Source organism: Zosterops lateralis, assembly GCF_965231275.1.
Source record: "Zosterops lateralis genome assembly, chromosome: 30".
NCBI lineage: Eukaryota > Metazoa > Chordata > Aves > Passeriformes > Zosteropidae > Zosterops > Zosterops lateralis.
This window is the reverse complement of record NC_139790.1, coordinates 1,593,080-1,819,972: the sequence shown is the minus strand read 5'-3', so window position 1 is coordinate 1,819,972 and position 226,893 is coordinate 1,593,080. Positions and strand designations below refer to the sequence as shown.

At 55.6% G+C, this 226,893-nt stretch overlaps 15 protein-coding genes across 25 annotated transcripts in view; 5 read left to right on the top strand and 10 right to left on the bottom strand.

The window, feature by feature from the left end:
- Positions 1–14,060: 14,060 nt before the first annotated feature.
- EGR3 (early growth response 3) lies at positions 14,061–16,468 on the top strand (the record flags this gene model as incomplete). Its single annotated transcript, XM_083880380.1, has 2 exons — positions 14,061–14,302; positions 15,426–16,468. The coding sequence occupies exons 1-2, from the start codon at positions 14,149–14,151 to the stop codon at positions 16,466–16,468; spliced, it is 1,197 nt and encodes a 398-aa protein (XP_083736506.1). The 5' UTR covers positions 14,061–14,148.
- Positions 16,469–23,564: 7,096 nt separating this feature from the next.
- Positions 23,565–70,785, top strand: BIN3 (bridging integrator 3). Its single transcript, XM_083880561.1, has 9 exons — positions 23,565–23,622; positions 35,757–35,805; positions 42,780–42,820; positions 43,436–43,497; positions 47,142–47,278; positions 48,450–48,490; positions 59,857–59,998; positions 63,442–63,576; positions 69,738–70,785. The coding sequence occupies exons 1-9, from the start codon at positions 23,615–23,617 to the stop codon at positions 69,882–69,884; spliced, it is 762 nt and encodes a 253-aa protein (XP_083736687.1). The 5' UTR covers positions 23,565–23,614; the 3' UTR covers positions 69,885–70,785.
- A 2,678-nt stretch (positions 70,786–73,463) lies between these two features.
- On the bottom strand, positions 73,464–76,383 carry LOC310920435 (uncharacterized protein C8orf58 homolog; the record flags this gene model as incomplete). Its single annotated transcript, XM_083880403.1, has 5 exons — positions 76,374–76,383; positions 74,773–75,431; positions 74,607–74,694; positions 74,330–74,430; positions 73,464–73,547 (listed from the first exon to the last, which is right to left on the bottom strand). Exons 1-5 carry the CDS (start codon positions 76,378–76,380, stop codon positions 73,464–73,466), a joined length of 939 nt encoding a protein of 312 aa, XP_083736529.1. The 5' UTR covers positions 76,381–76,383.
- Positions 76,384–78,592: 2,209 nt separating this feature from the next.
- PDLIM2 (PDZ and LIM domain 2) lies at positions 78,593–84,995 on the bottom strand. Its single transcript, XM_083880333.1, has 9 exons — positions 84,777–84,995; positions 83,518–83,669; positions 83,162–83,231; positions 82,999–83,090; positions 82,861–82,906; positions 80,671–80,822; positions 80,244–80,389; positions 80,061–80,166; positions 78,593–78,891 (listed from the first exon to the last, which is right to left on the bottom strand). The coding sequence occupies exons 1-9, from the start codon at positions 84,873–84,875 to the stop codon at positions 78,696–78,698; spliced, it is 1,059 nt and encodes a 352-aa protein (XP_083736459.1). The 5' UTR covers positions 84,876–84,995; the 3' UTR covers positions 78,593–78,695.
- Positions 84,996–87,194: 2,199 nt separating this feature from the next.
- SORBS3 (sorbin and SH3 domain containing 3) lies at positions 87,195–94,803 on the bottom strand. Of its 4 annotated transcripts, none has more exons than XM_083880357.1 (19): positions 94,701–94,803; positions 94,524–94,620; positions 94,136–94,359; positions 93,995–94,058; positions 93,778–93,892; positions 93,308–93,392; positions 93,186–93,230; positions 92,994–93,080; positions 92,275–92,330; positions 90,832–90,938; positions 90,672–90,751; positions 89,917–89,963; positions 89,683–89,797; positions 89,469–89,594; positions 89,100–89,306; positions 88,665–89,057; positions 88,171–88,244; positions 87,971–88,077; positions 87,195–87,581 (listed from the first exon to the last, which is right to left on the bottom strand). In XM_083880357.1, exons 1-19 carry the CDS (start codon positions 94,794–94,796, stop codon positions 87,520–87,522), a joined length of 2,187 nt encoding a protein of 728 aa, XP_083736483.1. In that variant the 5' UTR covers positions 94,797–94,803; the 3' UTR covers positions 87,195–87,519. The 4 variants fall into 4 exon arrangements, with proteins under 4 accessions (XP_083736483.1, XP_083736484.1, XP_083736485.1 ...); XM_083880358.1 differs by having other exon boundaries at positions 88,665–88,889; XM_083880359.1 differs by having other exon boundaries at positions 88,665–88,868.
- An 8,852-nt stretch (positions 94,804–103,655) lies between these two features.
- PPP3CC (protein phosphatase 3 catalytic subunit gamma) lies at positions 103,656–139,837 on the bottom strand. Of its 3 annotated transcripts, none has more exons than XM_083880373.1 (14): positions 139,703–139,837; positions 124,136–124,333; positions 123,802–123,926; positions 117,310–117,421; positions 115,439–115,584; positions 114,595–114,734; positions 114,029–114,106; positions 113,740–113,834; positions 112,086–112,211; positions 111,080–111,157; positions 109,285–109,366; positions 108,192–108,289; positions 105,690–105,761; positions 103,656–104,209 (listed from the first exon to the last, which is right to left on the bottom strand). In XM_083880373.1, exons 1-14 carry the CDS (start codon positions 139,752–139,754, stop codon positions 104,019–104,021), a joined length of 1,593 nt encoding a protein of 530 aa, XP_083736499.1. In that variant the 5' UTR covers positions 139,755–139,837; the 3' UTR covers positions 103,656–104,018. The 3 variants fall into 3 exon arrangements, with proteins under 3 accessions (XP_083736499.1, XP_083736500.1, XP_083736501.1); XM_083880374.1 differs by having other exon boundaries at positions 105,732–105,761; positions 139,703–139,836; XM_083880375.1 differs by lacking the exon at positions 105,690–105,761 and having other exon boundaries at positions 139,703–139,836.
- Positions 139,838–141,586: 1,749 nt separating this feature from the next.
- Positions 141,587–154,241, bottom strand: SLC39A14 (solute carrier family 39 member 14). 2 transcript variants are annotated; one of them, XM_083880377.1, is made up of 10 exons: positions 154,225–154,241; positions 150,692–150,753; positions 150,230–150,499; positions 149,805–149,991; positions 149,082–149,251; positions 147,083–147,205; positions 146,661–146,846; positions 145,514–145,721; positions 144,497–144,681; positions 141,587–144,272 (listed from the first exon to the last, which is right to left on the bottom strand). In XM_083880377.1, the coding sequence occupies exons 3-10, from the start codon at positions 150,482–150,484 to the stop codon at positions 144,126–144,128; spliced, it is 1,461 nt and encodes a 486-aa protein (XP_083736503.1). In that variant the 5' UTR covers positions 150,485–150,499; positions 150,692–150,753; positions 154,225–154,241; the 3' UTR covers positions 141,587–144,125. The 2 variants fall into 2 exon arrangements, with proteins under 2 accessions (XP_083736503.1, XP_083736502.1); XM_083880376.1 differs by lacking the exon at positions 149,082–149,251 and adding an exon at positions 147,738–147,907.
- A 1,054-nt stretch (positions 154,242–155,295) lies between these two features.
- PIWIL2 (piwi like RNA-mediated gene silencing 2) lies at positions 155,296–166,262 on the bottom strand (the record flags this gene model as incomplete). The annotated part of the gene is made up of 21 exons (XM_083880402.1): positions 155,296–156,451; positions 157,740–157,847; positions 158,573–158,826; positions 160,088–160,193; positions 160,465–160,553; positions 161,047–161,166; positions 161,244–161,345; positions 161,719–161,907; positions 162,572–162,685; positions 162,766–162,906; positions 162,995–163,081; positions 163,183–163,267; positions 163,852–164,040; positions 164,142–164,255; positions 164,446–164,526; positions 164,625–164,746; positions 164,836–164,953; positions 165,167–165,277; positions 165,355–165,516; positions 165,855–165,966; positions 166,046–166,262. The coding sequence occupies 21 exons, from the start codon at positions 166,260–166,262 to the stop codon at positions 156,295–156,297; spliced, it is 2,778 nt and encodes a 925-aa protein (XP_083736528.1). The 3' UTR covers positions 155,296–156,294.
- A 685-nt stretch (positions 166,263–166,947) lies between these two features.
- On the bottom strand, positions 166,948–171,597 carry POLR3D (RNA polymerase III subunit D). 3 transcript variants are annotated; one of them, XM_083880572.1, is made up of 9 exons: positions 171,575–171,597; positions 170,276–170,441; positions 170,044–170,087; positions 169,458–169,603; positions 169,250–169,377; positions 168,539–168,710; positions 168,206–168,453; positions 167,590–167,742; positions 166,948–167,374 (listed from the first exon to the last, which is right to left on the bottom strand). In XM_083880572.1, exons 2-9 carry the CDS (start codon positions 170,438–170,440, stop codon positions 167,252–167,254), a joined length of 1,179 nt encoding a protein of 392 aa, XP_083736698.1. In that variant the 5' UTR covers position 170,441; positions 171,575–171,597; the 3' UTR covers positions 166,948–167,251. The 3 variants fall into 3 exon arrangements, with proteins under 3 accessions (XP_083736698.1, XP_083736697.1, XP_083736699.1); XM_083880571.1 differs by lacking the exon at positions 171,575–171,597 and having other exon boundaries at positions 170,276–170,532; XM_083880573.1 differs by lacking the exon at positions 171,575–171,597 and having other exon boundaries at positions 169,250–169,374; positions 170,276–170,532.
- Positions 171,598–172,262: 665 nt separating this feature from the next.
- On the top strand, positions 172,263–176,900 carry PHYHIP (phytanoyl-CoA 2-hydroxylase interacting protein). The gene is made up of 5 exons (XM_083880564.1): positions 172,263–172,645; positions 173,653–173,836; positions 174,583–174,757; positions 175,850–175,967; positions 176,079–176,900. The coding sequence occupies exons 2-5, from the start codon at positions 173,672–173,674 to the stop codon at positions 176,611–176,613; spliced, it is 993 nt and encodes a 330-aa protein (XP_083736690.1). The 5' UTR covers positions 172,263–172,645; positions 173,653–173,671; the 3' UTR covers positions 176,614–176,900.
- A 1,714-nt stretch (positions 176,901–178,614) lies between these two features.
- On the bottom strand, positions 178,615–209,565 carry BMP1 (bone morphogenetic protein 1). Of its 2 annotated transcripts, XM_083880560.1 has the most exons (20): positions 208,856–209,538; positions 198,075–198,188; positions 197,238–197,387; positions 196,220–196,337; positions 195,206–195,384; positions 194,526–194,631; positions 194,037–194,161; positions 189,921–190,036; positions 189,483–189,585; positions 188,119–188,235; positions 187,899–188,044; positions 186,977–187,172; positions 185,590–185,715; positions 185,324–185,484; positions 185,032–185,212; positions 181,832–181,957; positions 180,916–181,043; positions 180,295–180,508; positions 179,618–179,868; positions 178,615–179,143 (listed from the first exon to the last, which is right to left on the bottom strand). In XM_083880560.1, exons 1-20 carry the CDS (start codon positions 208,992–208,994, stop codon positions 179,009–179,011), a joined length of 2,931 nt encoding a protein of 976 aa, XP_083736686.1. In that variant the 5' UTR covers positions 208,995–209,538; the 3' UTR covers positions 178,615–179,008. The 2 variants fall into 2 exon arrangements, 1 of the variants encoding a protein (XP_083736686.1); XR_014591997.1 differs by lacking the exons at positions 178,615–179,143; positions 179,618–179,868; positions 180,295–180,508; positions 180,916–181,043 and adding an exon at positions 182,184–182,727 and having other exon boundaries at positions 181,846–181,957; positions 208,856–209,565.
- A 4,468-nt stretch (positions 209,566–214,033) lies between these two features.
- Positions 214,034–215,872, bottom strand: LOC310920534 (surfactant protein C-like). The gene is made up of 5 exons (XM_083880566.1): positions 215,800–215,872; positions 215,186–215,563; positions 214,769–214,879; positions 214,585–214,695; positions 214,034–214,498 (listed from the first exon to the last, which is right to left on the bottom strand). Exons 1-5 carry the CDS (start codon positions 215,836–215,838, stop codon positions 214,403–214,405), a joined length of 735 nt encoding a protein of 244 aa, XP_083736692.1. The 5' UTR covers positions 215,839–215,872; the 3' UTR covers positions 214,034–214,402.
- Positions 215,873–217,669: 1,797 nt separating this feature from the next.
- LOC310920535 (surfactant protein C-like) lies at positions 217,670–219,133 on the bottom strand. The gene is made up of 5 exons (XM_083880567.1): positions 218,844–219,133; positions 218,601–218,753; positions 218,374–218,514; positions 218,154–218,264; positions 217,670–217,961 (listed from the first exon to the last, which is right to left on the bottom strand). The coding sequence occupies exons 1-5, from the start codon at positions 218,886–218,888 to the stop codon at positions 217,860–217,862; spliced, it is 552 nt and encodes a 183-aa protein (XP_083736693.1). The 5' UTR covers positions 218,889–219,133; the 3' UTR covers positions 217,670–217,859.
- Positions 219,134–219,994: 861 nt separating this feature from the next.
- Positions 219,995–223,706, top strand: LGI3 (leucine rich repeat LGI family member 3; the record flags this gene model as incomplete). The annotated part of the gene is made up of 8 exons (XM_083880563.1): positions 219,995–220,263; positions 221,063–221,134; positions 221,519–221,590; positions 221,685–221,756; positions 221,846–221,917; positions 222,372–222,541; positions 222,621–222,785; positions 222,886–223,706. Exons 1-8 carry the CDS (start codon positions 220,043–220,045, stop codon positions 223,704–223,706), a joined length of 1,665 nt encoding a protein of 554 aa, XP_083736689.1. The 5' UTR covers positions 219,995–220,042.
- A 1,917-nt stretch (positions 223,707–225,623) lies between these two features.
- Positions 225,624–226,893, top strand: part of REEP4 (receptor accessory protein 4) — a gene marked incomplete at its 5' end in the record, with an annotated part of 3,959 nt that continues 2,689 nt past the window's right edge. Inside the window, 2 exons of one of the 2 annotated variants that reach the window (XM_083880459.1) lie at positions 225,624–225,760; positions 226,716–226,788. In XM_083880459.1, the coding sequence (XP_083736585.1) occupies positions 225,729–225,760; positions 226,716–226,788 (105 nt within the window). Of the gene's footprint in view, positions 225,761–226,596; positions 226,789–226,893 lie in introns of those variants that run through there. The other variant, XM_083880458.1, reaches the window with a different exon arrangement.

The following is a 226,893-nucleotide window of genomic DNA, read 5'->3' as shown; positions in this document are numbered from 1 at the left end:
AAATATGGATTTCAGTTCCTGGGGTGTTAAATGTGGGGTTCAGTCCTGCACTGGAGGGTTAAATGTAGATTTTAGTCCTGCACAGGGGTGTTACATGTGGATTTCAGTCCTCAGGGGTTAAATGTGGGTTTCAGTCCTGCACTGGGGGGTTAAACATGGATTTCAGTCCTGGGGTGTTAAATGTGGGTTTCAGTCCTGCACCGGGAGGTTTAATGTGGATCTCAGTCCTTGGGGGTTAAATGTGGGTTTCAGTCCTGCCTGGGGGGGTTAAATTTGGCCGGGACTTTCCCTTCAGGAAGTGGCTTTTTGTCTTGGAGGGGCTGAATCACAGCGGGGTCCTGTAGAGCTCTGTCCCCTCCAGGAGGGATTGGGGTATCCAGGAGCAGGATCCAGGCCTGCCCTGGGCACACAGCTCTGGGTGAAGCTGCAGGAGCCGGCGGAAAGGAAAGCAACAAAAAAAGGAAGCTGGGTAACACCACAACCCAGGGAAAAAAAAAAAAAATAAAAACAACACGAACCCCGCTGCCACTGGGGCTAAGATTAGCAGCAGAGGAAATGACACTGTGAGATGTCATGGAAGTCTGCTAAAGTTGGATTTCTCCTTCTCTTTTTCTATCCTTGCCCTCGGAGCAGGGTGTAATTGGCCCGGCAGGTCGGAGAGAGGCTCTGGTGTAAATGAGAGGTCACGGCTCCGCTGACATCCTGCAGCCAAAACTCCACCATCCTTCCCTCCCTGCCCTCAGCTCCTTGTGGCTGGCGTGGTTATTTTTGGTGGAGAAAAGGCAATCAGGATGTTTATCCTTCTAGGAAATTATCACTGTGGTTCCTGGGTTTAGCTGGGGGGGAGAGGAGTCGGGATGAGCCGGGATCGATGGGAGCTGAGCCCAGAGGGATCCATTGCCCGGTGTGACACCGGTGGGGTGGGGTGGGAATGGGAATGGGAATGGGAATGGAAATGGGATGGAGATTGGAAATGGGAATGGGATAAGATTGAGGATGGGAACAGGATGGAGAATGGAAATGGGATGGAAATTGGAAATGGGGATGGGGAATGGAAATGGGATGGAATGGAGAATGGAGAATGGGAATGGAAATGGAAATGGGATGGAGAATGGAGATGGGAATGGGAATGGGAATGGAGAATGGAAACGGGATGGAGAATGGAAATGGGATGGAGAGTGGAAATGGGGATGGGATGGAGAATGGGAATAGGAATGGGATGGAGAATGGAAATGGAAATGGAAATGGAGAATGGAAATGGGATGAGATGGGGAATGGAAATGGGATGGAGAGTGGAAATGGGATGGGATGGAGAATGGAAATGGAGAATGGAAATGGGATGAGATGGGGAATGGAAATGGGATGGAGATTGGAAATGGGGATGGGATGGAGAATGGAAATGGGAATAGGGACAGAGATGGAGAATGTGGATGAGGAGACAGATGGAGGAGGAGATGGAAATGGAGGTGGGGATGTGGATGGGACAGGTGGGAAATGGGATGGAGAGTGAAGAGGAAGATGGATAAAGAGAGGGGAGCGTAGATGAGAATGGAGATGAGGATGGAAATAGGACGGAGATGGAGATGGAGGTGGAAGTGGAGGTGGAGATGAAGATGGAGATGATGGAGATGGAGATGGAGATGATGGAGATGGAGATGGTGGAGGTGGATATGGAGATAAAATGGGATGGGGTGGGATAGGGACTGAGAATGGGGATGAGGATTGAGAATGAGGATTGAACAGGGATGAGGCCAGGGATGGAGAGTGGAAATGGGGATGAGATGGAGAATGAGAATGGGGATGAAGGTGGGGATGGAGATGGAGATGAGGACAGGGATGATCTAGATCAGGAACTGCCCAGCTGGCTGCAATATCCCTGTGCTGGGACAATCCCTGCCAGCACACAGCACCAAACACCCCTGGCCTTGTTTGGGCACTCGGGCCCTCTCAGGGCTGCAGAGTCATCAACCCCAGCCAGCCCTGCACCACAAACTCTCACTGGGATGCACGCGAGCCCTCCACGGAGTGGAAAATATTAATTGTTCCCTTCTGCTTCACTTTTCGATTATTTAGAAAGAGCAAAGGAAAAAACTCACAAGGAGGAAGCCGCGTCATGCTGGTCCCACCCCCCCTTTATCTCTCCTTCCATTCGCTCACCGTCGGGCGCGAGGGAGAAAAAGAGAAGCTGAGCCTCTCAGCTGCCTAAATGCAGAAAGTTTTGCTTCTAAATCAGTTTGTGATAGAGACACGTCACATCCCTGGGGAAGTGGCTTTTGAGCAGCCGCAACCCCAGTGCTGCAATGGAACAGCCCGACACCGAAATAGCTCCACACTCTGTTATTGTCACCCAGAGAAGGTTTTTTTTTTGGTTTTTTTTCACTGTCTACGGGTGTCATTTTTAGCCTTCGGAGGAAGTTTTATTTTGTATTTGTCACATCGATGTTCCACTGTCGTGGCTTTATGACTTTTTTATTTTTTTGTGTGTGTGTGTGAAGAGCTGGGAGAAAATAGAGTGGGGTGAGCTCAGGTGTGGGGCTGGTGGGGTGTGAGGTGGCACATCCCAGGAATTCCAGGATGGATTCACCAGCTCTGCAGAGCCCAGCTGTATTCCAAGACCAAAAATCCATGGAAAAACAGAGTCTCAGGGATTTTGGGGGGCTGTGAGCTGAGCTGAGCCCAGGCACGGCCGTGGGATGGACACATCTCCCCTTTTCTCTCCCAGGACGAGGCTCTGAGCTGGGTTTGAACAATTCCAGCCCTTTCCCAAAGCAATCCCACCCACTCCACGGGATGACTGAGGGAGAGGAGGACTCGGAGTTTCAAAATTAACAATGAGCTCGTGAAAAACCGAGCGCTCCCGGTGAGCAAACAGCAGCACCCAGCAGCACATGGGGGATGTTTCCTTCCCAAAACTGGGCTGGAGGCCAGGAGAAGCTCGTGCTAAACACGAGCCCTAAGCCAACAGGATAACAATTACCTGGTTTTAATAATCACTGAAATAATTAATGGGGGAAAGCCTCAGCCCCTGGCTCGAGGGGGGCAACCCTGGGTTTGATGCAGAGGGTTCACCCCAGGAAAATACAGATTTAAGGCTGGGGGGTATCAAGGAGCAGCTACTGGGGGACCCCAAAGCCTGGGTGACACCTGGGGATGCCACAGGGGACAACCCAGCCCTGCTGTGCCAGGCAGCAGCTCCCCCTCAGCCGGAGCCTTGCTCAAGAAGGGATTAGCAGGATCAGCTGATGATGATCTAAGCGCATAACTATATCAACCTGCAAATTAATTACTGATATCTCACACCTCGGAGCTCCTCTATCTGCACATCTCTGCACTCCCCAAGCGTTCCCTGAGCTGCAAAACCCCACCTCGGGAAATAGGTCAGGAGGGATAAATCCCCAAAAAAATCCCCACGTGTTGCTGGGGATGAACCAAGAGCTGCTCATTTTGGGATCCGACGTGGGAGAAATCCCCCGGCCAGCTGAGCATCAGCAGCCCCACGGGATGCTGAGACACCGGGTTCTCCACGTCAGCCTCGGGGTGGGCGAGCCTGGGATGATCCAGCCCCTCATCCTCGTGCTGGGGATCACACAGAGCCCCCACCAGGGGTTGGGGGGGGTCCCCTCGTGCCACAGGGATGGGGATGGAGGTGGGAACTGGTGCTCCAGGAGCTCCAGGAGCCAGGGCGGGCCCTGGGAGAGGCTGATGGGCCGTGGCAGGAATTTAGGGCTCCTGAAGTAATAGGGGAAGGCGAGGACAGGGATGTGTCCCCACCTCTGTGGCAGTGCCAGCGCTCAGAGGGGACCAGCAGGGAGCAAAGGGCATGCAGAGTGGTCCTACAGTGATTATTTCATTAATTAGCAATAATTAATTATTATTGGGCCTCCACAATGCTTTATAACATCAGAGGAGCTTTGTGGGGCTGTCTGAGGGCCCTACTTGACCTGGTTTGGTTTTGGGGTCCTGGACCCTCATCCTGTTCCCTGGGGCTGGGCCATCCAGCAGCATCCCGGGATGCAAATTCCAGCTGTTGCTGAGGGAAAGCAGCAGCTCAGCTCCTGAATTTAGGGCTCCTGAAGTAATAGGGAAGGCAAGAGGACAGGGATGTGTCCCCACCTCTGTGGCGGTGCCAGAGCTCAGAGGGGACCAGCAGGGAGCAAAGGATGTACAAGCTGATCCTGCAGTGATTATTTTGTTAATTAGAAATAATTCATAATTATTTGACCTCCAAAATGCGAAATGTCAGAGGAGCTTTGTGGGGCTGTCTGGGGGCTCTGCTTGAGCTGATTTGGTTTTGGGGTCCTGGACCCCCATCCTGTTCCCTGGGGCTGGGCCATCCAGCAGCATCCCGGGATGCAAATTCCAGCTGTTCCTGAGGGAAAGCAGCAGCTCATCTCCTGAATTTAGGGCTCCTGAAGTATTAGGGAAGGCGAGGACAGGGATGTGTCCCCACCTCTGCGGCAGTGCCAGAGCTCAGAGGGGACCAGCAGGGAGCAAAGGATGTACAGGCAGATCCTGCAGTGGGGATTTCATTCATTAGAGATAATTTATAATTATTATTATTATAAATTATTATAATATTTGGCCTCCAAAATGTTGTATAATGTCAGAGGAGCTTTGTGGGGCTGTTTGGGGGCCCAGGGCCCTGCTAGAGCTGGTTTTGTTTTAGGATTCTGGACCCTCATCCTGCTCATTGTGGCTGGACCATCCAGCAGCATCCTGGGATGCAAATTCCAGCTGTTCCTGAGGGAAAGCAGCAGCTCAGCTGTGCCCAGAGACGCTCCCAGGCATCCCGGGATGAGCATCCAAGGGATGCTCAGTGGGCAGAAACTCAGCCCAGGTTTTGTTTCCTCTTTCAGCTGCTCCCCGAGTCTGTCTGAGCCAGGTTTGGCCACAGCAGTGGGAAGCTCCCAGCCTCTCCCACTCCTCCAGGGAAAACCACCAGCACCTTCAGATGTGGTTTGCCCCAAAACGCTCTTTGACAGAACAAATATAAAAACAACAACAACAAAAAAATTTTGATATACGGTGGTCCCAACCCAGCAGCTTCTCCCCTGCCCAGGAGCAGGGCAGGGTAAACAGGCCTGTTTATTATCCCAGCTGGCTGCGGGATGAGGAGGATGCCTGCGGGGCTTTTTGCATCCCCAGGTGTGGTGGAAAAGAGCTGGGATGGCTCTGCCAGCCGCCCCTGCTGCTCCCCGGCCAGCACAGCCCAGCACAGCCCAGCACAGACCAACTCGCCCCGCAGCCCCAGCCCGGCCTGTCCTCACTTGTCGGCGGCTCTCGCTTCCCATTCCCGCAGCCCCGCGGGTCCTCAGCCAACCTCACATTTCCTCATTGCAAGGAAATGGCGAATTCTCCCCCCGGGCTGGTTTCAATGGCTCACGGATCCCTCTCGCCTTTGGCCTCTCCCCAGTTTCTCCTGTGCTGGTTGTGGCTCAGCCCTGGGGAGCAGAGCTTTTTTTCCCAGGCAGGGAACCTTTGGAATTCTCTGTCTGTGAGGGCATCCCACCCCTCACACCGTTCTGGGGTCACCCTTGGGTGCTCATACACCCTTTTTCCATTGGGTGTGGCGGGTTTTTGGAGGGTTCTGACATCCTCTTGCTCCTCTGTCAGGGAATCAATCACTCACATCTCCTCAGTGTCGTGTCACGGAACATCTCTGGGAGCTGCAATTCCAGCGTCCGGTTCCTCTTCTGTTTCTTGGTTTCGTGTCAAAAAACGGCCTTTGTGGTCCCTGTCTGCAAAACCCTGGTGGGGTCACTCCTGGGGGCACCACGCCAAGGTTTCTGCTGGTCCCATAAAATCATCTTTGGGTTTTGCTGCTCTGTGCCTGATCCCTGGCTGGAATCCCATCCTTCCCACCCTCGAGACCACTTTCACTCTGGGCTAATCAGCTGTTTCCTTATCTCCGGGTCACACCAAGCCAGCTGCCACTGCCATTGTTCCCCAGCTGGATAATGACAGGAAAGGCTTGGAAAACCAGGCCTGTGCTGGGCTGGGCTGACCCTGAGGCTCCCAGTTCCCCCAGAGCACTCAGCACCCTCTGGCTGGCACAGCCTGGGGTCACCCACCAACCCTGGGAGTTGTGGGGCTGGGGTCACCCACCAACCCTGGGAGTTGTGGGGTTGGGGTCACCCACCAACCCTGGGAGTTGTGGGGTTGGGGTCACCCACCAGCCCTTGGGACCAGCAGGATTTGTGGGGTTGGGGTCACCAGCCTTTGGGAGCAGCAGAAGTTGTGGGGTTTGGGTCACCCACCCCTGGGAGTAGTGGGAGTTGTGGGGTTGGGGTCTCCCATCAACCTCTGGGAGCAGCAGGAATTGTGGGTTTGGGATCACCCATTCCAAGGAGCAGTGGGAGTTGTGGGGTTGGGGTCACCTATCAAACCCTGGGAGCAGTGGGAATTTGTGGGGTTGGGATCACCAACCTGTGGGACCAGTGGGAGTTGTGGAGTTGGGATCACCAACCTGTGGGACCAGTGGGAGTTGTGGGATTGGAGCCACCAACCTCTGGGAGAAGTCAGAGTTATGGGGTTGGGGTAACCCAGCCCTGGGAGCAGCAGGAGTTTTAGGGTTGGAGTCATCAACGAACCCCTGGGAGCAGCGAGAATTTATAGGGTTGGGATCACCAACTTCTGGGAGAAGTGGGAGTTGTGGGATTGGAGTCACTCACCCACCTCTGAGAGCAAGGGAGTTGTGAGGTTGGGGTCATCCACCAACCCCTGGGAGCAGCAGGAATTTGTGGGGTTGGAGCCACCAACCCCTGGGAGCAGCAGGAATTTGTGGGTTTCGGGTCACCCATAAACCCCTGCAAGCAAGGGAGTTATGGGGTTGGGGTCACCCAGCCCTGGGAGCAGCAGGATTTATGGGATGCTCTCTGGGAAGAGCCTCCCCCCCAGCACCCCAAACACTCCTGCAGGTGCATCCCTGGCCTCCATCCACCTCCCAGGGCTGCTCCCTTCAGGAGCCAAGCCCGGCCACCCAGAACCCATTTCCCAGGATCACCAGGACTTGGAGCTCTGCTCCAAAGGGCTTCTTCCTCCCCATCCCAAACTTCCCACCTTGCCAGGGTGAGGCAGGGCTGATCCTGAGGGGGAAACTGAGGCAGGAAAGGGCTTCCCACAGCCACCCACAACCCTCCCATGGTTCCCCCCACCAGCCACTGTGGGGTTTGGCTTATGGGGATCCATTATTTGGGGTTTACTCAGGGAAAATTCTGTCTGTGGATCCCTTCCTCCTCTGCAGGAACCTCCTTTTCCAAGAGGGGTTTGCCCTATCTCCTTTTCCAAGGGGGTTTTGCCCAACCTCCTTTTCCAAGGGGGTTTTGCCCATTCTCCTTTTCCAAGAGGGGTTTGCCCAATCTCCTTTTCCAAGAGGGGTTTGCCCAATCTCCCTTTTCCATGAGGGAAATGCCCATCTCCTTCTCCGTGCATATTTCAGTGCGAGAGCGTTTCCAAATATTTCCGGAGGAGGAGGGTGTGGAGTTTTCACAGGCAAATCAGGGAAACCAAGGTGAGGCTGGAGATGCGTTTGGGGAGGACACACAGGCCGGGAGGGTGTTGGTTCAGGAGCAGAAAAGCTGCCCAGCAGTTTCTCCTGGCTGGAGTTTCCTCAGACAGAGTTTGGCCTGAAAATGAGGATTTCCCACGCTCGACAGCAACAAAAAAGTCTCTCCTCCCTCAGAAATTACGGATTATCCTGAATCCCATCCCAGGCAGCGCTGAGCATCTTTCACGCCAGGCCATGGGGATGCTCAGAGAACCCACTGCTGCTGCTACAGCCACATCTGGCCAGCTGTTGCTCCCCAACACCCCCTGAAGTGCCACATCAGCTCAAGCTCTCACCAACAAAACAAAACAAAACAAAACTCTCAGCCCTGAGCAAACCACGGAGGTTTGATCAGATCCCCCCGCGACGCCCACCCCGTGGTTTCGGTGCCTCTCGGGGTGTATTTTATTTTTAATTTTTTTTTTCTCTCTCTCCAAGCTGCTGGAGAAAAGTTTGTGTTTTGGACCATCCAATGCAGCCGCCCACACACACAGGGCCTGGCACAGCTGTCCCCGGGGGGCAGGAGGCCGGTGACCTTTCAGCTCCCCACCAGCCACACTCTGTTTACAACTCCGTGACCTTACCAGCCCCAGATCTGCATCTGCAGACAATCCGAGGCCTCGCAGAGGGAGAAAAAAAAAAAAAGGCTCCGTGTTTTCTGCCGTGCGCCTCGGGCTGAGCATCCTTTGTGATCTGGGATGAGGTGACAACGATGGTGATCATCGCCATCCTTACAGATGATCCCTTTCTCTCTCTCTTTCTCCGGGGAGTGAAAAGGCTGGAACACGGAGCCAGCACCGCCTGGAGCTTCCCAAAGCTCCCCAGATACAGGACAGGGAGGTGATGAGCAGCTGGTGGTGCCCCCCAGCCTTCAAGGCTCAGCTCAGCTCAACCCGAGTGATTTTTAGGGAAGGAGCAGCCCCATCATCCTCCCCACAAGGCTCATACTCCCCTCCCTGTAAGTACAATTAACCCGCCGTTAATTAAGTGAAAAACCCTGATGAGTTCCCCTTTTTTTTTTTTTTTTTTTTAATTTTTTTTCGAAGCCCGAGGATGCTCAGCACAGCCCGGGGAGCACCTGCAGAGCTCCTGGGAGATGAATCAGGGCCTGGGCGGTCACAAGACTGAGAGGAGAGGGGTGTCACCTGTCAGGTGACAGCACCCAAGGGTGACACGGTGCTGTCCCCATGGGAACCCAGTGGGGTTTTGGGGACGGGGTGTGGCTGCTCTCAGCCCCCAAGGGAGGGTCAGGGTGGGGGTATTGGGAGTTGGGGGGTCTCGGTTCTTTGTTGGGCACTCGGTGGGTGTCACAGTGAAGTGACAGGGTGGGACATGGATGAATAATGTCACCCAGTGCCACCCCCTGCCCTGGGCAGGGACAGCTCCCGCTGCTCCAGGGTGACCCAGCCTGGCCTTGGGCACTGCCAGGGGTCCAGGGGCAGCCACAGCAAATCTGGGAATTCCAGCCCAGCCCCTCTCCCAATATTCCTTCACAAAATCCCATCTAAACCTGCACGTGGAATCCTGGAATGGTTTGGGTTGGAGGGACCTCAAAGCCCCTCCAGTCCCACCGTGGGACTTTCCATGGATCAGGGGGATCCAGCCTGGCCTTGGGCACTGCCAGGGATCCAGGGGCAGCCACAGCAAATCTGGGAATTCCAGCCCAGCCAGGAATTCCTTCCCAATATCCCACCCAGCCCTGCCCTGTGGCAGTGGGAAGCCATTCCCTGTGTCCTGTCCCTCCATCCCTCATCCAAACCCCTCTCCAGCTCTCCTGGAGCCCCTTTAGAGGCTCTGAGCTCTCCCTGGAGTTTTCCCCTCTCCAGGTGAACATTCCCAGCTGTCCCAGCCCTGGAGCAGCTCCGTGACCTCCTCCAGCAGCTCCAGCAGCTCCACATCCCTCCTGTGCTCCCCAGGCCTGGGGCCAGCCCTGCAGGTGAGGCCTCACCTGAGCGGGGCAGATCCATGGAACACCCTGGGTCAGTTCGGAGCTCACACCAGGCAGGTGTGTGGGATGACGAAAAAAAAAAAAGAAAAAAAAAAAAAAAAAGCGAAACTTCTCAGCTACAAACTCCATCCAGCTTGAGCTGTAATTTAAAACCATCCAGAGCCATCCCAGGTGAGATTTTTCTCTATTTTCTCCCCCCTCCCGCTCCCGTTGGGTGCAGAACTCTGCTGGGGATGCTCCGGCCCATTAAACTGAGCTGTAACCGAGCCAGTCCATCCCCCATGCGGCCGTTTCCGTGCCAGCCTGACTCTGCCCGGGTTTATTTTGGCTGCGGGCCGTTCCCCATCAAACCGCTGTCAGCAGAGCCTGGGCCGTCCCGCTCTCACCCAGCCGGGTTTAGCGGCGGCTCCTCACGGCTCAGGAGCTTTAAACTCACCCTAAACCCCAGGAGAAGGATTTGGGGTGCACCCACAGCCCCAGGACACTGCTGTCGGGGTGTCACTGTCACCCTCAGGGGGGCAAAACTCCCACCTGGGTCAGTGTGAGCTGAGAGTGGGGATGAAGAGTTTTCCAATTTTCCTCCAGAGCAGGAATTCCCTACAGGAATAAAGCTGAGCAAACCCCTCTGTATAAGGAATTGAGTGTTGTTGTTGTTGTGCACAATTAAAGGTTGAAAAGGGGCAGTTTAAATTATTTTTTTTTTTAGGGGAAAGGGGCAGTTTAAATTATTTTTTTGGGGGGAGAAGGGACAGTTTAAATTATTTTTTTTGGGGGGGAGGGACAGTTTAAATTATTTTTGGGGGGGGGAAGGGGCAGTTTAATTTTTTTTTTTTTTTGGGGGGGAAGGGGCAGTTAAAATTATTTTTTGGAGGGGAAGGGACAGTTTAAATTCTTTTTTTTGAGGGGGGAAGGGGCAGTTTAAATTTTTTTTTTTGGAGGGAAGGGGCAGTTTAAATTATTTTTTGGGGGGGGAGGGACAGTTTAAATTATTTTTTTTGGGGGGGAAGGGGCAGTTTAAATTATTTTTTGGTGGGGGGGAAGGGGCAGTTTAAATTATTTTTTTTTGGGGGAAAGGGGCAGTTTAAAGTGTTTTTTTTTTGGGGGGGGGAGGAGCAGTTTAAAGTTTGGGGTTTTTTTGGAGGGGAGGAAGGGGCGGTTTAATTTTTTTTTTTTTTTTTTTTTGGGAGGAAGGAGCAGTTTAAATTATTTTTTTTGGGGGGAAGGGACAGTTTAAATTATTTTTTTTGGGGGGAAAGAGGCAGTTTAAATTATTTTTTTGGAGGGAAAGGTGTCCTTTCCCTGCCCTGCGGGGGCCCCGCAGCATCCCCATCCCTGCGGCCGCGCTCCCACCGTGGGAAAGCGGTGATGGAGAAGGATGGGAAGAGGGAAAACACACCGTGGGGGTGTCAGCGGGACCCCCCTCCTCACCCCCGCCGTGTTCCCCGCCTGAGCATCCCCCTCCTCTTTGGCAGCGCCGGGGGCGCCGGAACCGGCGGCCAAAGAAGGGAGCGGAGGCGGGGCCGGATCCTGGCCTTGTATGGCGCTTCCCCTCGGCCGCCCGCCCGCTGCCGCCCCGCTCTCTCTCTCTCTCTCTCCTCTCTCTCTCTCTCTTTTTCTCTCCCCCTTCTTTCCCCTCCCCGTTCTCCCCCCTCCTCCCCGCCGCCGCCGCGTTCCCCCCGGGCCGCGCCGGGCCACGGGCGGGGGATGCGGATTTTTGGGGGGTGTGGAGGGGGGGAAAGGTGGGGTGGGAGATGGAGAGAAGGGGGGCGAAATAAGGAGAGTGCCCTGGAAAGGGTGGGGGGGGATGAGGGGGAAAAGGAGAGGGGGGGTTGTGCAGGGTATGAGAAAGGTTGGGGGGTTCTGCAGAGGTTTTGGGGGTTCTACACGGGTTTGGGGGGTTCTGCAAAGGTTTTGGGGGGTTCTGCACAGGTTTTGGGGTTTTGCACAGGTTTGGGGGGTCCTGTGCAAAATGTGGGGGTTCTGCAAAAGATGGGGGGGTTCTGCATAGGATGGGGAGGTTCTGCACAGGTCTGGGGGTTCTGCACAGGTCTGGGGGTTCTGCACAGATTGGGGGGGTTCTGCACAGGTTTGGGGGGTTCTGTGCAAAATGTGGGGGTTCTGCAAAAGATGGGGGGGTTCTGCACAGGTCGGGGATTCTGCACAGGTTCTGGGGGTTCTGCACAGGGTAGGGGGGAGTCTTTTAATGAAAAAGGGGTTCATCGATGGAGGGGCAGCACTGCTGTGCTTGGGGTTGCAGTGAATGAGCGGCCCTGGAGTGCAGGGGGAGCCCTGAAAGTGAATTTGGGGGACCTTGAAATGAATGTGGGGGGCCCTGAAATGAATGGAGGGGGCCCTAAAGTGAATGTGGGGGGGGCTAAAGTGAATGTAGGGGCCTTGAAATGAATGTGGGGGGCCCTGAAATGAATGTGGGGGGCCCTAAAGTGAATATGAGGGAGCCCTGAAGTGAATATGGGGGATCCCTGAAGTGAATTTGGGGGGCCTTGAAATGAATGTGGGGGGACCTAAAGTGAATGTGGGGGGCCTGAAATGAATATGGGGGATCCCTGAAGTGAACAGTGACCCTGAAGTTGACAGAACACACCGGCCCCTCCTCCCCCAGCGGTCACAAACTCCCCAAATTTGGGCTCTCTGTCCCCCCCCCCCCACCCCCGGCAAGGCTCCCCCCGCCCCGCCCACCTCACCCCCCGCCCCGAGGGGCTCCCGGCACCGAGCAGAGCCGGTTCCCGGCCCCTCTGCAGCCCCCGGTGCGTGTCCGTGCCCCCCGTGCCCGCTCCCCTCCCGCAGCCCGGATTTCAGTCCCATGGCAGAGCCGGCCCTGCAGGAATTGGGTAAGTGGAGCTATTGCAACACAGCATTTTTCCATACATTTGCTATATAACTCGGAGGGTTTTAAAGATAGCATCAGTTGGCACACTTAGCACGAAACCACCTAATTACTGACGCCTTGGAAGTGCCAAACTTTTTAAAATCGGGGGGGGAAGGTGAGGTTAAAAAATCACAGGCGACCAACAAGTGTTACCTGTTTTTAAAGTATTCCAAGCGCTGTTGGCTCCATGGGAGTGGGGATGTGAGGAGGGGGCAGAGCTGTCCCCTCTCTGTGTCACCGCTGTCACCACGCACAGAGGGGCTGGAGGTTCCTGCAGCCCCCTCTCCTCACTCTGACCCTTTATTTCCCTTCAAATTCCACTGCCTGGCGCTGTGGCTTTCCCCGCACCGCTCCCATCCCGTTCCGGCGGGATGGGCTTTGAAAAAAAAAAAAAATAAAAAAAAAAATATATATATATATATATATATATATAAATCCTCCCGGTACGAGGCTGGCTGTGAGCAGCCCCGGGGGCGACCGCAGGGTCAGGCACGGCGGGGGAGGATTGTCCCCGCGCCCCCGCTGCTTTCCCGGGGGGAATAATCCGGGCTGGAGCCGCCACAGCTCTGCAGGGACACAGAGACCCCCGCGCCGGTGTCCGGTGCCCAATGCCCGGTGCAGGATGCCTGATGCACACCCGGTACTCGGTGACAAGCGCAGGATGCCCGGTGCCCCTTTTAGGATGCCTGGTGCCCTTTTAGGATGCTCAGTACCCTATTAGGATGCCCGGTACCCCTATTAGAATGCCCTATACCCCTTTTAGGTCCCCAGTACCCCTTTTAGGATGCCCAGTGCCCCTTTTAGGATGCCCGGTGCCCCTTTTAGGATGCCCTATACCCCTTTTAGGATGCCCTATACCCCTTTTAGGATGCCCGGTGCCCTTTTCCGGTGCAGAGTGCTCGGTACCCGCTGCTCGGTGCAGAAAACCCGTTACCCTTTATCCAGCTCGGGATGTCCGGTCCCGTTCCCATTGCCCGGTACCGGGTACCCCTTTCCCGGTCACCGATCCCCTTTACCCGGTGTCCGGTGCTCTATCCCCTTTTCCCGGTGCAGGATACCCCATTCCCGGTGCCCTCAGGCCGGTATCCGGTACCGAGCCCCCTCTCCCCGGTGCAGGACCCCCGGTTCCCCCTCTCCGGGCCGCCTGTCCCCGGTCCCCGCTCTGGCCGGCCCCGCTTCCTGCTCTCTCTCTCCGACGTTCCATTGTGCGGAGCTTCCATTGTGACGTCTCGGCCTCGGCTCGGCTTTGTCTGTCCATATATGGGCAGCTACGTCACGGAGCGCTCCCGCATAAAGGCCCCGCGGAGTCCCCGGCGGAGCAGTCGGGAGGAAGCGGCGAGAGGAGCGGGGCCGAGCGCGGGGGGAGCGGGGCCGGGAGCGGCGGCGGAGACAGAGACAGAGAGACAGAGAGAGAGAGAGAGAGAGGAGGGGTTAAATCCTCCCCCCCACCCCATCACCACCACCACCACCGCCCCCCCCCAGCTTCTCTACAACCACATCTGCCAGCCAGATCGCCCCCTCCCCCTCGAGGAAACACCACCAAGGGACCCACGGAGGACCGCGCCCCCCCCCCCGCGCCCCCTCCTCCGCGGCCACCCCCAGCCCCCCCCCCCACCCCACCACCCCCCACCTCCTCCTCCTCCTCCTCCGCCCCCGCCCCAACTTTTCTTCTTGCATGATTTCCCTGGCACGGATTTGCCACTCGGATGTTGTTTCCTCGGGAGCTGAGCTCGGAGCCACGTTGAACCAGCCTTTTCCTCCAGTGCTATGACAGGCAAACTACTGGAGAAGCTGCCGGGGACCATGAACACTTTGATGAACCAATTGCCTGACAATCTGTACCCAGAGGAGATCCCCAACTCTTTGAATATCTTCTCCAGCACCAGCGACTCGGTGGCTCACTACAACCAGATGGCTGCAGGTAACAGCGGCGAGAGGGGGGGGAGTGCGAGGAAAATGGGGAAAAGGCAAGAACGGGGAAAAGGAGAGGGGGGGGAAAAGCCGGTGGGGCTCGGAGGAGGATGCTGTGGGGAGGGTGACATGGAGCCTCGGAGGGAAGGGAAGAGCTGGGGCTGGGGAGAGCCCCCCCCCCGCCCCGCAGCCACCCACCCACCCACCCCTTTCCTTTCCTTTCCTTTCCTCGGCGATCGCTGCAGGGCTCCGCCGGGCGCTGCCGCCGCCGCAGGTACGGGCACGGCGGCCGGGGCTCCGTGCGTGTGTGTGTGTGTGTGTGGGGAGGAGAGGAAAAGCCGGAGGGCCCAGAGGCCGGGGGGGAAGGAAAGGCCGGGCAGCCCCCGAGTCGCGCAGGGAGCGGTGCGGAGGCGCCGCGGACGCGCGTGGCCGTGAGAGCCGCCCCCCCCTCCCCACACACACACACACACACACACACACAGAGCCCGCAGCCGCACCAGCCCGGCCTCCCCGGACCCGGCTCCGACTTTCCCCGAGCGCGGGGTTGGGGGGAGAACGGGGAGAGGGAGGATCTGGAGGGGGGCACAGGTGAGCCCGAGGGCGGCGGGGGCGGGCGCTCCCCGCGTGTTCCCGTTCCCACGCCGAGCCCCGCCAGGCTAAACCTCCCCCCGCTCCCCGCCCTCCCCGTTCCCCATCCCCGTGTTTCTCCCGGGAAGGCGGCGAGTTGGGAACGGCGTCGGCGGGCGCAGCCCCGGCTCCGCGGAGCGCCCGGCGCTGCCGGGGCTGCTGGACGGGGAGGAAGCCTTTACCTGTAGCCGCAGGTACCTCCTACCCCCGGCGGCGCGGCGGTGGGGTGTCCCCCCATCCCACCCACCACCCACCCACCCACCCCGGGGGCGGCCCCGCATCGTCGGGACCCCCGGAAAGGCAGCGCGGGGTGGAAGCAGCGAGGGGAAAGGGGGGGAGAGGGAGAACCGGTGCATCCCCCGGTGCATCCCCCGAGCATCCCCCGAGCATCCCCCGAGCATCCCCGGAGCATCCCCCGAGCATCCCCCGAGCATCCCCCGAGCATCCCCGGTGCTCCCCCCGGGCCCTCCCGGCTCACCCTGCCCCGCTTCTCTCGCACTTTGCAGATAATGTTATGGACATTGGCTTAGCGAACGAAAAGGCCGGTCAGGAATTGTCCTCCTACTCGGGCACTTTTCAACCCGCCCCGGGCAACAAGACCGTCACCTACCTGGGGAAATTCGCTTTCGACTCGCCCTCCAACTGGTGCCAGGACAACATCATCAGCCTGATGAGCGCCGGCATCCTGGGGGTGCCGCCGTCCTCGGGGGCGCTCACCAGCACGCAGAGCTCCGCGGGCAGCATGGGGCCGCCGCAGGGCGAGGTGGACCAGATGTACCCCGCGCTGCCGCCCTACTCCTCGTGCAGTGACCTCTACCCCGAGCCCGTCTCCTTCCACGACCCCCAGAGCAACCCCGGCCTCACTTACTCCCCCCAGGATTACCAGGCGGCCAAACCCGCCTTGGACAGCAACCTGTTCCCCATGATCCCAGACTATAACCTGTACCACCACCCCAACGACATGGGCACCATCACGGAGCACAAACCCTTCCAGAGCCTGGACCCCATCCGCGTCAACCCGCCCCCCATCACCCCGCTGGAGACCATCAAGGCCTTCAAGGACAAGCAGATCCACCCGGGTTTTGGGGGGTTGCCTCAACCTCCCCTCACTCTCAAACCCATCCGACCCCGCAAATATCCCAACCGGCCCAGCAAGACGCCTCTCCACGAGCGGCCCCACGCCTGCCCGGCCGAGGGCTGCGACCGTCGTTTCTCCCGTTCGGACGAGCTCACCCGCCACCTCCGCATCCACACGGGCCACAAGCCCTTCCAGTGCCGCATCTGCATGAGGAGCTTCAGCCGCAGCGACCACCTCACCACCCACATCCGCACCCACACCGGGGAAAAGCCTTTCGCCTGCGAGTTTTGCGGCCGTAAATTCGCCCGCTCCGACGAGCGCAAGCGGCACGCCAAGATCCACCTGAAGCAGAAGGAGAAGAAGGCCGAGAAGGGCTCGGGAGGGCAGCCCCCGGCCGCGCCCCCCAGCGCCGCCACCGCCACCAGCTCGCCCCCCGTGGCCCTGGCCCCCGCCGTCACTACGTGCGCTTGAGGGATGGCGGGGGGCGGCGCGGTGTCACCCCCTTCTTCTCCTCCTCCTCCTCCTCCCCTTGGCCTCGGCACCGCTCCTGGGGGGGATCCCCACGGTGTGCAGGATACCGGCCTTTGTGATGCCATGGGCCCGCTCTGCATCCCCCGGATTGATGGGGGCCCGCTCTGCATCCCCCGGATTGATGGGCCCGCTCTGCATCCCCCGGATTGATGATGGGCCCGCTCTGCCCCGTTACCCGGATTGATGGGGGGTCCGCCTGCCCCGTTACCCGGATTGATGGGGGGTCCGCCTGCCCCGTTACCCGGATTGATGGGGGGTCCGCCTGCCCCGTTACCCGGATTGATGGGGGGTCCGCCTGCCCCGTTACCCGGATTGATGGGGGTCCGCCTGCCCCGTTACCCGGATTGATGGGGGTCCGGCTGCCCCGTTACCCGGATTGATGGGGGTCCGCCTGCCCCGTTACCCGGATTGATGGGGGTCCGGCTGCCCCGTTACCCGGATTGATGGGGGTCCGCCTGCCCCGTTACCCGGATTGATGGGGGGTCCGCCTGCCCCGTTACCCGGATTGATGGGGGTCCGGCTGCCCCGCTCCCGGATCCTGCCCGCACTTGGCTCGACGGGACCCCGTGTAAACCCGGATTTGCCCGGACTGGCGCTGGGGTTTTGCCCGCCCCGCCTGGATCCCGGCTGCCTGTTCCCGCACCTTTCACATCCCGGCTGCTTCCAACCTGCACCGCCCGGGGCCGGGCCGCCCGCCCCGCCTGGATCCCGGCTGCCTCCTCCTCCTCGCAACTGGGGGATCCCGGCTGTCCGCACCGCCCGGGCCAGGGCTGGCTGTGCCCTCTTTGCCCGGCTCTCCCGGATCCCGGCTGTCCGCACCGCCCGGGCCAGGGCTGGCTGTGCCCTCCTTTGCCCGGCTCTCCCGGATCCCGGCTGTCCGCACCGCCCGGGCCAGGGCTGGCCGTGCTCTCCCTCCCTCCTGGCCCGGCTCTCCCGGCTCCCTGTTCCCGCACCTGGATTATTCTCACCGCCTGGATTGTCCCATCTCGGCTTTTCCCGCACCCCACCCGGCACCTCCCGGCTCCATCCCGGCCCGGCTCCGGGCTGCCCGAGCGGCGGATCCCGGGAATAATCCCGCCTGTCCTGGATCCCAAGGCTGGGTCTGACCCGCCCGCTTTGCCTGGGCTGGGTGGTCCAGGGTCGGGCCCCCCGCCCTGCCCCGGGGCTGGGAGCTCCAGGATCCGCGAGGGGATGGATGGATGGATGGATGGATGGATGGATGGATGGAGGGATGGATGGAGGGATGGATGGAGGGATGGATGGATGGATGGATGGACGGACGGACGGATGAATGCATGGATAGACAGACGGATGGATGGATGGATGGATGGATGGATGGATGGATGGATGGATGGATGGACGGACGGGTGGATGGACACACAGATGGATGGATGGATGAGGGATGGATGGAGGGATGGACGGACGGATGGAAGGAAGGATGGATGGATGGAGGGATGGACAGATGGATGGAAGGATGATCAGAAAGATGGACGGACGGACAGATGGATGGAGGGACGGATGGATGGAAGGAGCTGATCTGGCTCCTCTCCTCGCAGGGCCTGGAGCCCCTTTGCCCCTCCCAGCCCTGGCCCTGTGTCCCCCCTGTGTCCCCCCATGTCCCCCCGTGTCCCTCCCAGCCTCGGCCCTGTGTCCCTCCTGTGTCCCCCCATGTCCCCCCGTGTCCCCCCCAGCCCCGGCCCCGTGTCCCCCCCATGTCCCCCCGTGTCCCCCCGTGTCCCCCGTGTCCCCAAGCACCGGCTCCCCGTGTTGGAGGTAAGAGGGCTCAGCCCCCCAGGCCGGGGCGGGGGGCGGCTCCGCGGGTCCCCCCAAACTCCGGGGGGCGGCGGGGAGTGACGTCCCGGCAGCAGCTTTTGGGTTTGTTTTCTTTATTTTTTTTTTTTTCATTCTTTTATTATTTTTTTTCCTTTTTTATTTTTTTTTGTGTTTGTTTGTTTGTTTTCAGCAGAAGGGGAATTCTTTACAGAAATACAGGAAAAAAAAAAAAAAGAAAAAAAAGCACCCCCCGGTATTTTGCTGAATACTTTTTATAATGTGAGATATTTTTATTTTATTTTATTTGGTCACTTTAAAACAACCACCCTAACTATGGAGGAGAAAAAAAAAATCAATTAGTCCTCTATTTTATTATTATTTTTTTTTTTCTTTCTCCTTCTGGTATGTGCATGTCATTGCATGACTGCTCTGATTTTTTTCTTCTTTTGTTTTAATAAAACTGTGCTCAGACATTTAAGCTAAACTAAGCAAAAATAATAATGAGTTAAAAAGAAAAAAAAAGTCTTTGTTGCCAAAAGGTCGTGCTATCCAGGTTTGATGTCTGCATGTGAAAAAAAAAAACCACAAAAAAAAAAACACATTAAAAACATACAAAAAAAATAAAGAGAAGAGGAAGAATGCAGTCTAATTTATGTGAACTGAAAGGAACAAAAAAAAAAAAAAAAAAAAAAAAAAAAAAAAAAAAAAAAAAAGAAAAAAAAACCCAAACCACAATCAGGTTTAACCACACAAACCTAAGGGAATGATATTTTTTGAAAGACTTTTGTATAAAGTTGAGTACTTAGAGAAAAAAAAAAATCATACCAGATGTAATATATTTTGTGGATGTTTTTATTTCTTGGATTTATAGTACCTTATACTAAGGTTAAAAAAAAAAAATTATGCTTGATATTGTGAAAAGGTGATAATTTTCACACACATTTCATTTGCTCATTTGTCATGTTGTAATGCAAATATGATAGTTAATGCATACAGCATTTTTAAGGGAAAAAATCAGAAATATTGAACTGATGTATTGTTGTACCATTTGCACTGTGAGCAAATGCTAATGCAGTAAATATATTGTGTTTGCTGACAATCAAAATCTGTAGTAAATATCTTTATTTGCTTAAAAATGCTCTATATTGGTCTGGAAAGTAAAAACAAAAAAAATGGTTTTAATGTGTAAAAGGGGAGTGTAAAAAGGGCTGAAATGTGCAGGGAACTGGGTGCTGTGTCTCTTTACGGGCGACTTTAAAACCTGTCTGTACTTAATTTTATTAATTTTTTTTCCTCCTAAGTGCTGTATTTCCTTAAATATTATTTTTTGATACAATTTATTTATTTTTTTTTTTTAAATAACCCATTTTTTTTCCTTCAGTCCCCTTTTCCTTTTCCTTCAAGTTCTATCCACAGGAAGGCACAGCAAGACCCGGCTGGGTTGACCCCGAAGGCGACCGGCTCCGTCCTCTCATCTTTTCTTCCCCAGGATAAAAGGGGAACCCAACCAGGATTGGGGACACCCAACCAGGATTGGGGACACCCAATTTCTCCCCAAAAAAATTCCACCACGTCCTTGCTTTGCCCTTGACCTCCCATCCTGTTTTATTTCCCCCCTGCTCGTGTTGCCGCCGCCTTGACCCCGTCACCATTTTTTTACCGGCGGCTTCTGCCCGGGATAACTTGGGGCCACCAAAGAGGATTCGTGTCTCTTCAAGCCGGTAATTCCCCCGCGCCCTTCGCCCCGTCAAATCGCCCCGGGGGCAGCAGCGCCTGCAAGGGGGATTTATTTTTTTCATTTATTTATTTTTTTATTTTTTTTTTCTTCTTCTTCTTCGCCTGGATCGCTGGGGATAAAAATAACCCGCCGGGTTTTCAAGCGCTGGCGCTCGCACGGGCACGAGGAACGAGTGGGAAGAAGGAGTTTTGGAGGAGCTTTGGATGTTTGGAGCGGTGGCGTGTGGTGGTTGGATCCTTCCCCCCCAAAGGATGGGGGATATGGAGGATTGAGGTTCTCAGAGCTGGGATTGTGTTGGAGGATTCCCAGACAAAGAGTCTGGGGGTCTCTTGGTGTGTGCAGGTTCAGCTTTGCTGGGGTTACTGATTGAGAATCCCACAATTGTTCCTTTTTCCCAAGGCCTTGCTGGCAGTGCTGGTGGCTGGTGTTGATCTTTCCTGGTGTTTTCAGGGTTTGAAAGCGTTGGCAATGTTGTCAGATTTCCTGCATTTTGATTTGGATCTGGAGAAGCTGCTCTGGCCATTCCAGGAGGGTTTATTGAGCTCCCTGGCTTGGAAAGGTTTTTAATTTAGGGCAAATCAGGGTTTGGTGGTGACTCAGGGCACAGCTGGCCCAGCCAGGGATGGCATTTTGTGGTGTTGAGGAGTTGGATTTGGAGCCCACGGGCGCTGAGCCTGGTGGTCCCCGGTGTCTCAAGGTGGTTGAGTGTTTGGTGGCCAGGCCAGGCTGGATTTGGGACGAGCTGGGATTGTCCTCTGTGTGCTCTGGAGGTGCTGCAGCCACGAGGGGCCGCGGGAAGGTTTGGGAGCCATCAGTGTCCCCGTGTGTGGCTCAGGTGGGCAGGAACTGGAGCTGCCACACACAGGGAGAGCCACCACGGCCCCCAGCATCACCCAAGGGTGCTGTGGAGGTGCTGAAGGTGCCTGTCCCCACTGGTGGATCATGCTGGAAAACACTGGAAATCCCAGGAATGGGCACAGCAGAGGAGCTGCCCCAGCGAGGAGACACCCAAGGCTGCACCAACACTTTGGGCTGGTTCTGCAGGCAAGGAGGAGGAGAATGAGGAGGAAAGGAACCCACCAGGCCCTGGGGAGCTGCTCTACCAGCCAGGCCTGAGCATCCCACCGGGCAGGACCCCCCTGGCTTGGAGCAGGAAGGTGAGGAGCACCCTTGGGTGGCAGAGCGCAGGGAGTGCGTGCAGCACCTTGCACGAAAAAATGTTGGTTGCTACGGAAACACGGCACTTTCCAGGCCTGTTCTGGGCTATCTGTGTTCTGGGGAGGAGGGAAGGGCTTCCAGTCACGTACCAGCTCCACGGAACTCGCTGCCTTTCCCCTCCTCGACGGGAACACCAAGGTCCTGAGGAGGCCACCAAAACCTGGCTCCTCCCTGCTGAGGGTCTTCGGGGCTTTGCAGGATGTGGCTGGATCCAAGAGCTCTCCACGGGATGGGATTTGCTGCTCAGGAGGAGCTCCAGGAGCGGAGACCCCCGTCTCTGGGGTTGGGAGCGACCAGGACGCGCAGGCAGAAGTTTGCAGCTGGAGTACAGATGTTGTGGCGGGATCCTTTCTCTGTTCTTCTCACCTCTGGCTCAGCTTCTGCTCTTCTGATCATCCACGGAAGGCCTGGATGGTTCTGGATGGTCTGACCTTCATCTCCCACCCCGTGGGACCGTGTGGACCCATCCCCATCCCTGGATGAGCGTTCCGGAAGAAGGGACTGGACTCATCCTTTCAACACATCCCTGGGACAAGAGGACAAACAGCAGAACCTCCACAGAAGATGTTCCCTGTGTCCTGTGGCCACCAGGATAACAGATATAACAGATCCAGGCTCATGCCAGCTCTTGTCCCATCCCCTGTGGCCCGAGGTGACAGTGAGGGGCATCACAGCAGGGACAGGGTGAGGAGCAGCAGCCTGGCCCAGCTGGCAGCAAAACCAGGAAAATCCTTCTGGCTCAGCCTTCCTCTTCCTCCTCACCCTGGATGGGGATGTGGGGGACCCCCCTGGCTGCCTCCCCTCAGGGTGACACCCCAAAATCCATCTCTGTCCATCACAACTCCCCTCTTCACCCATCCCACCATAAAATGGGTCAACTGATGGGGGGGTCACCACCCTGTCTGTCCCCCCTCCCCGGATTTTCCCCCTCCTCCTGCTCCTTTTGGGCTAATCCCTGTCCTCACCGGTGTCGGTAACACCTTCCCAGTTTAGCATCATCCTCCCTTGGCTGTAATTAACGTGCTGTTTACCTCCACCTGTTAATTGATAAAGCCACCCCTGGCGCCCGGCCCAGGCCTCCGCCCCGTGTGCTGGCATGTGGCTGCTGTCACCAAGCCTGTCCCCACCCCCAGGATGTCACCCTGGGGATCATGACAGGGGGTCTAAAGGCACCCAAAATATCAGGGGGGGCTCTGTTGGATCTTGGGGTCGCGGATGGTGGTGGCCGATGGAGTTTTTGGTCACCAAAATGACTTTGCTGCCTGTCCCACCCCTGTTCAGCCTCCTCGAGGTGGATTTGGTTTTTTTTTTTTTTTCACAAAATTGGGTGTTCTGCTCTTCCAAAGGTGAGGCACATCCCTTGGATTTCCTCAACTGGGGCAGTCCTGCTCCTCCCCCTGCTCTCACCCACCCCAGGGTGTCCCTGGGCACCCCCTGCCCACGTCCATCCCGGGATGGTCCAGGGAATCCCTTCCCTGTGCCCTCGCCCACCCCAGGGAATAACCCTGGGCATTCCCTCTCCGTGCCCTGATCCAGCTCAGGATGCTCCAAGGCAATTCCTCCCCTTCTCCCATCCCAGGGATGATCCAGGCAATTCCGCCCCCTTGCCCACCCCAGGGATGCTCCTGGGCAGCCCCTCTGCTGTATCCTCGCCCACCTCAGGGATGATTCAGGCAATTCCTTCCCCTCTCCCACCCCAGGGATGATCCTGGGCATCCCCTGCCTGTGCCCCCCTGCCCACTCCAGGGTGTCCCTGGGCACTCCATGCTCCTGCCCTCACCCACTTTTGGGGTGTTCCTGGGCATCCCCTCCCCACGCCCTCACCCACCCTGGGGGTGACCCAGGAAATTCCTTCTCCTCGCCCACCCCAGGAATAATAATCCAGGCCATTCCTTCTCCTTGCCCACCAAAGGAATGATCCAGGCAATTTCTTCTCCTTGCCCACCCCAGGGATGACCCAGGCCATTCCTTCTCCTATGGATAATCCAGACCATTCCTTCTCCTCGCCCATCCTATGGATAACACAGGCAATTCCCTCTCCTCACCCACCCCATGGATGATCCAGGCAATTCCCCCTCCTCGCCCACCCCGGGGATGCTCCCCAGCTCCCAGCGGTTTAACTCCACCCCCTCCCGCCCCGTTTCCACCCTTTGCACCGAAATCGGGCGAATTTCAGGGTTTTCTCCCCGCGCGCCTTTGCCCGTGACGTCACGCTCCCCTGCCGTGTGACGTCACACCCCCCCGCGTGTCGTCACCGCGGCGCGCGGGCCCGGGAGGGGCGGGGTGAGCGCGGCCGGAAGGGGCGGGGCCAAAAGCGGCGGCACTTCCGGGAAGCGGCGCGGGGCGGAAGGGGGAACATGAGCTGGTGAGTGCGGGGGGACCCCGGGACAGGGACAGGCCGGGGGGGGAAAGGGAGAACCAGGAACGGGAACGGGACAGGCCGGGGGAACGGGAGATCCGGCACCGGGAATGGGACAGGCCGCGGGGAACGGGAAATCCGGCACCGGGAAAGGCCGAGGGGAAAGGGAGATCCGGCACCGGGACAGGGACTGGCCGAGGAGAACAGGATCACCGGGAACGGGAAAAGCCGGGGGGAAAGGGAGATCTGGCACCGGGAATGGGCCAGGCCGGGGGGAACGGGAGCACCGGCGCCGGGACAGGGACAGGCCGAGGAGAACAGGATCACCGGGAACGGGAAAAGCCGGGGGGAAAGGGAGATCTGGCACCGGGAATGGGCCAGGCCGGGGGGAACGAGAGCACCGGCACCGGGACAGGATGGAGGAACCGGACCAGCGGCACCGGGAGCAGAGGAAGGCGGAGGAACCCGCCCGGTCCCCGCTCCTCACCCTGGGCACTGCGCTTGAGGAGGAGCCGGGGATGGGCCCGGAGCGGCCCCGGTGCTGCCGGGGCTTGTCCCAGTGCAGGCCCCGGTAGGTTCACAGTGCTGGCCGGGCTTGTCCCAGTGCTGGCCTGGAGAGGGTCCCGGTGCTGGCCCCGGTAGCCTCAGGGCTGGGTCTGGAGCTGCCTGGAGCAGACCCTGGAGCTGGCAGGGCTTGTCCTGGTGGAGACCCTGGAGCTGATCCTGGTGCTGTCCCCAGTGCTGTCACAGTCCTGACCAGGCTTGTCCCATTCCTGGCCAGGTTCATCCCAGTCCTGGCCATGTCTTTCCCACTCCTGGCCATGTCTGTCCCATTCCTGGCCAGGTTTGTCCCATCCTGGCCAAGCTTGTCCCGCTCCTGGCCACGTTTGTCCCAGTCCTGGCCATGTTTGTCCCAGTCCTGGCCATGTTTGTCCCAGTCCTGGCCAGTTTTATCCCAGTCCTGCTCAGATTTGTCCCGGTCCTCGTCAGGTTTGTCCCATTCCTGGCCATGTTTGTCCCATTCCTGACCAGGCTTGTCCCACTCCTGACCAGGTGTGTCCCAGTGCTGGCCAGGTTTGTCCCATTCCTGGCCAGTTTTATCCTACCCCTGGCCAGTTTTATCCCACTCCTGGTCAGTTTTATCCCAGTCCTGGCCAGTTTTATCCCATTCCTGGTCAGGTTTGTCCCTGTAGTCCCCCACACACCCCTCACTCCCCTCACCTGTGCCCCCACAGCCCCCCCTGTCCCCTTCCCACCCTCCCTTCTCCCCCCTGTCCCTGCCCAGGTGCTGCTGCAGGTCCCCAAATGTCCCCCTTGGCTCTGAAGTGCTGCAAAACCACCTCCAACTCCACAAAAATCAAACTTTTCTCCTTTAAAAAAGAGGAAAGAATAATTCCCATGTGGAATTCTCACTTTGGACACACTTCTTCCTTTGGTGCTTATTTGAATTGTATCAGAAATCAATAATATTAGAAATTAATCTGGACTGTTGTGTGTGATTTCTCACTCTGGAGATGCAGGGCTCAGTTGTGAGAGGCAAAGGATGGGATGGATCAAGGGCTAAAAGGGCTTTTCCTTGCCTGGGAGGTTGAGTTCTGTGGTGACAATGGAAAATTTTTTGGGTTTGGGAGCTGTGGAAATCGTGGTTTGGAAATGTACTGCGAGAACTTAATGAGGGACACACAGGTACTGATTAAAATTGGCCATTTGGGCTAAAAATACACATTTATCCACTTTGGTTTTGCTTTACTCATCTCAGAACAGCAACAATTATGGACAGTGTTGGCTGACAAGGACTTGGAACCACTTTGTCACAGAGTCTGAGGGAATGGACTCTGGAAGGGAGGAGTCCTGGAGGAGCTGGATGTGAGGAATAAATAATCCCTTCATGTGCTGGATGTGGAATAATTTGGCTGCAAGGTGTCCACAGTTCCACTTCCCAGTGTCCATCCAGCCCTGGGGGGTGTCACTTGTCACCACAACACACGTGGCTTTCTCTGGGAGCCCTTTCTCTGGGGTGGCTTTTTCTAGGAGAGATTTTTCTGGGAGACCTTCCCTGGAAGCCCTTTCTTTGGGGTGGCTTTTTCTAGGAGAGATTTTTCTGGGAGACCTTTTTCTGGGGCAACTTTCTCTGGAAGCCGTTTTTTGGGAGCCCTTTCTCTAGGGTGGCTTTTTCTGGGAGATCTTCCTCTGGGAGCTCTTTCTCTGGGGTGACTTTCTCTAGGGTGGCTTTTTCTGCGGTGTTTTTTTCTGGGAGCCCTTTCTCTGTGAGACCTTCCTCTGGAAGTCCTTTCTCTGGGGTGGCTTTTTCTGAGAGACCTTTTCTGGGAGACCTTCTCTGGAAGCCCTTTCTCTGAGGTGGCTTTATCTGGAAGAGATTTTTCTGGGAGCCCCTTTTCTGGAAGAGATTTCTCTGGGAGACCTTCCTCTGGGCTGTTTTTTTCTGGGAGACCTTTTCTGGGAGACATTTCTCTGGGAGACATTTCTCTGGGGTGGCTTTTTCTGGGAGATCTTCCTCTGGGAGACATTTTTCTGGGGTGTTTTTTTTTGCTGTGAGCCCTTTTTCTGGGAGCTCTTTCTCTGGGGTGACTCTCTGGGAGCCCTTTCTCTGGGAGAGATTTTTCTGGGAGCCTTTTTCCTGGGAGACCTTTCTTTGTGAGCCCTTTTTCTGGGAGACATTTCTGGGGTGACTTTTTCTGGGAGCCCTTTCTCTGGGAGCCCTTTCTCTGGGGTGGCTTTTTCTGGGAGCCCTTTATCTGTGAGACCTTTCACTGGGAGCCCTTTCTCTGGGGTGACTCTCTGGGAGCCCTTTCTCTGGTATCTCGAGTGTTCTCTCCTCTTCCTGCCGAGGAATCCGATCTCATTGCCCGGCCAGCGGGGTGATCCAGGAACTCCAGGGAACTCTGAGTCTCCTCTTTCTTCTCCAACCCACGTCACCCTCCCTGACGCACGCGGGGCTCGGAGCCCGCGGGGTCCCAGCCACACAATCACCCTCAGTGCTGCCCTGGGCCCTGAGCCCTTCCCTCTGCTCCTTCCCAGAGCTGCCCACCCGGGATGAATTGGGGCCATTCACGGGGCTCAGGGGGTTCAGGGCCCGGCGTGACGTCCGTGGCAGCGCTGACACACGTCGGGGTCGTGTCCTGCTCTGAAATGTCACAGCCGGGCACGTCCGGCCCCGCTGGGCTGCTGCTGCTGGGACATCTCTGAGGAGCAGGAGGGCTTTGTGCAGCCCTGGCTGCTTTGGGGAGCTGTGACATCTCTTGGGAAGCTGTGACATCTCTGTGGGGCAGGAGAGTTTTGTCCAGCCCTGGCTGCTTTGGGAAACTATGACATGGCTCTGGAGCCAGGAGAGTTTTGTTCCAATCCTGCCTGGTCTGGGGAGCTGTGACATCTCTGAGGAGCAGGAGAGCTTTGTCCAGCCCTGGCTGCTTTGTGAGATCACTGTGCATGAGGGCTGGGAATGCTCCCAGGAGCACAGGGAATGCTCCCAGGGACACAGGGAATGGTCCCAGGAGCACAGGGAATGCTCCCAGGGGCACAGGGAATGCTCCAGGAACACAGGGAATGCTCCAGGAGCACAGGGAATGCTCCAGGAACACAGAGAAGTCTCCAGGAGCACAGGGAATTCTCCAGGAGCACAGGGAATGTTCCCAGGAGCACAGGGAATGTTCCCAGGAGCACAGGGAATTCTCCAGGAGCACAGGGAATGCTCCAGGAGCACAGGGAATGCTCAAGGAACACAGAGATCCATCCCAGGAACACAGGGAATGCTCCCAGGGACACAGGGAATGCTCCCAGGGACACAGGGAGTGGTCCCAGGAGCACAGGGAATGCTCCAGGAACACAGGGAATGTTCCCAGGAGCACAGGGAATGCTCCAGGAGCACAGGGAATGCTCCAGGAGCACAGGGAATGCTCCAGGAACACAGAGAAGTCTCCAGGAGCACAGGGAATGCTCCAGGAGCAGAGGGAATGTTCCCAGGAGCACAGGGAATTCTCCAGGAGCACAGGGAATTCTCCAGGAGCAGAGGGAATGTTCCCAGGAGCACAGGGAATTCTCCAGGAGCACAGGGAATGCTCCAGGAGCACAGGGAATGCTCCAGGAACACAGAGAAGTCTCCAGGAGCACAGGGAATGCTCAAGGAACACAGAGATCCATCCCAGGAACACAGGGAATGCCCCCAGGAATACAGGGAATGCTCCAGAAACACAGAGATCCCTCCCAAGAACACAAGGATGACCCTTGTACCAACACAGGAAAACTGTTCCAGAGGGCTCCTGCTGATGACAAAACCTGGTTTAAACCCCAAATTCCTGGTTCCTGCACCCAGACAATGAGGCAGCTCTGCCTTTCTAGGCTGAGCTTTATTTAGAGCCAGGAGTGGGCTCGTTTTGGGGCACAGCCTTGCATGGACAGCTGAGGTGTGTTCAGAATCTCAGTCGAGCTTCCTTTAGGCCTTGGATGGGGATCTCTTGGAGCATCCTCATCCTCCTCCTCCTCATGTGCAATCCAGTGATTCCCTTGGCCATCATTCCTAAAAATAAAGGGAGTGGAGTGCTGGATTTTACTGTCTCACCTCCCTCACTGCCCCGAGTGCCTCATTTTTGCCTTCATAAACTGTTTTTTTTAATGTTCCTGAAACCGCATCAAACCAAACCTGGTAACCAGATTCCCAAACATCCCCTGCATCTGTTTCCCACTCCCCTCCACCATCCTCCAGGTGAATTCCCACAAGGAAAAGGGGATTTTTCAGCAGCTTGCCAGCTCCATATCCAAGTGCTGCCTCAGCTGCAACCGCTGCAACAGCTGCTGTTTACAGGGAGGGGAAAATATGGGAAGCAAATGTTGGTGAGGAGTGTGAAACTCGTGCTCAGGGCAGGGCCGGGGGACCACGTTGCCTCTTGGCAGGGAGTTTCTGAGTGGACTCCATGGGAAGGCACAGTGGTTACTCAGTGTTTAACTCTGTCAGAGTGGTTGGGAGTGAATTCCTGGAATGTTGGAGGTGAGGAGGAGCTGCCTGTCTCTCCCAGAGGATGGGAGGGTGGGTGGGTTTGCACAGCCCCAGAGTGGGGTTGTTGGTTATTCCTGGTGTTTTCCATGTTATGGATTTGCACAGGTTGTTGGTTAGTCCCAGTGTTTTCTATTTTATGGATTGACACAGCCTCAGAGTGGGGTTGTTGGTTATTCCCTGTGTTTTCTGTTTTAAGGATTTGCACAGCCTCAGAGTGGGAGTCATTGGTTATTCCTTGTGTTTTCCATGTTATGGATTTGCACAGGTTGTTGGTTATTTCCTTCATTTTCTGTTATGGATTTGCAGAGGTTGTTGGTTATTCCTGGTGTTTTCCATGTCATGGATTTGCAGAGGTTGTTGGTTATTCCCACTGTTTTCTGTTCTAAGGATTTGCACAGCTTCAGAGTGAGGTCGTTGGTTATTCTTGGTGTTTTCCATTGTAGGGATTTGCAGAGGTCATTGGTTATTCCCAATGTTTTCTGTTTTAAGGGTTTGCACAGCCTCAGAGTGGGGTTGTTGGTTATTCCTGGTGTTTTCCGTGTTATGGATTTGCAGAGGTCGTTGGTTATTCCCAGTATTTTCTGTTTTATGGATTTGCACAGCCTCAGAGTTCGGTCATTGGTTATTCCCAGTATTTTCCACGTTATGGATTTGCACGGATTGTTGGTTATTCCCAGTATTTTCTGTTCCAAGGATTTGCACATCCTCAGAGTGAGGTCATTGGTTATTCCCAGTATTTTCCATGTTATGGATTTGCACAGGTTGTTGGTTGTTCCCACTATTTTCTATTCCAAGGATTTCCACATCCTCAGAGTGGGGTTATTGGTTATTCCCGGTTTTTTCCACGTTTTGGAGCCACGACCACATTGTCAGGTGCGATACAAACACATCCCCAGGCGCCGTTTTCTTCCCTCTGAACCAATATTTGACATTTTTTGGAGCCCGACGTGGCCAATGGCAACTCTCCCCCATCCCTGCAGGTTTCAGTGATACTGGGACCGGGAGATGAGCAGGGGATAAAATTAACTGGGATGAAGCAAGCGGATACCAGAGCAATGAGAGAGGCTCCCAAACACCTCCCTGTCACCTGGAGCACCCGTGCAAAGGTGCTTTGCACATCCCAAAGTTTTTATCGTGGCGAAACTGGAGCACCAACCCAGGGCATCTCCCAGGGTGGAGCAGCTGGGAAGAGCCACCTGCCACCGTCACAGGCCTCGGAGTGGTTATTCCTTAATTGTTCATTTTTCCACCTGTTTTGTCCAGGTAGTTCCAAACCCCAGCGCTCTGGGTTGATCCACAAACCGTGTTTCACAACCGTGCTTAAAAATGGATATTTTTGTAGCATAGTCAGGGCCTAAAACAGCCCTGCAAAATTCTGCTCGCCCACGCGCCTGGCGTGAGTAATTTTCTTTTGATGGGTGAGTAAAATATCATTATTTTTTTTTCTTTTTTTTTTTTTTCTTTTTTTTTTTTTTTTTTTTCCATGCTCCTCTTGGAATGGGTGGGAGAGAGGATTCTGACATTATTTTTGATTTGCTTAACACCGACACCACTCCTGGCTCCATGCAGGATGCAGAGGGACCCGTTCCCAGCATCTCATCCCTCCACTGCCAAACTTCAGGAAGGTGCCTCTTTTTCCCTTTTAGGCCTGACCTAAAATCCAGAAAATCGATGTTTACACCTTTTTTTTTTTCTCTTTTTTTACACCTCTCATTCCCTTCTTCCCCCGCTGCTGCTGCAGCAGCTCGCCCTGACATCCCTTGCGTGGCTTAAAAACCTCCCAAGTTTCCAGGGATGGGATTGAAATATCCGGGTGGGAGCTGCTCACCTGCAGCATTGGACACATTAATTCCCAAGGGAGGAATCCCATCCCTGCATCCCTCCCATCCCCACCCTGTGACCTCCCCTCTCATCCCCACGAGGAGAACACCCAAACTGGGATTTGGCGCAGAGTCTCCCTCGACAGAAGCTGTTTGTGATCTGTTGGAATAATTTTTTTTTTTTTTTGCCTTTTTTTAAATTTTTTTTTTTATTTTTTTTTTTTTTTTTTTTGCCTCGGCGCCGTGTTTGGAGCGGTTGCCATGAGTTCCTGGGAGGGGGGGAGAGGGGTGGGACGGTGCTGTGGTTTCCATGGACACGCCTGGAGCTCAGAGAGGAGGAATCCAGGAGATTTGTGCCTATAACCTGAGCCTGCCCTCCTGCCTGCCTCACCTGGGCACGGCTGGGATCCCCTCCCTCCTGCCCAGGGGATTTTACACTTTTTTTTTTAATGTTTTTTAAGGATGTCCAAGATTTTGCCGTGCAGTTTTTCCCTTTTCCTTGTGCAGGCTCAGGAGTGCTGCTCAGCAAAGGCCTCTCAGCTCGCTTTGAACTTCCTGCCTTTCCCCAATCATGGAAAAGTCCTTCCCTGACACCTCCATCCCACAGAGAAGCTTTACCCAAGCAGAGAGGGAGGAGAAACTCAACCAGAGTGGGGAAAGTGAAGCTTCACATCCTTCCTCGAGTGCTCCCAACCTTCCTGTTGGGATTTGAGCCCCACTTTGATCCCTGTGGGATCATTCTGATCCCACCATCCCCAAGCAGCTTTTCTGGATGCAGCCACACCTCGAGCTGAATCCATTCCCAACCCAGGAGCTTCCAAAAGTAAAAAAGCTCCCAGGGAAAGACCCAATTCCTGCGGTAACTTTTGGGATGATTTTTGTCAGCACAGGTGTAAAAGGGATGGATTTTTAGACTCCTCCATCATCCCACACGCCAAAATCTTTGGGAAAACCAGACTCGGAGGGTCGGGGGTCACCCTGGCAGCGCAGGAGGCTGGGTGTCATCCTCCTGCCTGCAGGCACAGAGAGGTTTCTTTCCGGTGAAGGAATTGAGATTTTTGGTGGAAATTCAAAGAGTGAGAAGCTCTGGCGGGGATCCAGGCTGTGCTGGCGCTTGGGGTTTCGATGAGAGAGAGAGAGAGAGAAGGGGGAAAAAAATATCCTTGAAACTTTCCACGGGAAGCGGGCACGTCCCACAAAACATGGATTTAGTTGGTGGTCTGGCAGTGGTACCAGTAAAAAACAACTTTGGCCACCAGTTTATACCAAAGTGGGACCTGCAAATGCCATTTGTGCTCACCTGGGACAGGAATATTGAATTCAGAGTCTCAGGGTCATTTTTCCCAAATTAATTAACATCCAAATTGCCCCAGTTTTTGCTGTCTCTGCTTGTCCATCTGTCTGTCCATCCTTCTCCCCTCCCTTCCCAATCCCTGCCTGGCAGCTCAGCCTCCCCAGGGGCAGCGTTTTATCAGCCGTGGGTGAAAATATTTGGTGTTTATCCCTTGCTTATCTGCCAAGGGTCTTCTGGGGCCTGATTAGGGGTGGCAAAGCTGGAATGAGCTGGGAAATAGGATCACATCCCACGGGGAATTTATTCCCTGGGAATACTCTGAACTCCATCCTTTGCTCCCCACAACCAGGGGTGATGCCAAGATTTGATGTCCACACTGGGAAAGGACCATTCCTCCCTAATTTTTAGCAAGGATTGAGTGATTCCTGCTGTGCCTCCTTTCCAGGGGAAAATGGGAGTTCCATATTTTAAGCTGCAGCTCCCCACAGACCTCACTGAGCTGTATCTCACCCCTTGCCTGGGAGGTTTATTTCCAACCCTCCTGTGCACATCCAGAGGAGAATTCACTTGCTTTGCTCTCTGTGTGTGTGTGGCCCAGCGTTTGCACATGGAAAAACCAAGTAAATAGAGGAGCTTGCTGGGGGAAAACTTCAGAGAAAAAAAAAAATTCAGCCACAGCTTCTCCCACCTTCCCCTCCCTGGGGTTCCTGAGCATCCCCGAGTGGAGCTCGCAGGATTCTCTCTTCCACCCACACTTTATTTTATTTTTTTTTTTTTTCTCTTTTACTTTAAGCTCTTCCCACCCCTCTCCCTGCAGTGCTTCATCCTCCTCCCTCTTTGATATTTTCCCAAATTCTGGGTGCTCTGGGAGGGGGCTGAGAGGGGCTGGGGCTGTTCCCCCTCCCCAAAGCCCTGCAGGGTGGGAACTCTGCTCGGGCTGTGACTCAGCTCGCTCAGCTCTTCAGGAAAACGGGATTTCAAGGGATTTCACACCCCAAACACAACCCCAGCTTTTCTCTCGCTCAGCAGAATCGAAAAAAAAAAATTAAAAAAATTAAAAAAGCACCGATTCTGGTTTTTTTTTTTGGTGTTTATAGAGCCAGGCTCAGCTTTGGTGATCAGTGCCACGCTGGGAGTTCATGGCAGTGATGGATACAGATCCTGCTTTATTTGTATTATCCCCATCATGCATTTTCTAACCACAAAAAAACCCCCAAAACCTCTTAATTTTGAAACAAATTATTGTGGCAGCTGCACTTTGTCCCCCACAATTTTTGCAGGCAGGGACACAACTCCCAAAGGGACAAAAATTCAGTGCCCAGCAGCGATTTTTTAGGCGTGGGGTGAATCCATTTGATTTAAAAGCTCCAATAAAATCCGTACCTTTAATGTTTTTATTATTATTATTTTATTCTTCCTTCTTTCTTTTCCCTGCTCATCCATCTTTCCCCCCCTCCCAGAGAATCATATTAAAAAGGCAGCGATTTCGAAACCAGGAAAATTATATAAAATTGTAAAATAGACCAAAAAAAAAAAAAAAGAAACAACCCCAATAACTGAGGAACAGACCTGACTTGCACAGGGTTATTTTTTCGAGGTTTTACTGAGACAGACATAATTACCAAGTGGCATCACGATGCTGATGGAGATATTTACTGCTGCACGGGGGATTTGCAGCGCTCCACTGACTTCCCTTGGTTTCTGGGAGGAGAAAAAATGGGATTTTTGGGGTTTTTCACCCTCTGTGATGAGGTGAGGATGGGGAATGGGATGGAACAGAACCCCCTGTGCTCTCTCTGCCTTCTTTTCCCAGCTCTGATATCCAACTAATGCTGATTCATGGCTTTTTCTATCCCACATCCCTCTTATTAGCAGAACTCCCTGGATTTAATATTTTTTTTTCCAATGGGACAGCACCACTTTGGGATATTCTCTGTATCCCCCCAGGTTGTGCATTTTAATCACCTTTTTAATTATCCTTTCTCACTAAGGCTCCAGCTCCCTGCTCATTTCCACTCTGCCAGAGAGTGGCAAACTGGTTTTAACTGGGATAACACTCCCCTGAGTAAAATCTTCATTTTTATTTATTTTTTTTTTTAATCCTTTCACCACCAAGTTGATGCCATCACTTCCAAAAAACATCAAGTGACAGCACCTGGCAGGCAGGAGGTGCCTTATTTTTGGTTTATATTTTTGTCCCACGGAGGAAAACACAAAAGGAAAAATATAAAAAATAAAATCATATATTTTTGTTTTCTTCCTGTAAGGCACCACACCCCCAGTTATTGACTGGGGAAATTATACAGCAGAGTGGTGTTTGTTTATAAAAGGAGAGTGATTCACGTTGCCACAGGAGCTGGAAAGGGTTAAACCCAAAATTAACACCGGTCCCATAAACAGGAAGTTCTCCCGAAAAAAAAAAATTAAAAAAAAATATAAAAAATTTAAATTTAAACCTGGTGACTCAAGTTGGCTCCAGAACTGCTCAGGGAAGGTCACAGGGGGTGCAGCCCTGGATTATTCCCGGTGGGTAATTACAGCTTTGCTTTGAAAACAACGGGAAAAGTGGGAAGAGCAAAGTTTGGAGTTTGAGTAATCTGCTTTTTTTTTTTTTGCTTCATCCATTACAAACTCTTTTCTCCACTTGGATTTTACAGCAGGTTACACTGATAAAAAGCTGATAAAAATATTTCCTGGGGGTCCAGCTGTTGGATGGAGTCAGTGCTGGGGACTTGGAGGTGGAGCTGGTGGGGAGCAAATGGGAAACCAACAGTGGGAAAAGCCAGACTGGGAGGCCAAATCCATGTTTTTATCTCAAGTTCAGCAGGAGAAATTTGGATGCTCCTCCAAATTCTCAGGAGGGGACTCAGACACTTTCCCAGGAGCTCCTGGAGCAGATTTGGGATGGGATGGGATGAAGCTGAGCTGTAGGTGAAACATCTCTGGCAAAAAAAAAAACAAAAAAACACTTTAATGTCATTATGACCTCAATTTTTCCCATTTATTTAAAGCCTCACTACCTAAAAAACGCTGAGAGATTTTAGCTGAGATGCTTTAACCAAGCAGCACCTCTTTAACTTAATTAAATCCATTGACAACAGCAGCTGAATTCCTGGATTTTCATTATACTGATAGGTGAAAGAAATCCAATTATTTTTAGGCCGCCTGCGTGGCTGCTCCCAGCTGACCCAGCCACCCTTACATATGTTGTGTAATTTATTTAGAGTACTCTTCACATTCAGGTAACCCAGATTTTCCTGGGAATTAGGGATTTTTAAGAATGAAGGCTGTGCTGGCAGGTGAGCTGCTCCTCCAGCTGTTGGAGCAGAGGAATCCTTTGAAGCAGCTCACAGCTCCAGACACCGAGTTGTTATTTATTTTTTTTATTTTTTTTAATATCCTCTTTCTAAATATTTACAGACTTTGTTTGGGTTTATTTTTTTTTGCTTTTTTTTTTTTAGTATTATTTTATCCTCCCCAGCAGATTTGGTTTTAAACAGAGAGGGTTCTTCAGCTGCTTGTGGAGCATCCTTGCCTCGATTTGGGGTAGAGGGGAAGCAATGGCTCAGGGGAATCAAGGACCATCCCAAATCCAGCTCCTGGCCCTGCACAGACACCCCAGAATCTCATCCCTGGGAGTGTTGTCCAAACCCTGCTGCAGCTCTGGCAGCCTCAGGGCTGTGTCTATTCCCTGGAAGAGCTGTCCCAGTGTTTATTCCAGTTTTTGGGGGTAAAATCCAACCTGACCCTCCCTTGGTGCAGCTCCAGCCGTTCCCTGGGGTCCTGTCCCTGTGACAGAGCAGAGCTCAGAGTGGAGGAGGTTTTGGAATGCTGAGAGGTCTCTCCCACCCTTTTCCACCCTCTGTGGGGTGCACAGTGCCTGGAATGAGGAGCTCCCACCCCAGGACAACCCCCTGCTACCCCCAAACCCACCCACATCCCACATCCCATCAGCATCATCACCGCTCAACACATTCCCCTCCTCATCCCCTTTTTCTCTTTCTCTCTTTTCCAGGATCCCGTTCAAGCTCGGGCAGCCCAAGAAACAGATTGTACCCAAGACAGTGAGTAAACCAGTTTCCCCCTTTTTAGCTCCAGCCTGGGATCATGTGGCTGATGAGTCAAGGCAGCACTTTGACTCGTCCCATTTTGCAGCGTGTGGGAGGGAGCTGGAGCAGCAGAACCTGTTGCCGCGTGTGACCAGCGCTCTGCTCCTCGTGTGAGGAGGAGCCCCAGCCAGGCAGAATATTTTGGGTTTTGGGGATCTGTTAAAATTATAATTTTTTTTTAATTTTTTTTTTTTTTTTTTTTTTTTTTTTTTGGGAGGGGTGTATGTGTGTGTATGTGTGTGTGGGGTAAGGGAAAAGAGCTCCCTTGGTCTGGCACAGTTTTCCTCGGAGATGGCTGAACGGGTTTGCTTCCTTCCTTCCTTCCTTCTTTCAGCAATGGCTTGTTTGTTCATCCTTTCGGAGCAGATGGAGGAGGAGGAGTGGTTCAGATCGCTGAATATAACTGTTTCCAAAGAAAGGCTTATAAGCTGAGATGCTTAGTGCTCGGGCGTGAATTAATTTGTGCTGCACAGCATTTGCTTTAAAAGCAAATTAAAAAAGCATTTTGTATTTCCCGTGGATTTGAGGCTCCTACCCCAAGTGCTGCTGCTTGCAGCTGGCTGTGGTATTTTCCCTTCTTAAAGCAGCTTGACTCGGCACTTGTCCCGTGCCAAAAAAACCCTCCCAAAAAAAACCCAAAAACTGTGGAACCTCCCAGGAGCTGGCCTTGAAAACTCACCTGGACTAAAAAAGAGAGCCTGAGAGGCAGAGTGGGGCAGAGTTTGTCCCTCTGACAGCATTGGTGACCTAATCCCTTGCACAGACTGACATCCCTGATCCTTCCTCTCCGGGACACTCGGCTAATTCTGCAGGATGCGTGGGCACCCGCCTTGCTGGGGCAGTTTCTTCTCCTTGGGACATGACATTTTCCCTGGAGCCAAGGGGGCTAATCCCACCACTCCCTTCAAGGCTTGATTGTCATGTTTTATTTTAAAGGATTTGGTGGTTGTCTGCTGCCGCGGAGCAGCAATTTTTCTGTAACAGCTCCAAACTGTCAGTACAGAATTTCAGCCAGGCAGGCGACGAAGACGAGGACTGGTAAAATTCTTCCCTGTTTTTTCCATGTTTTCAGCTGCCCTTTTCCAGGGGCTGGTGATCCCTCAGGTGAGGCAGCCCAGCCTCAGCTCTTCACACCTCTCCCAGCTCATATCAGGAGCCCCCACATTCTTTGTTCCACCTCATTTTGCCTTTCCCAGTGTTCCCAACATCAATATCCATCCAGGCTGGGGCAAGAACCACCTGCTCTGCAGCTCTGGGTGTCTTGGCCAGCTCTGCTGGGCATCTCCAGCCCACCCATTTTCACATCTCAGTTGAAAATATTTGATTTCCTTGCCGATTTTCCTCCTTTTTTGCTGCGTTTGCTGTTGGGAGAGGTTTTTCTCCCCTAAAATCAGCCATCCCTGAGCTCAGGCTCCCTGCAGATGAGCGGTGGCACCTTTGAGATCTTCCCCAGAGCTGCTGGAATGTGCTGTTCTGAAGCAGTTGGCAGCCTTTGCTTATATATACATGTGTGTGTATTAAATAGAACAGCTCAGAATATCCGGCAGGCAGAGGTTCATTCAGCACCCAGAGCCTTCCCAGCCCTTTTTTCCTTTTCCTTCCTTCCTTCCTCAGCTCCCCAGGAACAAGATTTTGTGTCAACAAAAGCTGGAAACTGATTTCTGAAAGGCTTCCACTCGCCCTGGGATGATGATAATGATAATAATGATGATGATGGTGGTGGTGGTGTTGCTCTCCAGGCACCAGATACAGGGGGAGCAGAAAACAGGAAGCCCAAAAACCTTTGGAACTTTGAAGAGTGCAGCTCTTCAAAGCAGAACAAACGGCAGGAAACCACAGATATCCCCCTGGGATCAGGCATTCCACGCCGTGCTGTGGAGGGGATGGGGATGCTTTGAGCTGCAGGCCCCCAAATTTACCTCCCAGTTGCAGGCTCAGACTCTCCATCTGTGCAGGCAGTTGGGGAACAGCAGCAGCAGCAGCAGCAGCAGCCAAGGGCTGGGATATTCCAGATGTTGGGCTGCAGAGCCTGTTGCAGGAAGTGGGAAGGTGTGGCATCTCCAGGGCTGCATCCCAAGCCCCATCGGAAGGGAAGTGGTTGTGGGTAGAGGATCTCCCACTCGCAGAGACCGGACCACAAAAGAGGATGGTGAGGGGGAAGGATTAAAAAAAAAAAAAAAAAAAATAAAAAAGAGCAGCATTTGTTAGGATGTAACTTTGTCTCTCAGTGAGGCCTGGGACTGGAGCTGGGAGAGGGGGGTGACTTTGCTGAGAGGCTCAGCGAGCCAGAAAGGCTTTTTTTGTTGTCTCAATGCTGGGGCTGGTGTCAGATCTAGGCCAGGAGTAAGTCCTGAAAAGCAATTTGCCTGGGCTGCCGAGGAATTAGTCATGACTCCCTGTGCCCACTCGCTTGTGATCCTTTGGAGAAGGGCACGGTGTCAGCCACAGTTTAGCTCTTGAGGGAGAAGGAAAACCCCGGTAAGAAAATATCAGCTGGTGAACTGAGGTGATCTCCCCCTCCCCAGACATGGCTGTGCTTTTGTTTCCACCTTAACCTGGGCAAATCCAATTCCAGACAGCATAATCTCTCCCCTCCTCTTCCCTGAAAAGAGCAGCTGTCACCGGGCTCTGGGAGCTGGGTGGGAGGATCTAATGCTCAGAGAAGGGACCTGCTGTCAGCAGGGCCACGGGCCCACAGCCCAATTAAACTAATGCCCAGTGATAGGAGTTAAACCTGTTAGAATTATATCTCTCCATGTTTATTGCTCAGCCACGAAGCCTCTTATGGCAGAGATGTTCTTCCCTCCCTCGGGACAGCTCTGCTCCCAGCAGAGGCTGCGCTGCCATCGGAGCTGTCTCGTCTTCCCCAGCTCTCCTGGAGATCCAGCTGAAGTTCACCTGTGTCCCCCCGAGGTTGTTCCTTGCCCTTCACTGAGATTGGGATGATCCAAGCAGGCAGGGAGCCGGGGAGCAGAGCCAGCCCTGCATCGCCGTGGGGCGCTCAGGATGGGCTGGATGGTTTTATCCCATCTCTTCTCTCCCTCCCTGCTTTCCCTCCTTCCCCTGGCCTGGGCTGACTCAGACCACTCGCCCTCCTCCTCCTCCTCGCTGGCCTGAGTCAGCTTGGCAGGGAGTGGAGACCTGAGCTGCCAAAGCTCCTTTCCTTGACTCATCCCAGCAGCTCTGCCTTCCCCGGGGATGTCGGCCGGCCGGAGGAGCTCCGTGAGCAGCAGGATTCCACTGCAGCTCTGGCCCCTCAGCTCCTTCCACTGGGCTCCCCCAGCCAGCTGGAAATCCCAAAACAACGGAGGGAATGGCATGGGGAATGGTGGGGTGAATTCCAAGTGATGCCAGTTAAGTAATTTTGCTCATTTTCAGTCTCTTCTTTCCATCTTTTCTGGCCAAACTGGTCTCTTGCACTTGGGAGGTGCCTCCTTTTTCCCCTTTGCCACTTTTCTGGGTGGTTTCTTGCAGGATGGGGATGTGGAGATCTTGCTGGGTGGAGTCTGTGACATCCCACATCCACCTGCACTCTGCAGTTCTGGCTCAGAATATTTACCCATGAGACTTACCTTGAAATTCTTCATGGGATGGCAAAAACTCAGCAGAAATTCCATCTTAGAACAGAATTCATGGCCTAATTCTATGGATCTCTTTTTGTTATTTGGAGAAGAGGGAGAAGGAAACACACACTTCCCTCTTTGCCCCTAAATTCACAAAGAGGCTGAGACCACTGGAAGATGCAGAAATCAGCTCATCTCCCTCCTCCAGGAATAAAACATGAACCCCAGGGGATAGGAAGGCTCCTGACAGTCCCTTATTTCCATCTCTTTGTAGTGTTGGCTTCAATCTTGCTCCATTGCCTCATCACCATGGTGGTGGTGGTGGTGATGATCCTGCCCTTCAAGCAGGAGGGATTTGATCACAGGTGGGAGGCCCAGTGTTTGCAAACAGAAAAAAAAAAAAAAAAAAAAAAAGAATAACTGGGTGAAGGAGAAAACGTTGTTTTATTTCAAAGCTTTCCAGAGCTCGTCTCTCGTGATGTAGATTTAAATAAAAACCCCGAGACGAGCGATTTTTTGCATTACCCAGCCTGGAAGAAAAAAAAAAAAAAAAAAAAAAAAAAAAAAAAAAAAAAAAAAGGTTCAATACAGAGAGCACGGTTTGATTTTGGAGTTTTCAGAAAAGAGGCTGCGGAGCAGTGGGATTATTTTAATAATACGGAAACTTCCCTTCAGGATATTATAATTTTCTTGCCTGTACTTCTTGTTCTCGTTACTCTTAACGTGATAATCCTTTCCACAGCCTCTGTCTGCTGCATGTGACCGTGGATAGCTACTGGGAGTGGGAATTACTGTGTGCTCTGCAAAACGTTCCCAGCTTGTCCTCCTTGCAGGGCTCTGCCTGTGACTCTGCAGGCTGGGAGCACGTCAGAGCAGCTTTTCCCTCTCCAGAGCCTCCTGGGAGCTGTTTTTGGTGGGATATCCGGGCTCCAGCCGTGGCTGGGAGGCTCCTTGAGCTCGCAGACTGTGGGGACTGAGAGCCAGTTGCTGCCTGTGGGCGTGAAAAATAAAGAGCAATCCATGGGCAGCTGTCTCAGAGATGGGGCTGGGGATGTGAGTCAGGCTGGGCAGCTGAAGTGTCTCTGTGTGGAGTCACCCTGATCCAGTGAGGATCCTGATCCGGGGCTGGGATGGGGGTTTTGGGGGAGTTTATGAGGTTTAGGGGGTTCACAGCAGCCAGAGGGTCACAGGGTGAGGAGGTTTTGGCTTTATGGGATGGATCCTAAAATCCCACAGTGGTTTGGGTGGGAAGGGAGGTTTAAATTCATCTTGCTCCACCTCCTGCCGTGGAGGAAAGGAACACCTTTCACTATCCCAGGGTGCTCCAACCTGGCCTTGGGCACTTCCAGGGATCCAGGGACAGCCACAGCTCCTCTGGGAATTCAATCCTAGCCCCTCACAACCCTCACAAGGAGGAATTCCTTCCCAAAATCCCATCTAACCCCATCCTCTGGCAGTGGGAAGCCATTCCCTGTGTCCTGTCCCTCCATCCCTTGTCCCCAGTCCCTCTCCAGCTCTCCTGGAGCCCCTTCAGGCCCTGGAAGCTGCTCCGAATCCGCTAAAAGCAACGACGCCTTTTGTTTATTGCACAGAAACGGGCGAATCCGACAGCGAAAAACGGCACAGAAACCCTGAATATTTGCAGGTATTCCACAGCCAAAAACCCTCCAGCTTTTGGAGGAATCTGTTGCTGAGCAGATCCTCCTAAACACAGAGAGAGAACGACACCCCCAGCCTTTCAAAGCTGGGATGGTGGTGGTGGTGGTGGGGGGAGAACATATTTTTCAAGTCGTGCCCGACCCTGTGCAGTTTGCAACCAAAACAATTCACACCTAAAGCCTATAAATAGAGTGCAATACTCCCTGGATATTTTAGCAGGCCCGGAACAGGCACAGGGGATGGAGGGTGAGTGTTTTTTTACTACGTGCTGGTTACCTGACCTGCGGGGCGCCAGCTGCCGCGGATTTCTGCGGCTCCCCGAACGCCAGGCACACAAGTCGTGTGAGCTGCCCCCACACTGCTCCGTGTCTGTTCTCTCCAGAGCCCAATTTTAGCAGCACGAAAAGGGAGCTGGAGCTCCTGGGAGGGGTTTTTTTTTTTTTTGGAGCCAGGGTGGTGGTGGTGGGGGGAGAGAGAGAGAGAGAGAGAGAGCCCAGCTCGCATCCCCCGGATGGTGGGAGCGGATGGTGAGGACAGCTGGGCGCTGGGATGGGGCTGGAATGTGGCTGGGCATTGCCTGAGCTGGGATCAAGGCTGCTGGAGTTCAAGTGAAGCCCAAAAAGATGTTAAAAAAAGGAGATTTTAAGAAAAACGAGCTCCATCTTTAACCACCCCCCCGCCCCAAGATTTTAACAGCGATTCTGCTTGAAAAGCAAATGTCCCCATTAAAAGATCGTGGTGCAGCATCAAGGCTGGGATTGAAATCCCGGGGCCAGCAGGAGGAATTGGAACAAACCTTTGGATCCTTCTAGTCCTGGCTGCTCCCAGCACTCCGCATTTCCTTAATAGCACAGGAGCTTGACAACACAACTGAACCCAGCGCTGATCCCATGACAACAAAACGCGCACGGATTTACTCTTGGCTGGTCAATTGAAATCCATTTGCTTCTCTGGTTGACGAGGTGTGGAATGAATGTTTTAAGTGTGTTAAAACAGTCAGCATGGAAAGAAAAGTTCCTTAAAATATCTCCTATCACTGGAGGTTTGCTTGCCAGCTAGCAAGTAGGAGGGAGCAGGCACTGAGGTAGCATCAGGAGAAGAAGGCTGGGCTGGAGCTCTGAGCTCGGAGAACAGGGTTCCCCTCCCTTTTGGAGGTGTCACAGTTCACTGGGATTGTGCTCCAGCCCCAGGAATTTCATGGGAAGGAGGTGTTGTGGGGGTAAGGAGTGTGTGGAGGGGGTGAATGATGCAGAGATGGGAAGGCTCACTGGTGGTTCAGGAGGAATTTCACCGTCCTGTTGAGGATGAGGATGGAGGAAACAGCCAGAGCCACCTCAGGGTCCTTAACGGGGCTGGAGGAGAAGCAGCTCCCCTCAGTTTTGGGGAGAGAACACGAGCTCGTCTCCCAGCACTGAGCCCTGCTGGGTTGTGACCTCCCTGCTTTTACAGCATTCCCATTTATCCATCACCTCCCAATCCATGTGCTGGAGAACATCCTTGGCTCAAGCTGAACACGTTTGGTGCCGGCTCCAGGAGAATCTGGAGCTCAAAAACCCCAAGATTTCCTTGACTTTTGAGGTGTAACTCCCATTAAAGCTGCAGCTTGTGCTGGGCTCAGCTTGGCATTTCCCAAGAACAGCTTTCCCTGCACACTCCAGGCTGCCCTGCAGTCCCCTGGAGCTGATTCCCATCTCTTCTTTTCCACAGGTGGAGAGAGACTTTGAAAGGGAATATGGGAAGCTGCAGCAGTGAGTATCAACCACACTGGTCAGACAGGATGGGCCACATGCTTCCCTTCCTCTCTTCCCAGGGAATTTTAGCCAGGGATGCTCTTCCCAGTGAGCAAATCCCTCTCTGCCCTGTAATTTCCAATTCTTCAGGGTTTCTCTGGCTGTTCAAAGGTGTCCCTCAGAAATATTTGTGGTGGGGTTGCAGATCCTGGCAGCTTTTTTTTTTTTAAAAAAAAGTGTAAAATTTCCAGAAAATTGCAGGGCCCTCAAAAAGCCCAGCACCTCAGAGGACCAGGAGTGGCTTTGCCATCCTGCCTCGTGTCACAGGAGCTCTCACAGGGATCATCTGGAAGCATTTGGCTTTACCATTTGTGCAAAGTGTGAGAACTTTCAGAAAATATGCTAACTATGAATAAGAGATCACCAACTTGAAAAGGTTAAAAACCATCTGAAAACAACCCCGAAAAGGGGTTGAGCTGCTCTGAACTTCATCTGAGCCTTGCCTGGATATTTTTAACTCCCACCAGAAGCCAGCATATTCAGCCCGTAAATGATTTGTTGCACGGATGATACAACTCGTGTTCCTTTCTTTCCAAGATTCCAACTTTGCCTTCTTTTCTCCCCATCTTTCAGATTGGAAGATCAGACCAAAAAACTTCAGAAGGATATGAAGAAAAGCACAGATGCAGATTTGGGTGAGTGACTGGAGGATACATAGACTGTGAACTTGGCCACAGGGAGATGAAGCGACTTTTTTTTTTTTCTTTTTTTTTTCTTTTTTTTTTTTTTTTTTTCTCGAGATCACATGAGTAATGTGTGACAAGTCTGGAAAAAACAAATCCAGAGAGCTCAGTCCCACTCAGTTTGCTTAGTTACAAGGCCATCTGCGAGAGGGCTGCGAGCAGCAGCTCAGCCCAGGGAACACAGGGAGTGCTGGGGGTTCAATCCCTGTTTCCTCAGCTCCGTGGCCTTGGATAAATCCCTTTCTTTGCCTCAATTCCTGCCACTGAAACAACAACAAAAAAAAAAATCACCCCAGGAGTCATTCCAGGTTTCAGATGATCCAGCAGGAGCAGCTTCAGCTGTTGTGCCAGCAGTGCTTTTTTCACCTCCTTCAGTCCTCCTTTCACCTCCCTCTGTGGAGCCCCAGGAAGGTGGGATGGGTTTGGGGGGGTCTGCAGGGCACAGCTGGGCACAGCTGGATGTGTTTCCCGTGGGAAATGCTGAGCTGGCAGCTTTCCTTCGGGAATAACCCAGCTCATTCCCTCGGTGGCTGCTTGTTTTGGCTTCCCCTGGTGGCAGTGGGCGATGGAGGAAGCAATAAAACAGCTCTGCCTGCACGTTTGGGGTGACATCTGCCCTCGCAGGTGTCCTGTGCCATGTCCCAGCTCCCTTCACATCCCTCTGGGTGGAATCTGCTGTGCTGGGATCCAGTGGAGGAGGACTGGGAGCTGGATTTGTTGGATCCTGAGCAGGGCAAGGAACCTGCAGCAAAGAGCTGTTCCAAACCCAGATGGTTTTTTCGCAGCGTGTGGTTTGGAGCAGTCCCTGCCTGGCCCCCACAGCTCCAGAGCCAAGGCAGAGGCACCAGCACAAACAGGTGTGGGCTGCACTGGGCCAGCTCTCAGCCCCTGGGATTGGGGTCACAGCAGGGCAGGACAGTGGGAAGGAGGAAATTTGGGGTTTTCCATCACTCAGCCTCTCACCTCTGCGTGTGTGTGTGGATATTGCCTGACACAAACACAGATCCGAGCTCTCCCCGCGCTCTCCCACCTTTCCCAGCTTAGGGAGAGGGGTGGGAAAAGCATCAGACACTCAGGACACTTTTCCAGGGTGAAAACTGGTCCTTTCCAAGGACTCTGGTCATTGTCAGGGATCCTTGGTAAGTTTTTCCTTGTTAAGGATTCCCCTCCCCTCCCTTGCAGTGGGCGTTGTTTATATGGAGCATTTCAAGTCCCAGAGGAGCTGTGGGAGGACTTTCTTTTTCCGTTCTGTTACATGGCAGAGTCACAAATGAGCCTTGGCCAGAGCCAGGAAGATCTGATTTCTCATTTAAAGGCTCGAGATGATGAGTGGAGGGAGAGGTAACTGCACACAGCCTGCTGAGGGAGGGCGGAAGGGAAAGGAGGTGGATCAGATCAAATCCTTGAGGGTGGCTCTCCTCACCTGGCAGTGCCCATTCCCAACATCCAGCCTCCAAATCCAGTCAGGATGGCAGCGTTTTGTCCTCTTTCCTCATTCCTCCAGGCTCAGGGGGTTGGTTCTTCCCTGCCTGCAAACACTCCCTGGCAAAGTGGGACTGGTGGCTGGAGTCTCCACCTTCTTCCCAAAAAGCTCAGCTCAGGAGGAGATTCTGTTCTGACACAATTCCTGTGCATGGAAATATCCCAACGAGGCTCCTCCACTCTGCCCTGGCAGCAAACAGGGAATAATGGGGTGTCAGCAGCACTCCCTGTGCCCTGGCTGGAGATCACTCACCCCCTTCCCCACCCTCTTTCCAAACAAAACAGGGTCTTGTGGAGCAGGAGGAGGTAAAAGCTCTCCTTTGGAATGAGGTGCAGGTAACCCACAGGATTCCCACAGCTCAGGTTTGCTCTCTGGCTCTTCTGGACTCTAAAATCTGAAATTCCTTTAATTGGAGCTGTATCTTACATGTTTAATGAGGGAAAGAACAGTGCAGACCCTCCTGAAGGCCACCCTGAGGGACAGGCAATCCTTTTTCCTCCTTCTTCTCCTTCTTCTTCTCCTTCTCCTCCTTCTCCTCCTTCTTCTCCTTCTCCTCCTTCTTCTCCTTCTCCCCCCTGCCCTGGCACTCTCAGACCCCACTTTTCCAGCCCTCTACAGGTGATGTCAGTGATGCAGAGGAACTTCCTGACCCAAATTCCCCCTGGACATGCCCAAACCCTCCCCAATTCCCAACCTCCCACCGTGACCCTGCCACTCCCTCCCTCCAATTCCCTTCCAATCCTTTTCCTGCAAAGGAAGAACTTCATTTTTCCCTTTCCAGCCCGAAGAGTTCTACCATTCTTAACTCCATCCCATTCTGGCACAAATCCCTCCTCAGATGTGGTCACACATATGGATTATATCCCATCTGTTTAAAGGTTTAAATGCCTAAAGCCTTAATGTTTGGATAATAGCTGGGATACGGTAGCTTTGTTATTCCAGAGTGAGAGGCTGGTTCTGCATTGAGCTCCCCCAGCTCTGCAGCTTCTGAGCCCTCTCCGTTATAATTGTGTGTAACCTTTAAATCAGAATGGTTAACCCCTTGATTTATGATCTTAAGCTCCCCATTATTCGGATGATTTTTTTAAAGTTTTAATATCTAAAGGGAGGTTTTTTTTGGTTTTTTTTTTTCCAAAGCTCCTCCACAGTGCGGCTCGAGCATCTGGCTTTGTGATCTCTGACTGGAATAACTTCCAGCACTGAGGAAAAAGAACATTTTTTTTTTAGTACCTCTGCCTTTTTTTTTTTTTTTTTTTTTAGTCTATTTTATCCCTGTTTATATTTATGCTTTCCTTTTTATTAGTCTTTTTTTTCCATTCTGTACCTTCCCTGATTTCTCACTCGTTTGTGTGGTGGTTCTGTCACTGAATTTTCCCTTTGCAGACCAAGTTTTTGGATAAAGAGGGATGTGCCTGATGGAAAACAAATGAAATGCTCAGTCAGAGCATGACCTGGTGCTTCTGGATTTCTTGGTGACACTCCCAGGGCCTGTAGGGACTTCATATCCCCCCTGGCTTGTTCTCCACAGGCACAAAATTCAGATTTTTTGAGGGGAAAATGCTTAACTTGTGTCCCTGCTCTTTGTGTTTGGAGAGGGAAAGAGAAACCTCATCTCCCAGCCCTGTCAGTCTGGTCCTTTTCCCACTAAATCCACTTCAAATACTTGCTTTTTTTTTTTCTAAAGCCATTTGAAAGACTTAATGGACTGTGATTTTTTCTCATCGTGGAAGAGCTATAGTGAGGCTGAGAGTGACACTTAATAGTCTGTCGAGAGAAGATGTATAAAGATGTATAAAAACCCCCATCTCTGGTTTTTTTTTGGTTTTTTTTTTAAGAGAACAGTGCTTTTGTTAGTCTGGGATTATTTCTGGCAGCATCACAAGCCTCACACTGGAGTGGTTCAGATTAACTTATATAAAAACACTTCTCTGGGTGTTTACATGAATGAATTGGTGCTTTTTTTTTTTTGCTTTTTCTCTCAGCCACCAGTGAGCATCTCTCCTGGAAAAGTTTGTGCTGAGCTCCTCCTGGGCTGGCTCAGCTCCCTGACAGAAAAAAAAAAAAAAAAAAAATCAGTGAGAAACGTGACCCTCTCTGGTTTCTTTTCCACCAGCCATGTCCAAATCTGCTGTGAAGATTTCCTCAGACCTGCTGTCCAACCCTTTGTGTGAGCAGGAGCCCTCGTTCCTCGAGATGGTCACAGCCTTTGACACAGCCATGAAGAGGATGGACTCCTTCAACCAGGAGAAGGTGGAATGGCTTTGGCTGGAAGATGGGAGTGCTGGGAGAGTCGTGGAGTGGTGGGAGTGTCGTGGAGTTGTGGAATGGTTGGGGTTGGGAGGGGTTTGAACTCGTCCCATTCCATGGGCAGGGACATTTCCCACTGTCCCCAGAGTGCTCCAGCCTGGCTTTGGACACTGTCCCAGGGTGTTCCAGCCTGGCTTTGGACACTTCCCACTGTCCCAGGGTGATCCAGCCTGGCTTTGGGCACTTCCCACTGTCCCAGGGTGTTCCAGCCTGGCTTTGGGCACTTCCCACTGTCCCCAGGGTGTTCCAGCCTGGCTTTGGGCACTTCCCACTGTCCCAGGTTATCCCAGCCTGGCTTTGGACATTTCCCACTGTCCCAGGGTGTTCCAGCCTGGCTTTGGACATTTCCCACTGTCCCAGGGTGTTCCAGCCTGGCTTTGGACATTTCCCACTGTCCCAGGGTGTTCCAGCCTGGCTTTGGACATTTCCCACTGTCCCAGGTTATCCCAGCCTGGCTTTGGGCACTTCCCACTGTCCCAGGTTGTTCCAGCCTGGCTTTGGGCACTTCCCACTGTCCCAGGGTGTTCCAGCCTGGCTTTGGGCACTTCCCACTGTCCCAGGGTGTTCGAGCCTGGCTTTGGGCACTTCCCACTGTCCCAGGTTGTTCCAGCCTGGCTTTGGGCACTTCCCACTGTCCCAGGTTATCCCAGCCTGGCTTTGGACACTTCCCACTGTCCCCAGGGTGTTCCAGCCTGGCTTTGGACATTCCAGGGATCCAGGGGCAGCCCCAGCTCCTCTGGGAATTCCATCCCATCCCCTCCTCACCCTCCCAGCCAGGAATTCCTTCCCAAAATCCCTCCATCCCTGTCCTCTGGCATTCCCTGTGTCCTGTCTCTCCCTGCCTTGTCCAGACTCCCTGTGTCTCACCTCTTTCCCTTTTTATCATCATCCCCAAGACTTTTCCCACGATATTTTCTCAAATCTCAATCTTCTGGCGGTGATTTCAGCTCCCATGGGAGAAATTCTCTCTCTTTTGGTCGTGGTTGTGCTCAGAATCCCTCTCCAATCCTGTGGTGGATTCTGTGCAAACCCATCCTTGTGCAAATGGGATTTTTTCCAACAATCCTGATGTTCAATCCTCTTTTTTTTTTTTTTTTTTTTTTGCTTTCCACAGGTGAATCAGATCCAAAAGACAGTCATAGAGCCTTTGAAAAAGTGAGTATCAACCATCATCATCTCGTGGGGTTTGTCCTCATCCTGAGCTTTGGGGATGGGGATTCTGGAGAGAGGCTGGAAATTCCACAGAGGGACAATCCTGCCCTGGCCCTGCTGCCCACACTGGTTTTGGTACCTTAATTAATAATAATTTTAACCTTTTTGGCCACTTGGATCTACCTGTAGCATAAAGACAGGTATATAGACAGATATATTTTATAAAGACAGATATATTTTATATATAAAGACAGATATATTTTATATCTAAACACAGATATATTTTATATCTCCTGAGATATAAAATCATGGAGCATCCTGGGCTGGAAGGGACCCCCCAAAAGATGAATAATTCAACTTTTTCTCTGTTTATGTGTTGGTTTTTACCAACTCTTGGCTCCAGCAAAGGCACAAAACCAGCTGGAGATCATCCAGAGGGGGTCACAAATTGGCTGCTTGAGCAGAAGTTTCTTTCATTTGGAAATTTTCCTAAATAAAAAAAAAGGAAAAAAAGTGAAAGTTCCTGCATGTTTATAAATAATATTTTCATGCAAAGAAGGAGGAGGGGCTGCAGAGACTCCAGAGGGGTTGGAAATGAGGGGAAAACACCCAAATTCTCACAGTTTTGTCACATCTGGCCTGAAAAAATTCCACTTTTTCCATGATCACAGGCTGTTGTGACCCTGAATCTTTCAGGATAATTCCAGTTCTCCCCCAAATATCCCCTCAAATCCCAAGATTTGCTGTTTTGTTACAGGAGCAGAGCCAGCCGGCAAAAAATAAAGCAAAATTACTTTAATATGACAGTAAGTGTTGCAAATTGCTGAATAACAATTTCAGTTTAGGTTTGACACACAAGAGGGGTTGTCGTGGTTTTTGGGTTGTTTTTTTTTTTTCCCCTGAAGTTGTTGTTCCTGCCCAAATCTGAAAGTAAAATCTCATGGATCACTTAACACCTGAGGTTACAGCATGTTCCTCCTGTCTGGGGGATGTTTGGTGACTCAAGTTTTACCTTGGTCCTCTATCCACCATCAGAAATTCCTGCTTATTTAAGGGAAAAAAAATAAGAAGAAAGAAAAGAAAAGGAAAAAAAATTCTCAGCCTTTTGCTGTGGAATTGTGTTGCTTATTATCTAGATTGTCCTCATGAAAGATACATTAACTTTTTCTTCCAGCATTCTGTTAAAATTGGAAGAACTTGTGTTTCTGAGATATTCTGGGTGGGTTTTTTTTTTTCTTTTTTCGTTTCTTTTTTTTTTCCACTCAGCTTGTGTTAGTTGGTGAAATGAAAGACAAATCCCTTTTTCTGCAAACCTGCCTTGGGTTTGAAGCCCTGGGGTGGTGAATTGAGGACAATAAAATCATTTTTGTTTGCTCATGGGAGATGCTCTGAGGGCTGTTCTCTGATTTTAGGGACAACAACCTGCCCCAAGTCAAAGGTACCAGGTCAGGGTGACCAGTACCTCTCCCAGATTTAGGAAATGCAGGGAATGAGAGAGGAAAAGGCTCCAGGGAGATCTCAGGGTACAAAAGGGGCTCCAGAAAGGCTGGAGAGGGACTGGGGACAAGGGATGGAGGGACAGGATTCCTGGAATGATTTCCCAACTGAAAAAGGGGAGATTTGGGAAAGAATTCCTGGCTGTGAGGTTGGGGAGGGGCTGGAATTGAGGGTTCCCCATTTCTGGAGTGTCCAAGGTGAGTTTGGAGGAGCAAGGGGCAGTGGAAGGTGTAGAAGGATCTGGATGATCCTTCAGATCCCATTCCACATTTCCCTGACTCTCTCCAGGGAGATCTCAGGGTACTAAAGGGGCTCCAGGAGGGCTGGAGAGGAACTGGGGACAAGGGATGGAGGGACAGGACTCCTGGAATGATTTATCAACTGAAAAAGGGGAGATTTGGGAAAGAATTCCTGGCTGTGAGGTTGGGGAGGGGCTGGAATTGAGGGTTCCCCATTTCTGGGAGTGTCCAAGGTAAGTTTGGAGCAGCATCGGGCAGTGGAAGGATCTGGATGATCCTTCAGATCCCATTCCACATTTCCCTGACTGGGGACACTCCATTGTCTGCCCAGTGCTCAGTCCAGCACCAGGGTGTTTACTCCAACCTCCTGGCTGCTTTCCAGCCTCAGCAATTCTCTCCAACTTCCCGAATTTCCATCAGCATAAAAGATGAGAGGCTTTTTTTTTTTTTTTTTTTCCCTTTTCCTGCCCTTTGGCACCTGCAAAGCTTCACCCTGTGCTCCTTTAACCAGCTTATGTTCCGTGCTGGGGGAAGCTTCATCCCAAAGAAGAACAAAAAAATGCTTCTTCCCTTCCCTCCTTCTTCCCTTTGTAGGTGCATCCCTGGCCAGGAACATTTCTGAGGAGCCCAAGGGTCCATTTTGAGGCTAATGAGATGCAGGAGAGAAAATGCAGAGCTTGCACCTCCCTCTCCTTGTCCTGCTGGCAGATAAACCCCAGCGCCAGAAAAGTTCCAGATTAATGAAAAGCTGCCTTGAGGAGCCCTTCTTATTTCCAGTTTAGGTTTTTCCAGCTCTCCCAAGCCTCTCCCAACTTTGCTCTGACCTAGAAAAAAAAAAAAAAAAAAAAAAAAAAAAGGCTTTTTATTTTTTTTTTTTTTTTTTTTTTTTGCTCCAACAGCTGCACTGTATTACATCTTCACTGGTGGTCTTTTATAGTTTATTAGCCAAAGAAACAGATAAGTATAATCCAGACAATTATCATTAGTGGTAATATATTGTAATCAGAGGCACATGGGCAGTAAAATCTCCATTCAGTTGTCCAGGGATTGGAGTTTCCAGGCGAATTTTGGGGAATTTGTTAAACCACGTTGAAAAAAAGCAGTAGTAGATTTAGTGAGGGGGAGGTGGAGGCTTGTATTGTTTCAGCCCTTCTGCTTCTGGGCTCGTAGGGTTATTCACAATTTGGCTTTTTGAGCCCCCAAAAGAACCCTTTTGGCTGGGAATGACTCATTTATTTTCAGGGAAAGAGCAAAACTCCAGTGAGAATATTGCATTTTTTCAGGGGGTGGGTTGGGCGAGGAGCTGGGCAGGAGGGATGGGCTCCTCTTTGGGAGCTGCCTGTGGAATCTCACACCAGAACAGAGGATTTGGGGCAAAAGGGGACAAAAGCTGGGCTGGACTTCACTCTCCCAGTTCTTCCCAGTCGAGGCAGGGTCAGGGATTGGGGCTGGAGTCTTAATGTTCCATATTGTGTGTCCTTATTTAAGGAAGGAAGCGGCTTAAAGGAGCCAGGTGGTTTGGAAATCCACAGGATTTAGGGCCTTTCACGTTGGGAGCCGATTTCCAGGGCCACAGGTCTCAGTTTAACTGGCTCTGTCTGACCCTCTCAGAGCAAGGAGGTGGCCTGGTCACCTTGGCCTGGTGCCATTCCCTTGGAGCGTTGTCCTGCTCACAAATCCAGAGGGGTTTTGGCCTTGGGAATGTCATGGGCACCTTGAATTGGTGCCGTTCCTTTAGAGCGTGTTCCTGTTCCCAAAATTGGAGAAGTTTTGGCCATGGGGATGTCCTGGTCACCCTGGCACAGGATCACCCCGCTAGAGCATTGGCTTTGTCCCAAAATTGGAGAGGTTTTGGCCATGGAAATGTCATGATCACTCTGTCATGGTACAATCCCTTTGATTTGGAGCATTGTCCTGCTCCCAAAATTGGAAAACTGTCCATGGGGATGTCCTGGTCACCCTGTCATGGTACCAACCCTTTGATTTGGAGCAGGTTCCTGTTCCCAAAATTGGAGAGGTTTTGGCCATAGGGATGTCCTGGTCACCCTGGGATGGGATCATCCCACTGGAGCATTGTCCTTGTCCCAAAACTGGAGTGGTTTCTCATTGGGAATGTCATGATCACCCTGTCATGGTACAATCCCTTTGATTTGGGGCATTGTCCTGCTCCCAGAATTGGAAAATCAGCCACAGGGATGTCCTGGTCACCCTGGCTTTGGCAGGGGTGACACAGAGGGTGCTGCCACCGTGGTGCCACCACTCAGGGGTGGCTGTCAGAGCTGTGGGGACACCCCAGGGGTGCAATCCAGGAGCAGTGAGGGATAAATTCCATCAGAGCCGCGCGTCACCAACATCTGCCAGCGACACGAACAGGAGGGAGATCCCTCACTCCACCTCCCTCCCACCTCCCCACCATTCCCAGGGTCTCTCCAGCTGCCAGGAAAAAGCAGCCAAAGCTGTCCAGGAGCAGCTCCAGGGGTGCAGAGGACCGGAAACAGGAAAAGCAGCTTTCATGTCCTTAACAAGTCTCTAATGAGGATTTGGAGCAGCCGCATGGCCAACTAATCCTCCACGCCGCTTCCTCTCCATTCCTGCACCTTTTCCCTCCAGGAGGAAGGAGTTGGGTTTAATTTCCCCCTTCCTGGTGGGTGGATGGGGCCCCACGGATGTGTGGGCACGAGCTGAGGAATGGCAGGAATCCCTCTCCACTCTCCAGCCTCTCCTGAGCCATCCTGGTGTCTCTCCAAACTTCCCCTCACCTCATCCACCATCTCTTTCTTTGGCATCTGGTGCTTCCCAGCTCTGCTGTTCCTTTTTCTTTACCTGTCCATCACCAGCTGTGGATTTTGTCCTCTTCCTCTTGGATTTTTATCCAAGATCTCATCCCAAAAATAACACCCTGGGGAAGAGCCACAGGTCCAGCTCACAGGCTGCCAATGAGATGCTTGAAATTAAAGGTTTTACCATTATTTTTTCCCTGTCCCAAAACTCCAGCACCCCTTTCCCATTAAAAATGGCTCCTGGAGGAAGCAGTGGGATGAGGATTTGGGATGAGGAGACAGAGAGGTGACAGAATATTCCCACTCCTCCAGCATCCCCACCATCCCCAGGGCTTCCCAGCAGAGAGAGGGGAAGGAATTTCCAATTTCCCAGCCCCAGATTTGTCAGCTGGGCTGAGTAACAGCCTGATCTGGCAGCACTGGGAATCCTGGGGCACTTTTATCTCCCAGTGGCAGCGTCTGTCCAACCCCATCCTTTAATTACGGGGAGGCTGGCGTGGAGACGAGGTGGGAACACGATTTAGAATGCAGGGAAACGGGCTGATTTAGATGTTTTTTCCAAGGATAACCTGTCATCCTGTGAGGAGTTCACCGACAGGTTCCCCCTCTCCTCCCTCCTACAGCCACGGGCAGAGTAATTTGTATTTTCTTTTCGTTATCCCTGCGTATCTCCCCTCACCTGCTCCTCTTAAGCCGCCTGGGCTGTAATCCCCTCTCAGCAGCCTTCCCTAAAAAGTGACAGGGAACAACACAGCAGCTTATTCCTCAAGCTGCTTTCATAGCAGGGGCTCTAATACCCCCTTGTGCTGTTTTACCTTTGCTTTACCACCCTTCCCACCAAGTCAGCTTTGATTTTTTTTGAGTTTGGATTTAAAAAAAAGGAAATTTTGGGTTACAGAGAGTTGGGAGGGGGGTTTGGGAGTGGGTTTGGCTGTCAGACCCTCCCTCATTCCCTATGGAGGAGGATGGATTATTGATAATATTGGATTTTAGGAATGTAATTTTCATGGTAAGAGTTGTCAAAAAGCCTGGCACAGTCTGCCCACGAGTCACCATCCCTGGGAGTGCTCAGGAAATGTATGGATGTGGCATTTTGTGGCTTGGTGGTGCTGGGTTGGTGGTTGGACTCGGTTTTAAGGCTCTTCTCCAACCTTTCTGATTCCATGGTTTGTTATAAACACCCTCACATCTGCTCCAGGGTTTTCCTCTGTGCATCTCCCAGGGACAGGAATTGTTCCCTTGCTCCAAGTGCGTGGAACAGATGAATGAAACACCCCAGATTTGCTTGTGAGGCTTCCCTGCTCTTTCCCCATGTCCCTCCTTCCCTGAAATTCTCTGTGGAGTTGTTCAGACTCCATTTCCAAAGGGCTTTTTGCCTCCCAGTTAATCCCAGTCCCTTTGCTCTGCCAGGAGGGGTTGGTGGTGCTTCTCCAAAAGGTTTTGGAAAACTCTCCTGGTCCCTGCAGGGCTGTTCTCAGAGGACGTGGCTGTGTCTGGGGATGGCAGAGAGCCTTTGTGCCAGGCTCTGCACCAGGGGCATTTGTCAATAACGTGCATGAGATGGTTGTGGAGACACTGGGGCCGCGTGTGGAGCCAGGAATTCCTCGGAATAACTTGGCACCAACAGGAGCTCGTCTCCCCTTCTCCCCCTGCACGAGTGTTTGGCACCCCTGGCACCCGCCCTGGGATTGTGTTTCTGTCCACACAGGGAGAAAAAACCTGGGCAGGACTTGAAACTCCTTCTCCGTGAATCCCAGGGGAATTCAGGGCTCACAGGGAATTCAGGATTCCTGGATTCCTTCAGCAGCCAGAGGCAGCTTTGCCTCACTCTGGAGCAGTCCAAGGAAGGTCCTTCCCTGCTTGAGCCGAGCTGAGCTGATCCTGAGTTGAAATTAAAACACAGAGAGTGTGGCTGGTGTGGGAAAAGTTCAGTGGGTACAGGGAGAGCTTGGTGGGCACAGGGAGGGCTCAGTTGGCACAGGGGGAACTTGGCTGGCCCAAGGAGAACTCCTTGGGCACAGGGAGAGCTCAGGTGGAACAGGAAGGCTCATCTGGAACAGGGAGAGCTCCTTAGGCACAGGGAGAGCTTGGCTGACACAAGGAGAGCTCAGTGGGCACAGAGAGAGCTCAGTGGGCACAGGGAGAGCTTCTTGGGCACAGGGAGAGTTCCTTGGGCACAGGGAGAGCTCAGTGGCCACAGGGAGAGCTTGGCTGGCACAGGGAGAACTTGGATGGCTCAATGGGCACGGGGAGAGCTCAGTGGGCACAGGGAGAGCTTGGTGGGCACAGGGAGAGCTTGGCTGGCACAGAGAGAACTCCTTGGGCACAGGGAGAGCTCAGGTGGAACAGGGAAGGCTCATCTGGAACAGGGAGAGCTCCTTAGGCACAAGGAGAACTCAGTGGGCACAGGGAGAGCCCAGTGGGCACAGGGAGAGCTTGGGTGGCCCAAGGAGAGCTTGGTGGGCCCAGGGAGAGCTCAGTGGGCACAGGGAGAGCTTGGCTGACCTGAGGAGAGCTCCTTGGGCACAGGGAGGGCTCAGTGGGCACAGGGAGAGCTTGGCTGGCACAGGAAGAGCTTGTGTAGCCCAAGGAGAATTCCTTGGGCACAGGGAGAGCTCCCTGGGGCATCGGTGGTGTCCAGAGAAGCCACAAGTGACCCAACCCTTCACTGGTGGACAACCACACTGAGGGGAACCTCCAACAGCGATGGGGTTGATTTTAAACTAAAAAAACAGAGTCATAAACAAGATATTGGGAAGGAATTTTTCCCTGTGAGGATGAGGGTGGCGCAGAGAAGCTGGAAAACACTTCCTCACCCCTGGAAGTGCCCTCAGATGGGGCTTGGAACACACTGGGACAGTGGAAAGGGGGTGGAACGAGGTGATTTAAGGTCCCTTCCCACCCAAACCAGTGTGGGATTCCACAATTCCCAGGCTGGGAACTCAGGACAACTCCGGGCACGGCTGTGGCTCCGGGGAGCTGGGCCCCCCCTGCTCTCGGAAATGCAGCGTATAATCTATGCATTAAAAGTCCTTGTGAGACAGGAGCTGCTGTGCCTACACACACAGCTCCAGCCTCTTCAGATCCAGCCCTGTAGATATTATTTTTTTTTAAAAAAAAAGCTCTGCCAGAGCGCAGTGTCCTTCTATTACTTGCTGGGAAATTGCACTGAGTCGATATTGAGAATAAAAAAAGGGGCGAAAAAATAATAAAAAAATCAAAATCGAGCTTTTTTTTTTTTTTTTCCTCCTTTTTTTTTTTTAAACCCAGATTTAACTTCAAAGTAAATGGAAACTGCGTCGCTGATCGTCTTGGGCATCCTCCCTGGTTGCTTTTTCCAAGAGAAAGGGTTGGCTCTTCCCTGCAGAGGGGGATTGGGGGTGGAAGGGGCTGTGTGTGAATTTACTGGAGTCTCGTGGCTCCCTGCAGGCAGGAGCACTGGGAAGTGCCAGGGAAAGGGCAGGAAAACACCACTAACAGCTGGGTTTGGCTGCCAGCACGAGGCTCAGTGGTTTGGGGATGTTTCAGGGAGGGTTTTCTGAGTTTTGCTGGATGTGGTGGCCGTGCACAGCAGGGAAAGGAGGATTTCTCAGCCTCCAGTCTGGAATTTCCTCTGATATTCCCATGGCTGGATTCCCACTGTGGAGGAGCAGCTCAGCTCATCCCTGTGGTCTTTATTCCCTGCTTTAGGTGTGATGTTTATGTCCTTTCCAAACCTCCCCCATCAGGGACAGAACATAAAATAAACCAGGAAAGCCTCTGGATTGATGGGATCCTCATTCCCATCGTTAATAATTGGGAAAAATTCCTGCAGGAGCTGCCACCTGGAGCTGCTGCCATGGTGTGTGTGCCACAATGGGAAAAGACATCCTATGGTGAGGAGACATGACATAAAAACACCCCTGAAAATGCTCCAGGCCAGGCTGGATTGGGCTTGGAACCTCCTGAGCCACTGGAATGTGTCCCTGCCCCAAATTGGAGAGTCCTGAAAGTTTTTCCCACTCCAAACCACTCCCTGATCCCAAACCATTATCCCACGAGACCTCTCAACCCCTGCCCTCCATCCCTGTTTCCCTAACCCCTCTCCTGGTACATTTTTAGCTTTTACAAAGAGGTAGGAGAGATTTTAGCAGCCCAGGAGGCAGAGGGGCCATGCCTGGAACCTGCTGCACCCAGGCCATGGCTCCCATTTAAATATAATGGGATGGTGTGGGATGGTGTGGGATGGTGTGGGATGGTTGGGACTCTCCCCAAATTGGAGAGTCCTTAAAGTTTTTCCCACCCCAAACCATTCCCTGATCCCAAACCATCATCCCACGAGACCTCTCAACCCCTGCCCTCCATCCCTATTTCCCTAACCCCTCTCCTGGTACATTTTTAGCTTTTACAAAGAGGTAGGAGAGATTTTAGCAGCCCAGGAGGCAGAGAGGCCATGCCTGGAACCTGCTGCACCCAGGCCATGGCTCCCATTTAAATATAATGGGATGGTGTGGGATGGTGTGGGATGGTTGGGACTCTCCCCAAATTGGAGAGTCCTTAAAGTTTTTCCCACCCCAAACCACTCCCTGATCCCAAACCATCATCCCACGAGACCTCTCAACCCCTGCCCTCCATCCCTATTTCCCTAACCCTTCTCCTGGTAATATTTTTGGACTTTACAAAGAGGTAGGAGAGATTTTAGCAGCCCAAGAGGCAGAGAGGCCATGCCTGGAACCTGCTGCACCCAGGCCATGGCTCCCATTTAAGTATAATGGGATGGTGTGGGATGGTTGGTGCCCAGAAAAAGCAATGTCAGGGCAGAGCATCTGATCCTCTCCGGGCAGCTGGAGCAGCTCCCTGATGACTTTTCCAGGTTGTTCCTCATCCCCCCCCCAATCTGTTGCAACAGAGGGAAAAAAAATATCATGGGATATATATATATTTATAAATAATATATTTATTTATATGGATTTGTTCTGTGCCAGCCTCAGGGGGATGTGCAGGATTGAAGGATCACAAACCCAGATCGGCCTCTCAGCCAGGGATGCTCCACACAAAACTCTCAGATATAAAAATATTCACATTTTTTTTCCTTAGCTCCTTTTGCAAACTGAGGTTTTCAGGGATGAAAGTTTTTTTCCCTCAGCTGGACCCACCAGGTCCAGCCCATCAACACCCTCCGGAGCCAGCGGAAAATGGGATTTTAATAGGGCTGGAGTGGCTGGGAACACCCGTGGTTCCGCTTGAACCGTGGATTTAGGTCACATCCAGAGCAAATGACACTCCCCAAGTGACATTTGTGCCTTTTCTTTTCGCTAATGGCCCCCCTGGTTTGATTTATATTTCTATTTTTATTTATTTTTTTTTAATTTTAAGCACTTTGTTCCCTCGTGGAAGAAAAATCCATCTCCAGGCTGCTCAGATGAATTTTTCACCACCAATTCTTGGTCTCAACCCTCCAAAATCACCCTGGAATTTATAAATATTAAATTATTATCTCCAGAGGGAGCATCACCTATTTGATTTCAACCCACAGCCCCCGGTGTCCCCCCTGGGATAATTTGATTTTTCTGGAATTAAGAGACAAGAGCAACGTTCCAGTTCCTGCTTTTTTTCCCTTTTCTGTCGCATTCAAAAATATTCTCCATCAGATGTTCATGTTTCCTCAATTTGTAACACGTTTTAATAATAGGAATCTTTCCCGTCGCCCGGATAAATTGTTGGATGCTGTGGATCCTTCAGGGGAGGGCTCAGGGCTCCTCTTCAGCTTTGGGTTTGCCACCCAAAAAGAGCAAAAAAATTGATGAAAAAAAGACTAAAAATTACCAAAAAAAGCGCAAAAAATTAACCAGAAAAAGCACAAAAAAAATTAACCAAAAAGAGCAAAATATTAATCCGAAAAAAGCACAAAAAATTAACCAAAAAAAGTGAAAAAAAATAACCAAAAAAGCGAAAAAAATTAACCAAAAAGCACAAAAAATTAACCGAAAAAGGCACAAAAAATTAACCAAAAAAAGAGCAAAAAATTAACCAAAAAAAAGCACAAAAAATTAACCAAAACCAGCAAAAATTAACCAAAAAAGTGCAAAAAATTAACCAAAAAGAGCAAAAAATTAACCCAAAAAAGTGCAAAAAATTAGCTAAAAAGAGCAAAAAAATTAACCAAAAAGTGCAAAAAATTAACCAAAAAAAAGCACAAAAAATTAACCAAAAAGAGCAAAAAATTAACCCGAAAAAAGTGCAAAACATTAACCAAAAAAGCACAAAAAATTAACCAAAAAGAGCAAAAAAATTAACCTGAAAAAAGTGCAAAAATTAACCAAAAAAAGCACAAAAAATTAACCAAAAAAGTGCAAAAAATAACCAAAAAAGCGAAAAAAATTAACCAAAAAAAGAGCGTGAAAAATTAACCAGAAGAAGCACAAAAAATTAACCCGAAAAAAGCGCAAAAAATTAACCAAAAAGCACAAAAAATTAACCGAAAAAGGCACAAAAAATTAACCCAAAAGAACAAAAAATTAACCCGAAAAAAGTGCAAAAAATTAACGAATAAAAGCAAAAAATAATATCAAAAAAAAAAGGAAAAAAAATTGTGCAAAAAAAACAACGCTGCAGTTAATATTTATTTCGCACTCCTCATTTCTTTTTCCCAGACTTTTATTTCAACTTCTCTACCTCTCCTTTATTTTTCCAACCAAGAATTAGGAGAAAACACCACATTAATTAAGAATATTCAGAATTCTAGCACAGTTTATCTTGGGAAAAATCTCCCAAGAATTTCTGCTGGACCAGGATGCTCCACAATTACTTTGGATGTTTCATCCACCCAAAACATCCCATCCCAAACTTTTTTCCATCTTTTTTTTTTTCCCAGGTTCAGCAGCGTTTTCCCCAGTCTGAACATGGCCGTGAAACGCCGGGAACAAACTCTCCAGGACTACAAACGCCTCCAATCCAAAGTGGAAAAATACGAGGAAAAAGAAAGAACTGGCCCCGTCCTGGCCAAGCTGCACCAGGTATTGAGTTTTCCCCAAAGCCACAATCCCGGCAAAAATTCTGGGAAAAATCAGGAAAAGTTTTTCCCTCCTTTCTGCCATCCAAATAGAATATTTTGGGAGGTTGTCTTGTATTTGTGTTAAAAAAAATCGTATTTTTTGACAGCACGAGGCTGGTTTTGGGTGTTCAGTGAAGGGAAGGAGCCGCTTTTCAAAGAGAAAATGGGAATGTTTTCCAAGAGAAAATGGGAATGTTTTCCAAGGGAAAATGGGAATATTTTCCAAGAGAAAATGGGAATGTTTTCCAAGAGAAAACGGGAATATTTTCCAAGAGAAAATGGGAATGTTTTCCAAGAGAAAATGGGAATGTTTTCCAAGGGAAAATGGGAATATTTTCCAAGAGAAAATGGGAATGTTTTCCAAGAGAAAACGGGAATATTTTCCAAGAGAAAATGGGAATGTTTTCCAGGAGAAAATGGGAATGTTTTCCAAGGGAAAATGGGAATATTTTCCAAGAGAAAATGGGAATGTTTTCCAAGAGAAAACGGGAATATTTTCCAAGAGAAAATGGGAATGTTTTCCAGGAGAAAGTGGGAATGTTTTCCAAGAGAAAATGGGAATGTTTTCCAAGGGAAAATGGGAATATTTTCCAAGAGAAAACGGGAATGTTTTCCAAGAGAAAATGGGAATATTTTCCAAGGGAAAATGGGAATGTTTTCCAAGAGAAAATGGGAATATTTTCCAGGAGAAAATGGGAATATTTTCCAAGAGAAAATGGGAATGTTTTCCAGGAGAAAATGGGAATGTTTTCCAAGGGAAAATGGGAATGTTTTCCAAGGGAAAATGGAATCAGAGCTCTGGGGAGCTGAGGTCGAGGTTCCCCCCGACCTCGGTGTCTGAAGGAGCAGCTGGATGGGGAAGGGAACAGATCAGAGCCTTTCCCAGCTTTATGTTTGCCACCTGTTCTCCCCCCAAAAAAAAATAAAATTCGCCTTGGAAAATTGCAGTAATTGGTTAACAGGAAGTTTTGCCAGGTTCTTTTCGCTCTCTTCCTGAATTTTAGTGAAATTGTGAAGAGTTTGTTGGGTTTTGGATGGGATTTTTTTTTTTTTATAATCAAATCTTCCCCAGTGTTTTTGTTTTTTTTTTTTTTTTCCCAAAAAATCTGTCGCTCCAGCAGCACGTGGCTTGATCCTCCCAGGAACAATTGATTCTCAGAGTCAAAGAAAATGTGTTTTTCTGATGAATTTCCACCTCCCCTCCCCAATAAAAAATGAAGTTTTATGTTAAAGAACAGCCTGAACAAAAGACACCTCTGGTTTAACAGTAAGCAGCTTATTTTGCTCAGCCTCAGCAACTAAAGCTGGGGCGAGAAAAATGAGAATTCTTTTGTCCTGGTGATTAAGCAGGGTTTAGTTATTTCATTTATTTTTTTTCCCCTTAATGAACTTTTGATCAAATTCCACCCCCCAAAACAAAAATCTTAACCAAACACTGAGTTAAAACACCTGCGGGAGGGAGCCTTGAGCAATCCTGAGCCTGGGGTATCCAGAGGGTCTGGAATTGATGGGAAAGGGCCTCATCTCATCCATTTTTTAATTATTGAGCTGCAAATTTACATTTGTTGTTTGCTTCAGGTTTTGTGCTCTTCTGTCCCCCGTGAAGTCCATCCCAGGATCTTCCCCCATGAACTTCATCCCAATATTTTCCCCATGAACTCCATCCCAGGAATTTCCCCATTAACCCCATCCCAGGATTTTTCCCATTAACTCCATCCCAAGATTTCCCCCATGAACTCCATCCCAGGAGTTTCTCCCCATGAATTCCATCCCAGAATTTTCCCCATAAACTCCATCCCAATATTTTCCCCCATAAACTCCATCCCAGAATTTTCCCCATAAACTCCATCCCAATATTTTCACCATGACCTCCATCCCAGGATTTTTCCCATTAACTCCATCCCAATATTTTCCCCCATGAACTCCATCCCAGTATTTTCCCCCATGAACTCCATCCCAAGAGTTGCCCCATGAACTCTATCCCAAGATTTTCCCCACGAACTCCATCCCAAGATTTCCTCCATGAACTCCATCCCAGGAGTTTCCCCATAAACTCTTTTCCCCCATGAACTGCATCCCAGGATTTCCCCCATGAACTCCACCCCAAGATTTTCCCCATGAACATCCTGGGAGTTTCAACACTCCCGATTCCCTGGCAAATGTTGAATTTGCTCCTTTTCTGGGATGATTCCAGGCTCTCCCAGCCCGGAGCCCAGTCCATGCCATGCCCCTGGCAGGCTGTCCCTGTCCCCGGGGCCGGCGCCGTGGCCGGGCTGGGCTCCCCCTCCCTTTGGAATGGCACCGGGATTAAGTGGCAGACTTGAACCGCTCTAATATTTCACAGCCCACCCCCTCCTGCCCTTTTCCACACCATCCCAGAGACATTTCCCCTTCTCCCCACGCTCTGTTTAGAGGAGCCAGTTGGATGCACTGAGCTGAAGGTCACGGGGATGGGTGGGGGCAGGATCCTGGAGTGACACTCCTGGGAATCGCAGGGTGAGGGGACATAGATGTGGCCAGGGACCTTCTCCAGCCTGGCTGAGCTCTGGGGCTGAGTTTTATCCATGTTTTTCTGAAGGAGAGAAAACCCACGACCTCTCTGGGTGTCCTGTGGCTTTCCAAGGTCACGGCATGGGTCCCACCAGGGTCCATTGAATGGTCACTTGGATCCCACCAGTGTCCATTGGATGGTCAGTTGAGTCCCGCCAGGTCCCACTGAATGGTCACTTGGATCCCACCAGGTCCCACTGAATAACCACTTGGATCCCACCAGGTCCCACTGAATGGTCACTTGGATCCCACCAGGTTCCATTAGATGGTTCACTTGAGTCCCACTAGGTCCCACTAAATGGTCACTTGAGTCTCACCAGGTTCTATTAACTAGTTATTTGGATCCCACCAGGTTCAATTGAGAGGTCACTTGGATCCCACCAGGGTCCATTGGATGGTCCCATCATGGTCCATTAACTGATCACTTGGATCCCACCAGGTTCCATTAGATGGTCACTTGAGTCCCACCAGGTCCCACTGAATGGTCAATTGGATCCCACCAGATTCCATTGGGTGGTCGTTTGGGTCCCACCAGGGTCCATTGAATGGTCACTGGGATCCCACTAGGTCCCATTGGATCATCCCATGGGTCCCACCAGCTCCCACTGGATGATCCCATGGGTCCCACCAGATTCCATTGAATGATCCCATGGGTCCCACCACGGTCCATTGAATGATCCCACTGGATGATCCCATGGGTCCCACCAGGTCCCACTGGATGATCCCATGGGTCCCACCAGGCTGTGGCCACTGCTTGTCCCCACAACCAAGCAAAGCACCCCGTTGTCCTGGGGTGGCCTCCACGCCAGGAGGATCCTTGTCCCAGGGGTCTGAGCCCACCCTGTGTCCCCGCAGGCCCGGGAGGAGCTGCGCCCAGTGAAGGAGGACTTTGAAGCCAAGAACAAGCAGCTCCTGGAGGAGATGCCCAAATTCTACAGCAGCCGCATCGACTACTTCAAACCCAGCTTCGAGTCGCTGGTCCGGGCACAGGTGAGAATTGTCCCTTCCTGCTACCTGTGTGGTTTCCCAGCCCTGCCTGTACTTTATCCACTGGAATTCCATGGCTTTATCCACCTGGGAATGCAATCTCCTTGAGTTTGGAGTCCTGAGCTCAGGGCTTGATGAGGTGTGAGGTGTTCAGGCTCATCTGAAGGGTCTCTTGTGGCTCCTGGGACATCTCCACACCAAAGATTTGCAGGAAGAGGTGGCCTGAACAACCAACAGCTTCCATTTCCATCCTTAGGAACGTGCTGCCTCTCCTCCTCCTCCTCCTCCTCCTCCTCCTCCCTCTGCCCTTTCCCTCAGGCTGCAGAGGGGCAGGGTTGGGATCTCACCAAGCTTTGAGAACCTCTGGCACCCCACATTGGGTTGGGGGATCCCGGGGGCGATCCAGCGTTGGCAGGAGGGTGAAACAGGGCTGTGCCCGCTCCGTGGGCGTTTCCCTGCGGCATTTTTGGGGCTGGGGAGGCGCCGCAGGGATCCAGGTGCGCTGCAGGAGGAGGTGCTGGGAGCACTTATTCCATCTCACCTCCGACTTTGGGCTTTGGGGGGGCCCTTCTCTCTCTGCGGAGCTGCCAGCGAGTTGTCTGCAGGCTGATTCACCTACCAGATGGTGCCGATGCTCCCTGCGCCGCAGGGTGGGTGCTGGGGATGCTGTTCCTGCTGTTCCCTGAGCAAACAGGCGCGGGGCTCCCTGTTCCAGCCCCGGAATAACCAGAATTCCCGGAGCCACCGCAGAGTCTTCACTGGCCTTTTTGACCCACCCCTCCAAGTGGGTGAGACCTCGAAACTTGAATGTCGGGTGGGGGTTTGTGATCCGTGGGTTTCCTCAGGGAGAAGTTTTGCCCCTCTGGTTTCTCCTGGCTCCGTTTATGTCCCGATTCCCAAAAAATTTGGGGCGAGGAGGATGTTGGGATAGGTGTGCTCAGAGCAGCAAAGTGTCACTGCTGGGGCTGTTTGTGACACTCTCCATCCACATCCCTCTTCTTCCTTGGGAATCCTCTGCTTTTCCTTCCCGTCTTACCTGCCCTGCCTCTCTCTTCAGGTGAGCAATTTGTTGGGGGAAAAACCGAGCGAAATCCCGTTTTTTAACACTCCAAAAAGGCAGCGTCACAACAAGAGCTGATGCATCTCCCGTAGGCTGGACTAAAGCTGGTCCCAGATGGATGCAGCTCCTCACATCCCTCCCTCCCTTCCTGCTTCCATGGGAGCCTCATCCCTCTTCTTTCCCGGCACTGGCTGCATCCTTCCATCCCCAGGGAAAGGATGCTGGGAGGAGAGAGCCTGGAATGTTTGTGCCGAGGTTTGAGCTGGGGCTGTGTGTCCCCCTCTGGCTCAGGAGAGCTTCGAGGAGCTTTTTCCCACCAGAGTGGCTGAAATGGAATGGAAAAGGGATGTGATTTGCCCAAGGTGATGAGTCAGTGATGAACCAGGAATAGCAGCCCCTGAGTCAGCTCAGCAAGCTGCTCACCTGCAGGCACCTGGCTGGGAAGGGCAGCTGGGAGGCATCCCCAGCCCAGGTGAGAGCTGGCATGGGAATAATACCCAGCTTTCCCTCCCTCTGCGCCTCCCTGAGCTGACTGGGTCGTGTTCCTCGATGGAATTTCTATTTTCAGCCTTTTTCTGAGGGTATCTCTTCATTGGAGTGGGATGAGGCTGGAGGTGCATCCCACAAGGAAAGGGCTGGATGGGATGGGATAGGACTGGCAGGGATGTGACTTCAGGGTTGTTTCTCCCTGGGTCAAACCCACCATCCAAAGGCAAAACCATGTATTTTTTCTTATTTTTTTGGCCAAAACCTTGTAATTTTCTTTATTTTTTTGGCCAAAACTTTGTAATTTTCCTTATTTTTTTGGCCTTGGAGCACGCCGGGAGTTTAAACAAGACAAACTGTGTGACAGTGACACCTTCCAGCACCACGACAAGCTGGGAAAGGACCGGCTGCCTCAAGGGGAAGGGGAAGAAGAACCTTTTTCCCAAATATCTCCATGATTTTTGACCCAAGGAGACCCTCCTGAGCCTCCTCCCCGGGCGGGCGAGTTCCCATGGCACAGGCTGGCTGTGACCCAGGGCCGGGTGTCTCCTGACGCCAGGACACGTCCTGAGCTCGCAGGGCTGTAACATTCAACACCAAATTCTTCTCTCCACCCACGGGCCAGGGCCAAGCCAAGGGAGGCAAATATTTCCCTGGCTGGGGGCTTTGAAGTGGCCACATGGAGATGAAAGAGGAGGGGGGGAGATTTTGGAGCTGTGGCTGGTGTGAGGCGTGAACAGCACTTCCTTCCCGCTTTGGGCTTTTGTTTTCCAGCAAGAAAACACGAGATTCCTTTGGATTTTAATGGAATTGGGGTGGGGGGAAGGATGGGGCTGGCAGGCAGGGATGGTGCTGTGGGCTGGGGGAGCCCAGCCCTGGGTTTGTTTTGGGTAGGGCTGCCCCAAACAAGCCCATTGTGGCCGGGATCTATAGAAAATCCACGGAACACGGCGTCCCCAAACAGAATTAGTTCAAGACAGGTGGACTCGGGGCCCTTGGCTCAGGCTCAAAGGCGAGTTGGAGCTGGGATTTGATGGGATGGGGACGGAGCATATGGTATCCATAGCTGGAAAAGTACTGGGCTGGCGGGAGCAGGTAGGGCAGGGCGAGCTGGCTGCCCCCCCTGTCACTGTCACCAGTTTGGGGTGCATCCCCCTCCCTGGGAGGGTTTTCACTCCTGTTTCAACAGGAGAAATCATGGGGGGATCCACACCAGTGGGGTTTTTTTTATGAAGCTCAGGAGATGAGGCTGGTGAGGCACAGCAGTGCCTGGGTGGTGCCAACTGGTTCTGCACTGGGGCCTGATGGGGGACAGGAGCATCCCCAGGGACACCCACCAGGCTATGGGGGGTCACCAGGGACACCCACCAGGCCCTGGGGACATGGGGGATCCCCAGGGACACCCACCAGGCCCTGGGGACACGGGGGATCCCCAGGGACACCCACCAGGCCATGGGGACATGGGGGGTCACCAGGGACACCCACCAGGCCATGGGGACACGGGGATGTCCCTTGGGAAGGGATTGGTGGCTGCAGGATGTGGGTGGAGGGGGAACAGCACCAGTGAATTCGCTCTGCCAGTTCATGGATGCTGGGGGACAGTACTGGGGGCACAATCCTGAGGAAAATCCTAAGGTGCAATCCTGGTCATGGAGGAATCCTCAGGGATTTCTGTATCCTGGTGGGAAGGCAATTCCAGAGCCAATCCTGGGGGACAATTGTCCCCAAATCCCGAGGAACAATCCTGAGACCAATTCCAGAGTGACAAACGTCCCCAAATCTTGTGGGACAATCCTGGGGGCAGCATCTGCCTCCAACCCTTCCACCCTGACAAAATCCATTTCAAGGCACAAGTGCTTTTTTTTTCCGTGCTGGAATTGGCAGTGCCACTTGGCCATATGTGACTGAGCAGTGCCCAGCTGACTCCAGGCTGGGGACAAGGGACATGGGGGGCAGCTCCAGGGGCTCTGACACCCCATTTGCCACCCCTGCCCCCCAAATCCCTGCTCACCATGGCATTGTGGAGGGATTTTGGGTGGTTTTTTTGTCATCTCTTGCTCACAGAGGGGGGTTCAGAGGATGTTCAAGGTGACCCAGCAGTGGGGTTGTGCTTTAGGGGGGGCGTGCAGGGATTTTGGGGGGCCCTGCCAGCTCAGCCCTGTGTGGGGTTCGTTAGTCACTGTGTAAATGAGCATCGCCGTGACTCAGCCGGCGCCGCTGCGTGGGGAGCCCCAGCCATGGAGCAGCCCCCAAACCAGGGATGGACAGCCCTGGGGAGGGGGGTTCAGGCAGCCAGAGCTGGAATTGTGGGGCCTCACAAGGCCCCTCTCAGGCCTGCCCAAAATCAGCATCGTTTTTGAGCAGGATTAGGGGAGCTGGTCTCCATGGAGACCGTGTCTGTCTCTGCTGCCGGAGCTGCCGGGGCCCCTCTGGGAAATGGGGACAAGGCTGGAATTGCCCACCCTGGGGGGCAGCACTCCCCAATCCCTCCCTGAGGGACCTGGGGGGATGGCCAGGACAGGATCCCACAGCTGGCACAACACCAGGGGTCTTGCAGTGACAGGGGGCCCATAGGGAGGACTGGGGGTCCTGTGGCACCTGGGGGCTCTGAGGTACCCAGAGGTTCTGCAGTTTTGGGGGTCTCACAGGCAGCACTGGGGGTCCCATGTCACCAGGAGCACCCCAGGCAGGGCTGGGGGTCCCACAAAGCCAGGGGTCCCACAGGTAGCATCACAGGCCTTGAACTCCTGCAGTACCTGGGGGTCCCACAGCACCAGGAGTGTCCCAGGAAGGGCTGGGGGTCCCACAGAGCCAGGGGTCCCCAAGCAGCACCACAGGGCTCCAAGTTCTGCAGTATCTGGGGGTCCCACAGCACCAGGGATACCCCAGGAAGGGCTGGGGGTCCCACAGGCAGCACCACAAGGCTCAAAGTCCTGCAGTACCCGGGGGTCCCACAGAGCCAGGGGTCCCACAGGCAGCACCACAGAGCTCAAAAGTCTTGCAGTACTTGGGAGTCCCACAGCATCAGGAGCACCCCAAGAAGGGCTGGGGGGTCTCACAGGGCTCAAAGTCCTGCAGTACTCAGTAGTCCCATGGCACCAGGGATACTTCAGGAGGGCTGGGGGTCCCATGGCACCAGGAGTGCCCCAGGCAGGGCTGGGGGTCCCACAAGCAGCACCACAGGGCTCAGAGTCCTGGAGTACCCGGGGGTCCCACAGCACCAGGGATACCCCAGGAGGGCTGGGGGTCCCACAGCACCAGGGATACCCCAGGAGGGCTGGGGGTCCCACAGCACCAGGGATACCCCAGGAGGGCTGGAGGTCCCACAGCACCAGGGATACCCCAGGAGGGCTGGGGGTCCCACAGCACCAGGGATACCCCAGGAGGGCTGGGGGTCCCACAGCACCAGGGATACCCCAGGAGGGCTGGAGGTCCCACAGCACCAGGGATACCCCAGGAGGGCTGGAGGTCCCACAGCACCAGGGATACCCCAGGAGGGCTGGGGGTCCCATGGCACCAGGGATACCCCAGGCAGGGCTGGGGGGTCCCACAGCCCCGAGGGGGGTCCCACAGCCCCGAGGGTCCCCCAGGCAGGGCTGGAAGCCCCCTCTCCCCGCTGGATCCCACGCCCGAGCATCCACCCCTGTGCCATCTGCCTGCGCTGACCCAGCGGGGCTCCCGCGCCGGCAGAGCGCTGCTCGCTGCCGGAGATAATTGGCGGTGCTAATTAGCACGTTATTAACACACCCCCCTCCTCCTCCTCTTCTCTCGTGCTTCTCACGGGGGGCACGGCTGTGCCGGGCGTGCCCCTTTCACCGAGCCCTGGGCAGGACAGCGGTGACAAAGCGGTGACAAACAGGTGACACCGGTGACAAACCGGGGAGGACAAGGTGGCCCTGCAGGAGAAGGTGGCGGGTACCGGGACTCCCAGATGGGAAGCGATGGAGAAGGGCAGCGCGTTATTAAAATGTGTTGAGTTGTAATAATCCGAAGGGGGTGGGAGGGAAGTTATTTTAGGCACCAACGCCTTGGCGAGGGGCTGCTGAGGGCAACCCGCGGGAGGGGTGGGATGGGGAGGAGACCCCCCTCAATCCCCCCCCTGTATTACCCAACAGGTTGTCTACTAGACGGAGATGCACAAGATTTTTGTGGGGTGGGGAGGAGACCCTCATTCCCCTCCTTCTCCAATTCCCCCCTGTATTATCCAACTACATGTTTACTACACGGAGATGCACAAGATTTTTGTGGGAGGGGGAGGAGACCCTCATTCCTCTCCCTCCTCAATTCCCCTCTCGTTATTATCCAACAGGTTGTCTACTACATGGAGATGCACAAAATTTTTGAACCCGCAGGAGGGGTGGGATGGGGAGGAGACCCTCATTCCCCTCCCTCTCCAATTCCCCCGTTATTATCCAACAGGTTTTGTCTGCTACACGGAGATGCACAAGATTTCTGTGGGATGGGGAGGAGACCCTCATTCCCCTCCCTCTCCAATTCCCCCTCCCATTATTATCCACAGGTTGTCTATTACACGGAGATGCACAAAATTTTTGTGGGGCGGGGAGGAGACCCTCATTCCCCTCCCTCTTCAATCCCCCTCCCATTTATTATCCAACAGGTTGTCTACTACACTGAGATGCACAAGATTTTTGGGGACCTGACGGCGCAGATCGACCGGCCTGGGCTGAGTGATGAGCAGAGAGAAAGGGAAAATGATGCCAAACTCAGCGAGCTCCGGGCCCTCTCCATCGTGGCCGATGACTGAGGGGATGGGGACCCCCCTGTTCACCCCAATTCTCATCCCAGGGATGGATTTTTGTGGGGCTGGAGGTGTTTTATCCCCCCAAGGCTCTGCGCTCCTGCCGGGGTCTGCATCGTCTGAGTTTTGCCTTAAATTTTGGGGTGTGGAGGAGCAGGAAAAGGGAGATGGGGAGTGGGATGTGGGATTTTTCTCAGATTCCATCCACTCGCCACCCTCAGAGGGTGAGACCCCCTCGCTTTGTGCCTTAGGAGCCCCAGTGCCCCCCTCAGGGGAGGGTAAAAATCACTCCAATCCCATTTTTTTTGAAGAAAAAGGTGATGCTTCCCATGGTGAGCATCCATCCCTCTTTTCTCAAGAATGGTACAAATAACCCCAGAGCTGGGGGGGTGCCCAGGGTGGGGACAGGGACAAGTGGGGACATCCCTAAATGAGACAACCAAGCCAGAACCAAACCTATGGAAAACTGAGGTGGGACTTCAACCCCTCCTCGTCCAGGGAAGGGCCACAGGAACTCTCTGGCTCGTCCCCAATAAAAGTTTTTGGCAGCGCAGCGCGGCCGGGGCCGTGTCGCTGTCACTGTCATTGTCACTGTCAGTGTCACCGCCGGGCCGCTGGCGCCCTCTGCCGCCGCCCGCCCGCCACTGCAGGGGGGACACTGTTTGGGGTGTCACCTGGAAGGGAAAAAATTGGGATTGAATATTTCCCACCCCCTCCCCGGTGGAGGCGCGGGAAGGAAAACGGTGTCAAAGCACGAGGAGTTGAGTTTTCCAGTAGAATATCAGCAATTCAGGCCTGAGCTGGTGAGTTTAAGGGTAAGGAAAAGCTGCCTGCTGTGTGTCCTGGGATGAGCAGGTGCTGGGTGGGATAAGAGGTTGGAATCCCACCCTGGTGGGGTCCTGGTAGAGCTGATTTCTCTGCCTCGAGGCTCCTGCTGCTCCAGACATCAGGGAAACCATCACCACCTCTTCCTGCCAGGACCTGGATTTTGGCAAACCTGCACGAGACAGGGAACAGCGGTCAGGGATGTCCAGCAGAAAATGAGGATGAAACCCTCTAAACCCAAACTTTCCCTTCCCAGCTGGAGCCAAGGGATGGAACAGAGCCGTGGGAATGCTGGTGGCTGTCCCCAGAGCAGGGACACGACGAGGTCCCCCCGTGCCAAGGCTCCTCCCCAACTCCCAGCACTTCACATCCCTCCCTCTTCTCCCCTTGGCTGTTCCTTCCCAACCAACAATCACATGCCAGGCCAGGTTTAAGCAAAATAAACCCAGTTGCCACGGTTACCCAGAGCAGGGATGCTAAATATACAGAATATAGATATTTTTATATATATATTTAACTGCCTGCCACGCAGGGAGCCTGTGAGCCCGAGCAAAGGAGATGTTTCCTCATGGGATCTGAGCTCTGGAGACCTCAGGGTGACTCCCAGATCTCTGGCAGCCCCTCCATGGGCTGGAGGTGTTGATTAAACCCCACCTGGGCTCACCTGGTGGCTTTGTCTGTGTCATTGTCACCTTGTGTGGCACAGCCACCACCTCATCCCCAGCATCCCACCCCTCCTGCACTCAGAATATCCCCAAATTCCAGTTCCTGCTCCTTTCCATCAGCTCCTCCTGCCCTCCCAGCACTCGGGAGAGGGATTTCACCCAGGGAAACTTAACCCAGGGATTCACTCTGCCTGCTCTCCGCAGAGCTTGGGGAGGAGAATTCCATCTTTTGTAGTAAAAAGTGGATAATTACCGGGTTTTGCGCCACCCACCAGATCCCAGTTAATAGGGAGGGCTGGCAGGAAGGGAAAATTAACTCTACACTGCAGAACGTGCTCAGCCTGGGTGTCTGAGGCACCCCTGGGTGTCTGAGGCACCCCTGGGTGAGGTTTCTCAGCACTCAGACCTCCAGGAGCAGGGGAAAGGGAAACAAGGATCCATTGAGTGGCAGTGGAGCCATCCCAGGATGAGGATTCCCTGCTGACAAGGAAATCTTCCTCCTTTCTCCTCCCCACGGGGAATTCCGGGTTATCCCAGTGGTGTTGCAGCAATCCTGACTGTCCCCAAAGTCCCCTGACCCCCTCAGGACAGGTTTAACAAATACCAGCCCACCACCAAAATACCCAGCACCACCAATCCCAAAGATTTCCCTCAAAATTGGATTAATTAACCCTGTCCAGGCCGGACAACACCAGCACATCTGGATCCACACCTTGATATATTTTTTTTTCCTTGTCAGATGGGACATTCCCCTTGCTCCAGGTGATCCAGGGGTGCTGGGGTGGGAAGGAGAGGCTCAGACCTCCCTCCTCCTCCTCCTCCTCCTCCTCCTCCTCACCTGGGGCCTGGAAGGAGAATCAGCATCCCCTGGACCAGCCTCAGCATCTCTTTGGGATCAAACACTGGGGGTCAGGGTGAGGGGGGAGATGGAGAGGGCAAAGGGGAGGGAAGGAAGGGGGTGCCCAGACCCCCCACCCCACACTGGGAACACCCACCTGGGTCCCTTCCCCACCTCTCAAGCCCCTCCCCATTGCTCCCCACCCCGGGGTGCTCAGGAGAGCAGTGAGAAGGGTTTTGATGCTGAAAAGGAGAATAAAACAACCCTCCCTCCACCAAAATCCCTCCAGCACCCCTTGATGGGGCTGAGACCAGCCGGGGGGCGCTGCCAGGGGATGGACAGGGCGGGGATGGGCGCTCACCTTTCCCGGGAAGGGGCGGTGAGATCCAGGACGCTGCAGCTCCAAAAATCCCCCCGTGGGCTCGGGAGGATGGCGGGATTCACCGCTGGGAAGGGAAATAAAAACAAACCCAAGTGACGGTAGGAAATGAGAGGGAAAGGGAGGGATAAGGGGATACCTGATGGGAGAGCGGGCTCAGGGCAGCATCTTCCTCACCTGCGGCTTCCTCAGTCCCGCGCAGAGCTGGCGGCACCACCAGGGGCTCCAAAACAGCACCGAGGGGCTCCAAAACAGCACCGAGCCCCCTCCTCACCCTCCTCCTCCTCCACCCCCCAAAGTGGGGAGCCCCCCCGGAGAAAACCGCGATGCTCCGGGAGCAGCATCATCCCCATCCCCCGGAGCCCCCTCCCCATCAAACCCCCCGCGGAGCAGCTCGAGGGGTCCAGGGGGATGTTTTGGGAGGAGAATGAGCTTTACCCCCATCCCGAGGTGGAGGGACTCCCCCCCCTGAACTGAGTGGGGAGGGGGCTCGGGGGGGACCCAGGGGAGGGGGCCCGGGGGAAATCCAGGGGAGGAGGAGGCTCAGGAGCCGCTGGAACCGTCCAAGGGACCGGGCCCGGTGGGACAAAAGGGGCGGAAAATCCGTCGGAAGTGATGCGGCAGTGACGTGTCCCCGTGTGACGTCACGCCGGGATTAGGAGCGTGACGTCACGGCGCGCCAGCAAACACCCCGCTCGGAGCCGCCTCTTTATCGGTGAAATGATTTTATTGAGGGGAAAAGAATTAAAAAAGTGAAAGGAAGTGTGCCGGGCCGGGGGCCGGCCCCGGGCGGGCGTGACGTCATAGGGTGAGGTGTGACGTCATAGGGTGAGGCGTGACGTAGATCCTCCATCCAGGTGTGGCAGTGGGAGCGGGACTCACCTGCAGCGGCCACCCCGCAGGGAGCGGCGGGTCAGGCGGGTGAGCAGCTCCTTCACCCGGCCCCAGTGAGAGCGGCCGTCCTGCCGGACAGGAGGGGTCAGTGCCGGACAGGAGGGGTCAGTGCCGGGGGAGAGGAGGGGTCAGTGCCGGACAGGAGGGGTCAGTGCGGGGGGACAGGAGGGGTCAGTGCGGGGGGACAGGAGGGGTCAGTGCGGGGGGACAGGAGGGGTCAGTGCCGGGGGAGAGGAGGGGTCAGTGCCGGGGGAGAGGAGGGGTCAGGACAGAGGGGACAGGTGGGGTCAGGACAGGGGAGAGGAGGGGTCAGGACAGGGGAGAGGAGGGGTCAGTGCGGGACAGGAGGGGTCAGTGCGGGGGACAGGAGGGGTCAGTGCGGGGGACAGGAGGGGTCAGTGCGGGGGACAGGAGGGGTCAGTGCGGGGGGACAGGAGGGGTCAGGACAGGGGGAGAGGAGGGGTCAGCACAGGGGAAAAGGGAGGGGAGAGGTGGGGTGGGGTCAGCACCGGGGAAAGGGAGAGGTGGGGTCAGCACAGGGGAGGGGGCAGAGGAGGGGTCAGCACAGGGGGACAAGTAGGGTCAGCACAGGGGAGAAAGGCGGGGTCAGCACCAGGGAAAGGGAGAGGTGGGGTCAGCATGGGGGAACAGGTGGGGTCAGCACTGGGGGGGAGAGGTGGGGTCAGCACTGGGGGGGGGAGAGGTGGGGTCAGCACTCGGGGGGGAGAGGTGGGGTCAGCACTGGGGGAAAGGGAGGGGAGAGGTGAGGTGTGGTCAGCACGGGAGAGAAGGGGTCAGTACGGGAGAGGTGGGGTCAGCACCGGGGACCCACAGAACCCCCCGGCCGTACCTTGTCCGGGGCCGGGCCCCCCGGGCCGCCCTCGCAGGGGTCCAGCAGGCTGGGGGAGCTCACCGAGTGTCCCCACATCCTCCGGCACGGCCCGGCCTCTGCTGCAGCGTGGGGGAACCGCTCAGGCTTGGGGGGCTTGGGGGGCATCATCCTGCCATCCCACCGATGGTGCTGCCCCCTTTACCCGGCACCGGGTCCTGCCATCCCACCCCATTGACCTGCCATCCCCCGGTGCTCACCTGGCCTATCCCACCACCCCCGACCCCTCCCCGCTCACCTGGAGCCTGGCTGTCCGAGCAGGAGCGCGGCCGGAACCCCTCACCCCTCCACGAGCCCAAATCCTCCCTCTGGGGCTGCCGGCTGGGCTGTGAAACACAAACAAAGGGTCAGCCGAGACCCCCGGAGCCCTCCCCGGGCAGCCCCCTCCTCCTCCCGGCGCTCACCAGCGTGGCCGGGCGGGCGCTCCGGGCTCGCTGCCGGAGGGCTCGGTTGTCCTGCTGGAGCCTCGCCAGGCGCTCCAACATCTGGCAGACGTGCTCCAGGTAACGCAAACCCTGCCCTGACACCGCAACTTGGGGGTCCCGAGCCCCCCCAGCCGCCCCCTGGGGCTCCTCCTGGGGGTCTCTCGGTGTCTCCTCCAGGTCGGCGGTGCTGGAGCTGCGCCGGCTGAGCTGCCTCGGGCAGCGCTGCCTCCTCCTGCTCCTCTGAGCCGCCTGCAGGAGCCTCCTGGGGGTTCTGGGGGTCCTGGGGGGCTCCTCCGCCAAGAAACCATCGAGGGAGAAGCTGCTCTCGGAGCCCAGAGGGGTGGATGGGGAGTGCTCGTTGCTGGCTGAATCCACGCCGGAATCTTCAGATTCGAGTTTGAGGGAGTTCCTGGGGGCCTGGGGGCTGCTGGGGGGCTGTGGGGGTGGCTGAGGGTGTGGGGGGGGTCCCCGTGGGTGTGGTGGGGGTCCCCGCGGGTGTGGTGGGGGTCCCCGCGGGTGTGGTGGGGGTCTCTGGGTGTTCATGCCCCCCAGGGGATGCCCCGGGCTCTCCTGCAGCCGCCGGTAAACGCTGGCCGAGGTGCGGACGATGCAGCTCTCGGCAGAATCCCAGGGAGCATCTGAGAGAGGAGAGAGAGGGCTCAGCTTGAGAGGGGGGAGAAAATTAGAAAATTGGGGGTCAACCACCCCTCTGAGCCCCCCACAGCAGCAGCAGCTCCAGCCGTGCCCAAAGAATCCACTCCAGAGGGTCCCTCCAGCCGGGAATGTGCTCCTACAATCCCAAAATGTTGTTGCTGCTCCCCAAAAAAACACAGCCCCGGCCTCTCCATCCTCTTCCTCCCCCCAGACCTCAGCTGAGCTCCCCACAGCCCCCACCCTGACCCGGGCAAGGCTTTTCAGCCGGGATTTTCCTGTCTCCCACCCAGGACACAGCTCGGGGGTGGGATTCCTGGTCTGGGATGGCTCCAGGGACCTCCAGCCCCTCACATTTGTCCCCACAGCATGGGGGGCATCCCCAGCCGGGATGTGCCCCCCAGGGTGGGATTGTGGCTCATCCATGGGAATTCCCTCCCCAATAGTCACTCCCTTCCCAGCCAGGCCTCAGTGAAAGCCTCAGTGAAGTGGGAGAGGAGCTCCTGCACCTCCAGCAGACCACCCACCCCCAAAAAAACCCCTCTCAGGGGCTGACACCCCCCTCAAACACACTCACAGCAGCTGAACCTCCTCTTCCAGACGGCTCGGGAGCCTCCCCACATCGCCGGGAGCCAGAACCGAGTGCGGGCTGCCAGTCCCGGCGCTCCCTTTTAAAGCCACAGCCGGGCCCTGGATGCAGAGGCAGCGCCTCATTACAGGACCGGTTCCCAACTGGTTCCTGGCAGAGTTTGGGATGGGCGATACTGGCTGGGCCGGTGGTTAAAGGGCTCCCAGCTGGGTTGGGGTTGTTTGGGTGCATCCCACCAGGGAATTCCAGAGAACTCACTCAGAGGATCCACTGAATTCACTGGTTGGGGGGTATCAGTGATCCCAAATTCATCCCAAATTCCTGCAGCCACAGCACTCACCGTGCATCCCTCCAGGGGCTGGAGAGGCCGAGGGAAGAGCTGGGGAGTCTCAGCCAGCCCTGGGACAATCCGGCCTTTCAGTGGGATTTGAATCCCAGAAATGCCGGGGGCAGCCCCAGTCCTGCAGGATTGAATCCCAGGAATTCCGGGGGGCAGCCCCGGCAGGATTGAATCCCAGGAATTCCAGGGTACAGCCCTGCCAGGATTGAATCCCAGGAATTCCAGGGTTCTGCAGCCCCAGCAGGATTGAATCCCAGGAATTCCGGGGGGCAGCCCCAGTCCTGCAGGATTGAATCCCAGGAATTCCGGGGAGCAGCCCTGCCAGGATTGAATCCCAGGAATTCCGGGGGGCAGCCCTGCCAGGATTGAATCCCAGGAATTCCGGGGTCCTGCAGCCCCGGCAGGATTGAATCCCAGGAATTCCCAGGAGCAGCCCCGGCAGGATTGAATCCCAGGAATTCCAGGGTTCTGCAGCCCCGGCAGGATTGAATCCCAGGAATTCCGGGGTCCTGCAGCCCCGGCAGGATTGAATCCCAGGAATTCCCAGGAGCAGCCCTGGCAGGATTGAATCCCAGCAATTCCGGGGGGCAGCCCCGGCAGGATTGGGATGGGAAGGGGCTTAGGGGGGTCCCCATCTGCTCCTCCTGAGGGTTCCCCCCTTGTTGCAGCTCCAGCTCAGCCCCCAGATGTTTCAGGGGGAGGAGACCCCCTTTAGCACAAATTTGGGGTTCCAAGGAACCCCCCAGGTTTTTTCCCAAGCAGACAATACAAATTTGGGGGTCCAGGGAACCCCCCAAGTTCCTTCCCAAGCACGAATTTGGGTTCTGATGAGCTCAGGTTCCCTCTCCAGCACAGACACCTCAAAACAGAGACCCCTGAGGATCCCAGCGGGTTGAAAACCCCGAGGGAACTCTGAGTGAACCCCAATCCAGGCCAGACGTGCAGAGGGTCCCCCAAAACCCCGGGGACTCACCGAGGTCCCCCCGGAGCGGCTGCACCGTGAAGGCTCCGCGGCGGCGGAGCATCCTCGGGATGGATGGACCGGGGAGGGTAAAACCGGGCACAGGGGAGCTGGAAACACCGGGAACGGGGCAGGGAGCACCGGGAGCCGCTTTATGGGGCAGGGCCGGGGGGCGGCACAGCCCCCAGGGCGGGGCAGGGGGTGGGGGGGGGCCGCCCCCTGCCCGGGCAGCCCCTTTGCCCCCAGCCCCAGGAGGGCTCAAGGTGTTTGTGCCTCTTTTTTCCTCGTGTTGAGAAGGCGGGGACCATCATCATCATCATCATCATCATCATCATCCTTCCTCCCTGGGTGTCGTGGAGCTGTGGAATATTTGGGGTGGGAAAGGAGCTTAAAGCTCATTTAATGCCATGAGCAGGGACACCTTTCCCTGTCCCAGGCTGTTTCCAACACTCACAGGGATCCAGGGGCAGCCCCGGCTGCTCTGAGATGATTGATTAATTGATGATTAATTGATGATTAATTGGGAATTGGATGGTGAGAACTCCATGCCCGAGCCCCAAAGAGCCCCCGGGGAGAGCCCAGGCAGGAGGGGAGGGAGGGGTCCTGGCTGTCCCCTCTGCAAAGGGACAGGGGAGGGGACAGGTCCCTCCCAGGCCGCTGATAACAGCCAATCTCAGATAACAGCAGAGCCCAGATAACAGCCAATCTCAGATAACAGCGGATCCATCTCCGTGCAGGCGGGCACGGAAGGCGATAAGAGCACCTGGAGCAGGACAAAGGCCTGGGCCAACAACCCCCAATAAACCCGGACACCTCCCTGGGACAGCGGGAGGGGCCCTGAGCCCTGCGGGCAGCCCTGACCTTCCCAGGAGAGGGACAAGGACCTGCCAAGGCCTGGACCCCCATCCCGGCTGCTGCAGGGGGGCTGAGGGGGTCTCTGTGTGTGGGTTTGGGGTAAAACCCTCCCCTTCCCATTGCTGTGAGGTCCCGGCATGGAGCAGACACAGCAGTGGAGCAAATATATATATTATATTTATAGAGAATCTGGTTTAATTCATTTGCAGTCAGTGAACAAGCAGTGCCAGCCTCTTCTCCAGTCCCCAAGTGCTCAAGTGACCCTTCCCTGCACCCTCAATGTCCCCTCGGTGTCCCCAAGGCTGAGAACTCACCCAGCTCATCACACACACCCACAAAGGTGTCCCCAAGGCTGAGAACTCATCACACACACCCACAAAGGGGTGAAAATGGGTATCACAACCCCCCCAAAATCCCATCCATCCCTCACCCCCTCCTCCCCAGCCCTACCGCAGTGGGGTGGGACAGCCCTGGGGACACTGGGGACACTGGTGGTGACACGGGGCTCAGGAGTGAGGGGACACCGGGCGGGGGACAGGCCCCCCCGGGGGTCCCTGGTAGCGCAGCCGGGCGTGTTTCTCACAGAACAGCTCGTCCCCCACCCAGAAGTGGCCGCGCATCTTGAGGCTGAGGCCGCAGTCGGCGCAGGTGTAGCAGGAGGGGTGGCGGTACCGGCCCTCCTGGATCCGAACCGCCTGTGTCCTGTGGGGAGGGGGACACGGCTCAGCCCGGGGGTCACTGCGTGTCCCCAGGGTCCCCTCCCAGCCCGGGGGTCACCGTGTGTCCCCAGGGTCCCCTCCCAGCCCAGGGGTCACTGTGTGTCCCCAGGGTCCCCTCCCAGCCCGGGGGTCACTGCGTGTCCCCAGGGTCCCCTCCCAGCCCAGGGGTCACTGCGTGTCCCCAGGGTCCCCTCCCAGCCCAGGGGTCACTGTGTGTCCCCAGGGTCCCCTCCCAGCCAGGGGTCACTGTGTGTCCCCAAGGTCCCCTCCCAGCCCGGGGGTCACTGTGTGTCCCCAGGGGTCACTGTGTGTCCCCAGGGTCACCTCCCAGCCCGGGGGTCACTGCGTGTCCCCAGGGTCCCCTCCCAGCCCAGGGGTCACTGCGTGTCCCCAGGGTCACTGCGTGTCCCCAGGGTCACTGTGTGTCCCCAGGGTCCCCTCCCACCCCGGGGGTCACTGCGTGTCCCCAGGGTCCCCTCCCAGCCCAGAGGTCACTGTGTGTCCCCAGGGTCCCCTCCCAGCCCAGGGGTCACTGTGTGTCCCCAGGGTCCCCTCCCAGCCCGGGGGTCACTGTGTGTCCCCAGAGGTCACTGTGTGTCCCCAGGGTCCCCTCCCACCCCGGGGGTCACTGTGTGTCCCCAGGGTCCCCTCCCAGCCCGGGGGTCACTGCGTGTCCCCAGGGTCACTGTGTGTCCCCAGGGTCCCCTCCCACCCCGGGGGTCACTGCGTGTCCCCAGGGTCCCCTCCCAGCCCAGGGTCAGCCCCAGCAGCGATGGCAGCAGGATCTTGCACTGGGACCTCACTCAGAGCCCAGGACCACCCCCATTTCTACCCTGAGGGGGCAATGACAGGATGGATCTCACCCTGGGACCCCCAAGGAACCCACTCACACCCCAGGACCACTCCCATTTTGCTCCTCAGGGAGCAATGACAAGGATTGATCCCGCCCTGGGACCCCCAGCCCCATCCCCACCCCACAACCAGCCCCCTTTTCCCCCCTCAGGGATCCATCCTGCCCCACCCACATCCAGGATTCATTTTCTCCCTGACAGATGCGTCCCGCCCTTTAGAACAGCCCCTTTTTTGACTTTACCAGGAGGGCTGGCAGGGACAGGCCCACCCCTGGGTCCCAGTTCCCCCATCCCCACTCACGCAATGCTGCTCCCACACTTCTCACAGACGTGCAGCTTCTGCACCCCGGCCAGGGGTTTCCGTGCCCCGGCCGAGAGCCGGCTGGGGAAAGGGGCTGCGGGACCCCCTGTGGGGACAAAAAACCCATCAGGGTCCTCTCACCCCCTTTCCAAACCTCCCACCTCCCTCTCTGCCCTTCCTCACCTCCTTCCTCATCCTCCAGCGCCTCCTGGAGCAGGCGGAAGGTGCTGGATTGGCGCGGGGCCGCCCGCAGCTCCCGGCGCTCCTGGAGCATCTTATAAACCTCTGAATCCTCCTCCAAGCGCCTCATGGCCGGCTCCGAGCTCTGGCTGTGGGGAAAAAACCCAGGGGAGATTGTTTTTTTTTTGGGGAGGGGGATGTTCCCAGAGCTGGAATTCCGGGATCCACCCCAAAGGCCGTTCACCACCTGCTGCCTCCAGCCCGGGAGCTGCCCCGGCCTGCCCGGCCCTCCCTCGGCCCCACCTGTCTGCAGGTGAGTTAACTCTTCCCACGGGCTCCAGCAGCACCCACGGGTGACAAATCACCCACTGGGGGGGGGGGTTCTCTGCCGTGCTGTCCCCCCCCACAGAGCCCCCAGCCCGCTCTGTACCTGTGGCAGGTGTTGGGACAGGAGGAGGAGGAGGAGGAGGAGAGGCGCCTCTCCCTGGAGGGTCCCCAGGGGTTTTGGGGGGCTCCGAGCCCCGGGGAGGGCGGGCAGGGGGGTCCCTGGGAGCTGTTCTGGCGGCTCAGGGGTCCTCTCTCCTGGCGGGGGGAGAAGTGATGGATGTTACAGGGTTGGGCCCCCCAAAATGGCCTTGAGGGAACCCACAGACCCTCCCTCTCCTCCCCAGACACCCCAAGGACACCCAGACCAGCCCCAGGGGGTTTCCCCAAGCCCAGATCTCCAGAAATGCTCCATGGAGGAGCTTCTCCTCCCTCCCACCCAGGCTGGGGTCAGTGGGACCCCCCAGAGGGGCCAGAGCCCCGGGGTGGACACAGGGACACCCGGGGTGGGCAGAGAGACCCCAGGGTGGGCACAGGGACCCCCAGGGTGGGCACAGGGACCCCCGGGGTGGGCATAGAGAGCCCAGGGTGGGCACAGGGACCCCCAAGGTGGGCACAGGGACCCCCAGGGTGGGCATAGAGAGCCCGGGGGTGGGCACAGAGACCCCCAGGGTGGGCACAGGGATCCCTAGGGTGGGCACAGGGACCCCCAGGGTGGGCACAGAGACCCCCGGGGTGGGCACAGGGACCCCCAGGGTGGGCACAGGGACCCCCGGGATGGGCACAGGGACCCCCTGCCCGGAGCCCTGGAGAGGGAAAGGGGCAGCGCTGAGACTCTCTGGGGTCAGGAGGGATCAGCTAAAATTAAACACGGGAGGAGCCGAGTTTTGGCCTCATCCCTGCCCGGCATCCAGCCCGATCTGGGATGTGAGGAGTGGGATGGATCCAAGGGCACCACCCCCCGAGCACAGGGATTTGGGTGGGGGGCTTTGCGTGCAGCATCCTCATGTCCCGAGCCCTGTGATGGGACCCTCCGGGACAGGGATGGGATAAGGAATGATCCTTTGGGGCCATCAGCAAAGCAAACAAGGAGCTGGAGAAGAAGGAGGGAGCGGCCAAGGGGCGGCCGGGGCTGCGGCCAAAGGCAGCCGGGAAGGGCCGCGCTCGGGGCCGCGGCGCTTCCCAATTTGGGCTTGAAAAACAAGAAATAGAGAAAGCGAGGGAGGGAGACGCCAAGGCCGGAGCCAGCGGCTGCCCGCAGGGAGGGATGAGGCGGCCGCGGGTATCCTGAGACTGGGCTCGGGGGGTGGAGGAGCAGCCGGCCCCTCCCGGCATCTCCATCCCCCTCTCGGCATCTCCATCCCCGTCCTGGGCATCCACATCCCCCTCCAGGGTATCCCCATCCCACTCCTGGGCATCCCCATCCCCCTCCCGGCATCCACATCCTCCTCCCGGCATCTCCATCCCCCTCCTGGACATCCACATCCCACTCCAGGGGTATCTCCATCCCACTCCGGGGTATCCCCACCCCTCTCCCGGCATCTCCATCCCCCTCCCGGGCATCTCCATCCCACTCCCGGCATTTCCATCCCCCTCCTGGCATCTCCATCCCCCTCCTGGCATCTCCATCCCCCTCCTGGCATCTCCATCCCACTCCAGGGTATCCCCATCCCTCTCTGGGGTCTCCCCATCCCACTCTGGTGTATCCCCATCCCACTCCCGGGTATCCGCATCCCTCTCCCGGGTATCCCCACCCCATTCCCGGGTATCCCCCCGGAGGCAGTGCTGGGGGTGCTCCAGGCCGTGGGTCCCAGCCCTGCCAACACCCTCCCAGTGCTTCCCAAACTGGTTTGGCCTCCCCGGGCTGGCGCCGCTGCCAGAGAGGAGCAAAAACATCCCTGGGCAGGTGCGGCGGTGCCTGCAGGGCCGGGGAGGGGACAGACCCCAGACGGGGACCCTGAGGGACAGCGGGGATGGGCAGGGAGGTGGCCCCGGGGGTGCAGAGGGAGGGGTTTGGGGGCTCAGAGTTTTGGGGTTCAAAGGAAGGTGGTTCTGGGGTTTAAAATGAGGCGGTTTGGGGGTTCAAAGGAGGGAAAGTTTGGCGTTGTGAAAGGGAAAAGTTTGGTGGTTTGGGGTTTAAAATAGGGATGGTTTGGGGGTTCAGAGGGGATGGTTTGGGGTTTAAAATGGGGATGGTTTGGGGGTTCAGAAGGGGATGGTTTGCAGGTTTAAAATGTTTTGGTGAACAGATTCCCCCCAGCATCTCTGCCTGGCCCCTGCAGCCCCCCCTGCTCACCTGGTGGGGGCCAGGACAGGTGAACTCCTTCTCCAAGGGCTGTGAGCTGAGGCAGAGAACAGAGAGATCAGGGGGTCCCTGGCCCTCCCCAGCCCCCTCCTCACCCCCAGCCCCACACCCAGCCCGGCTCAGCCTTACCTGGCACTGCCAGGGGGGTGGGTGAGGGATGCCAGGCTGGAGTCGAGGCTCCTCAGGGCCCCTTGGCTCCCACTCTGCATCCTCAGCGTGTCCTGGGGAGGGGACAGTGACACCAGCAGCTGCCACCAGCCCCGGGTGGGGACACAGGTGTGCAGGGACTCACCTGGAAGCGTGTGGCCAACCCCTCTGGTGAGGTGTCCCCATTGGTGTGGCTGGGAGGTGACACCGGGGACCTGGGGAGGGCAGAGGGGTTTGGGATCTGCCCCAGGAGCACAAAACCCCCGTGCAGGGCACGGTGTCACCCCCAAGAGCACCAGCTGTGTCCAGGTAACGGCTGCCAGCTCTGCCTGGCCTCATTAACACCCAACTCCTTAATTAGAGAGCCAGGACAGGCTCCCAATGGGACAGCACTGCCCCAAGAGCCACCAAAGGGGGGGAACAAGAGGTTGGGGACCCCCAGCCGCCTGCAGACACCTCTGGCAGCCAGGGCCGGCTGTCAGGGCTGTCCCCAGCACTCACCTCTCCACCTCCAGCCGGAGCTGCCCCGGGCTCTGCTTGATCTTGTTCTGCGCCTCCACGTGGAGCATCTCGGCCGCGCTCTGCCCGTTGATGGTGACAATGACATCCCCCGGCCTGAGGCCACCCGCGGCCGCCTTCCCCTGCTCTGTCACCTCCGTGGAGAAAGGGGGATGGTCCTGGTGACCCCCCAGGCCGTGCAGTGCAGCATCCCCGAGGAATGAACCCCCACCCTGCTGGGATTCCCCAACCACAGGGTCCTGAGAGACCCCCCAGCCCTGAACCCCACCCTGCTGGGATAACCCATCCCCAGGGCCCTGAGAGACCCCCCCAGCCCTGAACCCCACCCTGCTGGGATTCTCCATCCCCAGGGCCTTGAGAGACCCCCCAGCCCTGAACCCCACCCTGCTGGGATAACCCATCCCCAGGGCCCTGAGAGACCCCTCAGCCCTGAACCCCATCCTGTTGGGATTCTCCATCCACAGGGACCTGAACCCCACCCTGTTGGGGGCCCTGAGAGACGCCCCCAGCCCTGAACCCCACCCTGCTGGGATTCTCCAACCACAGGACCCTGAGAGACCCCCCAGCCCTGAACCCCACCCTGCTGGGATTCCCCATCCAGAGGGTCCTGAGAGGACCCCCCAGCCCTGAACCCCACCCTGCTGGGATTCCCCATCCAGAGGGTCCTGAGAGACCCCCCAGCCCTGAACCCCACCCTGCTGGGATTCCCCATCCAGAGGGTCCTGAGAGACCCCCCAGCCCTGAACCCCACCCTGCTGGGATTCTCCAACCACAGGACCCTGAGAGACCCCCCAGCCCTGAACCCCACCCTGCTGGGATTCTCCAACCACAGGACCCTGAGAGACCCCCCAGCCCTGAACCCCACCCTGCTGGGATTCCCCAACCACAGAGCCCTGACAGGACAGTGCCAGGAGGGGACCAGGGAAACAACACCCGGAAATTTGGCCCAGCCCAGCCCATCCCAGGGGCTCCCCCCTGCCATCCCCACCCTCCCCTGGGCCGTTCCCACGGAGCAGGATCGCTCAGGGACAGCAAACAGGATCCTCTCCCCCAGGATGGCTCAGGGACAGCAGACAGGATCCTCTCCCCCAGGATGGCTCAGGGACAGCAAACAGGATCCTCTCCCCCAGGATGGCTCAGGGACAGCAGACAGGATCCTCTCCCCGGAGCAGCCCGGTGTCCCTGCGGCTTCCCCGGCCCGGGGGATGCTCTGGGGAGGAGGGAAAGGGGGAGGGTCTTACCTTGGAGACAGTGATGGGTTTGCCAAAATCTCTCCCCCCAGAGATGCGGAAGCCCCACGGGGCTGGGCCAGGCAGTGTCACTGTCACTGTCACCGGCATGGCAGCGGCTCCGGGCGGGCAGCAGGGAGGTGACAGCGATCCCTGGAGCTCAGGGGACCAGGCAGAGGGGACTTCCCTCCTCCTACCCACAGACCACCCAAGGAGGGCCTCCCTGAGGGTCCCCAGAGCCCGCAGCGCTTTCCTTCCGGGGAGGGGAGGCAGGTCCTTGCAGGGTGTCACCAGTTCCTCTTGTGTCCCCCAGGGCTGGCAGTTCCTCCCCCGGGCCCGGAGGGTCCCAGGACCGGCGGTGCAGCTGAGACAGCCAAGGTCGTTCCCAGGGGCTGGAGCGAGGCAGGAAATCAGTGACGCCTTGGCAGCGAGGCCAGCGCTGTGGCCTGGCAGAGCCCGGCCAGTGGAGTTTGGAGAGGAGGATGTGGCAGGGCAGGGACGGGTCCTGCTGCTCAGCACAGCAGGTCTGACACCCGGCAAACCCCAGTTCTTCATCCCACAGCAAATCCACACGGGTGGAGGGCGCTGAGGATGCCCCGGGGGTGGCACAGGGTCCCCGGGGGTGGCACAGGCTCCCCGGGGGTGGCACAGGGTCCCAGGGGTGGCACAGGGTCCCCAGGGGTGGCACAGGGTCCCCGGGGGTGGCACAGGCTCCCCGGGGGTGGCACAGGGTCCCCAGGGGTGGCACAGGCTCCCCGGGGGTGGCACAGGGTCCCCAGAGGTGGCACAGGGTCCCCAGGGGTGGCACAGGGTCCTCGGTGAGCAGCAGAGTCCTTGGCTCTGATGGGATGGGCGGGAAGGGGCAGCCACATCCCCTAAATCCACACCAGATCCCATCCCATCCATCCCAGCACAGCCTGGGGGAGCTGGGGAGCCCATCTGGAACTGGGCACCCCATCAGAACCGGGCACCCCATCCGGAACCGGGCACCCCATCCGGAACTGGGCACCCCACCCGGAACCGGGCACCCCATCCGGGACCGGGCACCCCATCCGGAACTGGGCACCCCATCCGGAACCGGGCACCCCATCCGGGACCGGGCACCCCATCCGGGACCGGGCACCCCATCTGCAGCCACCGGGAATGTTAAAAATCCCAAGAGCACAAAGAGGGGCTTGAGAGGCTGCCCGGAAGAATTTCCTGGGTTGGGCTTCCCAGTGCCGGGAGGAAACCCCAAACCCCAAACCCCCTCCCCGTGCTCAGCATCCCTGGGGAGCCCGGGGGGACCCCCACAGGCGGCTGGGCACCGACCCCAGACCCCCCAACAGAGGCAGGGCCTGTTCTCCAGGCCCTGAAACTCTTCTCCAGGCCCTGCACCCCTTCTCTAGACCCTGCACCCCTTCTTTAGACCCTGCACCCCTTCTCCAGGCCCTGCACCCCTTCTTTAGACCCTGCACCCCTTCTCCAGACTCTGCACCCCTTCTGCAGACTATGCACCCCTTCTCCAGGCCCTGCACCCCTTCTTTAGACCCTGCACCCCTTCTCCAGGCCCTGCACCCCTTCTGCAGACTCTGCACCCCTTCTCCAGGCCCTGCACCCCTTCTCCAGGCCCTGCACCCCTTCTCTGGACCCTGCACCCCTTCTCCAGACACTGCACCCCTTCTCTGGACCCTGCACCCCTTCTCCAGACCCTGCACCCCTTCTTTAGACCCTGCACCCCCTCTCTAGACCCTGCACCCCTCCTCTGGACCCTGCACCCCTTCTCCAGACACTGCACCCCCTCTCCAGACCCTGCACCTCTTCTCCATCCCCGCTCCCCCCCTCCACCCCCATCCTTAGCTCTGTCCCTGCTCCCCTTCCCCATCCCCTGCTCCCCCCCCGGGCCCCGCACCCCCCACCTGTGTCCCCGCTCCCCCCGGGCTCTGTCCCGGCCGCACAGCGCTGTCTTTGTGCCCTCGGGGCTGGCGGTGCCGCCTGGTACCCGCGGGGCGAGCGGGCGATGCCAGGAGCCGTGGGGACATGGGGACACAGTGAGGGACCTGCACATCCCTCCCCACCCACCCCCGGGGCACAGAGACCCCCGACGGACGGACACACCCGCCCCCCGAGCCCCCAAAGCCCCCCGAGCCCCCCTGGCACTCACCGGGGCTGCGGAACCGAGCGCGGCCCCGGGGCGGCGCCGCCTCCTCCTCCGGGAGGAGCCCGGGCTGCGGGCACGGCTCCCTCCCGCCCCGACGGGGCGCACGGAGAGGCGGCTGGACCCGCCCCGGCACCGCCCGTGGGCGTGGGGGGATCCCCCGGCCCCACGCAGAGAGTCCTCCCTCCCTCCCTCCCTCCCTCCCTCCCTCCCCCGGCTCTCCCCGCCCTACAATCCCCGCCGGGACGTGTCCCGGGAGCGGCTCCTCCTCCCCAGTCCCGGCGCGCTCAGACTCGGCCTGAGCTGAGATTTTTAATGATGGAAAAAGAAGCGAAGGCGACTCCCGGGCCAGGACCCGCATCCCGGGCACGGCCCGTCATGGTCGGGCACCGGTAACACCCCCAGGGGGGGGTGGCACCGGGCAGAGGTGGGGAGGGGGCGGGTTAAGGCACTGGGGTGGCGCAGACACCCCGAAATGGGGGGTTTGTCCCTGTTAGAGCAGCCCCATAGGGGCGGGAGGGAGCTGGAGGCGCTTCATCCCCTTAGGGGGGGACAGGGGTGACCGAGGGGGGACAGGGGGATCCCCCCCAGCCCCACTGTTCTCCCCATAGCCGAGGGTCACACCGGAGCCACGTAATTCCCAGGGAAAGTGCCGAATTTCTGCGTCCTCCTGGACACTCCTGCGGGGATAGAGACGCGCAGAGTGTTGGAATTCTCCAGGGAGATTTTTTCTCCCTCCTGACCCCCCCTGGACTCCCTGACCCCTCAGAGTGACCCTTATTTCCTTCTCTGACCCCCCTGGCTGTGGTCCAGCTGTCTCTCCTCTGAGCTGGGAGGATATAAATTTATAAATTGTCTCGCCTTCCTTTGCTCGCTCTCTTTCCCCCTGGAAACTCGAAGAATAAACGCCTGGGACAAATGTCCTTTTCTGAGATATCTCACCTCATCCTTGGTATAATTCTCTCCAATAACTGAGCTAGCTAAAGCCCCCAGGAGAGGGAATATATCAATGGAGGGGTGAGGGTGGCACTGTGTCCTCCTCCCTGTCCCCAGGGCGGTGGCCACGCACCCACAAACCAGCCGTCATCGCATTGCTGCATCACATCCACCCTGTCCCCTTCCCGCAGCTCCAGCTCGTCCGCGTTTTGGGGCCGGTACTGGTAGAGCGCCCGGTACCTGCGGGACAAACCACGGGCAGACCCCTCCCCTCCCCACAGTGTCCCCTTTGTGGGGTCACCCAGCCCTGGGGACACTCCCGGCCCCGCTTACGGTGTCCACCGGATTTCAGAGCCGTTGTAGGACGGGGAGGGCTCGGGGCGGGCGCTGCTTTGGGGGGTCGGGCGCTGTGGGGGGGACAGGGTGGGGTCAGGGGAGCCCCCAGAGCCCCCAGATCCACCCAGAGCCCCCAGAGCCCCCAGATACACCCAGAGCCCCCAGAGCCACCCAGATACACCCAGAGCCCCCAGAGCCACCCAGAGCCACCCAGAGCCCCCAGATCCACCCAGAGCCCCCAGAGCCCCCAGAGCCCCCAGAGCCCCCAGATCCACCCAGAGCCCCCAGAGCCCCCAGATCCACCCAGAGCCCCCAGAGCCCCCAGAGCCCCCAGAGCCACCCAGAGGCCCCATACTGGGGTGGGGGACAGGAAACCAGGGTGGGGACACAAAGACAGGGTGGGGGGCACAAAGACAGGGTGGGGGGCACAAAGCCAAGGTGGGGACACAAAGCCAGGGTGGGGGACACAAAGCCAGGGAGGGGACACTCACCTGCTCAGGGGTCCAGGCCGGACGCCAGAGCTCCTGGGGGTGGGCGGCCACAGGGTGCGGGGGGCTGGCAGAGGCCACCAAGGGGCTGGGAACGCCACCCTGGGGCAGCCTTGGGGAAGTGGCCCCGAGGTGACGAGGAGAGGACGGACGTCCACCCATCACCCCCGGACCCCGATGGGTTTCCCGGGGGGAACCGGGGGCAGCCTGGGGGGTCCCGGGGGCAGCCTGGGGGATCCCAGGGACAGCCTGGGAGGTCCCGGGGACAGCCTGGGGTATCCCAGGGACAGCCTGGGGGATCCCGGGGGCAGCCTGGGGCGTCCTGGGAACAGCCTGGGGGGTCCCGGGGACAGCCTGGGGTATCCCAGAGACAGCCTGGAGGGTCCCAGGGACAGCCTGGAGGGTCCCAGGGACAGCCTGGGGCGTCCTGGGGACAACCTGGGGGGTCCCGGGGACAGCCTGGGGGGTCCCGGGCGGGCGCTGCAGGGACGGGGATCCGGGGATGTCCTCGGCCGTGGTTTTGACCCTCGGCTCTTTCAGCACCTGCACGTAGGTGGCGGGGAAGATGCCCTGGCGGCTGGTGCCCGAGATCCGCCCCTCGTACCAGTTCTCGTTCACCCGCCGCACCAGGCAGATCCTCTCGCCCTGCCGGGGGAGCAGAGGGGCGGATGAGCCCAGAACGGCCGGGGATGGCACGGAACGGCCCGGGAATGGCACGGAACGGCCCGGGAATGGAACGGCACAGCACGGCCCGGGAATGGAACGGCACAGCACGGCCCGGAACGGCACAGCACGGCCCGGAGGTACCTTGCGAAAGGACAGCTCCACATGCAAATCCCCTCGGAAGTTGTAGAGCGCCAGCGCCTCGCCGTATTCCAGCACCTGCAGCGTGGGAGCCTTGATGGGCTTGGGCACCTCCGTGGGGGGCAGGATCTGGTGGGGAGGGGGACACGAGGGTGAGGGGCAGCCCCAGGACCCCCCCCTCCCCAGGCCCCGCTGTGCCCCCACGGCCCGGCCTCACCTCCACGTAGTTGGAGGGGAAGATGCCCACCCGGCCGTGGTGCTCCCCCTCCAGCCAGTTCCTGTCCACCTCCTTGTGGATGTAGACGATGTCCCCCTTGTGCAGCGTCAGCTCCCTGCAAGGGACACTGTCACAGCTGTCCCCAGCCCGGCAGGGACACCCCGTGTCCTGGGGCTCCCCCATTTCCTGCCCATCCATCACCCGGGGGACCCCAGGAGTGACCCCGGTGCTCACTTGGGAGACTCGGCCTGGAAGTCGAATTTGAGGCGAGCAGCTTTCATCTGGGGAGGGAGAGGAGAGGTCACAGGGGAGATAAACCAAATCCCAAACATCCCAAATCCCACACGGGATGGGGTGGGGTGGGATGGGATGGGATGGGATGGGATGAGATGGGATGGGATGGGATGGGATGGGATGGGATGGGATGGGATGGGATGGGATGGGATGGGATGGGATGGGATGAGATGGGATGGGGTGGGATGGGATGGGATGGGGTGGGATGGGATGGGATGGGATGGGATGGGATGGGATGGGATGGGATGGGATGGGATGGGATGGGGATGGGATGGGATGGGATGGGATGGGATGGGGATGGGGTGGGATGGGATGGGATGGATGGGATGGGATGGGATGGGGATGGGGTGGGATGGGATGGGATGGATGGGATGGGATGGGGTGGGATGGGATGGGATGGGATGGGATGGGATGGATGGGATGGGATGGGATGGGATGGGATGGGGTGGGATGGGATGGGATGGGATGGGATGGGATGGGATGGGGTGGGGTAGGATGGGGTAGGATGGGATGGGATGGGATGGATGGCATGGGATGGGATGGGATGGGGATGGGGTGGGATGGGGTGGGATGGGATGGGATGGGATGGGATGGGATGGGATGGGGTGGGTGGGATGGGATGGGATGGGGTGGGATGGCATGGCATGGCATGGCATGGCATGGGACAGGACAGGACAGGACCGTCCCAGCCTCACCTTCTTCTCCTCCCTCTTGACGGCCTCCACGGGGTCCCCCAGGTCTGACAGGCTGGGGAGGGTCCCAGGCCTGAGGGTGTCTGTAAAGAGCGGGGTGTCACCAGCCTGGGGTGCCCCAGGGCAGGTTTGGGGGGCTCAGGGGGGCTAAAGGGGGGCTCACCTCTGGCGGGGGCTGCGTGGCTCCGGTCACTGGCCAGCCCCAGCCCACCCCGCTCCATGCTGGGGGTGACAGGGGGGCTCCACAGCCGGGGGGGTGACAGGGGGCTCCTGTGGGGTGACAGTGGCTCAGGGCAGGGCTGAGCCTGGTGTCCAGCCCTGCTGCCATGAACCCTCCCTGCCCTGACCCTGCTGCCCTCGGGGGGGACAGGACCCCCAGGATATCGGGGTGCTGTGAACTGCATGGACCGGGACCCCCAGGGACCCCCAGGACTCCTGTATCCCACGGACCAACACCCCTGGGTTCCACAGACCAGGAATTCGGGCTCCTCCGGGACCAAAACCCCTGAATTCCATGGAGCAGGATATGTGACTCCCCCAGAACCAAACCCCTTGAATTCCATGGACCAGGATATGGGGGTCCCCCAGAACCAGGACCCCAGAATTCCATGGACCAGAATAAGGGGGTCCCCCAAAACCAAACCCCCTGAATTCTACGGACCAGGATATGGGGTCCCCCAATAACCAAAACCCCAGAATTCCATGGACCAGGATATGGGGTCCCCCAATAACCAAAACCCCTGAATTCCATGGACCAGGATAAGGGGGTCCCCCAGAACCAAAACCCCTGAATTCCATGGAGCAGGACAAGGGGGTCCCCAATAACCAGGCCCCCCGGCTCTGCTCCCTCCACCCCTCCAGGCTCCCATCCCAGGGCCGGCCAAGCGGGGCAGGTCCAAAGTTTTCCGGCCGCTCCGGCCCCGCTGCCGCCGAGCAGGAAGCCCGGAGGAGGCGAGAGCCGGGGAGGGCGGCTGGCTAATGAATAACCCCGCTCCGGGGGGCATTAAAGAGCCCAAATGCGGCCCCCAGGCCGGAGGAGGGGCTGGGGAGGGGAGGGGGGAGCCACCCCCCTGTGCGCCCCTGGGGGTTACGGTGGGTCCTACAAGAGGAGGCGCTTGTTTGTTTGTTTGTTTGTTTGTTTGTTTGTTTGTTTGTTTTCCTGCCGCTGTCCGGGGCACGGAGGGGTCTGTGGGGCACAGCCCGGGGTGCCCACCCCCATCCCGGGGTGCCCACCCCCATCCCGGGGTGCTCCAGCACCCTCTGGCACAGCTGTCCCCTCCCTGAGCCCGTGGGGACAGTGGGGACACAGCGGTGGGAACTCGTCACCTCCCCTGGGACGGAGCCAAAGGCAGGGACACGGTGTCCCCGCTGCGGGGACGGGGAAAGGCTCAGTCCCACCCAGCGGGGCGGCGCCGGGTCCCTCCCGCGCGGGGTTTGGGGGGACCGGGGAGACCCCCGGGGGATGCCCTGGGGACTCCCACCCCGAGGGATCCCCGCAGGGACAACCCGCCCGCCACCCCCGAGCGGGGTCCGGTTCTTTGCCTCCAGCGGGGTCTGGGCGGGGGGATTTGGGGGTGCGGAGGGTGGGAGCAGCCGCCGAACTCACCGAGCAGCCGCGGAGGCCGGAGCGGGGGAGCGAGCGGTGGGAGCAGCCGCCGGGCTCTGCCGGGAGGAGCGGGAGGGGGTGGGAGAGAAAAATTAATCATCCAGGAGGGCCGAGTCTCGGCGGGAAGAGAAGGAGTCCAGCGCCAATAAACCGCCGGACGGACGGACGGACGGGCGGGCTGGGTCCTAAAGCCCCACGGCCTCGGCTCCAGCCCGCCAAACCGCCCTGTGTGCGTGGGGCCAGATGTGCGGGGACCAGACAGGCAGGCGTCCAGATGTGCACGCAGCTCGCCGTGCGTTCACCCGGCCGTGCCGGCGTCCAGATGTGCAGGGATCCAGCCAGGCACACAGCCAGGTGTGCACACACCCAGGTGTGCATGCACCCACCCGAGGGTTAATCCAGATGTGCACGCAGCCGGCCAGGCGTGCATCCAGATGTGCACTCCACCAGGTGCATGGCCACGCAGGCTGGGTCCACAGCTGGATGTGCCCACAGCTGGATTCGCCCACAGCTGGATGTGCCCACAGCTGGATGTGCCCACAGCTGGGTGTGCCCACAACTGGATTTGCCCACAGCTGGGTGTGTCCACAGCTGGATGTGTTCACAGCTGGCCTTATCCACAGCTGGATGTGCCCACAGCTGGATTTACCCACATCTGGATTTACCCACATCTGGATGCCCCGCGGGGACACAGGGGCAGCAGGAGGGGCCGGGGGTACCTGCCGGGGGCTCCGGCGCGTCTCCATGTCCCTCATGTCCTTGTCCAGCTCCTCGCTGAGCTGCTCCAGCTCCTGCTCCAGCAGCACCTGCAGGGGCAGGGGTGGCTGTGGGGGCCGGGCTGGCACTGCCCGCGGGCACCAGGAGCCTTTTGTCACCCCCTGTCCCCCCCTGGGCCACCACCACCCCCTCACCTCGATGGACTGAGCCCTCTTCGGCCGTGCTGCTGCCCCTGGGGGCTGGAGAGGGCAAAGGTCAGTCAGGTGTGAGCCCACCACGGTCCCCACCGCCCTCCCCGTGTGCAGGCCCGGCCTACCCGCTCCTGAGGACAGAAATTCCCTGGTTCGTAGTCAAAAATGCTGCCAGGCTCGGTGCTGGCACCGGTGACACCCCAGCGGGTCCTGTGGAGGGAGGGAGGGGTCCAGCCACCTCAGTTCCCACCCTGTGGGCACCCCCAGCCCCCAGCCAGGCTCAGGGACAGCCCCAGGAGTGTCCCCACCCCAGCCAGGCTCAGGGACAATCCCAGGTGTGTCCCCACCCCAGCCAGGCTCAGGGACAGCCCCAGGTGTGTCCCCACCCCAGCCAGGCTCAGGGACAGCCCCAGGTGTGTCCCCACCCCAGCCAGGCTCAGGGACAGCCCCAGGTGTGTCCCCACCCCGGGTCAGGCTCAGGGACAGCCCCAGGGGGTCCCCACCCCAGCCAGGCTCAGGGACAGCCCCAGGTGTGTCCCCACCCCAGCCAGGCTCAGGGACAGCCCCAGGGGGTCCCCACCCCAGCCAGGCTCACCAGTCCATCCCGTTGGCCATCCCGGGGGGCTCGGCTGGGGCAGACCCCCTCCTCCGCGGCTTGGGGGGCGACGGGGGCGCCGTGGCGGGGCAGGAATGTGTGTCCCACTCGGGCTCTGAGGGCGGAGGAGGCACAGGGTGGGCACATCTGGCCCGGCACAAATCCAGCTGTGCACACCCATCCAGCTGTGCACACCCATCCAGTTGTGCGCACTCACCCGGCAGCTTGTGGTGGATCTGCCGGAACATGCTGCGGTACCAATCCCGGGGGCTGTCCACGCTCTGGGGGTGGGGGACACATTTGGGGCGGTGAGGGGGTGACAGAGCGGTGACAGCCCCGCCCCACGCCCCCCACTCACCGAGCGCGACGCCAGCGGCATCCCCGTCTCGTCCACGGGCCCGATGCCGTCATACTTCACCCAGCGCCTCTCCCGCCGCTTGCTGTCCTTGGTCCAGGTCGCCGACCAGCCCGGGGGCCGTGGGGTGGCGGGGACAGCCCTGGGGATGGCTGTGGGGTGGGCGGGCAGAGAGGGGCTGGGGGCTTTCCCATCCTTGGCCGGCCAGGTCTGGTACCAATCATTCACTGGAGACAAGGCGAGCATCACTCGAGTGAGCATCACTCATTCAGGTGAGCATCACTCGGGTGAGCATCACTCGGGTGAGCATCACTCACTCAGGTGAGCATCACTCACTCAGGTGAGCATCTCTCGGGTGAGCATCGCTCTGGGGAGCCCCCAGGGGCTGTACCTGAGCTCTTGGGGGCTCCCTGGCTGTTCCCGCCGCTCTCCGGCTCGCTGAAGTGGAAGTTGAGGGTGTTGGAGCCGCGGTGGCGGATGACGGGCACCTGTGCGGGGGCAGGGAGGGGCTGGCAAGGGGACAGCGCAGGGGACACTGAGCCCCCCAGGGTGTGACAGCCGCACTCACCCGAGTCACCGAGAGCTGCAGAGGTGGGTGGAGGTGGGGAACATCCTCCACACCCCGGGCTGGGCTGGTGTCGGGGGGCAGGAGCCGGCCCGCCATGGCCGGGGAGGGCGGGATGGTGCCCTGGGGCTGTCCCTGCCCTGTGGGAAGAGCAGCTGTCCTGTATCCCTGTTTTTTGGGCATTCCCAGGCTTTGACAGAGAGATGAGGACTCAGAGGACCCCCATCCCCACCGCTGGAGCATCCCCTGTTATTCCAGAGTGGGGTGACAACCTCGGTGACAACATCCCCAGCTCTGGGAGCCCGTCGGCGCAGGAGAAGCGGCTGTTCCTGCTCACACCCAGCCCTGGCCCGGCTCCCCAGCCCCCCCCAGCCCCTCCATGGGGATCCAAACCACCCGGGGCTGTCCCTGCCCTGTGGGAAGAGCGGCTGTGCTCACAGGGTGTCCTGTATCCCTGGTTTTTGGGCTTTGACAGAGAGATGAGGACTCAGAGAACCCCCATCCCCACCGCTGGAGCATCCCCTGTTATTCCAGAGTGGGGTGACAACCTCGGTGACAACATCCCCAGCTCTGGGAGCCTCTCGGTGCAGGAGAAGCGGCTGTTCCTGCTCACACCCAGCCCTGGCCCGGCACGGACAGACCCCTCAGCCCCTCTCCCTGCCCTGTCACGGCTCCCCAGCCCCTCTCCCTGCCCTGTCACGGCTCCCCAGCCCCCCCAGCCCCTCTCCCTGCCCTGTCACGGCTCCCCAGATCCCCCGGCCCCTCTCTCAGCCCTGGCCCGGCACGGATGGATCCAGCCCGAGGGGGAGAACCCGCCCGGGGCGGTTCGGGGCGATGCTGAGCCGCGTTCCCACGGGCCCGGCGGTGGCACCCGGGGCCCTCCCTCCCTCCCGGCCGCCCGGGCACGCGGCGGGGCCCGCCCGGGAGCGCTGCCAGGCCGGGAACACGACAGGGCAGAAATATTTCCCCGCCCTGCAGCGCAAACAGGGAAAGAGGGAGGGAGGGAGAGAGGGGACGGAGAGGAGCCGGGAGGGCGATGCTGTGACTCACCGGGGGGCGGCTGGGGGGGGGCGGGACCCCCGGAGCTGTTCCCACACTGGGGTGGCTCCGGAGGGGAGAGCAGCACAGGGAACTTTGGGGACACCTGTGTCCTGGTCCATCCCTCACTTCTCCATCCCCACCAGGGCCAGACCCCCCTCAATCGGGGCACCCTGGGGGGCTGCAGGGACCCCCCTCAATCGGGGCATCCTGGGGGGCTGCAGGGACCCCCCCTCAATCGGGGCACCCTGGGGGGCTGCAGGGACCCCCCTTCAATCGGGGCACCCTGGGGGGCTGCAGGGACCCCCCTCAATCGGGGCACCCTGGGGGGCTGCAGGGACCCCCCTCAATCGGGGCACCCTAGGGGGCTGCAGGGGCACCCTGGGGGTCCCTCTGTGTGTTTGGGACCCCCAAATCGGCCTGGCCACCCCTGGGCTCCCTGTTCCCCACCCCGCTGCCCCAAGGCGGTAATTAACGTTAATTACCCCGTGGGGAAATTGAGGATCAGGGAAGGATGCGCCCCCAGGGCAGAAAAAGTGGGGTGCAGTTCCCACCCCCCCCCCCAGGGCACCCCAAAAACCTCCTCGCCATTCCCAGCTCAGGGCTCGGCCTCATCCTTCTCCTCCTTTGGAGAATCCCCCAAAATCTCCCCTCAGGCCCCCCCCATCCATCTCTTACCTCCCGGGCGGTGCCAGCGGGGACCCCCCGGGGTTTTGGGGCGCCCCGGGGCGGGCGGGACCGCGGAGCTGCAGCGGAGGGGAGGAAAAAAAATTCACAGCACGAACTTTGCCGGGAGAAGGAGAGCGGGGAGGGGGCTCAGCTCAGGGGAAGAGAAGAAGGAAGGAAGGAGAGACCCCCCCCAGGAGCATCCCCCGGGAGGAGCCGCTGAACTCCCCGGAGTTGGGTCCCCCCACCCCGGGGTGCGCTGTGTCCCCCCCCAGCGCTCCCCGCTCTGGAGCTGGGCCGGCCCATTCAGAGTTTCCAGTGACATTTCCAGGGATGGGATCCAGGGAAAGGAGCCAAAGGGGCTGAACTCATCCCACGCCCCGCGCACGCGTCCCCGGCCCTCCCGGCCCCGCTGACGAAACGGGGCCAGCCCGGCGCCGCCGCCCCCCGCGGCCACGGAGACGGGGCTCGGGGGGGTCCAGGGAAAGGATGGGGAGGGAAGGGCTGGGGAGGGGGGTCTGCGCTCCTGTGGGTGTCTGAGAGCCACAGGGGATGGGGCGCGGGGAGAGCAGAGCCCCCCTCCCCACTGCTGCCCGCCTTCCTAAGGGTGATCCTTCATCCCCTCCATCCCCTGAATCCCCTCCATCCCTCCATCCCTCCATCACTTCAATCCCCTCCATCCCTCCATCCCCTGAATCCCCTCCATCCCCTCCATTCCCTCCATCCCTCCATCCCCTCCATCCCTCCATCCCCTGAATCCCCTCCATCCCTCCATTCCCTCCATCCCTCCATCCCTCCATTCCCTCCATCCCCTCCATCCCTCCATCCCCTCCATCCCTTCAATCCCTTCATCCCTCCATCCCCTCCATCCCGTCAATCCCTCCATCCCGCAGGGATACGGGCACTGGGGACCCCCATGTAAGACCCTCCGTGTCCCACCTCTCCCCCTTCAATGTCACCGGTTCCCATCCGATGGAGAAACGGATTTTTTTGGGGGGTGGGGGGTGTTAGAAGAGGATGAGGAGGGAAATGCTGAGAGGTGAGGACCCAAGTGGGGAGTGGGGTCTGTGCTCCTCTGCCCCGCCGGGTTCTGGCGTCAGTCAGAGCAGAGCCCCCCCATCCCCCTGCACCCCTCCACCCCCTCCACCCCCTCCATCCGCCCACCCCTGAGGAATCCGGGCAGGATCCCCCATGGAACCCCCCCTGTCCCCCCTCGGGCACCGCCCGCCCCCCCCGCTCACCCTCCGGCCGCTTCCCGCTCCCCTAAAGTGCTGACACCCCCAAAGCGGGGCTGCCCCAGCCCTTCCTCATCCCGTGAGCTCCCACGTGAGTTCCCGGAGGGGATGGTGGCTTCGCTGCCACCCCTCGGTCCCCTCCGGGCCACCGCCCCCTCCTGCTGCTGCTGCTGGGGACCGGGGGGGGATGGCAGGAGCCCTGTCCGGCTGCGATGGGGGACACCGGGGACACACACAGGGGACACCGGGGACACCGGGGACACAGGGGACAGGGTCGGGTGTTCTCCCCCCCCGAGGGCCGCAGCTCCCACCCCAAAGCCGTGGCAATGAGGCGGCTCCTGGTGCCAGCTGGGGACACCGTGGCGAGGTCACAGCCCGGGGACAGGCAGGGGCTGATCCTGCTGGAAAATCCCGCGGTGACAAGTGCAGGGGTGACAGCAGGGCTGGGGAGGGTTAAACACAGCGAGGGGACACCCCTGACCCCATCCCGGGAACACCCCTGACCCCATCCCCGCTGCCGGGGGGTGACCATCCCCTCCAAGTCCCCTCCAAGTGCCCTCCAGGTCCCCTCCAGCCCACCAAGTGACACCTGGCGAGGTGGCAGCACCCGCTGGCGATGGGAGGAGCAGCCCCCCTCCATCAGAGCCCCCCTGGGGGTGCCAAACCCCCCTACCCAAACCCCCTCCTGTTCTCACCTCCTGGTCCCCGTGTGCCCGGCGAGGAGCCTCCGCCGCCGGCCCTGCCTCGCTCCCTCCCTCCCTCCCTCCCTCCCTCCCCACGGCTCCCAGCACCAGCCTCCGCTCACAGATAAATATTTAACGCGCAGCCCAGGCCGGGATTAACAAAGGGCGAGTGTTTCCTGTTTGCTCAGCGCGGCGATGCCAGCCGGGAACGCGCGGCCGGCCCCAGGGATGCTCCAGGGGATGCTCCCCATGGGCGGGGATGTGCTGGGAGCCCCCAAATGCCGAGTGAGGGGTCTGGGGGCGGTGCTGGGGGTCGGGGGGTTTCCTAATTTTGATGGGAACACCCAGGAAAAGGGTGGGAGAGCCGGAGTGTCCTGCTCCAGGCACACCCTGGATGCATCCGGAGCGGGAATGCTGCTGGGAGGAGCAGGTGGGAAACAGGGAGCAGCACATGGTGAGCCGAGCTCGAGGAGGGACCGGGAATTCCCAAAGGAAAAGCTGCTGTGACCGGGATAACGCCCTGGAATCCTCATCCGGAATATTCAGCTGCCACTTGGGAAAAGGGGATTGATCTCAGTCCTGATCCCAGCCCTGATCCCAGCCCTGATCCCAGCCCTGATCCCAGCCCTGATCCCAGCCTGATCCCAGCCCTGATCCCGGCCCTGATCCCAGCCTGATCCCAGTCCTGATCCCAGCCCTGATCCCAGCCCTGATCCCTGCCTGATCCCAGCCCTGATCCCAGCCCTGATCCCAGCCCTGATCCCTGCCTGATCCCAGCCCTGATCCCAGCCCTGATCCCAGGTGTGGGAGGCAGAGGAGGGAGCCACAGCAGCTTCCCAGGAATGAGGGAGCTGCTGATGCAGGAGGAGGATTGATCCCAGGGCAGGATCCAGCCTGTGACCCACAGATGGATCCCAACCTCAGAGCTGCTCCCTCAATTTTCTCCCTGTGGAGGGAACAACCCCAAAAGGGACAAGGCAGGAGTGGGGTGGAACAAGAGCTGGCACATCCCGCCCTGTCCCTGCTGGCACTGCGTTATTTGGGAAGAGGGGATTGATCCCAGCCCTGATCCCTGCCTGATCCCAGCCCTGATCCCAGTCCTGATCCCAGCCTGATCCCAGCCCTGATCCCAGGTGTGGGAGGCAGAGGAGGGAGCCACAGCAGCTTCCCAGGAATGAGGGAGCTGCTGCTGCAGGAGGAGGATTGATCCCAGGGCAGGATCCAGCCTGTGACCCACAGATGGATCTCAACCCCAGAGCTGCTCCCTGAATTCTCTGTGTGGAGGGAACAAACCCAAAAGGGACAAGGCAGGAGTGGGGTGGAACAAGAGCTGGCACATCCCGCCCTGTCCCTGCTGGCACCGCGTTATTTACCCAGGAAGGACGAGGAGCAGGAGCTGAGAGCTCTCCAAACCCAGGCAGGAGATGCCACTCCATGTGTGCCGACGTGCCAAGGGCTGCCCCAGCCTTTGAGAGGCTCTAAACCCCCAAAATCCTCCCTTCTGGTATCACAGGAACTCCCTTCACTTCCCCAAAAAACCACAGTAGAGACCAGTGACTGTGTCAATTTTTAACTTTTTTTTTTCTTTTTTTTTTTTTTCCTCCTTAAAGATGACTCCGATTTACATCGAGACAGTTCTAACAAATTCATTCCTTGTTTCACAAAAAAAAAAAAAAAAAAAAAAAGAAGAAATTATATTAAATAATTTCTGCCAATAAATAACATTTTTCACCATGTTTTTTTTCTCCTTTCAACAGAACTAAAAAAAAAAAAAAAAAAAAAAAAAAAAAGGAAAAAAGAAAGAAAAAAAAAGAGCAAGAAATAAAAGTAAAAATTAATTAAAAAAGGAGGCAGTCTCCAGGCAACGGGCGTATGATCCTTCAGCATTGAGAACCCTAAAATCACCATCACTGCACCCCTGGAGGGCTTCAGGTCCTCCCTGGCCGAGGTTTGGTGGGATCTGCATCCCTGGCCGGGTGAGATCTGTGCCAGAGGCAGCCAGAGGGGTTCTCCCAAGCCCAAAAAAAAATGAAAATTGAAGCTTGAACTCAACCCACCACCCGCCCCATTGCCGACTCCCCTCCTTGGACATGCACCTTTGCTAGAACATGCAAAAAAACCCAGGCTGCGGGGAGGTGGGGGCTTTTCCCTGGATTTTGGGGGGCTCCCCACAATCCCGGGTGTCCAAGCTCCAGGTGGCAGCCGGGGAGGGGAAGGGATGGGCGGGAGATGAGGGGACAGAGACAAGCCCAGCTCCGAGGTGCTGGAGTTGTTTGGGGGGAAAAAGGAGGAAAAATGGGGATTTTGGGGGGTGTTTCTGGATTGGTTTTTTTTTTGGTTTGTCGTGGTGGGGATATCGGGGCAGGGAGTTCTGCTCCGAGGTTGTCCCCAAAACAGGGGAGGGGGGATCTCAGCTCGGGGATGTGGCAGGGGAAGCCCAGCTTGGAGAAAGGGGTGTTAATTGAGGGGGTAATTAGCACCCAGAGCCCCATCGCTGCTCCTCACCCCCTCGGGAACTGCTTTAAAGGGAAGAAGAAGGGACCTGGCAGTGTGACATCTACCTGTGCCCGTGTCACAGGGACACTGGGGCAACCAACATCCAGCCCTGGGCCACCACCTCTGGGGCTGGGGCAACCAACATCCAGCCCTGGGCCACCACCTCTGGGGCTGGGGCAACCAACATCCAGCCCTGGGCCACCATCTCTGGGGCTGGGGCAACCAACATCCATTCCTTGGCCACCACCTCTGGGGCTGGGGCAACCAACATCCAGCCCATGGCCACCATCTCCAGGGCTGGGACACTGGGAAGGTGCAGCTCCACCAGCCCCAGGGATAAGGGAGGACAAAAACTCCACCCTTGGCCACCTTCTCCAGGGCCAGGGCAACCAACATCCAGCCCTTGGCCACCACCTTTGGGGCTGGGGCGACCAACATCGAGCCCATGGCCACCATCTCCAGGGCTGGGGACACTGGGAAGGTGCAGCTCCACCAGCCCCAGAGATGAGGGACAAAAATCCCACCCTTGGCCACCTTCTCCAGGGCCAGGACAACCAACATCGAGCCCTTGGCCACCATCTCCAGGGCTGGGACACTGGGAAGGTGCAGCTCCACCAGCCCCAGGGATAAGGGAGGATAAAAACCCCACCCTTGGTCACCATCTCCAGGCCCAGGACAACCAACACCCAGCCCTTTTCCAGGGAAGCTGCAGCTCCACCAGCCCCAAGGATTAGGGGGTTGGATCTGAGCCCCCAAAAACACAAAGCACAAGGTCCCAAAAGGATTTTGGGGAGGAGGAAGTGGTGATGCCAAAGCAGGAGAAGAGGGTGGAGGGGGGAACAAACTGCCAGCAAAGCAAATCCCCCTCTGCGATGGGCCGGGCCCTGCTGACCCTTCCCACGCTGGGAACACGGTGGGGTGGGGGGAATGCCAGGCTCGGGGTGTAGGGGGGGGTCCCGCAATTCCCATCCCAAATATCCCGACTAAAACCTGGCTCGCTTGGGTGAGATCCCAGCCTGGGTCAGCACAACACGCCCGAACATGCACGGGCAGCCCCGGGCACGGCTCTGTGCTCCCGGGTACCACCACAACGGGCTCACCGCGCTCACAGGAGGCCCTGAAAGGACAAAGAAATACTCACAGACAAAAGGCAATTTTTTTTTGGCCCCACTCCTCGGATTAGGGGGGGGGGGGAGGGAGGAAAAAGAGAAGCTCGCTCCGAAAAAACATCTCGCGCTTTTTTAGCAAAGCGGTGGGTGTGTTAAAAATAGGGATCAAAGGAAAAAAACAAAACAAAACCCAAGAAAAAAAAAAAAAGAAAAAAAAAAAAAAAAAGAAAAAAAAAAAAAAAAAAAGAAGAAGGGGAAAGTGGAGGCAAGTGACTGAAAAGTGTGGAAACCCAGCGGTCTGCTCACAGAATCCTAAAGAGCCCCGTTGGGATTAGGTGACGTGTGATCCTAAGACAATCTCAAAGCTTCCTGGGAAGTTGCTGTTTTTCCCTCTGGCGCTGGAAGGGCCGAGGGAAAGATCCAGGGAAAGCCTTGGCAAAGATCCCCCGGGGGAGGCTCAGCCCTGCCTGGGAGAGCTCGGGGGAAAGGGGGAAAAGGGAAAGCTGGAGGTGGGGGATGCTCCAGGAGCTGCTGCCTCGGCTCCAGGCAATGGACACGGGAAGTGACCAAAGGGAATCTCACAAATCCCTTCCCCAGCACTCCCAGATTTAAGTGAAGAACCCTCAGAGGCACAGAATGCTCAGCTCCCACTCCAAACCCCTGACAACACCCGGGATTGTCCCCAGGATCCCTGTCCAGAACACCCAGCCAAAATTCCTGCCAGATCCACTCGGTTCTAAGCCCTCCCTGTTTCCCAATTGTGGGGCTGCCTTGTCACCAGCACTGAGCCAAATCTCCCAAAACCAGCAGTGCCGCCTCCCATCTCATCCCAAACTTTTATCAGCTCCAGCTGCTGGGGAAGGCTGAGCTGCCCGTGGCTCCTCTGGAACAGCCAGGGGTGGGTGATGCCCAAAGTCACACACACAGAGAGGGTGGAGGACCCTGCTGGGGGACAGGGAGGTGACACTGGGGGGACACACCCCAAACTGCTCAGCGAGGGCTGATGGCAGAGCTGGGAACAGGGAATAATGTGCCGTGGGCTGGGCAGCCTGTGGTGGTGGTGGGTATAAATCACCCCCTTTTCCTTTAAAATCCAGGCGCTGCAGCTTTCCCAAGGATCATCAGGCAGCAGAGATAATTCCTCTGCTCTGAATCACAGGGATTCCCAAGGGAATTCTGCTGCACAAACTGGCTGCTCCAAGAGGAAGAGCCACAAGAAAGGACAGCACTTCCCCCACCTTCTCCCTGTTTTCCTTCGGGACTCCTCTGGGATAAAAAGGTGAATTCCTGGAGGAAAAGGTGCTGTGATTGGTGTTACCAACCCTGGAGCCCTTTGGAGCTACCCCTGGCTGTCACCCTGGAAAAGAGGGATGAATCCCAGCAATTCCCTTCCAGGGAATTGGTTGCTAAAGCAGCAGCTGCAGGTAGGCAAGAGGTGGAAGAAAACAACAGGAAAAATCCGGGAAGAAAACTGAAGAAAACCAGAAATCTGGTGTGAAAAGGAAAACCAACCCAACCGTATCCTGAAGGGAAGGACCTGCTTTGGAAAGCTCAGGCTGATTCCAAATTGTGCCCAAAGCCAACGACCCAAGTTGCCTGGTTTGACTGATTTTTTTTTTTTTTTTTTTTTTTTAATCCAACCCTCCCCAGCAGAGGTTTTTGGCCTCTCAGGGAAGGCAAGAGCTGGACAAGCACACAACATTCCCGGGACGCACTAGGCAGTTGGATTGGTTTCTAAATTTAAAAAAAAAAAAAAAAAAAAAAAAAAAAGAAAAAAAAAAAAAGGGGAAAAAAAAAGGGAAAAAAAAAAGGGGAAAAAAAAAAAGGACATTTTTATACATATCGAACATAAATTAAAAAAAAAACAAACCAAAAAAACCCCAAACAAATTACAAAATGGTCGCTTTTCTCACAGAACAGGACACGGGGCTGGATTTTATGGACGTTACCTCTGGGTGAAACTCATTTTTTTTTCTCCCCATTCCCCCACCCCCAACCCCCGATCATAATAATAATAATAATTAATAATAATAATAATAATAAATAAATAAAATTCATTAAGTTTTGGATCCTCTGGCAGCGCTGGGAGGGACATTACTGGGGTTTCTTCCCCGTGGTGGTGGTGGTGGTGCCGTTCTTGTCGGCAGAATTGGAGGTCACCAGGTTGACGGGGCCGTCCGAGTGCAGCGAATCCTTGCGCGGCGGCATCCGCTCGTTGATGCGGTCCAGCCCCCGCGCCTCCTCGAAGCTGCGGATCTTGTGCTGAGGGGAGAACCCTCGGATGGCTGGGGAAAAGGAAAAGGGAGCACAAGGAGAGGTTGTCAGGGGTGGATTTATTTTTTATTGGTTTTTTTTAATCCCCCCCCGGAGGAGCCCTCCAGCACACGCCAGACACCAACGGGGGAAACGAGTGGTGGGGACGGGAAGCACCTGTCTGGATTTGGGGATTCTTTTGGTTTTTTTTTTTTTTTTGGGGTTGTCTTTGTTTAAACTTTGGCAAAGTTTAGGGTTTGTTTTGTTACCTGAGAGTAGGATTAAGAGTTTTTTTGGGTTGGTTTTTTTTGTGTTGTTTTTTTTTTTTTGTTTTGTTTTTTTTTTTTTGAGAGAGGCTTAGGATTTGCTCTGCTCCCCAAGAGCTTTTCATGGAATAGTTTGGGTTGGGAGATTTAAAATCATCCATAGGGCAGGGTTTCACTATGCCAGGTTCAACCCGCCCCTCAACTTCCCACTTTCCCCATCCAGGGATGGGGCAGCCACAGCTTTTCTGGGAATTCAATCCCACCACCCTCACAGGGAAAAATTTCCTCCCAATATCCCAAACCTCTCTTCTCTTTTAATAGAACAGGAGGGACTTGATAAACCAGACAAGTGCTTGCCGTCCCCTAGAGAGTGAAATCTCAGGAAAATTTCAAAGCTGAAAAACACGACACTAAAAAAATAACAATTAAAAAGGAATTAAAAAAAAAAAAAAAAAAAAAAGGCAAAACCCAGAACGACAGAACAAAGACACCACCAAAAGGCTCTGAACTCTTGACACAAACCACACACTGCAACACCAGGAGAGGGAACAGCTAGTCCTTGGATCACAAAGGCAAAATTCTTGCATGACCAGGAGACACACGGGCAGATTTGGGAGGGATGAATCCCACTGAGGAATTTCATGTCCCTGTTCCATCACCGCGGGGACGAGCACGTCACCCTCGCCCTGATGACACGGACCAAATGTGAAACTCCTTTGTGCTACGGAGAATTTAAGGAAAAGGAGGCTGTGCCAGATCTTTTACAAGGACTTGGCTGGCTTACAAACAACTTCCTTTGGTAAGCAAAGCCTCTGTAGAGCTGCGTGGCCCCGCTCGGTATCGAGGAAAAATCCTCACGGGTCTGTCATTCCCTAAACTCTACAGGCAGAGAGAATTGCCCCTCCACCTTGGCCTACCTGTGGGGAAGGCAGGGATTACACCAGCACCACAAAATCCTGTTTTCTAAGGGTTTTGATGGTGCTGGCAGATTGCAGGACCTCAACTCCCAAGGTCTTGAGCCACCGGAGGCGGGAACCGCTCCGGCAACTCCAAACAAACGTGTTCCACGAAGGAATAAACTGTTCAAGCTGCAACAGCCTTGAACCAAACCCCTGGGTGGGTATATATATATATATTTTTTTTTTTCCCTTCCCAGCAGGGCCTCGTCCTCCCCCACTTCTGGTGATGCAAGAGTAAAAAGCTTCCGTTAAGGGCTGGTAAAGCTCTTTAAAATGAGCGCACGCACACACGGAGATGATTTGAGTCTCTCGCCGGGTTCTAGCCATACCTTCCCGTGCCTCTACCGCTTCTACTGTGGCTGCAATACAGAAGAACAGTGGCATGCAAAAATGAAGACAGGGAAAAAAAATAAAAAAAAAACAAACAGAAAAAAAAAAAAAAAAAGAAAAAAAAAAAACAAAAACAGAGTGACAGTGAGTGATCCGACATCACGGCTGCGACGCAGAGCCCGCGGCCCCCCAGCCCCGGTGGTGGTGCCAAACGAGTGGTGAGAGGGGAGAAAAGAGGTGACAGGAGGTGGAGAGGAAGGGAGGGGTAGAAGAGGACTCCCGAGGGCTCAGGGGGAGTCTCCTTTCCTCTGGATTGATCTGATGGAAGGACAGAGGAGCAGAGAGTGAGGGCTCCCTGCTGTGTGCACTGGACAGGGACAACCTCGGGCTAAGCCGTGGATCTGCTCCCAGCTGGGTGGCTCCAGGCCACCTTCAGATGATCATTTATGTGGAATTCACCCTCCACCACCTCCCTGCGTGAGGGAAGGGATCCCTCACATCCCAGGGGATGTTTTGGAGCAGTGGGAAGGAGAGGGGCAGCCTGTTTTCCAGGGAAGGACAAGCAGCAGGTACTGGGGCTGCTCTGCTCCCGGTGCCTTGAGCTGTAACAGAAAATCAGGTTCCAAATCCACTTTGGCTTCAGCTCCACCTCCTGAAAGTGTTACCAGGCAACAAGGCACCACAGAGCTGAGCAATGTCCCCCTTCCTAAATCTGCTGCAGAAACGTCCAAGGTTTGGTAGGCCCTGCCTCAACATCTGCGAGGAGGCCCTTCCCTTGAGCAGATTCCCTGGATTTTAGCCTCAAAACAGCAGCTTTTTTGCATTGGACACAATGCAGAAGCCACGTGGTCCTCGGGAGGCCACGGAGGAAGGATGGAGCTGTGGTTGCACAGCTCTGCCCCACATTCCGTGACTTTATTCAGTTGATTTTTGCCAAGCTCTGCTCTGAAAGGCTGGGGAGAGGCTCAGGAGGGCAGGGGCCCCCTCACTGCAGCCCTGTTTCCCTTTTTTGGGGTGCACAGGGACCCCAAAAGGGGGGCAGCCCCCTCTCCTCCTCACCCAGCAGACGGGGCTCCCAGAAATTCACCGGGAGTGTGAAGGGACGTGCGAAACGGGGAAGGGTGGGAGGATGGGGAAAAGGGGTCAGGATGGGGAAAAGGGGATGGGAGAAGGGGTCAGGAGAGGGAGAGGAGGGTGGGAGAAGGGGTAAGGACAAGGAAAGGGGGGTGAGGAGGGCAGGAGAAGCCGGGAGGTGCAGAGGGGAGCGGGGGGAGCCTGCAGGCGAGGCGGGTAAAGCAGCAGCAAAGGCCCAGCTTGTTTGCTCTGTCCTGGGGAGAGGCTTATTTTCGGGTAGGGGAGAACCCTGGTACCCCTCAGAGAACCCCCTGAGAGGGGAAGGAGCTGGAGAACGTCACAGCATGACCCTGTGCTGTCGGGATACAGGGACAGAGCTGCTGCAACAGCCACCTTCCCACTCAGGCTCCGTTCCCAGAACTGGGGCGACGGGGCTGTGACTGTTTCTATAAAAAAAGGGAAAAAAGATCCATCCTCCTCTGTGGGCAGAGAAATCCATGAGGCTTGGGAGTGATGCTGCATCCTCCCCTGGAGCAGGCAGCGATATTTCCACGTTTCTGACTCGTGAACTATTTAATCTAGGCAAACCCCAGCCCGGGGAGGGCTGCAGGAAATCCCCGGTGCCCATGGGAAAGGGGGAAGCTGGGGAGGTGCCAGGCTTCAGAGGCTGATGGCAGGGGAGGATTAAAACTCTGGATTACAGGATTCCCTCTGGGATAGCTCATTCCCTGAGCACCAGCCAACCTCCCCACCCTGTGAGTGGGAAGGGTCGGATCCTTCACTCTGTCCTGAGCTGCTGAGGGAGGCAGCAAATTTGGGAAGAAACCTCCCCAACTACCTCAAAACCTGAGACTTTTTCTGAACCATCCAGCCTTGGAGGAACCTCGTTCCTTTGGCTGAAGTTTCCTCTCGTTTGGGATTCGTTGAGTCGACAGAGGGGGCAGATTGGGAGGGGTTTGGTAGAACGAAGAACAAACAAGCAGCTGTGTCACTGTCACATTCACACAAGAGGCCGTGTGTCACTGTCACATTCACACAGAGGCTGTCACACAGCAGCAGCACAGCGAGGTGAGGCAAGAGGATGTGCACCATGCAGCGTTTAGAAGGGAAATAAAGGATAGAAAAAACTCGTTGCAGAAACAAACAGTTAAGCACTAAACATGCTGTTTTAGGCAAAGGGTGCTTGCGGGTTTTTCTTCCTCGAGGGTACACGGGGACATCTCTGGCATCTCTCCACATCCCCCACCTACACCTCTGCTTCCTCCTGCTTTGGGAATCCTTCCTCTCCACGGGCTGGGGTCCCCTGGCACCCTCCAGGCTGCCTGGGGGAGCTGCTCCAGGAGGTTTTGGGGCAGGGGGAGTGCAGGGGGCTCAGGGATACTCACCGGTCTGCAGGGTCTGCCTCCCCCCCGAGAGCACTCCCAGGGGCAGGGTACCTGTGGGGGTCAGGCCTTTGAGGGTCAGCACGCTCTCACTCTCCTCCCTGCAGGGAAACAGCAGCACCAGTTACACACTGAGGATTGTACTGGTTGTACTGGTCCAGGAAAGGCTGGTGGGAGTCATGGATCATGGGAATCATGGAGCCAGGGGGTCATTAAAGATAGGAAAGACTTCTAAGGTCACCAAGTCCAACCATCAACCCAGCAACACCATCATGTTCATCACTGCCTGTGTCCCCTAGTGCCACATCCACACACCTGTTAAACCCCTCACATCTGTCAAACCCCTCCACCACAGCCCATTCTAACACTTGGCAACCTCCTCCATGCAGAAATTTTCCATAATATCCAACCTGAACCTCCCCTGGTGCAGCTTGAGGCCGTTTCCTCCCATCTGTCACTTGTTATTTGGGAGGAAAGATCAAACCCCTACCTGGCTACAACTTTCTTTCAAATGTGTCCTGAAAAAAATCAGGAAAAACCACCTGTCTTATGAAGTTTCTCCCTTCTTTTTCCCCTAACCTAAAATTTCCTAACCTCATTTTTTTCCTTAAAAAATCCTGGGTGATTTTTTTCCTCCATCACCCAGCCTCAAATTAAGCCCAGTCCCCAAATTAAACTCAGTCTCCAAATTACACTCAGTCCCCAATTTAAGCCTAGTCCCCAAATTAAACTCAGTCCCCAGTTTCAACTCAGTCCCCAATTTAAGCCCAGCCCCCAAATTAAATTCAGTCCCCAAATTAAGCCCAATCCCCAAATTAAACTCAGTTCCCAATTTAAGCCCAGTCTTCAAACAAAGCCCAGCCCCCAAATTACACTTAGTCCCCAAAATTAAGCCCAGTCTCCAATTTATGCCCAGTTCCCAAATTAGGCTCAGCCCCCAAATTAAATTCAGTCCCCAATTTCAACTCAGTCCCCAAATTAAGCCCAGCCCCCAAATTAAACTCAGTTCCCAATTTAAGGCCAGTCCCCAAATTAAGCCCAGCCCCCAAATTACACCCAGTCCCCAAATCAAGCCCAGTTCCCAGCCCATCCTCACCGAAGGACCGAGAAGACTCGTGCCATCTTCCCAATGGCTCTGATCTTATTCCTGATGATCTCCTTACGCACCGTTGTCCCACCTTAGGGAGAGAAAAGAGCAAAGAGCAGCACGTTGGAGGTTTCCTGCTCTCTGGGGAACGTCAGCATGAAGCACCTGCCTGACTCCAGGAAAAGAAATCATGGTTTTTGGTTTATTTTATTAACAGATTCACAGCTACACCGGAGAGAGAACGGTGCTGGAAGGATGATGGTGGCATCAGGATGGCATCAGGATGGCACCAGGATGGCGGTGAGGAGGGCAACACCAACGAGATGGCACACGGAACTCGAGAGGGCTAAAGAGAGTAGAACCACCACAGGACACGGATTCGGGGATGGGGAGGGAGGTCTGGCTGGCAGCTCACCGGGGTGGGCTCACACTGCACGGGATGTGACACAAATGACTCAGCCATGGAGGACACGGTTTGCAAGGCAGAGCACGGAGAGGAGGTCTGGTGGGCACCGCTGTGCTCGCCCCCAGGGGCACGAAAGCAGCAGCTTTTGGCATCAAAGGAGCACAGGGAAGGGCTGGCCCGAGCCTGGCAGCTCTGCTCTGACCCCACAAGGACACAACAGGACAAGGGGGAAACTCCCCTTCCGCTCTACGGACCCAACGGGAGAGAAAAAACAAACAAACAAACAAATAAAAAATAAAGCACGGAGGGAGCTGAAACCAAACGGAAAATTCAGGTCAAAAGAGGGAACAAATCCATCTCCTCTCAGCTGAGATTCCTCACATGGCCCAGTACACATGAGGACAGGGAAGCCAAACCCAGGGCTAACATGCACCATGGCTCAGCCATGCACTACGTGGCTGCATTCAGAATCAGGTAGAAACGTGACCCCCGTTTCTCAAAAGTTCCTGGAGGAACGCAGAAGGGTTAAAAAACACATGGAGCTTTATGTTAAAACTGAAAGGGGATGAAGAGACTGCCCCACTAGTCAGCTCTGGAAATCCACTTCAAGGATCTGGTGGCACAGGCAGTGATAATTAAGCTCGTAGCAAATTCTAGCTGGGTACCTTTCGGATAGCTTGAAATGTAGTGATCTTCAGGGAGAGGAGACACCAAGAAACAAGTAGATGAAGACAGAGATAGAAGAAACAAATTTAATTTTCATGGGAGGGAGGAAAGAAAAAAAAAAAACAACCAAAAAAAAAAAACCAAAAAGCAAAACGGAAATGCAATGGGAGAAGCGGGTTAGAGTCTCCACCTGGGGCCGAAGCAGCTCAGGCCCCACTTCTTGCTGCCCCCCTCAGTTTCCTCAGGTCCTGAGTCCCCCCAAAATCCAACCTGCTCATCAGCTCAGCCACTGATTTGTCCCCTTCATGCATGGCTTAAAGCCAGGGCCAAACCCAGCATTTTTGGGGAGGGGGTTGACAGGAGAAACCACTTTACAGAGGAGTTCACTGCAACAGATGAGAAGATTGGGTGGATATTTTGGTGCAGAAATTTTTGAATTGGGGGAAAAAATAACACAGCAGCCTGTGTAAGGAGCAGGAAACCATTCCCAGAGTAGCTGGCAAGAAGTGTCTGTCGCAGTGAATGTCATTTAATTTCTCTGTGACTGAACAGAAAAGGAGAAAAAGAAAAAAAAAATAATAATGTTCCCTACCCAAAACTGCAAAAGTTGGGCAAAAAGGAACTGGAGACCCTGGCTGGGCATCCAGCTATAAATCAAGTGCTTCTCAGGCATCAAAAACCTTCCCCAGCCTCTCCCCCAGCTGCTCTCAGGTGCCAGCAGGGATATTTTACCTTCCAACGTCTCGTCGCCGTCCGAGATCAGCTCGTCGTCGGAGCAGATGTTGAGGATGTTCACGAGCATCTCGGTGACTGCAAGAGGCACAGACAGCCAGGTCAGAGAGGCCCGGGGCACGCAGAGGGATTTTTGGAGGACGAGGGGAAGGATTTCAAGGTCGTCTGTCCCCTGTAAGTGGGAGCCTGAAGACACTTTTAGGCGCAGGCTGCCGGTACCCGCAGCGGCGCCGGAGCAGACGACACACGTTGCATCTTCTGCCAAGGAGGTGGATGCAGGCCAAGCACATCACAGAGGAACCAGACGTGGAGAAGGAGGTGCCAACATTCCTGCAGAACAGCCTGAGCTCCCTCAAGGTCCCCCCCTCCTTCCCCATCCTCACCCACGTCAAGGCCACCTGGCTCCGAGAAGGGCCAAATTTGGGGAGGGGGTTTTTAGACCTTTGGTGCCTCAAAGTCAAAAAGACCCTTTGGAAGTTGTGAGGGTGAAGCTGAACATAAGAGACTGGGGGGGAATTTGAGCTCATCAGGAGAGGTAAAAATCCTTTTGGTGAAAAGCTGAGGCAAAGTCTTGGTCATATTTTAAGCTGCCTCGCCTTCCTTAAAACTAAGAAATAAGTTCCTTAGAAATAAGCCTTGGATTGAAGTGAATGCTTCCCCTTTGGTGGGCCAGGAGCCAACAGGAATTTAAAATTCCTCTGGTGCAAACCAAGAGAAATGTCTCCAAATTCTAAGGTGGGGCTACAGCACCCAAGACCAGCTCCACCAGCAATGCAGAAAGAGCAAGACAGGAGGGTTTTATAGGAAAAATCTCTTTCAAACAGGTACCAACAGCTGTTTTTGCAAGAATTTAACCCAATAATGCAGATCTCCTTGAGCCTGAACTGCTCTCCTGTGCTACCTGCAGCTGCAACACTCTCCCAGCACTGTGGGACAGGTTTGTGACACTCAGGATTATGAGGAGCAGCCACTGGGAATTTGGAACAGAACCTCAAATCTCTCTTACCCTTTTCCCCTACGAAAGGCAAGGACCATGTGAAGACATCCATGAAGTTTGGAAGCCAGTAGGGGTGAGGGGAACAGTTGAACTGCCTGATGTTCATGACGTTGTTTTCGTATTTCAGTACAGCAGCTGGGGGAGAAAAGGGAAAGAGAATAAATGTCCACAGAATCCTGGGATGGGCTGGATTTGAAGGGATCTTAAAGATCAGCCAGGGACACCTTCCACTGGTTGCTCCAAGCCCTGTTTAACCTGGCCTTGGACACTTCCAGGGATCCAGGGGCAGCCACAGCTTCTCTGGGAATTCCCAGCCCCTCCCCACCCTCCCAGCCAGGAATTCCTTCCCAAAATCCCATCCAGCTCTGCCCTCTGGCAGTGGGAAGCCATTCCCTGTGTCCTGTCCCTCCAATCCTTGTCCCAAGTCCCTCTCCAGCTCTCCTGGAGCCCCTTTAGGTTCTGGCAGAGGCTTTTAAAGTCTCCCTGGAGCCTTTTCCTCTTTAATTCCCAGCTCTCCCAGCCTGGCTCACTCTGGAAGTTTTACCACTGTTAAAAAACCTTCATTATTAAAACCCAGTTACACTCATATAGAACTAAGCTAGCAACTCTCCAACATGAGAAGGTTTAAGCCATTTTTTTTGTTGTTTTACTCAGGTTGGTTCTCAGCTTAGAACAATGAAGCTCAAACAGAGCCAAGATCCAAATTGAGGGGTGAAAAACCCCACAGCTGGAGAAAATTCCACCGTGATCCCCATGGTTTAGGGGGCAGAGGGAAGTGGAAAGCTTTCCTACACTATCAGCTTCTGTGGCATGGCAGCATCCTTAAAAAGGGCTCTGTTGTCCTGTGGCTGGGAATGAAAGCTTTATTCCAGGCCTTATGACTCCACAGTTAATTGCCACAGTAACACATTAAGTCAACCACTTCAAGCTCAGCACACAAAGCTCTCTTTCATTCCAGGCACAAGAATGCGGCTGGAGGAGAGGGTTTTGTATCAAAAATAGTGTATTTTTTGTATCAAAACCAGTGTGGTGGCAGCTGGAGCAGGGCAGGGATTGTCCTTCTGTGCTGGGCACTGGGGCTGTGTCTTGTTCTGGTCCTCTCATTGAGATATGGAGGGGCTGGAGTGAATCCAGGGGTGGGAACAGAGCTGGGGAAGAGGCTGGAGCTGCAGGAGAGGCTGAGGGAGCTGGGAAAGCCCCAGGAGGGGCTGAGGGAGCTGGGAAAGCCCCAGGAGGGGCTGAGGGAGCTGGGAAAGGGGCTCAGCCTGGAGAAAAGGAGGCTCAGGGGGGACCTTGTGGCTCTGCACAACTCCCTGACAGGAGGGGACAGCCGGGGGGCGATTTGGGATCTTATCCCAGGGAACAGGGACAGGAGGAGAGGGAACGGCCTCAGGCTGGGCCAAGGGAGGCTCAGGGTGGACAGCAGCAGGAATTTCCTCATGGAAAGGGTGCTCAGGCCTTGTAACTATCCAGGGAGGTTTGGATCCCCATCCCTGGAGGTGACCAAGGAAAGGCTGGATATGACGCTTAGTGGACATCAGGCACAGGTTGGACTCAATGGCTTTGGAACTCTTCCAACTTAAATTATCCTGTGATTTGGGGAGGGCAGAGTGGCAGAGGGATTTCCTGACCCCTCACAAGAGCAGCAGAGCCTTAGCCTTACCCTTGTTGTTATAGACATCTAAGTAATTTGGTGCAGAGAAGATTGTGATTAACGAGGGAAAGCCCGTGGTCTGGCTCTTCCTGTACATTCGGTACCTGCAAAACAAGGGCAGGAGTTAAACCTGACCCAGCCCAGCCTAAACCCTGCCCAACCCAGCCCAAACCCTGCCAAACCCAGCCCAAACCCTGCCCAAACCCAGCCCAAACCCTGCCAAACCCAGCCCAAACCCTGCCCAAACCCTGCCAAACCCAGCCCAAACCCTGCCCAGCCCCTGGGCTGCAGCACTCACCCAGCATCCTGGGCTTCGTGAGCTCGGATTACGGATAACAAACTATTGTTCTGCAAAAATTCACACACTGCAGGATAACTGGAAAACAAAAAGGGAGGAGAACTCAGCAGGGAGCAAAGGAGAGCACAGAGTTCACGCTGGTCTTGGTTTCAGGGAGCAGCCACTTGCAGGAAATATCCAGTTTTCTGTCCAGCACCCCAAAATATGTTTTATCATTCAGAAATTAATTGCAAAGGGTTCTGTTAAACCCTCCCTATAAGTTGACTGTCAGCACAAATCCTTCTTTTTTAGGAAGGAAAGATGATTTCCTAGAGATCCAGGTGGTGAAAACCACTCACAGGGCCAGTCCAAAGAAGTATCTCTGCTGTTTGAGACTCCAATTCTGCAAAATAACTTACCCAAAGACAGCTCAGTATTACAGGAGAAGAAAAAAAAAAAAACAAACAAGAATTTTGCATTAGAGCCAAGTGAGGAGAATGTCAGCTACACTGCAAAGCCCCCACAGAGTGGCCTGAGCAGTGATTTTACTGTGAGGGCAGAGAAATGGCCCCTAAAACACCCCTCACCTGTAGAAATAGGAGCAGCCTCGGACAGTGTTGTGGGCAAAATGCTCCAGGGTTTTCTCGTTGCCGTAATCCTCCGAGGGATCCGACCACAGCAGGTCACACATCGGACCGAAGGCTGGAGGCTCCTTAAACCTGTCTAACTGGAGAGGGGACACAACATCAGGAGGAGCTGTGGCAGCATTCCCCACCCTTCCAGCCCCAAATCCACACGGGAGTGAACCCTATGGGGAACTGGGAGTGAACCCTATGGGGAACTGGGAGTGAACCCCACAGGGAACTGGGAGAGAACCCCACACAGAACTGGGAGAGAACCCCATAGGGAACTGGGAGTGAACCCCACAGAAAACTGGGAGTGAACCCCACAGGGAACTGGGAGTGAACCCCACAGAAAACTGGGAGTGAAACCCACAGAGAACTGGGAGAGAACCCCACATGGAACTGGGAGTGAACCCTACAGGGAACTGGGAGTGAACCCCACAGGGAATTGGGAGAGAACCCCACATGGAACTGGGAGTGAACCCTACAGGGAATTGGGAGTGAACCCCACAGGGGAACTGGGAATGAACCCCACAGGGGAACTGGGAGTAAACCCCACAGAAAACTGGGAGTGAACCCCACAGAGAACTGGGATTGAACCCCACAGGGAACTGGGAGGGAACCCCACATGGAACTGGGAGTGAATCCCACAGGGAACTGGGAGTGAATTCCACAGAGAACTGGGAGTGAATCCCATGGGGAACTGGGAGAGAACCCCACACAGAACTGGGATTGGACCCCAGGGGAACTGGGAGTGAACCCCACAGAGAACTGGGAGCGAAGGGAGAAGTTCCTGGAGCCGACTTACTTTCCTAATGTCATCTAGACACGTAATTTCTGGTGACAGGCCCCCGTGGACACACAGGAATTGCTGGTTGAGGAGGGCAGCAAGAGGAAGACAGTCAAAGGTGTCCATGCACGCGTCGTACACTCGCTCCGAGTACTTGATTCGACCTGGGGAGGAGGAATTCAGTCAGGCTCTGATGGGATAAGGTGCTGATCAATAAACTCCAGGAACTTCAGTTCCTGAAGGAGATATGGGAGCTCGAAATGAAAATGGCCTGCAAATCAAACTTTGCACCTGTGTGTTTGTGAAAATAGTGATTTAGAATCAAATCCCACACTTGTGTATTTGTGAAAATACTGGTTTAGAATCAAACTCTAAACGTGTGTTATCTTGAAAATACTGACTTGGAATCAAACTTCACACCTGTGTATTTTTGAAAATACTGATTTAGAATCAAACTCTGCACCTGTCTATTCCTGAAAATACCGACTTGGAATCAAACTTCACACCTGTGTATTTTTGAAAATAGTGACTTGGAATCAAACTTCACACCTGTGTATTTGTGAAAATAGTGATCCAGAATCAACTCTGCACCCATGTATTTGTGAAAATAGAGATTTAGAACCAAATTTTGCACTTCTGTATTTGTGAAAATACTGATTTAGACTCAAACTTCACACCTGTGTATTTGTGAAAATAGTGATCTAGAATCAAACTCTAAACCTGTGTATTTGTGAAAATACTGACTTAGAATCAAACTCTGCACCTGTCTATTCCTGAAAATACCGACTTGGAATCAAACTTCACACCTGTGCATTTGTGACAATACTGACTTGGAATCAAACTTTGCACTTGTGTATTTGTGAAAATACTGACTTAGAATCAAACTCTGCACCTGTCTATTCCTGAAAATACTGACTTGGAATCAAACCCTACACCTGTGTATTTGTGAAAAAAAAATGATCTAGAATCAAAGTCTAAACCTGTGTATTTGTGAAAATACTGATTTAGAATCAAACTCCACACCTGTCTATTCTTGAAAATACTGACTTGGAATCAAACTCTGCCCCTGTCCATTCGTGAAAATATTGACTTGGAATCAAACTTCACACCTGTGTATTTGTGAAAATACTGATTTAGAGTCAAACTCTGCACCTGTCTATTCCTGAAAATACTGACTTGGAATCAAACTTCACACCTGTGCATTTGTGAAAATACTGATTTAGAGTCAAAATTCACACCGCTCTATTTGTGAAAATACTGACTTGGAATCAAACTTTGCACTTGTGTATTTGTGAAAATACTGATTTAGAATCAACCCATCATTCCCTGACCTTTCCTCATCACTGCCTTAAAAACATTCAAATGCTGTGCACAAACCCATCTTTTAACTGAAAAAAAAAAAAAAAAAAAGATCTGAGAAATAAATGATCCTCCCCAGCGCAAACAGGGAGGAGCAAATCCATCCCCAGTTCCCAACTGCAATCACTGAGCCCAGCTGCACAATCTGGAGCTGGAAGTCTTTTGGCACTGATTACACGTTTTTTGCTGGGCCTGGAAGTCAGGGAGGGGAAGGATGTGTGTGCCTGGCTCATCAGGGGAGAAGTGTTCTCATTTCTTCCATCCACGCTCTGCCTTTGAAACCAAAAAGGCCACATTTGGTGCTTAGCAGAACTTTAAAAGATTTGGGGTTTTGGGGTATTTTTTTATAGCAGGGTTGGAAGCAGAAGAGCAGGAAAACAAGACAACAGGTTTTTACAGCTCTGATGCCACTCAGAGGCACAAAAATTGAAGCCCACGCCTTCTCACAACACCTTTTTTTTTAAAAAAAAAATATTTTAAAATGTATCATTTAAATGGATTCAAATCCTTCTCCCACTGCTGATACTTACATTCCTGCTTGAAGGTGAAGTACTCTGTGAGGTGCCTGCACTCGTGGTTCCCTCGAAGGAGGAACAACGTTTTGGGATGATTTATCTTTAAACTCCATAAATACAGCACGCACTGCAAGAGAGGCAAGCAGGGAGATGTCATAAAATCCTTTCCCAGGGCACTCATCAGCCTGAGACTGCGCTAAGAGGTTCTGGGAAGACACCCAAAGTGGAACCCAGCTCCATAATGGGCAGTGGATCTTCTCCTGGCCAAGTGGGGAAAAGCCACCGGGATTTCTCTATATTAGGGCTGACTTGGAGAAGTGACAAATGAGGTTGTAGCCAACAGAAAAGCAGCTCTGGGCTGGGTGGGGGCAGCTTTGCTTCCAGCACAAACCAAAGGAAAAAAAAACCTTTTGTAGAGCAGCAAAGCAGAACCAGCTGTTTGCTCCAGATGTTCCACTGGGATGGAAACCAGCGAGAGGAGCAGGCAGACATTTGTCCGTGAAACACCCGGAAAATTCAACTTCACCTTCCCCACTGATTTCCCTCCCTCTCTGGTTTTTCTGCTTACGCTACAGTCATGTGAAGTTCAAGCTCAAAACAGGAAAAGCTGAGCCCAAAAAAACAAGCTTAGCTTAGCAAAGCTCTCTGGCTTTGAAAAGGGCTTTCCACATCCCCTCCAAGAGCAGCAACACCTGCAAAGCCGGCGCCTTTGATGAGGCACAGACCAAAGTCAGCCTCAAACGGGGGTTTTTAGCAGAAATATTTCATGCTGGCTTCCCAAAAAAAGCCTGAGGGAAGGGCTGGGAGGCAGGGAGGGCTCACTCACCCCCCTGTGTGCTCGGGCTGACAGAGGCAGAGCTGTTATCTCGCACGGGGGAAATGTTATCACATTTCCCTTCTTGCTGTGGAGTGCTGGAAGGACAATCCATAACGACAGCAAGCTCCAGGATCTGGATTAAAGTCTCTAAGAGGAGCTTACCCTGGAGGCTGACAGGCTGCAGGACACGCCTGGGGAATGGGAAGCACCACCAAGTCTGTTTTACACCCTCCAACATTCCCGATCTGGGGCACAGATCCCCGAGAACCAGCTGGAAACAACCTCCAGAACCCAAAGGAACCAGCTCCCAGTTGGTTCCCAGCACAGCCAGCTCAGATCTGGTGGTGTTTAAGCACTGAACCTGCAAGGTAGGCTCTGCATGAATCATCCCAGCTGATCCCCAAAACCCTGAGGAGCTGTAAAAGCACCGCCTGTGTCTCGCTTGGAATTCAACCCCACATTAACAACTTGATTAATTGGGAATTCCAAAAGAGAACGGGGCCAAGGCCAGTAGCAGAATCATGTTTTATTGCATCTGTTACCAGGAGGAATGCTCCCAACAAACCCATTTATAATTATTTTGGGATTTAAAGCTTTAACCTCCCTCTGTTTGCAAGCGAAATGTCACTTTTCTGGGCTGGCAGGAGAACTTGGAAGTTGCTATAAATGAACCAAATGACTTGGAGGAAGAACCAGCCCTGGCAATCAAAGCAAGGCAGAGATACAGCATCAATAGGGGAGGGTTTGGGATGCATGGAAGGTTGGCAGCTTGCAGAAGAGAGATTTTAAAACATGATTGAAGGGGTTTAAAGTAAAATGGGGTTGGAATTTGGCACTCCAATTCTTCCTGGACACGCCAGGGACGTGGAGAGAGACCATTCCTTGAGGCTGGAGGCACTTCCAAAGGATGTGGGGACTGCCAGGTACCAGGAGGACACGGAGGAAAGGACATTGAAGAGCCCTCGAGGGCTCCAGAGGGGCTGGAATGAGGAATGAGGGAGTTTCTACACTCGCATGCCTCAGATGCTTCCTGGTGTTTTGCACAGATCCCTTTCCTGGTGCGGTGCCCAGGAATTGATTACTGCCTGTTTGCAATAGCCAAGGAGCAAATCCAGGCAAGTCACAGCTTTTTGGGTTTAAATAATTTTAAATAATCTCCTTTTCTCCTTTATTCTGCCTCTCAGGGTGAAGCCCGAAGCCGAGGGTTTGATCCACTTGGAAAGGGAAAGCTCAGCAGGACACAGGGAGGGAATTCCAAGCCCAAAAATGCAAGAGGGGCTGGTGCCAAACCTGTCCCCAACCATGACCTCCCTCACCATTCCCAAAATCTGGCATTTGTAAGGAAGTTTTACACACAGAGCCTGCCAGAGTGGGAACAGAGAGAAAACTCCCAAATCCACCTCCACTCCCACTTTACAGTGGGGCTGACTGGATCTCTTTGATATTACTCTGGATCTCTTTTAATATTATTCTGCATAAAAAGTGCATTAAATCAAGATTAACATATAATTCCTTAATTAGACACCAATCATGTGTCCCGTCATAATTGGATTGGAAGAACTGGCCTGGGAAAGGTGCACACCACTTTTCCTGATAAATCTCCTCTTTTCACAGATTCTGCTCCTGGTCACAACAATTGTTTTACTTTCTAATTTAACAAAATCATTCTATTCATTGAATTGCAGCTTCATGGATGGGGATGGTCCTTCCCCACCACGAGTACAGACCTCTCTTGTGCCATTCTGGGATTTTGGGACTAAAAGCTTAATGAAAGGAGCATTCTTCCCACTGGGAATCCTTCAGCACGGCTCTGCCTCGTCAGCATCTCCCAATGGAGGAGTTCATCCTGATTTCCTTGGTGCCTGTCAGCCCTGCAGTCTGGGGCTGGGGTCTGTGACCACTCAGTCTCGCTGTCACAGCAGGTTTGGGACAGCAAACCCTTCCCAAAATCCCCTTCCAGCATCATTCCAGCTTTCACACGGTTCTTCCCCTCCCCTCTCCCCTCACAATTCTTTTCTTTATTAAAAAAAAAAAACCAACAAGCAAAAACCATCAACCAATCCACTCTCCTTGGCCTCATTATACTGGGAATTCATGTTTTTAAATGAGAAATTTCCCTAAGCCAGAGGCCCAGCAAGAATTTGTTGAATGATTTGTTGCCGACATCCAGCTGAGCTGATGAACTGAGACGCTTCAGGGGGAGAGGGAGCGTTTTGGAAAGGTTTTCCCTGAGCCACAAATTCCTCCTTTTACCTGGACAACCAAAGGGGAACACCTGGAAGGGATTATTTGGCCCTTACACCTCCTTGGCCCCCCACTCTGGCACGGTTTCCTGCCTGCCTGCAGCAGGATGCAATTAAACCATCCCCTCCTATTTCACTCCGTTAAAAGGTCACGGTTATGGAATGGTGGAATATCCTGAGCTGGAAGGAATCCACAGGGATTCCAAAGCCTGGCTCTGCTCAGGACACCCCCCCCAGCTGCTCGGGGCAGGCACTGGATCATCTCCCCCCATGGATGCCAAATTTTGCGTGCTGACTCATAAGGCTGCTGCTGCTGCTGCTCCCCACCTTCCCAGGGGTCACATCACAGGGAAAATTTGGATGTTTTTCCATCTGGGATATTCCAAACCTGCTGTTGTTTTACTACAGAAAGCAGATCTCACAAAGCCAGGTGGGAATCTCTTCCAGCACAGTGAAGGAGGTGGAAGGGGGAGGCACAAAGGAATGAAAACTTCTGGATTTTGCCTTATCCTGATGTTTGGAGCAGCCCCTGCCTGTGCCCATCAAAGCCCACCCTGAGCTCTGGGATCAGAGGGATTCTCCAGGGGGATTCCCATTGCAGGAACACAGGGGGATTCTCCAGGGGGATTCCCATTGCAACACACGGGGGGAAAGGGAAGAAGTAGAGGAAAAAGCAGCAGAAAATAAAAGATAAAACATCTCTTTTTGCCCCACCACCTCAGTTCTCCAAGGCCATACACCATCTTGGAATTCTTCCATGTTATCACAGGCAAGAGAAGACAAGGGGGAATGGATTTGAACTAAAAGGGGATTTAGATGGGAAATTGGGAAGAATTTCTTCCCTGGAGGGTGGGGAGGCACTGGCACAGGGGAGTTGGGAATGACTTCCTCATCCCTGGACGTGTCCAAGGCCAGGTTGGATGGGGCTTGGAGTAACCTGGCATAGTGGAACGTGTCCCTGCCCAGCACAGAGGGTGGAACAGGATGGGATTTAAAGTCCTTCCCATCCCAAACCACTCCATGATTCTGTGATGATCCCAGCATGGAGAGAGACCAGAACTTCTGGAGATCTGAGAGTAAAATCTCCATGTAAGATCAAGCGAGTGGGAGCAGCACTTTTCCACCCAGGATCTACACAATCCACACACAACACCTCTCATTTTGAAGATTCGTGGGTTAACACCAAAAAAAAAAAAAAAATTCCACCTTTTTCTCTCAGAAGGAGCTGCTGTTGTGGAATATAATCCCTTTTCCAGGTGAACACATTCCCACTGCAGTGGGATGTGTCCTTCCCCTTCCTCCCTGGGGGGCTCCTCCTGCCAGCACCACCCCAAACCCCACCAGCCCCAGCCCCACCTCTGCCATATCCTTCCCTGCTCCTCCTCACACCTTGGCTCCCTGTCAGGATTCCAGGGCTGGAAAAGAGCCAGGGGCTGCTGGAGCTCAAGCTGTCAGCCCTAAATCCTCTGCAGAATCCTTCAAAGAACCCCTTGCACTCATCCCTGACAGTTCCTCCCCAAAAAAAAAAAATAAATTTTTCACTGGGGAAGATTCTTCTGCAGAGCCGGTGGCTCAGCTGTTCCTGCAGCCTCTTTTTTTTTTTTTTTTTTTTTCAAGAGAAATCATTCCCTCTGTTATTCCAGCTGATTTCTGCCACATTTCAGGCCTCTGCTCCCCCAAAAAGCCCTTCCTGAGGTTGCTTCCAACTGGGATAAGAGCTCCACTTCCCCTCAGCCCTGCCTCTGTGAATCCAGATGGCTGCAGCCCCTCGGGATTTGTGGCATTTGTCCCTTCCTGTCCCATCCCAGGTCTCCACTGAGCCAGCAGCAGCCACGGGGATCCATGACTTTCATCCTCCACACCAACAACTCCCAATTTCTTGCTTTGTGGAATCCCAGGGAGCTGCCACAGCCCTTTCTCCTGACCCCATTCCAGGGTTTTCAGAGGGAATTCAGTGACTCAGGCACGTGGCCCTTTTCCCTTCCTGCTCAATCCTGAATCCTGCAGCTTTTTCCAGCATTTGCTCCCCACTGCCTGGTGGGATCCTGTTGCCATCGACTGTCCCTGAGTGACAGCCCCAAGTGACATTAGAACCACTCCAGAGGAGGTTGGGCATTAACCCCATCACTGCCACTCCAAAGATTGAGACATCATTTTCCTGCCCAAATTCACTCTGTGAGTTTATCAGCATTGCTTTCATCCCATTGCAGAACTCCACTGGAGGGTAAAATCCACCATGAGAGAGCTGGGTTTGGTGTTTGGACTGATTCTGAGCTGGATTTGAACCCATTCTGAGCTGGATTTTACTGATTTTTGGAGCTGTATTTAATTCATTATGAGCTGTACTTTGTTGTGCTGCATTTGAACTGATTCTGAGCTTTGTTTTACTGATTTTGAGCTGTGTTTTTACTGATTATGAGCTGCATTTAATTGATTCTGAGCTGTATCTAATTGATTTTGAGTCACGTTTTAACTATTCTGAGAGGTATTAAACTGATTTGGGGCTGTATTTAACTGATTCTGAACTGAATTTGATTGATTCTGAGCTGGATTTTACTGATTCTGAGCTGAATTTGAACTGATTTTGAGGTGGTTTTAATTGATTCTGAGCTGTATTTTACTGAGCTGCATTTGAATTTATTCTGAGTTGAATTTTACTGATTCTGAGCTGATTTTGAGCTGGTTTTAACTGATTCTGAGCTGAATTTTAACTGATTTTGAGCTGGTTTTAAACTGTTTCTGAGCTGTATTTTACTGAGCTGCATTTGAACTTATTCTGAGCTGAATTTTACTGATTCTGAGCTGATTTTGAGCTGGTTTTAACTGATTCTGAGCTGGATTTTTCTGAGCTGGATTTGAACTGATTCTGAGCTGCATTTGAACTGATTCAGAGCTGAATTTGAACTGATTTTGAGGTGATTTGAACTGATTCAGAGCTGAATTTGAACTGATTCTGAGGTGTTTTTAACTGATTCTGAGCTGTATTTTACTGAGCTGCATTTGAACTGATTCTGAGCTGGATTTTACTGATTCTCAGCTGCATTTGAACTGATTCAGAGCTGAATTTGAACTGATTTTGAGGTGATTTGAACTGATTCTGAGCTGAATTTTACTGAGCTGCATTTGAATTGATTCTGATCTGGATTTTACTCATTCTCAGCTGAATTTGAACTGATTTTGGGGTATTTTGAGGTGGTTTGAACTGATTCTGAGCTGCATTTTACTGAACTGCATTTGAACTGATTCTGAGCTGAATTTTAGTGATTCTGAGCTGATTTTGAACTGATTCTGAGCTGGATTTTACTGAGCTGCATTTGAACTGATTCTGAGCTGGATTTTATTGATTCTCAGCTGGTTTTGAACTGATTTTGAGCTGAATTTGAACTGAGGTTCAACACTTTGGGTTCCTTTATCCCCAGCACCCCCAGGCTCCAGGCCCTTGGTCACCTCTATACTGAAGTAGCCTCTGTCCACGTAGTCCCCCAGGAAGAGGTAGCGGGTGTTATTGGGTGATCCTCCCACTTCAAACAGCTTCATCAGGTCAAAGAACTGCCCGTGGATGTCACCACACACTGGGGGAGGAAGAACAGCAACAAAAGAGGGACAGAATTACCAGGCTAAGAAAAGCAAGGTCACGATGGCAGCAAGGAGCAGAGCGAGCACCGGCAAAATCCTCCCCTCTGAGAAGCTCAGGAGAGTCAAAAAAACATTGTGGGTGGAAGGAACAAGGCAAAAAAAATTCGGCTGGGGGTTATCCTGGTTGTTATTCAGGATTCCTGACCTGTGATTGGAGCCTCCACCTCGATCATGGTCTTCTCGTGCCTCAGGATGGCGGCGCCGTCGTTGATGATTTTCAGCGCCGCGTCCTCCTCCAGCCGCCCTTCCTTCACCAAGTGGCTCTTGAGGACATCGAGCCTGGGCTTCCCATCCTCGAACACCTCCTTCAGAGTGAGCCGCTGCGTGGGAGGGAACGGGACAGCTGGAAAGGCAAGGGGAAGGGAGGGAAAGGAGTCAGCAACGCGGCGCTTTTCGGGGAGAGGGGATGACAGGCTTTGCTCCCCAGCCTCGAGGTGACGCCCAGGAATGGATTTTCCACCAAAATGATGCTCTTGAATAGTGAGAGGAGAGCTGAGCTCCTGGATTCACCCCTCAGCTTGGTTCAAATCCCACTTGGTGGAGACTAAATGCCCATCCCAGAGCTGCCTCCTGATCCCAAGGGGACGGTCGGTGTTGGAAGCCACAGCGGATTCCGTGGAAAAGTCAGGAAAACCAGGAAAAGCAGGAACCAGTGAACCAGGTAGGAGGACAAACATGTAGAATTCTTCCTTATCAGGAAACCACACACCCCCAAAAAGAATTTGCTCCCCCAAAAAGAAGAATTTGCTCCTCTTAACCCCAATATCTCCAAAAGCTTTACCCTCAAAAATCAGAATTTGCCCTTCTCTGCCCCAATACCTCGAAAAGCTTCACCCCAAGCTTAGAAATTGGCAAATCTTCATGGAATCCAATATTTAAGGTAATAGGAGCTATTTGCAGCATGTTCCTTAGTTTTTAACTCTGGATAGAAAAATACCACATCAAAACCTGCTACTATTATTATTATTATTACTATTATTATTATTATTATTATTATTATTTCATGGTAAGCAACAGGATGGTGAGGGAGAAGATGACCTCTAGCAGAAATTAAGTAAAAAAAAAAAAAAACAAAACAAAAATCAGAGTTTTCAGCAAAAATCTGAATTCCTCATCTCCCTTCTCCCAGGCCGGGCTAATTAAAAAAAGATGGGAGCACACATGACCCTGGTGTAATATTTAAAAGGCTGTATAGTGTCTTGAATTAAAATGAATTCCAGGAAGGAGGCCTGGATGTTTGGGAAGAACTGGGAATAAAACCTTGTGCAACAGCCCCAAGTGAGTGGCCTGGCTGCCAGCAGCTCCTGCAATCCATGGAGTGATGGGAATTTTATATCTCTCAGATCCTCCATTTCCTCCTAAAATCAGTAAAACCAGGATTTCCTCACCCTCTGCCAGCCCTTCCAGCATCCCCTGGCCAGGGCAGGACCAGAATGATCCCAGTCAAGGAATGGGGTGAGGAGGAAATGCTGGGATGGGGTTTGATTTGGGGTGAACCCACACAGAGCTCCAAGAAAAGCCTCTTATCCCACAGGGAGCTGGAATCACCCTCCAAGCCTCAGGGATGAGGCACAAACCTCCCCCAGAAAAATGCTGGAAGGTCTGCTGTCCATAGAGCTGGACACATCATCTCACCCTTGCCAGACATCCCCTAAAATATCCCAAAATCTGGGATGCACTGGGGTTTTTCAGGGGGATTTTAATGATGGTGGTGCCAGTCTGTGTCTGAGTAAGCACCTCCAGAAGCCTCTGTGAGGAAAGGAACCCACCCACTGGATAATGAACCATCTTTCCATCATTCCTGGGAGAGTGTCGTGGTGGAAGGCAGATTTACACCGAGCTGGAATCCGGCTCGGATGGAAAACACCTGGGATGTAAATCATCAAATCCCCGTCCTCATCCATCACCCAGCAAAGAACACACCTGGAGGGCTGTGTCCAGTCCTGGGAGCCTCAATGAGGGGCTGGAGGGAATCCAGGGAAGGGGCTGGAGCTCCAGGAGGGGCTGAGGGAGGTGGGGAAGGGGCTCAGCCTGGAGAAAAGGAGGCTCAGGGGGGACCTTGTGGATCTGCACAACTCCCTGACAGGAGGGGACAACCTGGGGAGGGATTTGGGATCTTATTCCAGGGACAGGAGGAGAGGGAACGGCCTCAGGCTGGGCCAGGGGAAGGTCAGGTTGGACACCAGCAGGAATTTCTTCCTGGAAAGGGATGTTAAATATAGGAAGGGATTGCCCAGGGAGGTTTGGAGTCCCCATCCCTGGAGGTGTCAAGGAACACCTGGACGTGACACTCAGAGCTCTGGGCTGGTGACAAAGTGGGGAACAGGCACAGCTTTGACTTGGTGACCCTGGATCTCCCTTCCAACCCGAACCATCCCACAAATACATTGAATTTTCCAGGATAGAGCTGGCCAAACAACACAGTGAGAACAGCGGTGCCACCACCGCTCCCTTTTAAATGCAAATCCAGCAGCAATTTACCCTGAAAACCCCAAGAGGAAACCGCAGAGAGGCGGCACAAGAGATTCTTTACGGCTGAACATCAATTTTCAAATCACAGGAACTGCAGGAGTGGCTCTAATGAAAGGGGAGCTGGTGCCTGCAACGAGGTGCCCCCGCTTTTATCGATCCCTTTGGAAGTTGTGCTCGGGTGTCCCAAGGGCCTGGAAAGCTCCAGAGCCTTCCCCATCAAGCTGCCAATTAAAGAGGGTTAAAACCTGCCTAAACCAACACGAGCAGGGCTTTTACTGCATCCACAGCTCCAAAAAAGACCCCTCTGGAGATGGAAAAAAAAATAAAATTGTAGGATTTTTCCCCTCTGGGTAACTGTAAGGAGGAAATGAGGGAAGATGTGGGGCTGACACCAACAGGATCAGCTGAGATGAGGGAGGGACAAAGGAGATAAATGGAAATGCAGGTCCAGGACTTGGAATGAGGGATTTTTTTGGCCACTGAGAGGCTGGAAAACGATTTGTAAGTACTACAAACCCTGTGGTTGTCCTGGCATCGGCCATCTGACTGCAAAGGGAGCCAGGGAGGACTTGGAGGGCAAATGATTTACAAGGAAGAGAACAGAGGAACAGAAACCATTTATCTTCACCTTCCCCATCACTCCAGGCCTTAAAACACAGCCCTAAGGAAGTGAAAATCCTCACAAATGGGGGTGGAGAGCTCAGCTAAGATAGGATATGACCCCAGGACATCCAGAGATCCAAGGAAACCTCCTGGCTTTGCCTTTTCCTGGTAACCCCAGCGAGCAAAGTTATGCAAGATCAAATCTGAGGCTTCAGCCAAGAACTTTTATGTAAGTTCCCTCCTTGGCTTTGCACAGCTCCACTCCCACAGGGAGCTGGGCACGACCAGGAACCAGCTCCTTCTTGGCTCTGCCAGGGCTTCAATCACCCCACCTTCAAATTAAAGATCTTGATTTTATCCTTATCCACGCTCCATTCTCTTGGACAGGAGGAAGAGGATGCTCCTGCAGCCAGGCTGGGCTCTGCAACAGCAGGAACAGCCCTCAGAGCAAACTGACCTGGAATTTTGTACCTCCAGGGCATGGAGAGACTCACCCAGTTCCTGCTCCTATCTGAATAATGAGGAGATAACTCCTTATCTCACAAAAAAAATTTAAAAAAATAAATCAGAGTCGTGGAATGGCTTGGGAGGGAAGGATCTTCCACTATCCCAGATTGTTCCAAGCTCTGTCGAGCCTTCCAGGGATCCAGGGGCAGCCACAGCTTCTCTGGGAATTCCATCCCAACCCTTCTCCACCCTCACAGGGAAGAATTCTTTCTGTTTATCCACCCTAAATTTCCCCTCTTTCAGCTCAAACCCACTGCTCCTGTCACTGAAACTCCACAGTTGGTCCTGGAATGCCCAGGCAGTGCAGACACAGCAGGTTCAGCTCCCAAATAATTCATGAAAATGATGGATAAAACACTCACAACACTCCAAGAATTAAACTCTGTGACCTCTGTGCCACCTTCCCTCCACACACAAACCCCAGTGTTGCACCCAAGTCTTTGTTTGAACAGTGAAATCTGCAGCTCTGGGGTTTGTAATTCCACCAAGGGCATCCAAACCCATTCCCAGGAAAAGGCAATTCCTGCTCCAGCAACAGGACACTGAGGGCTGCCCCACAAACAAAAGGATATAAAAGCAAGCGAAGTTTGAGGTGTGAAATGGTGTAAAGGGTGGGAAAATGAAAAAGAAATTAAAAGGAAAATCAAAGGGATCTTTTTGCTGGACTCCAGGGCCAGATTCCATTTCCTGCCAAATTAACACGGATTTTATTTGCCAGGCCACGAGCAAGGGGGTATTTGCAACACTCTCAAAGGACATGGATAGTTAAGGATGAGAGAATTTGGGAAAAAGCTGCTTTTCCACCACCAGCATCGCTCACCCCTCAGTGCCAGCTGAAAAACCAGCAAGAAAATAAAAAAAAAAAAATCCCATTCCTCCCTAAATCTGTCCTTAAAACGCATTTAAAATTCAGCTCCATCAGGGCTGCCCCATCCCCACACCTCCAGACAGAGCCAATGCCACGGAAGAGAAAACAAAGTGATCCACAAAATGACTGTTTATATATCCCAGAGTCCCTTGGATGGCTGCAGGGAGCAGCTGAGGCGGATTCATTACTGAAAAAGGAGCAAGAGCTCCGTGCCTGGAGTGGCAGCGCCGGCCAAACGCTGCTCCCGGGGTCTGCAGGGACAAGGTGTCCCCTCAATCCTTTAAAAAATAATCCCACGGGATTTAAAATGCTCAGAAACAAACTCTAGACAGGTTTTCCTGGAGCTCCTGATGAACCCAAATAAAGTTCCTTCCCTGCTTGTTCCTCGTTGTGGGGCAGATGGCGAGAGATGCACTTTTGGAGCAAAAAAAAAAAGCAAATTTTGGGGCAAAAGCGAAGATTTGGACACTGAGGAAGCAGGATGGGCTGTGAAAAAGTAGAAAATTCCCATGAAAACTCCACCAGGAGCCATCCAAACCCCCCTGTGAAACTGAGCTGGGCACAGCACAAGCAGCAGGGTGAAGTTTTTTGGGGTTTTTTTGCTCCTTTCCCAATTTCCAAACAGCCCAACGTTATTTTTATCTGATATTTTATTCCCATTCACACCTAACCTACATTCATCTATTCAAAGCTGAGTCCAGGGCTCACATGGAGCTGGCTCAGAGGGAATAATGTGGAGAAATCCAGCACAGAAAGGCCAAGGAAATGGCTTTTTTTTTTTTTTTTTTTTTTCTGGGGAAAAACGTGGATTTTCAGTTTTTGGAGTCATTAAGAGGGAATAAACCCTTGGAGGCAGGTGATGGATGTCACTGTCACTCCAGCAGTGCTCCAGCTTTTCCTGCTGCTCCATCCCAGCTCCAGGCCAAAAGCAAGGGCAGGTTGGATCTCAGCAGCTGGGTGATGTTGGAATTCCAGAATTCCAGAATTATTCAGCTTGGAAAAGCCCTCCAAGCTCATCAATTCCAATCCCCACCTTGTCTTTAATTCAGAGCACTGAGTGCCACGTCCAGGCATTCCCTGGAAACCTCCAGGGATGGGAATTCCACCACCTCCCAAAGCCTGACCACCTTATTTATCAGCAACCACTCCATTTTCCATGGAATAATCACTATTCTTCCCAAAAATTTTAAGCCACATGAATTTCTGGTCATTAAACACAAAATATTTTTGCTTTAAGAATCCTCACCCTGATTTCTGGGAGGTTTTTTTTCCTCCCCTGATGTGAGAACCTGCAAAACCAGGTGTGTGTGTTTGATATCCTGATTTTTCCTTGGATCAAGCCCTGACAAATAATCTGTGCCATTTTCCAGGGCTGGCACGGGCAGCCTGACCCTGCCATGGCACAGAACTGCTCCTTCCAGCTGCAGGAGTTCTGTGGGGAAAAAAAAAAATTGGAGCTTCATCACCTCCCACCTGAGGAAATAAGTAACCTTTTTATTAAAATAAACATTAATATCCAAGAAAAAAAATCACCAAATAAAGTGAACAGCTTCTTGTATAAAAGCAGCAAGAGTCAGTAATAATAATAATAATAATAATAATTATTATTATTATATTGCCATTTCCATCTGTTTTCTCCTAAATTTTTGCATGTTCCTCCTTTTTTTTGCTCCGGGTAAAGAACCTCCAGATTTCAAAAGCTCCAGAAAACTCACAAATAAGAGTGGAAATAAAAAAAAATTCCAGAGTTCTGCTTCTCAGCCCCTGGCAGTGCTGCAGGAAGAGCACGAGATTTGGGGTTATCTGAATTCCTCTGAAAGGATGGAGTTTAAAACGTCCCAGTTTTATCCAGAACTCCTCGGAGCTGTGTCCAACCTCCCAGTGTGCTTCAGGTTTGGGGAGCTGGCTCTGATCCTCACCTGGAGCCACAGATTCCTTTTTGTAGGACAACCAGAATTATCTCCTCACAATAACCCTAAAAATACCTGCATTGTACGAGGCTTGAATGAATGATTTCTTCGAAGGGGACAGTCATCACAGTCAAAAAAAACCAGAGGTGGGATGAACCAACAGAGCAGCAAATCCATCCCTGCCTCCTCAACTCCCTCCCAGTCGTTCCAGGAGTAACACCCAAAAATTTGAGGCCACGTTGGGAGAAGCTGAGCAGGAGCCAGGTGCGTTTTGAGGCTAAAAAAAAAGCAGGTGGCAGCTCCTGTGGAAACAGCTCCTCGTGTGTGGAAATGCAAACACAAACAGAGCACAGCCCCGGCCGCGCTCGCGGCTCCCACGGAAACGCGGGATGTGGAGCCAGGAGGATAAAAAACCACACAGAGCTAAGGCCAGCCATGAATTTCCAAGGAAATAGCAAATAATTCTGGAATGATTTTGAGTGGGAAGGGACCTTCAATGTGATCTCATTCCACCATACCTTCTGTTAGGTCAGGTTGCTCCAACCTGGACTTGGCCACTTCCAGGGATGGGGCAGGCACAGATTTTACTGGGAAAAACCATTCCAGTGCCTCAGCACCCTCACAGGAAAAAAACAAACCTTACAGCTCCCTGAACTGTGCTCATGGCTCCCTAAAAATCCTTGGGACAGCAGGTGATGATCCTGATTATTCCAGAGGTGGCAGTGACGGTCCCACGAGGTGGAGCTGGAACTCTGCTCCCAGTGGAGCCGGGCAGGATTAAACCCGGGAGTATTTAATTAGAACAGAGGCGACTTAAGCCACTCCAGGCAGCAGAGCTGCTCCCAAAGCCTTCCTGGCATGGCAGCCAGGGCTCTTCACACCCCACATCCTGCCCTGACTCTGGAATGAAGCTCAATCCAGACCTGCATTTGTGCTGTTGGTCTTGCTCCTGCTCCTGCCAAAGCTCCCCGTGGATCAGAGGCCTCAAAAATATTCTCAGTGGGCATTGAGTGTCCTCAGCCTCCCTGAAGTGATAAAAATCCACATTTGCTTGCAAGGTCCATCGAGTTTCCAGCTCAGATTTGGCTCCTAATGACCGGCACTGATGCGGATTTTCCTGGGATTGTCATTGAGCCAATCAGTCCAGAGATGAGTCCTCTGCCAGGGACGTGGGCTCTGGACATCACCGAGTGCCAGCTCAGCAAGGAGAGCCCAAAAACCTGCAATTCCAGCCTGGAAAACCTCTGTCTTTGAGATCCTCCAGCTCTACAAACTTTCCAGAGGTTAAAAATTGATGTATTCCCAGAAAATCATCACTCAACAAACCTGGTGTCCACCTCTCATCAGTGGGATTCCACAGAGTTGCTGAAAAGTCTGAGGAAAAAAAGGAGGAGGAAAAAAAGGAGGAGGAAAAAAGCAGGAGGAAAAAAGCAGGAGGAGGAAAAAAAAGGAGGAGGAAAAAAGGAGGAGGAAAAAAAGGAGGAGAAAAAAAGGAGGAGGAAAAAAAGGAGGAGGAAAAAAAGGAGGAGGAAAAAAAGGAGGAAGTTTAGAGCAAACAGCTGCAGCTACTTTTAAAAAAGTGAGCTCCCAAAGGAGCAGAGAGGGGATTCCTAGATGTCAGCAGGGAGGGAAATTCACCACCTGTTTCCCAAGGTTCCAGCACGGCCACTAATAGATCATTAATGGAGGCACAGCGGGGGCTTGGTGGAAAAGGCAAATCCCGGGAATGTGAACCCGACCCTCCTGCTGCCTCCCGAGGGGCTTCTGGATCCCATTTCAGACCTGCTCGAAGCAAACACAACTTTGTGTCCTCCCAAGATCTCGCTCTGGGGAATGGGCTGATCCACGTGGGAATCCTGGATGAAACAACCCCCAGGAATATTCCAGTGAATACTGAAGCAGCCAATGTTTGGATATTATCCAGCAAAAGGTGGTCACGGCATGGATAAAACGAGGAGTGTGAGCACAAAATGATGGATTTTGACACAATCAGGACTTTGATTTCTCTTTTCTTCCCATCTCAGGCCTCAAAACTCTTAGCCTGAGTGGGATCCTCACTGGATCAAACTGCTGTGGATAAAATATTCTTTGCAAGGTGCTTATTCCCAGGTTTGGGAATATCTATACCCACACATCACCTCAGACCACACCAATGGTCCAAAGGAATTCAAATCTTCCCTGGACATCACCCACAGCAGTTCTCTTGCAAACCAAAAAGTATTCCCACAAAAAAAATTGGGATAAATCAGTCCCAGTGGTGCTTCCAGAGCAGCTTTCCAGACCTGCACGTGTCAGGGATGAGAGGAGCCTCCAGCTACTGCTGAAGCAGCAATTCCAGCCTCTGTGCCCTGGTCACTCTTCCTCCGGGAAACCCTCGTGGTATTTTTCCAAGACATCACCTTTGGGATAATATTCTGTTTGAGAAGCCATTTCACCACGTCTTGCTATGCTCAGCAGCTGATAAAAGGGAATATTTTTCTGGAGCAATCTAGGTTGACACCACTTCTTCCTGTTCTCCTGAAATTCACCCTGAACTGCTGGGAAATTTATCCTGGGAAATTCTCCAGGATAATCCACCTTGGAGGAGGGAAAGTGCTTTAAACTCTTATTTTACAGGCCCACCATGGCAAAAGGAAGCCCTAGATGAAAGACTGGTGGAGAATTTTAAAGAAATAACCCCCCTGAGCTCCTCAGGGAGGAGATTCCACTGCTCCACACGCTCACAGCTCTGCTCCTCAGTGCAAACAGGGAGATCCCGGAATCCCAGAATGGTTTGGGTTGGAAGGGACCTTCAGGATCACCTCGTTCCACCCCTGCCCTGATGCTCTCACCAGGTTTTGTTTCAGAGGCTGGAAAAATCAGGAGAGCAGCCTGGACAGCCTAATATTTCCTCCTCCTGCCAGGAAAATCCTTAAAGTCTGCACTGAGATTCCTTTTTCTTTAGAGCACCCACCCTCCATCCTCCACCTCAACCCACCACTCCCCCTGCCCCACACTTGCTGTCCTGAGGGGTTTTCCCAGGATATTTGCAGATTCCCCATCCCTGGAAGCGTCCAGGGCCAGGCTGGATGGGGTTTAGAGCAACCTGGCATAGAGGAATGAGATGAGCTTTAAGATCCTTTTCCAAACCATTCCAGGATTCCACCCCTGACCCTTTGGCACATCAATCCCAACCTCCAGGAGCCTCCAGGAGCCAAGTCCTGCATTATGGGATAACCCTGATGCCTTTATGTAGCCTGTTCCTTCACTCCAGCTGCTTAATGATGTCTGATTCCATTAGGATCCCAGCCATCCTCATCCCACAAACACACCCTCTGTCCCAGCGCCGGCCCCGGCGGGATCGGGCAGGGAATACCTGGAAAACCGGCCAAGCTGGGAAGGATCCCGGACAAATATAGATCTCCAAGGAGTATCTTTAGATTAGCAGGCGGCTCTGCCCCCACTGAGACCCCAGGATTTACCTAAATAGCTCCTTCAGCACAGCCCAGAGCTCGGAGCTATTTTAAGCCAGCACCCTGCCCTACTTCCTAAGGAACAGCCTTGCCTTCTCCTCCTGCCTGTGCAGCCAGAGCAGCCCCAAACCCGCACTCCTCTCTCCACTCTGACACCTTTCATTAAATAATAATAATAAAAAAATACTCTTTTGGCACGGTGTCCAATTAATCTGGGCTCATTTATGGCCCATCACGGCCTCGAGCGGGGAAAATGGGATTAACCTTTCCCAGGCTGATGGGCAGAAAAATAACATTAAACAGTGGAATCCTGAGGAACACGACCTTCCCTCCTGCCCTGCCCACCTCCAGCACCCACCTGCTGTTATTCCCAGAGGGAAGGGATAAATCCCAGCCCAATCCATGCTTTATCACTGTTGCCCAATGGTGTTTTGTGCCCAAGGCTGGGTTTGGGGTTTGCCACCAGCGTTTTCTGTTAATTAGCACATTCATTAGCACGTTTATTAGCCAGCAGAGCATGGCTGCACCCCAGGATCCAGACATCTGGCACTTTGAGGCCAAAATGAGGCACCTCTGGCCCTGTTTGGGGCATTCCAGAAATGCTCTGGAGAGGAACAGTTTGTGTTATCCCAAGATATTTGCCTTTGGATTTGTTTTTTGGGAAGAAATGCCACAAAATCCAGCAAAATCAGCCCCCAAGCTTGGCACAGCCACAAACCAACCCCTTTCTCCCAGCACATCCCATTTATGGATAACAAAGCATCTTTCCTGTTTATATATAACAATCACAAGAATATCAGAATTACTTGGGCAAGTTTTGGGGGTTTTTTTTCTGGAAACCCCCCCAAAACACCACGTTCCCAATATTTCCATGGGATCCCATGGGGTTCCTGTTTTAAGGACTGCCTCACCCCACACCTCCTTGAGCTCTGTCCAGCCAAGTTGCTGTATTATGACACAACTTGCTTTTTAGGGATCCCCCCCTCCACGTCGTGACCCTGGTGGCATTCGCACTTTTCCCTTGGCATCCCGAGGTCCGAGCACATGGACCTTGGCCTTTATTCCATTTTTAGCCATTTTCAGAGCTCCTTTTCCCCCTTAATTCCTGAAAAACATCAACACTAAACAAGCCAAACCAACCAGTGGCTTTAAAACCCCCCCAATCTCTTTTACATTTAAGATTTTTTTCCTCAATTAAAAAGCCACTTTGACTTTCGGATCCGGCGCGTGCTCCGTGACGAAAACTCCCAACACCTCCCAACCTGGAGAAATTCCAACGCTCCAGCTCCCAGAGTTGTAGCTGAATATTAAAAACAAGGTGGGAAGAGAGCTGCACATTTTTTTTTTTTTCATCCCCCAAAAAGCATCTTCAGGCGAGCGAGATGAACTGGAACAGCCTCTGAACTCTCCCGAGGAGGCAGCGATTGATCTGAGGCTGAGTTTGGGCTCCCCAGAGGCTGAGGGAACAAATCCCGTGGGATTGTTCACCACAAATCCCATAGGATTGATCTCTGTGCCTCCAGCAGCTCCAGAGGCACACAGAGAGGAGAAAAGGGAGAGGCTCCTCGGGTGTGATTCAACCAGGGATGAGGGAGCAGCTGCTGGAGGTGTCACTGAGGCTACAGGAGCTCCTAAATATTCCCAAAAATCTTGGCTGGGGTCAGTGACAGTATGGAATTGTGGATTATGGAATGGGTTTGGGGATGAGGGGCCTTGAAGTCACCTCATTCCACCCCCTGCCATGGCAGGGACACCTCTCACTATCTCAGGTTACCCCAACATGGCCTTGGGCACTTCCAGGGATCCTGGGGGAGCCACAGCAAATCTGGGAATCCCATCCCAGCCCTCACAGCCAGGAATTCCTTCCCAATATCCCACCTATCCCTGCCCTCTTGGCAGTGGGAATATGTTCTCCTTCATCCTGTCCCTCCACTCCTTGTCCCAAGTCTTGTCCCTATTCAAACACATCCAGCAGGTTCCCACACAAAGTGGACACTGAAATTTCAGGAGGCGTCACATCAGGGGTTTTAAAATCCACACACACACTTTAAATGTCTTCCATTTGGGAAAAAAAAACAACCAAAAAACAGACTGGACATGGAGAAAGGTGCCTGAAAGTTCTTAAGAAAAGACAGCAAAGCACAAATTGGGAAAATCCAACTGCTTCCAAAGGATACTTTTGACTACAGTGCCAACCCCAGCTTTACACCACAATTCCTGGGATTTACCCCTTCCCAGAAAAGCAGGAATCCACTGCAGGAATCACAGCTAAGCATTCTAGATCAGGGTGGGAATTAGGGATGTCTCTGACTTCCAACACCAGCTGCCAAAAAGAGGACACTGCATCCTGGCTCAGCAGCTTCCCAACATTTTGCCCACGATAAATGAAATAATAACACACAGAGAAAAAAAATTCCAGTGGACTGTTTGCTCTGGTGTCTAAATATCAATAACTCGGGTTTTTAAAGGATTTGTCATGGATGCAACTGGACACAGCTCTGCTTCCCCAGAGGATTTCACACCTTCCACAGGGAAGAACGGGGCAGGAGCACAAAATCTGACCAAAAAATGACCACAAAATTCAACTAAAATGACCAAAAATGCTCTGCAGGTTTGTTTTAAAGGGGGACAAACACCCATCCTGCAGCAGCCCCAAAGCATCATCCTCACCTGCCTGAATAATGTGGATTTTGTAGGATGAGGAGCCATCAGTCAATCCCATGGATCCACCAGGTAATTCAAGTTTAATTTTGGGTTAATGCAGACAACCAGACTCCCTAATCCCTCAGATTTCCAGCAGGACTTTCCCAAGCGCTCTTTGGAAACCAAAATTTGGACATTAATGGTCTCCATCACCATCAACCATCAGTTTCCTGCTAAAACTGGGCTACAAAGAGCAATTCTTGCCTCAAAATCCAACATTTGAATAAAAAGAAACTCTTGACAAATCTTAAAATACGAGATTTTAAAAAAAAGCAATTCCTGACCTACCCCAAAAGCCGAGATTTTAATAAAAGTAATTCCTTGAAGCACCCAAAAATTGGATTTAAAAAAAAAAATCAATTCATGGCCTAGCTCAAAATTCAAGATTTTAACAAAAAACAATTCCTGGCACACCCCAAAATTTGCGATTTTAATAACAAAGCTTCCCCAGCACAAATTTTAACCTAAAACTGCATTTCCTCCGACTAAACGTAATTACAGTTAAGGCCTTCTGCAGGGCCCTGGAGATGTAAATATATAGGTTAAACATAGTTAAAATTCCACATCCCACTTAATTGCAGGCATTTTCCACGGAACAAAATGAGCTTTTTATCTTCAGCTTTTAATTATTAATAACCACGAGCAATGTCACCACCTTTAAACAATAATCCCGGCCTTGAGAAGGAGATATTTCTCCCCAAATTTCCACAAGGCTACTCCAGCTCACCTGGGTGAATAAAAAGCAATTTTTAGGAAGCTCAAGCAGATTTTGGGGTGGATTTTGGGGTTGAGCAGACCCTGAGCTTCCAGCCCAATTGGATAGGGATTAATGATCACAATTAACAGGATTTTTGTGGGGTTGCCAAAGCGCTGAGAGGGAGCAGCAGGATCCCTGACAGGGATTCCCAGGATTTGGAAGCTCCAGGAACAGGGAGAACGCCGGGATCTGGCCGACTCAGCTGAATCATAATGGCTGCATTTGACATTACCTTTCCCGAACAAGGCCAAACCTAAACACAGGCAGCTGCCTGGGATTTAGCAGGAGATTTACAGACAGCACCATGCCTGGAGACCTACAAATCACCACGCCACACTCACAGCTCCTGGAAACACCCCCTGGATTCCCCCCCTAAAAAAAAAAAAAAAATCAGTGAGTGTTTTAGGATTATTCCCATAAAAAAAATAATAAATAAAGCTTTTCCAGCGTGGAGCTTCCCCCCCGAGGCCGAGGGGCCTCCACGCTCCGGCTGCTGCCACCCGGATCCCCTTTCCCTGGGTTTGAGGTTATTAACATCAAACATGTGATAGGCCACATGACAGGCTAAAGGCTAAAAAGGAAAAAAAAAAAAAAAAAAAAAGCATAAAAAAATATCACGAACAACAACAACAATAAAAAAAATCGGTTGGATATATTGAGAAAGGGAAGAGATGGCAGCGTGGTGGGTTTACACCTCCATAGAACCATTCCTGGGGAATCTGCTGCTTTTCCAGCGGGCCCGGAATGATGGAAGCCATGGCGGGAGGAGGTTTAATAACGGGGTGATTGTGTAACTTGGAGCCTCCCGGCCAAAGTTGAGGCACCCGGTGGATGTTCCCGGTGCGTGGGGACCAGGATGGCACCGGATCAATTAGGGCAGCGAAATGTGCATCTCCCCCCTCTCTCTCTCTCTCTCTCTCTCTCCCCACCAGCCTCCTCCTCCTCCTCCTCCCTCCCCATCCAGGAGTTTCTCCGCTAACGTATTTCTCTCCTCATTAACCGCTTCGGTGTCTTCTGCTCTTTCCAAAATAGTACCTACTATAAACGGGGCCGCAGAGGGGGCCAGCTGGCAGCGCCCGCGGGGCATCCAGACACCGAGAGGGGATTTGGGGCAAGGAAAAGGCACGGGGGGTTTGGGGGGATGAGGCCAGGAAGGGTTTTCATCCCCTTCTTCTCCCAAATCCTCAGGGGAACCCCAGTTTCTATCCAAAGCAGGGGCTCAGCACCTCAGTCTTGGGGTGAGGATATTGGGGAGGGCAGTGAGGCCCAAGCCAGGATGGGGATTCCCTCCTTTCCTCCCAAATAGGGATGTCCCTTGTTGTCACCCCCAGCCAGGCTGTGCCCCCCCATCCCACAGAATGGAGGGAGGGGGCTGCATCCTCTTGGAGCAGGGGGGGTCTAAAAATGTCCCCCCCTCCTCACTCAGGTACCCCCCACCAAACAGAAATGTCCCCCCAAAATCAAAGGCCTCTCCTCTGCAGAGGTTTGTGATAAAACAAGGGGTGTCCCCCAGCCTGATCCCCCCACTCAGGGTTGTCCCTTAAGGGGGGTGTCCCACTGGACCCTCCCCTCCTCCAGCTGCTCCAGGCCTCTCTTTTGGGGACGACCCCCCCAAAATCATGTTCTTCTCCTGATTTTTCAGCTTCACCCCAGCCTGGGGGTGCCCCCCTAATCTCCTCCCACTCAGGGGATGATTCCCCCAAAATCAGAGTCCTCCTTAAAGGGGGGTCACCCACAGAACACCCCCTCCTCACCACTCCAGCCATCCTTGCCCCCCTCAGGGCCTTCCTTTAACGGGGGTGCCCCACCAGAAACCCCCCGCCCCAAAATCACCCTACCCCCAACCTGGGGACCCCCCCCTCAAACCAGGCTCCTCCTCCAGATCAGGACCCCCCCACCCAAACCAGGCTCCCCCTCCAGATCAGGATCCCCCCACCCAAACCAGGCATCCCCTTCCTTTTCTCCGGGTTTCCCCAGCCGGGGGGGCTCGGCTAAGCTGGGGACCCCCCCCCAAATCAAGCATACCCCTGTATTTCCCGGAATATCCTCCTAAAACAGGCTCCCCCTCCTCCCATATCACATTTCCCCCTCCCTCCTTTCAACCTGAGGACCTTCCCCCATAAAATGAGCCCCTTTTTCTTGGGGCTCCCCCAGTTTGGAGAAGCCCCCCCCTTTAACCTCCTTTATCAGGGCTCCCCCAGGCTGGAATCCCCCCGTTAAAACCAGTTTCTCCCCCCTCCTTCTCCTCCTTTCTCCGGCCTCCCCCAAACCAGACACCCCCCCCACACAAACCATATTCCCCTCCCTTTTCTCAGGGCTCCCCTATTTTGGGGACACCCCCTCCCCAAATTCTCCCTCGCCCCTCATTTTTCCGATTCCCCCCCTGTCCCCCCCGAGGCGCCCCCCGCGCAGGCAGGGGGCGCCCTCACCGCCCCCTCACCCTTGACGATGCGCTCGGTGGTCGGCAGCTTGTTGTGGCCGCGCCCGGACATGGTGGCGGCGGCGGCGGCACCGCTTCTCTCTCTCTCTCTCTCTTTTTCCCCCCCACAACCCGGCGCCGTGCCCCGCTCCGCTCCCCCGCCTCACCCGGAGCGGGGGCCCGCGCGGGTGCTGGCGGCGGACCCGCTGGGCTGCCCCGGCGGCGGCGGCTCCGCGGCGCTGCTCTCCCCCCGGCCCGCCCCCGCCGCCGCCGCCACACCGCCCTCCGCCCTCTGCCCGGCCCCGCCCGCGCCTGCGCCACGCCCGCCCCGCCCCGCCCGCCATCTTGGAAAGGGGAAGGGGGCGTTGCTAAGCAACAGCCGGGGGGGCGGCAACATGGCGGCGGCGCTGAGGGGAGAGCACAGGGGATGGCGCTGGGGGTGTTTGAACAGCCCTCGGGAGAGCGGTGGGACCCCACAGTGCCTTGGGAGGGACTGTGAGGATCACCCAGTGCCCTTCTTGCCATGAGTAGGGACACCTTCCGCTATTCCAAGTTGGTCCAACCTGGCCTTGGGCACTGCCAGTCACAGCTCCTCTGGGAATTCCATCCCAGCCCTTCTCCACCCTCACAGCCAGGAATTCCTTCCCAAAATCCCATCCAACCCTGCCCTCTGGCAGTGGGAAGCCATTCCCTGTGTCCTGTCCCTCCATCACTTGTCCCCAATCCCTCTCCAGTTCTCCTGGAGTCCCTTTGTGGCTCTGAGCTTTCCCTGGAGCTTCTCCAGGTGAACATTCCCAGCTCTCCCAGCCTTGGCTCCAGAGCTGATATTCCTTAGAAAAATTTTGAGGGAAAGGAAAACCAGATGATGTTGCTAGCACTTGAAGATGAAGGAGGACAGGTTTAGATGGGATATTGGGAAGGAATTCCTGGCTGTGATGGAATTCCCAGATTTGCTGTGGCTGCCCCTGGATCCCTGGCAGTGCCCAAGGCCAGCCTGGGATAACCCGGGATGGTGGGAGGTGTCCCTGCCCATGGCACTGAATGGGCTTTAACCAACTCAAACCATTCCAGGAATTCCATGACCCCATCCAGCACCCTTTGCTGAGGTAACTCAGGTTTCAGGCATTCAGCAAAACACAAAGATTTTGCAGCAGAAAAAAGCCCACCCAAAGCCCCCCTGGAAGTGCTGATGAGCAGGAGCAAGTCTGATGCTCACTGTCACCTCCCTTGCTTAATAAAACATGAATTGTTTTATAAAAACACCTCAGAATACCAAGATTTAGTTTCTTTAGCTGCAACAGGGTTTCTAAAAATCGCGTTTGCTGCTCAGAGATGGCAGATGAGGAGAGGGGATGGTTTAGAAAAAAGCGAAAAAGGTGAAGTAGAAAAAAAGAAAAAAAGGTGAAGTAGAAAAAAAGCAAAAAAGATGAAATATAAAAGCAAAGTTTGCTCTTTTTTTTCTCATTAATGGAGAATAGGAAAACAAGGACACAAACACTGCCAGGAGCTCGGCTTGTGTGAGCTGGAGAGGAATCCAGCATCTCACATCTCCCAGGCAAACTGGGGCTTGGAAATAGATTTCAGGTTAAAAAAAAAAAAAAAAAAATCTATATATAAGTAAAAATATTTTTAAAAATATATATATATTTAAGGAAGGGTTTTATTAGCCGCAAAGGCCGTGCCATGCAGGGCAGGCTGGGGGTTGTCAGTGCCACCTCCCGTCAGCCGAGCCACACTGCACAGCCAAGGAAATCCAGCTGGAAAAACCGGGATTGCATCACCCAGCCCCGCTCCAATCCTTCCCTTCCCTTCGGAAAAAATCCTGAGCCAGCAGCTCTCCCAAAACCCCTCCATCCCCCATCCAGCAGGGAGGATTTCACTTGCCCGGAGCACACCCTGCCGTCATTCATTACAGAATATATTTTATTTATGGAATCTTACAAATATCTGTACAATCCGCATGACATTTTTTAAGTTAACGCTCTTCTGTTTCGGCGCGTTTTTCTCTCCTACCAACACCTGAGTTAGAATTGAAATACTGAGATGGAACTCGAGCTTTGAAAGGGGGAAGGAGACGGATGGAAAATCCACGAGGAGCTCGATTTGGGTGGGTTCCCATCCCCTTTTTCCCCACTGGCAGGTGCCAGCCTGCCCAGCCGGGAACAGCAGCTCTCCTCGGTGCCAGGGCAGCCTCGTTTCTCACCCCCAAATCTCTGGGTTGCAGATTTCTCAGGAGACAGGGATAGACTTGAAACGAGGAGACATCAGACTGGTGAATCCTGCCTGCTCTGAGGAAGCCAAGCCCTGCTCTCTGCCACTTCCCAGCTCTTGGGGACCTCCCAGGCACAGTCCAGAAGGGAAAAACTCCCCAATTTCCCCCCATAGGCTTTTCCAGCAGGGATGCAGCTCCAGAGCCCCGTGCCCTGCCAGCCACATGGTGTTTTCCAAGTGCTTCCTTGGGAGAGAGAGAAGGGAGGGCACCTGTGCCAGTGAAAGGACTCAGATTTTCCACATCGAGTCAGTCAGCCGAGGCTGCGGCTCTCTCAAGCAAGGAAAAAGTGTTTCCAATGCCACTTTCTGGAATCAGCAGCACAGGGAATGCCTGCGAGGTGCTCAATGATTGCCCCAGCCAGCACAGGCCACACTGCTCTGTCCCACAGGGAAAAGTGACTTATGGTGACAATCCACAAGAGACACCACACGGGACAAAGCCGAGCCCATCTCTCCTTGAGGGAATCACCCAAGGACTGTGTGGCACCTTCAAGTGATCCCAAAAAGGCTCCCTGCTCCTCCAGAAGTTGATATTTATGTTTTGGGGAGCAGGACAAAGCCAAGAACCAGGAGGTGCTGAGGGGACAAACACCCAGACTTGAAAAGCCACCGAGAATGCAGGTGATGATCCATGAGGATCCTGGCAGTGCCAGAGGCCACGGGCTCGGTGACAGCTGTTGGGAGCTCAGGAAGAACATCCCCCAGCTGGGAACTACAGGAATTCAGGGATTACAGAGATCCAGCCAGGGCACAACACTGCCAGGGGTGCTGAGCCTGTGCCAGGGGCTGAGGTCCCTCTGTCCTGCGATGGGCAGGAATAACACCCAGCACAGCCTCAGGTTTGCTTTCCTCAGGGAGGGAAGGGAAGGTGTGGGAGCCTCAGCTCCAGCACAGTGCCACCACCCTGTCACACCCCACACACCTGCACAGAGGTGAGGACTGAAGGAAGACACGTTAACAAACACTCCCAAAACACCTGCACCTCTCCTCCATCCCAATCCAGCGCCAAACCACGAGGGATTCCCCTGAATCCACACGGCCACAAGCTCACACCGGGTACAGGATGAGGGGTCTGGGGGCAAAAGGGGTGTGAGGGAACCTCAAGCAACACGGGTGGGGTGGGCAACCTTATCAATATGATAATAAGTAATTCACCTAGTGAATCTGGGGAACGCCAGCCCGGAGGCAGAGCTGGGAAGTGCCTGGAACACCCTTCTCTGGCTACTCCCTAAGGCTGGGAACACGCAACCTCAAGAGGTTCACAGTCTGAGTTTTGCTTTTTAAAAACACCCCCCCACCCCACCCTGAACCTCAGCACTGTTTAAAAACTGGTGGATGTTGCCAGGTGTCCCTGTGAGCTTGGACACAGCCTGAGGAAAAAATCCTTGGGCTGGAGCCTGCGGCCAGGCAGGGCTGTGCTCTCATCCCCTTCTCACCAGCCCTTATGGAGGAGGAGTTGGGATTTGCCCCCAATTCCTGGACTGAAGGGGGAGTTCAGGGCATCCTGGCAGGCTTCTCCCAGCAAGCCCAAGTGTCACTCCTACCCAGTTTGGTGTCCTCTGCTCTGATCAGAGGACAAAATGTGCTTTAAAACCCCTGCCCTCTTCACCCTGCTCCTGCCAGGGCAGTGTCCGGGCTGAAACGAAGCGAAAGCAGTCGGGTGATGATGGTGACATTGTGAACCTCCTCATCCTCAGAGAGCACAGCTCTGAGGGCTGGCTGGTGGGAACGCTCTGAGAAGGGTCTGTCCCCATCTGTCCCCATCACACACCCCCCCAGAGGGGTCAGGACAGTGTCATGTCCCACGGGAATGCTCCAAGCACAACGAGAGGAGCAGCACGGCTGGAGCAGCTCCTGTCTCCCCAGTTCCATCCTTCCTGGGAGAGGCAAGGAGAGAAGGGATATGACACTGGAAAAAAAGTCAGGTCAGTCCTATAGGAAGGGGAATTCCACTCCCCTCAGCCTTATACCAGAAAAAAAAAAATATCCATGGAATAGCTTTCAAAGCAATGTCTCTCCTGTAGTGTGACGTCAGTGCCCGCACAGGTACCGTCGTATGTTTGCAGCAGGAAAAGGAAAAAGAAAAAAAAAAAGAAAAAAACACCCTTCCCTCCCCCCCAGAAAAAAAAAACCCCATGGAAAAATTGGATCAGAGCTGCATCTCAGGCTGGTCCTACCCTATCTGGATCTGCCCCGAGTACATGGTGAGCAGCACCATGATGGTGAAGCCCGTGAGCAGCCCCGCGTTCTGGATGGCAAAGGTGATCAGGGCGCTGCCGTTCTGCTCGTCCTCCCGGCTCACCTCGTTCATCTCAGGGAACTGCAGGGGGAAAAATGGGGATGGCAGGGCTCAGTGACAGCTCCATCCTTCCTCAGCAAACCTCCACCACCCTCCCATCCTGGGGATTTTAGCCAGGCAAAGCAAAGCAGAGAGATCTGCACGTGCCAAGGGGACAGAGCAAACCCCACTCCAGGCTGAGGGCAAGCAGAGCTTTCCAAGGAAAAAAAATCCCAGTGGCTCAAGATTTGAGGCTCAGGATTTACCATGTCAGCCAGTGCTATGTACAGGAACATCCCTCCAGCCAGAGCAAAGATCCAGTTGGCAGAGAAGTGGCTGCCAGCCACGATGCCAAAGGCCAGGCCCACGTAGCAGCAGCAGGCAGAGATGAAGTTGAAGAAGAGCGCCTGGCGAATGGTCATGCCAGCGTTCAGCAGGATCACAAAGTCCCCTGGGGGAGAAGAAGATGGGAGGGTGAGGAGGGAAGGGTTGGCAGCAGCACTGGGACAGTGCTGGTTTGAATTCACAAAATCCTGGAATATCCCGAGTTGGAGGGGATGCACAAGGATCAGAGTCCAACCCCTGGAAGGCACAGGACACCCCAAAAATCACAGCATGTGCCAGCTCAAGTGTGGGCTCCCTGGGGCTGCTGGCACTGACTATCACACTGCCCCTAAATTCAGACATTCATACCCAAACCTGCCTCTCCTTCCCCGACCATTCCACAACTCCTAAATCCAGACATTCATACCCAAACCCACCTCCCTTTTCCACTGCCCTTAAATTCAGACATTTACACCCAAACCTGCCTCTCCTTCACCAACCATTCCACAACTCCTAAATCCAGACATTCATACCCAAACTCCTCCCTCAACTGGCCCTAAATTTGGACATTCACACCCAAACTTGCCTCCCACTCACTGACCACAGCTCTGTCCCTAAAACCACACACTGACACCCAAACCCACCTCCCCTCCACTGACCACTCCACTGCCCCTAAACTCAGACATTCCCACCCAAACCCACTCTCCCAAACCAACGAGGTGTTGAGGGGTTTTTTTTTTGTCTTCAGATGCCTCCATCTAAATTTAAATCTCAGACATCATATTACCTCGTTATTTTTAGAGCAGCGATTACTCAGAGCAGTTTACAGCCCTCCCTTTCCCCCCCTTCTCCACCACCTCCCAGCATCACCACCGCTTATCCCACCCCAAAAATTCGCCTTTCTGGACGGAAAAATGACAGACTCCAGAGCCAGGGGGCAGATCTAAGGACTGACATACCCAGCTCGTGGGGGAACTCCTCGCAGAGAATGGCCACGGAGGTGCTGATCCCCTGGAAGACGGAGACGGTGAAGGAGGCGCCGATGGCCAGCCCGTCGATGAAGTTGTGGAGGCCGTCGCTGAGGGTGATCATCCAGGCCAGTGTCCCAATATCTGAGTACCTCACCTCCTTCAGCCAGTAACAGGCGCTCTGGGAGGCCTGCAGGTCCTGCCACGGCACCCCAAAAATGAGGGGTCAGCACCCACCCAGGTGGGGTCACTGATCCCTCCCTCCAGGTGGGAAACCGTCCCCCTCCGTTCTCCAGGCAGGGAGAGGGAACTCTGCAAACTTGAGATGCTCTTGAGAGAACAGGTGGTTTTATTGCAAGGGTATAAAGGGGTTTTGCCTTCAGCCACCAGCCTCAAGGGAAGTCCCAAGGAGAGAGAGAGAGAGAGAGCAGGGTAAGAGAGGTAAGGTAAGAGCAGTGAGGTCAGAGAGGTGGGCCAGGTAAGAGAGCAAGGACTTTGTCACAATGCATTATATCTCCTTATGTGTTGAATATTCTAATTTACAGAATATTCTAATATAAATATATTTTTATATATATATAATCTATATATAAAAATATATAATATATAATATTCTAATTTACCAACCAACTGGCGCATATAAAAATATATAATAAATAATATATAATATATTTATAAATATAATATTCTAATTTACCGACCAACTGGCTCAAGATACAAAACTTACAGACTTTGCATGCAGCTTATGAGAACTACTATATTACCATATCATCCTATATTTTAAACTCTAAAGATTATCTTCTTATCTATCTTTTCCCTGATGCCTTGTCAGGGTGGGATGGGGCTACACCCTTGGGTCCCTTAGTGTCCCACTGTTTGTTACAATCACCATCTTCCTGCCTGCCATGATTACATCTTAAAGCTGGCTTTCATTTCTATTTCATTCATAGGTTTTATATTCTCAGTATCTCCTGCCAGGCAATCATATTTGTAAGCTTTTCCTGTCCTGTCTTTCCCAACAGTTAAATCCACACAGCAGAGCTGTTTGTTCCCACAACACACAGAGAATTCAGGCTGCAAAATTGTTTTTAAGTGACAGGTGGGACTTTGTCACAATCCCACGAGATGAGACTCTCACCTGGACAGAGAGGGAGCCCACCACAGCCTTCTCATCCCCGGAGGGGGGTTTGCACTCCAGGTCACTGGTGATGTGTGGGATCATGTGGTCCAGGTCCCCGTTCTGCAGCTTCTCTGTGACCCCCTCCTCGTGGTCCTTCTTGGAGGGCAGAGCCTCGGGGCCGTAGTGGCTGTGCCCGTGGTGGTGCTGGGGGATCAGGGGGTTCAGGGCTGCCAGTCATCCTGAAATCCCTGCTCTTTCCCACCCCACCACCCTGAAATTCCTGCTCTTTCCTACCCCACCATCCTCAACCTCCTGCTCTTTCCCACCCAGCCATCCCAATATCCCTGCTGTTTCCCATCCCTCCATCCCGATATCCCTCTCATCCCTCAACCCCAAAATTTCTGCTCTTTCCCGCCCCTCCATCCCCTGCTCTGCCTCACCTGGTCCTTCTGCTTCAGGACCATCTTCAGGATCTTCTCTGTGAAGAAGAAGAGGTAGAAGCCCCCGAACACCACAGCAGATTTGGAAACATAATAATCCTCCTGAGGGTTGAATCCAAACGCCTGCAGCAGGAGGGGACACGGGAAAGGATGAGGAGCAGGCCCTGGCAGTGTCCTCCATCTGCCTTTGCCCCTGGGGTGACACTGGAGGGGTGACACAGCTCTGAGCTCTCTCTGAGGAGCAGCTGCTTTGGGGACAAGCTCAGGAAACACCTCTGTGCACCTTTAATCCCCCTCATTCCCTCATCCAAGCCAGCCGTGCCCCAAGGTGTTGGATCCAGCACCTGCACTGGGGCAGGGATGCCAAAACCAGGCTCCACTCTGCACAGCAGACCTGCCTCCAGGGCTAGAAAAAGCCAGAAAAGGCAATAAAACAACAATTCTCTGCTTGAAGCAGACCAGGGACCTCCCTGGGGAGGTGATTCCCTTCCAAACTCCAGCTCCGAGGGGCTTCCAGCCCTCCATACCTCGCTCTGGGCTCCCCTCCGATGCCGCCTTCCCCTTCTGCAGCCAGAGAGAGAAACAGCCCCAGAGACAGAGAGAGAGAAAAAAAAAAAAAAAAAGCCCAGACAAGACCCACCAGTCCTCTCCCTACCTCGGGAATGAGCTGGAAGAGGGCGTTGGAGTAGAGAGTTCCAATCGCCAGAGCTATGAAGTAGAGGAGCAGCCGCTTGTAAAAGGTCTTCTTCATGAAGGGCACCACGCTGGCTCCCACCAGCGAGCACAGGGAGATGACGGAGACGCAGAGGAAACCATAACCCCAGACTGGCAGAAGCCAAACCCACCCCGGGACACAGGAAGGGACGAGATCAACGTGGGGAACAAGGCGGGGAAGGAATCCACACCGACAGGACAGAGAGAGAAAAAGGGGGGAGAGAAGAGGACATTCATTAGTGATTGTTGTTCATCCGGCGCCACCTCCGAAGGGCGAACCCGGCGCTGAGCGGCTTTGGGAAAGTCAAACCTCAGCTGAGTTTGGGCTGCCAGGCCACGTGTCCCAGGCCAGCCCCTCGCTGTGTTCCGTGGGTCATTCCCAAGCCACAAAGCACCCGGGTCCCCCGAGCACCTCATAAGCTCCATCCCTGTCCTGGGATGATCCAGGGCTGGAGCGTAACTCCGGCATTTCGATTCCCGGCAGGTCAGGAATTAAGAGGCACTCAGTTTAAAATAAAAGTTGCAGTTCTGGAGCTGAAAAGGAACCTTGGGGAAAAAAACATCCCGTGCTGCCAGCATGGATGAGGTGTTTGCTGCCCGGCACAAAAACAAGAGACGCCAGGGTTTTGGAAAAGAACCCGCTGGAATTTTAAGGCTGGATCGTGCCAAATCTGGCTCATCCTCTGAGGAGGCACCTGGAGCACGTTCCAAAGGTTTCCAAATCCAGGTGGATTTATTCAGCTCTAGAACGGCGCAATTACAACACAATTAATTTTGCCATGTTTCTGTTGGTCCCGTCAGAGCACCAGGAAACCTCATGGAAGCCAGAACCCTTGTGGGAGCATCGGGCTGGGAGATCAGGTATGGGAGTAAAATAAAGGCAATAAAAGGATTTGTAAAAGTTGGCTGATTCCCGAGGAAGCCAATGCTTCTCCAGGCTGCTCTCCATGCTTTTCTATGGATATTTGATCATATTTTCATGGATATTTCACATTTTTTCACCTATGGCTCACGCCAGCAGCGCTGCCACAAGCGCAGCTGAACACATCCCTCTCCAAGGGATAAACTCCTGGACACACAAAGCAGGAGCAAACAGCTTCTCCCAGCACATTCCCACTGCTCAGGACACTTGAGGATTTCCTGGTGCTCAGAAAGGGGTCAGAAAAGCCCTGCAGGAGCCCTTTGAGCTTCGAGTGATGAAGGGTCGGATCGATTCGGCGGGGTGGAGGCAGAGGGAGCTGCCCCTGGAGACAGGGGAAAGAGAGGCAGGGACGTTCTACCGCACCTCTGGGATGAGCTGGAAGAGCGCGTTAGAGAGCAGCGTGCCGATGGAGAGCGCGATGAAAAACAGGAGCACCCGGCTGAAAAAGGCCTTCTGGGAGCACGGAACGATGAGGATCCCCAGCAGGGAGGCCGCGTTAATCATGGACACACTGAGAAAACCAAAGCCCCACACTGCGGAACGAGAAGAAACGAGGGCCAGACATTACCGAGGCTCTGGGAGAGCCCGGCCTCGGGGCAGGTGGGGAAGGCTGGCGGCTCCAGGGCTGTTCCCCATGCTCCAAAATGCTCCAGCTGCCACAAAACTGTCGTGTTTGGTGCGGGGAAGGTGGGAATGAAGCCATCAGGTTTTCTTGGAAAAGGTTTTCCCCGAGCTGGCCCCAGCGTGGGAGAAGCCGAGCTGTGCTCAGGGCAGCTGATCCAAGACCTTGGGAATTGTTGGGATTGGGATAGGTGTGAGCTGGATGAGCATCTGCTGGTGGCTGGAGGGTCAGTGAGTCCCTCCAGGAGCCAGGTCACCCCCTCCCACCCACAAGAACTCACAGCAGAGTCCCCTCCTCATCCAGCTATCCCGGAGGCACAGAGCTTATCCTGGAAAAACCTCACCACGGCACAATCCACAGCAAGGAAAACTCAGTCAGGATTCCCAGGGAATTCCCAGGAGTGGGAACTGCCTGTTCCTCATATCCCCAGGCAGTGCCAGACGCCCCCCCAGCACCCCAATTACCTTCAGCTGAGCTGGGCCTGCTCTCCTCTGTCTGCTCATTCTCCTCGTTCTCCAGGTTTTCGGAGGCGCACGCCCTGGACTCCAGCTGCTGCAGGATGGTGGGGCAGAACTCCTTGAACTCGCTGTGCCCCACAGGAGAGCCCTCGCTCAGGTTGTGGATGGCAAAAAGCTCCACGGAGCTGAAGCACTGGGGGGGAGAGAAGGGACAAAAAACGTGCCTTGAGATTCCCACAGCTCCGTAGGGAGATTGCAGAGAGGTTTTGGGGGTCCACAGGGAGGTTTTGGGGGTTTACAGGGAGGTTTTGGGGATGCACAGGGAGGTTTTGAGATCCACAGGGAGGTTTTGGGGGTTTACAAGAAGGTTTTGGGGATCCACAGGGAGGTTTTGGGGATCCACAGGGAGGTTTTGGGGGTCCCCTCCTTACCCTGGAGAGGTTCAGGCGCTGCTGAGGTGTTTGGGAGACATTGGCGTGCCCCACTCCCACGTCCAGGCGGTTCAGCAGGGCCTTGAGCTGCTTCAGGCTCAAGGTCTGGCTCTCCCCGTAGCGCTGCAGCAGGTCCTGCAGGAAGGAGGCTGCAGACACCCCGGGGATGTCCCTGCCCGCCCGGACCCGCGGGCAGGGGAGGAGGCAGAGCAGCAGGAGCAGGCAGCAGCTCCGGGGGCCCACACTGGGGATCATGGTGCCTCTAGGATGCTGCAAGACAAACCACGCTGCTGTTGGGTTTGGCATTCCCAGCGCTCCAAACCAAAGCTCCTCCACCCCTCCGATGGATTTATCCTCAGGGAAAGCGCTGGGAGCTCCCAGATCCTGAGGAGGACTCGGTATTTTTCCACAATCTTGCCATGCAGGACCATCCCCTCCTCCCCATCCTGCAGGCTCACTCACCGTGGGGGGCTGCCAGGACACGGCTCCCGGGGGCTCTCCAGCTCCGCAGCACCTCGGGGACCCTGGGGAGAGCAGGATGGTCAGGAAACAGGCAGGGCTGCACCAAAATCCAGCAGTGCCAGCCACAAATCCAGCTCTGCAGGGGTGAACAGTCACGTTCCAGCCCTTGGCCACGCGTGGATCCCCTCGGTGTCACCAGGGCTGGGACACAAACACCTCCAGGACTTCAATGCCTGCACTCAGAGGAAGGCGGGAGCCCCGGGGACAGAGGTGGCCTGTTCATCAGGTTATAATTTAACCAGGATAATTACCATGAACCGAGTGCTTCCCCTGCTCTAACTGTAGGTGCCTTCATAGTGTTTGCCCAGGATCAATCCTTGCCCTCTCTGCCCCTTTCATGTGTGCCGGGAATTGATAAAAGAGGGGTGGCACAGCCCCGGGGTGCAAAGGAAGGGGCTCAGGGGAAAAAGGGGAGAACTCCAGGCACGACCTGCACGTCCACCTTGGGAGGCACCAAAGAGCCTGGAGCTCGCTCAGGTCGCCTCCCTGCAAAAAGCTTCCCTGAAAAGTGGATGGCAAATTTGGGATTTGCAAAGGAGAAAATAAAAGTCTGCTAAGTCTGCTGCCTCCATCGGTGCAGCAGCTGTCCCAGTCCCAGTGTGGGGCTCCAGGTGCAACTCCTGATTCCCCTGGCTCCCCTTCCCAGGGGCTCCTCCTGGTGCTCCCGACCCAGCCCTGGATATCCTGCAGTGCCTGGCCTGTGCTGACAGCTCACAGCCTCCAGTCTCTTCCAAAAAAACCAGGACATTTTTGAAGCCTGGCCAAGCAATTGTTCCAAAAATAACCTGGGGCCAGGATTTCCACACGGAGGGGCTGCTGGGGAACCCAAAGGACCCCATTCCCCATCCAGGACCCCTCTCCCCATCCAGGACCCCACTGCCCCTGAAGGCTCCCACATTCCCACAGGTTTTACCAGCTTACCACCACTTTGTGAGCTTTGTTCTCCGGGAGGTTTTAGCCTCCTCCTGCCAGGGCTTAGCTCTGGATGCCTTGACTTAACCCCTCTCCTCCCAAAACAAGGGAAGGAACTCATCCAGAGCAGTGCTGGGAACACCCTGCTGGGTGGGGAGACCCAAGGGACCTCTGCCTCTGCAGCATCCCCCAGCGAGCCCAGACCTTCCTCTGCCTCCCCATCCCAAATCCTCCTTTCCAGGTGGCTCCTCCTGCTTTCCCTATCCCAAACCCACCTTTCTCCTCCTGCCTTCCCATCCCAAATCCACCTTTCTCCTCCTGCCTTCCCATCCCAAATCCACCTTTCTCCTCCTGCCTCCCTATCCCAAATCCACCTTTCCAGGTGGCTCCTCCTGGCCTACACGGCACATCCATGCTGCCAGTGGCTCCCCCAGGTTCTGGCACAGAGCCCACCGTGCCAAAGGTTTATCCTGGCGGCCTCAGGTCCCTCTGGCCGCCCTTCCCAGCCCAGCCATCCCCTTATCGAGCCCGTCCCGCTCCCTGCACACCGATGGCATCCCAGCCCTTGCCAAGGCACGCAGCTCCCTCCGCTGCCAAAATCCCTGCCGGGGGTTTCTCCCAAAGCCGGATATAACACCCAGGACCTCAACTTTTCTCCCCGCTGCCAAAGGGAGAGCGGCGAGCCGGGCAGAGCCGGGCAGAGCCGGGCAGAGCCGGGCAGAGCCGAGCAGAGCCGGGCAGAGCCAGGGGCCTGCACAGCCTCGCTCCGTTTTAGGGCAAAAACGAGGTGCTGGAGGAGCCGCCCCTGCAGAAGAGAAGGGCCCAAAGAGGGACATCCCGAGGGGCTCCGACCTGCTGGAATGCCAGGGGAAAGCAGGGGGGATGCTGAGCACAGCCAGTGCAGCATCCCGGGATAACAGCAAAGAGTATCCCGGGATAACAGCAAAGAGTATGGATAAACAGGATAAACAGCACAGAACATCCTGGGATAAACACCAAGAACATCCCGGGATAAACAGCAAGGAATATCCCGGGATAAACACTAAGGAATATCCCGGGATAAACACTAAGGAATATCCCGGGATAACACCAAAGAGTATCCTGGGATAAACACCAAGGAATATCCCGGGATAACAGCAAAGAACATCCCGGGATAACACCAAGGAATATCCCGGGATAAACACCAAAGAACACTGACCCTTCTCCAGCTGCAGCACCTCTGGAGCCCCCCGGGATAAACACCAAGAACATCATGGGATAAACACCAAGAACATCATGGGATAAACACCAAGGAATATCCCGGGATAAACACCAAGGAATATCCCGGGATAACACCAAAGAACATGGACCCCTCTGCAGCTGCGGCGCCCCCAGAGCCCCCCGGGCCTCCTGCCCGGTCCCTGCCCCGGGATGCGCTCCCGGAGCCCGGAGCCCGCGCCTGACCTACTTTATCTCTCCTCGGGACGGGACAAAGGGACAAACCGCTGCTGCCACGCCAAGGGAGCGATGTGGCCCGGGGGGAGGAGGGATGTGCCTCGGGAGCGATGCCACGACAGCACCAAACCCTTCCCTTCGCTTCCCCCGAGGTGATGGATCCCGGCCGCAATCCACACAACATCCATCCCTCCTCCTCCTCCTCCTCCTCCTCCTCTCCCCCCGTTCCCAGCAGGAATAAGAACCGCTGGCCCGGCCGAGAATGACCCTGGCCAGAGGCCTGGCCAAATCCCCGACAGGGACAGGGGACAAAACCCTGTCCCTTTCGCTGCCCAAACCTGGAGGGGAGGGAATAACGGGGATCCCCCAAATCCCATCCCCTGCCCGGCCCCCATCCCGGTCCAGCCCTTCCGGAGCAAAGTGCCTCCTCCGGCACTCGGAGGGTTTGGCAGGAGCGGGGAAAGGTTTTTCCACGTCCTGAGGCTCGTCCCGGGCCGGCAGTGGGGACAGTCCCGGGTTATGGATACCCTGGAGCTGCTGGGGGTTCTGTCTGTTCCTGTGCCCCGAGCCCGGCCCCAGGCCCGGGTAGACGGGAGGGGAAGCGGGAGATACCCCCGAGCATCCCCGGTATCCCACCCCAAACAGACCCCAAATCCCGCCCAGGGACCCCTGGACTGGACCTGCTGCCCCCTCCCCAGGCCCTGCCCCATCCCAGCGCCGCTGCTGCTCCCAGAGCTTCCCCTGGGGGTGTCAGACCCCATAACGGGGCCCTGCACCCCAAAACTGAGCGCTGCACCCCATAACGGGGTCCTGCACCTCAGACCCCACCTGTACCTGCCCCAGACCGCAGGGGCTGCCCCAAAATTACCCCCTATGGCTGTCCCCAGGCCTTAGGACAGGTTCCACACCCTAAAGAGCCGCTCCCTGCATCCCTGCCTGCATCCCGCATCCTTCCCTGCATCCCGCATCCCCATCCGGGGCTCGGGGCCGGCCCCAGCCCGCTCCCCCCGGCCCGCTGCCTCCCTCCGCTGGGCGGGCCGGCCCCACAGCCGGTTCCGTGTGGCGTGGCAGGGCTGCCGTGCCTGTCCCGGCCCGTCCCGGCCCGTCCCGGTCCATCCCGGTCCTACCTCCGCTCCCGCGCCCGCCGCCGCTGATCGGGGCCGCGCAGGGCGCATGCGCAGACACAGAGACGGGGAGCGCTCCCATTGGCTGATACAGCATTAGAACACGCCCTCTCCGCTTCAGGACACGCCCCCTCCGCAGAGCAGCGGCGGGACCCCCAAAATCCCACCCGAAACCCCTAAAAAAATCCCGTTCAGGATACAAAAATCCCACCTGGGACCCCTAAAACATCTCACCCGGGACCCCCTAAAACTCCTACCAGGGACCCCCAAAACCCCATCTGGGACCCCCCAAAAAAATCGCACCCAGGACCCCCCAAAAACCCCACCCAGGATCCCTAAAAATATCCCATTCAGGATACAAAAATCCCAACCGGGACCCCTAAAAAATCTCACCAGGGACCCCTACAAACATCCCACCCGGGACCCCTAAAAAACCCACCCGGGACCCCCCAAAAATCCCACCCAGGATCCTCCAAGAACCCCACCCGGGACCCCCTAAAATCCCACCCAGGACCCCTAAAACATTGCACCCGGGACCCCTAAAAATCCCACCTGCAAACCCCCAAAACCCCGTCTGAGACCCCCCCAAAATCCCACCCGGGACCCCCTAAAATCCCACCCAGGACCCCTAAAACATCCCACCTGGAACCTCAAAAAAATCCCACCTGGGAATCCCCAAAATCCCATCCAGGACCCCCTAAAAAATCCCACCCGGGACCCCTAAAAACACACCCGAGACCCCCAAAAAAATCCCACCTGGGACCCCCTAAAACATCGCAGCCGCCACAGGGACCCCACAGACCCCCCAACACCCCCAGGGGGAACCACGCAGACACCCCCAAACTCCTTTTAGGGGCACAAGGACCCTCCAAACAGCCCTTGGGAGCACTGACCACCCCTCAACCCCTTCCCAAGGGGTCACAGCACCCCAAACATCCCCTGGGGTGGGGCTGGAGGACCCCAAGGACAAGCCCAGGGGTTTAGGGGGGGACAAATCCTGTCAGCCAGACCCATCCTGGCTCCTCTCCCTGTGCCAAGAAACTGTCAGTGACAAGGAAAAGGCAGAATTGGGATGGAAAAAGCTGCTGGAGGGGGTCAGGCAGAGCTGGGGGACCCCCAAACCCCCATCCCAGCACCCCCAGGGCCAAGATTTGTTCCTAAATCCCATCCCAGGCTGGGCCACGGCTGCCAAAGTCCGCTGGGATTGGCAAATAAACGGGGATAAATGATTAACCCAGGGCACAAGGTGACAGTTGTGGTGGCACTGCTGCTGTGACCTCCCTCCAGTGTCCCCCTGCTCCATCCTGAGGTCCCAACATTCCCCCAAAATCCACCAGGCAGCAGCTGTCAGGAATTATTTTATTGGAGCGAACCACAAAACTGGTTACAGCGAAGAGAAAAAAAAAATAATAATCAGGGAATTCCAACTTCTCTTCAGTTAAAGGCAAAAAAAAAAAAAAAAAAAAAAAAAGGCACCTAAAATAGGTGAAAACTCCAAACCTCTCCCTGGGGTAACGACCTGAATCCACAAAGAATTCTCCTTGGAAAACCAGTGACTCCTCAAGGACGGGGGGAACCGGCCAAACTGGAGCTGGTTTGTTCAACAGCAGCTTGAAAAAGCCCCAGGAAAACAACTTTAAACCTACATGGAAATGCAAGAAACTGGGGAGGGGGAGAAAAAAAACCCCAAAATCCTTGGGATTTACATCCAGCACCTGCACAGGGGATGAGCTGTGGGAGCAGCAGCATTTTGGGGGCTCATTAACTCGACCCCCTTTCTCTGGGAGGGCTGGAAACCAGAGAGAGATTTATATTTATTCCTTTGGGTTCATCCCCATGGAGACAATTCCCAAAAACCCACAGCTTTGGGACGCTGCTGCAATCCCCTAAACATCCTCTAAACCAACAAACAACGAATAAATTAACACCAAAAAACAGGGGGATTTGAGGAAGATCCACCTCGATAGGGGAAAACAGCAGAGGAATTTTCCGAGCTGGTTCGGAAAAATATTCCTGGGTGCAAATCCCGGTTTTTTCCGGGTGCAAATCCCGGTTTTTCCCGGTCCTGGCAGGTCAGAGGAAGAAGAGCTGCTCGTTGAGGTGGGCGCTGGGCTCGTGGTGCAGGACCTGTCCCACCAGGAAGGCCAATTTGTGGGCGTATTTGCAGGGAGCGGGGACACGGACCGTGCCCGGCCAGTTCCAGTACAGGTGACACAGCTTGAAGGTCAACCTGGGGGACAGGGAGGGCAAGAATTGGGATTTGGGATTCCTGGGAATGGGGATGGAGCCCAGAACCTGCTCCCAGGTGTTCCTATTCTTGGGACAGGAGGGAATTGGGATTTGGGATTCCTGGGAATGGGGTGGATCTCAGAACCTGCTCCCAGGTGCAGGACCTGTCCTTGGGATAGGGCAAAAGGGGATTTGGGATTCCTGGGAATGGGAATTAATCCAGGACAGCTCCTGGATTAGTTCAGATCCTTCCCAGAACCTGCTCCCACCCAGGTGTTCCTCTCTTTGCGATAGGGAGAAATAGGATTTGGGATTCCTGGGAATGGGGATCCCTCCCAGAACCTGCTCCCAGGTGTCCCTGTCTTTGGGATAGGGAGAAATGGGATTTGAGATTCCTGGGAATGGGAATTAATCGAGGTTCAGATCCCTCCCAGGTGTCCCTGTCGTTGAGAGAGGATGGAATTGGGATTTGGGATTCCTGGGAATAAATCCAGGTTCAGTCCCTCCCAGAACCTGCTCCCAGGTGTTCCTCACTTTAGGAGAAGGAGGGAATTTGGATTCCTAGAAATGGGAATTAATCCAGGTTCAGATCCCTCCCAGAACCTGTTCCCAGGTGTCCTTGTCCTTGGGACAGGAGGGAATTGGGATTTGGGATTCCTGGGAATGGGAACAGATCCCAGAACCTGCTCCCAGGTGTGTTTACCCAAAGGTTGGGACTGGGGTGAGCCAGGTGTGGGACCTGCCCCATCCCCGTCCTCCCAGTTCTCCCAGTACGAGCAGCAGGCTCAGCCCAGTTCCCAGATTCCTGCACAGGGATCTGTCCCCCCAAACTGCTCCAGGGGCTGATTCACCCAAAAATCCCAAATTTGGGGGGTCTTGTTTGGGTCCCCACCCTGACACAAGGCTGTGGGATATTGGGGGGGAGCTCTGGGACTCCTGCTCCTTCCCCTGGAGGATTTTGGGGTTCTCTCTCCTTCCCTCTGGAGGATTTTGGGGACCTGTGGGATATTCAGGGACTCTGATACTCCTCCTCTTTCCCCTGGATGTTTTTGGGGGTCTCTCCCCTTCCTTCTGGAGGATTTTGGGGGCCTTTGGGATATTTAGGGACTCTGGGACTCTTGCTCCTTCCCCTGGATGATTTTGGGAGTCTCTCCCCTTCCTTCTGGAGGATTTTGGGGACCTGTGGGATCCCAGAAACTCTTGGGACCCCTGCACTTTTTCCCTGGACAATTCTGAGTGTCCCTCCCCTCCTCCAGGGAGGTTTTTTGGGTCTCAGGACCCCCCCTTACCTCTGGAGGTGCTCAGAGCTGAGGTTGGCCGTGTTCCACACGCAGATGTAGTGAGTGGGGACGCTGCAGCCCTGCCGGGAGTGATGGGCCAGCAGGAAGAAATCCTGCCTGCAATGCCAAAACAAACCACAATTTTATTTATTTTTTATTTTTTTCCCACCCCAAAATGAGCATTTTTTTGCTCTGAACCCCAGACTGGGTTTTTGTTTTACACACCAGAATGGTGGGTTTGAACTCCAAAGGTTTAATTTTTGTAATTTTTTGACTCCAAAGGGATGTTTTTGCACCCTGGGCTTTTTTGTTTTTTTTTTTTTTTTTTGCACCCTGGGGTGGTTTTATAACTTGATTTTTTTTTTTTTTTTGCACTCAAGGTGTTTTGACACCCCCAGAGCATCTTATTTATTATTTAAATAATAAATAATACATTTAAATATATTTATTATAATAAATTATTATGTACCTTATAATATTTTTACAACCATTTTTTCTTTTTGCACCTCAGAGGGCATTTACACATATTTTTTTACACCTCAGGGTGTACTTTTTCCAACACCCTGGGCTATTTTTACAATTTCCTTGGCACCCTGGGAGCTTTTTTTCACCCTGAAGTTCTTTTTTTCCACCCAAGGCTATTTTTACAACCAAATTTTTATAAAAACCACCCAACCTGGGGTAGCTTTACAACCACTTTTTCACACCGAGGGTGAATTTTTTTCCACCTTGGTGCATTTCCCCCTTATATTTTTTTACACCAGGTTATTTTAACCCCATGGGGATATTTTTTTCTCCTTCCCCAGGGTGTTTTTTTACCCCATCCCAGCTCTGCCTCTCACCTGCCCAAGCTGGTGACACCGTGGTCGATGACGGTGCCCAGGGGAGGTGACACCAACTCCTCTCCTGTCAGGCAGTAGAAGTTGGTGCTCAGCTGCTTCTGCACCACCACCACCACCAGGCTGGGCTGGTAATTTCGGAAGGTTTGGAAGCTTTTCTGGAGCTGGGGCACCTCGTACTTGAGGACAGTGTCCAGCTGGGGGTCGGACACCCCGTCGCGGTACACCACGATCTTCATGGGCAGGGAATGGTTCAGCTAAAGCGGGAAAAAATGGGGGAAAATCAGCTTGTTTTTTACATCTTCCTGTGTATGGGGTTAGGTGAGGGATGTGGGAAAATGTTCTGTGGTCAGGAGGAGTTTGGGTGTTCAGGAATTTAATTTAGCTGCCCAAAAAGTGCAGCTCGGGGTGGGTTTGGGGAGGGCTGTGTTTGGATTAATCACAGAATTCTGGGCTGATTTGGGTTGGGAGGAGATTTAAAATCATCTCATTCCAATCCCTGCCATGGGTAGGGACATCTTCCACTGTCCCAGGTTGCTCCAAGGTGGGTTTGGGCATTTCCAGGGATTGAAGCAGCCACAGCTCCTCTGGGAATTCCATCCCAGCCAGGAATTCCATCCCAATATCCCACCTATCCCTGCCCTGTGCCAGTTTGAATCCATTCCCTGTGTCCTGTCCCTCCTCCCCAGCACATTCCCAGTGTCCAGGGCTGTCCCTGCAGCACCCACAGAGAGACGGGAAAACAAAATCAAAGAATCCTGGAATGGTTTGGGTTGGGAGATTTAAAATCATCTCATTCCAATCCCTGCCATGGGTAGGGACACCTTCCACTGTCCCAGGTTGCTCCAAGGTGGGTTTGGGCATTTCCAGGGATCCAGGGGCAGCCACAGCTCCTCTGGGAATTCCATCCCAGCCAGGAATTCCATCCCAATATCCCACCTATCCCTGTCCTGTGTCAGTGTGAATCCATTCCCTGTGTCCTGTCCCTCCAGCCCCTCCTGCCCAGCACATTCCCAGTGTCCAGGGCTGTTCCTGCAGCACCCACAGAGAGACGGGAAAACAAAATCAAAGAATCCTGGAATGGTTTGGGTTGGAAAGGACCTTAAATCCCATCCCATTCCACCCCCTGCCATGGGCAGGGAAACCTCCCACCATCCCAGGTTGCTCCAAGCTGGCTTTGGACACTTCCAGGGATTGAAGCAGCCACAGTTTCTCCAGGAAAATCCCACAAGCTGGGATTTTTCCTGGCCCTTGCCCTGTCAGAAGCTGCTTTTCTCACGCTGGGGACAAGGGACAGGCCTTTGGGAGCTGTAACGTGGCACTTCCCTCTGAGCAAACCCATCCCCAGGCACGTCCCCGAGATAAGGATGAGCTGGGCCGGCTCCACATCCAGTCCAAAGGCTGCCCTGGGAGGGAGCTTTGCTCCCCTGCACGTAATCCAGCCTGGAAGTTTGGGAGCTTTTCCCTCTGTTTTGAGGGAATGTGGCACCACAGGAGGGTGTTTTTGGTGGGTCTCACCTCGTAGAAACGTTTGAGGGCTTGGGAGAGGCAGAGCCGGAGGCTGTCGGCGATTTCCTGGTGGGGCATCTGGAAAACTGCCCTGGAGTACCACTTGGTGAGGATGCTGGGGATGGGACAGCAGGATGGGAATGAGCAGCAGAACCCCCCTCCAGCACCAGGCAAAGTCCACTCAAGTCTTGTGCAACCCAAAACCAAACCTGGCTCAGCATTCCCAGCAATTCCCGACACAAACACGCCGGGGGAGACCTTGGTGAGAGCAGCATCCTCACCCCCTTCCCAACCAAATAAAGGGATTTTGGGATGGGATATCCTGCAAATTCCCAGGGCAGAGCAGGAAAAACACCTTTCCCCCCCTCTCCCCGGAAGGCACGTACTGGTTCATGCTGGCCACGAAGCCGATGACAGAGCGCATCCCCGGGCACCGGCTGTGGTGGATGTCCATGCCCACAACCATCAGCTGCTTCTGGAGAGGGGAAAATAGGAGGGATTTAGGGATAATGTCCATGCCCAAAACCATCAGCTGCTTCTGGAAAGGGGGGAAAAGAGGTGGGATTTAGTGAAAACGTCCATGCCAACAACTTTGAGCTGTTTCTGGCAAGGGGAAAAGGTGGGGTTTAGGGATAATGGAGGGGGGAAAGGCAGGTGGGATTTAGGGATAATGGAGGGGGGAAAGGCAGGTGGGATTTAGGGATAACAGAGGAGAAAGGCAGGTGGGATTCAGGGATAATGTCCATGCCCACAACCCTCAGCTGCTTCTGGAAGAGGGAAAAACAGCCAGGCTGGATTTAGGGATAAGCCAGACACCTCCAGGCTCAGCTCCCTCCAGCTCCAAGGGACTCACACAGACCCAAAAAAAGCCAACCCTGATTCATCCAGCCCGTGCCCACAATAATTCACCCCCTCCAGAGCTTTTCCAGGCTCATCCCAAGCCTCTTCCCGGGGTTTTCCTGCCTTACCAGTGGGATATCAACCCCCCAGAGCTGCCCGCCCAGCTTGCAGTTGATCTGCAGCAGAACTTTCTGCACCACGTTCCTGATCTTGCCAGGATGGCCCATGAGGGACTGGGCGTTGATGACCTACAGAGAGGGAAAACACAGGGAAAAGTGAGGCTGGAGACAGGCAGAGATTCCCAGGAATGGAGGTGCAAACCCACCTGGGAGGGCACAGGGGTCTGCACACAGCAAAGCTTCTTGATGGCCCCGTAGATGTCGTCCCGGCCGCTGGGGATGATGCACAGGAGCATCTGCATCTTGTCCTGAGGGGAATTGTGGAATTGTTCAGCTTGGAAAAACCCTCCTGGATCACTGAGTCAAACCTGAGGTCACCCATAACCCATGTCCCCAAGTGTGTCACGTCCACACCTCCAGGGATGGGGATTGCCTGGGCAGCCTATTCCAAATTTAACAACTTTTTCCATAAAAAATTCCTCCTGGTGTCCAACCTAAGCCTCCCCTGGCACAGCTTGAGACCGTTCCATCTCATCCTGTGCTTTGTTCCCAACTCCTACCTGACTTCACCCTCCCGTCATGGATTTTTAGGGAAAAAATAAGGTCCCCTGAGGCTTCTCTTCTCCAGGTGCTCCCATCCCACCTCCCCAGAGATCCCCCAGGGATGTGCCCACTCCCCACCTGGCTCCCCAGAGAGCTCTGGATGCTCCTGACGTAGGACTCGATGCGGTCGTCGCGCAGCTCCTGCACCATGGGCTGCCCCACCTGTATCCCCATGGCCCCAGAGCTGCTCCTCATGGCCCCCAGCAGGTCCTTGGCCAGGTGCTGCAGCCTCTTGGGATAAACCAGGAGCCAGGAGTTGAAGGAGACCTGGGAGAGAAGGCAGGACAGGCCGTGGTTTGGGGGTGTTCCTGTGGCTCCTCCCAATCCACGCAGCACGTTCAGGGAGAGGAGAAACCTACAGAGCACAGGAGGGAATTTGGGAGAGGAAAAGCGAGGCTAGAGGAACCTGGAGCACAGCAGGGAGTTTGGGAGAAGGAATTCAGGCCAAGAGGAACCTACAGCACAGAGGGGGAATTTGGGAGAGGGAAAGTGACCTAAGAGAAATGAGGAGCACAGAGGGGAATTTGGGAGAGGGAAAGTGGCCCAAGAGAAATGTGGAGCACAGAGAGGAATCTGGGAGAGGGAAAGTGGCCCAAGAGAAATGTGGAGCACAGAGGGGGAATCTGGGAGAGGGAAAGTGGCCCAAGAGAAATCTGCAGCACAAAGAGAAATCTGGAAAAGGAGAGAAATCTGGATGGAATTCCATCCAATTCCTGCACATGAAAGGCTCCCTCCACCCCAGGATGAGGCAGGAAAAGCAGACACCAAACCACTTACCTCCAACTCCTTTGGAAAAAAACCAGGCTGGAGCCCAAATCCAACACAAACACGGGAAAAGATTTGTGCTATGGAAGCGGCTCAGCTGGAACACTCAGGAAAACCCATCCCAAAGCTTCCCAAACCAGAGAGAAGGAGAGAGGAGGCTGCTCACCGTGGTGATGGGAGCTTCCTTGGCCACCTCCCGGTGCCAGCCCACGTCCTCGGCGGGAAAGAAGGAGCGGTGCCGGAGGTTGATGCGCTCCACGGGCAGAATGTGACCCTGGGTCTGGGCAGAGCGGGAATCTCCGGAGCTGCCTCCACTGCCTCCGTGGCAGGAGGGAAGGCTGGGAGCCCTGCAGCCCTTACCCTGTAGATATCCGTGTCCAGGACCAGCCCCCAGCGCTCCAGCTCCCGGGAGGCCTCCGGGGTGTCGCGGATGCGGCGCAGGAGGCCAGTGAGGCGCTGGTAGTGCTGCTGGGGGCTCTGGACCATCTCCCACATCACGTCCTGCACGGGGAATACCCAGCAGTGAGGGTTTGGGGCTCCTCACAAACCCCTGGGAAAGATGGGAAGGTGAAATGAGACAGGTTCTGACCTTCAGCATCCGACTGTTCTTCCGGAGGTCGGAGAGGCCGGTGAGGAAGGTGAGCTCTGGCACGAGCAGCACCAAGTCCAGCTGGCGCTGCAGGGAGGGACAGGCACTGTCAGCATTCCAGGGCTGGGAATCCCTACTCTCATCAAGGGTTGGAGGAGCCCAGAGCAGCCCGTGGAGCTCCATCTCACCTTCCCCTGAGGCAACAGTTTCTCCTTGGGCTTGTGGACGAGCAGCGGCTGGTCCAGTTCCCTGATGGTGATCCCGTGGGTCTTGCTGGGAAAAAACAGCATCATCACAACCCTGGAATTTCAGTTTGGAGCAGAATTTGTGTACAACACCCAGCCCCAAACCCCTGCCCGTGGGCAGCAAAACCTCCCTGTTCTCGCTCCCTGTGTTTTTTTTTTACTTAGAGGGGCAACACATTGCAACGTGGGTGTGGACCCTCACAGAGGACAGTAGCAAGGTCAAACATGGAAGGTTTTTTATTATTTGATTTTAAGAATTTATATACATAAACTTATAATAATAAAATGATAATAATTTATAATAACTATAATTTATAATTTATATAATTTATAATTTTTACATAGGGCCAGGATGGACCCAAGGAGGTTACAACCTCCTGATTTAATTAGTCACTTTTACTTTCAACCAATTTCTCCTTTTAGAGAACAACTATGCAAAACACACAAGTAAATTTTAATAGGCATTGTTTACATCAACCACTGTGAGAACGGTGCCGCAAAAGTTCAAACACTTGAAAGCAAGAAAATGAGGGGTGACACCCTCACCATGGATTAATGCTGAGCACAGAGCCTTTCCCATTCCCAGGGGATGATCCATCAGCTCCTCCTCACCTGTAATACTCCACAAAGGTGATCTCCTGGCCGCTGGCCAGGGTGAAAGTGTCCTTGGGGCTCTTGTCCCAGTCGATGTCGTCCACGCGGTAGGTGCGGTTGTTGTAGCGGGTCATCACCACGCTCCCCACCAGCTGCTTGGTGCACTCGTCCTGGAACGTCCTCTGGCTCTGGGCGTGGATGGTTTGCCTGGGAAAACAGCACAGGCAAGGAGTGCTCCCTCTGCCTGTGCTGTCCCAAGAGTAAAGCACTTCCGTCCCCAAAGATTTTGTTTTTTTTTTTTCTCTCACATCATGCCCAGGACGGACTCGCTGCGGATGATTTTGTGGATGGCGTCCACCATGAGGAAGAGCCCCCCGTCCTTCCTCTTGATGCTGACAGCGTAGCCTGGCCAGATATGGAGGCTGTTTCCAGAGGGAAAAAAGGCCTGGCTTAACCAAGGAACACCCAAAGAAAACTCAGGGATTTATTTCCCAGCTCTCAACTTCTCAAAAGAGCCACTACAAAGTCAGGCTGACCTGGGAAAACTTCCCAACTTCCAGGTTGCCAGGGAAACAGGGATGATCCTGTGGGAAGGAAAGTGGCAGCACCCACCTGTATTTCTGTAGAGTGGTGGCCTGGGCAGGCTCAAAGAAATGTCTCCCTACCAGGCTCATGTTTAAGATTTTCATCACCCTGAGGAAGGAAAAGTAGGACTGGATGAGGATTGGGAGGAAGAAAGAGGAAAGGGATCTTCTCCCTGGAGCTCAGGGAGGGTCTCTCTGGTCTCTCACCTGCGGAAAACCACGTTGTAAAAGGGGATGCAGAGATCCGAGCTGGGCTCCAGGACTTTGGTCATCTGGATGTTGATGGAAATCTCCTCCCCGTCGCCCTTCCTCCGAGCCTTCAGGCTGACCTTTGGCAGGGCCACAGGGGGGTTCTCCCACCCAAAACGGGGGCACCCCTGAACCCCCAAAACCAGGTGAGAGCCCTCCCACCCCTTACCTTGGGGATCTGGATGGGCAGGAAGAGGATGGAGCCATCAAAGGCCATCACGTCCCCGGTCACGGCGTGCTGCTCCTTCAGCATGGCCAGGCGGGCACCCCTGCACTCCACCTCGGGGCTGGGGGCACACAGGGGGGCTTTTCTCCCTCCTCTGCCCCCTCTCAGCCCCCTAAAAATCCCCCCTGAAGGGGAAAACCCAGAGCTGTTTGTTGTGCCACCCCAACCTCACTCCACCTTACGGCAGGAGGGACACAGAGGGCTCTGCCTGGGGACACCCCAACCTCGAGGGGCTGTGGGGGACCCCTGAGGGACCCCAGCCCCCCATTATCACCTGAAAGTCACGTGGTACTGGTAGACAGCTTCGTTCTGGCAGTGGATCTTTACAAAGTTCAGCCCCACAGGGACAGTGGCTCCTTTCCCCACCAGCTTTGTCCCCTGAGCCCTGCAAGGGACAGGAGGGTCAGCACTGATCCAGCAGCACCTGGACCCCAAAATGAGGGGCTGGGGGGCATCACTCACGGCCTGGCAGCAGCTGGGGGGGTCTCTGGGGTGGGCACAGGCGATGGGCAGGGCTGGGGGCTGGGTGGGCTCAGGGTGGTGGGTGCAGCAGCAGCAGCAGCAGCAGCAGCAGCTCTTCCAGGCTGGGTGGGCAGCGCGTCCCCTCTGCCTTTCCACAGGATCCTGTGTCCCCAGGGGGGGCTGGGGTGAGCCTGGCACACCCTGGGGGTGGCTGCAGACCCCCAGAGCTGACCATGACCCCCTGAAATCCCCCCTTTCTCCTGCCCCACAGCAGCCTGGGGGCTCAAAACACCCAGTTTTTGGGATAAAGGGTAGGAGGGATAGAGGAGATGAGAAAGACGGAGAGAATAAGTTGGATTTATGGGGCAGGGGGAGACAGAGGGGATGGAAAGGGAGAAGGAATGGGGACAGAATATAGAAGGAGGCAGGAGGGACAGAGAAAATGAAGGAGGAGCCAGAGGAGGGTGGGCACTGACGGTTTAGGGGTTTTGGGGACTCACTGCCCACGCGTGGGGAGCGCCGCCAGCGCTGCCCCCTTCTCCTCCTCCTGCTGCTGCTGCTGCACCGGCCCGGGCTGAACCGGAGCCTTCCCATCGCCAGCACGGCCCCGACCTGCGGGACCAGGGGGGCACCGTGAGCCGGGGGACGGGGCTCAGCAGGCCCCTCCACCCCCTCACCCCCGCCCACCTACCCAGAGGCCTCTCCAGAGGGGGCCGCTCATCCAGGCCCAGCCGGCGGAACAGCGCGGGAAACGGCGACGACGGCAGTCGGGGCTCGGCGGGGCCGGGAGAAGGCAAACGGGGGGAAAAAGCCGCCAGCCCGCGGAGCCCCCGCGCCACGGGGACGGCGGGCCTGGGCCCGGGCCCGGGGCCGGGCCTGGGCGGGCAGAAGCGCCGAGGCGGGTCCATGGCCGCCCCGTCGAGGCGCGCCCGGAGCCGCGGCCACGCCGCCGCCGCCGCCCCGAGCGCATGCGCGGCCCCGCCCACGCGCGGACGCGGCGCTGATTGGCCGGCCCCACGAAGACACGCCCCTTTTAGCGCGGCGCCCCCTGGCGGGAGGGGTGTGGGCGATGGGGGCGGTGCAAAATGAGAGGGCGGGAAAAGGGAGAGGGGGCGTGGTTATGAGGAAAGTGGGCGGGGTTATGCAAAATAGGGGCGTGGGCATGATGGGAGGAAAGGAGGATGCGGTGGCGGGTGAGAAGGCGTGGGGTGGGGAATGTGAAATTTTGGGGTAAAATGGGACGGGCAGGGGAGGGTTAAGATGGAATTCGGGGGGTAAAATGGCATAGGGTGGGAATGGGGATGATAGGGGATGGGCAGGAGAGGGTTAGGATGGAATTCAGGTTAGGATGGAATTCAGGGATAGGGGCAGGATGGAATGTGGCAGGAGGGGGGATGAGATGGAATTTGAGGGGTAAAAAGGTGGGAATAGGATAGGGTGTGATGGGGCAGGAGTGGGGGATAATATGGAATTGGGAGGGTAAAGTCAGATGTAGAAGGGTTTAAGATGGGATGGGGTGGGAGATCAGTGTGAGCAGGGACCCCCCCAAGGCCTTGCAGGGCTCAGCAGAACTGACAGACCAAGACTGAGCAGCCCCACACAGGGGGAAAAGAGGTTTTATTCCAGGTTTTTCCCTCAGGACCTGTGTCCTGCTCCCAGCAGCACGTCCACAGAGCTGGGGGACACACCACGGTCCCGCACATCCCGAGATCCCCATTTGGCACTGGGGGGAACCCGCCGGTTTGGGGGACACAGCTGGACACCCTGTGGGGCTGGGAGGAGGTGGGAGCTGGCTCTGCACCCACACCTGCACCAGCCCCCTCCCCACGTCCCAAAGGCACATCTGGAGGGGCTGAGGGTCCGTCCCAGGGGGGTTGGGGGGCCGGGACCCCCTGGGCTACCGGTGCCTGTGCTCCAGGAGAGCCTCGAAATCCGGGGAACAGACCAGCTTGTGCCTCACGTGGCCCAGCACAATCATCTCCCCTGTCCGGTTGTCCCCGATGCCGACAGACACCAGCTCCTGTTCCAGGGGGGAAAACACCTGTGAGCCACCCAGTGCCACAGGAATCGCTGGGAGCTTCCAGTGCTGAGCCTGGAGATGTCCCCAGAGGGGACCAGCAGGACACTTCGCACTGTTATCGCAGGGAAGGGATGCCCAAGAGCCAGCACGACCCCTTTGGGGGGTTATCTTGGGGTGAAACCCCCCCAAATCGGGTCCCAGTGTCCTTTCCTTACCTGTAGGAAGGAGCAGGGGGTGCCCATGGTCACATCCAGGGTCACCTTGCCCAGCACCAGCTGCACTTTTCCCGACTTTCGGATGAGGAGTTTCCCCACCTGCCCCTCGGGGAGGTCGGCCAGGGTGCAGATGTTCTCTGCCTGCTTTGCCTCCTGCCATGGCACAGAGGGAGTGGGGTCACCCACGGGACTGGGATCACCCCACAGGACTGGGATCACACCAAGGGACTGGGATCACCCACGGGACTGGGATCACCCCATGGGATTTGGGTCACCCCATGGGATGGGGGACTGGGGGGATAGCACCATGGGATAAGAGGACAGTACAGGATTGGAGGGGAAAGGATACTACAGGATAGTGGGATGATGCCATGGCATGAGGGATAGCAAGGAAGTCACCACGGGACTAGGGAAGACAACACCATGGGATGAGGGGGAGACATCATGGGATGTGGGGGAAAGGACACCACGGGATGCGGGGGACAGTGACACCACGGGATGGAGGGACATCACAGGACGGGGTGGAAAGGACATCACGGGATGGAGGAAAATCTTCATGGGGCTGGGGGGAGAGATCCCACCCGGGGATGACGGGACACCCCTACAACGCCCCTACCTGGCTCTTCTCCTGCTTCACCACCACCACCTGCCCGTCCTCGTTGTGCAGCTCGGATTTGATGGGTTTGGAGTCGTGGGTGGGGGGCTGGCCGGGCAGGGTGTCAGGGAGCTGCAGAAACACCAGCTCCTCCTCGGCCCCCAGGCTCAGCTGCTGCAGCAGCTCGGCCGCCGACACATCCCGCGGCAACCCGGGGGGGCCCTTGGGCTGTGCCGGCTTGGGATCCTCCTCACATGGCTCTTCCTTCACTGCAGAGGAGGTGTGTGGGCACAGGGAAAAAGGGGGACGCCCCCAGCTTGTCCCCTGCTGTGTCCCCACCCTGTCCCAGCCCACCTTTCACCGCTGGAGGGTCCAGCTCCATCTTTTCCTCCTTGGATCCCGGGAGCCACGGCTGGGTGTCCTCCTGCTCTGCCACCTCGTCCTTGAAGAGCCACCCCGAGTGGGCCAGGGGCAGCTGCACCGGCTTGTTCCGGATGTCGTTCTTCAGCCCCGGGTCATCCAGGAACTGTGGGGACAGAAGGGACACTCAGTGCCACCCTGGTGGCACAGGGGACACACAGCACTGCCCCGGTGACATGGGACACTCAGCACTGCACTGGTGGCACAGGAGACTCTTGGTGGCACAGGGGATCCTCAGCACCACCCCAGTGGCACAGGGGACACACAGCACTGCTTTGGTGACACAGGGGACATTCAGCACCACCCTGGTGGCACAGGGGACACTCAGCACTGCACTGATGGCACAGAGGACACTCAGTACCATCCCAGTGCCACAGGGGACATTTAGCACCGCCCCATTGGCACAGAGGACACTCATCATTACCCTGGTGGCACCGGTGGCACAGGGGACACTCAGTGCCATCCCAGTGGCACACAGGGGACATTTAGCACCGCCTCATTGGCATAGGGGACATTCAGCACCGCCCCAGTGGCACAGGGGACATTCAGCACTGCCCCAGTGGCACAGAGGACACTCAGTGGCACAAGGGACACTCAGCACCACCCCGGTGCCACCAAAGCCACCCCCCTTCCATGCCCACTGACATCATCCTTCTGCAGCATCCTCAGGATCTGCTTCGTCTCCTCATCCGTCTCCCTCTTCTCCTTCTTGATGTTGATGATGTGGGAAGGGCCAAAATCAGACATGTCCACAGTCTTGTCCCAGGAGCCTGCTGGGGGACAGAGGAGCAGCCCAGGGTCACCCCAAGAGTCACCTTCCCCCTCCAAAAAACCAGAGGGAAGCTCCTTTTACCTTTCTTCTTCATCATTTCAGCAGGGCCCTGCTCGAAGATGGAGTGGGACTGGATGACCTCGGGCCTGCCCCGGCCCCGGCCGTGCCCATCCCGCTGCCGCTCCCGTTCCTTCTTCTCCTTCTTGACTGTCACATCCTCCCGGGGCCTGCGGGGCAGGGAAGGTGCCACATCACCCCCAGCCCTGCCCCAAGACTCTCCCAGCACACAGAGTTTTTTTTGGGAGGGACCTCTGGACATCACCCTGAGATATCTCAGAGATTTCCATGGATTTTTGGGATATTTGTATTGATATCTGAAATGTTTCCATGGATATTTGGGGTATTTATGTGGATATTTAAGAGATTTCCATGGATGTTTTGGGATATTTATATGGATATTTGAGATGTTTCCGTGGATATTTGGGATATTTATATGCATCAATGGGATCCCCTCTCGTTCCTCCCTTCTCCAGACCAACCAGGCCCAATTTCTGAAGTCTCTCCTCCTGAGAAAGATGCTCCAGACCCCAAATCATTCCTTTTTAATCCCCCCAGCACTGGCAAATCCACCCCTACCCTTTCTGGAAACAATCCCAAGGCCACTCACTCCTCTTTGATCTTCCTGCTGATGATGTTGGGGGTGAAGGTTTTCTGTGGGCAACGACAGAGAGACAAAAAATAACAACAGAGAGAAAAAAAAAAATAACAACAGAGAGAAAAAAATCCCTTCCAAAACCCCCCTAAGGTCTCCCAGCACCCACCCCCAGCCCGGAGTCCCCAAATCCTTTCCGGGGCAGGACATTGGGTGACCCAAATTTGGGGATTGAGGGGGGACTCACCTTTTTGACGCCGCCCAGGGTGAGGTCCCGGGAGCGGATGGAGGGCAGGCGGCCCGGGCTGAGGGAAGGGGCTGCGGGGCGTCTGCCCAGCACCCCCCGAGCCCCCGGGAGCCCCGGCCGGAGGCTGCCCGGGGAGCCGGAGCTGCCAGAGCCCCCCTCGGCCATCCTGCGGGGAGGGGGACACGCTCAGGGGCAGCCGGGAGGTGCTGCAGCCCCAAACAGGGCTGGGTCATACAGCCACCCCAATAATGAACCCGCTGCACCCCAAATAGGGCCCGTTCCCAAATAGGGCCCGTTCCCAAACAGGGTCCGTTCCCAAACAGGGTCCATTCCCAAAGAGGGTCCATTCCCAAAGAGGGTCCAGTCTCAAAGAGGGTCCATGTGTAGCCCCCTGCCCTGAGGGGTTGTGTCCCCCTTGCACGCCACAGCACCCACTTGTGTCCCCCTCCCCGGTTTTCTCAGCCTCCCTCATACAGCCCCAGACATTTGTCCCAAATAGGGTCTGTTCCCAAATAAGGTCCAGGTGTAGCCCCCTCCCCTGAGGGGTTATGTCCCCCCTGTACCCCCCCAGGATCCACTTGTGGCCCCCACCCCAGTTTTCTCAGCCCCCTCATACACCCCCAAACACTTGTCCCCCCTCCCCAGGGGTCTCAGCCCCCCACGATCCCTCTCCCAAAGGGTCTCAATTCCCCCCGTTCCCCTCAAGACCCCCTTGCCCCCACTCCCCAGGGGTTCAGACCCCCATTAACCACTAACACCCCCCCAAAACGCACTTGCAGCCCCCTCCTCAGAGGCCTCACACCCTCAGGGCCCCTCTGCTCAGCCCTCCCAAAGGGTCTCAGTCCCCCCCGTTCCCCTCAGGATCCACTTGTGCTCCCTCCCCAGTTTTCTCAGTCCCCTCATACACCCCCCAAACACTTGTCCCCCCTACCCAGGGGTCTCAGCCCCTGCTCACCCTCCCTCCCAAAGGGTCTCGGTCCCCCCGTTCCCCTCAGGACCCCCTTGCCCCCACTCCCCAGAGGTTCAGACCCCCATTAACCACTAACACCCCCCCCAAACCCAGTCTCATCCCCCTCCTCACACCCTCAGGGCCCCCCTGCGCCCCCTCCCCAGGGCTCTTAACTCCCTACTTGTCCCCCTTTACCCACTCTCACCCCTCTCCCCAGCATTCCCAGCCCTCTATACACCCCCAATCAGGACCCACTCTCCTCCCCGCTCCTCAGGGTTCTCATCCCCCTCCTCGTACCCCTCAGGACCCCCCAAATCTCCTCCCGCCTCCCCCGCCACGCCGCCCCTCACCCTGCCCGGGCGGCCACGGGCTCGCCGCCCTCACCGCGCATGCGCCACGCACGGCGCGTCCTGTCCTGAGGCGACGCTGCTGTCGCCATATTTGCTAAGGGCACGGCGGGGTTTGGCAACGAGCCGCCATCTTTGTGGTTGGCATTGCCCGGCGCTGTGTGAAGGCGGCGGCGCCATCTTTGTGACGGGCAGTGCCCTGTTCTCCGGACTGGGCACCGGGGGCAGCGCGGAGGGGACATTTTTTGGGGAGGTCATTCAGCCCTTGATTTAACACCTTCAGGGGGTTCCTGCAGTGCAATCAGCCCCTCAGGGTCCTCTGCAGCCCCACAGAGGGGGTTCGTGAGTGTGAACCCCCTCGCAGAAATTTGGGGGGCAATGAGGTTTTTGGGGCGCTCTCCCACCCGAAAAATAAGCTTTGTCCCTCCAATGAGTGTGTTCACTACGTGCAAAACAAAAAGTCCGTCTGTTCTCCCCTCTTTGGGCCGTGCACCCCCATTCCCGCCGGGGTCTTGTGTGGGTACCAGCATTCCCTCATCCATCCCAATTTTGGGGCTGGGGCTGGGGGTGTTCCCATTGTCCCGCAACCGGGACACCCCTCCCTCCCCTCTCCCCGCTCCCAAAAATGGGGGGAACAGGCAGAACAAGCCCACCACCCACCCACCCACCCACCCACCCCCGATCTGCACCCACATCCCGCTCTGCCTCCATCACCTGACGCCGCTCTCATCCCTCCATCCCATTGGCAGAGCCGGGAGGTTTTTCCTCCTTCCTCCCCCCTCTTTTCTCTCTCCCAGCTCCTTGGATATCTATTTTTCCCCCTTCTCCTTTTTTTTTTTTTTTTTTTTTTTTTTTTTCTCTCCCTCCTCTGGAGGGTGTTTGCTATTTCCGAGCTGGCTGGGAGGAGGATCCCAGTCGCATCAGCCGCAGGCAGCGACGCGGCGGCATCACCGCCGGGTACCACCGCGACCCCTCCGGCATCCTCGGCTCGGGGGGCTTTGTGTGCTGCCCTCCCTCCCCTCCTCCTGCCCTGCCGCTCCACCGGCACCCCCGGCAGCCCCTGGGCACGGCCAGGTAAGGCCCTCACCGGCGCCGTGACACCAAATCAACCCCCCCTGGGTGGGCATTGAGGTGACATCCGTGGGCATTGAGGTGACATCCCCACTGAGAGGGGACAGAGGGGACACAGCGAGGGGAGCGGCGTCTGTGAGGGTTCTTAAGGGACAGGAGGTGTTGGGGACAAGGGGACACGGTGACACCATCCAGCTGGCACAAGAATTCCTGCGCCACCGGGAATGGGGCAGAGAGGTGGTGGTGGCACCTTGTCCCCAAGCGCGGTGACCTTCGCAGGGCTGGGAGGGGATGACAGCGGTTTGGGGGTGCAGAGGAAGGAACTGGGGGTCTGTGTAGATTTTTTTGGGGGGACACACGGCCGTGGGTGACAAGTGACAAGTGACAAGTGACAGGGGCACACACACACACACACACGGCTGAGCCCGGCGTGGGTGGCCGTGGGCACACGGAGGGGGCGGTGGCGCGTTGGTGGCTGCCCCCGCACAAACCCGGGGTGAAGGGGATGGTGGGGGGCACCCCTCTCCTCCACCCCCCTCAGAAAACCCCCAAACCTTCCCGTGTCCCCCCCCCCCCACCTCCTCCTCCAGCATCACCCACCCCCAGAACCGCCTTCCTGGAGCGCAGGGAAACTGAGGCACGGGGCAAAAGGCGGATCCAGCTTTTCCAGTGCCCGCGTCCAACCCTCCCAGCAACTCCCTCGACTCTCCCCTTGTTTTTCTTTCCCCACCCGGTGTTGAGCAAAGCCCGAAACGCCCGCTGGCGTGGCGCCGGGGCCCCGCGGCACCCGGGGGAGCGGCCGGGGCCCCCGCACCCGACCGGGCTTGTTCCCGGCGTCCCGCTGCCTGCTCCTGCCTGTGCTCTGCCTATTCCTGGCTCCCGGCCCCTTTTCCACCCCGCTGCCATCTGCTCCGCCGCGGGCGGGCCTTGGGCAGCTGCCGGCGTGGGCAGCGAGAAAAGGGGGTTCGGTACCCCCCAAAAAACCACCCCCCTCTCTGTGCCCCCCGCAGGAGCTCAGCCCCTCCGGCCATGGAGCTGCTCTCCACCCCCAAAAACATCGAGATCAACAACATCACCTGCGATTCCTTCCGCATCTCCTGGGCGATGGAGAAGGGGGACCTGGAGAGGGTCACCCACTACTTCATCGACCTCAACAAGAAGGAGAACAAGAATTCCAACAAGTTCAAGCACCGGGTGAGCCGGGGGAGGACGCGGGACCCCATTGCCCGGGGTTGGGAGGGAGAAACTGGTTTTTAACCCTCTCTGGTGCTGAATTTGGGTCATTCCTCACACGGGACAAACCGGTGGAAGAGACTGGGATGGGGATCGGGGGGTGACGGACCCCACTGAGCCCCAGCGGAGGAGCCGAGCTGCTCCTGCTCCCCCTCCCCGCACCGCGAGTCACTAATTCGGGCCGTTTTTAGCAGCGCCGTTGCCACGGTGATGCTATTTAATGTTTAACATTATTTTTTTTTCTCTCTCCTCCCCAATAATAAGGGGTGGGGGGGTGGGATATTTTTTTTTCCCCTCTATCTCCCGACTTCAGCATCCGCCGTTGCCACAGAAACGGCTCTGCACTGCGGAGCTGCTCCGTGGCCTATTGACACCGCGAGATGCCACCCGGGGGGGGGGGGTCCCGGGGACCACCGCCCGCCACCTTGGGGACCCCCTTGCTGTCCCCACCGCAGCAGGGACGTGTTTGGGGACAGGGACGGGGGAGCGCTGTGGGGACAGATGCGCCACCACCATGTTTGGGGGCGTTTCAGTGGCTATTTTTGGGGGGTGTGTGTGGTACCCGGCAGCATCCCCGCGGCTCGGGATGCAGGGATACAGCAGGGATACAGCAGGGATACAGCAGGGATACAGCAGGGATACAGCAGGGATGCAGGAGGGATACAGGGATGCAGGATGTCCCCTCTGACCCTCACCGCTCGGTGCAGGATGTCCCCACCAAGCTGGTGGCCAAGGCGGTGCCGCTGCCCATGACCGTGCGGGGCCACTGGTTCCTGAGCCCCCGCACCGAGTACAGCGTGGCCGTGCAGACGGCGGTCAAACAGAGCGACGGAGAGTACCTGGTGTCCGGCTGGAGCGAGACCGTGGAGTTCTGCACCGGGGGTGAGCCAGGAGGGGGGTCAGGGGCCATGGGGGCGTTCCCGGGAGCCCAGAGCTGAGAGGAGGACGGGGGCGATCCCAGGAGCCGGGAGGGAGGACGGGATTTGATGCCTGGAGTAGTCAGGAGATGGGACGGGGGATGGGGAACGACCCCAGGAGCTGGGAGAAGGATGGAGGCAAGGCTGGGAGCCGGGAGGATGAGGAGGATGGGGGCAAGGCCTGCAGCTGGGAGCCAGGAGGGAGGATGGGGATGATGCCTGGAGCTGGGAGATGGAAGGGGGAAGAGGGAAATCCCTGGAGCTCAGAGGGAGGATGGGGTTGATGCCTGGAGCTGGGAGATGGAAGGAGGAAGAGGGAGAACGGAGATGATACCTGGAGTTTGAAGCAGGGAGGGAGAACAGGGACGATCCCAGGAGCTGCGAGCAAAAGGGGGTCAGTGCTGGGAGCCACGAGGGAGACTGGAGATGATATCGGAGCCAGGAACCGGGAGAGAGGATGGGGCCAGTTCTGTGAAGATTGGGGGAAACGCTGGGAGCTGGGAGCCCGGAGGGAGGATGGGGATGATGCCTGGAGCTGGGAGATGGAAGGGGGAAATGCCTGGAGCTCAGAGGGAGGACAGAGATGATGCCTGGAGCTGGGAGATGGAAGGGGGAAATGCCTGGAGCTCAGAGGGAGGATGAGACTGATGCCTGGAGCTGGGAGATGGAAGTGGAAAGAGGACAATGCCTGGAGCTCAGAGGAAGGATAAGGATGATACCTGGAGTTGGGAGCAGGGAGAGAGAACAGGGGCGATCCCAGGAGCTGTGAGCAAAAGGGGGTCAGCGCTGGGAGCCAGGAGAGGGACTGGGGGTGATAACTGGGGGAGAGGATGGGGCCAGTCCCAGGAATATTGGGGGAAAGGCTGAGAGCTGGGAGGCCGGAGGAGGACGGGGGCGATGCCGGGAGCTGGCACAGGCCGGGCCGGTTGGAGCGGCAGCTGATGAGTGGGAGGCGGGAGGTGCGGGGAGCTGCGGGCAGGGACGGGCTGCTGCTGCTGCTGCTGCTGCTGCTGCGGGGGGGATGGAGACGCCCTGATGTCCCCGCGCCTGTCCCCAGACTACGCCAAGGAGCACCTGGCCCAGCTGCAGGAGAAAGCGGAGCTGATCGCCGGCCGCATGCTGCGCTTCTCCGTCTTCTACCGCAACCAGCACAAGGAGTATTTCCAGCACGTCAGGTACCCCCAGCCCCACTCCCCACGCTCCCCACTCCCCCAGAGCTCATTCCCTGACCCTGCCTTTGCCTGTCTCTGTGTCCCTCCTCCTCCTCCTCCTCCTCCTCGTGGCAGGATGCACTGCGGGAACGTGATGAAGCCGTCGCTGAAGGACAACAGCGGGAGCCACGGCTCGCCCACCAGCGGGATGCTGCACGGCATCTTCTTCAGCTGCAACACCGAGTTCAACACCGGGCAGCCCCCGCAGGACTCGCCCTACGGCCGGTACCGCTTCCAAATCCCGGCCCAGCGCCTCTTCAACCCCAACACCAACCTCTACTTCGCGGACTTCTACTGCATGTACACCGCCTACCACTACGTCGTGCTGGTGCTGGCGCCCAAGGGCTCCTCGGGGGATCTCTTCTGCCGGGAGCGCCTTCCCCAGCTGGACATTTCCTCCAACAAGTTCCTGACGTGCTGCGTGGAGGAGGGCGAGCTGGTGTACCGCCACGCCCAGGACAGCATCCTGGAGGTCATTTACACGGAGCCGGTGGACCTGAGCCTGGGCGTGCTGGGGGAGATCAGCGGCCACCAGCTCATGAGCCTCTCCACCGCCAACGCCAAAAAGGACCCCAGCTGCAAGACGTGCAACATCAGCGTGGGGCGTTAAGGGGAGAAGGCGGGCAGGGCCGGGCGGGGGGACGGGAGGTCGCCGCGGGGGTTTCTCCCACGGACGGTGGTGGGTGGAGGACGCGGGTGGGTTTGGGGGATGCCCCCAGCAAGGAGCCGGTGGGATGGTGGCTTGGCAAAGAGGCAGAGCCCGCGCTGCTGTGCGCCCCGAGGGAGGAAGGCTTCATCTCCTGGACTGGCCGAGCAGCAGCAGCATCCTCGCTGGCGTGAGCCCCGCGCTCTGCTCTGCTCTGCTCTGCCCTGCTCCGCGCAGCCGCTGCGGGACCCCCCGCCCCAATTCCCCTCCGGTGTCCCCCCACATCCCCCCGCCCCAGGGTCACGCAGCTCCCAGGGAGTCCCTGCCCTGCCCTGCCCTGCCCTGCCCTGCCCTGCCCTGCCCTGCCCTGCCCTGCCCTGCCCTGCCCGCCGGGACTGGGGCTCCCCGGCCGCTCCAGGGGGTTCAGGGAGATGTTGGAAGCGCCCCCCTGGTTTTGAACTCTTCTCGGGGACGGGGGGTGCTCAGACAGGGACCCCCCGCTCCTGCCGGGGCTGCAGTGCTGCGGGGGACCCCCTGTCCTGTCCCCACCCCGCTCTGCCATCCAAAACCCCCGCGGCCCCGGAGGCAGCTGGAGGAGCCGGGGAAGGGGAGAACGGAACTGAACCCCCTCCCTCCCATCCCCGTGGCCCCCTCCCAAAACCCGCCGCCCCCCGCATGAGCCGTCGGCAGCATGTGGCTTGTGTGCGGCCCCCCCAGGCCGGGGTGCCCGCCCCCCGTCTCTGTGTCCCCCCTGCACGCTGTACAACAACCGGCTCCCCGTCCCCGAGCATCCCTGTGCTGTGCTGGAGGTGTTTCAATAAACTCTGTGCGGTCGCCACCGGCCGTGTCAAGCGCCTCTGTCCCCCAGGGGACCCCAAAAAGTGGCTCTGATCCCACCCCCAGCTCAGGGGAAAGGGGGGAAATGGGGTTGGGAGGGGAGGAGGTGGTCCCTCCCCAGCTCTGAGAAAAGTTTGGGTTGGAAGGGCCATCCTGGAGGTCACCGGGCCCATCCCACCTGGAGCAGGTGACACAGGAGGGACATCCAAGAGGGTCTGGAATGTCGCCAGAGAGGGAGACTCCACCCTTCCCCGGGGCTGTCCCAGTGCTCTGCCACCCTTCATGGAAAGAAGCTCTTCCTCGTGTTGAGGTGCGACTTATGTTTTTGTTTGTGGCCATCGCTCCTCGTCCTGTCACCGAAAAATTCCCCAAACCCGGCACCCTCTTTTCACCATGGAGACTGAAAATTAAAACTTTCCCAAACTCCTCACCCCCTTTTTCACCATGGAGACTAAAAACCAAAAAAGTTCCCCAAACTCTTCACCCCCTTTTTCACCATGGAGACTAAAAATGAAAAAAGTTCCCCAAACTCCTCACCCCCTTCTCACCACGGAGACTGAAAAAACCCCTTTGGATGAAACACCCCAAGCGCCCATCCTGGTTCTGTCTGAGCACAAAACAAGGGAAAAGGAGCCTCCCCCGTGGCCCCAGCAGCCAGCAGGGGATGTGAGAGGGGGCTCGAGGCACGCGGGGAGCACGTGGTGGGCACGGGGGCCGTGTCACAGCCCACCCTCCATCTGCCACCACCGGGACGAGCTGGAGCATGAGATGGGTGCTGCACGTGGCACCCACCCACCCACCCACCCCACGGCGGGTGCTCTTCTCTGCCTCAGAGGCACCTCAAAATAAAGGTGTGGGGTAAAGAGAACCCACCTGCAGAGTCCTGGAGGGGAGGGCAGAGGGATCTGAGACCACCACCCATCACAGGACTCACCGTCAGCAGGAGATGGTTTGGTTGGTCCTTTGGTGGGATTGGTGGTTCTGCTCCATCAGAACCCCCAAGGATGGGGGCCTTCCCTTAGCATTGGGGTCTTCCCTTAGGATTGGGGTCCATGCAGGGTCCTGGGTGTTTTCCCACCCAGCCCAGCCCCGTTTTGGGTGTTGTTTTGCTGGGCTGGAAGCAAAAAGGCCGGGGATATCCCCGCTCCAAGTACAAGGGTATTTATTTCATGGGTACAAGAGAGAGACAGCACCTTGTGTGTGTTGGGCTCTTCCCGGTTACTGGTTTTGTACATTCAGAGCTTTGGCCGGGGCAGGGGAGGGCAGCGGGTCCTGCTCGGCCCCCCCCAGCACCGGGGTGGGCGGCTGCCAGCGGGGACCCCCCTCTCCGTGCCCCCCGTGCCGTGGGCGCCCGAGCCCCGGGGCCCCGTGCGAGCGTGTCTTGAGTGCTGAGGTTGGCTGTGTGCTCCTCCTCCGTGCAGTCTGTGCGGGGCAGCTCTCCCCACCGTCCTCCCTGACCCTCCTCTTTCTCCTCCTCCTCCTCCTCCTCCCCTGCCCGCGGCGGGGCCGGGACCCCCGGCCCTCATTTCCTCGTGTGCAGCGTGTCCTGGAACTTGGTGCTGGTGTAGCGAAGGTGGAAACCCTTCTTGTTGATGGTGTCGTCCGAGTGGAAGCGGATCATCACCGAGTCTCCGGCCGAGTAGACCTCCTCGGGGGGCTGTGGGGAGTGAGGCAGGCATTGCCATAATCCCTGGCCTTCTGATGGTAGTTTACACACCTTCCTGCAAAGTCTCTCAAAACAATCTATATTGTTTTCATTCCTCTCGGTGATAGATTTCTGTATTGACCACTGGAGTCAGAGATGTGCTCCTCTCCATGACCAATCCTTGACCAAATCCCAAATACTCTATAAACCCTAAATCATAATAAACCTTCCTTCTTTTCCCTGCTTCTACCTGACGGGTGAGTGTGGTTATTATCGTGTCCCTGACTGTGACAGGCAGGGGGTGCTCAGACCCACGAGCATCCTCGGGGTGAGCGCACATTGCAGGGAACATTTGCAGTGTGGAGGGTGGGGATCATCACGCCAGACCGAATTCCAGTGGGGATTTCTCTGTTCTGGCTCGGCCTCATCCATCACTCTCCTCACTCCTCACTCCCCATCCCACATCCCCCTCTGTCCCAAACTCACCCCAGAGCCACAGAAGCGTCCGAGGCGCGGGGCCGTCCCGTCGTAGCCATCAAAGAGCTCCATGTAGTCGTACCCACAGTCGGCCTCCTCCTCGATCTCAAAGGTCTGGAAGATGAGCTCCACGCCGAACCCCTCCTCGGCCATGATCACCCACTCGCAGTCCGAGCCCCCCGGGTAGTTGTTGTCCCCAAATTGTGCGTGGGAATACAAGTCCTTGGTTTTCACCTCGGCGCGCACCTGCCCGCCGCACACTGCGGGAGGAGACGGGGGTTTAGGGGCACCCACATTGTGCCCCTACCCCATAACCCCATTTCCCAGCCCCCATGGGGGTTGATATATTCACTCTCCTGCCCTCCTCCTGGGGGCTTTTAACTAGCTCAGTTATTGGAGAGAATTATACCAAGGACAAGGTGAGATATCTCAGAACAGGCCCTTTCCCCAGGACATTTGTCCCAGGCATTTATTCTTCAAGTTTCCAGGGGGGAAAGAGAGCGAGCAAAGGAAGGGGAGACAATTTATAAATTTATATCCTCCCAGCTCAGAGGAGAGACAGCTGGACCACAGCCAGGGGGGTCAGAGAAGGAAATAAGGGTCACTCTGAGGGGTCAGGGAGTCCGGGGGGGGGGGCGGTCAGGAGGGAGAAACCATTTCCCTGGAGAATTACAACAGGGGGTTACCTGTGGTGTGGGTGGCCTCGAACCCCTTCTTCTGGATGGAGTTATCAGACACGAACTTGAGGAACATCTTGTTGCCCGAGGAGACGATGGGCTCGGGCTCCTTGGCCCCGCAGAAGCGCCCGAGCGCCGGGGCCTTGGCGTCCCTCCCGTCGAAGATCTCCAGGTGGTCGTAGGTACATTCCTGCTGCGCCTCCACGTCCAGCTCCGAGAAGGTCTGTGGAGGTGCTGGGTGAGGTTTGAGGCTTGGCAGAGGTGACTCCCACCCAGTGCCTGTTAGCCCTGCCCTTAGAGGGGTCACAAGGGTGTGGACCCTCACAGGGGACAGCAGGCACCAGCAGGTCAAACATGGAAAGCTCTTTTTTATCTGACTCCAATTCTACTTATATACATTTTGGGCCCAAGATTGGCCCAAGGAGGTCACAACCTCCTGACCCCATTGATCACTCTTACTTTCAATCAAGTTCTCTCTCAGGGAACAACTAAGCAAAACACACAGATAAATTCTAAGAATACAATGTTGTTTACACGAAGCAGCGCGAGAAAGCTGCTGCAAAGGTTCAAACACTTGAAAGCAAGAAATGCAATGACAAGTGCCACCCACCCACCCCTCTCAACCCGTACCAGCTTGATGCGGTGCCCCGGCGTGGTGCTGATGGCCCAGGTGCACTCCTTCTTACTGGGATATTTATCGGGCCAGTTGGGGCTGGTGATGGTCCCCGAGACAGATGTCACCTTGTGGTCACAGCCAGCTGCCGGTGTAGAAGCACCCGTGACTTACAGGGACAAGGCACTCTGCAAAGCTGAGATATTCTAGAATATGTGGGTTTATTGCAGGGGTTGTGGGTAGAAAGGGCCTTCCCTTTAACCACCAGCTTCGGCTGAAGGCAAGTCCCAGAGAGAGAATGAGAGAGAGCAGGAGGGTGTGGGCTGAGAAGAGGGGAGAGAGAGCAAGGGGCAGGGTCAGAGTGCGGGGGGAAGAGCAGGGAAAGGAGAGAAACAGAGCAGGGACCAGAGAGAGCCAGAGGTCCTGGTTACAATCCATTCTATCTCCTTTTGTGATGAATATTCTAATTTACAGTGACCAACCAATACAAGACACAAAATCCTATAGAATCTCCACACAGCCTATAAGAACTGCTACATTACCATGTGTTCTGTTTTAAACTCTAAAAACTCCTCTTTAGACTTTTCTGTTTTGCTACATTGACCTTTGGATCCCTCAGCCAGCAGAAGGGGATTGTTCAATCCAAAGGGATTCAATTAAAAAGGTAATTGTTCAATCCAAAGGGATTCTCCTTCAGCTGCCCAGGCTGTTGTTTTCAGGTTATAGAGTAACTGAGACTCGGTATCCTACAGCTCAAAGTGACCTTCCATTTCTATTTCGACTACAGGTTTCACATTTTCAGAATCTTTTGCCAAGCAATCATATCTATAAAGTTTCCCTGATCCATCTTTCCCAACAGCCGGGACAGCGAGGAGGGTCAGGGATGTGAGGATGGGGGATTTTTATGGGAATAAAGGGGAAAAATGGGCCCACCTTCCTTGCAGTCGTGTTTGTTGTCGTGCAGCACGAAGCCGCTGCGGCACTGGCACTCGTAGCTGCCGAAGGAGTTGAGGCACTCGTGCTGGCAGCCCCCGTTGTTCTTGGAGCACTCATCCTTGTCTGGGAGAGAGAAAAGGGATCTCTGAGAGAGCTGGGAAAGCCTGGAATGGCGCATTTCCATCCCAATATGCTCCTCCAGCGTCCCCCAGCCCAAGCACCGCTGCCCTCCAGCCAAGCAAGCGCCCCCGGCCAGCAGCAAAGCAGCTCCAGCATCCCCCAGCCCCAGGGGGGGGAAAAGGGACGGCTCCTCCTCTCCCGTGGGCTCACCCATGGGTGCCACCATTACCTGCTGCCAGGACGGATTGGAGGAGGGGGAGAGAAGGCAGAAAAACACACAGTGACAACCAAAGATGCACAAGAAAGACCAGGACGCGGGAGTCCCTCTTTACTCATCGATAGGAAATGTCACAGACACGGTAAAAATTGGGGAGGAATTGGGGAGGGGGAGAAAAAGTAAACAAACCAAGGTCAGCTGGTCAATGACAAAACCAAAGGGGGTGGTTAGAACCACCAAAAAAATAATAATAATAAAAAAAAAAGTAAAAAAAAAAAAGTAAAAAAAAAAAAAGGGTAAAAAAAAATTAAAAAAAAAAAAAAAAAAATAAGGTCAACAACCAGTTCTGTCAAGCAAAAAGCCGCCGGGGCCGCCGGCAGCACGGCTCGGCTCGGCTCGGTCCCACCGTGCTCCCCGCACGGCTCCGGGGGCCGCGGCGTTCCTGAGAAAGACGGAGAGGATGGAGAGGCTCAGGAGGGGCCCCGAGGCCGCTTCTGCAGGCGGGACTTCAGGCCGGGCAGGCGAGATTTCGGGGGCTGCAGCTGCGGCTTCTTCTCTGCAAAGAGAGAGGGAGAGAAGGGGGGGAGCGATGGGGGGGCGGGGGGCGGCGGGGGGACAAGGCGGGGCGGCAGCCGGGGGGAAGCAGCAGCGATGGGGGGACCCCCCGAGCCCCTCTGCGGCCGGGGAAGAGAAGGAAGGGTCATGAAGGAGGAATTAGGATGGGTTTTGGGTGGGTTATTGGGGGTTTGTCCAGTCTAGGAATGGGAATGGAGGGGTTTGGCATCACCCTGAGCTGGCTGGGCTTATCTCCCACCACCAGCCCCAACACCCCATTTCTGCTGTCCCTGAGCCCCCCAAAACTCCCTCCTCGCTCCCCCTGCCCACGGGGGGGGGTGTTTTGGAACCCCCCCTGAGCTCCCAGCGCTGCCGGAGAGGAGCCGGGAGAGAGAGGAGGGTCCTGGCCCGGCTCCCCCCGGCCCCTCTCAAGAGGAGGTTTTAACCTGACACCTCCTCGGCTCTGAGAGAGGAGGAAACGAGGCTAAAAGACCCTTTTGGGGATGGGAAGGAGCTCAAGAGCATCCCCAACACCGCTGGGGGAGCTGGGGAAGCCTGGGAGGGTGAGACAAGAGCAGCAGAGAGTTGGCGGCGGAAAGAACCGCACCGGTGACTTTTTTATCAATCCTTTATTCCACCCAGCATCGCTCACCGGGCAATCCCACCGGGCTGGGCTGGGCTGGGCTGGGCAGGAGAAAGAGCCGGGGGAACGTACCTGGATGCCGAGAGCGTGGTGGAATCCCCGGGTGGGATAAATGCGCATCCTTAGGAGCCCCAGGAGGAGGAGGAGGAGGAGGAGGAGGAGGAGGAGGAAGGGGTCAAGTCTTTTCAGCGGGGAAAAAAACAGGTGGCACCGAGGGATGGAGAACAGGCTAAAAAAGGAGCCTCATGGGAAAGGTTTTGCCCCCAGAATAAACCCCAGAGGGGACCAAAGGAGGCCGAGTCCTCCAGGATGGTCCTGCCGCCGGGAAAGCCCGAGACCTGAGCGGGGAAAGGTGGGGGAGAGGCTTTGGTGGGCTGTTTTCACCGTGGGATGAGGATAAAGAGGGAAAAGGAGCCCGAGGAGGTTCGGGGGGAGACTCACCCGCCTGCCCCGCGGTCCCGCTCGGGCTTCCCCGAGGAAATCACTTTGTGGAGGGATCCGGCTCCCCGACGGCTGGGCCGCCCTACTCGCCTTGGTTTTGATTAAACAGATAAAGCAAAAGACACTCGGCCCCCGCTGCCGCTCCGGGAAACCCCCGGGGGCTCCAGGGGATGCCGGTCCTGCTGTTCCCACAAAAATAACCTCGATGGAGCCAAAAACTCAGCGAGAAGTTCACAGTGGGGTCCTGGAGGTGTCTCAGATGGTGTCCAGGGTCCTGTCCAGCCCCCAGCCCAGGGTCCAGCCCTGGCTGCATCCAGCATTTCACTCCATGTCCCCATCCCTAACCCAGGACCCATCCAGAGGTGACATCCAGGAGAGGAGAGCGGGCCGTGGGGCAGACAGGTGGTGGTTTTTTGGGAGTTTTTGGGACCCCAGGGAGCTCAGAGGTGGCCGGGATGAGGAGGGAGCCGGTGCCGTGCAGCAGAGCGGGGAGCAGCAGCAGCAGCAGCAGCAGCAGCAGAGCGGGGTGTCACTGTCCCCCCACCCTGGGAATGACACCCGAGGGTGCAGCACCCGGGGCTGAGCACAGGCCTGTCCCCCAGCATCCTCTGGCCATTTGAGAGCATCTCCAGCTCTGAAATAGGAGCCAATTGTCCCCTCAAAAGAGGAGAAAACCTTCCAAAAATGTGCTGCCTGTGGCTGGAGGGATTATTTGGGACCAGGGGCTGCATCCCTGGTAATGCCACCCAAGGGGTGCAGTACCCGGGGCTGAGCACATCCCTGTCCCCCAGCTGAACCCCCAGAATCTCCAGGCATTTGGGGACCCCCTGGGAGCACCTCCAGCTCTGAAATAGGAGCAAATTGTCCCCCAAAAAGAGGAGAAAACCTTTCAAAAATGTGCTGCCTGTGGCTGGAGGGATTATTTGCCACCCAAAGGGTGCAGCACTGGGGGCTGAGCACATCCCTGTCCCCCAGCTGAACCCTCAGCATCCTCTGGCCATTTGAGAGCACCTACAGCTCTGAAATAGGAGCCAATTGTCCCCCAAAAAGAGGAGAAAACCTTCCAAAAATGTGCTGCCAGCCAGGCTGGAGGGATTTGGGGCCGGGGGCTGCACCCCCAGAGTGGGCGAGGGGAGCATTAGCAGCAGTTTGGGGGCGCGGGGGGCGCTGGCTGGGGGAAGGAGGGCAGGGGACGCCCCTGCCAGAGCCAGGCATCTCTACCTGAGAAGAAATGAGCTTTGAAACCCTTCTTGGAGACGGTGTTGTCGGACTTGAACTCGATCCTCATGTTGTTGTACTGGGAGGTGATGACCTCGGGCTTCTCAGCGCCGCAGAACTTCCCGTGCAGCTTGGAGTCGGCCGTGAGCCCACTGCGCACCTCCACAAAGTCATATTTACACACCTGCAGGGGTGACAGGGCGCTGGAGACCCGACTGTGCCACCCTGGAGGCCACCAGGAGCATCAATGGTGGCACTTGGCACAGAGAAGGGCCGTTCTCCCTCCTTGACTCACATCGTTGCCCTCGGTCTCGAAGAAGTCGAACTGGAGGGAGATGCGGTACTGGGTGGGGGCCACCAGCTGCCAGATGCAGTTTTTATTGGGGGGATACTCCTTGGGCCAGCCCGGGCTGGTGATGGAGCCGTTGAGTTTGGTGAGGAAACCTCCACAGGCGGCTGCAGGGCAGGACCAACCCAGGGCCCGTCACCTCCATGGGGCTGGGGGCACCACAAGGGGCACAGGGAGGTATTTTTTTGGGGGGGGTCTCGGGGGTCACTCACCCTCGCAGCGGCGTTTGTCGGATGCCAGCTCGTAGCCAGGGTCACAGGCACATTTGTAGCTGCCCAGGGTGTTGACACAGCGCTGCTCGCAGCCGCCGTTGTTGGGGCGGGAGCACTCGTCCATCTCTGCGTGGGGCAGGGAACAGGAGGGGGTGAGTGGCCAGGGGGGCTGTGAGCACCCCCAAAACCCCCTTGGAGTGGCCAGGGGGGTGTGAGCACCCCCAAAACCCCCCAGAGCATCCAAGGGGACTGTGAGCACCTGGAGCAGCCAGGGGGACTGTGAGCACCCCCAAAACCCCCTTGGAGTGGCCAGAGGGGCTGTGAGCACCCCCAAACCTCCCCCGGAGCAACCAGGGGGGCTGTGACCAATATATAAAAAAAAAATATAATAAATATAATATATATACATATATTATATATTTATATATATGTAATTTATAATTTATAATTTATATCATATATAAATATATATACATATATATATATATATATATATATATAATATATATATATATATATATAAATAAATATATAAAATAAATCCCCCCGGAGCAACCAGGAGGGCTGTGAGCACCTGGAGCATCCAGGGGGGCTGTGACCACCCCCAGCTACTCCCCCAGAGCATCCAGGGGGGTTGTGAGCACCCCCAAAACCCCCCAGAGCATCCAGGGGGACTGTGAGCACCTGGAGCAGCCAGGGGGACTGTGAGCACCCCCAAAGCCCCCTTGGAGTGGCCAGAGGGGCTGTGAGGACCCCCAAAACCCCCCCGGAGCAACCAGGGGGGCTGTGAGCACCCCCAGCACCTCCCTCAGAGCATCCAGGGGGGCTGTGAGCACCCCTAAAACCCCCCAGGAGCAACCAGGGGGGCTGTGACCAATCTATAAATAAAATATATAATAAATATAATATATATCTATATATTATATTTATATATATAATTTATAATTTATATTATATAAAAATATTTATATATTTATATATTTATATACATAAAATACATAAATAAATATATAAAACAAATCCCCCCGGAGCAACCAGGAGGGCTGTGAGCACCTGGAGCATCCAGGGGGGCTGTGAGCACCCCCAGCACCCCCTCAGAGCATCCAGGGGGGCTGTAACCACCCCCAGAACCACCCCAGAGCATCCAGAGAGGCTGAGATCACCCCCAGCACCCCCCCAGAGCATCCAGGGGGACTGTGAACAGCCCCAACACCCACCCCAGAGTATCCAGGAGGACTGTGACCACCTCCAACACCCCTCCTGGAGCATCCAGGGTGACTGTGAGCACCCCAGAACCCCCCAAGAGCATCCAGGGAGACTATGAGCACCCCCAGCACCCCCCCTAACCCCAACCCTAACCCCAACCCCAACCCTAACCCCCCCAAACCTTTGAAGAAGTTGACAGCAAAGCCGGCCTTGTTGATGGAGCCGTCGGAGACGAATTTCATCCAGAGCTTGTTGGAGGTGCTCTTGATGTCGTCGGGTTTGTCGTAGCCGCAGTAGCGGCCGATGAGGCTGCTCGAGTCGCTGCTCCCGTCGCGGATCTCCAGGTAGTCGTAGGCGCAGCTGTCGTGACGTTCAATCTGTTGGGAGGTGATAAAACCATTTTCTTTTTTGTCCCAGCGCCCCTAAACTCTTCCTGCCCTTGTTGTGTGGGGAAACTGAGATGGGAACCAGGTTGTTTTTTGTCCCAGCGCCTCTAAACCCTTCCTGCCCCTGTTGTGTAGGGAAACTGAAGGGGTAAATGATGCCTGAAGTTTGAGTTTTCTTGTTTTTTAGGCTCTGTGCTGACTAGGGGTGTAGTTTTGAGCCTCATATTTAGTGCTAATAAGTTCCTTTCACAGAGCAGCGAGACAAAAAAATCCTTTTCCTGCAGAAGACCAAGGACAACTTTCAGGCCCCAAAGCACAAACAACGGTGGACGCAAAGAGAAAAAAAAAGGATGAGACCTCAAAGGGAGGAACAAGAAGGGACCTCACAACCTGGAGCTGTAATTGGACAATTAAACCTCAATATGCAAAAAGGACTAAAACTTATAAAAGTGTGAGACCTCATGACTGTTTGTCCATTTTGAGTCCATCTTGGGTGTAGCCCTGCTCAGGCTCTTGTCCTGCCCAAGGTTTACCTTAAAGGCCTTTCAATAAATATTTGTTTTATTCTCCAGCTCTATCCAGTCTCTGTTTCAGCTCAGCCTTCCCAAGGCATCACACAAAGATGCTGAGGGATGCAGCAGCCCCCAGCCCACCCTGAGAGACCCCTGGGATGAGGACACGACCCCTTCCCAGCCTCAGGGAGGGACTCTGACCCACCTCGAAGGACTGGAAGGTCAATCCCACGTGGTAACCCTCGGACACGGTGATTTTCCAGACGCACACCTTGCTGGGCCGGTAGTCATCGGGGTAGTTGGGGGACTGGATGTGGCCGTTGTCCTTCTTCACGTCCCCCCCGCAGATGGCTGGAAGGGAGGAGCAGCAGCCTGAGCCCCCCCAGGCCCCACGCCGACCCCTGGGCCCCACTGCTCCCCCCTACCTTCGTAGACGGCGAAGAAACCTTTGCCCACCCAGTTGCTGCTGCTGCGGAATTCCACCCAGAGGCGGCTGTCGGTGGAGATGATGGGCTCGGGCAGCTTGTTCCCGCAGAACCTGCCTGGGGAGGAAGGCGTGCTGGGCTGCCGTGCTGGGGCCTCCTCTTCCTCACTTCCACCTCCTTGCCACCTCCTCTTCCTCACTTCCACCTCATCTTCCTCACTGCCACCTCCTTTTCCTCACCTCCACCTCCTCTTCCTCACCTCCACCTCCTCTTCCTCACCACCACCTCTTCTTCAACTCCACCTTCCCTTCCTCACTGCCACCACCTCTCCCACCTCACTACCACCTCTTCATCACCACCACCTCCTCTTCCTTACCTCCACCTCCTCTTCCTCACTTCCATCTCCTCTTCCTCATCGCCACCTCCTCTTCCTCACCGCCACCTTCTCTTCCTCACCACTTCTTCTTCCTCTCTGCCACCTTACCTACCTTACCATGACCTCCTCTTCCTCCTCATGACTTTTTCTTCCTCACTGCCATCTCCTCTTCCTCAATGCTATTTCCTCTTCCTCACTGCCACCTCCTCTTCCTCCTCACCACCTCCTTTACCTCACTGCTACCTCCTCTCCCTCACAGCCTCCTTCTCTTCACCACCACCTCCTCTTCCTCACCACCACCTCTTCTTCCTCACCTGCACCTCTCTTCCTCTCTGCCACCACCTCTCCCTCCTCACTACCATCTCTTCCTCACCACCTCTTCCTTTTCCTCATCGCCACCTCCTCTTCCTCACCTCCACCTCCTCTTCCTCACCACCTTTTCCTCCTGGTCCCTCTGATGCCCCTTTCCATCCTAAACCCCAAAGCTGCTTCTCCCTTCACCTCTCCCCTCACCCTCCCCTCCAGCTTTTCTGCCTCTTTCACTCCAACTGGTGATTCCAGCCGGGATTTGGGGAACATCCAGTCCACGGGGACGGGACTGGGATCCCGGAATCTCCCTGGGGAACATCCAGCTCCTCGGGGTGGGACCGGGACACTGGCACCTCTTGGGGAACATCACAGGGATGGGACGAGGACACTGGAATCTCCCTGGGGAACATCCAGCTCCTCAGGGGTGGGACCAGGACACTTGGCACTCTCTGGGGGAAGAGATGTGCCAGCCCAGCTGGATCATCCAAACTGGTTTCACTGGTGTGGGCTAAACTGGGAGCTCCATTCACCCCATTAACCCCCCTCTGAGGGGGTAAATTCCCCCCTCCCCAGGATTTTGAGCTATCAGGCAGGCAGGGAGAGAGGCAGAGGGAATCCCCCGGCCCCACTGCCGGCCCCGGCGGGCAGGAGGAGCGGGCAGGAGGCCCCGGGTTGTTACCTCGCAGCGTGGCCTTTCTCCAGAACCCGTCTCTCACCTCCACGTAGTCGTACCAGCACAGCCGGCTTCGGTACAGGTCCAGGGTGGTGAAATTCAGGATGATCTAAGGGTGGGGAAAGAGCAGGAAAAGTTCCAGGTTTGGGTAAAGGAATTGTGATTTTCCCCTTGATCTGGTGGGGTTCAATAACAGCCCTGAGTGCCTGAGCAAGTGCCAGCTGCTCCTGGAGAGAGGCAGCGTGAGTACAGACCAAAAATTCCCCTAAATACCCCAAAATTGGGGTGTGAGGTCCCCACACACCTGCCAGGAGGAGGGGGAACCTGGTGGAACCCAGACCTGCTCTGCCCAGAGCATCCCACCCCACCATGGGATGCTGGGACCCCAAAAATGGGCTGGGAGAAGGGAAAAGAGGGCTGGGAGAGGGTGTGAGCCTTCAGTACCTTCTCTCCAGGGGTGACCGAGATCCTCCAGACGCAGTGCATGTGGGCAGAGTATCCATTGGGGAATTCCGGGGAGGAGAAGTTGCCCTGGCTGTCCTGGAGAGTCTCCCCACAGGCTGTGAATGGACAAAAACAGAGTTCAAACCTCCAACAGCACAAAGTGCATCACTTCATCCACCCTCATCTCCCTTTTCCCACCAAAACTCCATCATCCACTCCACCCCCATCTCCCTTTTCCCACCAAAACTCCATCATCCACTCCACCCTCATCTCCCTTTTCCCACCAAAACTCCATCATCCACTCCACCCCCATCTCCCTTTCCCCACCAAAACTCCATCATCCACTCCACCCTCATCTCCCTTTTCCCACCAAAACTCCATCATCCACTCCACCTCCATCTCCCTTTTCCCACCCAAACTCCCAATCTTGGAGAACCAAAAAAAAACCCACCACATTACCACCACCATCCCAAACCCTCCCTGGAGCTTCTCCCTGTTTTATGGTGACCCTGCTGGGGGGCAGGAGCTCTGCAGGGCCCCCCTTTGCTGTGCCACGCCGCGGGGCCCGGCTCTGCGCCCGCAGATTTCGGCAGCAGCAGCAGAGGCTGGAGCGGACCCAGAGCTGCCATCTGGAATCCACATGGAGCACAAGGAGCTGCTCCGAGGCTGCTGAAAAGGGCCGAGGAGGCCGCCCCCCTTCCCCATTCCACCACTCAGGAGGGAAGGGGACATGAGATGAAAGGCAAAACGGTGAAAAAAAAATTAAAAAATAAAATAATTTTTTTTTAAAATTATATATATATATATATATATATATATATATAATATATATATGGCCGTTTCCAACCTGGGCACGCTGCCTTTTTTTCCCCTCCTCGATTTACAAAAGTTGTGATCCAGAGAGGATTTTTTGGGTAAGGAGGGGTTTCTCCTTTTTTCTCCTGTTTTTTATCCTTTTTTCTCCTTTTTTTTCTCCTTTTTTACTCCTATTTTTCCCTTTTTTTCCTCCTTTTTTTCTCCTTTTTTCTCCTTTTTTCACCTTTTTTCTCCTTTTTTCTCCTTTTTTCCTCCTGTTTTTTCTCCTTTTTTTCCTCCCTTTTTTCTTTTTTCTCCTTTTTTTTCTCCTTTTTTTTCTCCCCCTTTTTTCTCCTTTTTTTCTCCATTTTTCTCCTTTTTTCTCCTTTTTTTTTCTCCTTCCCCCCCCCCCCCCCTTTTTCTCCTTTTTTTCTCCTTTTTCTTCTCCTTTTTCTTCTTTTTTTCTCCTTTTTTTTTTCTTTCCCTCACTCCAAGCTAATCACTTTTCCTGCTCCCCTGAAGGCAGCACGACCATGGGGCCCCCCTGACAAAGGCATCCCTTTTCCAGGCCGTTAATTAACTGCTGGAATTAAAGCCGGGGAGCGCGTGCAGGGAGCCAAAACTCCTTGCAGATGTTGCCAGCACAGCCCCGGAGCACACGCCTGCTGCCGGGGGGACTCGTGCCAGCCTCCCCCTCCCCGAGCTGGGACAATGCCACCCCTTTCCTGGTCACAGTCCCAGAGCCCTTCAGGGTGACAACAGCGAGCTGGGCACCATCCGATTCCTCCTCCAGGGAGGATTTGTGGGTTCTGATGGAATCAGGATGTTTTGTGTTCCCATCTCATCCAAACCTTTCTGGATGCAGGAGTGGGATGGAGGAGGCTCTTGGAGGATTTTTATGGAGGTTTCCGAGGAGGTTTCACTCTCCAGGGGTGTTTTGTGGGGTCAGAGGATGCTCTCAGGGGGTGCTGTGCTCTCAGAGAGTGCTCCTGGGGGAATGGGCTTTATTTGGAGGATTTTTCAGGGAAATGATCTTGGAAGATCCTCTGGGGGTTTGCTCTTCTCTTGCAGGATTCTTTTGTAGGAATCCTCTGGAGTGATGCTCTTGGTGGGATTTTTTTGGGGGGTGTTCATGCAGGAGGCTCTGGGGGGAGATGTTCTTTGAAGGATTTTTTTTTGGGAGATGCTCCTTGAGGATTTTTATGGGGGAATGGGGGGAGATGCTCTTCAGAAGAATTTTTTTGGGAGATGCTCCTTGAGGATTTTTATGGGGGAATGATCTCGGGGTGTGTTCTTGGGTGATGCTCTTTGGGGAATTATTTTTGGGAGATGCAATTGGAGGATGCTCTTATGGGATTTCTTTGTGGGATGCTGCTGTAGGATGTTCTTGGGTGTTTCCCTTTGGGGGAATGGTCTTTGGAGGATTTTTTTGGGGAGATGATCTTGGAAGATCCTCTGGGGGTTCACTCTTCACTTGCAGGATTCTTTTGTAGGAATCCTCTGGGGTGATGCTCTTGGTGGGATTTTTTTGGGGGGTGCTCATGCAGGAGGCTCTGGGGGGAGATGCTCTTTGAAGGATTTTTTTTGGGGAGATGCTCCTTGAGGATTTTTATGGGGGAATGGGGGGAGATGCTCTTCAGAAGAATTTTTTTGGGAGATGCTCCTTGAGGATTTTTGTGGGGGAATGATCTCGGGGTGTGTTCTTGGGTGATGCTCTTTGGGGAATTATTTTTGGGAGATGCAATTGGAGGATGCTCTTAGGGGATTTCTTTGTGGGATGCTGCTGTAGGATGTTCTTGGGTGTTTCCCTTTGGGGGAATGGTCTTTGGAGGATTTTTTGGGGAGATGATCTTGGAAGATCCTCTGGGGGTTTGCTCTTCACTTGCAGGATTCTTTTGTAGGAATCCTCTGGGGAGATGCTCTTGGTGGGAGCTTTTTAGGGGGTGTTCATGCAGGAGGCTCTGGGGGGAGATGCTCTTTGAAGGATTTTTTTTGGGGAGATGCTCTTGGAGGATTTTTATGGGAGAATGGGGGGAGATGCTCCTCGAAGAATTTTTTTGGGAGATGCTCTTTGAGGATTTTTATGGGGGAATGCTCTTGGGGCATGTTCTTGGATGATGCCCTTTGGGGGATTATTTTTGGGAGATGCTTTTGGAGGATGCTCTTTGAGGATTTTTATGGGGGATGCTCCTGCAGGATGTTCTTGGGTGTTTCCCTTTGGGGGAATGGTCTTTGGAGGATTTTTCGGGGAGATGATCTTGGAAGATCCTCTGGGGGTTCACTCTTCACTTGCAGGATTCTTTTGTAGGAATCCTCTGGGGTGATGCTCTTGGTGGGATCTTTTTGGGGGGTGTTCATGCAGGAGGCTCTAGGGGGAGATGCTCTTTGAAGGATTTCTTCAGGATGTTTTTTGGGAGATGCTCTTGGAGGATTTTTATGGGGAAATGCTCTCGGGGCGTGTTCTTGGATGATGCTCTTTGGGGAATTATTTTTGGGAGATGCTTTTGGAGGATGCTCTTATGGGATTTCTTTGTGGGATGCTCCTGCAGGATGTTCTTGGAAGATGCTCTTGGGGGGATTTCTTTGGGGGATTATTTTTGGGGATGCTCCTGCAGGATGCTCTTTAGTGGATGTTCTTTGGGGGATTATTTTTGGGGGATGTTTTTAGGGGATGCTTTTGGAGGATGTTCTTTTGAAGGCTGATGCTCTGGAGAGGATTTTTTGGGGCAACACTCTGGGGGGATGCTCTTTCCTCAGAGGATTGGGAAGAGAGGATAACTGAGGCCACCTTCACATGGGCAGCATCTTCTCACAGCCCCCCAAAATGCTGTGAGTTAAGGGAAGCACCTCAAATCCTCTTTAGCACCCCAAACCCACTGAAAACAGCAAATCCATCCAGAATGACGTCAAGATTTTGGAGTTTTTTTGCCAAGATTTGGGATGAATCCAAATATTTCCCGGGAAATACAACCCCAGGGGTGCCCCCTGGGCCTCTCTGTGCCCTCAGGGCCGTCCCACTGACCCGGGCAGCAGTAGAGTGAATCCATCCAGGACAATGCAAAGATTTTGGGGTTTTTTGCCAAGATTTGGGGTGAATCTGAATATTCCCCGGGAAATACAACCCCAGGGGTGCTCCCTGGAGCTCTCTGTGCCCTGAGGGCCATCCCACTGACCTGGGCAGCGGTAGAGTGAATCCATCCAGGACGATGCCAAGATTATTTTTTTCCCCAAGATTTGAGATGAATCCAAATATTTCCTGGGAAATACAACCCCAGGGGTGCCCCCTGGGCCTCTCTGTGCCCTCAGGGCTGTCCCACTGACCTGGGCAGCGGTAGAGCTTGCGGGCCTGGGCGATGTCCCCCTTGCTGAGCCGTGTCCTCTGGCCGATGGCCGGCCGGACGCCGTTCACGTCGTATTTGGGCAGGATGGTGTCCAGGAAGATGCCCCTGGGAAAGGAGAAGGATGATGAGCAGGGTGGGAATCACCGGCTCTGAGGTCTCTCCCCACCCCCTGGCTGCTGCCACAGGGAGGAAAGGATGCTAAAAACAGCCTGGTTAATTAAAAGCAGCCCAGCTAATTAAAGCCTGCGGGGCTGGTGAGTCAGCGGGGATGTGTCCCTGGTGGAGGTGACCACGGGGACAACAATTTCCTGCTCTGGGAAGGGAATTTGAGGGGTTTCATCCCACTCAGAACTCCAATTTTCGAGGGAATTAACTCTGTCCACAGCTGGTCACCATCCTCAGGGGTTGGGGACACCGTGCCATTGTCCCCAGGAGGGGAAGGGACACAAGGGGACACCCCAGGCCGTACCTGGAGAAGGTGTTCCTGGCGTAGTGCATGATGCTGTCAAAGTCGTAGGTCTCCCCCAGAGACTCCACCTCCTCCGGCTCCATCTTCAGGAAGTTGTATTCCTGCCCTGTGGGGGACAGGGGGGGGACACTGTCAGGGGGACCCCGACTTTGGCAGCACCCCACTGCAGGGATGAAGAGCAGGAGGAGGAGGAAGAGGAGGAGGACGAGGATGAGGATGAGGAGACAAGGATGATGAGGAGGAGGAGGATGAAGAGGGTGAAGATGAGGATGAGGACGAGGAGGAGGATGAGGAGGATGAGGAGGAGGAGGAGAAGGAAGAGGAGGAGAAGGATGAAGAAGAGGAGGAGGACGAAGATGATGAGGACGACAAGGAGGAGAACGAGGAGGATAAGGATGAGGAGGACGAGGAGGAGGGTGAGGAGGATGAAGAGGGTGAGGATGGGGAGGATGAGGAGGATGAGGAGGATGAGGAAGAGGAGGAGGATGAGGACGAGGATGAGAAGTAGGAGGAGGACGAGGAAGAGGAGGAGGATGAGGATGACGATGATAAGAATGACGAGGAGGAGGACAGGGACGACAAGGACGACGAGGAGGACGAGGAGGAGGAGGAGGATGAGAAGGACGAAGAAGAGGAGGAGGACGAGGAGGACAAGGAGGAGGAAGGAAGCTCATCCCCACCTGGCTGGATGTTCTCCCTGATGATGGAGACGTGGTCATCCCTGTCTGGGCGCGTGTGCTCGTGCCAGAAGCCGATGACGTGGCCCAGCTCGTGCACCACGATGCCGAATTTATCACAATTTTTGCCAATGGAGATGGCCTGGGGTCCCCCACCTCGGCGCCCCACGTAGGAACAGCACCTGCAGGGGAGGAACCAGGTGATTCCCGGCTCTCTCAGGGGTGCTGTGGACATCCCAGTGTTCCCCCAGCCAGGAGTGTCAGCGTGGGGGTCCCACAAAACCATCCCATCCCTGATACAGGAACTCCAGGCGTCCTGCCCAAGTGAGGAATTTGAGCCTCAGCTCTGCCTGGAAACTGGGAGAGCTCAGCTGCTGCCACGGGATGGCTCAGCACGGCTCGGCACGGCTGCACCAGCCCCAAATCCTGCTCCCATGGGTGCCCACCCGGCTCCCTGCACCCCTGCCCTACTCTGGACCCAGGCTCAGGGTTTGCACCCACGCAGGGGCTCCCATTCCAGGGGAAACCCTCCTCCAAACCACCATCTGCTTGGCCAGGGCCATGCCCTGACGTGTGAAGACTCTGAGCTCGTCCAAACCCCTGTTTCCTTTGGCATCAGCCCCGCTGCAAGCCCGGGCTGGTGCCTCAACACCGACCTCAGCCCCAAAGAGCTGAACTCGGGCACCTCCTGGACCCCAAACAGAAAAAAAAAACAACCAAAAAAACCCAAACCCCCCCCCCCACCAAAAAAAAAACAAACCCCACCCAAAAATAACCTGTCCAAAGGCGCAAAAATGAGAATAACCCATTCAAAGGCTCAAGAAATGGGAAATAATCTGTCCAAGGGCCCAAAGAAAAGGGAATAACCCATGGAAGGGTGCAAAAAAAGGGGAATAATACGTACAATGGCACAAAAAAAGGGAATAACCCATCCCAGGGCTCAAAAAAAAAAAAGGAATAACTCATCCAAAGGCACAAAAAAGGTCCCAAACCCTTGGGACAGGTCCCTGGACGTACCCACAGGGGCGGTAGGTGAACACGATGTAACTGTCCTCGTCATTGCGCTCCAGGAAGGTGACACAGGTGTGTTTCTCCCAGTGCCTCATGGCCTGCCTGAAGATGGCTCTCTGGCTGCCTGTGGAAGGGAGCAGCAGGGTCAGCCCAGCGGGGAAACTGAGGCACGGCAGGGGGCTGGACACCCCCACCTTGGGCTGTTGGTGTCACTGTCCTGGGTTGTGGTGTAGGATGCACACACAGTATTTATCCCATCCCCATCCCCATGAGCTGTTGGAACCAGGTGGGGCAGTGTTTTCCCAGGCCCCTCCTTTGGGCTCTTCTGCTCATGGCCCATCAATGCCTTGCCCAGGACTCACAGGGAACTCCCTCCAGGAGCTCTCTCTGTTTAATGGGCCATCAAGGAGCCACTGCACGACTCCTCATCCCATTGGGAGATGCTCCCAATGCCCAGGGGGAGGAGCCAAGCATTCCCACCTGGAGAGAATCTGGGATTTGGGACAGGACAAGCAGCCCTGAGCCACTGGATTCCCAGAGGAGCAGAGCTCCCAGACCTTTCTGTGGGATCAGGAAGAGCCCCTCACCTGGACTGCTCCCCCCACCCTGCTCAGGCTGTGTTCTGACTCTGTCAGTGCTCCTTTGTGTTATTGCATTTATTTAATTTAATTTTATTATTTTATTTTATTTTATTTTATTTTATTTTATTTTATTTCACCTTTTTACCTTTCTCCTTATTAAATCGCATTTCTGACTCAGAGCCTCTCACTCATTTTTCTTTCAAACCACAACACCCAACAACACCAAATAAAGACCCCAAACCCCTCTGACCTCTTGTGATCACCTTTCTCCTTATTAAATCGTATTTCTGACTAGGAGCCTCTCACTGGTTTTGCTCTCAAACCACGACAGCCACTCACCGCATTTATTTTATTTTAACCTTTTTACCTTTCTTCTCATTAAATTGTATCTCTGATTTGGAGCTTCTCACTGGTTTTGCTCTCAAACCATGACAGCCACTCACCGCTGAAGTTGCCGCTGATGACGTAGGGGATGACGCCGTCCGGCCACACGCGCTCCGGCCGGGACGTGGCCGCTCGACGGGTCCGAGCCCTCGGCCGGCCACGGCTGCTCCGCCCAGGGTGGCCCAGACGGGGGTTGGTGGCGTTGGTGACTGTGGGGAATTGTGAAAAACGAGGTTCACTTTTTTGGTAAATTTTAAGAGGTATGTTTAATAAAATAATTATGATAATTAGGAGATAAAAAATGCCAAGTATGGCCAGGCTGGGTGACTCGGCACTCAGCCAAGTCCACTCTTTGCGATCTCAGAGATATTCGTTAAACACCCTTTCTGTCACATCAATATATGAATATTAATATGATTCCATAAACTGGTTTCTATATTCCAGGAGATGTTTTGCATGGTTCTTCCTTGGGTTTGCCTTTTTAGAGCATTTGTGTTTCTGGGCTGTGTCTTTATTATCACTTTTAGTTTTGGCCTTGGTCTGTGCTTTCTTCAGGTGGGAGATGCTGATAGCTGGTGTATCAATAGCAGGGTCCTCTTTACATTTCACTGGGTGCTATCCCCACCAAACAGACACTTTAACCATATCACATCATTTACTACCACTCTGCCTAATTTTCTAAAAGTAGAAATAAAAATCTTATATCCTATATCCTTACCACAACGTTATTAACCGTATCGCGCACATTTCGCGAAAAGCCAACTCTATAACATATATATATATATATATATATAACAGGATGATGGGAGGAGTGTCAGCATCTCCCCCGGGGATGGAGAGGGCAAGGGGCAGGGGAGATGCTGACATCTCCCCATCTATCGGGGGCACAGCGGTACCTGAGGAGTTGGAGGGCAGGCGGGTGATGGTGCGACGAGCCAGGTCCACCACACGGTCCACCTGGAAGAGCTGCAGGTCCTCCTCGTCCAGGGCGATGTCACCCAGGAAAGCGGCTGGGAGGGGGAGAGGAGAGGGGTGAGCAGGTCCCAAATCCCATCGGGTGCATCTCCCAAGCCCCTCCACACCTGGCAAACCCCGAAGATAAATGCAAACCTCGAAAATGAAGGCAAACCCCGAAGATAAAGGCAAACCCTGAAGATAAATGCAAACCCTCAAGACGAAGGCAAACCCCAAAGATAAAGGCAAACCCCAAAGATAAATGCAAACCCCAAAAATGAAGGCAAGCCCCAAATATGAAGGCAAACCTTCCTCCCCTCCTCCTCCTCCTCTCTTTCCTTCAGCTGGCCGGGCTCCCCCCACTCCCCAGCAGCTGGAGCCAGCCCCGCTCTCACATCTGGATCGCATAAAGCCCATCCATCACTTTGTAGCGTTTCTATTATTATTTGTGTTGCAAAACTGCCTTTTTATTCCCCACCACCACCACTTTTGCTGCCTTTACCACCCCTTTCCTGCCCGGCTCCTGCCCCTCCAGGCCGGTGCGAGCTCTGACAGCCCCAAGATGCTCCAGCCAGCGATTTCTGAGTCATCTCCCAGCTCCAAGCAGAGCCATATGGGCTGGGGAAGCTCCTGCTGAGCCCAGAGCCCGCAGGAATGGAGACCCTCCCTCCAGCACTGGGGGGAGGCAGAGATGCTTCAGTATCACGGGGCTGGAGGACATAACCCTGCACATAATCCTTCCTCCTCCTCCTCTCTGTGGTCCATTCTCGGCCCCTCTGTGACTCAGGGACATGGAAAAGCTGGGGCTGGTTGAGGTCAGGCCACACTGGGGTGGATGGGAGTGGGGTTTCTCACCAATTTTTGGGGTACTTAGGGAAAAAAGAGGGTTCCTGGAATCCCCCAGGCCTCAGCATCCCTTGGGAAGGGCAGTGGTGGGGAATGGGGAGGCCGGAGCAGCTCAAGGGACGAGGGAGAGCAGAGCCAAGGTCGTGCTCCCAGCACTCAGCAAATGGATCCCAAAAGAGCCACTAATTCTGGAGGCAAGGCGGGACAATGAAGATAACCCTGAGAGGTCCAAGAAGCCTGGACGGGGTGAGAGGAGCAGCCATGGGATGAGAGGAGCAGGCTGGATCCCATCCCTTTTCACAGCAAACCTCGCCCAGCAGCGCTTTGGGGTGAAAAAGCCACATCTTGGGGCTGTCCCCAGCACTGGGTGAATCCCACCGCAGGGGGAAGAAGCTTCAGGGGGTGGAAAAGCAGACCTGTGGCAACTCCAAGGGGAAAAAAAAAATCAAAACAAGCCGGGGCCGGCACCTCCCCTGGCAGAGACCTGCGGCTGGCAGGGCCAGGCTGCAATTTGAGGGCAGAGCAGAGGCAGGAGCAGCCGGCCCCGGCCTCCCCACACCCTCCCCGGGGCTGGGAGAGACGTGTCCGAACGGGCAGCGCGGGGGAGGAGGACCAGGGCCCGGGAGAGAAGGACGGGAGCATCCCTTTGCCAAGAGCTGCATGGAAAAGACAAGGGAAAGTAAGCCCAGCAAGCTCCGGCGGAGCCAAGTGATATAGAAACCATATGTGAGGGATTTGGGAGACATGAGAGAGCCATGAGCAGGCCAGCTCGGAGATGTGGAGATGGTTTTTCTGGAGGTTTGAGGCAGCTGGGTTACCCCAGAACTCTGAAGGTTGGTTTTTGGTGGTTCCCAGCAGGGTCACAGGGGTGCCCCAGCAGCGATCCCTGCACGGACACGTCGGGGCCAAGCCCAGAGTGTGTCAGATTGAGAAACTTCCAGGTTGGTTTGGGCTCCGGTCACGTCCTCCTCTCCTCCCACTCGCTCCTGGTGCAGCCGTGGCAGGAGGAGGTGACAACTGGGGTAGTTTTGGGGGGTCTCTGCTCACCAAAAAGCTGCTAAACTCCCTGAGGGGTTTCATTTGGGGACACTGCCATGCTGCTGCCACTTGTCCCTGCCCTGTTGATGTGAGACTCCCTGCAAGCCAAGGGGACCCTCCTGCCAGTGAGGACCACCCTCTGCAAACTGAGGGGGGGGTCTCTTGGCAGGAGATTTGGCAGCCCTGCCCTGGGCACAGCACAGGTTGGAACAGGGGGAAACAACCCCCAGCATTCACTCCCTGCAGCACATCCCCTCACCCCACCAGGCCACGGTGCCCAAGAGACCCCAAACCAGGGGACACAAGTCACCAGCCACCCCTGGAGGTGTCCTGGTGTCCTGGAGGTGTCCTGGTGTCCCTGAGCTGTCCCCAGCCCATGAGCTGTGCCACAGGGGCTGCTCTCTGCTCAGCCACAGAGGCCCTGGGGGCAAAGTCCGAGGGCCAGCAGTGCCAAGAGGGGAGGATGAGGTGCCAGAGGGGAGGATGAGGTGCCAGAGGGGAGGATGAGGTGCCAGAGGGGAGGATGAGCTGCCAGCAGGGAGGATGAGATACCAGCAGGACTCCAGCTCCAAGGCCAGACGTGGGCCATGGAGAGTGGGACCATCCCAGCTCCATCCCCCCCAGAACACAACCAGCCCTCTGGGAGCTGCTCCCACAAAGCTCTTTCCCCCTCCACAGCCGGGAGATAGCTCAGCCCTCCCCTGTTGTTTGATTTTTTTTTTTTTTTGTGCTGTGTTTTCTTTCGTGTTCTCGGAACGGTGACGTAACCCCGGGGCTGAAGCTTTAGACAAACAAGGTTTTTCACTGGGACCTGAGCCAAACCCCTCAGCACCCCATCCTGACCCTACAGGCACCTCCTGCCTGCTCACAGCTCCAAAAATCCCCCTGTAGGGTCCTCTGCTTGGGATGCAGGAGCTCAGCATCCCTCCCTCCCTCCCTGGGCAAGGTGAGCAGTGCAGGGGGAACCCCCTGGCCTGACCTTTCCAGCATCTCTGGGATTTTGGGATTTGGGATGAGCCTTCCCTGGGGCCCCACCGAGGTTAGGAACAGCTCTGCGGGAAAAATCTGATAAAACAGGTGGTGGGAAGAGGCCGGGGAGCAAACTCGGTGTTCTGGTGAGCCGGGAAAAGCAAACAGAGCCGGGGGAAGCCTTGGCAGGGCGGGCGGGCGGGAGGGAGATAAACAGGGCGGGATCAGATTGCAGGTCAGTCTGGGGCAGAGCAGGCTCCGTGTGTGGGGCAGGGCAGGGGGACACTCATCCCTGGGAAAATCACACCAGAGAGTGAGAAAAATCTTTATCCTCATGTAGATCTCACTGTTCCTTGAAGGACTTTGGGCAGGGGGAATTCTCATCCCTGTGGAGATCCCACTGAAGGATGGAAAAGATCCTCATCCTTGTTTGGGTCTCACAATTCCTTGAAGGACACTGGGAAGGGGGTCCCTCATCCCTGCAAAAATCCCACCAAAAGGTGGAATAGATCCTCATCCTTTGTGGGTTTCACCATTCCTTGAAGGACTCTGGGCAGGGAAGACTCTCATCCCTGTGAAAAATCCCACCAGAGAGTGGGAAACATCCTCATCCTTTGTGGATCTCACCATTCCTTAAAGGACTTTGGGCAGGGAGGATTTTCATCCCTGCAAAGATCCCACCAAAGGGTGGGAAAGATCTTCATCCTCGTGTGGGTCCCACCATTTCTTGAAGGACTCCGGGCTTCCCCCCTGTTAAAATCCCACCAAAGGATGGGAAAGATCCTCAGATGGGTCTCACCACTCCTTAAAGGACTCTGGGCATGGGGGACCCTCATCCCTGCGAAAAATCTGACTGAAGGATGGGAAAGATCCTTATCCTCGTGGGGGTTTCACCATTCCTTGAAGGACTCTGGGCATGGGGGACCCTCATCCCTGCAAAGATCCCACTGAAGGATGGGAAAGATCCTCATCCTTATGTGGATCTCACCATTCCTTGAAGGACTCTGGGCAGGGAGGGTTTTCATCCCTGCAAAAATCCCACCAGAGAGTGGGGAAGATCCTTATCCTCCTGTGGGTCTCTGGGCAAAGATCCTCGTGTGGGTCTCAGAATTCCTTGAAGGACTCTGGGCAGGGAAGATTCTCATCCCTGCAAAAAATCCAACTGAAGGGTGGGAAAGATCCTCATCCTCATGTGGATCTCACCACTCCTTGAAGGACTCTTGGCATGGGGGACCCTCATCCCTGCAAAGATCTCACAAAAGGTGGAATAGATCCTCATGCTCATGTGAGTCTCACCATTTCTTGAAGAACATTGGGAAGGGGGACCCTCATCCCTGTGAAGATCCCACCAAAAGGCACCAGGTGGGAAGGACCCTCACCCTTGTGCAGCTCCCACAAGTGCTTTGGGCCTGGAGCAGGAGGGATTATTCATCCCTGTGCGGGTCCCAAGAGCCCTCCGAGAGCACAGAGCAGGGTGGGAAACCTCCACCCAGCCCAGCATTCCCTCCCTGATTCAGCAGCTCCATCCCAGTCATCCCAAACCCTCGTGGGAACCCTGAGCATCCCTCCCTCTGCAGGGCAGGATTTGGGATGTGGAAAGAAGCTGGGATTGAACTGCTCTGCCCCAACCCAGGATGGAAACGAGATCTGAATTAGGTGTACCCCGGCTTTAACCGAGCCCTGCCGGGCTGTAAAATCCACGGAGCCACGGGAGCAGCATCTCACTGGCTCTCAGAGCCTTTAAATATGTGAGGAATGCTGGTCGCACCGCCCCTCGCCCCCGCAGGCCGGCCCAGCTGCTCGGCAAAACACTCCCGACCAGACAGGACCCCTCTGCATTGGGGGGGGTCCCCCCAGGGGAGGGTCTGTCCTGCCCGCAGAGCTCGGGGTGTGAAGGTGGGAGGATGATGAACATCCCTGAGAGACCCCCCAGGATACAGGGACAGGAGGGAGGGGGAGCAGCCCCTCTCCTGTGCCCCTCGCTGGAGGTGGAGGGGGAGAGGGAGCAGCCAGCCTGTAAAACAGCCGGGGGAAGAGGAATATTTGCTTTCCCAGAGCACCTTCCAGGCACAAAGCAGGAATTCAAGGCTCGGAGGCCGGGCTGGGAGTCAGGCCAGATCACGGCCCCCTTGTGCCTTGGCTAGTGGGGAAACTGAGGCACGGGGGGATAGAACCACTCAGGAATTCTCCAAGAACACTCAAATATCGGTCACTGCCATCCTCCACCTCCTCCCTCCTGCCTGGAACATCCTTATCCCAGCCGGTGTTTTTTTGGGAGGCCCAAAAGCCAGCACTGGGTATCCAGCGGTTGGGGAAGGAAGGCAGAGAGGCTCAAACACAACCCCCGAGGTGGAGAGAGATGATGATTCCTTATCCTGAATTCCCTGCAGTGCAAGGAACATCCTCTCTCCCCGCCAACGCAGCCCTGAGCACCCACAGCCAAATAATTCCCTCCCCACAGCCAAATTCCCTCCCCACAACCAAATAATTCCCTCCCCACAGCCAAATTCCCTCCCCACAACCAAATAATTCCCTCCCCACAGCCAAATTCCCTCCCCACAACCAAATAATTCCCTCCCCAGCCCTGGGCATCGACATTTGGGATCCCTTTGCCTGCTCCAGGTGATGAAATAAGCACCGCCAATAAACATCCCGGGCAGAAAACAAATTCCAGGGGGCAGGAAATGTCCATCCGGGGGAAGGCTGGGAGTGGGAGGGATGGGTTTGGATCACTCCAGGGGAGCTTTTTCCTTCTGCTCCTCTTCCGTGACAGAAAAAAAAAAAAAAAAAAAGAAAAAAAAAAGAAAAAAAAAAAAAGAGGAAAGAGCCTCCTCCAGGAGGAGGTGGAGGATGCCAAAGCCGGCCCAGGGATGGAAGGAGCCGTGTGAAGGGACCCAAGGCCGGGTCACCGAGGAAAACACAGCCCGGGCCAACAGCAGCGGTGCCTGTGAAAGGGAGAGCGGCTGGGAAGGAAAATATTTGGGAACCGCATTGCCAAGGGGATGTCGGGGCGGAGGGGGGTTGTTGTCACTTTGGAGAGGAGCCTGGTGACAGAGGATGGAGATGGAGACACCCAATCCACACCCTGGGGCATCCCGGGCTGGGCTGTGCCAAAGGACAGCGGCTCCTGGGGCTCCCAGAGCTCTGGGCATCCTCCCCGGCGGCAGAACAAACATCCCCCCTGTGGTGCTTCCTGTCCTCACTGTCCCAGCGCACCTTAACCCTTCCCCGGGCTGCTCCTGGCCCACTGATAAACCCTCCAGGGGTTTGGGATAAACCCTCCAGAGGCTGGGGATAAACCTTCCAGGGATTCGGGATAAACCCTCCGGGGGTTCAGGATAAACCCTCCAGGGATTCGGGATAAACCCTCCAGGGGTTCGGGATAAACCCTCCAGGGGTTCGGGATAAACCCTCCAGGGGCTCGGGATAAACCCTCCGGGGGTTCGGGATAAACCCTCCAGGGGTTCGGGATAAACCCTCCAGGGGCTCGGGATAAACCCTCCGGGGGTTCAGGATAAACCCTCCAGGGGCTCGGGATAAACCCTCCAGGGGTTCGGTATAAACCCTCCAGGGGTTCGGGATAAACCCTCCAGGGGTTCGGGATAAACCCTCCGGGGGTTCAGGATAAACCCTCCAGGGGTTCGGGATAAACCCTCCGGGGGTTCAGGATAAACCCTCCAGGGGCTCGGGATAAACCCTCCGGGGGTTCAGGATAAACCCTCCAGGGGTTCGGTATAAACCCTCCAGGGGTTCGGGATAAACCCTCCAGGGGTTCGGGATAAACCCTCCGGGGGTTCAGGATAAACCCTCCAGGGGCTCGGGATAAACTCTCCCGACTCCTTGATAAACCCTCCCGGCTCCCTGATAAACCCTCCAACAGCTCGGGAAAAACCCTCCAGGGGCTTGGGATAAACCTTCCGGCTCCCTGATAAATCCTCCACCCCTCGGGATGTTCCCATCGCACTTCCCACACAATTTCCCACTCAAACTCATCCATCAGTGACCTCCCTCAGCCCTTGGCCAGGTGAAAAGTGAGATCTCCACTTCCCACGGCTCAGGATGCACCGGGAAGATTTTTTTTTTTTATTTTTCTCTCTCCAGAGACATCCAAAAATCCCCAGCAAAAACCACAGGCAAGCAGGAGGACGCGTTTTTGCCTGGAAATCACCCTCCTCCGAGGAAAAAAAAAAAAAAAATAAAAAATTTGGGGAAACCCCAGGGCGAACATTCTCTCATCCCCTCCCTTGTTGCTTTGTTCTCCCGGGGGTCTCCCATGTGTTTCCCAGCCCTGGATAAAGAAAGGAGAGGAGAGGAGAGGAGAGGAGAGGAGAGGAGAGGAGAGGAGAGGAGAGGAGAGGAGAGGAGAGGAGAGGAGAGGAGAGGAGAGGAGAGGAGAGGAGAGGAGAGGAGAGGAGAGGAGAGGAGAGGAGAGGAGAGGAGAGGAGAGGAGAGGAGAGGAGAGGAGAGGAGAGGAGAGGAGAGGAGAGGAGAGGAGAGGAGAGGAGAGGAGAGGAGAGGAGAGGAGAGGAGAGGAGAGGAGAGGAGAGGAGAGGAGAGGAGAGGAGAGGAGAGGAGAGGAGAGGAGAGGAGAGGAGAGGAGAGGAGAGGAGAGGAGAGGAGAGGAGAGGAGAGGAGAGGAGAGGAGAGGAGAGGAGAGGAGAGGAGAGGAGAGGAGAGGAGAGGAGAGGAGAGGAGGAACCCCCCGGGCCGGCCCCGCCGTGGCACCCCCGACCCCCCGGCAGAGGATGCGGCCGCGCCGAGCGAACGGCTGATTACACAAAGATAAAAGCGGATTCCCCGGGAATCGGCCCGAGTTTTTCCGAGCCCTGAAGCTCAGGCCTCCCGCCGGTCCCGCCGGGTGGATTTTTTTTTTTTTTTTTCTTTTTTTTTTTTTTTTTTTTTTTTTTTACCCGGCATGAATAAGTGACATATAACGGTTGGAAAAATATTTTTGGGCGGTTTGACAAGTGTGACTGCAAGCAGTAGCCTGGGCTGGCTATGTCTGGAGAGTGTAAGAGTGTAATCTAGGTGAAATCCTGGTGGCTGGAGCACTCCAGGGGGAGTTGGGAAGCTCCTGGACCCAGAAAAGGGGGGTTCAGACCCCGAATCCCATCTGTGTGTCCTGTGGTTCTGCCCTGCAGGTGATGCTGAGCTCCCCAAGGGAGTTTGGGAGAGAAGATTCCCCCCAAACACCCATTTTTGGGGGGTTGTGTGAGCCCCCCAAAGGCTCTGCATCCCCAGGGACCGGGGTGATGGAGTGCTGGGCATGGGGGGTTCCAGCCCAGGCACCCCAAAATGTGGGTGTGGAGCTGATTTAGGGGCTCCATCTGCTGCTGGGGGCACCCAGGGGGTCCTGACCCCCATCACCAAACTTACAAACCCCCAGCTCTGCTGGGATGAGGCAGAGCAAGCCCTGACAGACCAAACACCCAAAAATGTGGGCGTGGAGCTGATTTAGGGGCTCTATCCCACCCCTACAGGTACAGGGGGAACCCAGGGGGTCCTGACCCCCACCACCAAATTGCTCATCAACCCCCAGCTCTGCCGGGATGAGGCAGAACGAGCCCTGTCAGCCCAGGCACCCCAAAATGTGGATATAGAGCTGATTTAGGGGCTCCATCTGCTGCTGGGGGCACCCAGGGGGTCCTGACCCCCATCACCAAAGTGCTCATAAACCCCTGGCTGTGCCAGGATGAGGCAGAACGAGCCCTGTCAGCCCAGGCACCCCAAAATGTGGGTGTGGAGCTGATTTAGGGGCTCTATCCCACCCCTACAGGTACAGGGGGAACCCAGGGGGTCCCAACTCCCATCACCAAAGTGCTCATCAACCCCCAGCTCTGCTGGGATGAAGCAGAACGAGCCCTGACAGCCCAGACACCCCAAAACGTGGGTGTGGAGCTGATTTAGGGGCTCCATCTGCTGCTGGGGGCACCCAGGGGGTCCTGACCCCCATCACCAAATTGCTCAAGCCCCGGGATGAGGCAGAAGGAGCCCTGGGGCCGCTCTCCCGGCCCAGCTGGAGGTGCTGGGACCTTTCCCATCCTCCTTTCCCACCCGGAGACCCGACCCGGATCTGACCCGGGCACCGAGACCCGCCTGTGCTGAGCTGGTGACGGGAAAACCGGGGTTCCTTCCTCCCTTCCTCCCTCCCTGCCAGCCCCAGGGCTGGATCTCCCAGCGGTTTTCCCTTTTGGCATCTTTGGGAGGCTCTTCCCTTTCCGCTGGCACCGCTGGCATCACCCGGGCTGTCCGGAGAGCCCGGTGGCCTCAGGAAACCTCTGGCAAAAAGAGCACAAATCCCTTTCCTCGGGTGCTTTCCCAAAATTTGGGTTGTTTCTGGCATTGCCAGGAGATTGGGGTGAGGTTTCAACACCCCAAAAGTGAATTTGGGATGTCTGGGAGGGGTTTAGGGGGGGTTATGAGGATTCCAGGGGGTTCAGAGCCCCCAGAAAAGTGAATTTCTACCCCGGCTCTGCTCCATGCGTGGCAGGGCCTGATCTCCCCCCACACCCCTCACCCCAGGAAAAACTCCGGTAATTAAATTAAATTAAATTAAATTAAATCCCATCAGGATCTCATAAAAAGGCAAGACTGGGATAGGAAAAGGGGGGGCGACCCCAGGGGGTGAAAAGGGGAGTCTGGGGGTTCACAGAGCTCATTTAACCCCCCTGAGTGGATTTTCTCCTCTGGCGCTCAGCTGGAGGAAGCAGGAGAAGGGGGAAGGCTCCAGCCGGCTCTGCCCGGACAGTTTTGCAAGCTTTGCTGTTTCAGCCCGGGAGGGCAGGAAGGGAAGGATTTTTTTGGCCAGAAAAAAGCCCTCGTGTAGACACGGAGTTATATCAACAGCCGCCTCGCAGCGCAGACAATGCCAGTACAGAGAAATGTGATCCCCCCTCTCTCGCCAGACCCCGCCAGACCCCGGCCCTGGGCTCGGAGCCCTGCACGGCCCTGCCGTGCCTCAGTTTCCCCCCTCCCCAAATATTTCTGTCTGGTTTAGAATGGACTGGGAGACTGACTGGGATTTGTCCCCTGCAGCACCCAGAGTGTTCCCAGCCCTTCCAAAACTCGGGGGGCAGCTCCAAACCCCCTGTCCCAGCAGTGAGGGACCCCAGCACCTCCCGGATGTCCCAGGAAAGGGGATGAGCCTCAGTTTCCCCCCTCCCCAAATCCTTCTGTCCGCTTTAGCTCACACTGAGAGACTGGGATTTGTCCCCTGCAGCACCCAGAGTGTTCTCAGCACTTCTAAAACTCGGGGGGCAGCTCTGAACCCCCTGTCCCGCCACAGAGGGTCCCCAGCCCGTGGTGGCACCTCCTGGGTGTCCTGGGGAGGGGACGAGCCTCAGTTTCCCCCCTCCCCAAATATTTCCATCTGCTTTAGCATGGACTGAGAGACTGGGATTTCCCCCCTGCAGCACCCAGAGTGTTCCCAGCCCTTCCAAAACTCGGGGGGCAGCTCCAAACCCCCTGTCCCAGCACTGGGGGGCCCCAGCCCGTGGTGGCACCTTGGGGACGAGTTTTGGCTGCGGGCTGGGGGAGATGGAGAAAACCAAGGGGTGCAGAGTGTGGGTTCAGGGATGGGGGTACAGAGAGGGGGGATGGAATTGAGGGGTCTGGGGGCTCCCCATTGCCTTTGACAGCTGCCAGTGCAGAGAAATCGGGGCGCAGGGCCAGCCCCCCTTTACTCCTCACCCCAAACACACCCAGCTCCATCCCGGAGCGGGACCGGCCGCTGCTCCTCCTGTTCCCCCCCAAATCCCCGGGACTCTCCAGGACCAAATTCCGCCGTGCGGAGCCCCCGGAGCGTGTGCGGGGCACAAACTCCCCCTCCCCTTTGTCCGCCCCCCCGGGCGCGCATCCCCCCGGCTGGTACCGGCTTTGCAGGGGTCCTTGTAGTCCAGGGGCTCCTCGTCCTCCTCCTCCTCCTCCAGCACGTAGGAATAGTCCGGGAAGCGCAGGGCCCGGGCCAGGAGCAGGCACAGGAGCAGCCCGCAGCTCCGCAGCCCGGCCATGGCTTCGGCCGGCGGGTTATTTTCTTTTTTTTTATTTATTTTTTTTTTCTTTCCTCTCTTCCCTCTTTCCTTCCCTTCTTCGCCGCTTTTTTTTTATTTTTTTTTCCTCGCTCTCTCTCTCCCTCTTTCTTTTTTTTTTTTTTTTTTTTTTTTCCTCTTTCTCTCTCCCTTCTTTTTTTTTTTTCCTTTTTTTTTTTTTTTTTTTTTTTTTAGGGAAATGAGATCTGGCGGGGGCGGGTTCAGGCGCGGAGCTCGGCCCCTGCAGCCCCGGGCGCAGGGCTGGGAGCGGGGCCAGCGCCGGGGGGGGCGGCGGGGCCGGGCTGGAGCGGGGGCCTGGCCCGCAGCCCCCGGTGCGGCTCCTCCGCTGCCCCCGGGGCCGTTCTGCACCCCCCGGGCCGGGGCTGTCCCGTCCCGTCCCGTCCTGAACCCTCTGGGTCCTGTCTTGTATCTCCCGGTACCGACCGTGCTCTCTCCGGTACCGTTCCATATCCCCCGGTACCAACCCTGGCCTCTCCGGTACCGTCCCATGTCCCTCGGTACCAATTTTGGTCTCTCCGGTACCATCCCATGTCTGCCAGTACCAATTCTGGTCTCTCTGGTACCGTCCCACATCCCCTGGTACCGATCTTGGTCTCTCTGGTACCATTCCATATCCCCTGTACCGGTCCTGGTCTCTCTGGTACCGTTTCCTGTCCCCCGGTACCAACCCTGGCCTCTCCGGTACCGTCCCATATCCACCGGTACCGAACCTGCTGAGCCTCTCTGGTCCCATATTGCAGTTCCCGGTACTGATCCGGGTCTCTCCGGTACCATTCCATATCCCCCGGTACCAATCCTGGTCTCTCTGGTACCGTCCCACATCCCCTGGTACCGATCCTGGTCTCTCTGGTCCCATCTCATGTCCCCCGGTACCGATCCTGCTGACCCTCCCCGGTCCCATATGGCTCCCCGGTACCGATTCTGGTCTCTCCAGTACCGTTCTATGTCCCCAGTACCACTCCTGGTCTCTCCGGTACCATCCCATATCCGCTGGTACTGATCCTGCTGAGCCTCCCTGGTCCTGGTCCGTTTTCCCTGGTACCAATCCTGGTCTCTCCAGTACTGTCCCATGTCCCCTGGTACCAATCCTGGTCTCTCCAGTACCGTTCCATGTCTCCCGGTACCGCTCCTGGTCTCTCTGGTACCATCCCGTATTCACCAGTACCGATCCTGGTCTCCCCGGTACCAATCCTGGTCTCTCCAGTACCATCCCATGACCCTCGGTACTGATCCTGGTCTCTCCAGTCTCATCCCATATCCACCGGTTCCGATCCTGCCGAGCCTCCCCCGTCCCATCTCCCTCCCCGGTACCGATCCAGGCCCCCCGATATTCCCAGGACACAAAATTCCACATCTGCTGCCACCACCACCCCTCTGTCCCCTCGGTGCCACCCCGTGTCCCCCAGTCCCAATCCCCCACCCCCAAATTACCCGACCCCACACCCCAATCCTGGTCTGGCACCCCAAATTTCCCACCCTGAATTCCCCACATTGTCCAGTCCCACATCTCCTGCTCCTGGACTCCTGAATCCCTGGTGGTCTTTTACCCCTTATCCTGCACCCCACATCCCAACCAGCCCCCCAAGGGCTGAATGAGCACCCAGGAACTGGGAAAACACCCTGGGAATGGTGGGGAAGGAGGCCAAGAGCAGGATGAACATCCCCAAAACTGGGCAAGCACCCCAGGAAGGCTGGCCAAGCACCCCAAAAGTGGGATGAGCACCTTGGGGAGGGTGTGTGAGCACCCTGGAATCAGGATGAGCACCCCAGGAACTGGAAAACCACCCTGAGAATGTTGGAGAAGGATCCCAGGAGCAGGATGAGCACCCCAGGAGCAGGATGAGTGCCCTGAAAGCTGGATGAGCACCCCAAAAACTGGGCAAGCACCCCAGGAAGGGAGGCCAAGCACCCCAAAAGTGGGATGAGCACCTCAGGGAGGGTGTGTGAGCACCCCGGGATCAGGATGAGCACCCCAGAAACTGGAAAAGCACTCTGGGAATGGTGGGGAAGGAGGCCAAGAGCAGGATTAGCACCCCAAAAACTGGGCAAGCACCCCAGGAAGGCTGGCCAAGCACCCCAAAAGTGGGATGAGCACCTCGGGGAGGGTGTGTGAGCACCCAGGGATCAGGATGAGCACCCCAGTGAATGTTTGTGGAGCAGGGTGAGATCCCCAGGGTGATCCGAGGGTGCCCAGATGCCACGACATGGAGACAGGACCCTGTCCCCTTGCCTGGGGACGTCCCCCAGTGTCCCTGAGTGTCCCTGCCTGGGACATTCCAGCCCGGGAATGCTGCAGTGGGAATGGGGACTGAGAGGATCTGGCTCCTCCTGTGCTGCTCCTACAAACTCATCCCTGTCCTCTCTCAGAACTTGTAATAACCTCATTTTTTAAGATTTTAAGTGTTCTCTGTGTCTGATGACCTCCACAGGGACGCACTGGGTGATGCTGACACTGACACTGGCATCCCTGTTCCCACCAAGCCCCCAAATCCTCTTTGTCCTCATTTTTAGGGATCCAGGGCCTGGCTCGTTCCCATCAGGATTGGCAGAGTCTCCTTCCCCCCTTATCTCTACCGTGGTTTTTCCTCCCCCATCAGGATCATCCCAGGATGTTTTCCTCGTTCTTCTCCCTTATTGCAAAACCCACATCCAGCAAAACTTTCCTCCCCAAAAAGCAGATAAATAAACCCCCAGAAAAAAACGGGCTGACTCTGTCCCTGCTCTGCCCTCAACCCTCACATCACATCCCAGGGATGGGAATTCGGGGAGCTGGATCCAACCTCAACCTTGGTTCTCCCGAGAAAACAAAACAAGCCAGGCTTTGGAATACTTTTTGTTTTCCTCCCGTGCTCGCTCGGGCTGGGGAGGATGTTTGCGGGCCGAGTCCCTGGATGATGTAAATCCATGATGTCAGGATCCAGCCGTCCGTTTCCACCCTGAGATCGCCCCTTTCTCACGGAGCGCTCCGGGGAGCCGAGGGGTTTTTTTTCCGAGGAGGTTTTTCCCAGCTCGCCTTTCCCACGCCGGCCTCAGCTCCTGGGACCCACCCGGGTGTTTTACAGCCACGCTGGTGGGCCCTGGAGGTCACTGACCACCAGCATTCCCAACCTGGAGACCCACCTGGGAGAGGAGCTGAGCATCCCACCCGGCCTGAGCATCAGGGATAGGAATGTGCTCATCCCAGGAGCTCTGGGTGGATGTCACCTGGCACAGGAACAGGAATTCCAGCGTTCCTACCTCAGCCTGCTCACCCTGCAGGGCTTCCTTGGCACCTTGGAATGGCAGGGGGAGATGCCAAGGCTTGGTACAGGCACAGCCCTGAGGGTGGGGGAGCTGCCAGGAGCATTCCTGGATCCCATCCTCGGCTCTCTGTGGTTTCTATCCCCAAAAATCCCCATGGAAAGAGCAGCCCAGGGGTGTTCCCATGGTTTGTCCCCCATAGAACCAGGAGCAGTGACCCCCCGTGCAGGATTGTCCCCTGTGGCCACAGTGACACAATTCAGAGGGGCTGGAGAGTGTCACCTCCTCATCCCAAGGATGAGATCCCCCTCTCCCAGCACCTGCTGGGGGGGTTTATTCTGATTTTTTCCCTGCCAGGATCCACCCCAAGGTCCCCGTTGTGTCGCAAACCTCCGGAAATCGGAATACTGGAATTATTGCACAAGGGCCTGAGGGTCCTGCCAACTTTCTGTCACCTCCTCCATCTGCTGTGGCCTTGGGGGGGAGGCTGAGGGGGGTCTGGGGGTCAGGGAGGGTTTGGGAGTGGACACCCCGGAGCTGCAGGAGGCCCTGGATGGGTGCCCCACACCCCGGCCAGCTGCAGCTGTGTTTTCCTGGCAGGAGCAGCTTCCCTGGTGCCAGAATGGGAACAGGGGCTGGATCCAGGTGTGGGGGCAGTGAGGGGCTGGTGGTCCCCATTTTGGGGCTGTGGGGGTCCCATTTCCAGGGGGATTGGATGGGCTGCTCCTTGTTCCTCCTCTCAGCCCCAGGGCAATGTCCTGGTCCTAAAAACTCCTGCCAGAATTCCATCCTAATAAAGCCTGATCCTAATGAAATCCTGGTCCTTATAACTCCTGATCCTTATATTTCCAACATCTCAGTCCTAATAATGTCTGATCCCAGTAACACCCGGTCCCAATAACACCGGGATCCCAGTCCTAACAACGCCTGATCCTAATAACACCAACATCCTGATCCCAATAATTCCTGATCCCAGGAATTCTAGTATTCTGGTCCTAATAACACCAGTTAATAATGCCTGATCCCAACACCAGCTCTTTCATACTAAAATTCCTGATTCTTATAATTCCAGATCCTGATAACTCCTGATCCCAACATCCTAAAATTCTTAATAATTCTCAATTATTATAATTCCTGATCCCAAAACCAGCTCCTTCATCCTAAAATTCCTAATAATTCCCAATTCTTATAGTGCCTGATCCTGATAACTCCTGATCCCCACATCCTAAAATTCCTAATAATTCCCAATTCTTATAAATCCCGATCCTGATAACTCCTGCTCCTAACAGCAGCTCCTTCATCCTAAAATTCCTAATATTTCCTGATTCTTATAGTGCCTGATCCTGATAACTCCTGATCCCAACATCCTAAAATTCCTAATAATTCCCAATTATTACAATTCCTGACCCTGATACCTCCTGAATCCCAACAGCACCAGCATCCCTGTCCTAAATCATCCCAGTGCTAACGATCCCTGTCCTCGGGCAGCGTCTGGTGGCCGCGGCTGCTTTGGGCACAGGCTGTCTCCAGGAATAGCTCCCAGACCTGATTCCTGCCCTTCTCCTTTATTCCGGCCTGGCAAAGGACAGACCCATTTTTCAGGCCAGCCCTGCTCTGGCAGAAGGACGGGGCAGCTCAGGTCAGGCAGCCAAACCTCGGGGGGAGGCCTTCAGGCTGTGCTTTCCATAGAAATTCCCCCAAAATTCAAACTCAGAGCCCCTCAAGGCATTGTTGAAGGCAGAGTGGGAGAAGGCAGGAGCTGGAGCGAAGAACTGGAACAGAGAAATTGTGTTTCCTTTAAATGTCATGTTTTTGGTTTTTTTTTTAAAGCTCATTTTTGCACTTGGGTTTTGGCGAAGCTGAGAAGAGTTTAAGTGACAAACCAGCTGTCCCCCGGTGCAGCACAGACACCCCCACCCCCGGCCCCACGCCTGCAGCTCCTCCAGTGCTGACCCCTCCTCACCCTCTCCACACCCCAAAATTTGGGTGGGGGGCGCGGAGGCGGCAGCAGAGGAGTCCCCAATGCTCCCAACGGGGTTTTTGTCTGTCAGGGGACTCTGCAAGGCAAAGCTGGCGCTGTCAGGGTGGTGCTGGGTGAGTGGGGGTCCCCTCTGCCCACCCTGAGGGCTCTAAGCCCAGTAAACAGGGAGGAGGCCGCAGAGGATGCTCGCAGTGGTGCCCAGCAGGGAACGGTCAGCCAAGGGCATGGAGATCTTGTCCTCAGCCTGGACAGAGAGGGGACAAAGGACATTATTCAGCATTCTCTGCACTGAGCCCCCCCAAGCCCCTCTTGGCCCAGCCAGGTCCTCACCTGGCGGTGCTGGAAGGTCTCCATCACAGTGTCCAGCCCAGGGATGTTGTCCTTGTCCACTCGGGTCACGTAGCAGGCGCGGTGCAGTTGGGGTCTGTAGCTCACCAGCAGCTGTTGGAAGCCAAACCAGGCTCAGTTCCATCCCATCTCCCCCTCCTCACGCCCCCCAGAGCCCCCCACTCACATTCCTGTAGTCATAGATGACGGTGGCCGCGTTCCTGTCCCCGCTGTCCAGGTAGAAAGTGGCCGCGTCCTCTTCCCAGGCGGCTCCAGCCCACAAACCGCTCCTCAGGACCTGGAGGGGGTGAAGGGGGATCTCAGAGGCTGCAAAACCCCTTTCCTCGGGCATCGGGGGGTCCCCACTGATGGCACCGGGGGCAGTCTCTATTGATGGCACTGGGAATGGTCCCCACTGGTGGCACTGGGAATGGTCCCCACTGATGACACTGGAAATGGTCTCCACCCCACTGATGGCACTGGGAATGGTCCCCACTGGTGGCACTGGGAGCAGTCCCTACTGATGACACTGGGAATGGTCCCCACCCCACTGGTGGCACCGGGGATGTCCCCACTGGTGGCACCAGGGGCTGTCCCCACTCACGCTGTCGGCGCGGCTCCGATCGATGCCCACCCTCATCAGCAGCGCGGCGGCGATGAGCAGCACCAGCAGCACCACCACGACCACCACGATGAGCAGGCAGCGGAGGTGGCAGCAGCTCAGGAGCTTGCGGGGCAGGGCACAGAGCATCCGGGGGAGGCAGCACAGGGACTTCTTGAGGCAGCCGGAGCAGCTGGAACAGCCGGGACACTTGAGGCACTTGGGACACTTGGGACACCTGCAGCACTTGGGCAGGCAGCAGCACTTGGCGCAGCACAAGCTGCATCTGGTGCAGCATTTGGCGCAGCACATGCTGCATCTGGCGCAGCATTTGGCGCAGCAGGTGACGCAGGGCATGCAGCAGCAGGCGTTCCCCGAGTCCTGGGGGTGAGGGAAAGTGGGGGAGATGTGGTCAGAGGGGTGGAGGTGGGAGCTGGGGGATGCAGGAGGTTAGGGAGATCTCATCCCATCGCCTCCCAGTATCCTGCTGCCCCCTGGGCACTGGGAATGCAGCATCCCATGCTCCAAACCCCCATCCAGGGCACTGGTGCCTTGCTGGGATAAACTGGGCAAAGCCCCGTGGCAGCAGGGACACCCCAGTGTGGCAGTGGACTCACCTCCTCTTCAAGCACCACCTGCTTCATGCTGCTCTCCATGGCTGCTGCCACCTCTTCCTCCTCCTCGTCCTCCTCTTCCTCCCATTCCCAGTCCAGCCTGACCACCGGGACTGGGATTTTTATACTGGGGCACTGGGGTGGGGACTGGAGCGGCCCCTGTGAAGGGTTTGGTGTCCCCGGGGTTGCAGCCAGGCCCTGGCACTTGTGACCCACTCCAGTGGTGTTTGCTGAGCGCCCACTCCCAGCTGGATCCCCCTGGGAACCTGCCCCTCGAGAGGCTCCGAGGGCACTGGGTCAAGGACTCTTGTCCCCAGGCACGGGGAATTCTCTGCTGCCCCAGCAGCGAGGGTGACAGGGCCAAAGCAAACCCTCCAGGGTGGAGCATCCGGCCGTGGTCGGGGCTGAGGTGAGACCTGGCTCGTGTCCCTTGGCCAGCTCGGCCACCTGGAGCTGCTTGATGTGGCAAGGAACAAAGAGGACATTGAAAATTTCCTGTAATCCTCAGGGATGGGGTGGGAACGGGGTCACTGTGGCCTGGGGAAGTGTCCCTGAGACTCATTCTTGGTCCTGAGGCTTTTTGGGGCTGGTAGAGGTGCTCACAGCGTGGATTTTTTGGGGGGTAAAGGGGTCCCAGCTCTGATTTGTCCCCCTCAGGTGGCAGAGGGACACTGCTGGGCCTTGATTTTGCCACTCCATGAGCCCCTCCTGCAACTGGGACCCCTCCAGCCACCCCTGGGACCCCCAACACCCACAGCCAGGCACTGGGGGTGAATGCTGCCTCTTTTCCCAGGGTGTCGAGGGCCACTAGAATCCCTTGAGTGGCTCCTGGCTGTTTGTTCTCAGTCACTGTGAGAGCCCTTATCACCTTTCCTGGCCCGCGGCAGCCTCTTGACCCAGCTCCTTATCAGGGTCAGGGTTTTTTGGGAAAGCAGAGCTGCTGGCTCTGAGTCAGCACATGGAAATGTGCAATGTCCCTCCTATTCCCAGCAAAGTGTCACCCCCCCTGGAGTTGTGACACCTCCCTCTCTGCTCGCGGTGGTGATTTTTGGGGACAACACTGAGTTTGCAGCTCTGGAAAGATCAAATCAACTTCCAGGGGTCTTTTTTCCTGTTTTTTTCAGTGCAGCACTTGGAATTGGTCCCAAGGGTTGCTCCCAGCTCTTGTGGGGCAAGAGGGGCTGGAATGGATGGGAAAAGGGAGGGGATGGGGATGGGGGGAGCTGGAGCAAGTGGATTGTGGTGTCTGTGGGTTTGGTTCCCACTGGGGACGTGGCACAGCCCCTCTGTCCCCACCTGTACGAGGAGGGGACAGGTTTGGGAGCGTTTTCTGAAGGTCTGGAAGGGCAGAGGTTCCTCTTTCCACCTCACCCTCCATCCTCCAAACTGGGAGGGGCACAGATGGGGACACTGGGGGGACACAGATGGAGATACTGAGGGGACAGAGGTGGAGACACTGGGGGGACACAGGTGGGGACACTGGGGGGACATGGATGGGGACACTGGGGGGACATGGATGGGGATGCTGGGGGTACACAGGTGGGAATACTGCAGGGGCACAGGTGGGGACACTGAGGGGACACAGATGGGGACACTGTGGGGACATAGGTAGGGACAATGGGGGGACACAGGTTGGGACAATGGGAGCATCATGTGCAGTTGTGCTGCTGTCCCCGTGTTCGATCCCCTGTGAGTTCCTCTCACCCCAACACTCGGGATCCCCCTCCCCACCCTGCCCCCCACAAGGCCACACCGCTGGGACCCCATGTCCCTGTCCCCAGCACCCAGGAAGGGCAAGAGCACCACTCTGGAGAGGGGGGCACAGGCTTTACTTTGTTGACAGAAGCAAATCCCAAAGCAAATCCCACTTTTTTGTTGTTTTCTCGGGTTTTTTTAATGGCAAAAGCAGCGGGAAAGCTGCGGTGACAAGTGACAGCAGATGAAGCAACCCCATGGCGGGGTGGCTGTCCCCGGGATGGGGACAAGGAGGAGGATGAGGAGGAGCAGAGATTCTCGGGTATCCTGCAGAGGGGACAGTGACATCCCCATCTCGCTGTCCCATCCTACACCCAGAACACGGGCACGGCGCTGCAGAGGATGTTGATGGTGGTGCCCAGCACGGAGCGATCAGCCAGGGCCACGGCTTTGTCCCCAACATCCTCACCCTGCAGGACAGAGAACTGAGCAGTGTCCCCTGCAGAGGGGACAAACCCACATTCCCCCACGTCCTCACCCTGCAGGACAGAGAACTGAGCAGTGTCCCCTGCAGAGGGGACAAACCCCCAGCCCCACATTCCCCAGGGGTCTGGCTGTGCTGATCCCTCCATCCCCATCCCCTTGAGGCTCTCAGCACTCACCTGCCGGCGCTGGAAGGTCTCGGTGACATCGTCCAGCCCAGGAAAGTTGTCCTTGTCCACTCGGGTGATGTAACAGGTGCGCTGTCGCCAGGACCTGTAGCCCACCAGCAGCTGTTTGCAGACAGACCCCACTCAGCTCAGCTCAGCTCAGCTCAGCTCAGCTCAGCTCAGCTCAGAGCCCTCCTGCCCCCATCCTGGCCGTCCCCAGGTCCCCACACACCTTGCTGTAGTCATAAACCACCGTGGCCGAGGCGTTGAGCCCATCCCGCACCGCGAACGTCCCTGTCCTTTCCTTCTTGCTCATGGCGAGCTGCTGGGGGGTCCCTTGGCCGTCCAGCCCTTGGATGGTCATTCTCAACACCTGAGAGAGGGGTCAGGGAGCTCTGTGAGGGCTCAGCTCCAACCCCACAAAGCTGCGGTGCCATCCCAGTCCCATCCTGGCCTCACCGTCTCGGCGTGGGACTCGCTGAGGTGCAGCCCCAGCAGGAGGAAGGTGACGTTGACCACCACCAGGGCCACCACCACCAGCGCCACCAGCAGCAGGAGGCTCTTCAGCTCTTGGGGGACACAAGACAGGCGAGGTGGGGACTCCGTGTACCTCTGTTGGGGACAAAGGGGACACTTGGCTGAGCTGGGGGTGGCAGTGAGGGCTCAGCCCCACTCTCAGGGTGGGTTTGGGGTGCTCCTTACCGGAGGTGCCTCCTCCATCAGCGCCTCTTTGGAGCTGTCCTCCATCTCTCCGTGCGCTCCTGTCCCTTTGCCAGCCCCGTCCTGGGGGGATTTATAGGATCCCGTGTGGCCAGGAAAGGCTGGGGCCACTCCAAACTGCCCGGATGCCACTTGTGCTGTTTGCTGAGCGCGGAGAAGAGCCAGGGAGGGGACAAAAAACCTCCGAGAGCCCTTCCCTGGCAGCGCTGGGGGGATTTATAGGATCCCTTGTGGCCAGGAAAGGTTGGGGCCACTCCAAACTGCCCAGGTGCCACTTGTGCTGTTTGCTGTCCCCAGGGAGGGGACAAAAACCACCGAGGGCCCTTCCCTGGTGGATTTGGGGGTGCCCGGGGGGATTTATAGGATCCTGTGTGGCCAGGAAAGGCTGAGGCCACTCCAAACTGCCCAGGTGCCACTTGTGCTGTTTGCTGTCCCCAGGGAGGGGACAAAAACCTCCGAGAGCCCTTCCCTGGTGGCTTTGGGGGTGCCAAGGCAAACAGCGGGTGGTTCCCACCCTCCACACCCAGCCGGGGCTGGAGGGGCAGGAGAGGCCCCAGCACGTCCCTGGGGGGGCTGCACCCCGAGTTGTGCACGGGCAGCTGTGTGTGCTCCCCCGGGGCGGGGAAGGAGCTGGCTGGGCTCATTGTTCCCGCGGGCACAGCGCCAGGGACGGCGCAGATGGACGCCTGGCCTGGGAGATTTGGGTGCCTGGGACGGACGGGTGGCCGGGCTGGAGGGGGTGGGTGCCCGGGGGGCTGCGGGCAGGGAGCTGAGCTGGGGGAGCCACCTCGGGGTGGGGGGGTCACCCCTGTCTTGTCCCCCTCCAAAAAAGCACCAGGGTGGCCGCCAGTTTGGTGTGGAAATTTGGGTTTGGTCACTGTAAAGGAGCGCGGACAGGCGTGCTCAGGGATGCTGGAGCTGTCACTCAGCTGCATCCCTCCCTCCTTCCATCCCTCCCTCCTTCCATCCCTCCCTCCTTCCATCCCTCCCGCAGCAGCAGCGGGCATGGTGCATCCCTCCCAGCCGCCCGCAGCCGCCGCCGCTTCTCCTCCACGCTGAGATTCCCCCCGGGGAAAACAAAATAAAAGAGGATAAAAGGTTTTGTTTTTTTTTTTCCACACAGCTCCCCAGCACAGGGGAGCATCTCCCGGAATCCAACAGGGATATAAGGCCGGGGAGTGATGGAGCTGCGGAGAGGGAGGAGGATGCTGAAGGACCAGCTCCCTGCTCGCCTCCTCCTCCTCCTCCTCCTGGCCGTGGCCTGGCTCTGGCGGCCGGCGGAGGGGAGGAGACCCCCCCGGCCTCCCCCTTGCCCCCCGAGCTGCTCCTGCACCCGGGACACGGCGTTTTGCGTGGACTCCAAGGCTGTGCCCAAGAACCTGCCCCCCGAGGTCATCTCGCTGTGAGTAGCCGGGGTGGGGACAGGGATGGGGACAGTGTCACAGCCCGGGCTGGCAGGGGCTGCTGGCTGTCCTGGAGGGGCAGGGACATCCCTGTTGTGTCACATCGGGGGGGAAAAGCGGGGTGGGGTCGGTGTGGGGGCTCTGGGGGAAGGAAGGAAGGAAGGAGGAGGCGAGGCTGGGGACAGCCCGGGACTTGTCGCCGTGTCCTGCGGCGCTGGCACACGCAGCCATCCATCAGTGCCAGGCGGAGCAGCGCTGCCGCCTGTCCCCGCCGCGACCTTGGCCACCAGAACCCCCCAGGGGACACTGCTGTGACCTTGGGGACCGCAGCCTCAATTGGGGGGGGGGGGGGGCACGACTCGGGGTTGGGGTCCTGTCTCCCCCGGAGCCTGGCACAGGGACAGATGTGATAGATGTGGGTGTTTACACCTGTGTGCGTGTCCTTACACACCCGTTTGAGTGTGTTTACACACGTGTGTGCACATGGCCCCGGGCCAGGGGCTGCCGCAGGGCGTGGGCAGCCCGGGGTGGCTGCCAGCCCCCTGCACCCGGTGTCCCCTCACTGTCCCCACACCGGGCACGGTGGCTGCTGGGGGGTCCCTGTCGGGGTGGCTGCCAGCCCCCTGCACCTGGTGTCCCCTCATTGTCCCCACACGGGGCACGGTGGCTGCTGGGGGGTCCCTGTGTCACATCACGGGCTGTGCTGGCAGGCAGAGGTGACACAGAGCTGGTGCTGGAGGGGGTGGCAGTGCTGTCACTGTCACTGTCCCCTCTGCTGGAGCTCCGTCTCTCCCGCAGGACCATGGTGAACGCAGCTTTCACAGAGATCCGGGAAGCAGCTTTTGCTCACATCCCCTCCCTGCAGTTCCTGTGAGTCCCCCGTGTCCCCTGGCCTGGTATTCCGGAGCTCCCCTGGGTGCTCCCCCTGCCCAGCCCGGCCTCCCGGAGCTCCCCTGGGTGCTCCCTCTGCCCAGCCCGGCCTCCCGGAGCTCCCCTGGGTGCTCCCTCTGCCCAGCCCGGCCTCCCGGAGCTCCCCTGGGTGCTCACCCTGCCCAGCCCGGCCTCCCGGAGCTCCCCTGGGTGCTCTCCCTGCCCAGCCCTGCCTCCTGGAGCTCCCTTGGGTGCTCCCTCTGCCCAGCCCGGCCTCCCGGAGCTCCCTTGGGTGCTCACCCTGCCCAGCCCGGCCTCCCGGAGCTCCCCTGGGTGCTCACCCTGCCAAGCCCAGGCTGACCCCTCTCCCCTCTCTCTTTGCAGCCTCCTCAACTCCAACAAGTTCACGCTGATCGGGGACAACGCCTTCGCAGGGCTGTCGCACCTGCAGTACCTGTGGGTGACACGGGGTCAGGGAGGGGACAGGGAGGGGACAGGGAGGGCCAGGGGATGCTCAGGATAGCCCCGTCACTGTCTGCTCCCCTTGCAGGTTCATTGAGAACAACGACATCCAGGCGCTTTCCAAGGGAACCTTCCGCGGGCTCAAGTCCCTGACACACCTGTGAGCACCTGGGGGACACTGCGGGGGTGGCCTTGTCCCCTCATCGCTGTCAGGGATGTGTCATCTCCGCAACGCTTCTTGTCCCCCAGGTCTTTGGCCAACAACAACCTGCAGACTCTGCCACGGGACCTCTTCAAGCCGCTGGACATCCTGAGTGACCTGTGAGGCTGCACAGCACCGGGGACACTGGGGACACCAGGGACACTGGGGACACCAGGGAGAGAGTGACATCCCAGGGATGGGGGACTGGGCTGGGGGTGACTGGGTGCCATCCCTGGCAGGGACCCCAGGACATTGGGCTGGGGAGAGGGTGACATCCCCATGGGTGCTGGGGGTGACTTGGTGCCATCCCTGGCAGGGTTTGTGGGACGCTGGGCTGGGGAGAGGGTGAGATCCTGGTGGGTGCTGGGGGTGACTTGGTGCCATCCCAGGGCAGGGACTTTGGGACACTGGGCTGGGGAAAGAGTGACATCCCAGGGGTTGGGGCTTGGGAAGGGTCCTGTGTGCTGGGGGTGACTCAGTGCCATCCCTGGCACAGGGACCCCAGGACATTGGGCTGGGGAGAGGGTGACATCCCGGTGGGTACTGGGGGTCATTCAGTGCCACCCCTGGCAGGGACCTCCGTGGCAACACGCTGGCCTGTGACTGCAAGATCAAGTGGCTGGTGGAGTGGCTGGAGAACACCAACACCACGGTCCCCGCCGTCTTCTGCAGCAGCCCCGGGCAGTTCGAGGGGCAGCGGATCCGGGACCTGGCGCTCGGTGACTTCCAGTGCATCACCACGGGTGAGGCACCACCATCACCTGTCACCTGTCACCTCACTTTGGGTGCTCAGCCCCTCACTGCCACCTCTCCCTGCTCCAGATTTTGTCATGCACCAGGTCCTGCCCTTCCAGGCGGTGTCGGCCGAGCCCTTCACCTACGCCAGTGACCTTTACGTGGCCCTGGCACAGCCGGGGGCCAGCAGCTGCTCCATCCTCAAGTGGGACTACGTGGAGCGCAAACTCCGCGACTTTGACCGCATCCCCGGTGAGGAATCGGGCTGGGGGTCCCCTCCTGGGCTGGGACCCTTTTTGGGGTGAGCTGGGATGGTCACAGCCCCAGAGTGACCCCGGTGTTTTGGTGTCAGCTCACTCAGCAGTGCACTGCAAGCCCATCGTGGCTCAGGACCAGCTCTACGTGGTGGTGGCTCAGCTCTTTGGTGGCTCCTACATCTACCGCTGGGACACGGCCGTGGACAAGTTCATCAAGATCCAGGACATCGACAGCCAGAAGATCCGCAAGCCCAACGACATCGAGGCCTTCCAGATCGAGGGCGACTGGTACTTTGTCATCGCCGACAGCTCCAAGGCGGGCTCCACCAGCCTCTACCGCCTCAACCAGAACGGCTTCTACTCCCACCAAGCCCTCCACGCCTGGCACCGCGACACCGACGTGGAGTACGTGGAGAACGACGGCAAACCCCGGCTGATCATCTCCAGCAGCTCTCAGGCCCCCGTCATCTACCAGTGGAGCCGGGCTCAGAAGCAGTTCGTGCCTCAGGGCGAGGTGGGCGAGATGCTGGACGTGCAGATGGTCAAACACTTCAGGGCCAAGCGGGACCAGTTCCTGTGCCTGAGCCGCTACATCGGCGACTCCAAGGTGGTGCGGTGGGAAGGGCAGCAGCGCTTCGTGGAGGTGCAGACGCTGCCCTCGAGGGGCTCCATGGTGATGCAGCCCTTCGCCGTGGGGCAGCGGCAGTACCTGGCGCTGGGCAGCGACTTCTCCTTCACCCACGTCTACCTGTGGGAAGAGGAGAAGCAGAAGTTCGCCAAGTTCCAGGAGCTGTCGGTGCAGGCGCCGCGGGCGTTCCGGGCCGTGCCGGCGGCCGACGTGCAGCTGCTGCTGGCGCCGAGTTTCAAGGCCAACACTCTGGTGTATCGACACGTGGTGGTGGATCTCAGCCTGTAGCTGGCACCCCCTGGACATGCATGTGCCCACCACCCCTCGATCCCACCCCCCCGTCCCAGCCCTTCACCGTCACTCAGCCTCGCCGTGCCTCAGTTTCCCCGCGGCGCTCACGGTTTTACCCTGTGGGGTGCAGGGAGGGAGGTTGGGGCACCCTTTGCTCTGCAGGGGGGGTGGAGAGGGTTGGGGAGGGGGTTTTGTCTGCTCAAGCCGTGGGCTGGGAGCTGGTGGCAGGAAAGGAGAGGGGACAGGGATGTGGCAGGAGGGGTGGGAGCATTCCCAGGGATTTTGGGATGCTCCAGAGTGGGATGGGATGGCCAAGGTGGGTGGGGTGGGATGGCCTGAGGAGGGTGGGATGCTCCGAGGTGGATGCTGAGGATGATGATGATGGGATGCTCCAAGGCCAGTGGGATGCTCTGAGATGGATGAAGGTGGGATGCCCTGAGGATGACGATGGGATGCTCCAGGGTGCTCTGAGGTGGATGAAGATGCAATACCCTGAGGATGATGGTGGGATACCCTGAGGACAGTGGGGTGCTCTGAGGTGGATGCCCCAAGGTGGATGCAGATGGGATGCCCTGAGGATGATGATGGGATGCTCCAGCACACTCTGAGGTGGATGAAGATCCCTGAGGACAGTGGGATGCTCCGAGGTGGATGCAGATCCCCGAGGACATCAGAATTCTCGAGCCCAGCAGCTCCTGCCCCTCTCCAGCAGCTCCCCATGGCCCCCCTGCCAGGCAGGACCCACACCGGGGTCTCTGTGCCCACCAAACCCCCCAATAAACACACTGTGACCCCCCAGCCCTGCCCGTGTGTCCTTCCAGCCACGGGGTGTCCTCTCTATCCGACATTCCACAGCACCAGAGAGCGGAAATTCCTCATTTTCGGGGGCTCCAGGCCCCACCAAAAAAAAAAAAAAAAAAAAAAAGAAAAAAAAAAAAAAAAGTGGGGGTTTCTTTGTTTTGTTTTGGTTTTTTGGGGGTTTTTTTGGGGTTTTTTTTTTCCAGCAGAAACCTTGGCCCAGGGTGCGGGTGGGAAGCAGGAGGTGTTTCCCCCAGGGAGGGGAGTCCCCGCCGGACTGGTTTTCCAGGGCTCCCGGGGTGTATAAATAACAAATATGCATGTGAAAAAAACCCACCAATTAAACGAACAAATAAAGATCCTCTCGCAGGTAAACAGGTGCCCCCGGGGCACGGATGGGTTTGGGGAGAAGGATGGTTTCTCCCAGGGCATTGACACGTGTCCCTGCCTCAGTTTCCCTGGCAGGAAAAAGCAGATTTTAAAGCACGGGGAGCACTGCAGGGAGTTCTGGTGCTTCCATGGTGGCTGGGAATGGGATGGGGAATTTGGGAAACCCTGGATCAGCTTTTATTGTCTCGGCAGCATCTCTCAGGGCTCCACTCTTGCAGTGGGGTGCTCTGCATCGTCCGTCAGAGCGCCAAAAATGCATCACATCCCCTCCAGACCCAAAAATAATCCTTTAATATCAATCAGGGCGGCTCTCCCCTCCCTTCCCTACCAGTTTATTGCTTTAAAAATTGTATGTTTTAAGATATAATAATATATATCTATTAGGAAATTAATTTTTATGTATTAAGGAACATTTAATATATATATTATATTAATATATTGCATAATAATATAGTAAAATTCGATGTATATGGGCGAATTTTAAACACGGCACTTTTAGGTATATTTAGTATATTTTATGTTGATATTTAACATATTTAGGGAATTTATAATATGTTTTTATTTTATAAAAATGGGACTCACGGCTGGGTCACACTAATGAGGGGGCGCTGTTGCCCTTTTAAGGGCATTGCCCTTTTAAGATCCTCCGTTACCCTTTTAAGAACATTGCCCTTTTAAGAACGGCCGGTGGGGCCCGCACTGCGCATGCGCCGCTCCGTTGCTGCAACTTTCAAGTTTTTTGGATTTCGCTCCCTCCCTTTTGGGGTTCGGGGGGGAAATTTGGGGAGGGAATTTGGGATCTCCGGGGCAGGGCACAGCACCAAGCACAGCATGGTGTCCTGGATCCTCTGCAGGGTCACTGAGTGAGTGGGGTAACGGGGGGGGTAACGGGCGGTGTAACGGAGGGGGGGCTGCAGGGCAGGGGGGGGGTCACAGCCATCCCCGAGCCCCTGTCCCCCCTCTGGGTATTCCATTAATGGGGGGTCTGCAGCGGGGACCCCTCGAACAGACTCCAGGTGGGGTTTGGGGGGTGACCCCAAATTTTTTGTATGGGGGTATCCAGCACCATCCCAAACATGCCACACCCCCAAAAAATGGGTCCTTGAGATGCTGCTGGTCCTTCCTGCCCGTCCTGGGGAGGGTGAGCATGGCCTGGGGTCCCCCTGTATCCCCCATGGGCGGGGGGGTCCTCCTGCATCACCCATGGGTGGGGGGGGGGGTTCTCCAGCATCCTCCATGGGTGTGGGGTCCCCTGCATCCCCCATGGGTGGGGGGGGTGTCCTCCTGCATCTCCCATGGGTGTGGGGGTCCCCCTGCTGCATCCCCCATGGGTGGGGGGGGGGGGTCCCCCTGCATTCCCCATGGGTGGGGGTCCCCCTGCATCTCCCATAGGTGGGGGGTCCCCCTGCATCTCCCATAGTGGGGGGTCCCCTGTATTACCCTGCACCACCCAAGGGGGTCCCCACATTTCCTGGCGGGGTCCCTGCTCAGGGAAAGTCCCCAGGACACCAGGTGGGTGTTTGGGGCTGGCACCGGCACCGCTGCACCTGGGAACTGAACCAAACCCGTGCCCGGCCACCTCCCCCTGCCCCGCCCCGACAGGTCTGGCCGGTCCCCTGGACGTGGGAGTCACACTGTGCTCATGGCTGAACCTCCCCGGAGCCTCCCGGGGCCTTTTCCCGGCCTCCCCGGGCTGGGGATGGTGCTGGAGGGGGTCAAGGGCAGGCTCCGGCGTTGGGGTCGGCAGCTGGGCTGGTCCCTGTTCCTGCTGCTCTACGCGGGGTGGCCGAGCTGTCTCACCCCCTCTCTGTGTTACAGGCTGCTCTTCGGGATGCTCTACCCGGCCTACGCCTCCTACAAGGCTGTGAAGACTAAAAACATCCGGGAATACGTGAGTCAAGTGCCTGAGGAGCCCTTTCCTGGGCTCCAGTCCCCTTCCTTTCCTGGGGCTCCAGTCCCTTCTTTCACAGGATTCCAGTCCCCCTTTCCAATCTCC

Coding starts and splice junctions, on each gene's coding strand:
- BIN3 (XM_083880561.1), top strand. Junction 42,821..43,435: donor GAATATGGGAAGCTGCAGCA/GTGAGTATCAAC, acceptor CCCATCTTTCAG/ATTGGAAGATCAGACCAAAA. Junction 48,491..59,856: donor GTCATAGAGCCTTTGAAAAA/GTGAGTATCAAC, acceptor TTTTTTTCCCAG/GTTCAGCAGCGTTTTCCCCA.
- PDLIM2 (XM_083880333.1), bottom strand. CDS start 84,875: ATGCCGGTGACAGTGACAGTGACACTGCCTGGCCCAGCCCCGTGGGGC. Junction 80,823..82,860: donor CCTGTCCTGGCCCCCACCAG/GTGAGCAGGGGG, acceptor TCCCCCCGCCAG/GAGAGAGGACCCCTGAGCCG. Junction 80,167..80,243: donor GCTGGAGGATGAGGAAGGAG/GTGAGGAAGGGC, acceptor TTGTCCCCACAG/GGGGTCCCGCAGCCCCTTTC.
- SORBS3 (XM_083880360.1), bottom strand. CDS start 94,796: ATGGCGGGCCGGCTCCTGCCCCCCGACACCAGCCCAGCCCGGGGTGTG. Junction 94,360..94,523: donor GGGAGCCCCCAAGAGCTCAG/GTACAGCCCCTG, acceptor CCTTGTCTCCAG/TGAATGATTGGTACCAGACC. Junction 89,964..90,671: donor TCAAGAGGGAGGAGAAGAAG/GTGAGGCTGGGA, acceptor CTCCCTCCCCAG/ATGAAAGCTGCTCGCCTCAA.
- PPP3CC (XM_083880373.1), bottom strand. CDS start 139,754: ATGTCCGGGCGCGGCCACAACAAGCTGCCGACCACCGAGCGCATCGTC. Junction 109,367..111,079: donor CGGCGACGAGACGTTGGAAG/GTAAAATATCCC, acceptor TCTCTCCCTAAG/GTGGGACAACGGTGCGTAAG. Junction 105,762..108,191: donor GAGGCAGACCCTGCAGACCG/GTGAGTATCCCT, acceptor TCTGTATTGCAG/CCACAGTAGAAGCGGTAGAG.
- SLC39A14 (XM_083880377.1), bottom strand. CDS start 150,484: ATGATCCCCAGTGTGGGCCCCCGGAGCTGCTGCCTGCTCCTGCTGCTC. Junction 149,992..150,229: donor AGCGCCTGAACCTCTCCAGG/GTAAGGAGGGGA, acceptor TCTCCCCCCCAG/TGCTTCAGCTCCGTGGAGCT. Junction 144,682..145,513: donor GGAGTTCCCCCACGAGCTGG/GTATGTCAGTCC, acceptor CTTCTCCCCCAG/GGGACTTTGTGATCCTGCTG.
- POLR3D (XM_083880572.1), bottom strand. CDS start 170,440: ATGGCCGAGGGGGGCTCTGGCAGCTCCGGCTCCCCGGGCAGCCTCCGG. Junction 169,604..170,043: donor AGCAGGAAGATCAAAGAGGA/GTGAGTGGCCTT, acceptor CCTGCCCCGCAG/GCCCCGGGAGGATGTGACAG. Junction 168,711..169,249: donor GGATGCTGCAGAAGGATGAT/GTCAGTGGGCAT, acceptor CTGTCCCCACAG/TTCCTGGATGACCCGGGGCT.
- PHYHIP (XM_083880564.1), top strand. CDS start 173,672: ATGGAGCTGCTCTCCACCCCCAAAAACATCGAGATCAACAACATCACC. Junction 174,758..175,849: donor CGTGGAGTTCTGCACCGGGG/GTGAGCCAGGAG, acceptor GCCTGTCCCCAG/ACTACGCCAAGGAGCACCTG. Junction 175,968..176,078: donor GAGTATTTCCAGCACGTCAG/GTACCCCCAGCC, acceptor TCCTCGTGGCAG/GATGCACTGCGGGAACGTGA.
- BMP1 (XM_083880560.1), bottom strand. CDS start 208,994: ATGGCCGGGCTGCGGAGCTGCGGGCTGCTCCTGTGCCTGCTCCTGGCC. Junction 190,037..194,036: donor CAAGCTCTACCGCTGCCCAG/GTCAGTGGGACA, acceptor GTCCATTCACAG/CCTGTGGGGAGACTCTCCAG. Junction 189,586..189,920: donor CGGTCACCCCTGGAGAGAAG/GTACTGAAGGCT, acceptor CCCCACCCTTAG/ATCATCCTGAATTTCACCAC.
- LOC310920534 (XM_083880566.1), bottom strand. CDS start 215,838: ATGGAGAGCAGCATGAAGCAGGTGGTGCTTGAAGAGGAG. Junction 215,564..215,799: donor AGGTGGTGCTTGAAGAGGAG/GTGAGTCCACTG, acceptor CCTCACCCCCAG/GACTCGGGGAACGCCTGCTG. Junction 214,499..214,584: donor AGACCTTCCAGCACCGCCAG/GTGAGGACCTGG, acceptor CTCTCTGTCCAG/GCTGAGGACAAGATCTCCAT.
- LOC310920535 (XM_083880567.1), bottom strand. CDS start 218,888: ATGGAGGACAGCTCCAAAGAGGCGCTGATGGAGGAGGCACCTCCG. Junction 218,754..218,843: donor TGATGGAGGAGGCACCTCCG/GTAAGGAGCACC, acceptor TGTCCCCAACAG/AGGTACACGGAGTCCCCACC. Junction 218,515..218,600: donor GCGAGTCCCACGCCGAGACG/GTGAGGCCAGGA, acceptor CCCCTCTCTCAG/GTGTTGAGAATGACCATCCA.